Source organism: Vanacampus margaritifer, chromosome 6 (genome assembly GCF_051991255.1).
Source record: "Vanacampus margaritifer isolate UIUO_Vmar chromosome 6, RoL_Vmar_1.0, whole genome shotgun sequence".
Taxonomy (NCBI): domain Eukaryota; kingdom Metazoa; phylum Chordata; class Actinopteri; order Syngnathiformes; family Syngnathidae; genus Vanacampus; species Vanacampus margaritifer.
Window position 1 is genome coordinate 15,200,172 of NC_135437.1, and position 288,358 is coordinate 15,488,529.

General features: G+C 39.2%; 9 protein-coding genes across 39 annotated transcripts in view; 5 read left to right on the forward strand and 4 right to left on the reverse strand.

The window, feature by feature from the left end:
• Positions 1-2,384: 2,384 nt before the first annotated feature.
• mgat4c (mgat4 family member C) lies at positions 2,385-90,204 on the forward strand. Of its 7 annotated transcripts, none has more exons than XM_077569598.1 (7): positions 2,385-2,691; positions 2,777-3,252; positions 31,015-31,076; positions 45,093-45,155; positions 87,523-87,662; positions 87,743-87,890; positions 88,119-90,204. In XM_077569598.1, the coding sequence occupies exons 5-7, from the start codon at positions 87,534-87,536 to the stop codon at positions 89,273-89,275; spliced, it is 1,434 nt and encodes a 477-aa protein (XP_077425724.1). In that variant the 5' UTR covers positions 2,385-2,691; positions 2,777-3,252; positions 31,015-31,076; positions 45,093-45,155; positions 87,523-87,533; the 3' UTR covers positions 89,276-90,204. The 7 variants fall into 7 exon arrangements, with proteins under 7 accessions (XP_077425724.1, XP_077425721.1, XP_077425722.1 ...); XM_077569595.1 differs by having other exon boundaries at positions 2,386-2,691; positions 31,015-31,072; XM_077569596.1 differs by having other exon boundaries at positions 2,386-2,544; positions 31,015-31,072.
• Positions 90,205-106,506: 16,302 nt separating this feature from the next.
• On the reverse strand, positions 106,507-138,887 carry nts (neurotensin). Of its 3 annotated transcripts, none has more exons than XM_077569557.1 (7): positions 138,793-138,887; positions 136,781-137,002; positions 111,069-111,182; positions 110,340-110,397; positions 109,074-109,126; positions 107,832-108,113; positions 106,507-106,937 (listed from the first exon to the last, which is right to left on the reverse strand). In XM_077569557.1, the coding sequence occupies exons 5-7, from the start codon at positions 109,122-109,124 to the stop codon at positions 106,788-106,790; spliced, it is 483 nt and encodes a 160-aa protein (XP_077425683.1). In that variant the 5' UTR covers positions 109,125-109,126; positions 110,340-110,397; positions 111,069-111,182; positions 136,781-137,002; positions 138,793-138,887; the 3' UTR covers positions 106,507-106,787. The 3 variants fall into 3 exon arrangements, with proteins under 3 accessions (XP_077425683.1, XP_077425685.1, XP_077425682.1); XM_077569559.1 differs by having other exon boundaries at positions 138,789-138,874; XM_077569556.1 differs by lacking the exons at positions 111,069-111,182; positions 136,781-137,002; positions 138,793-138,887 and having other exon boundaries at positions 106,508-106,937; positions 110,340-110,549.
• Positions 111,193-120,394, forward strand: rassf9 (Ras association domain family member 9). Its single transcript, XM_077569555.1, has 2 exons — positions 111,193-111,319; positions 117,709-120,394. Exons 1-2 carry the CDS (start codon positions 111,273-111,275, stop codon positions 118,874-118,876), a joined length of 1,215 nt encoding a protein of 404 aa, XP_077425681.1. The 5' UTR covers positions 111,193-111,272; the 3' UTR covers positions 118,877-120,394.
• Positions 138,888-139,461: 574 nt separating the features above from the next.
• Positions 139,462-145,832, reverse strand: alx1 (ALX homeobox 1). Its single transcript, XM_077567300.1, has 4 exons — positions 145,649-145,832; positions 145,252-145,517; positions 142,512-142,640; positions 139,462-140,573 (listed from the first exon to the last, which is right to left on the reverse strand). Exons 1-4 carry the CDS (start codon positions 145,830-145,832, stop codon positions 140,238-140,240), a joined length of 915 nt encoding a protein of 304 aa, XP_077423426.1. The 3' UTR covers positions 139,462-140,237.
• A 2,399-nt stretch (positions 145,833-148,231) lies between these two features.
• Positions 148,232-186,842, reverse strand: lrriq1 (leucine-rich repeats and IQ motif containing 1). Of its 13 annotated transcripts, XR_013294540.1 has the most exons (28): positions 186,786-186,842; positions 186,572-186,681; positions 186,035-186,131; positions 185,849-185,913; positions 185,341-185,437; positions 185,157-185,254; positions 185,020-185,094; positions 182,796-184,910; positions 181,473-181,625; positions 181,228-181,378; positions 179,987-180,180; positions 179,105-179,235; positions 178,249-178,322; positions 178,081-178,174; positions 170,722-170,904; positions 165,008-165,265; positions 164,682-164,799; positions 162,292-162,414; positions 160,962-161,042; positions 160,479-160,597; positions 160,262-160,330; positions 159,950-160,026; positions 159,210-159,311; positions 153,357-153,447; positions 152,285-152,354; positions 152,094-152,205; positions 149,731-149,939; positions 148,232-149,604 (listed from the first exon to the last, which is right to left on the reverse strand). XR_013294540.1 is itself a non-coding variant. In XM_077568763.1 (27 exons), exons 2-27 carry the CDS (start codon positions 186,632-186,634, stop codon positions 149,492-149,494), a joined length of 4,920 nt encoding a protein of 1,639 aa, XP_077424889.1. In that variant the 5' UTR covers positions 186,635-186,681; positions 186,786-186,842; the 3' UTR covers positions 148,232-149,491. The 13 variants fall into 13 exon arrangements, 9 of the variants coding, with proteins under 9 accessions (XP_077424889.1, XP_077424884.1, XP_077424886.1 ...); XR_013294541.1 differs by lacking the exon at positions 159,950-160,026; XM_077568763.1 differs by lacking the exon at positions 149,731-149,939 and having other exon boundaries at positions 164,682-164,796.
• Positions 186,843-194,434: 7,592 nt separating this feature from the next.
• On the forward strand, positions 194,435-214,485 carry slc6a15 (solute carrier family 6 member 15). Of its 2 annotated transcripts, none has more exons than XM_077569506.1 (12): positions 194,435-194,604; positions 197,543-198,004; positions 202,119-202,276; positions 203,100-203,226; positions 203,355-203,536; positions 207,629-207,739; positions 208,814-209,055; positions 209,194-209,386; positions 210,440-210,632; positions 210,884-211,043; positions 211,142-211,304; positions 212,353-214,485. In XM_077569506.1, exons 2-12 carry the CDS (start codon positions 197,695-197,697, stop codon positions 212,740-212,742), a joined length of 2,229 nt encoding a protein of 742 aa, XP_077425632.1. In that variant the 5' UTR covers positions 194,435-194,604; positions 197,543-197,694; the 3' UTR covers positions 212,743-214,485. The 2 variants fall into 2 exon arrangements, with proteins under 2 accessions (XP_077425632.1, XP_077425633.1); XM_077569507.1 differs by having other exon boundaries at positions 194,446-194,604; positions 197,601-198,004.
• Positions 214,486-214,601: 116 nt separating this feature from the next.
• lrrk2 (leucine-rich repeat kinase 2) lies at positions 214,602-254,091 on the reverse strand. Of its 2 annotated transcripts, XM_077569504.1 has the most exons (51): positions 253,447-254,091; positions 252,242-252,327; positions 250,927-251,000; positions 250,189-250,277; positions 249,126-249,263; positions 248,923-249,057; positions 245,823-245,954; positions 244,817-244,936; positions 244,017-244,189; positions 243,884-243,954; positions 243,641-243,747; positions 241,457-241,711; positions 241,245-241,372; positions 240,972-241,116; positions 240,750-240,889; positions 239,489-239,620; positions 239,228-239,398; positions 238,835-239,099; positions 237,311-237,496; positions 237,134-237,246; positions 235,217-235,280; positions 234,944-235,140; positions 233,629-233,879; positions 233,398-233,549; positions 233,235-233,328; positions 231,953-232,139; positions 231,692-231,873; positions 230,979-231,208; positions 230,701-230,828; positions 228,663-228,881; positions 228,392-228,593; positions 227,693-227,781; positions 227,076-227,257; positions 226,248-226,402; positions 225,713-225,859; positions 225,381-225,572; positions 225,162-225,308; positions 223,742-223,854; positions 223,474-223,664; positions 222,379-222,539; positions 221,046-221,216; positions 220,654-220,754; positions 220,396-220,581; positions 219,170-219,363; positions 219,009-219,081; positions 218,732-218,919; positions 217,339-217,485; positions 216,131-216,360; positions 215,097-215,165; positions 214,885-215,020; positions 214,602-214,785 (listed from the first exon to the last, which is right to left on the reverse strand). In XM_077569504.1, exons 1-50 carry the CDS (start codon positions 253,580-253,582, stop codon positions 214,893-214,895), a joined length of 7,566 nt encoding a protein of 2,521 aa, XP_077425630.1. In that variant the 5' UTR covers positions 253,583-254,091; the 3' UTR covers positions 214,602-214,785; positions 214,885-214,892. The 2 variants fall into 2 exon arrangements, with proteins under 2 accessions (XP_077425630.1, XP_077425631.1); XM_077569505.1 differs by lacking the exon at positions 244,817-244,936.
• On the forward strand, positions 253,836-267,483 carry LOC144054252 (proton myo-inositol cotransporter-like). 3 transcript variants are annotated; one of them, XM_077569510.1, is made up of 12 exons: positions 253,836-253,973; positions 256,542-256,990; positions 257,276-257,435; positions 260,329-260,537; positions 260,810-260,918; positions 260,995-261,158; positions 262,262-262,376; positions 262,471-262,599; positions 262,903-263,021; positions 263,275-263,427; positions 264,242-264,414; positions 266,140-267,483. In XM_077569510.1, the coding sequence occupies exons 2-12, from the start codon at positions 256,573-256,575 to the stop codon at positions 266,314-266,316; spliced, it is 1,926 nt and encodes a 641-aa protein (XP_077425636.1). In that variant the 5' UTR covers positions 253,836-253,973; positions 256,542-256,572; the 3' UTR covers positions 266,317-267,483. The 3 variants fall into 3 exon arrangements, with proteins under 3 accessions (XP_077425636.1, XP_077425637.1, XP_077425635.1); XM_077569511.1 differs by lacking the exon at positions 253,836-253,973 and having other exon boundaries at positions 256,148-256,990; positions 266,140-266,208; positions 266,341-267,483; XM_077569509.1 differs by lacking the exon at positions 253,836-253,973 and having other exon boundaries at positions 256,148-256,990.
• Positions 267,484-268,018: 535 nt separating this feature from the next.
• The window catches only part of kif21a (kinesin family member 21A), a 30,889-nt gene continuing 10,549 nt past the window's right edge, over positions 268,019-288,358 (forward strand). For 5 of the 7 annotated variants that reach the window (XM_077567870.1, XM_077567875.1, XM_077567873.1 and 2 more), the window contains exons 1-20: positions 268,019-268,298; positions 276,559-276,781; positions 277,068-277,250; positions 278,472-278,612; positions 278,684-278,818; positions 279,098-279,274; positions 279,909-280,024; positions 280,097-280,292; positions 280,551-280,740; positions 281,097-281,163; positions 282,039-282,245; positions 282,937-283,002; positions 285,269-285,353; positions 285,718-285,835; positions 285,967-286,155; positions 286,429-286,628; positions 286,700-286,807; positions 286,888-286,956; positions 287,042-287,184; positions 287,460-287,604. In XM_077567870.1, coding sequence (XP_077423996.1) covers positions 268,255-268,298; positions 276,559-276,781; positions 277,068-277,250; positions 278,472-278,612; positions 278,684-278,818; positions 279,098-279,274; positions 279,909-280,024; positions 280,097-280,292; positions 280,551-280,740; positions 281,097-281,163; positions 282,039-282,245; positions 282,937-283,002; positions 285,269-285,353; positions 285,718-285,835; positions 285,967-286,155; positions 286,429-286,628; positions 286,700-286,807; positions 286,888-286,956; positions 287,042-287,184; positions 287,460-287,604 — 2,802 coding nt within the window. In that variant the 5' untranslated portion in view covers positions 268,019-268,254. The remainder of the gene's footprint in view (positions 268,299-276,558; positions 276,782-277,067; positions 277,251-278,471; positions 278,613-278,683; positions 278,819-279,097; positions 279,275-279,908; positions 280,025-280,096; positions 280,293-280,550; positions 280,741-281,096; positions 281,164-282,038; positions 282,246-282,936; positions 283,003-285,268; positions 285,354-285,717; positions 285,836-285,966; positions 286,156-286,428; positions 286,629-286,699; positions 286,808-286,887; positions 286,957-287,041; positions 287,185-287,459; positions 287,605-288,358) is intronic. The other 2 variants (XM_077567874.1, XM_077567877.1) reach the window with 1 other exon arrangement.

A 288,358-nucleotide genomic window follows, 5' to 3' on the forward strand; every position in this document is an offset into this window, starting at 1 on the left:
TGAAAATCCTTCCTTGAGGTAGCATCGTTGTAGCAAAGCTGCGGTCAAGCTGGAGTGACAATTAGCGGAGTGACACATTCAGATTACTCACACCTCGCGGTTGAATCACGGCCGAGCCACCGATAGCCAAAAATAGCTTCAGCAGCAACACAAGAGCCAAAACTCAACACAATGCTTTGCCAAAACACAACATTTTCTCACATTTCTTTTCCTTTGGATCGTGAGCCCCCCCCCCCCCCCCCCCAAAGAAACAAGTGCAAATTTAATGAGGATAGTCATAGTTTTTCCAAGAGAAAAGTCTAAATATCATGAGATGAAAGTTGTATTTTTCATGAATTAAAGGTCACGTTTTCTCAAGTGGCAACAGACAATAATGCAATTCATATTTCATTGAATTTTCTGATGTGGTGCAGAAGAAGCACTGAATGATGAGGTGGACTTCTACGCTAGCTTAGCGGGCTAGCTGCTAACCAGACATCTAGCTCTTTCCTCCACTTTTGGTTCTTTCTGACCAAAAAGACTTTCCATTATTATTATTTCAAAACTGAACATATGAATTATTCCAATGAGCAGTTGTTCTACACGCATAAACAGAACAATTTTCCATTAGCAGCTGTCATCGCTTGTCAAGTCTGCGTGAAATTATTCGAAGGTAAAACACAGAATGGGAATAATTACCGGGTGGCTTTTTAAATAATGCAATCAGCATTTTAATGCGCAAGACAGGCGGGATAATTTCCGTGTGCTGACGCCAAACGCAACGTGCCGCTGTTAATCAGTGTTTCTCTATGCAAATGTTATGGAGAATAATGCGGTTTGAAAAAAAAAAAAGGTGTGCTGCATTAATAGTCACTTGCTAATTGTTATGTAGATGAGTGCTATCATGTGTTATGGTTGTGAGCAGACAAATAAGAGAGAAAGGAAATAAGGAGCCACTCGCATTTTCTCACATTTGGCTGACCTTGCTGAGCTGTGAGGCGTTAATTGAATTCCTTACATTTTATTTTACTCAATAACGTTTACTGTTGTTTTAATTGTTTCCATGAAATCTATTTTAATGGACTGTGATGCGCAAACATTGCACCTCATGAATCCTGCCCATCAACAAGTGAATTTACAAGTGTGTGATTTCACCAAACTAAATTATTTTACTGTTATTATGATTATTATTATTATTATGCAATCCTTTCAAGCTGCCAAGGAAACGGCCCTTGTGATTCGTTGATTGGGTACAACTGTTTTTATTAGACTTGATGGCAGGTGATTGAGACAGATGAAATCTGCCTAGTAACTGATGAAGTCACAAACTGGCCAAATAAACCAATCAACCAAATCAAGTTATTAAAATTGTTGACAAAATGATGGAGCTATCAGAGAATGTTTTTTATTGGACCAAATTAATGATTACTATTATTTATGTTATATCATAAATGCACTGAATCAAAACAAAACAGAACTACAATATCATCTAAACGGGATTCTGGGGGCAGCCATTTTGCTACTTTCTGCCAACTGAAGATGGCATCACAGTGCCCACTACCTTATGGCTTCGCTTGTAAACGTCACATGACCAAACACAGAAAACAGGTGAGCTGTGATTGGTCGTTACCTAAACTCTGAGTGATGTCATTTTCAGTCGACAGCAAGAGGCTGTACAAGGCAACTTGATAGACAAAAACGAGTAATTTTTCTTCTGCTTAATTCATATTCCATAACGTAATATTAATCACAATGCTGTGTTCAGACTAGTGTGGGCGCATGTAACATATTGTAAGAAAATTTTTGACCTTCCATAAACTTTTGTCTTTACAACGACCCACTGTTTTAGGCCTCGTCCAGACAGAAGCAAAGCCGGCTTCGTTCCTCAAACAAATCTCGCACACTTGGAATAATTTCAAGACTTTGCGTGTGTCCAAAAGAAGACGCTGAGGATGTGTAACGGCTGTAATGTACATGCCAAGTTTGGAGTGGCGCTGTAGCGTAGCCACAGGGAGTTAACAGAAAGCATGGAAGAAGAATCATCGAAGAAGACGAACACTTTTTTTTCCTAACTTTATTGCAATCTGCAGAACAAACATGGCTTTGCATGTATCGAAACAACATGAAAAAGACGAACACAGGAGAAATGACAATGGCGGGTGATTCAAGTACAATACTACTTGTTGAACGTGGAAATAAAGAAGCAAAATATTTTGCTGCAAAAGTATAAGCAAGCTAAGGAGGCTGCGCAAAACGACGACGACACGGCTATCTGCCATTGTTGTTGACAGACTGACGGTTCGCATTGGCGCATACGTCATCAATCTGCGACAATGCGTCGTCATCGAGCTGCGGCCATTACGTCATCACCGGAGGAGTATCCTGCATATGGTGTCAAGACAAACGCGTACGGGGCACGTTTTGAAATCTTTCCACTCTGCAGCCCGGTTTTCTAAGTGATCGGTTTTCTAAGTGATCGGTTTCAAGCTCCGAAATTGCGCCGTCATGTGGACGAACGTCTTAAGCCGTAAGAGACTTGTGCAGACACATTGAAACGGGGCCTTAGTGAGTAGGATACTTTTTTCACAGCTACTTTTTGAACAGCTGAACGGCCAAATTAACAACAGGTGTTTGAGCCATGGTAATTGCAGGGACGTTTGTATTCCTCTCTGTAACCTGCTGATGACGCTCAATTTCTTTCAATTTGCTTAGGCATGGACTATTTTCTATCTTCAAAACCATTTCTTACGAGTCTTCTTATCGTTTATGTTAAATATTGAGTGTGCCTTCTTGACAGGTGTGTCCGGGCTCGCCGAGGCTCGCTGCACAAGCGTGCACACAGCTGGAGCGAGCTGCTCTCCACTTCTCCCTCCAATCTGCTTCTCCCTCGCACCGCCCCTCCCGAGCTCTCAGCTCCGCGCCGCCGCGAGCATCCGCTCCGAAAGAGCAGCGGCAGACGGCGCTCACAATCCGGACCGATGGCACCTTTGCGGTACGGCAGCAGTTCGGACAGCTAAAAGAGAAAAAAAAAAAAGTGGAGCAAAAGTGGACAGAGGTGAGCACCGGACGAGTCGACAGGAGTGGAAGAGGAGAAGGAGGTGTCGACGCCAGTGCGGACGTTCGCGGCTGGAGCCTGACTGGCTGCACCGCCGCCCGCCCGCGGGTTGCTTTGTGGCGGCGTCGCTCGTTGCTGTGCCACCGGAGCCCCGGCGTTTCGGTGGCGGACATCGGCGTGTGCTGACGTGGAGGAGAGTGACGGGCGCGCGCACGTCGGTAAGTGAGCGTGGACGTGCAAGTCAATCAGCATGACTTTGTTTTTATAGGAGACAATTTACTTGTTACTAATTGACCATCGATGGATTTTTGCTATTAATACATTTACTGATTACTTTAAGTTAACACCATGAATGGCAGCAGTTATTTATGCATGGATTTAATTATTACTATTAATACCAATGATAGCGTTACTTATTGCTATAGACTTTACTTAACTATTAATAGATTTACTCAATACTATGGATGACTTTACTTAATGGGTTTCTTTAGTACTATTGATGGATTTAGTTATTTATTTCAATCACTTTAGTTATTACGATGGATTGTTTTATTTAGAACTATGGGTGGATTTACTCGTGAATCTGGAAGGTTTTTCTCATCACTATGTAGCTTTACTTAGTACTATGGATGTCTTAAATATTTTCTTATAACTGTGAATGATTTAACTTATGACTAGATGTTCAATACCAGACCAATACCAGTATGAGTAGTCACTGTTTGAGTACTGACTGATACAGAGTACCAATACTGTTAGTGCTTTTGATCTATAAATTTATTTTAACACAATAACAAAAATATTTGAAGCAAATGATGATTTGCCGATCTGTCAAACTGCCGCAGTATAGCGCCAACTACTACCATGGAGGACTTACTCAATGTCAGTTTTCTTTGCCTTAAGTATTTGGTATTGGCACATTCGGCAGGCTCCGCATGTACCTGACACTGAAAATAACTCAACTATAATAGCACTTTAAAACAACCGCTGTCAGTGTTTCCAACAGATTTGAAATCTACTTGGGTGGGTGGACTCTGGTGGTGGGAAGGTGCGAGGGGGGGTTCTCAGTCCTGTTACTACGTCTCCTCTAGCGAACTAACGTTACATGAGGTAAATCCAGTAAAAAGAAGAAGAAATAAAACAACGTACAACAATACAAATAACATAAAAACAGTAAATATCACAAAACATTAAAACAATACCGAATCAAAAGCAAAAGAATAAAAAAAAGATAACATTTTAAAATAAAGTTTTCAAAATAAGGCCGGTATGGGCCTGATACTGAAACTTCCTGTTGTTGCCAACTCTCCTTGTTCTTTTTCTGCTATGTGGGGCAGCACCTCCAAAATAATATTGCTACCCTGTCGACAAAAAGTGTGGACTCCACCAAAAATGAGAATTTCTCTTTAGTTTAAATTTTTGTAGTTTGAGCATGTGTGTGACTTGATTTTGCTGTCGCTCTCTCTGTCCTTCAATTTGTGTGGCAGCAAAAATATTAGAAACGGTGCCCTGTCAATCAAAAGTCCGCATTTTAAAAAAAATCTTTGAAACATTTATTTTGCTCACGTATGTATGACTTTCTCGAGCTGCTGTCCTTTCTGCACTTAAGTCACAGACCGTTATTGTGTGTTTTAATCACATGGAACACAAAAAGAAAGAGTCACACATCGACAAGGTCAAGCGTCCTCCTTCACAAAGCGACGGAGGAATTGCGTCACGTTCGGGTTTCTGCCGCTGGCACCCCCCCCCCCCCCCCCCCACATAAAATCTCCCCCCACCCCTCCATCTCTCCCCAGCCAAACAGTGGCTCATTACTTCCCGCTGCCGGCCCACTAGGGGTCACCAGAGGTGGACAGAGCTTCTCGGAGCCCCAGCTTGTTACCAGAAAGAGCTCTTTTTTGCTTTCTTTCATTTTAATGTTCTTAAGGGCAAAAAAACGCTTGCTGTCTGTTAGTCTAAAAATATATATGACTTTTGAACTCATCTATGTCAAGCCTCTTTGATAATAAAACACAAATTCCTGGAAGAAAAAAAAGAAGCATCGTGATGCTGAAATGCAAGTACTTGAATGTGTTATGCTCATTCAAGATGAACCGGATTCTTGTTTTAATCACAGGGTGAAATGGTCGCTGCAATGATTGCTGCATGAGAGCAAGAACCCTGTTGATTCCGAGCCCAATGCAGCCAAACTATCGTCCAAAGAGCCGTGTCCCAATACTTTTGTCTCTAATGTATCCCTAATTTGCATCAAAATTGGCTGTAAAATATGGTAAAACATTCCTCATCAAAGCGAGTCCTGGGGTTAATTAAAACGCACCGTGCAGTATCAAGACTTATGAACATAAATATGGAGTATGTGCGACGACACTTGGATTAACATTCAAATTCTTCACTGCCTCAAATGGTCATAAAAGTCGATTCGTTTTAGGAGTGCTTTTTTCTTCTTTTTTTTTCTCTATTACACTTGTGCTCCCCACTCTCTGTAATTAAGTGCATTTGCCATCCACTCTGTACTAGACATATCAGTTATTTTAATTAGCCTCAGGTATCTAATTTATTTAGTAAATTAATTTGTTTAACCGCATGCAACTTTTCTTTTTTCAACATTCTTTTTTTATCCACTCATTTCAGAAAAACGATGTCTTTGTTATCATATTCTAAGAGTTTTTCCAATGAATTTAATTGAAATTATATTATTTACATTTTTTAGGATATTTTATTTGAATTCTTAAACTGCAATATACTTAACCTACCCATGTGTCTACTATCTTGATGTCTACTGTATCTATCTACTGTATCCCAATTGTTGTCCTTTTCCAAGAATCGCCCGTGAAAGGTTAGACAAATGTTAGCAATAATGGTTGCAGTGCCTCTTGACCCCCAAACCCCCGGAACTACCCCCACCCGGTTTGAGTCTCCCCCCGCGTCTGCGCTAGTGGAGGTCATAAATGTCCCTATGACTCATTCCACCCACGCAATGTAATAAACGTTGCTGATGCTTCAACCTTCAATCTAGCGTACACATTTTAGAACGCATCAAGACAATTTAGTCTTTAATGATCCGAATGTACGAATATTTAAAAAAAATCTGAACAGCTTCAAACTTCAATGAAGTGAACATTCATGTTTTTTTTAAACAAAGAGACGGTTTAGTCTGCAATGTTGTTTGAAAGCGACAATTTTGAATGTTTTATAACCCTTGTGTACTTGTTTTTGTGAACATTGTACATGTTGTAATCATCAAAGACACTTTGAAGCAAACATTGTGTTTTTGAAAGAATAAAATGCAATTTAGAGTCTTCAATGAAGCTTTGGAAGCATCTTAGACAATTTAGGGACTGCACTATGCATGTAGTCCACGTGTTCTTGTGAACATTGTACTTGTATTTGTAAACATCAAAGATCATTTAGGGTCTTTGAAGCTAACATTGTGTTTTTGAGCGCATAGAAGACCAACGACAATCTTCAACGCAGCTAACGTTGTGTTGTAAACATCAGACCATTTTGAATGTTTTATAAATCGAGTGTACATGCTTTTGTGAGCATCAAAGGCAGTTTAGGAATTCTGAAGCTAACATTGTTTTAAAAAACATCAAAGACAACTTTAGAATCTCCTCTATGAAGCGAAAATCATGTTTTTGAAAATATCAATTGTGTCAGCATCGTCTTTTTTGAATTCTTCAAAGGCATGTCAACTCTTAAATGAAGATAATGTTGTAATTCTCAAAACATTGAAGACAATTTCATTATCAAGGATCGAACCAGCCACTGTTCTTTTTAAAACATCAAATTCAATTAACCTCAAGTGCAGTTAACATCATACTTTTGAAATCAAAAACAAGTTCTGTACTGTCTCTATGCTGGACTTGGTGTATCTGGTGCAGTTTTTAAACTACCCTGGTGTCCTCCAGGTTCAGGAACTCACTAACATCTTTCACAAGAGCCTCCAAAACACATTTATTAGCAAAGGAACGAGAGTTTTTCATTGCGCTAACTGATGAACAAACATTTTAGACGGCCTGTCGCTTCCGTTTAAGCAGCTTTCTTTGCAAGCCTGCTTTCTACCTGACGCTCGTTTGAAGCCGCCGCCTTATCGCCTGGATCAATAAATGGCAGGGATGATGAGATAACGTCCCGCGTTCCATCTCTCCAAACCGCAACTCCCCCGCTTTCCTCAGGTGGGCATCTGCATGCCGTCGCCACATCAATGGCGCTCATGAATTATGGAGGCGTGTCCCGCTTCTGTCTGTCACCCGCAAGTCTAATTAGCTTGGCCTGACACTTCTCGTCATCATGTGCCAAGTAGAAGCTTGGGGGAAGATTTTGTTGTGGCCCTTTGACTTGATCAAGCGGCCCGAGCCTGTTCCCGATGGTTTATTTGTGGTGTGTGCATCGGTGTCTAATAGCATGACATCATAGCATGGCAACACATGATTTCAATCAAGCTAAATTAGCAATCAAGCTAATTTAGCTGTATCCCCCCCCCCCTTTTTTTTTTTACAGTTAAGCACATTTTAGTTTGTTCCTGTAAACACCAAAGACAATTTAGGGCCTTCTACAAATAAAATATAATGTCTTTGAAAATGTCTTTGGCTTCAATGAAGCTAACATGAAAATACAATTTAGTAATTTAATGTCATGTAATTGAAGCTCACCTAAAAATGAAAAAAAAAAAAAAGTCTAACCAATAACCTCAAATGGTTTCTCTAATATGGAAGAGGATTAGGGCCAGTAAAAAGAGAAAAAAAAGTTTTGGCAGGATTCTGACTTTAATCTCAGAATTCTGACTTTATTCTCAGAATTCTGACTTTAATCTCAGAATTCTGACTCTCAGAATTCTCACTTTAGCTCTTTGATTGCCAAAAACGTTAAATAACGTTTAGTAAAATCCTATGGAGGAGTGCCAAAGACGTTAAAAGACGTTTGTTTCAAAACAGAGATGAAACTAACCATTTTCTATTGTTGATTACTGAAAAACGGAATAAGGTAGAAACAAACTTTTTCTGATGAAAGATGAGAGTCCAATCTTTCATCTGGTAGTATGTGTGTTTCCATAGTCCAAACACAACATTTTCTGTGGACCTTGAAAGATCAGTCAAAAATGCTTAAATCGGCTGGCACCCACGGCATCCCTTTTCTGAAAACGTCTGGCAGTCAAAGAGTTAAAGTGAGAATGCTCACTTTATTCTCAGAATTCTGAGAATTTCCACTTTAAAGTCAGAATTCTGACTTTAAAGTCAGAATTCTGAAAATAAAGTGAGAATCCTGCCAAACTTTATTTCTCTCTCTTCACTGGCCCTAATCCTCTTCCGTACTATTATTTATTGCAATTAGCTGTGTTTTTATTACCATTTTCTCGGTTTGTTTTATGAAGAAAGTGAGTACAAAACCCGCCCCAGGGAGTGTTTACAAATGGGTGAACTCCTGAGTGGCCGCCTACTTGGCTGCATTCGCCGCCATTGTCTGCTCAGGCTGATGAAGTGCCGGCGATGTGGCTCAGGTGATCCCTGAGAGGAAGTGGAGGTGGTGTGGGGGTATGACGAGAGGGGAGAGGTGGGGGTCCGTCTGGTCAGCTGATGAGCGCTGAGGAGTCTGAGATTTATGACCCCAGCCGAACAAAGCTGTGTCTGCTGTGGGCCCGTGAAGCATAAATCAGCCAGAAGTGGGTCAGGTTGGGTCAGCGGCTGGCGGCAGATCTGCTCTCCCCTTTTTATTTTTTGTTTTTCTAAAAAGGTGCGCTGGGTCGCTTTTGTGCAAATGACACCTTTGCATGCTCTTCAACATATCATTGTATGCAATAGTAAATGACTAATTAGTCTTCCATGTGAGTACTGTACATGGTTTTGTTAACAGCGAGCACAGTTTAGTCCGCAAAGAATGTTTTTTTTTTTTTGCTATCAGTTTAAGCAATTTTTTTGTAAACGTCAGACTATTTAAAGGCTTTAATGATCTAAAGTGCACATTTTTATACACATCAAAGACAGTTTTGAGCCTAATGTACAGTTTTTCATAAAGATGAGGAAATGAGTTTACAGTGACGCTACCGGCTAAACTCTTAAGACTAATTTAATATTCAATAAAGTTTAACATGTATTTTTTTTGTAAGCATCAAGACTATTTTTATCTTCAATGAAACTGCACGTTTTTTCAGTGAGCTGGACTTTTTTTTTTTAAACATTAAAGATAGTTTGTATCATTAAATAAGTGTTTTGTAAACATCTAAGACAATTTAGTCTTTAGTGAAACTAAAGCCCGTATACGACGTATATGGTTTGAACGGTTGCGTCTGCGAATGTTGCTTTCTCATCAGGGTTCGTTCATGGTCGCAACATTCGCCAACAGTTTTAAAGGTTTTTGTTGTCGCAAGGACATTTTGAACATGTACAAGCAAAGGTTTAGTGAACGTTACGACCTTGAACGAACCTTGACGTGAAATCCACATTCACTACCGTCCCAAACACAAACGATCGTCCCCTCAGTGGGATACGGGCTTAACTTACGTACTTTTGTAATCAAAGACAATTTAGTCTTCAATTAACCAAATGCACGTTTTTTTTAAGCAACAATAAGATCATTTTCAATGTTTAATGAATCAAACATACATGTTTTTGTAAATTTATGTTAACAAAAACATTTATAGTATATAATGGCTCTATATGGCAATTTAGTCTTCAACAAACTATTCAAAGACTATTTGATTTTCAGTGTAGCAAGCCCATCTAAGCCTTTAAACATCAAAGCCAGTTAAGAGGCTTAAATGCTCACTTTTATGGAAGCATCAAAGACATTAAACATTGATTAGATTAGATCAACTTTATTAGTCCCACAATGGGGCTTTTTTTTTGTACAAATTTCACTCTCAATGACGTTTACGTACATTTATGACAATTTAAAAAAGCTTATGATTGGTGCTATTGTCGCTTTCAACTCTTTTCCCGGCCACTTTGGTGACTCGTCTTCCTGCAGGGCTCCCTGAGTCCACGTGGAAAATTGATTTAATACGTGAGGATTAGTGTTGCTCGCTATAGGCGTGCGCGTTACATTACGATGATTAATCCGGCATCGACACGCAGGCGCGCGCACGTACGTACGTGCACACACAGGTTAAATGATGTTATCGGGCTAAATTTGAACGCGTTTGCCCAAGTCCAGGCGGCTCAAGATAAAGAAACGGCGGTGGCCAGGACGCCTCATTTATTTGTTCTTTGTAAATATCAAAGAGAGTTTGAAGACCTCAAGGAGTCTGATGTAAGTTATTTTGTTAACATCAAAGACAGTTTGAGCGTAAAGACAATTTAAAGTCATCAATTAGGCTTTTGTAAATGTCAAAACGGTTATGACTCATTTGCTCAGAAAAACGTATAAATATGTTCTATTTTAAATAGTACAGTGGTCCCAAAAAACGTATTTATATGTTGTTGTTTAATTTTTTTTTTAATTTTTTTTTTATGCAAGAGCATACAGAAGGATTTGATGCAGCCTCTGAACAGAAGAGAAAACTTAAAGTAATGGTAGTTATTACAAAAACAGCCAGCAGGTGGTAGCAGAGTATAAGAGATGAACTAGGGCCATGTTGCAAAAAGTTTTTTCCCCCACAGTTTTAAACAGATTTGTGAATAATGATGAAACTTAGCTAAATTCTAATGCTAATTGCTGCAAAACGGAAACAGATAGAAATATACTTTTTTTTCCCCAATGAAGGAAGGGACTCTTCCATGTTTTTATAGTAAAAGAACACAATATTGTGTCGGCCTTGCAAAATCAGTCAAAATCCAGCTAAACCGCTGTGGGCGAAGGGGATTGCTTCAGTGAAAATGGCTGCAAGTGAATGAGTTAATGAATGTTAAGGACAATTTAACATACTTGTATTTCTAAACATCAAAGACTCAATTCAACTCACAATCACACCTGTGGACAATTTGGATGAAGCTAATATGCTAATATGAACGTGGGAGGAGAATCAAACACAAACGTCCGAACTGTGTGGCAGACATGCTAATCACTGGCGCGCCATCCTGCTTTCCGCAAACCAGACAATACAAATACTACACGTGTCTGCCGTCCCATGCTAATGAACACCCCGCAGATTTTGGAGGTCGCGTCGCATTGCCTTCAGTCGAGGCCGTACAGGAAGTGAGCGGTAGCGGCAGGCGTGCAGTGCTAATGTTGTGCTCTTTGTGATGCTAATTTCCCGCCGGTGTGCGAGGTGAGGAGGGAGCAAGTTCCCCGCCACTTAATCCAAATTGTTGCAAGTTTATTGTGTAGCAGCAAACAGCAAATTTTTATTTAATTTTTTTTAGCAAGCAGATAAACACTTTAAAATACAAAAAAAAAAAAATGTTTGGCTTTAAGTGTGAAACAAGGGCAGCCTTGACAACCTTTCAGTTATGCTTTTAATATTGTTGCTTCCAGTTATAGGTGGAGAGTGACTGCATTTTTTTTCATTCACGTGTTTCAAATCTTAATTTTCAAAAGTGTGAATCAGAGACATTTTTAGTGAAGCTAATCTAAGTGTTTTTTTGTAAACATGTAAAGCGATTCAGTCTTTAGCTAAATCCAGTTTTTGTAAACACTGCACCAATGTTTTTGTCGACTCAAAGACAAGTTATGAGTCCAAGACTAGTCTTCTCCAAGCTGGTGTGTAAACATCAAAGACCGTTTAATGAACCTTTTTGTAAACATCAGACAATAACGAACAGAATATACATTTTATAAACATCAAAGAGAATTTAGTGTCTTTGACAACTTTGTGTTCAATTGGACCTAACGTACCTGATGCAAACATCAAAGACAATTTCATCTTCAGATGTGTTTTTGTATACGTAAAAAGACAATTTAGTGTTCAATTAACATTTTGTAAACATCAAAGACCATTTTGAAAAGAGTCTAAATTGTCTTTTTATAAAGTGTTAACTCTTTGACTGCCAGACGTCTTCAGAAAAGGGATGCCGTGGGTGACAGCCGATTTAAGCATTTTTGACTGATCTTTCAAGGTCCACAGAAAATGATGTGTTTGGACTATGGAAACACACATACTACCAAATGAAAGATTTGACTCTCATCTTTCATCAGAAAAAAGGTTTGTTTCTACCTTATTCCGTTTTTCAGTAATCAACAATAGAAAATGGTTAGTTTCACCTCTGTTTTGAAAAAAACGTATTTTAACGTCTTTGGCACTCCTCTATAGGATTTTACTAAACGTTATTTAAAGTTTTGGCAGTGAAAGAGTTAATTAAAAACAAATTTATCGTAGAACTGCAAAATCACAAAGCAAAACTGTGGAAAAAGTCATTGCGTCAGAAAACAATTTATTTGTTTATTTTCCGGAAGTAGCATAGAAAAGTAAGGCTTTCAGAGAGAAAAAAAAAATCACAATGCTTTTATTCCTTTTATAAAAATAGGGGGGGAAAAAATTCTTCAGTTGTTTTATAGATTTTTTCCCTATTTTTTTCCTCAACGGCTCATAAAAGATTTCCTGAAATGTGCAGAATGCTCCTCTTTACCTTTTTAGCGGTTTGTCTCCAAGGAGCCCGGTGAGCTCGCTCGTGAAAGCTGTTTTTCCCCCCCTCTTTTTTTCACAGCTCTTTGAATTCAACATCTGTTCTCTGACTTAAAGTCATATCTGCCGTGCAATATGATAATTCCTCCCCTGACAACCTTGAATGAGGCATGATGTCTCACGCCGCGCGCTATGCTCGTTAGCTCGCCACTTAAAGACAACGGCAGGAGATCACGACATTTTTACGACTTCTTGGAGTTTCTTCCGCTCACATTCATTCCCGAGACGTGGCATAAATGTGTACGCTATTATTTATTCCGCCCCGGGTTTCGAATGGGGCCATAAAGGATGACGACGGTGGCCATCAGGCTGGCTGTCAGCATGACATATCATCCTATTGTATCGTATTGTAATTGGAGTGAATCATAATCTGATTTAATATATCACAGTCTGGCTTATTACATCACATTATATCATGAATAGAATGACTGAATGGCATGGTTTTGAATCATAATTGGCGTTAATTGCATTGTATATCAGCCAAGCGGTTATAAAGTGGAGGCGATCTTATTGTTAGTATCGCATGACACCATCAAATTGGGGGGCGCAGTGTGATGCCCGGGGGGAATTGTAAATGCACATCCACTACAGTAGGTGGCAGTGGCACTCTCATTGTCAGAGAGTGTGCAACGATTACTAGCTCATCTGCAGAGACGTACTTACCGCAATTTTGTAGACAAATGATGCTAATTATTAGTACTATAGAATATTTTTAGAATCGATTAATCTCTCGATTTTTCAATCGATTAATCGACTTATCGGATTAATTTAAATTTTGTGTTAAAGTCTATTAAAAAAGCACTTTTTCCCCTGATTACTGTTTATTAACCAGTGATTGGTGTTCATTTCATACTTCATATTCATATAGTGATTTTAAAAAGGGGGATGTTGTAGTATGTTACCCATTCGGTCATCGTAAAAATAGATGCTTGCAAATGTCTTATTTTGATTAAACATTAGATAATCAGTCTTCTTTCATGAAGGACTACAGAAATCAGTAAACAATGACTTGTGATATGCTGAAATGCGATGGATTTGGACACTTTTCGATGATTAAAATAGATGTCGATTAATTTGATAATCGATTACTTGCCGATTAAGCAATGAATTTTGACATTTATAGTCGCAGCAGCGAGTTGGGGGCGCAAAATATTTTCTTCCTCCTGAGGGGGCGTAGCAAATAAATAATTAAGAAGCACTGCATTACACTATTTTAGAGAGAATCATATCGTAATTGTAGTAAATTGTGTTGCATCATTTTGTATAAAAATTGGAGTGAATCCTATTGTGTTCGATTGTATCGTAATTGGAGTACATTTGGCTGAAGTGAAAAATTGCATTGTGATTGGCCGTCAATCATATTAGTCCTGTATCGTAATTACAAGGAATCATATTTCATTGGAATCATATTGTATTGCATTGCAAGTAATATTAATATTGTAATCGCATCATAATTAGAATCGCATCATATTGCATGGGAAGAGCTTCATCGTACGGCCAAGCGTCCGTTTACACACGAGTCGTATCTGGCAATCATCAGGAGGCAGCTGCTTGCCTGAACCTTCCCCCTCCGTGGTGTTGTCGTGCCACCTGGACGTCGCCAACAAACGTGCGCCGATTGTCTTATCGCAGGTGAAATTCCCGCCGCTCCGTGTTGTGTGTTGGAGAGCCAACGCGGCCTCGGCGGCGGCGGCGAGATTAGGCGGGAAATTGACACTGACAGATCTCATGCATTACGGCTTCCTGGGAGGCAGCTGCGGGGCCCGACGAGGCGGCAGGTAGCGCTTCCCATCAACGCCGCGCCGCCTCTTCTTTAATACGCCTGCAGTGTGTTGGCAGGATGAGAGCCAGCCCGCCATCCCGCCATCCCGCCAGCCCGCATGCCCGCCTGGATCCTTTTCCGGCGGAGATAAGGCCAGGTGTGCTCGGAGACGATTCATTGGACTAATGTGTTTACGGCGACGGTAATGAATAGAGTGCGAGTCATTAATTTGAGCTCTTCCAGCTAAATAACAAAGCAAATATGGGCAAAACTGTTTCATTTCCCTTTGGAACTGGAAGCAACACCTCCCCGCTACGAGCCCACCCCCATACAAACCCCCACCAGCCTCTCTACTGCATCTGCGCTAATGAGATAAAACCAGTCCTACTTTGTTGTTTTTGATCTGCCTTGGTGGAAAAACCAAGGACGGAATGTACAACCGAGCAATTACATGCATTTCTCTGCTTTGGTTTTCCTTTCATGGGATTTTCTTTAGTGTCCCTTGGTAGCATTTTTATGCTGCAAAAAATAAAAAATAAAAAAAGGGCTCATCATACTCTAACATATCGTTATGGGAGTTACTCGTATCGTATCTCATGGCATCATTTCGTACCAGGACATATCGTAATCAGAGCACAACATTGGTAGGGATGGGCGAGTACCAATACTAGGTATCGATATCAGTATCGTACCGGGCATCAAATCGGCCGATACCTGGCCTTATTTCTGGGTATCGGTACTCACAATCGGCAACTGTTTTACAGGAACTAGAAATTAGAAAAATAGAAAATTGACATAATTCCATGCAATTTTAAGGAAAAATGCTATATTGGGAAAAGTATTAGTGGTATCGGTACTCTGTATCGGTGACGACTCGGAAAAATACTCGGACTGGTATCGGTCAAATTGGATTGGCTCATATCAGATCATACTTTGAGCGTATCCAATCATAGTTCATTGTATCGTATCATAATTGGTAGTGATGGTTGAGTACTGATACCAGGTATTGGTATCGGGTTGATACCAGACCTTATTTCAAGGTATTGTTACTTGCGACGGCGACCGATACCAGTATCGGCCATCCTCTTGTTGCTGTTTTACGATCAGGAACAAGAAATTTGAAATTAGGAGAACAGAAAATTGCTATTTATTTCATGCAATTTTAAGGAAAAATGCTACTTTGGGATATATCATTTTGTTTTTTAATCTGTCATTTTTTAACGGAAAATTTATGTATCAAAAGTACTAGAAAGTGTGGGTTCTTGATAACAGTATCGGTGCCTATTCAACCTTTGAGTACTCGTACTGGTATTGATTTGGAAAAAGTGGTATCAAACATCCCAAATAATATGACACAAATATTACCACTGTCCCAAAAATGTATTTATAAGGATTTGTTGTTGTTGTTTTTTACCTTTTTTTATGCTAGAGCATTGGAGAAGGCTTTGATGCAGCCTCTGACATAAAGAGGACGCTTAAAGCAATGGTAGTTATTACAAAAACGGCCAACAGGTGGCAGCGGAGTATAAGAGATCAACCAGGGCCATGTTGAAAAAAGGCTCCCCCCCACAGTGTTTTAAACAGATTTGTGACTAATGATAACACTTAGCTATATTCTAATGCTAATTGCTACAAAACGGAAACAGATGGAAATATACATTTTTTCCTGATGAAAAAAGAGACTCTAATCTTTCTTTCAAAGTTTTGTGAACCTTGCAAAATCCGTCAAAATCCAGTAAAACAGCTGGAAGTTGCTTCAGTGAAAATGAATTTAATATTAGTCCCAAAAATGCTTCACCCCATCTTCAATAAATAAATATTCCCAGACTGCTCGTCTTGAGTTAGCATATGAATCGTGTTGAATATAGGCCCATATTTCTATTGGTGAAAGGTGCTCCGGGCGTTGCCTGGCAACAAAGCATGTCCCTGGAAGCTCTCTCTGACTTTTGTGAAATGCGCAAGGTGTCAATTTTGGGAGGGAAAAGTGTTTCTTTCCCCCTCAACATGGACGGAAAGCCTTGCATTGAGAGTAGAGAGCTGCCAGGTGACGGAGTGTAATTGACTCATCTGTTCTCTCCTCATAGAACGAATCTCACTGCAAAATCAATTATTGGCTGTTCAGAAAAGCCTTTTGTGGCGTTATCAGGGTGCGTACAAAAGCTGGAGTACTTTGGCCCGGGTAGGTTGTTGCTTAATTGACACTGTGAGAGAGGAGGTCGTTCTCAAACATTCTGTTCAGTGAACACCTCCCAAAAGAGGGGGATTATATTTGAAAATGTGAATGGATGGATCATTTTATTTGTTTTATATTTGGCGGTGTTTTTATTAGGTATTTTTGTGATTGTTAATTTTTGCTTTATATTTTTAAGCATCTTTTATTTTGCTATTTTTAAAAATGATTCTCCTTTTTTTTTTTTTTTTATATTTTTTATTTATTTATATGGGTAGTCTACCATTTTGTCTTTATTTTGTAATTTTGCGCCATTTTTAGCCTTTTATAGAGGTCATCATTTAACAAACTCCTCCCACATTATTTATCCCATCATCTTCAAACTTTGGCTGTTTCATCTAAAGATGTTCTAGATCAGAGCCAACACAGGTGGAGATCGTTATCAGCCTTCTCCAGAGATTGCTGATTAGCTGATGATATGAATCACCTGTGTTGGCTGTGGGAGGCATGGAAAACAGGCTGGATACCCGGACCAGGGTTGGGGACCTCTGTTCTAGATGAAAAGCTTTTTTTTTGTTGCACGCTGTTAGGGCTGGGGAAAAAAGTCGACCAATTGGTCGACGCAAAAATGCGTGCGTCAAAGCTATTTTAATCATTTAAAAATATATATTTGTGGCACCTGGAAGTTGCCGGAGGCCCGGAACCAAAACAGACGCTCCCCACCTTACGAACGAGTTACGTTCCGGACGATCGTTCGTAAGGTGAATTTGTTCGTAAGTTGAATTTGTTCGTAAGTTGCTTCAGTGCTATATTTTGTATTATAATTTATGTTTAAAGCCTATATAAGTATATTGAAGGTTTATATAAGTATGTTTAAGGCTTGTACAAGTAACCTGCATTGGTTTGTACTGAAAAAAACTTTTAATAAAATGGAGAGAATACGTACAGTACTGTACTACGTATGTTAGAGAGAGAGAGCGAGAGACACACACAGTATGTACATGTACGTAATAAGATAAATAAAATGAAGTTTAACTTACTTTTGGAAGATGTACTCGATGCTTAAGGAGATGATGGAGGAGGAGGAAGAGGAGGATTTTATATCATGAGAGATTCTTCGTCGTCTCTGGAATCGGCTTCAAAAGTTATTTCCTGCTTCATGGGGACCGGCGTTTCTTCCTCCTCCTCCTTGCCACGTTGCTCAGCCTCCAATGAGCTCTCACAGCGCCAATCGTCGGTATTAGCGGCGGAAAGAAGCACTACGCGCAATACAAAATCTAACTTACAGCATTTCTTTCCGAACATTTTTCGACATACTGTACACGCAGAAATGTTCGTATGTACCGTTGTTCGTAACTTGAATGTTCGTAAGTAGGGGAGCGTCTGTAGTTCATGTTTCCGCAAGGACACTTATTGCTTTTTAAAAATGATTTTTTATTTTAAAAATCCAAAAGTTGTTAGTGACAGCACTACACGCTGTTGCCGTGGCGATACGGGGTTTCTGAGGGTCTAATCTGAGGTGAAAACATCAGGCCTACCAAAAACATATTTTAGAGGTTTATTGTCCTGTCCTGTGCCAGTATCCCAATGTGGGCAGGATTGCGATGACCTGTATAGCTCTTTTATTTTATATTTATGTAATTAATATTTTTGTATTTTCACTATTGTTATTTATTTTAGTTTATTTTAACTTTTATTTTCAAGAATTCTTTCTTTCTTCTTTTTTTTTTCAGATTTTCCTTTTTGAAAATTTTATAAGCATATTTATTTTATTTCATTTTATTTTTATTTTTATTTTTATAGAGTGCAGCTTCATGCTGAGCACGTGAATGCACTGCAATCTACCTCCCTCATGTTTACCACAATGCTGTGAGTCGTTCTTTTTCAGGCCTGATTACAATAATCACAGTGACCCCCTTCTTTTTGTGTGTCCATTTGTCCAGCTAGCGTTCATGGGTGCCAACACAAGTCATCGAAAACCAATCACAGACTGGTGACGCCATCCGCTACCCTTTGTTGGTCTCAAAGCGTCATTTCTAGCACGGTGTCCAAGCGAATGCACGGCGACGGTCTTAACCCACTTTGGGTGCCAAGACGCATAACAAACTGTAGTGTTGCTCTTTGGAGAGTGACACGAGAAAGGCGGAAACTTGAAAAGAGGCCGGGAGCGCTAATGAGCCTTATTTTAAGAAACACAACACGCCTCATGAATATTTAACAGCTTGTCTCCTTGATGAACCGCAGCCACAACATGAAGGGAAAAAAACACACATTATGTGCGAAAAATATAAATCATGTCTACAGTATTACTCTGCTGCTCACCGATGATTGACGCGTTCACGTTGGCAACTTTGTTGTGTGTATAGAGTTTAACACTAGTCATGTGGCAAAAGTACTAAAACTGCACCGAAAGAAACTGTACAGTGCATACACCACCATGAAACGCCCCCCCCCCCCCGCTTTACTTCCCTTTTTTTCCGTGAAGTGCGCACACTCATGGCCAACAACAAGGTACTCGAAAATGGCCGTGCCCGCCCGAAGCCTTGACCGACATGCTGGCTGTCAAGTCGCACTTTAAAAAGGAAGAATGTCCTCATATTTGTTTTTTTCCCCGTTTTTCTATACATAAAGTGTAGACTCTCAGCCAACAACGAGACACTCTAAAGCAGCTTTACCAGCATGAAGTCCAGTACACATGCTGGCTGTTTCGTCAGACCTTTAATTCCCTCTCACTCTTCCACTATCTCTCATCATCAACAATGAGGCGCGCTAAACAGGCCCCGCCAGCCCAAAGCAATGGTCTACACGCTGGCTATCAAACTGGATTTAACCCCCCCCAAAAAAAGACAAATCCTCCTATTTTGTTTTTCCATCTTTCTCTGCATGGCTTATGTACTTACGGCCAACAACGAGGCGCTCTAAAGCAGCTGTGCCAGTATGAAGTCCAGTACATATGCTGGCTGTTATGTCAGACTTTTTATTCCCCTCACTCTTCCACTATCTCTTCATAATGTGAACACATTCGTGGCCAACGATGAGGCACTCTAAACTGGCCAGCTCAAAGCCCTGGTCCCACACGCTGGTTGTCATGTCGGACTTTTCTACTCACTCTTCCGCCATCTGTCCATAATTTGCGTACACTCGTGGCCAACAATGAGGCGCTCTAAACTGGCCATGCCAGCCCAAAGCCCTGGTCCACACGCTGGCAATCAAGTTGGAGTTAAAAAAACAAAACAAAAAGTCCTCCTATTTAGTTTTTCCATCTTTCTCTACATATGACTTATGTACTTATGGCCAACAATGAGGCGCTCTAAACTGGCCATGCCAGCCCAAAGCCCTGGTCCACACGCTGGCAATTAAGTTGCAGTTAAAAAAACAAAACAAAAAGCCTCCTATTTTGTTTTTCCATCTTTCTCTGCATATGACTTATGTACTTATGGCCAACAATGAGGCGCTCTAAACTGGCCATGCCAGCCCAAAGCCCTGGTCCACACGTTGGCAATCAAGTTGGAGCTAAAAAAACAAAACAAAAAGCCTCCTATTTTGTTTTTCCATCTTTCTCTGCATATGACTTATGTACTTATGGCCAACAATAAGGCGCTCTAAAGCAGCTGTGCCAGCATGAAGTCCTGTACACATGCTTGCTGTTATGTCAGACCCCCCCCCCCACCGTACTCTTCCGCCATCTCTCTGTGATGTGCACACTCTTCAGCTCATGTGGCAGACGTCTGTCAACCCACCACTGTGCCACGCCCCCTGGAAGCCGATTGGCTGCCGGCATTGCGACGTGTCGTTTTAATAACACTGCAATCTCCCTTATTCCCCGGCCGTATATCCCCGCGTCGCTCTGCGGCTCGCCGTATATTTTAGTTACGGTGCCGGCTTCATCACCCGTCAGCCTCGATGGCCCCCGTAAATATCCCGCGCACAATTAGGCCGACGGGACGCACGCACACACAACAAAACCAGTTAGTGAGGGTGGGGAGCGCTAAAAAAAAAAAACGAGGCTACGTTCAATCACCAGAGACGGCCTGACGGGAAACCCGAGGAGTGAAAACAAACGTTATTGGCCAAAAGGAGGCTTTTCGTTGCCCCCTGTGGTCAATGCCGTCAATTATCAGGGTGGGCTCATCGTACTGCCTTCAATTGTCCGGAAGAAACCGTGAGCCAACCGGGTGAAAAGTGTCACAATCACAATGATCCATGGTGGGCATCCCGGTTTTTATTATTACTGCAGTAGGCCCCCTGGCTCCACAATGCTGAAATCTTTAAATGGATGCCATAAAACACGCACACGCACTCAAACACGCGCACGTGCACACACACACACACACACACACACATTTCACATTAGAAAAATAATACAAACTGATACACAAATATTACAAATCATACAAAGTATTAGAAACATATACAGAAAATTAGACACAAATACAGAAACGATAACAAATGTTAAAAACAAAAACACAAATATTAGGCAATAAAATGCAAATTAGACAAAATTACACTAACATCGAAAACAATGTAATCAGTTTTATGAACAATATAAATTATTGGGTAAAAAAAGAGAGTATATATTTTCAGTACAAAATGTATTAAAACCAAAACCTACTAATTAAAAAATATAAATATTACAACTAAAATATTAGAAACTAATACAAAATATATAGGAAAAAAGCAAATTAGATGAAAATACGAAAGTACTGGGAAATGATACTAAGATAATAATGATTTTAAAAAATTACAACACAAACAAATTTACAAAAAGCACAAATAATTCAAATACAAAATAAAATATTTAATGAATATATTAAATATTATATATATTAAATGAATCTATCATTTTAATATATTAAATACAAAATACATTACAAAATTATAGAAAATAATGAAAAATACAGACACAAATTTAAAAAAAAAATTAATTACACAATACATATATTTAAAATAGAAAATACACAAATATTACAAATAGAAAAGTATTTTCAAGTTTTTGATAAAAAATTCACAAATTTACAAATAAAATAATAATAATATTTTACACAATAAATACAAATTACTTAAAAAATACTTAATATATTATATTAATAAATTACAAAATTATAACTATTAGATGAAACGAATGCAAAATAAATTAAAAAAAAAAATGGACCAAAAAAATGGAACACAATACCGAAATATTTGACAGAAAGAAAATAATTAAAAACACACACACACACATTTTAAGGCATTAAAAAAAAATGAAAAATGAGGCAAGCAGTATAAAAAAAATACCCTCAAAACAATATAATTTGTCTTCTTCTTCTACAGTCTACGGTGAAGAAACCAGAAAACCGACAACTACTCTCCGAGACCCTAAATGTGCTTGCAGTGATATTGAAAATTCACAGCGGTCGTAACCGTGTGGAAATTTGATCAAAGTTTATCAGCCAAGCGCTTTGGAATACACCCGAATCCTCTTGCATAACGAGCCACATGCTGCTTCTTCAAACATTATCCGCTCACATTTAGCAGCACGTTGTGCTCAATTTCCATTACAGAGCCCCTCTAAAGTAATGCTCACGCCCATGTCATTTCAAAATAAAAGTTTACTCAAGTTGTTTCCTGCTGGGCGGCCGTCGGCCGTGTTTCCTCACGACTCAGCGGGCTGCGTCTCGGTCGGCCCCCGGAGTCCACCTGTGGGCTGATGGAAACAAGAGTGAGCTCTTGTCCGGGTCTGGGCCAGCGTGTAATGGAATTGTAAGCTCATTTCACACACTGCGCAAAAGCGCGGCCCCGCTTCGGGGACGCCACATCTCAGCGCAGCCACACGATCACACAAACTTTCTTTGCCAAAGTTGAGCTGTCCTCTGTTATGTTCAGCAGCAACCTTACAACGTTAGTTGCTGTCACAGATGCAAAAACAAGTTTGAATATCTAAAATGAAATAACGCCAAAGAAGACACACAGTTAAGGTTTCGAGACAGGGTTAGTGTTTCAATAACCCCAACCCCTACTTGAAACCCTAACCCAGGCTTCCTTAATCCCAAACCCTACTTGACACACTAACTTTTTGAAGACAGGGTTAGGATTTCAAACAAGGGTTATTTTTTCAAATTAGCGTTTCAAGTTCGGGTTTCAAATGACAGTTTGTAGCCACGGTTCAGGTTTAAAATAAGATCAATGTTCCAAAGTAGGGTTGCAAATCAGGGTTAGTGTTTCAACTAAGATTTTCAAGATGGTGTTACGGTGTGAGTTTGAGTTTTAAATCAAGGTCATGGTTTCAAGAGCACTAGTGTTTAAAATTAAGGTTCAAGGTTTCAAATTAGGGTTTCAAGTCAGGATTACTGTTTCAAGTGAGGGTTGCAAATTAAGGTTTCAAGACTAGGGCTTCAAGATGAGGTCAGGTCTTCCAATTACAATTTGATGCCAGGGTTTGGGTTTCAAATTAGGGTTTCAAGTCAATGTTAATGTTTCAAGTTAAGGTTTCAAACCAGGATTAGTGTTGCAAATTCAAGTTTCAAGATAGGGTTATGGTTTCAATTAGAGGTTTAAAATTCAGGTTTAATATTTCAAATTACGGTTTCAAGTGAGGGTTGGGGTTTCAAATTAGAATTTAAAACCTGGATTAGGGTTTCAAACCTTTGTTTCCAGATATGTTTTAAATTAAGGTTTAAAATGAAGGTTTCAAATTTGGGTTTCAAGTCAAGTTAGTGTTTCAAATGAAGTTTTCAAGACAGGGTAAGAACTTCATTTATAATTAGGGTTTCAAATTGGAGTTAGGGTTCAAATAACAATTTGAAGCCAGGGTTAGGATTTCAAACAAGATTGATGTTTCAAATTAGGGTTTGAAATTGGAGTTAGGTTTAAATTAAGATTTCAAAGCTGTGTTTGGATTTCAAAGGATTAGGGTTTCAAGCAACGGTTACAAATGTCTAATTCGTTTTTCTAGAGTGGGCTGTGATTTGAGGTTAAGGTTTTAAGCGAGGATTATGGCTTCAAATTCAAGTTTAAATGAATGCCTGAAGAGGAAAAAGGGCCTGCGTAGGCATCCGTGCCCAGCCTAAGGCTCCTCTCTGGCGGACACCCACGCCACTCGGCCTGGCCACTTGGCCGCTGAGCTCTGGAGCCAAAGTCTGTTTCTAAAACCATCTTGTTAAGATGAAGAATTAACACTCAGGCACAACTCAGGCTGCGCTCCAACTCTCCATTGATGAATTAATTGATTAAGAGGAGGCTTTTGTCCATATGGTGTATTTAGTTGTGGGAGCAGCCAAGCAGTAAATTGCCTTTTATTGGGCCTCACCTTTTTTACTTGTGAGGGTCACCGACGAGACTTCTCTGCTGCACTGGCTTAACTTGTAATTAGGGTCTACACACTAACACTATAGAGAGTGCGGAGGTTCTTTGGGGTCTTCAGAACTGCAGAGTGTCTTTGAAAGTCGCAAGCAATGTTGAGGAAAAAAACTGCAGATATCCACAATAAAAACAACACCTCATGATATTCATTTACGTGAAGAAGGATGTGAACCGGCAAGCACAGAGGTGCTAGCATAGCAGTGCTAACATAGCAGTGCTAGCATAGCGCAGGCACAATTTACGATTTGACGTATTGGTTTAGACTGGATTTCAAACTATGTTTAGGATTTTAAATTAAGCATCCAAAACAATGTTTTAGTTTCAAATTCGTTTTTAAATCCTGGTTTAAGTTTATTTTGTTTGTACAGTATTCCAAATTAGCGCGTCAATGTAGGGTTTCATTCCTGGCTTTGAAAGCAGTAAAGAATGTCCTGACATGCGTTAGTGTGCTGATCACTGCTAATAAGCTGACTGCGTATATCACGATGAGAGCCAATAAACAGACAAAGGTGAGCCTGTTGATTTTGGACACACGCTGTATAATAATCCCAATTAGTCAGATGGTCTACTTTGTCATTCACGTCCTCCATCTTTAATGAGGAGTCACCCCGGGAGGCAGATGGCACATTAGCGCTAATAAAGCAAAGCGGCCATCCTGTCATACATTTGAGTTGTGTTGTGTAGATGTGTTGTGCAGTTGGGTCGGGTCAGGAGGTGTGCGACGTGCGTACGCGTTCAACCGTATCCAATTCGGTGGCGATGCATCATATCTCGACGAGGTAACAAAAAAAAAAAAAAAGAGCGACGTCAGCATTTCAACTCGCTGATGGTGCGATTTGTTGTTGTCAGCAGTCTGGTGAAACAACGATCCAGGCTTATTCTATGTACATGCTTCAACATACATTACGCGTGCACTTTGGACTGTATTGTTTGTGTGTTGAGCCAAGTCGGGATTTTTGGGACTTGTATTTGTGTGTGTGGAGAAAATGGGGTGCACCAACTCGTGTTTTTTTCCTCCATATTTTTTATCTTGATAGAAGGGATGTGTCAAGTCACATCTCTTTAGAAAGGGTGCACCAAATCAAGTGTTGTACAGGTGCAAACTCAGGCTTTTTTAGGGTTGTGGCGATCTCTGGCTTTATTTATTTTAGGGGTGTCAAGTGATTACAATTTTTAATCACAGTTGATCGCATGACGTCAATAGTTACCTCGCGATTAATCAAAAATTTTCTATCTGTTAGAAATGTACAATAAAATATTTTTATAAATTATAAATTTTCATACTCTTGTTAACGTAAAAGTGGGATTTTTTTTTTAAGTTATAGAAATATGGCTGCATCTTTGTCATTGTTAAATTATTTTCATAATAATTCATAAAATTGAGTTCAAATGAAAAAGATGTTCTGTACTGTAAAAAACGAGTGATAGTGATTTGTGTTGAGGTCATTTTTCTGCCACTAGATGGCATAATTGCATTTGTGAGGCGTTGTTGACACCTCAGTGCATTTTTCTTTTCATATTAAGTGCTATGTAACCTTTAACATGAAGTAACGTTCAACACATTTTTAAAATTGCAAAATACAACTTTACCCCAATCTCCACAAATATATGCATTATTATTAAATTTATTACTGCTTAATTTTGACGTGGACGTGTTTGCTGCGTTGCGACTGGAATTCCCCCAGTACAGGCTTTCCAAGTAAAAGGCGGTCATTAATCAAGAAAAAAAACTAGTGGAGTTAAAGAAACTTTGAATTAACTCAAAATTAACACACTATTTGTGACAACCCTATTTTATGTATGCATGTATTTCTTTATTTTACATATATGTGTGTGCAGGGGAGAGGATCTGCGCTTTTTGGGTGCAGTTGAGAGGGGGTGCACCAACTCATGCATTTTTAGGAACTTTTTTTTTCTGTGCAGAGGAGTGAGGTTGAGGTCATTTGAACAAAAAAAATATTCAGGTTTGAGGAGGTGTGGCACCTCAGTTTATTTCTTTTCTATTTCTTTATTATTTTTTTTTACTTTATATGTGTGCGAGGGTGAATGGGTTCACCATTTTTTTTGTGTGACTGAGAGAAGGGTGACCAACTTCCTGCGCCAATTCAGGCTTTTGGGGATTTTTATCGCATTCTGGGTATAAGAAATACAGAGTGAGAGCATGCTGTAGTTGAAGCTTTTAATTTATTTACTATTTTGTTTGTGTGGTAACTTTTTGTGTGGGATGGAGAGGGTTATGCCAACTCCAGCGTTTTTTTTTTCTTTCTTTGAGAGGGAGCTCGCCAACCCAGTTTTTTTTTTTTTTTTTTTTGCTTAAGTTCTTCTAAAAGCACTGACTCACCAGCTTGTCTTGATGGAGCGAATACATTGAGCGTGATTGTTTTTAAGGTGATCTTGGCTGCAATGTGGCATTATTGATCTGCAAACACACACACACTGTGAACGTGTAAATGTGATCACTGTGTTGTTTTCTCACCTCCTCCACAGTGAAAATACTAGGAGTATGTATTTTTATTGCATTTGTAATAGAATTGGTGGACCAACTCAGGCTTTCATGTAAAGATGGTGCACCAAAGAGAACTTCTTTTTTTTTTTTTCTTTAAATCCTTTGGCAGTGGAGAAGGGTGTGTAAAGTCCGATTTTTTTTTTTATAAAGAAGTGCGTTAGAACAGGTGCATACAAATTCTGTTATTCATTTTGTCAACATGGGGCTTTTTTTTTTCATTTGAGTGAATACTGAGCAGTACAATGTGAATTGAATTGAATGAGAAAATGTCAGGAGGTTGAGGGTTTTGGTGGTAAGGGTGGAAAAAAGCTGGAGGGCCCAAGTGAAGGGAGGCAAAGAGTGCAGGAGAATTCAATAAAAAAAAAGAAGTCCAACAAGGAACGTGGAATCAAAATTACTTCATTGACAAAGCCGAAATTCAATGTATCAAATTAACACAAGGAAACTAAAACATTACCACAAGAAGCACGACATGACAAAGTTTACTTTGAGCAGTGACAGCAACGTACATGAATATTAAGCTGACTGACAGAAAACAAGGAACTAATGCTGCATTCATGGAAGGTGGGAAATTGGATTTATCCCATTCGGGCTGTCCCAGTTCTGACCCCAAAAGCGTTCCAAGCAAATGTAAACAACAAAGATGGCTGATTCCGATAAATCGTTTGTTGTTATGGTTCACACACTCAGTACAAATCATTTTGTATTATGTGACGTTACTTATTTCTAATAACAAAATGAAAACAATAGAAATAAATATATATGTATAATCTTGTAAATTATGTTTTGCCATTCATGGTCTGGGTTGCCATGGGTGTCGCCATTGTAGAGTGACGTCAGAGTGAATCCGGTCGGGCTTCTTTTTTTCTTTTCTAACTCAACTCAACAAAGGGGTGTTCCAGTGATCGGAGGTCGGCAAAGTCCGACTTCCCACCTTCCTCGAATGCACCATAAATACACGCAAACAACGAGCTACATGTGGATAAGACTGTCGTGGCTAAGGGAGCTGATCGGTTGCCACTATGATGAGAACAGATGGAAATTTTAGCATTGTAGCCACGCCCCCAATAAATCTGAAATTGGTGAAAAACCTAAAAAAATATATATATATTACCTCAGTCTTTTCACCATTTATTTTCAATCATGTATAAAATCTATGATTTCACTTCATAGGAAATTTTAATTTTTTGTGTAGTGTGTCACTCTGCCAACTAAATTTCCCCCCCTTTTGTTTTTGTATGAATACGTTCACATTTTCGTTAGACTTCATGTGTAGAGTTAGAGGGGGTGCACCAAATGAGGCTTTTTGGACTTCAATCGTCATCCGGATTCATTGGTATTCATACGTATTTGTTTTGTTTGGAGACTCTTGGCTCAGCGTGATGAGTTGTGGCCGCCCGAGGCTGCGGCTGAGAAGAATCTGGAGGGAGGTGGCAGGCAGGCAGGCGGGCTGCGGATTAAAGATGATATCGTGCGGCGGAGCAGAGGAATGATGGCGGAGATACACCACGCAGGCCCAGTTGCCGGCGAAGTTGAGTATGTTACACAAGTTTCCTCACAGAATAATGATGAGAGAAGAGGTGCGCCTTTGATCCTTTCAGAATAAAGTTTACTTGTTTGGCTCAACCAGAGTCAGTTTTGCGGTGGCTGACAGGGTTAGCTTGTTTACCACTTTGGTGCGCGCAGAGGTAGTCTTGAGTGGTGCGCACCCAATTTTACGCCACCGGTGCGCTTCAGTGTTTGCTTTTTTGGTGCACATCAGAGTTTGTTCATTTGGTGTATACCAATTTGGCTCGTTTGGTGCGCAGTGTGTTCAGTTTTTAGGTGTACACAAGGGTTCTGTGGTTTGGTGCGCACCCGAGTCCAGTCGATTGGTGGGCTCCAGCGTTTTCTTGTTTGGTACGGACCAGGGTTCACTTTTTTTGGTGTGCACGAGAGTTTGCATGTTTGGCTCAGTTGCAAACTTTGATGCGCAACAAACTCCTGAACCCACGTGTGTACCAAACAAACCAACCTTGGGACCAGGTTTGGTTCGTACCGGGCAGAGTTATTATGGTTTTTTTTTAATGTATTTTTTTAGTTAGTTTTTATTTCATTTTGAGGTTTTTTTTTTTTTTTGTTAGTTTTAATTAGTTTTTAGGGTGGTTCTGTTAGGTTTTTTTTTTTAATTAGTTTGAGTTATTTAAAAAATGCATAGTTTATTTTTAATCAGTTTCAGTATTAGTTTTTGTTTTTCCAAGAAAAATGTGTATTACTTGTGCACAATATTCAATAAACATCATGGTAAACGGAAAAAAGTAACACATTTCTTACCTAGCGATGCATTTCGGCTGAGTTGAATGAAAAAGCAGGCGAGCCATTGTAATAAAAAAAAAAATAGAAGCTTTGCACGTACCTCATTTCCTCGTTTGGTACGCACCCAAGTTTGGCTCATTTGGTGCTCACCCAAGTTAGCTTGTTAGGCGCATATCGCTGTTTGTCTTTTTATTTATTTATTTACATTTTTAGGTTTATGGGGTGAAGCTGCATGCATACCTACCCTCCCCAAAAATAAACCATAGTTTGCTAATTTGTTGTGCACCAGGATTAAATTGTTTGATGCGCGCAATGTTCACTTGTTGCGTACCAGAACGCACCTGTTTGGCTCGCACCAATGTAGATAGGTGCGCCAGGATTCATCGCAATGTGTCACATCGACCAAGTGTACCTAATAAAGTGCGTCCTTTTTTTTGTTTTGTTTTTTTGACAAGGATACCAGCAAGATAGGGAACAAAAAAAAGAAATCCCGGGGAGTGAGAAATGAGTTCCTGTGGTGCAGTAAATAGTAAAAGCAAAGAGAGAATGAAGTGCACACATTAATCCCGGAGTCAGAGCAATCTTGTAATCCACTCACTATGCTAATTGCCTGTTCTTTCTGCTGCAAAGGGGCCTTTTACAGGCCATTAAATGGCACTGAGCGCTTGACAAAGGATCACCAGCACGCGCGCACCCCCCCCATCACCACGCACCGCCGCCGCCCATCCACTCGCTCTCTATTTTACACTCAGTCAGGCTGTTGCACGCCCACACGCCGCTCTTTCAAATAAAACGGCAGAAAATAAGCGGCGCCGGGAGCCGTTGTTTATTTTTGAGATATTGTCGGCGAGGACGTGCAAATTGCGTTCCCGCTGCGATGCGAAGGCGACAAATCGTGCGTCTTGGGAAAAAAAATGCACCTTTTGATCTCTGCGCTGCTTTGTGTTGCCGGTTAATAATTTATGATATACTGAGTGCTGATGTCCGTAGACACTTGGGCAAAAACATGGCAACATCAATTTATTTTGTGTGGGGGGGAAAGGGGTGCGCCGATTCAGGCTTTTTATATATATTACTCACCGACAAGTCAGTATGTGCACAAACTCTGGTATTATTTTTTTGATAAATGGTGCACCAAACCAAGCTACAAATTACACAACTTTTTTTTTTTAAAGGGGTTTTATTGCGTATAAGGGGGAAAAAAAAGGGGGGCGGGAGCACCAAGTTTTTATTAATTTGCACTGACCCCAACTTAGTTTTTTATCTAGATGAGCTTCTCTAATCAAGCTCTTTTTTTTTTCCCAAGTACTTTTCATGATGGAAGAAGCGGTGCACCAAATCAGGTTTATTTTGGCAAGGTGCGTCAATTTATGACTTTTGTTTTTTTTCTGTCAAGTGAGCCTGTATACCAACTCTGGATGTTTTTGGAGAAATAGTGTGCCAAACCAAACTTTTTGGGTGTTTTTATTGCATCGCAGGAAAAAAGGGGGGTGCGCCAATTTCTTTTTAACTTGCATTCACCCTAACTTAATTTTCTATGGAGAGGCGCTCCCCTAAATCAAGTGTTTTTTTTTAGTACTGTTTGTGATGGAAGAGGTGGTCTATCAACTCGGGCTTCTTTTTACGAGGGGGTGCACCAAATTGGGTGTTTTTGGACAGGTTCACATGCGGAGTAGAGAGGGTGCACTAACTGGGCATCTTAAAATATATAGGTGTGGTGGAGAGGTGGTGCACCTGTGGCTTTTTGGGGAACTTTTTAGTGTGTGGTGCTCAAACTCTAGCTTTTTTAGAGGGGGTGCACCAAATCGATTTTTTTGGGGTGGGTGTTGTATGTAGGCTATAGGGGATGCACCAAATTGAGCTTTTTTTTAAAAAGTGGAGAAAAGTGGGTGGGGCAATTTAGGCTTTATTTTTGCAATTTGTATTCTTGTGTTCAGGTATATTTCTTTTGATACGATGGGTGATCTGTTATCGCCATTTTGCAGTTTTTCATCTATTGCGCATTAAATGGGGTTACCGGTAGCGTATAGGTAAAAACAACGAGGTCTTATGAGAGCGTCGCCACCCTCTCTCCGCCACCATCCATCACTGGCGATGTTCAAGTGTCAGTGCGGACGATGGCATTTGGAGCCCCCCAAAATTAACAACAAACTAAAGGCGGCCAATCGATAGATTGTGTCTGGAGAAATGATGAAGCGGCACTTCACAAGAGGGAAAATCAATGTCGCTTGCTCTCTTGTGTGCCTCCATCTTTCTTTCGCACAACTTCAGCTTGAGCTTTACTGCGCTTATGTGTGTGTGTGTGCGTGTGTGGGTAAGGCATTTAATGTTCCTTTTGTTTCTTCCCTTTTAGGCCGTAAGGACCCTCTGCCACTTTGATGTGTGAGCTCAGTGATGGCCCCGCAGTGCAAGTAAGTAAGTGTGGCGCTCTCACCGTTTATTGGCCCTCCCGTGTATCCATCAACAGCTTGCTCAGGTTTTCATGTTGGTTACGCAACTTACTGGTTGGGTAAATGTAGTTGTTACAGGTAAAACCCAACTTATGACATACAGTGGTAGTTCTTACTGGCGTTGGTGCGCCCCGCAGGAGAAGGGTGGATTGCAATGAATTGTACTATAAACAATCGGAATTGGAGTAAATCGTGTATTGGTTGCAGTGAATCATATTGTAATTAAAGTGGATCGTATTCCAACGTCAGTAAATCATATTGTGAATGGGAAAAAAAACATGACATCGTGAGTTTGAATCGTATCATAATTAGTGTGAATGGTATCGTGATGGAAGTGAATAATATTGCAACTTAAATGAATCAAATACCATGATCTAATTTGGATTGAATCGTATCATAATTGAAGTGAATTGCATCATAACTGTTGGAACTAATGTGAATTATATTGTAATTGGAGTGAAACATATGGTATTGTAACTGCGGGAAATTGTATCGCAATTCAATTGAATCGTATCGTAATTATAGTGAATTTTATAATTGGAGTGAATCCATTTGTAAATGAAGTGAATTGCATTGAAATGTATGTATCACATTGTAATTGGGAATTCCAGAGATTCGTATCATAATCGGAGTGTATCGCATCTTATTTTGCGTGAACAACAATATGTTGTAATTGTAGACATGCCGCACTATTCATTTCTCATGTTGTCACAGTCCGAAGTAGAGGAAGGTGAGGTGAGCAGTGGCTTGTCTGCATTTGACAGGACAGCTGCCCCAAAACTTGTTGATTTCAACACAGCTGGTAAAAAAAAAAAAAAGGATGGAAACTGAACGGTATTCTTGATTTTTGGCTATTTTGAAGAATTTACAAAAAGACTGTGACAGTGTCATTTTTTCTCCCCGTTTTAATTTCTCGCAGTGACAAGACTCCGAGCCTTTGAAAAATAATCCCATTATGCTTCCCGGGCATTACGTTAATAAAGTTCTCAGAACGGAAAATCAGAGCCTCTGGAGCTCGACATTAGCTCTCGAAGTGCGGTGGCCGTCCAGTTGATGACAAAAAAAGAAAGAAAGAAATAAACCAGTCTGAAGAGAAGAAATGAGTGTTGGTGGACAGCAAATTGTTATTCTGTCGCCGTGTAGAATACGGCAAGCGTCAGATTGGACATGAATATGAGAGTCATGTGACATTATTGACAGACTTAATGCATCTTGCGTCTTTAATCCTTCCACCTATCGGCATCATACTTCTTAATTGTATTCTAATTGGAGTAAATTATATTGCATCATTTTTAAGTGTACACTCTTTTAGGTCAAAAGTAACCCAATTATGGATCAAAAACGGACCGATCCACTTTATGGGTCAATCTGACCCAACTTTCTGGGTTGTTTTATACAAAATGACTTCTTCTTTTTTTTTTGCCAAATGAAGGATCTGATCAATATTTATGAGTTGTTTTACACTAAACGACCCATTTTTGGACTCAAAGTTCGGTCAAATTGACCCAAGTAGAGGATCGGTCCATTTTTGACCCATAGTGTTTTTAGAGTGTATTGTATCTGAATATAAGTACACTATATCTTAAAATTCCGCGCTCACACATGGTACAGCTGAATTTTTCAACTCAATTCTGTAACAACAGTTGAAAATCGTGACCCTGCATGGAAGTCAAACCTTCCTCTAAAACTTTACTTTGAAATCCTGACTCCTTTTAAAAGCTGAGGTCGCACATTTTGTCAGCCGAATTTTTCAACTCAATTCTGTAACAACTCTGACGAACTTTGACCCTGTATGGAAACTCTCCTTTGGAATCTTACTTTGAATGAAAGTATCTTAATGTGCACTACATCTTCATTTGAGTGTATTGCATCTTATTTGTAGCGAGCTGAAGCTGAATTGTACTGTGTGGTATCACATCTTAATTGGAGTGCATTTTAATTGGAAGTGTGTTCTATCACATTGTTAATAATTAATTGTGGTGGCGTGATATCGAAGTTCATTGTGTAGCATCGCAACATGTGCAGTCAGTCTTGTATCATAATTGAGTTGTGTCACATTCTAATTGGAGTGAATTGAAATGAGTGTGTATAGGCAAGGCACCTTTTATTTATATAGCACATTTTATACACTAGCTCAGGGGTGGCCAAGTTCGGTCCTCGAGAGCCACTATCCAGCCAGTTTTCCATGTTTCTCTCCACTAACACACCTGATTCATGATGAGGATCGTTATCAGGCGTCTGCAAAGCTCGCTGATGAGCTAATCATTAGATTCGGCTGCGCGTGTGCTTCGCGTAATTAAAAATACATTTAAAAGCATTTACAAACAAAAATAATTTGAGACATTTAAAGGCAAAGTAAAGAAATACAAGTAGCTTTCTAAAATTACAAAAAGAACATTTGATTTTAGAACTGCTTTAAAAAGACCTTAATCATAAGTATGTGGGGGGGGGGGGGGGCATTTTTGAACCTGTGTTTTTAAAAGGATTTCCACTTTTGGTTGACTTCACTTCAGCAGTTTATTCCATTTGTGTGCAGCATAACAGCTAAAAGCTGATTCACCATGTTTGTTTTGAACTTTCCTATTGATTTGACCATATATCGTATCGTAATGGATGAATCATAAAATCATAAATGGAGGAAAACGTCATTTTACATCAGAATTGGAATAAATCCAAACTTATTATAACAAAACGTATTTAACTCATTCACTGAAGCCATTCCCTTCGCTCCCGGCTGTTTTACTGGATTTTGACCGATTTTGCAAGGCCCACAGAATATTTTGTTCTATTGCTATAAAAACATGAAACCTACCAAAAGAAAGATTAAAGTCTCTTCTTTCATCAGGAGAAAAAAATATATTTCTATCTGTTAACGTTTTGCAGCAATGAGCATTATAATATAGCTAAGTTGCATCATTATTCACAAATCTATTTAGAATTGTAAGTAAATTAGCTTTTTTTCAACATGGCTCTGGTTTGCTCTGCTGCCACCTAATGGCCGTTTGTGTAATAGCTACCATTTCTTTGACCGTTCTTTGCAGTTGAGAGGCTGCATCAAAGCCTTCTGTATGCTCTAGCAATAATAATTTTTTTTTAAAAAAAAAAACGTATAAATATGTCTTTGGGTCACTTAAAATATTAAAAATTGAATAGAAAATAGCAAATTAGTTCATCGGAGTGGTTCGTATCGCATTGTAATTAGAATTATTAGAATGGCTAAAAAAAAAAGAAGAAAAAGGAAAAGAAGTCTCGATTTGAAGGAGCTTTTGACGTCATTGACCTTCAAAGATCGTCCACGGGGACAGCGAGCGTGTTGCGTTTGTTCGACAACCTATCCGGATAAAAAGGATTCAAGCAGCGCGTCTCCTGCTTCCACCGTCCACCGTCTCCGTCACGCTGAGGTGAATCCGCAGTAGTCCGACGCCTCCACACCTCCTCCGGAGATGAAAGATGAGTCCGCCTCAGCGGAGGTACCTCGCTGGAGAGCTCCCGTGACGCTTTTGGCCTTTTGTCACCGAGCAAAGAAGCAAACTAGTGCGTCCAAACTTCCTGATGTTGAACCGCAGAAGCAGGTGAATTCTGGGTCAGCACTCCGGCCTCAGAGCTCCACCAGGATAAAGAGCTCTGACCTAATTAGCTGACTTTGTTAAGTAAAAGTGCACAGAGCCCAACACCCCCAATACCCCCCCCCCTTGTGTTTTGCCTCTACGACGTGATTACAGCTTTAATGAGCTGCTGGGAAACTGTTTGTATCCTGACACTGTATGCAGTAAAGCAGCTGTTCTTGAGCTTACATTTGAAGTACTTGACCAACATTACGAAATAGTCAGACAAAGGTTTTATCCCCAGAAAGTGTATTTCTTATCGTGAACTGTAAAACCACATGCTTATGATGTCTATTAAATCATGATCTGTGTTTTTGTTGATCTGGTTTTGACTGGGTCTCTTTTCTCACGTCTTGTTGGGTTTTTCTGTGCACCTGTTCTCGTCAGCCTGGTTCCTCGTATCTTCCAATCAGCTCCCTCTGCCATTTGTGTCTTGTCCAAGTGTTACTCGTCAGTTTGCTTGTACACTGTAAAAAATGTATGACTATTATCTACATAAATAAATGGAGGCAACAAAGTGACAAATGATACAATTGAATAGATTTTAATTACTTCAACTTTGATAAAAAAAAAACATTTGATTTCACTAAGTATTTTTAAACACAACTATTAAATACAAACTAATGAAGTCACTGGTTGAAATATTTGGGATTGACTAATAGTATAGTGCAGAAGGATTTGAATCCAAATAAATTTTACATAGCAAACTGATTAAAACTTGCTACCTATCTGAAAAAAAAAACATTACAGTATTTAGAATAACTGAGTCATTTAGATTTATATTCACCAATAAATTAGGTGGAAATAATTTATATGTACCAATTAACTTGATCAAATTATTAATTTATTTGTATTTAATATAAATCCCCTAAATATTTACTTGATATTTTTAAATTTACTGATAGGTTTGGTGCAGGGCTGGACTGGCCATCTGGCATTCGGGGCAGATGCCCGGTGGGCCGGTGTTTTTTTTTTGGGGGGGCTCATGCAGTGCTTTTTAATGTGTTATTTTCCTACATTTCAGCCCAAGAGACTGGCCTACAATTTGGAGGGACTTGCCCATTAATCCATTTTGAACATAGACAACAAACTGAGCCAACATCAGTTAATATCAGTGGCAGAACAATGAGTTAGATAGGTGGGCTGGGCCGGGCCGGTGGGCTGGGCCGGGCCGGTGGGCATAAGTCAAAAATGCCAGGGCTGATTTTTTTTTTTGTGCCAGTCTAGCCCTGGTTAGGTGAAATTAATTAATAATTATCAAAAAGAAATTGATTTACATTTCCTAAATATTTAGTTGATATTTATTTAAATATACTACTAAGTTAGGCAAAACTGATTATATATGATAATTGTCTCAAAGAAATTGACTACTATTTACTAAATGTTTGGATATATGGAGTTACATTTACTAATTCATCTGGTGGAATTAATTTCTTTGTCTGGTCACACTTACACTTACATTTGATACCAAATTTTGCAATGCAATGGACCATAGACTGGATGCCAATGAACCATCCAGGATTTATCACAATGGTGACCCCTGGTGGAGGCTGGTGTCTGTGGATCTCACCTTCCTTCCTTTCCTCAGTCTCTCCTTTGGTCTCTTGAGGTCTCCCTGATTTGTTGGAATTTGGATGTTTCTGGGGTTTGGTGAAGGACTCTGGTTGGTGGCCCGGTGGGTGGTGGGTGGTGGATTTCACTTTCCTTTCTTTTCTTTGGTCCTTCCTCGGGTCTCCTGACGGCCTCACGACTCTGGCTGGAAGTGTTCGGTTTAGGTGAACGGTATGGGATTTTTTAATAGGTTTTAGGTGAATTAATGAATACACACTCACATGCACATACACGTACTCACCCACATACAAAATAAAAATTAATAATAAAAATATATATATTAAAAAAAAAGAGAGCAATGATGATGACATGTCAATACTGAGCTCTCCAGAAAAAAAACAAAAAAAACAATGGTCACCCCTGATTGATTGCTAATTATTCATCCTAGGCTGGTTGGCAGTTAGTCACCCCATATTTCTTCTTTTGCTAAAAGCCCCTGACTCCAATCTTAACCTATTTTAAACCTGGAGTTGCAGTTAAGAGAAAAACTGGAGGGCCAAACCTCGTCGGTGCACCCAAACCTGCCTGGCTCAGGACTGTCCCGAAAAGACTAGATGAGACTAAACGGTGTAAGAACCGGGGTTTGGCCACTCCACCATTTTGTGACTGTAGACATCTGATCTCTCTTTTTTTTTTTTTCCTGGAGAGCTCAGTATTGTTCATTTGGTAATTTTACCGATTTGACATGTCATCATCATTGCTCTCTCTTTTTTTTTTTTTTGTATGTGTATGTGTGTGTGTGCATGCATGCGAGTGTGTGTGTGTATTCATTAGTTGACCTAAAACCTAAAAATCCCATACCGTTCACCTAAATCAAACACTTCCAGCCAGAGTCGTGAGGCCGTCAGGAGACCCGAGGAAGGACCAAAGGACATCTGATCTCTAACTGTCCTCCACAATGGAACTTGGCGAAACCACAAACCAATGCTGTGTAACTCTAACTCTCTTTCACCGCCAGTCACTCACCTTTGACTGATTCCCAGACAAACACCCCGAATTGGTCGTCACTCAGCAACCTTTGCTGATGGCCAGTTTGTCATCCCGGATTCACTGGTTGCCAATCATAAGGGATTGGTCACCAGTTGATGTAGCTGAATTGGTTCGCCGGGTTTACTTTCATTGTTTGCCAGACAATCACCTTAAACCGGCCACCAGCCAATCACAAGAAACAGAACAGGAGACTTAAAGCTCCAACGTGTTGAAAGCTCGATTCGCAACCTCATCCTTCCCACCAGCCGGCTTTGCCTTGCCTGCTTTTGTGCTTCTTCCTCTGAGGCTAATCACGCCGCAGCCAGATGATCAATGGCGCCTTCCACGGCCAAACGCTCCGGCGGACTTAAACAAGCCGCCTGTCACCACACAAAGATTTTCTGCCGTTGATGGCCAAGGATTTTCTTTGACTTGAGCGCCTCGCTGCAGATGTTCGTTCCCACGCAAATCTCTGGCCAGGAGAGAAAACGCAGGGAAACATCTTTTGATCTTTTGGCATTTCTTTGCTTTAGCAAGAATCCTGTTGGGGTTTGAGGGCTTAGTTTTCTGTGTCGCAGGAAGAACCCTATTGATATTGACAGAAATGTATTGACATCTTTATAGCGGGTCATCTTTTTTCAAATCCCCAGGAATGATTGTTCGATGTCAGCGCATGAACCTTATTCATTTTGATAATTGATGAATTGAATAACAGACACAAGGCAAGAACCACCAATGTCCATTGTTACCCATACAGTGTAAAAGTCACAAGTTCCTGGTGGGTGGTGTCTGGTCGGTGCTGGATTTCACTTTCCTTTCTTTTCTTTGGTCCTTCTTCGGGTCTCCTGACGGCCTCACAACTCTGGCTGGAAGTGTTCGGTGTAGGTGAACGGTATGGGATTTTTTTTAATAGGTTTTAGGTGAACTAATGAATACACACACACTCGCACGCACGCACACACACACATACTCACCCACATACAAAAAATAAAAAAGGAGAGCAATGATGATGACATGTCAAATCGGTAAAATTACCGAATGAACAATACTGAGCTTTCCAGAAAAAAAAGAAAAAAAAGTAAAAGTCACAAGTTACAACCTTTGCAAACCTTTATTCTCTACCCTATACTGTATGTCCATCATTTAGTACTACACCGTTCTCAATCTTTTATTTACTTATACTACTTATACTCTCAATCTTTTATTTACTTATACTACTTATACATAAACCTAAAACATCCCTAACACTAAAGCCCTGACCCAAACATTAACATTAGTACAGGGCAAGCCCGCCATCAATTTGCCACGATATTTGTCCCGATTAGTTTTAAACAATTGTCCTGACTAGTTTTAAACAATCGGTGTCTGGGGGGAAAACGCCACATGAATTCAAGAGACGCCTCTATTCTTCTTCTTCCATTATCCTGGCATAAATTAAATCAATTTCGCACAGGAGCACCAAGCAGCACCTTGGGAAAACCTATCAGGTAGGAAGAGCGAGCTGGAGGACTCGCAGCAAACCTTTAATGATGACTTAACAGCAGGTGCAAAAAAAAAAAATACAATAAAATAAACCAACGTGACTCTTTTCTTTATCTCCGAGATGAAATCCTCTGCAGCCGGAAACGTGCGAGGAGAAACGTGCATGTGCGCAGGCGGGGAGGCGAGAGGAAATGTAAACGAGCAAGGAAGAGCGTGTAGGGAGGAGTTGTGACAGCCGGCTTGTCAAAAGTCTACCATGAATATTGCACCACACTTCACACTCTGAACACACGGACACACACACACACACATGAACAGCGAAGAAGACGACTACTGAGGTGGATGGATGGATGGTGAGTGGATGGATGGATGGATGGATGGATGGAGCGAGGCATGTGAATGGATCAATGAACAGACAGACAGTTGGATGGATGGTGTGGATGAAAAACTGGATTATATGGCTGGATGGCTGGATGGATGATTTCATGGTGGATGCATGTGAATGGATCAATGAACAGACAGATGGATGGATGGTGGGTGGGTCGAGTGAGGCATGTGAATGGATCAATGAACAGACAGACAGACAGTTGGATGGAGGATGTGGATGAATAACTGGATTATCTGGCTGGATGGATGATTTCATGGTGGATGCATGTGAATGGATCAATGAACAGACAGACAGGCGGATGGATGGATGGTGAGTTGGTGGATGGATAGATGGATGGATGGAAGGATGGAGCGAGTCATGTGAATGGATCAATGAACAGACAGACAGTTGGATGGATGGTGTGGATGAATAACTGGATTATATGGATGGATGGATGATTTCATGGTGGATGCATGGGTAGATGTGAATGGATCAATGAACAGATGGATGGATGGTGGGTGGATGGATGGATGGATGGAGCGAGGCATGTGAATGGATCAATGAACAGACAGACAGACAGTTGGATGGATGATGTGGATGGATGGACGGAGTGAGGGATGTGAATGGATCAATGAACAGACAGATGGATGGATGGATGGTGGGTGGATGGATGGATGGATGGATGGAGCGAGGCATGTGAATGGATCAATGAACAGATAGATGGATGAATGGATGGTGGGTGGATGGATGGATAGATGGAGCGAGGCATGTGAATGGATCAATGAACAGACAGACAGACAGTTGGATGGATGATGTGGATGGATGGACGGAGTGAGGGATGTGAATGGATCAATGAACAGACAGAGAGTTGGATGGATGGATGGATAGATGGAGCGAGGCATGTGAATGGATCAATGAACAGACAGACAGACAGTTGGATGGATGATGTGGATGGATGGACGGAGTGAGGGATGTGAATGGATCAATGAACAGACAGACAGTTGGATGGATGGATGTGAAGGGATCAATTAAAAGACAGATGGAAAGTTGGATGGATGATGTGGATGAATAACTGGATTATATGGATGGATGGATGATTTCATGGTGGATGCATGTGAATGGATCAATGAACAGACAGACAGATGGATGGATGGTCGGTGGGTGGATGGATGGATGGATGGATGGATGGAGTGAGGGATGTGAATGGATCAATGAACAGACAGAAGGATGGATGGATGGATGGATGGATGGAGCGAGGCATGTGAATGAATCAATGAACAGACAGACAGTTGGATGGATGATGTGGATGGATGGATGGTTAGAATAATGGATGCACGAACGGATGCATGGTTGCTTGGATGTCGATGAGAAGGTGGTTTAACGATTGGATGAACGATGCGGTCTCCTCACAAACAGGCACTAGTTGCGTTAAGCACCCTCACATTGCATCATGCAAGAGGTTCTGTGCCCTCTTCAAAAATATGACATTCCTCAACACGGCCATTTTGATATCCGCACAAGATTGCAATCCACCTTGCAAATGCCCCCACATGGCCGCCACCTCGGGCAGACGTGCCGCCCGCACGCTTCCCTGGGGCCGCCTGCCTACAGAGCCAACAAGCAGCCCTGGAGGGAGATCGTCACGCCGACCTGATTTCCTTCTCCTCTCTTCCATCTCGCTCTCACCTCAGATTGTTTGGGGGCCATTTTGTGGCGAGGACGCCGCGGTTACAGTCCACTGGCTTGAGCGTTGCCATTTTTCATGATTTTGTCCAATTAATTTGGCGCATAATTGCCTTCTTGATGATGCGTGACACCGTCATGAATACTCATCAAACTGCACCCGTTCGTTATCCCTTACCAGGAAATGTCATCCGTCCATTTTCTGTAGCGTTTATCCTATGTAGAACCAAGACCAGGACTCCATATGACTTAGATGAGCTAAAGGCACACTACACACCGGATTGGTTGCCTTTCAAACAACTTTTACAAGTCGTAAGTCGATCTCCCCTAGATTTATCATAATGGATTGGTTGCCCGTCAGTTATCCTGGATTGTTCACTCTGGAGAGTTTCCGGTCAATCACCTTGGACTGCCTCGGTCTATAACTAAATCAACCCCCCCCCCCAAAAAAATGATGCTGCATAATTGCCTGTCAGATAATGAATTGGGGTCTACTGGTGGAGTTGGGCGCATACATCCGCTCCCCTGGCAGCCGCCTGCCGTATCGATGGTGCCACTAATGAGGGCAATAATGAGAGTTGCTTTAGCACCGTGCTTGATGCCACCAACAATGGGAACATCTGTGTCGCAATATCGCACGTACTTCATCTCCCGCGCTGAAAGATAAACCACCATTGTAGTCGTCCTTTACTATTCCTCAAGGTCAAATCTACTCCCCAAAGGGATCATTATTGGAATCCCAGTTGCCTTTTCCGCATGCTAATCAGGTACAGGTGTATCCTGGGGTGTAAAAGTAAAGGGTACCAACTCAGTCAAAAGACACTGACTGTGGATGTAGAAATTTGACTTTTATTCTCAGTGAGTAGAATGTTCGAACTAGAAAAACCGTATTGTAATTATGGGGTCTGTTACCATAAATCCATACCAAATAGGGGTGTGAATTGCCTAGTACCTGCCGATTCGATTCGTCCATCCATCCATCCATCCATCCATCCATCCATCCATCCATCCATCTTCTTAACCGCTTGTCCTCACAAGGGTTGCTGGAGCCTATCCCAGCTGGCTTCGGGCAGTAGGCGGGGTACACCCTGAACCGGTTGCCAGTAAATTGAATCGTATCACCTATCACGATTCATATGTCACGATTCGATTCAATACCGATTAATACCGATACGAATCTAAAAATTGATGATTGCAATTATTTTTTTTTTTTACTCAAATTTCGAAAACAGTATGTATTTTTTTTTATTTATCTGAAACTTCAGGCTTATAACTGAGCCACTTAACAAACAGGTTGCAGTCTGTTTGAACAGCATTGAAATAAAAATATTAAGGCTTAATGTTCCATTAATAGAACATTCTTCCATGCTTAATGTGTGAATCCTAAGTAAGACGTTTTGTTGAATATTTCCATAAAAGAATTGGTGTTTAAAATTCAATTCGGCCGCATATTGAATCGATTCGAGAATTGCGTGCTGCAATATCGCGATATATTGCCGAATCGTTTTTTTCTAACACCCCTAATACCAAATGTACTTTTCTTTGGATGTGGAGAACGATTCACTCATATAATACGATAACATATGTTTAACTCAAAATAAAATGAGATGTGATGTGTTTGATATGTTTAACTTCAATTGTGATACTATTTGCTGAAGTACAACACAATTTGATGGGATTCACTCAAATCGCAATCCGTCACGCTCTATAATACAATGTGACAAATGATACATTCATCTCTGATTACAGTGCAACACACTCCATTACAATACGATATGTTTACAGTACCTCAAAGTAAAATGAGATTTGATACGATCCACTCCAATTACGAAATGTGAATCACTTTATGTATCACAATGATATTATTAACTATAATTACCATGTGAGACATTACAATATGATACGCTTCACTCCAATTACGATGATTCATATTCACACCATGTACAGTATGATGCGTTTCAAATCCCACTTTTCACTTTGCATTGTCCAGTAACCAAGAGGTCACGGGTTCAAATCCCACCTCCGACTGTACATTGCTAATGTATCCATGGCAATTATGAATGGAGGGTATTACATGTCTAGGTGGCGCTATTGAGTGATTTTTTTGTTTGTTTTTGTTTTGCATTTTTCTGTTGGATATCAATAGTTCCACTTTTCCACTTAAATGAATGGAGGGTACGTGTTCTTTTTATTCATTTGTCTTTCAATTACAATTAATATTCGGCCATTTTCTCATACTTTATCTTTCAAATTACTTCCTAAGCATTTAGCTTAGCATTTTGCTATTAGCATCCAGCTTAGCATTCAGCTATTAGCATTCAGCATTCCCACGCAATTTCTGCAGAAATTGCACTTAGTCAAGTTATTATTATCGTGCTTGTTTTATGATCAATCCTATATACAGCACTTTTTTTTTTACAGCTGTGTTTGCTTTTATAAAACACTCTATAAGTGAGGCTAATTCCATTTATTGTTAATGATTCACACCGAGTACGATGAGTTATAATATGACAGATTCATTCCAATTCCAATGTCTTTATCTCCAATAGCAGCACCCACACTCGAACCATGCATTTTCCAGAGTTGGCCTCAGTTTTGTTTCACTCCAAAGGGGGCCAGCAACAGACTGACCACACAGAGAAAGAAAAATGAAGGAGTGCTGCTGCTACTGCTGCTGCGGCGTCCTGATTTCTCGCAATTAGCTGCGCGCTAGCAAACATCCTTGACGCCGCTGACCTCCCGTCGCACAGCGGCCGTCACGACTGGAAGCCTCTCCTGGCTTATTACGGCTCCGAGTGTTATGGTAATGGAAGGCGTGTGTGTGTGGCGGCGATAGCGCCGCGGGAAAGGATAGCCTATTATCCGCCGCTGTGTGCTCTTATCCACCGCCGGCCGATGCTAATAATGGCGTGGGGAAGGGCGACCTTTCTGTTCTGGTGATGATGGAGGTGGCTGGAGAGCAGTTCAAATATATAAAATGCGAATTTGTGCGATGGAGCATTGGTGTTGTTGTCTGCTCTACATTTATTTAATATACACTGTTTGTGGTAGCTGTCACCTCTTAGCACAACCACAGATCACCTTTATTTTTATGTCCACCATCTGTGTTAGCTTTAACCAGCTAGCACAACTACAGCACACACAATCACATACACAGTTAACGGTAGCTTTAGCTAGCACACATTTATATAAATGTGTTAATAGATTGTTTAATGTAAAAAAAAAAAAGGTCCTAAATTGTTTTCGAGCAATTTAAAACACACATTAAATGACATACTTTGTTAGCGTTAGCCAGCTAACAGACACACACACCACTATTTTACATACAGTCAGCGTTAGCAGTAGCCAGCTAACAAGACCACAGCACGTCTCTTACGGAGGACCAAAACTGTCAAAATTCAACAACAACAAAAAAAGACTAAATAAATGACTAAAAGTGAAAATAAAAACTGATATAAAAAATAAAAAATATCCCCAAAAATAAATAGAAATAAAAACAAAATATATATACAGAAATAAATACATTTGTATTAATTTTTTTTATTAATTTTGTGGCGGCCGTGGCTCAGGGTGGGTCGGCTCAAAGTCAGCTGTTCGATCCCCGCTCTACCCAAGTCATGTGTCGTTGTGTCCTTGGGCAAGGCACTTCACACATACAATATATATATATATATATATATATATATATATATATATATATAATTTTTGAATTGTATTTTTTTATAGTTGTTTTTATTTTCACTTTTTAGTCTTTTTTTTTTTTACATTTATTTAGTCATTTATTTATTTTAAATTTTGGATGTTTTGGTCCTCCACATTCTCTATCAACATCTTTGGCTTTAACTCTAGCCAGGTAGCACAAATATAGTGCACCTCTCTTTTAATGTACAACCTTAGATTAAGCCACCTAACATTGCCAATGTACACACTTGATTTCACATGCACAGTTAGCATTAGGTTAGCCGACTAATACGACCACAGCTCAACTGTTATTTTCTTTGTTGTTTTTATTTTTATTTTTAACAACAGTTAGGTTTAACTTTAGCGGGCTAGCATATCCACAGTTCCCTCAATTTAAAATATATCACCACTTTTAGCCAGCTAGCATGGTTACAGCACACCTCTTTTAAAATACACCTTTCACTTTAGTCAGCCAACACAACTTTTTTTTTTTTAACACGACATTCCTTTGTCATTAGTGTTGTTATTGCTGCTGAGAAGTTGTTGTCTGCCTGTATGTCATTAGCATCTCTTTGCTTCTCAGGAGTTGCTGACAACTTCCTGCTTTGAGTCTGCCTGACAGTCCACAAGCACGCCTGAGACTACGGTAAGAGTTTTTGGTGATGATGCCAATCTGATCAAAAAAAATGGATATCTGAGCCAGACAAGCGTTAGTAGATTCCTCCTAGTGTTGAATTCACACCCTGTGACAGATTGAAAGTGTAAAAAAAGTGTTTGTGTTGGCTGGCTGGCTGCTGCCCACAGGCTTTATCTGCCAGAGGAAATATTGACCAGCAACACTTGCACTTTGCTGGCGTTATTACTTTTCGTACTGCGCATGTGTGTGTGTGTGTGTGATTGCGCGCGCGTGTGCTTTGTGGACAAATAACACACGTGTTTGAGTAAAGTGTTTTGGTGAGCCGCAAAAACCCTGAGGAGTCTCTGAATGAATGTTTCGTGGCTTGTGTGCATCTGCTAAATAATTGTGCCGAAGCTACTTGTTAACATCAGTCAGAAATGCGTGTTCTATGCCACCCGCTAGTCTAAGCATGGCGTTCTGATTAATATTGCGTTTGTATAATATGAAAGGAGCAGCAAAATCTCCCCCGTTTTTTTCCGGAGGGCGGCCATTTTGCTACTTGCTGTCAACGGAAGATGACATCACAGTGCCTTAGGGTTCAGCTTGCAAACATCACATGACCAAACCCTGACAGTTGTTATTTAACTACCATGACCAACCCTAACATGAATTCTTACCACTGTTACCACCCTAACCTGAAAAATAACGTATATGTTAAAGACTACACTAATAGTGATTAGATCGATACAGTTTGTGAGAATGCCGCCTTTAACATGAGCGTGTCAACCTGAGCTCAGATACCGTATTAATGTTATCGTACTTGTTAAAGCGCACAATTTCCGCGCACTCCCTTTTTCAGCTTTTAAATGGTTGTCAAGCCCCGGGTGGAGTGGCACACTCCAGTCAAGCAGGCCCTTGACATTTGGTGACGGCGCGGGACTTGAAAGACTGAAGCTGATTAAAGATTCACTTAAAACACATTCTGCCGGAGATGCTTTTCAGATGAGCATCTAGACTGGAAATGCACCGAAACGCTCTTGAGGCTGGGTGACGCAGCATGTGACGTTATTGATGTATGTAGTAACTGTACGTAATTGCATTTCAGGGGATTTGGGACTTTGTTCTATTGCATGAATTAGTTTTGGTTCTTGGTCTGTTTCTGGGGATTTGGGTCCTTGACGGTGTTTCTTTGGCGGTGGTTTTGGTCCTTGGTTATCTGAAAGTAATTTACGGTTCTTTTCAGGTGGTTTTGGTCTGTTGAAGGTGGTCTTGACCCATGCATATAGTAGAGATAGACCGATATGTATTTTCAGGGCCGATACCGATGCAGATTATTAGTAGTCAAGGAAGCCGATAACAGATATTTGGAGCCGTTATTTCTGTAAAAAGGGCAAAAAGTACTGGCGTTCAAAAAAAATTCTAATACAAATGCCAACCTTGACTTTGTTGTAATGTCTTAAAACATGTTTATGGAACAATTTTTCAAACTTTTCAAAATGTAGATATACACTTCATTTTAAATTTCTAATAAAATGTTCAGGGAAGCTCCCAAGGTTATCAATACGTCTTAAAAAGTTAAATGGAATCTTAAATAAGTAAATACGATAGCTCTCTATAGATTTCTACAGTAAATATTTTTTTCCAAAATTTTAAAATACCTAAAATCTTAAACTTTCACATTTATTTGTTTTAATGTTGAACAAAACCAAAAGGATCAGAAGGTTCCCATGGTCAGCAGCATCTCTTATAAACTTAACTAAAAATTTAAATAAATAATTCCCTGAGATTAAAATTGTTTTAGGTTGAAAAAAGGTTTATTTAACTTATTTATAATATATTATTTATTTTTATTTATTATTATTTATTTTTATGCTAGAGCATACAGAGGGCTTTGACCCGAAGAGGTCGCTTAAAGCAATGGTAGTTATTACAAAAAACGGCCAGCAGGTGGCAGCAGAGATCAACCATGGCCATGTTGCAAAAAAGCTCTTCTCCCAAGTGTTTTCAACAGGAAAGTGAATAATGATGAAACTTAGCTATATTCTAGTGCAAAACGGTCTTAATGAAAGAAGAGCCTCTAATCTTTCTGTTTTTATAGCAATATTCTGTGGGCCTTGCAAAATCAGTCAAAATCCAGTAAAACAGCCGAGAGTGAGGGGGGTTGCTTCAGTGAAAATGGTTCGTTAAGTATCAGCTCTCGGTATCTGCGATTATTCAAATGTAAAGTAGTAGTGTTGTGTAAAAGTAGTATTGGTGCATTCCTAGTTTTATTACTTTTTTTTTTTTTAACCTATTGCAAATGATATGGCCCATCTGTCTGATTTAAAAAGAAAAAAAAAAGAAAAACAATTGTGGCCCTTGACAACAAAAGCTTGCCCACCCTTGGTTTACATTATCCTTCCTCCCCCGTGGGCCAGTAAAAACAGTGAACGAGCTCTAAAGGAGCAACATAATAACACTCTCTCCAGCAGTAAGATGGGGCCTTGACCTCATCTCCCGAGCTCGCCAAAGAACAGAACGTCCTGGAGCGCGCCGATTGCCAATTTGCGACTCTCGGGAAACGCCGCTGCCGCCGCCCCTGTGGAGTGGCGGCAAGACGGCAAACAAACACAAACGCCACGTAGGCCCTTGTCATCACGCCAAACGCTTTCCTCCCGCTAATAAGCAAGCGCAGCTCCTCTCGGGACGAGCAGCTGGTCGTGTTTTTACAAGGCCGTCAACGCACGCCACTCCTCGTTCATCAGCAGCTGTTAGCCACGCATCCTCGCACCTAATTGCTCTTGCTAGCGCTCGGGCCACAGCGCAACATTTTTTTCAGTAGCAGTTATCAGGGCCTGATGGATGCTGGGTGCAAACAGGGTGCTAATTGAGTGGAGTTCTTTTTCTTTAAGCCGCTAGTTCATTGATAACGGTCCTTGATAAATGAGATCAACAGAGATGCAATCTATATGAATCGTAAATGAAAAGAAAGCGGCGGAGGCGGCACCAGACAAGTAAACGGCAAACTGCGCAACAAATTGATCAATATGGGCCAACTGATGCTCACCAAATGAATGAATCCTGATGGGCACCACCAGGATTTAAAATTGTCTAGTCGATTTGACCATTTTGCAAGCCCTTTTCACACTGCACTTGCTCAGTGTCAAAGAAAGAGTTGGGCATTCCGTCAATATTGACGGAAGGTCCGTCAATCCAATCAATGACAAACGCCCATTTTGTTGACGATTGACGATTCACAGGAAACTCACAGGAAAAAATGGACGAACTGAGCATTGACGGAAGGTGAGTTTCGTCCATCAATGTAATCGTCAATCTGTCAATAAATTGATGACTGACAGTTCGGCTTGAAATATTGAGGATAACGGAAGGGTGTCCCGACGGACGCTCAAAATGAATTGACGTGCCCACCTCTGGTCAAAGAGTCATGCCGCAATGCAAAATGATCAATTGCCAGCATGCCCATATTTGGAAGTGCTGACTGACATAACAGCCTACCAGGAAGTAAAAAGTGAGATTTTTCCGCTGGTCAGCCCGCCCTGGCTTGACTTATTTCAAGAAGAAGGATGCGGGTTCGAGGAGCAGAAACTTGGATACTTTAATCATGCAGTTGCTTGTAAATAAACGGATGGGCTCGAGAACGGCACTCCTGCTAAATGCAGTGTGAAAAGGGTTAAAAGCTTGAGGTAGATTAATTCCCAAACTCGTATTTTGGCATGAACAACCCGGACATCTCGCTGAAATCAACAGGTGGCGACGGCAGACCAGCAGCGGTGCCTCAAGTGTATGGAAATATTTGACTCAAATGAGATCATTAGCACTATCACTTGCAAAATATGTCTAAGTCTATCCTCAGATATTATAAATGCATGCCCGTCTGAAATGCTTGCTGACAAGCTGCCTTAAATCCTCACACCAGCGAATTCATCAAACGCCTTCCAACAACAGTGAGAAGACAGACAATATACTGTAGCGTCTGCTTAGACAATCAAACAAAGACAAGCAGTGGTCGATCAATAACGTCTTGTTTCTAAAAATGAACGGTTCATGTTGGCAGACAGCATCCAAGTAGCTTTTCTCTCAACTATCAGCCTTCATTCCGCAGACAGCCAGACACACACACACACTCGCAATCCTCTCCTTCTTTTCACTGGCCACACCCCCAACTCACTCAACCAATCACAAACCGCAGAGACCTTTCTGGTCTCACAGACAGTTACATCTTACATAACTCTTGCGACAAGCCATGTAACACAGGGGTGTCCCAATCTGGTCCCCGACGGCCACTATCCTGCATGTTTGAGGTGTTTCCCTCCTCCAACACACCTGATTCAAATGATCAGCTCATCAGCAAGTTCTGTAGAAGCCTTTTAATGATCTTGATCATTTGAATCAGGTGTGTTAGAGAGAAACATCTAAAACAGGGGTAGCCAACTGGGGTCCTTGAGGGCCCCTATCGTGCATGTTTTAGATGTTTCCCTCCTCCAACACACCTGTTTCAAATGATCAGCTCATCAGAGAGTTTTGTAGAAGCCTGACAGCAATCCTAATCATTTTAATCAGGTGTGTTTGAGGAGCGAAACATCTAAAACGGGTAACCACATAGGGTCCTCAAGGGCCCCTATCGTGCATGTTTTAGATGTTTCCCTCCTCCAACACATCTGTTTCAAATGATCAGCTCATCAACATGTTCTGTAGAAGCCTGTAATGATCTTGATCATTTGAATCAGGTGTGTTAGAGAGAGACATCTAAAACAGGGGTAACCAACTAGGGTCCCCGAGGGCCCCTATCGTGCATGTTTTAGATGTTTCCCTCCTCCAACACATCTGTTTAAAATAATCAGCTCGTCAACATGTTTTGTAGAAGCCTGATAATGATCGTGGTCATTTGTATCAGGTGTGTTAGAGAGAAACATCTAAAACAGGGGTAACCAACTGGGGTCCTTGAGGGCCCCTATCGTGCATGTTTTTCTCCTCCAACACACCTGTTTCAAATGATCAGCTCATCAGAGAGTTTTGCAGAAGCCTGACAGCAATCCTGATCATTTTAATCAGGTGTGTTTGAGGAGCAAAACATCTAAAACGGGTAACCAACTAGGGTCCTCAAGGGCCCCTATCGTGCATGTTTTAGATGTTTCCCTCCTCCAACACATCTGTTTCAAATGATCAGCTCATCAACATGTTCTGTAGAAGCCTGTAATGATCTTGATCATTTGAATCAGGTGTGTTAGAGAGAGACATCTAAAACAGGGGTAACCAACTAGGGTCCCCGAGGGCCCCTATCGTGCATGTTTTAGATGTTTCCCTCCTCCAACACATCTGTTTAAAATAATCAGCTCGTCAACATGTTTTGTAGAAGCCTGATAATGATCGTGGTCATTTGTATCAGGTGTGTTAGAGAGAAACATCTAAAACAGGGGTAACCAACTGGGGTCCTTGAGGGCCCCTATCGTGCATGTTTTTCTCCTCCAACACACCTGTTTCAAATGATCAGCTCATCAGAGAGTTTTGCAGAAGCCTGACAGCAATCCTGATCATTTTAATCAGGTGTGTTTGAGGAGCAAAACATCTAAAACGGGTAACCAACTAGGGTCCTCAAGGGCCCCTATCGTGCATGTTTTAGATGTTTCCCTCCTCCAACACATCTGTTTCAAATGATCAGCTCATCAACATGTTCTGTAGAAGCCTGTAATGATCTTGATCATTTGAATCAGGTGTGTTAGAGAGAGACATCTAAAACAGGGGTAACCAACTAGGGTCCCTGAGGGCCCCTATCGTGCATGTTTTAGATGTTTCCCTCCTCCAACACATCTGTTTAAAATAATCAGCTCGTCAACATGTTTTGTAGAAGCCTGATAATGATCGTGGTCATTTGTATCAGGTGTGTTAGAGAGAAACATCTAAAACAGGGGTAACCAACTGGGGTCCTTGAGGGCCCCTATCGTGCATGTTTTTCTCCTCCAACACACCTGTTTCAAATGATCAGCTCATCAGAGAGTTTTGCAGAAGCCTGGCAACGATCCTGCTCATTTAAATCAAGTGTGTTGGAGGAGGGAAAACTAAAAGAAAGGTAACCAACTAGTCTTTGAGGATGCATGTTTTAGATGTTTTCCTCCTCCAACACACCTGTTTAAAATTATCATCTCATCAACATGTTCTGTAGAAGCCTGTAATGATCTTGATCATTGGAATCAGGTGTGTTAGAGAGAGACATCTAAAACAGGGGTAACCAACTAGGGTCCTCGAGGGCCCCTATCGTGCATTTTTTAGATGTGTCCCTCCTCCAACACACCTGTTTCAAATTATTAGCTCATCAGCAAGTTCAGCAAAAGCCTGATAATGATCTTAATCATTTGAATCAGGTGTGTTGGAGGAGGGAAACATCTAAATCATGCATGAATTGCATGATAGGGACCCTCAAGCACAGGGTTTGGACACCCCTAAATTGTAACCCTGTGCTCCATTATTGTAAGGAATTCCCTCCTGGTGATTTTTATTTTTTTTTTAAAGATGTACTGTTGCTGTATACTATAGTGAGTCACATCCCTGTAGTTGTGTTACACGAATTGCCGTTGGAGTTTTACGGTTTCCAATTCCAGCCGTCTGCGAGGCGAGGTGTGCACCAAACAAGAACGTCCAGAGTTCTCTTATTTGGTGAGCACCAGGATTCATTTGTTTGGTGCGCCGCGGGGCTCACTCATTTATTGCACACCAGGGATCGCTTGTTTGCTTCGCACTTGGGTTCCCTCGTCTGCTGCTCCGAAAAAAAGAACACTGATGCACACCCACGCGAGCAAACTTTGTTATCAGGGCAAGTAAGTAAGTAAACACAAGGTTTGTTTTGTTTGTGTGTTTTTTTTTTTGCCGAAGAAGGATGTCCTCTACGCCCTTTTTATCTCGAGTAAACAACCTGATGAGAATCGGAACAATGTGGGAATTGAAGGCAGCCGACCGTGAACGCATCATCATCATCGTTGTATTCTCTGCGTGGGTGTGCGTGAGTGATTAACATACATATTTGCTCTGCTCGGCATTGGCTGTGGAAAAATAAAACAAAAAGCGTACAGTGAACACATTATTGACCCTCAAATAACAAAAGTCAGGAAAAATGGATGCTTGTCATGATCTGTGTTTTATTGTTGATTTTGATTGGATTTAGTTTAGTTTCATTTTTCTCTTTTTCAATATCACTCCACCAGGCACATATCTTCTACTTTACGCATATTACAATGCTTACAATTCACAAATCATTTGCTATGTTGGACAGACAGAAATATTCGCAAGTAGCCGGGCTTGGCTCTACTCAAGAATCCGCCGTCTCTTTGGCCCCCTTGTGTGGCGTCGCTACAAAGACACCGTAAATGGAGGACGGGAGGTCCCTCAGCTATTCCTCCCGAACGTGAAAAGATAATTGTCTCCTCGCTCTGAGGAGGGGAGGGGGCGTGTATCTTGACCCCCCCCCCCCCCCCCTCTCCGAGCAGGTATGAGAGCCCCTTCTGAGGTGTTGTAATTACTTGTACTGATAGAGGTGACGAGAGGACGTCGCCCACTTCCCGGCAAACCCGCCCCCACACCCCCTCCCCCTCCTCCCCCGCTCGCGCTTGCCATATGCAGCGTTTAATGTCAGTGTAATCTGTAAAGGTTAGCGCTGTACATCTCCACAAGCAGCTGAATCAGTGCTCTGGAAACACACGGTGACATTAAGAAGCCTGGCGCCCTTTCGTCCGCTTTAATACGACCACACTTTGCTTGCTTCGCTTCGATCGGTAACACACGCGGGCGCGAACCGGATACCATCTCGTCTCAGGGGGTGTTTGTACTTGTACCGCTCACTGGTGCATACTAGATATTCCAGTTAGCTTGTGTACAACAGACAAGTGAAAAGCTGATCAAACTATTTAGTAATTTTAAAATATACACACTCGCAGCAACGCTCTGTCATGTGTTTAACCTCCCTCTTTCACTCTTCTGCTTAGTGTGAGACGCGACCACACATGTTGACCAATCACATGCGGCTTGAACAGAAAAGCACGAGACAACCAATGGGCTCCCAATCAAGAGCCAGCTCCTGTCATTTCCTTCAAAGTGCTGGCTCGAAAAACTAAGTGAACCCTCGTGGACATTAAAACGTGAAGCCTGGTACGCACGAGCAAATCTGGATTTTATAGTTTGCTGCACACTATGACTCTGTTTTCAACAAGTGAACGTCCCTGTAAAGTGAGAATAAATCTTACACTTCAGAGGAGACAGTTGAAGAGGAAGTTAACCTAAAAAAAAATCTTGACAATAATATGTTCTATGCAGCCCCATTAGAATAAATACAGTATTCTGGTTAATATTGCATTTTTCGCAAAATATCGGAATTTGCAAAATCCATCAGTTTTTATCATTATCAGAAGGTGGCCATTTTGCCACCTGCTATCGAGTGAAAATGACATCACAATTGCTCAGGTCTTTGGTAACAACCAATCACAGCTCAATTTCAGAAAACAAGTGAGCTGTGATTGGTTGTTGCCTAATTTCTGAACAACATTGATGTCAGTCGACAGCGAGTGGCAAAATGGCCGCCTTCTGATAATGATAAAAACTGATGGATTTTGCAAATTCCGATATTTTGCGAAAAACGCAATATTAACCAGCCCCTTGAGATGGATAAAAATGACTGGATTTTGCTTCATAATATTCCACAAATGTAATATTAATCAGAATGTCATGTTTAGACTAATGAGGTCACATATAACATATTATTGTCAAGAAATGTTTATGGTTGACTTCCGCTTTAATAAACCAAAACGACAAATTTATGACTGGAATATACTGTATCCCACCAGGTCATCAAGGGGCTCTTCCACGCTGCAACAACAAGGCACTCTAAATTGGCCACGCCAGCACGATGCCCTGGTCGACCCAAGTGTTTTTGTTCCCCTTCTCGCTTTCTCATCTCTCTCTTTGCGTGGCATACATGCATGGCCAACAACGTGGCACTCTAAATTGGTCGCACCGTCGAACTACCCGAAGGGAAGATGTATTTTCGTGATGTAGGCATAGCCAGCTTGCTAATTGCTCATTGCAAATGTGCCAGATGACCGTTGATGCCAATAAAGGTGCTCAAATTCTTGCCAGGGCCCTAATTTGTCACTACGCCATGTGTTTGCCACGCCCCTAAAAATAAAAAAAACAGAAATGAGCAGTTTAGTGCTATACTTCTACAAGTGGGTAATACTTTACATAATTTCTCTAAACTTTTAAGCTCGACCATTTATTATTATTTGTCTTAGATTAACAGTGGTTTACTTTGTTTTCCACATGCCTGAATTGCACTGCAGTTCAGTTTTATTATTTATAGTTAGTTTTACCCTTGAGCAGCTTTAATTCCATTATTTCCTCTGGGAATGTTGTAGATAATTGGACATAGACGGTTGTCATCAAACTGCGATGATATAGCGCATGTATGAATATAGCAATAAGTATAAATACATCAAACTGCTGACCCATTTCTGTGTGAATGAGGTCACGTAGTAGAGCTCGCATATAGAAATAAGGAATGTCCTATTTGCAGTGTGAACGCATGAATGTGAATGTATGATTGTGACAATGTTAGAAAGTGGAGCTACCTGATTTGCGCAGGCAGGCAAAATTGCTCCAGTGACACAGGTGACATCAAAGCACACTGGATTCCGAGCTCAAGCTGGCATGATGCTTGTGGGGGGGTTCGGGGGGGTCAAGCGTGAAGCTGCGAAGGGACCACCGCATCCCACTGAGGCGGGACGGCGCCCGTGTGTGTGCTGGAATTCTACAATGTCAGGGCAAAATGTGTGGCCTGGTAGCTTCATTTTATAGTTGGCAGTAAAACTTGACATTTGCGATTGGCATTTTTTAAAGTACTTTGTATCTCGTGGAATCTATAGGAAATTAAAAACCCTTTGGATGGAGTGTCATTTACTCATCGATTTTCAATTTTTGCTGTAGGGCTCTTGTATCCATCACAAATAGCAGTGATTCACTTTTTTGGGCCAAATGTTGATGTTCACTTTCTTAAAAAGAAAACATTTTAACTGTTCTATTTTATTTGACTACATTTGGATGTATTTTATTATATCTGATCATTTACTGGTTGTTTGCAGTTTTTTTTTTAATCCATATAAGACCATAGCTGGATAGCCCAGTGAGAAGAAGCAGTAGCGTCCAACTATTGATGTTGCACTTTCCTAAAAAGAAAAGACTAAAGCTATTATTACCATTTTGCTGTTTATTCCAATTTACTGCTACAATTTCGCTGTTTAGTGATTATAACAGACCATGCTAAGATAAGTACAAGGACTAGCATCCAACTACTGATGCTACAGTTTCCTAAAAAGAAGAGATTTAAACGGTTATACATTATTTGACAGATTTTAGTTTTTAAATTTGTTTTTACTGTTAGCATGTTGTTTAACAACATGCCATGTTAGTACAAGCACAGCAGTAAAAAAAAAAAAAAAAAAAAAAAAGATACATCCATCTACATATGTAGCACTTTCTGAAAAAGAAAACATTTAATTTTATTTCAGAAATCCTATTTTGACAGTATTTTTCTTTTTTGTTATAAGTTACGTCTGGCAGTAAGACCAAGGTAATCGTAAACGGCATTCATCTATTGGAGTTGCCCTTTCCTAAATAGAAAACAAGCGATAGCCTAACAGGTCAAGCTCGGATAAGCAAAGTGAAAACAAAGCCTGTCATAATTTGCTGCATCGATGCGTGGAATCACAAAATACCATAAACACAGTCATCATCATCATCCAACGTACAAGCCATCCATCTTCTTCTCTAAGTCAGTGTCAGTCCATTAGCGGCGTGTTTTGAGGGGTAAAATGGCGCATTAAGGCGCATTACGACTCACGCGCGGAGCGGCATGACTCCGTCATTACAGAATTGTCCTCTGACGCTTTTGTGTCATTTCCCCGCTGCAGTTTCGGAGTCGCCAACTAGAAAATTGCCTGGCGCGGGTTCATAATTACATGCCGGGCTTTCGTGGATCACCTCTGAGCCGAGCGCGCGCCGCTTCCGATCAGATGCTCTGCGTGGAGGAGTTTAGCACAATGCGGCTAATCACCGCCGCTTTCCCCTTTTCAGCGGCCGTGCGGATCACGTGACGCTGAGTGTCGGATTGTATTTGCTATGAAAATACAATTGAAAATCTAAACATATTATGAAGATCAGATTGTATTTACAGTATATAACGTGGCCATACAGCGAGCTAATAAGCCTCATGGGAATTGTTTTTTATGCTTGCTTTTATGTAACAGGCTTTTTAGAAGTAAAAATACAATCACTTTCTTTATAACCTTTGACATTTTAAGGGGGAAGTCACCCCAAAAGTTTTCTTAACAATAAATACTAGTCCAAACACATTCTGATTAATATTGCGTTTGTGGAATATAAGCAAAGCGGCAAAATCCATCGTTTTTCAAATCAATCACATCGGGCGGCCATTTTGCCACTTGCTGCCGACTGAAAATGACATCACAGTTGCTCAGGGCTCAGGTAACGACCGATCACGACTCACTTGTGTTCTTGAAGCTGAGCTGCTGTTCAGTGTCAAGCTGGCTGCCTATCAGCCGGTCGCTAATGCTAGCTACTCCTTAGCTAACATGACATCTTAGGAGCAGTGCGATTGGGCGCCATCTTGTGGCATTATAAAAACAGCACAAGAATCCAAACTGTTGTATTGGTTCTCCTGAAAAAATTGTGAGTAGCTGAGTTCTATAGCAATCCTTATTCTGGGAGCAATCAGGCCGCAGCTTGGGTTGCTTCTCCGCGGATCAGCACAAGAATGTGAGATCAACCCATCCCAGAGTTTAAAACGGTTGGTGGGAAAGGAGAAAGACGGGGAAGGGGGAGTCGTGTGCGGGATATTGACGCGGAAGGCGAAATTAGAATTGATTGGTGGAGAAGTGAAGGGTGGTAGGCTGAGGGGAGGTTGCGATCTGGCACAAGCTCCCGTGAATCCCTAATCCGCCCGTCTTTGAGGAAATCTCCGTGGCAGAAGCGGCTTCTCATTACTCTCACAGAACGGCGATCCGTTGCAGATTGGATGCGAGACAAGCAGCTCCGGGGCGGCGTTAAGATGCCGAGCCTCGCCGGGCCTAATGGGATTCTTGTAAACAGGCGGCTCAGCGGGGGACATGCGCGTATTAACTGTTTCACAGGTGGTTGATCCACTTTAACTTTAACTCCACATCTATGATATATTTCCCGGGTTGTCTAAAAATTTTATTACCAGTGCAAGTCCTCAGGTTGTTATGAAACAAAACAACAGGGTAACGAAAGAAAGCCTTCAAAGCTGTTGAATCCGAAAGACCTGGTAGTAGGTCCGACAGGACAGCATTGGATTTAATTGGGAATGTTGATGCATTATTTTTTTACGTTGGTTTTCTAACAAACTCCACCATGAAAAGCAAAAACTTTTTGTGAGAGTCTTTTAAAATCGGGTGCGGATATTCCTAACCCAACTTTGTTGACAATCCATACCAAAGTTTTGTTGTTGTTTTTGTTTTGTTTGTGTGTTGTTGTTTTTTCGCAAATGCTGCTCTTAACCCTAAAGGTAATGCGAATGTATAACCCTACTTATTTTTTGGTATTGCTGCACCTCCATACAGAAGAAGGAAGGACAGTCATTTGGGAATTGTAGTTTACTGCACATACATTTTTTACACAATGCTTGGTAACCTTTTTTTTTATCTTATAACTCAACAAATACGCTATGTATTTGTATTTAAAAAAAAAAACAAAAAAACTCAAGCTTAACTAAAACTAGCTAAAACTAATTGAATTTTAAAAAAGTCAAAACTAAATAAAAAGTAACTGTAACAAAAAATCCCAACCTTTTTTCAACCGTAACATATTAACCCTAACTACAACCCTCACTAATCCTAATCCTAATCCAACCAGCTAACCCAAACATTCAACCCCAAACACCAATGTATTCCGGTATCTTAACACCAACACAAACCAACCACTAACCTACAAACCACCTCCCTCATACACAGGCCTACGCTAAACTCAACAAACGTTCATATAAACATGTTGAATTGAATCTGTTACCTTGATTTTTTGAAAATAAAAATAACCAAAACTCCTGACCCATTAAGCTTATTCTCAAACTTTACCCTAACCCACTAACCAAAATCTTAACACTATTCCAACCAGCAAACACATCTTCTTCTTCTTCTACTAGTGCTCAGAGGTTGTCAACCACCTTGCAATTAATGCCCCGCAGCCTCACCAGTCACAGTCAGTCGGAGGCAATGCCAAGCCGCCCGCAACGCGCCGGGAGGTCAAGAGTATGGCAGCCGTTTTCCGATCGCTTGGCACCGCCAACCCCCACCCCGTGGCAAAAAGCGGAAGTTTGCACTTAATGAAAATTCTGCGTCCCAGAGGGGGGTGCTGGTTTTCGCGCGGAACGTTGCAGTCGATTATCTCGCCTTTGATCCCGGCTCACAACCTCGAGCCCGTTCACGGCGGCGCGGGTGCGCGGCGACGAACCACTTTCATCCTCGACGACACCGCCAGCGCAACAAGCTGTGATCACACGCCGAGATGCACGTAACAACATTAGCATTTGCGCTAAAGGCAGCCTGCTGTCAGCCATCAACCACATAAACCCACACTGCAGGAAATAGTGGGTTTTTATTCCTGTTCCGCTGGCCATTCTGGGACTTGAACTTCCAGAAAATCACAATTTCAAGAGAAAAAAAATATCTATTAAATGTTGCTGGTCTGTGTAAAAGGAGCTGAAGGCGACCCACACATTTCCCAGTCATTCTCGGGTAGTATCCAACTTTTGATTGCACTTTCCTGATTTTTTTTTTTTTATGCTATTGTCATTTGACTATTCTACTATTTACCGTACTATAATGTTTTTTTCAACTGCAACAAGCAAAGGCAGGATTGCAAAGTGAAAACAAAAGGTGGCATCCAGCTATTGTCATACATGATTACATTTGTATTATTGCATTTTATTTAGTTGATTTGAAAGTCTGCTCACGTTTCTCTCTAAATGTCAGTAAACGTTGTTCCCCTACAATGTCCCGGAAATGAGCCAAACCATGATTTTTTTTGAATGCTCAAAAAGATGATGATCTCTAGTCAACTTGATCAACTTTCTCATCCATGATAAAAAAATGGATTTAACTGTCACAGCTACTGCAACGAATAACAGAGAATCTCACCACTTGCGGTGGAAAGACAACAGCAGGATTACCTCTGCGACGCTCCCGCTGGGCTATGGAGCTTTTCGGATGAAAGCGGAACGTCGGAAGGCAGCCAGTTTGAGTCCCACTGTGGATACTACGGTGGTAACCATAGCGATGAGAAACCTGTACTCGTCACAAAGCATTAGGCACGCTGTCCTTACTTAATAAGTTATGGCTTTTTTAAAGATCTAAAAAACATTTAAGGATAATTAAAATGATGAATTTTACTTATCTCATTCAAATACATCAGAGTGTAGCCTACACCGGTGCGTTAACCTTTCCACAATAACTTGCTTTAACAAGGATTCCGCTAACAGCTGAAGAAAAGACGTTCTAGCCTCATCCTAGCAAGCGCTAAGCTAGCTCGTCTCTCAGGTCTGACATCCAAGTTTGCAAACTCCCTTTCGTTTGTTGCTAGCATGGCGGTATCCAACCAGCAGCGAGGTGTTAGCCAGCCAAATATTGCCATAACTATTTCCGGGCGCCTGCTCAAATGCAACACGTACGTAGCTTTCATGCTAACATAGGAAACGGGACATGCCATCCAAAAAATCTTCTCTTGACGACAATATGCACGTTCTGACTCGAATGGGAAAATTCTGCTTTGTTTTTAATGGCTAATTCGCTTCCTCGTAACAGGGTTCCAAGCGTGCTATGCCCATACCGTATGGCTAAACCCCAAAAAAATTGTAGCATTTGATGCTAACATTAGCTGAAACTTTTGCTGTGTCAGTGGTTCTGCCACTAGCTTTCACGAGTGGCCAACTGTTTACTACTAATTTTGACACAATTTTAAAATGGAATCACAGATGTAAAGGCCAATCAAAATGGCCATGTTGAATCACACTATATCTATAATCCTTAACTATATTAAGAATTTCATATACAGTATATATGTGTATGTACCTGTGGATAACAAGCAAAGCATGCTGAGTGTACTTTACTGAATGTGTGGTAAATGATTGGAATCATTATTGAGCATCTTAAATATTGATATTCTCTCTGTTCTTTTTTGCCATTTTCCTCTCTTTGGATTATTATAATATAGCTAGAGCAAAAGCTTGTGAAGATCCACTTATAAGCCACGTCGCTCATCGCCGTCCCTCAGGCTCCTCTAAAACAAATGCATCAGAGGGGAGTAAATGCCGTACATAGGTAAACGAGAGGTAAATAAGAACCATTGATCTCCATAGGCAACCATTTTTCAATATAGATTGGCTGTTTCGAGTCGTCATAATTTGCCGCTTCTAGCTGTGATTCCACTATTAGTCGTGAGCAGGGAGGAATAAACAGTTTCAACATTGAGTTGCAAAAGATAACTAAGTGAGAAACAGACTGTCTAGGGAGCGTTCCAAGGAGCGTCTTGTCAAAAGAACAGCCTAATGGAAGCTGTATAAATTATTAGCGCCGCCGCTATCGGCTCATTTCCGAGGGAAACTGCGTGAAATGAATGCAGGGATGTCTCATTACGGTTTATCAAACATCCAGCTGGCAGCTCCGTCCATCAAGAGCAAGGTAATTACGCCGTTGTTTACGCATACCTTTTGCCACGCCTCCAAGGTCAAAACGACGCCAATTCACTCACTTGGTGTCGATGAAGTTTTTCATCCCTGTGGTTACCGGATTTATTTACGACCATGAAATTTGGTAGGCATGCCTTTCACAAGTATTAATAACCTTTTGGGCAGGCCTTTATGAAACTTGCCTGTGGGTCTACTCATAATAAACATGCTTATCAGGTTTGAGAAGTTTTATTTAGGGAAACTGGCCCTGGGAACGGCAATTTCCCAAATTCTGGGGTGAACCAATTGCAAGAGATCACCACCAAATGTTTCACACATAATGATGAGAACTCAAATGCTTCACACAGCTTCACATTGTCTGTCTCTTACACGTGGTGGAAATTTGTCATTGGACAAAATCTCAAGATATTGAGATTGATATGACCCTTGAAACCAAAATAGGCTTTTCGGACATGGCTTCTTGAGATTTTTTTTTTTGGTGGGTCTACTCATGATACCAACTTGAATGTTGCTAAATGAAATTGTCAGAGAGGAGCTGGGTTTTAAAAAGAATTCCAGGGGGCAAAGATCCCTGAAATAACCCTACAATGGCAGATATTAAAAAAAATACGAAAGACCTCAATATCAACTTTTGGTCAGATATGCTTGAGACATTTTTGTTGGTCTATTAACTCTTTGACTGCCAAAAACGTTAACTAACGTTTAGTAAAATCCTAGGGAGGAGTGCCAAAGACGTTAAAAGACGTTTGTTTCAAAACAGAGGTGAAACTAACCATTTTCTATTGTTGATTACTGAAAAACGGAATAAGGTAGAAACAAACTTTTATTTCTGATGAAAGATGAGAGTCCAATCTTCCATTTGGTAGTATGTGTGTTTCCATAGTCCAAACACATCATTTTCTGTGGACCTTGAAAGATCAGTCAAAATGCTTAAATCGGCTGGCACCCACGGCATCCCTTTTCTGAAAACGTCTGGCAGTCAAAGAGTTAATGACAAACATATCTACCGAATTTCATGTTGCTAAGTGAAACTGACTTCAGGGGATAGATTTTCAATAGAATTCCAGGGGGGCCAGTATCCCAAAAATGAAACCTAAAATGGCAGCTTCGAAGCAAAATAACAGATTTCTGTACCTTTTTGGCTATGGCTATTTGAGACTTTTTGTGGGTCTGCTCAAAATAGACATGCCGATCAAATTTGAGATTTAAGGAGCTGGATTTTCATACATATTCGAGGGGGCACAGATCCATAGAAATAAACCTAAAATGGCAGCTTCAAAGCAAAATGACAGATAACTAACTTTTTGGGCATGCATGGCTAATTGAGACTTTTTGTGGGTCTGCTCATGATAGACATGCCTACCAATTTTCATGTGGCAGTGAAACTGCAAAAGAATCCCAGGGGGGCCAGTATCCCAAGAAACCTCTTCAAAATGGTGTCTTCAAACATAAACGGCATGCGTGTCTACTCATGAGAAACATTCCTACCGACACTACGCTCCCAAAAATCCGATGAGACGTTATCTATCAGCAGCAAGTGTTTGCAACGCTTTGCAAACTTTGAGCGCTCATCGGGGGGATCCAAAGCGTTTTTCATTTTCATTTACACCGTGCCAAAATGAGCAAATTACCGACGCCTACTTCACAACCCAGACGTTTAACGGCGCAATTAAATCACAATAGCATGCTTTCCGTCCGGCAATTAACCTTTTGCTAAACCAATAATTATTTAGTGGCTACACCACGACAAACGTTAGGTCCTGGAGGAGCCCTTAGCCTCACCGTAATGGATGTCTTCTGCCCAATAAAAAGTTGGAAATGCGTGCAGACGTTTTAGCAGCTTATGAGCTTAGCTCGGCTGAAGCCATGCCAGATGACTTCAGTCCAAAGTAATACAGTAATGTAAGGCATTATTAATAAAAGACACCTTTATATACTAGGGCTGGGATATATAAAAAGACGCCTTTAATTGTCATGTCCACCCAACTTTTTTGTACTGGCAGTTTGCTTTGATTCATTATCTTAACTCATTCACTGCCATTGATGGCTATAGACGTCAAAAATTCATTTGAACTATTTCTATTAGTTTAATTTTTTTTCCCACTTTTGTTAACAACAGTATGAAAACCTTGTACATTTAGAACAGATATAAAATTTGTGATTAATAGTGAGTTAACTATTGAAGTCAATTAATTGCAATAAAAAAATGTAATCGCCTGACGCGATAAAAAAAAAAAAAGAAAAGAGAAAAGATTATTAAAAATTAGGGGTGTCAGGCGATTAAATTTTTTAATCGTAATTAATCACATGACTTCACTAGTTAACTCACGATTAATCACTAATTTTATATCTGTTCTAAATGTACAATAAAAACAATTCTAGGTTTTCATACTGTTGTTAACAAAAGTGGAAAAAAAAGTAAAACTAATAGAAATTGTTCAAATGAATTTTTGACGTCTGTAGCCGTCAATGGCAGTGAATGAGTTAAGAATGCTTTTGACTTTGAACAGTACCAAACTCAAGTTGATTGTGACGCAAGAACCAAAATGTCTGTATTAACGTTAGAACAAGAACCTCTTTGTTTTGAAGGTTTTTGATGGATGAGGCGTGCTGTTGTCAAATGGCACAGATTTTCTGCCCAGGTGCTCGTTTCTACGGCAACCTCGATATCACAAATGGACCCGAGCCCGTATTTCCAACTCAGTCAATCTAGTAACAACTGCCATCGGAGCGCAATTAGTCACTGCAATTACATGGCAAAATGAAGTCGCGCCATGATTGATGGCCGGCGGCGGCTCGCTTTGTCACGTGACCAGTGAGTGACAATCGACGGCCAATCGCGTACCTCGCGGAACTGGCGGACAACCCGGGACATTCATCAGCGGAGACTCCATTACCTTTTCGCGGGATGGGGAATAGATTCTATCCCAAATGGAGCTGCCTGCCCTCCAGCTTTGCAGATGAAAGTAGCTGGTGAAGGCTTTGGATGGATATCACTAAGTGTTATGATTACATTAGTCATAAGAGCCCCTTTCACTCTGTCCGTCATCATTTTCCCCCTTTCACCATTCTGTGTCAGCGCTACCGACGCCAGAGAATTAGTGAGTTGACGCCCCAAATTTCCAAGGAAGGACGATGGCTGTTTGCATTTTATCACTGTATGTACTGTATAGATAGAATGATGCGACAAAAATATTGATTGCAAATTATTTGACAAACCCCAAAGCTACAGCTTGTGTACCACTTGAGGTTTGGGACCCCCATTTTTAGAACCACTGACTTATAGGATCTGATCAGTTCAGAGTATCCGGTGTACCTGATATTGCGCTAATCCCAATCCGCACATGTAGCCACACTGCAGTCTTCGTCCTTTAGCACCTCCTTAACTCTGAGCGTTGACATAAAGACACACACCATTTTGATCCGCGCTGGAATCCATAAAGATAATAACGACGGATCAATAGCGAGGCGCGCTGCGGAGTCGCTGTCACTGCGGGATATTGACATAGCGGCGCTCATTTCCTGTGAGCGCACGCCGTTAATGACTAAAAATGTCATTGCCGCCTTGTCAGCTGTCGTCGGAAACGGCGGGAAGGAGGAAACGGAATACAAATTCCTACAAAGCTTTGGAGTTTCTTTGGCAAGATTCAAGAATCGATCATCGTCCAACTTTGACACCATAATCCGCTTTAAATTTAATACAATATGCAAAATAGCTTCACAATTTTGCTGTCGTGGGTTCCTAATTCTAATTGGGGCTCTTTTGGCTGATTTCTCTTGTAGGAATTTGTCACGGTAAAATCCAAATGGCCACTTCAAAACATAATGGCTGACTTTTTGTTCAATTTAGTTCAAGGATTCTAGACACTTTTTGTGCATCTCGTTATGACTGACGTTCATCCAATTTCGTACCAATTGGTGAATCGAGTCTGAGGATTTTTTAAACTTTCCAGGGCACTAATGACAAATTCAGCCAAAATGGCTGCTTCAGACCAAAATGGTCAACTTCCTGTTCAATTTAAGTCATGTGTCTTTGAGACCTTTTGTGTTAGGATATGACACTACCCGCCCAATTTAGTGTCAAGTGGTGAAACGGGTGTCTGGGATTAATTTTTTTTAAACTTTCTAAGTGGCACTAAGCAAATTTTGCCAAAAGCGGTACTCCAAATCAAAATTACTGACTTCCTGTTCAATTTAGGGAATGGGTCTTTTTTTTTTTTTTTTTTTAAATACATCCTGTTATGATAGACTTGTCTGCCCAATTTAATGCCTATTGGTGAAACTGGTGTCTGGGATTAAAAAAATAAAATAAATAAATAAAACTTTCCACATGGCAGAGAGCAAATTCGGCCAAATAGTGGTGGTTCAAACCAAAATGGCTGTTCAATTTAGAACATTTTAACTCTTGTTTGTGCATCTCGCTATAACTGACATTTCTGCCCAATTTTGTAACAATTGGAGAAGCCAGTGATGAGGTTTATATGCAAATTCAGTCACAATGGCTACTTCATACCAAAATGGCCAATTTCCTGTTCAATTTAGGGCAAGGGCCCTTGAGACTTTTCACATGTCCTCTTATGAAAGACGGCCATCCTGCTGTCGGTAAGGCTTTTCTTTTTTGGGGGTTTATGTTTTTAAAACTTTCCAGGGGGCACAAATGAGTGAAATTAGCCAAAATGGCTGCTCCGAATCAAAATGGCCAACTTCCTGTTCAACTACTTCCTGTTGAATTTTGGGTATGGGTCCTTGAGACGTTCTGCAATGCAAAATGGATGTGACACAGCAATAATGTTTTTATGGCAAGTCATTTCTTTAGTACAAAATCAAAGATAGAAAGAACATGGAAAGTAAAATAGCGCCGTCATTTCACTTATATGTGCAAAAAGTGGCAGGATGAGGCACAACCTATTTAATTTCTATTGATTGTAAACATTCTCTTATGCATGACAGATGTGGCACGCACAAGTGTTGATGCCTGAGCAAGAATCTTATTGATTTTGAACATTTTTCAAGCACAAGATGGATGTGGCAGAACAAAAAATGTTCATGTCGATGCCTGAGTGAGAATCATATCGATTTCGAACATTCGCCAACCCAAGTTGCCAAAACAACTTCTTCAAAGAAAACCCCCCAACTCCTGTTCAGTCTCTTTTTAACTCAATCACTGCCAGCAATTTTCACTGAAGCAACCCCCTTTGCTCCCGGCTGTTTTACTGGATTTTGACTGATTTTGCAAGCCTACAGAATATTGTGTTCTATTGCTATAAAAACGAGATTAGAGCCTCTTCTTTCGTCAGGAAAAACATATATATTTCTATCTGTTTCCGTTTTGCAGCAATTAACATTAGAACATGGCTAAGTTTTTATCATTATTCACAAATCTGTGGGGAAAAGAGCTTTTTGCAACATGGCCCTGGTTGATCTCTTATACTCTGCTGCCACCTGCTGGCTGTCTTTTGTAATAACTACCATTGCTTTAAATGACCTCTTCGGGTCAGATGCTGCATCAAAGCCTTTTGTATACTCTAGCATTGAAAAAAAAAACATAAAAAAAAACCATAAAAAAAAAACAAACGTATACATACATTTATGGGACCATGGCAAGATTTAAAATAGAACGTGTTTATACGTTTTTGGGAGCAAATGAGTTAATATTCGGATTTGACGGGCGGCAGTGGCCAATCATTCCACCCTTGCAGTGGTCCAGTCCGTCAGTACATGTCCCTGCCATCTGAACCCGGACCGCAAAGGTCTGCACCTCCACCCGCTGCATTAGCATAAACTCATTTGTTTCTCATTAATTATGCATTCGTGTCAAGCCACTAATGATGACAAGGTCAAGGAGCACCAGGCGGGAGAAGAATACCGAAATATTCATCCCGTCTCTCACGGTGCGGAAGGAGTTGCTTGCTCTACCTTTCAGCCTAAGGGACCGTTCGCACGTTGTCTGATCGCTGACATTTTGGCCTGAAATCGCTCGTTAAGAATCTGTTAATTGATTGTGGATTTAATGGCATCTCCGAGCGATAGAATGTACAGCTTGTCTCCGCCTTTGCCTTTCTCGCAGACGCCCAGCTTAAAGCAAGTTTTGTGTTTATAATTTCACACAAAGATCAGATAGTTATGATGCATCCAGGGGTGCACATAAGTGGTGCGCCGGTGCGCATGATCACTACAAATTGACTGTTGTTGATGAGGTTGTTGTGGTGTAAAAGCGGTGAGCAGCAGCACACACCCCCGCCCTCCTGCCTCGCCGCCACACTCTCATTAGCGGTCGCCATCTGTCCGAGCAGACCTCACACCACGACGTCAACATTGAGCTCTCGGCGCCCTATCACACCTTTGGACACAGCGTCGTCCCCCTCGCTCGGAATGACACGGTCATCGTCCGTGTCCTCTTCAAGTCGGATCAACCTCACGTCTATTCGTCTTTACGCTGTCTGAACCCGGACAGATTTTTACTAGTATTAGGGATGTGCATCAACATCGCTAAGGATGACTGTTTTTTAATATACTGCTACCATTCACCATACTTAATCAAAAATAACGATAAAATGATGTTGATGTTTCTGGGGTTGGTGAAAGACTGGTTGGCAACCCGGTGGGTAGTAGGTAATGTCTGGTCGGTGCTGGATTACACTTTCCTTTGTTTGCTTTGATCCTTCCTCGGGTCTCCTGACAACCTCATGACTCTAGCTGGATTCTGAAGTATTCGGTTTAGGGTGAACGGTATGGGATTTTTAATAGGTTTTAGGTGAATTAATGAGTACACACTCACACGCACGCACACATGCACACATGCACACACACGTACACACGCACATGCACATACAAAATTAAAAAATTTAAAATAAGGAAAAAAAGAGAGAGCAATGATGACGAAATGTCGAATCGGTAAAATTACCGAATGAACAATACTGAGCTCTCTTTCAGAATTTTTTTTATAAAAATAACGATAAAATTCATTACAGTTATGATTGCGTGCGATTTATTCCAATATCCGATATGATTCAATCCAAAAATGGTGCAATATGTTTCAGTTACGTAGGTAATTGAATTAAATCATATTTGATTCATAATGGAAGTGTATCATATCGTACATGAATGTCATTGTAATTGAAGTGAATTTTATTGTATCATTAAAGTGAATCATAATTTCAGTCTATTGTATCGTAATCGGGATAAGTTGTATTGTAGCATAATTAGATTGAATCGTGTTATATTTGATACGAATCGTATTGATTTATAAAGGACGTATATCGTTTCATATTTGAAGTCCATTAGGTTGTAATTGAAGGGAATTGCATTGTAATTGGGGTGATTCCGTTGATATTTTTCATGTATATCGCATCATAATTTAAGTCAATCATATCAAATCTTAATGTGCTGCATCGTGCTGAGAGTGATCTTAAATAATCAGATCCCGTTGCATTCAAATGTAAATGAATGGTATCGTAACCTAAGTGAATCATTTTGTATCGCGTTATTCTTAAAATGAATCGGATAGTCATTGTAGTCAATCGACTCGTAACTAAATTGATTCAGAGCCTCATTTGAGTCAGTCAGATCATAACTGGAATCAATCAGATTTAATTGGAGGGAATTTATTGTAATTTAGGGGACTCAAATGTTGCGTCGTAACTGAATTGAATCGTATCATAATTGAAATGAATGCATCATAATTAGTGAGTGGATCTTATCACAGTTGGATTCAGCAGTAACTGAAGTGAGTTGTATGTAATTGGAGTGAATTTGATCATAATTGCAGCCAATAATACCATATTGCATCATAATTGGCACGAACGGTACGGTGACATACGCTACTCTCTTACGCTCACAGTACAATTATCCCGCTTTCACATCAAGACTGTGACATTTCCATCCCGTCAGTTTTTTTCCCCGTGAAGAAGTCAGTTCTGGGCTCAGTCCGACGCTCCGTGTCTTGTCGCGCTCGTAATTCCCCGGAGAAATTGGAGCTGACAATCTTCCGCCGGCCAGACATGAAATCCTGTTGATCTGTCAGGACATGTCTCGGGCCTCTCAGCTTCCCCCGCGGGCACGGCGAGTCATCCACAACACGGCGACACGGAGACGACGCCAAAGACAAAGCCGCCGACTCGAGGATTCCTGGGAGGTTTACTCCATTGCAAAGCTCTTCAAGTCTCCGCTGGCGCTTTCTTAGATTAAAAGTTTGACTGACACCAATCGAGTTTTGTGTCTGGATATTTCACTTTCAATTTATCTGGCCACTTGCCAGACAATATGAGGGACAACTACAGCAATTCTGGACCAGGAGAGTAAATCACAATATTGTAAAAAGAAAAAAAAAAAAAAAAACACACACACAATATTTTGCTTTTGTACATTACAGCAATGAAAAATGTTATAAAAATATTATATATAAAAAAATATATAAATTAAATATATATATTGAGGCACTTGCTAATGCAAGCACACATTGAGTTCCTCCACATATTGACTCTGTTTACAAGCATATTACGTTCCCCTTTATCTGACCATTAGCGTGGATTTTAAACATAGAAGGGCCAAAACATGCCTTGTGAAAATTTAACTTTTTTTTTTAACTAGCCACCAGAGGGTGCTAGATTGCGCAAATGGAAATCAACCCGACTTTTTTTTTTTAACAGATGTGCCGTAGTTTGAATGATGCCATAATAGAAGTGAAATTTGGCTTAATTGGAGTAAATTTTAATTGGAGTAAATATTGTTATGGGAGAGATTTGTATCACAAGTTGAGTGAATTGTATCGTAACATAAGTCCAAAAATAGTCCAGTCCTCCAAAATAGTCACCAAAGTTAATTAAATCATATTATATTGTATTTGGAGTGAATCGTATTGCAGTTGGAATGAATCATCATAATTGGAAGATAATCCTAACTTGTCACAATCGAAGTGAATCAAATTGCTTTTTGAGCGAATTATATCATCACTTGAACGAATCGTGATGTAGTTGGAATCAGTCATATCGTATCATATCGGAGTTCAGTGGATCCCCGCATACATCTGATTTCTGACATTTTTGTGTTGGGATTCCCCGCAATTTTCCCGACATTTTTTCATGGAAAACGCACATTTAATGTTTTTTTATTTTTTTATTTCATTGTGCATCAATTATATACAGATTAGACCCATGAGTCCAGTGTGAATCGAAATGCATCAGAATTGAAGTCAATTCAATCAAATTGTTTTTAGAATGAATCATGTCGCAATTGGAATGAATCATATAGTAGTTGGAATGAGTCATATCGTATCGTAATTGAAAAAAAAAAGTGAATCGCAACGCATCAGAATTGGAGTGAGCCAAACCATTATTAAAACAACTCATCTCATAATTGGAATGAATCGTACCGTAGTTGGGAAGAGTCATATCACATCACTATTGGACTGAATCATTGTATTGTAATTGGAGTGAATACATTCAAAATTCTGTTGAACCAAATTAAACCAAAAATTATTCTGAATGGTAGCGTAATTGGAGTGAATTGTTATTAAGTCATAGAATTGAATTGCAATATGATTTACTGCTAATGTAACTCACTCCAATTACGATACCATTAACTTGAATTACAATGCGATTCACTTCAATTTCCATAATAGTCCATTTACGATGTATTCAATTCACTAATACTTAAAATGACGGTACCTAAATTACCACTTAAATGCCATGTACTTTTATCGCATCATGCCCTATTTATCTGGCATGCAGGAGGCTACATGACTTCGAATGAAAGCAAAGTGACGGCAGGGGGTGCGGGCGCGATGATTGCTGTTTGAGCAACAGCAGGCGGCTGACAAAACACGACCAATACTTTGTACCATGCGACCTTTTCACGTGTTCACCTTTAAGAGCGCCTCTCTTCCTTCTGCCACACAAATAAATAGCAAAACATTGTACAAAATAGCCTTCACAGCTTGCGACGTGGCTTGCGGGAGTCCACCGCAAGACCTTTATGTTTGGATCGTAACCCCGAAGGCCGCGTTGTTGAATGTCTGTAAATGTCAGCCGCGGTGACTCCAAAGTGAGGTTCTAAAAAGCGTGCTGGCACACTACAGATCACACATGACAAGCAGATCCAGGCGGCTAGCGCGAGAAGCTAATGTTTCTGACAGGTTAGCAAAGTATTTGTATGAATATTGAAATAGTGGTCACAAAAGTCACGGTTCGGATCGGATCACAGACTTGAGTCACGGATCGGATTGTTCTTCGGATGAAATAGTGATTAAAAAAAAAGTTTTCTAAAACACATTTTAATTTTAATTAATTTTTGTTTTTTAATAATGAAAAGACCTCAACGTGCAATTTAAGGCGCATTCCCTTCCTTTAAACATGGAGAGTGAATTACAAAGTAGCCTTGCTTGAAAATATTGAAAAAGAATTCAATTACCAGCTCTCAAACTTACCCCAGCCGGCAAACAGACACTCGTTGGGTTGGTCATGCTAACAGCTAGCCGCTAGCCACTTACGTTGGAGACTTATGTCGTATCGTACAATGACGGCGTAATTAATTAGCGTCCTAAATTAGTGATTGGATATGACTTGGGGATAGCGTTGTGTTGATGTTGGTCGCAACTCCAATGTCCATCAACTACGACAAAGAAACGTCTAAAAGGGAAGTCAAGCTAGCCATTGCGCAACAAGGCTATTTGCATTGCCGTCAATGTGTGACTGTATTTGGTCAACTTTATTTTGAAGTTAGGCTAAGCGTGTTACGTTGAGTATGTTTCAGCTTTCTTGACATGTCTGTGAATGCGCACTTTGTTTTGTTTTTTGTCTCCCTGATCCGAACCCACCACAGATCAGTTTGCGGCGCTAGTTAATGTTTTTTTTTTTTTTTCCTGTAGAGCTCAATATTGTTCATTCGGTAATTTTACCGATTTGACATGTCATCATCATTGCTCTCTTTTTTTATTTTATTTTTATTATTATTATTATTTTATTTCGTAAGTGGGTGAGTATGTGCATGTGCGTGTGTGCATGCGTGTGAGTGTGTATTCATTAATTCACCTAAAACCTATTAAAAAATCCCATACCGTTCACTTAAACCGAACATTTCCAGCCCGAGTCGTGAGACCGTCAGGAGACCCGAGGAAGGACCAAAGAAAAGAAAGGAAAGTGAAAGCGCTAGCTAATGTTGATTTCACGTCAGGGTTCATTCAAGGTTGCTACGTTTCGTAAATGTTCTCTAAACAGTCTTAAGAGTCTTTTTTGTCTCAAGGAAATTTTTAAATATTTTTTCACCAGATCTGTTTGGTTGTTAGATAAACTTGATGTGGTTGGAAAATTAACCAAATTGACGGCTCTAAATTTTATATAGGGGGAAAACCTGGTGCTCCCCCATACTGTAGTATGCACAAAGGCAAAGAGCACCTGCGTGCGCTTTGGTGTGTTGTTCATGGTGTATACTTGAGTGTGTTGTTGAGTGTGTTGTTGAGTGTGTGTTTTTGCTGCGCTGCCCATTGTGATTGCCTGAGGATTTGGAAAGCGTGCACCTCTCCTCCACTCTGCTGCCATTAATAATGCACACCGGCTTTTACTGGATTCTTACAAGATAGACGAGCGCTACCTTTCGTTCTTTATTTCTTTTCTTTTTTTCTATTCCGACCATCTCTCCATCTCTATCTACTGCAGATGTGCAGGAAACTAACAAAAAGTCTTCATTTGGCCCAGTTGTAGCCGTTCGTTCTTTCTGGGAGAGGCAAGAAAAGACATTTGTGAATTGTTCTGTTCTCGTCCCGTTGGCTTGAGAGGACCAGTTTTTTGTCAACAAAAGGTTCATCAAAAAGGTAGTGTTTTTTTGTGTGTTTTTTCCCATGACATGGTTTGGAAAGATTCTCAGCTTGATTGAGCATATCTTTGTAAACAAACGACTCTGATCTGGATTTATTTTTGTAAATCTTGAAATGTGTCTTTTTTTGCTCGTTCCTGCTTTTTTGAGCGCAAATGAGTTTGATTTGGTTTTAGTTTTACAAATCTTGGAAGAGGCTATTCTGGCTGTTGTTTTAATTGAAAGTTTGTGACTTTCTGTTTTTGTTCACATTCACATTGGCTTGACAGGATCAACCTTTTGTTAACATTATTTTTTGGGGGGATGAATTTTGTGAACAAATGACTTTGGTTTGGAATCATTTACAACTCGTACCTTTGGAGTTAATGCGTGTGCTGTTAGCCATTCTAGTTTGATAGGTTGCTACTCCTGTTTTTGTTCTCAATTTTGCTGTCTTGACAGGACCAGCATTTTGTCAACAAAAAAACTTTGATTTGGATGCATTTTCACAAATGGTGCATTTGAGGATGTGTTTTATGCTTTTTATGGTTTTTACTTGATAGGCTTTCAATTTTTCCGCTCTTTCACTGGGTTTATACAGACAACTTTTTGTGAACATACCTTTGAAGATGAGATTTGTGGTGGTGCTAATTTTTAGTTTGATAAGTTGCTACCTAAAATGTTGTTATCTAACTTGACAGGACCAATTTTTTGTGAGTAAAAAAAGACTTTGATTTGGTCGTATTTTCAAACTTGGAGATGTATTTTGTGCTTTGAATTCCTTGATAGGTTTTTACATCATTTTATTCCTGTTTTTGTTAGCCTGATGGATCCTACCAGCTTTTTGTGAACAAAGGACTTTTTGGTTTGGAATCCTTTACAACTCGTATATTTGGAGATGTGTGTGCTGTTAGTTATTGTAATTTGATAGGTTGCTACTCCTGTTTTTTTTTCTCTCTTTTTTGTTGGCTTGACAGGACCAGCTTTTTGTGAGCAATTTTTTTTTCGGATGTATTTTCACAAATGGTCTATTTGGATATGTAGTTTCTGCTTTTGATGGTTTGAATTTAATAAGTTTTGAGGTTCTTCACCTCTATGCACTGGTTTAATAGAGATGGCTTTTTGTGAACAAAGGACTGGTTTTGGATCAAATTTACAGATTGTATCTTTCGCGATCAAATTTGTACTGTTGCTGGTTTTTAGTTTTTGTTGTCATTGACTTGACAGGGCCAGCATTTTGTGATTAAAAAAAACAACAACTTTGATTTGGGTGTATTTTCACACAATGTAGACTTGGAGATGTAGTTTGTGTTTTTACTTCTTTTACTTTGATAGGTTTTTACCTCATTTTATTCCCTTTTTTTTTGTCACGTCAATAGAACAATACAGCTTTTTTGTGAACCAAAGACTTTGTTTTAGGTCCAATTAATCTTAAGGGAACGCTGTTAGTGTTGTGCTAGGCTGCTAGCTACTCTTGTTTTTGTTCCAATTCCCGTTGCCTTGATAGAAGCAGCTTTTTGTCAACAAAGAGTTTAATCTTCTGCGACTGCTGCAGTGCATTCAGGTCAGTAAACATCACCTGTGCAGGTAATGCAAATTTATTATGGCCACACTTTGACCATGAGGGGAAACTGGAAGGTCCTGCTGTATTTTGTAAATATGTATAAAACATAATAATTCAATGAAGGCTGCGGCGCCGTGTTTATAGCAAACAAACAAGCTTTTGTTTATTATTCATCAGTGGTCGTCACGGCGACATGACTCCACCTTTGGCGCATTTCCACAACCATTTCCGAGCGGACTGTAAAATGAATATTCATGCCACCCCACGCCCCCTCCCCCCATTATTATTATGTTTTCAGCCATTTGCAAGTCGGAATGGTAATAAGGACAAAGGGCGGCTTTAGAAAAAAAAAAACACAATGAATGCAAAATAGCTGCTCAGTGCATCTAATGAGACATGTTTTAATAAGCAGGTATGTCCGACAAGCTCGCGGTTTGTAAACATGGACGCTCCGATTGCGGCACGACACGCGCCGGCGGGCGGAAATTGAAATAAAAACAGCTCATCAATGTTTGATGCGAGGGAGAAGAGCTTAAAGTAACCCCGGATGTTCACTGAATGTTGTTCAAACACTTTTTTTCCCTGAAACGTTTTAAATGAAAAGTCACCTTGAGCTGAGAGCATCTGTGTTGTATACAAAGTAAATCATGTCAAACAAGCAAAGACAAGTTAATCAGTGCATAATTAAGCCAAAATAAATACTCACTGACCCTGTGAAGATACTAACAAAAGGATACAAATAATGTTTTGAATGACTTTTTAACATTGTAAAGTGTCACACAAGTGCTAAAACAAGTCAGTCACTGTGTAATGAACACAAAATAAAACTAAAATAAAGTGAAACAACATTTTCCTAATATTTGTCTTACATATTTTCTGTAAATCAATTAACAACTTGTTCACTTGGAAACTGATAAATAAATCTTTATTTGGCTTTTTTTATTTGGTAATACTAATGAACACAAAAAGTGCAGTGTGCCTAATGCAAAGCAGAAGTGGCTAACACAACGGCATGTCTGCCGTAAGTTGATTAAATATATTTACCTCATACATGCGTTGCTGTAGCGTTTAATTTATTGATTGTGTAATTTTGGAATGATCCGTGGTTATTTTTTATTTTTTATTTTTTTACAGGAGAGCTCAGTATTGTTCATTCGATTTGACATCATCATTGCTCTCCTTTTTTTTTTTTTTTTTTTTTTTTAAATCCAACAAATCAATTAAAAAAAATTTAATAAATGTTTTTTTTTATTTTTTTTTTATAAAATACATATACATATATATATACACACATATATATATATATATATATATATATATATACCCTTTTTTTTGTATGTGGGTGAGTATGTGTATGTGCGTGTGTGTGTGTGTGTGCGTGCGTGCGAGCGTGTGTGTATTCATCAGTTCACCTAAAGCCCATTAAAAAAAAATCCCATACTAATAATATAATATAATAATAAATTGCCAGATGCAGAAACATCAATGTAAGTTATCACGATGTAGTGGCTCTCGCTAACAGACAGAATTAAGTAACCGGAATTAGGTTAAAAAATTCTATATACGTAGACCATGTTTCTATAAATTTTGATATTTGGTTTTTATTTGAGGCAGATATTTTTTCCATTAAAATGTGATTTATGAGGAGGTTAGACCATTGGTCGATATTCAGAGTTTGTTTATTTTTCCAGTTAACAAGAATTGTTTTTTTAGCGATAGTAAGGGCTACAAGTGTAGATTGAAATTGTTTATGTGGTAAGTCAGTTGTTGTTAGGTCACCTAGCAAACACAAGTTTGGAGATAAAGGTATCCTACAGTCCAAAATAGCGGAAAGTTTTTCTAAGACTTTAGTCCAGAAATACATAACCGGAGTACATAACCATAAAGCATGAACATAAGTGTCTGTAGTGTTTTGTCAGCATTGGAGACAAATATCGGAGTCTGAGAGTCCCATTTTCTTCATCATATATTGAGTAATGTATGTTCTGCGAATAATTTTATATTGGATAAGTTGTAAATGTGTGTGTTTTGTCATTTTAAATGCGTTTTCACAAACTTGAATCCAAAAGTCAGGTTCCGGTGCTATAGACAAGTCTGTCTCCCATTTCGAGATGGGTAAAGACATTTTATCAGTATATGAAAGTAACTTATATATTTTTGAAAGTTTTTTTGTTGTTGTCGGAGAAAGCTTGTTAATATCTTTAGCTAAAACAGGCGGTTGGAGCGTACCCCGAAGTGTTGGAATTTTTTTCTTTATCATATTTTTAACTTGTAGATAATGTAAAAAATTTCCGTTTTCTATATTGTATTTTTGGAGCAAGGATGTATATGATATAAACATATTATCTGAGAAGAGATGGTGGAGATGTGTAATTCCTTTCTGCTCCCACACAGCTAAATGAAACAGTTGGTTGTTAAGTTGAAAGTCGGGGTTATGCCATAGGGGAGAAAGTCCACAGGGCTCCACTTGGGCTTTTGTCAATTCTAGTGCCTTCCACCAGGCAGATCCGTGGTTATTTGACACATTAAAAGTACACAGTATTACTGTACAGTTAAAAGGAGTGTAAAACATTGAGTCATAGATTTGTATTGTGGCAATGTTTCTGCCACAATGTGGCATTAGCGTTTCATGTTGGGCATTGGTGACAGTCAGCAACAGTACATTTTCTTTTCAAATTAAGTTTTTTAATTAGAACCCGAAACAACTCGTGGACTCCTGCCTTTTGTTCATTGAAAATTAAAACTCGACCCCAATGCCCTCAACATTGTATTGCATTTATTTTGTTACGTTTTATGCTGACGCGCATTGTCATTAAAACGCAGCTTACAAATGAGCCGGAAATAAAACCGATGATGTTACACGAGATATCTTCTGGGGTTGCTGAATAAAATATGCCATGTGTATGTTTTATGTTCCCTGTCAAGGGACTACGAAAGTAAATTAGCCGTATGCTAACTTTGGTGCATTTACTGGCATTTATTGTACCAGTGTTCACCACTGTCCCTTTCAAATAAACAATAAAACGAAATGGGGGAAAAATACGCCTCACGTTTAAGATCAAGTGACTTTGAGTCACTTCAAGTGACAAGACAGGCTTACACTTGGCTCTTGGCTCTCAAAGGAGTCTGTAGCAAACTTGCTTGGTGCTAGCCGGCAACCTACCAATTGTGTTTTGCTCTCGAAGCAGGGAAGAGTTTGTATATGTAGAAATAAAACAGTGAGTCACTGCAACAAGGAATTGATTGACAGTCAAAGCTTTGCCATGCTCAAATGTTTAAACACCCGAGCTAATGTGTTACATTAGCCCTTTGCAAAATGACGACAAGTGACTGAAGAGTCACACATTGGACGTGACAGGCGCATCCTTCAATGAATGTACCGACACGGTCCTCCATTGTTGGCGTTCCGTGCGATCCGACGGGATTTGCCGGCTAATGACGGCCTCGGTTCCGCCAATTTTCCGCGCCGTGACTCATTGTTGGGCATCGGGCCATCATTGTGGCGTCGCGGGAGTCAAGACGCTAAGCCTCTTTTCCCCGCATTCAGGGCCCCCGCGAAAAAAAGACGAGCAAATCTGCTCCGCAACAACTCTAAGAGGCTCGCTTCCCGCCTGCGTGACTCTCGGAGCGGAATGTTCCGGGAGAACGCGCTGATGTCATCCGGCGTCCTTTCACACAGCATCTCCTGGAACATTTTCTCACCTTGCTTCAGTTTCGGCATGGACGGTCAGCAGCACCTCGTGAAAGGAACAGCGACAATTGCACTTCAAGCTTGTGTTGAGTCTCACTGGCTGACGTACAAATGCAGAACAAAAACAAAAACACAGATTTTGGTGTGTGTATCAAGCTGCCAGGACCAGGAAATAAAGCAGCAAGTAGCAATTTATCAAATTAAAACTGAAACATGACACACTACATTTGCAAAGATTGGCAACAATAGATCCAAATCACAGTCTTTTGCTCACAAAAAGCTGCTCAATACGAGTTCCAAAACAACACTTTAAACACTCTACCTTTTGATTACAAGCTCATTGCAGTCGACAGTCGACAGTCATTTGTTCACAAAAAAGATGGTCTATAAAGTTAACGTGAATTGGAAAGAAGACAGGCGGTAAGTAACTTTCAACCAAAACCAGTAACGGCTCTGAAAATGTGTACAAACAAAAATATTGTACATTCAGGTCAAAGTCCTTTGCTGACAAAAAAAAGCTAGTCTAGGCACCTTTCTAGACCAAGTGTGGCATTTAGACCCTTAAAGGTAGTCCTGTGCTCTTCATGATGAAGAAGCAGTGCTTGTCACTGCGATGTATAGCGTTAGCCTTTGGCTATCATCTATTGGGCATTAAACTGTGAAAAGGACATTTAGTTTTTCAATACATTCTTCAAGTCTGCCCTTTAGTCTAATTTATTTCTCCGAGGCGGCAGAAAGTCTCCATTGAGTGGCCCACAACTCTTCTGCCTTTCTCTCTTGCCTTTGTGAGCACAGGACTTTATTTGGATCCGTTTTACAATTCATCAGACATATAGTTTGTGCTGTTACTGGTTTTTAGTCAAGAGGAATTATACAGGAACACTGTAGGTTGCTTTGGCTAACTCCCTAAAAACCTTACCCCAAATAGACCATTTAGATTAAATAGTAATTAATGACCTAAATGCCCTCCCCCTCATAGACACCTGATCCTCACTGTAGTTGAGTAAATAATTGTGCACTTTCAAGAAAATATGGCAGCTTGCAGCGACTAATTGCCACAAGGCCTCACCCCCAATAAACATACTGGTCCTGCTTGTAGTTGACTTTCCAGGTCTTCTCTCCAGCTGAGTAAATAAACCCCTACTATAGATGAAATACGACAGCTTGCTTTGACTACAGTTCTTTTTCCACCTCTTTGTTTACTGGTGCTGGGTGTTTAAAAAGGTTATTATTGAATTTATTTGAGGCGGCTTCGAGAGATGTTTCATCTGGCAGTGTTGTTCTTGGTGCGAGGGTTTTAAGTGTGAATGTCAGTGAGCATTAACAACCTCCTGTTAATTAAAGTGTAATCGTGTCGCTGTCGAGCCGCAGCCTCCTATAAATTTGTGCCGCGCCTCCAAACACAAGGTGATAATAAAAAAAAAAGCCTTACAGGAATGCGACGTGCTGGCGAAGGAAGTTCATTTGAATGTAGTGATAATGATGATGATGTCATCACCATACGTGGCTTCCACGGTTGTGTGCATCCACATTTAAAGGCCTATCCTCTAATAAAATCATAAAGTCTACAGACGAACTCTTAAGCTCTCCACCATTCATATCTAAAGACTCCCCTCTAAGAAACAATGAATTGTAAAGATGGTGTCTTTCACGTAGATTAGCGTCCAATAGATGTAACATCTTTGCTTTCCATTGTGTGCTTCCATGTTAACTCATTCACTGCCGTTGACGGCTATAGACGTCAAAAATTCATTTGAACTGTTCGTATTAGTTTAACATTTTTTCCAACTTTTGTTAACAAGAGTATGAAAACCTAGATTTTTTTTTAAATTTAATTAGAACAGATATAAAATCTGTGATTAATCGTGAGTTAACTAGTAAAGTCATGCGATTAATTACGATAAAAAAAATTAATCGCCTGACGCCCCTAATTTTTGATCATCTTTAATAAATAAAAAAAAGATTAATAAAAAAATATATATATATTTAAAAAAAAGAACAAGAAAAGATTATTAAAAATGAGGGGCATCAGGCAATTAAAATGTGTAATCACAATTAATCACAAATTTTATATCTGTTCTAAATGTACAAAAAAAATCTAGGTTTTCATACTCTTGTTAACAAAAACAAAGACCTGAATGTCTCTTCAGTTGACTTAATAAACGCCCTGAAACCACTACATACCGAAATGTGTGAGTGTTTACATGGACTGCCCCCCAATAAACGCCTTGTTGTGATCAACCGCAGACCTAATAGTGGCCCGGTCCGGTTCAGTTGAGTAAATAAACGCCCCACAACCACTACATGGTTAAATTAGCTTTAAGCTACAGGCGAGCTAAATCCGACAACAACATGTTTGTTTGATTGCCAAAAGAGGGAGGGAGGGGGGGGGGAGGAGTGAGTCATGGTGGGGGGCGCACAGAGAGATCTGCCCTGTCAGGCCCATTGGATGTCCACTAAGTGTCTCGTAGCCACTGGCCGGTCAACGCGCCTCATCAAAGATTCATGCGCGGATGTGCGGGATATTGTGCCGCCAGTCCAGTCGCGTCTGGGAAAAGGCAGCCCAACATCTGCTGCCTGCTCCACGACTCCTCTTCTTCTTCTTCTTCTTCTTGGTGAAGGTAGCGTGCGTGCCATCTTGGTTCTGTTCATGTCAGGGTTGTGGGTTCAAGGCCCGTGTTGTTATTGATCTTGTGGGTTTTAATTATAATGAAGTTGGTTTAAATGTGATCAATGGTCAATGTGGTCAGTGGCTTTTATTGATATTTTAGCCATGTTGTGGTGAGTGGGTTCCGGGTTCGAGGTAAAACATAACCAGCATGACAACTTTACATAGCTAATGCATTTTCTACTCTTTTTGTTGTTGTTCCTTTTCCCATATTGCACTGAAGAGCCAGGACGGAGACGCGCGTACCACTTTCTCATGTTGCTCCATTTTCCGTCTCTATGGCTATCATCACCCGGAGAAGCGAGCTGGCGTTCACTCCCTCCGGGGTGTCAGTGTGCCGTCTCATTGTGTCTTTCAGCTTTCATTTCCTGGTGAAAAGCCAGCCGTCCGCCATCCCACGACTCCAGGCGTGTAGGCAGGAGATAAAGCTTTGTCATGTTGTCTGCCGCCTGCAGACATTTTTTTTTCTTTTGACCAGGACGTGACCTTGACTCTCTAAAGTGCTTTTAAGTGCTTTCCTTTTTTTTTCTTGAGAGACTGAAGAAAAGATCCCTTGCGGACTTTTATTGCATTCATTCTGTCCTTTAAGAGGCTACGGGATCAATTTTTAATGGGCCTTTTTGTGAAGTCACGCCCCTTCAAGCGCAGGCTGACCAATCACAACGCAAAACAGAGAACCAACCGTTTTAATTTCATGATATATTTTACAGTTTTACAAATGTTTTGTTGCTCTTTTTGGCAAGTTAGATTAGTTATTTAGAATAATGTTTATTGTTTGCGACTAACATGTGGCCAACGCTAGTCCTAGATGGTCCTAGACTAGTAACATATTAGACCTGGACGAGGCCTAGACTGATTTTAGTGTTGATCTAGACATGTCCAAGGGTAGGGTGCATACTGGATCTGGACGGGTGCAGTACAAGAGCTATGCTAGATCTATGTTGACCAGACTAGACCTGGACTACAACTTTACTGATCCTAGTTTAGCCATATTAGACTCGGACTATTACTAGACTGGGGCTACAGTTGACGCGGCTAGACCAAAACTAGACCTAGGGAAGTCCTAGACTACAACCATACAAGACCAAGACTAACCATGCTAGACTAGACCTGGTCTTGTCCTGGACTAGAGCCATACTAGACCTGGACTAGTCTGAGACTGGAATGAGGGTGGATGAAGACTCATCCTAGATGAGGGCCATACTATGCCTGAGTGAGAGCTAGACTAGAACCATCCTTGACCTAGACTAGACCCATACTAGTGGCAGGCTACTTCCTGGTATACTGAGGGTGAGTTCAGTCGACGGGACCATACCTTTTTTTTTTTAAATATAATTTCATTGTGACTTTAAAATCAGTTTATGATTTACAATAACAAAATGAAAAATCAATATTCATTTGTAAATCAAAACAAATCCTGGTCCAGTGGACTTGGCGCCTCGTTTACTCTCTGAAGGCGACGCGATGGGCTGGTGGCTGGTTGCTGGCGTCCTCGGGGACAAGCTCCACTTCCTACCGTTAAAGCTCCACTTCCTCATGCTTCTGACAGCCGTGACAGGGAAGCGAAGGCGGAGGAGGATGTGAGACGGGATGGGGGGGCCTGGAGGGATTCGGTGTGGGTCGTACATCTGTTCAGGTCCTCGGTGACGCCGTCTGGATGCTGCGGTGCACATGGAATGGAATGCGATGGGAGGGGGGGCGGGGGGTTGGGGGGGCAAGAAATGCTTAGCTCGGGATAACCCAAGTGTTATTGTTGTTTGTTGGTTTGAAGCAGACTCCCAGGTTGGACTTTGAATTATGAAATGTGTCATTTGCAAACGGGGTAATAATACCGTAGATGTAGACTGGGACTGTCATGATCAGTGTTTTAGTTTTGTATTCGGTTTTGATTCATGTTATATCTTGTTTTCTTGTGGTTCATGTCTTTCTCGTTATGGTTTTGTGTCCACCTGTTTGACATCCCTGTCCCTTGTGTCTACTAATCAGATCCCTCAGCCACTTGTGTCGTGTCCAGGTGTTTTGCACTGTCTCATTGCTTAGCTTTTTTTTTTTCGGTCCTTGATGGATCATTTTGTTTCCTTTCACTCCTCGTCCTGATAGTCATGTCCATCTAAATTTAGTCTGAGTGTTTGTTTCTTTGAATATGTTTTGTTTTTTACTTTAAGTGTTTTTGCCTAGTTTTCTTCTTCTGTTTTTGTTCATTAAACATTTTTGTGAGCACACCTGTCCTCCCGAACTGCTTCCCGCATTTGGGTCCACAAACCCCCGCACACCCGTGACAGGGACTAGACAAGACCAACCAGATTTGAGCTTAGACTAAACCCAGACTAACCATTGTAGACCAAGACTGAACCAGACTTGTCAATAATAGACCTCGACTTCAACTAGACTAGACCCAGACCTGAACCATATTATACCCAGTCTTGACCTAAACTGACAATACCAGACCTATGCTTGAACAATACTAGGCCTAGTCTTGTGCTAGACCAGACACAGATTACAACTATACTAGAACCAGACTTGACCTAGGCTATACAACCCTTGAATTAGTCTTGAACCAGGCCTGAACCCTACTAGAACTAGTCTGGTCCTAAACAATACTGCAAACAGATTTTAGCCAGAGTAGACCCAGACTGGACCTAGATTAGTCAATATTAGACCTAGGTTAGCCAGTTTGTACACATGCAAAACTCAGGTTTTATTGTAGACCAGAAACTAGAATAGGACAATACTAGACCTAGACTTCAACAATATTAGACATGGACTTAAACTAGACTAAAGCCAGACTTGTCCCATGCTAGACCCGACTGGAAAATACTAGACCTACCATTGAATTATAGCAGACCCTGATTAGATTAGGCATACACTGGCTGCTAATTAGCATGACTTGATGTTCGCCAAGTGTGCACACACTTCCTTCTTTTGTGCGTCAGCCTGTAAGAAGCTCGATTCTTTGACCAATTTCAATGATTAACCAAACAGCCGTTCGGTAATGAAAGGCACTGATTATTCTTCCCCTGCCTGCGCCGCGTTTCTCTTATCAATAAAAAGCGCTGGCGTCTCTCATCAAGGAGGAGAAATCCATGGAAAGCTGACGTGCTGACACAAAGCGACTGCTGAAGCCCAGCAAATCTGCCCGCTTAATTGATTATTGGCGCCGGAAGCGGGTATCTGTGAGGTGCAGGAGGCCCCGGGGGAAATAATGGAAAACAGATAAGATGAAATGCGGGAGAATTGCCGTCGCCGCTGCCGCCCGTTTGTATTAACGCCTGGCCCGTTTCCTCCCGGCGCGCCAACAAAGCTTTTCAAAATTGCCCGAATCGAAACGTAAACATGATGTAATCGGGAAAGTGTCGGAGAGACTTTTTGATTTCCAAAGTGACTCTGTCGTGTGGCTCCAGTTCAAAGTGCTCCCGCAGGACAACTTTTCACTTGTAAAATGTCAACGTCTGACTTTCAAGCGCTTAATGCGGACGTTTAAGTTAGCGCCTTGTCTTTCGTAACACTCCTTTTATCCGGCGGCTCAAAATAAACAAAATAATTAGGGAGTAAACGCATTCACTCCCAGCCATTTTCACTGAAGCAACCAACTTCGCTCCTGACTGTTTTACTGGATTTTTTACTGATTTTGCAAGGCCCACAGAATATTGTGTTCTATTGCTATAAAAAACATGGAACCTACCAAAAGAAAGATTAGAGTCTTTTTTTTTCATCAAGAAAAAATGATATTTGTATCTGTTTCTGTTTTGCAGTAGTTAGCATTAGAATATAGCTAAGTTTCATCATTATTCACAAACCTGTTGAAAACACTGGGAAAAAAGAGCTTGTTGCAACATGGCCCTGGTTGATCTCTAATACTCTGTTGCCACCTGCAAGGCATTTTTTTTGTAATAACTACCATTGCTTTAAGCCACCTCTTCAGGCCAGAGGCTGCATCAAAGCCTTCTGGATATCTGGCATTATTTAAAATAGAACTTTTTTTATATGTTGTTGGGAGCAAATGAATTTAGTTGTTTTTCACACACAAACTTAACTTAACAAAACAAAAATTAAGAAACCAACCAAAACAAAACCGCCTAACCAACTAACGAACCCTCGAAGTAACCAACTATGAAACCAACTAACTAAGGAACTGAATAATTGAATAACCAACCAACTAAAGAACCAACAAACTGGCTAACCACTAACTAAGCAACTACCTATCCAATTGGGTAATTAAGTTACTAACCAATTTCCAAATTATGCTAATAATGTTTTCCTTTGTGTCCCTGAACGCAGCACATGATGTCACTGTGCTTGAACGAGTCATTGTAATTGCGCTCCATGCAACTGATCAAGGTGTCTCCCATCGAGAAGCAGCCAACGACAGACCCTTTCGTTGAGCTGCAGGCTGTGATTGTCCTTCACCTTCAGTGTGTGTGTGTGTGTGTGTGTGTTGGCTCGGGTATTATTGGCAACACATTCAAAGTCAGCTTGCAAGGATATTCTCTATTTGTTTTAGTGAGGTAATAGAAAGTCGAAAACAAGACGTGTGACACAAGGCCATCTCTTTTCAACAGCAAGGGAAAAAGTGTCAACAGCTGCTAGGAAGCTGATATAAATGCACTGATGCTGTTATATAGCTTTCAATTGCAATACGCTGAACAAGATTGAGGTCGTATATAATGCACCTAGGAAAGTAGCTTGCAATCTGACGTTTGACCACAGTCTTCTAGGTTACCGTTCCAAATCAATTGGATTCTTGATTTGGTAGAACATCAGTTGATTAGCAGTCCGGGGTCCCCCGTTGTTGTAGTTTGTGGTTCATAATGTGCCACACATTTTGATGGCAGGCAGGTCTGGACTGCTGGCAGGCAGGCCAGTCGAGTACTCGCACTCTCTTCGCCGGAATAAGCAGGGACGTGCCTGAACAAGACCTTGCTTGGTTGTTGCTCCAAAGCTCGTATGTACCTTTCAACATGAATGGTGTCTTCACAGATGTGCAAGTTACCCCCGGATACCATCACAGATGTTGGCTTTAGTACTGATTACAACCTGGATTGTCTATTTCCTCTTTAGCTCGGAGGACACAACGTCTACTGTACAATTTCCAAAAACAGTCTGCAATGTGGACTCGTCAGACCACAGTACATTTTCCCACTTTGTTTCAATTGTTCCGATTTTTTAAATGTCTTAAATTATTTTTTTCCTTTGATTGCTGTAATTTACCTTAAAAAGATATCGATACATGTTGTTTTGTAACCATGTGAACTTGTGAAGCACATTGAGTGCTTAGCTTTGACTAACAAATGAGCAAAGCAAGGAATCAAGTAAGTGACTGACCAACTGACTCACTTAATAACTCGCTTTATAACTAACTACCAAAGCAAACAAGCAACTTACAGACCAACCGTGCACTAAAAGGCAAGCTCTCACCTCATATTCAATGGACAGACTATAGAGTGTGAATGGGCCACCTGAGAGGCAAATCTGTGGCTTACGTGCTCCACTTGACACGAGGTTACACACACACACACACACACACACACACACACACATGCTTAACTGCCTGCTGCTGAAAGTGTGCAGCGTCCTGAGAAAATGGCGACGCTGACATCCCAGCCAGTGTGCCTGCCAGTGGGTTGCAACCATTAAAAGACACTTTAGTCCATTTGGCAGGCTGGATTGCTGCCACTCGAATGAACACAAACACACGCACAGACACACACACGGTTAATGCATCTTGGGAATTTATAGCTATTCCCCCGTTCCTGGAATATAAGAGGGACGTGCGGACTTGTCAGTCAGCTGAGTTTCTGGGTAGGAGGAAAGAAGATGGTTGCTATGGCAACACCTGGGCATCTATCTGCCACGCTACAGCAGTTATCCACATAAGCCGCATAATCCACATGAGCCTCGTGTTGCGTTGTGTTGTTTCCATCATCATCGTGACACACACCAAGGACGTGCCCGCTGATTAGCACTGAGGGGAAGTTATAATTGTGGTTATTATGGACGGAGGCTGTTCAATAATGGGAAATGGGACATTCTTTTTCACTTAATTGGTCTGGTCTTGACCTATTTGTTAAAAAATAATAATTAGTTCTTCTATCTATTCCAGGAATGTGTAATGACAGACGGGTCTATCGATCTGTATTGCAAAATTCTGAGAAATTTCCAAGTTAACTAGCTCGCCAAATAACTAATGAGCTAACTCACTAACCAGCCAAAAGTAAATGAATTAGCCAATAAATATGGAAACTAACTTACCAACCCAAACCATGGAAACAAACCAAGCAACCAATGAACTAACCAACTAACAGAGGAAAGAAATAAAACTAAATATGAGCTAAAATAGAACCTGATCAACCAACTAATAAACGAACAAGCTAACCAACCAAATCATTGATTATTTTACTAACAGACCAACCAACCAACCAAGAATGGTCACTAAATGAAGGAAACATTTATTTATAAAAAGAAGAATTGCATTTTAAAGAGCCCAAATATTACAAGACTCTTGATGATGTAATTGCTCTGTGGGTCAGATTAAAGAACGAAGAGGGCCGTATTCGAAACAGAATCAAATGATTCAGAATATGACGATTCTAAATCTGATTCTACCATGCATGGGAACTGCCGGGCCATATCAGAATCACAATCAGATGACTGAGAATCAGATGATTCTGATCAGAATTAGAATCAGAAGATTCACAATCTGATTTTGATTCTACCACGCACGGGACCTGCCATGCCGTATCAGAATCAGATGATTCGGAATTTGATGATTCTGATCCTGCCACGCACGGGACCTGCCGCTCCCTATCAGAATCGCAATCAGATGATTCAGGATCATCTGATTCAGAATCTGATTCTGATTCTACCGCACATGGGCAATATCGGAATCAGAATCAAATGATTCCGAATCTTGTGACGTGTGCTCTGCAGGTGAGCTGACCATGAGGCTGCTGTGGAAGTCCCTAGACAAGATGAGGTGTCTGAGGAAGCGCTCGGCCATCCCCTTCCTTGGCTTCCTCATCACGTTCCTCCTCTTCCTCAACCTTTACATTGAAGACGGATATGTGCTGGTTAGTAAGACCTTCTGTGTGTGTTTGTGTGTGTGAATCTGAGTCCTTAATAGCATCAAATGCTCCACCTTGTCTTCCAGGAAGAAGATAAGAGGCAGCTCAGGGAGACGTCGGCCCACCCCCCGAGCGCAGAGCGATACGTGCACACTTTCCGAGACCTCAGTAACTTCTCGGGATCCATCAACGTCACGTACCGCTATCTGGCCGGGACGCCGCTCAACCGCAAGAGTATGTCCAATGTTTTGTTTAAAAGAATTTGGATCCAGGATTGAAAAGCAGGTCTCATTAACTAGATGTTTTTTTTCATAACTACCTTACTGCCCAGTCTAGCTCTTCAGAAGTCTTCACAAAACATGACTGGCACGTGTTGCTCTTTGTCATCATTGGACCAATTGTTCTGTGTAGGACCAGATTTACCTGACTGTCCCTTTCCTATGTGTCCCTTGTCATCATCAGAGTATTTGACCATCGGGCTTTCGTCGGTGAAAAGGAAGCGAGGGAACTACCTTCTGGAGACCATCAAGTCCATCTTTGACCAGTCCAGCTACGAAGAACTGAAGGAGATCGTGGTGGTGGTCCACCTGGCCGACTTCGACTCTCTGTGGTGCGAGAACCTGCTGCAGGAAATCCTCCGCAAGTTCTCGCACCACATCATCGCCGGCCGCCTGCTGGTGATCCAGGCTCCCGAGGAGTACTACCCATCCTTGGACGGCCTGAAGAGGAACTACAACGACCCAGAGGACCGGGTTCGCTTCCGCTCCAAGCAGAACGTGGACTACGCCTTCCTGCTCAACTTCTGCACCAACCTGTCCGACTTCTACATGATGCTGGAGGACGACGTGCGCTGCTCTCGTAACTTTCTGACGGCGCTGAAGAAGGTGATAGCATCCCGGGATGGATCCTACTGGGTGATGTTGGAGTTCTCCAAGCTGGGCTACATCGGGAAGTTGTACCACGCGCGGGATCTGCCGCGCCTGGCGCACTTCCTGCTCATGTTCTACCAGGAGATGCCGTGCGATTGGCTGCTCATCCACTTCCGAGGCCTGCTGGCCCAAAAGGACGTGATTCGCTTCAAGCCGTCGCTCTTCCAGCACATGGGCTACTACTCGTCCTACAAGGGAGCCGAGAACAAGCTGAAGGATGACGACTTTGAGGAGGACGCGGTGGACATTCCCGACAACCCGCCGGCACGCCTTTACACCAACATCGACGTCTTCGAGAACTACGACGCCGCCAAGGCCTACAGCGCCGTGGACGAGTACTTCTGGGGAAAGCCCCCGTCCACCGGGGACTTCTTCGTGGTGGTCTTCAACAAGTCGGCCAAGATCAGCAAGATCAAGATCGCCACAGGATCCGACGACAGACAGAACGACATCCTCCACCGCGGAGCTCTGGAAGTCGGCGAGAAACTGGTGGGCACCAAGAAGGGAAAGCAGTGTTCCTCGTACATCACCTTGGGGGAGTTTAAGAACGGCAACATCGAAGTCCGGGACGTAGACCACAAGATCAGCTTTGAAGTGGAGTGTGTGCGTATCGTAGTGACAGCTGGTCAGAAGGAGTGGCTAATAATCAGAAGTATAAGTTTATGGACGACACCTCCGCCCAGCCAATGAGGGCGTGCGGACTCTTAGTACATCGTAGTCAACTATTTCTATTATAAATGTACATATTTCCACTCCAACGTAAGCGTTTTGTACGTATTTATTGATTTGGATTGCTACTGTTTTTTTTGTTTTTTTATAACGGCAAGTTTCGGATCATCTTCCTGGTCCTCGTGTTTGTTAGCGTGACCGTAACGTAGAGTGGAAAGAGGAGCACAAAGTGATCATAGTGCGGTTTGAAGATCGGCGTTGATACACTTTAGACTGTCGCCATCAATCAGTGCGTGTTTTGAAACAGAGACGGAGGTTTGTGAAACCTGCCTTTATGAAACGCTACACAGGTTTGTCTGACAAAACCAGTCTAGCGGTCTACGTCTTTATACTGTGCCACCTCTGGTAAAACATCAAAAAACAGGTAAACATGAGATTCAAGCCAACGTCGGTTGTTCTCATACAGTAAACTGATAGCAAGCAAAACCGACGGGCATGAGCGAAAACAGGAAGATGAAAATGTACTGAAATTAACTATTAAATGTGAGGTTGTTGTTGTTTTTGTAACAAATGTATTACAGCACCTGTTGTAAAAGCAAGAAAAGCGCATCCAGCGCCAAGTACTTTGGTTTGACAATCGGTGTTCCACCCACAATAGTTTGGCCATTTAGCCTCACCCACCTGTAGAGGATATCGACTCATATGAGCAAAGTCCCTTATTAAAGCTAATCAAAGTTACAAGCCCAGTTTATTGGAGATTGCCAAAATTGGTGTCAGTTTTTATAGATTTTTGTTTTTTTTAAAGGAGTCAACCCCAAAAAAAGTATTGACAATAATATGTGTTATGCAGCCTCAGTAGTCTAAATAAGGTCATCTGGTTAATATTGTGTTAGTAGAATATATATAATGGAGTTAAGCAGAAAAATCCAGCCATTTTTATCAATATCAGAAGGCGGCCATTTTGCCACTTGCTGTCGAATGAAGATGACATCACAGTTGCTCAGCTGGGCTTTGATTGGTCGTTGCCTCAGCCCTGAGCAACTGTGATGTCATCTTCATTCGACAACAAGTGGCAAAATGGCTGCCCCCTAGGATGGATCAAAATGGCTGGATTTTGCTTCATAACTCATATTCCACACATGTAATATTAATCAGAATGTCATGTTTAGGACGACTGAGGTCACATATTATTGTCAAGATATATTTAAGGTTGACTTCCCCTTTAATGGCATTCACCCCAAAATGGTCAACTTTCTGCTTAGTTTGTACAGGTCTTTAAGTCTTTTTCATCCGTCCACATCACCTGTCCACCCAAATTTGACTCTTGCTTGGTGAAACTGGTGTAGTTTTTTTTTTCTTTTTTAACTTTCCAGACCCCTTTTTCAAGGCATTTGCCACAAAATGGCTGCTTCAAACCAAAATGGTTGACTCTCAGCTCAATTTCAAGCGCGAGTCCGTGAGACGTTTTCATGCAACTTGATAGGACAGACATGTCCACCCAATTTCAACTTGTGTCGGGGGTTAATTAATTTTTTCTAACTTTCAAGTCCTCTTTTTCATTGAATAAAATGTCTATTTACCAATTTTCACTTGAATACAGTCTTAAAATAATTGTTGGGCATGTCGACCTTGAGTCCCCCCAAAAAGCAATCAAAAGCAATTCAATTGGATTTGCAAAGGTATTGAGTTTTATTCCAAGGTATTACATTGAACCTAAGCATCTCCGTATACATCTTACAATTAAAAGGGTCGGGCTGTAGTAGTTATGCGGAAGTGTAGTACAACAGGCCGTCCTTGAGAACGTTGTCCAATTACTTGAGGTAATTGTGTCTTTCGCAGCCTTTCAAGACGGATAACAAGGCGGCAAAGTGTCGCTGTGGGATTCCCGGCAGGCCTTGTCCCCGTTTGGCCCTTAATGAGCTCCCTCATCGCTAAGCCACCAGGAGGAGCGCCATCTTGAGGTGCTTGGCACTTTGGAAATTCACTTTGAAAGCGTCCCCCCACACTTGTGTCGCCGCGTCTGCTCCGTGTTGTGTCAAAGTGGCTGACAGGAGAACATTGTTTGTTTTTTCGACTGGAGATGAGATTGCTCAGTGAAGAATGAGCCAGCAGTGCTGCGCTTTTCTTTTCTTTTTTTTTTTCAAGCTCAGCAGCACAATTTTCCTGCGGTAAATTCTCTTTTATGACACAAAACGACCTTTAAAAAGCCAATTCAAAACAAAACAACAGTCTTCCCATCTCTTTTCAAGTATGACAACTTGAGAGTGTTTTGTGCGTCGACTCATGATAGGCATGCTTATGAAATTTCATGCTAAGTGAGACTAGCTTCATGGTACGAATTTTTCGGAAGATTGTGGATACTGAACCAATGGCAAGCCATCAAACTTCTCACACACAATGATGAAGCTAAAAATTCTCTTGATTAAGTATCAAAATCATTCTAATGCAAACTAAATCTCTATAAGTCTTAACAAAATCTCTCGGAAATGGCCCTAAAATGGCTGCTTCAAAACAAAATGGATGACTTCCCATGTCTTCTCAGGCATGGCTTCTTGAGACTTTTTGTGGGTCTACTCATGATAGACACGTCTGGCAAATTTCATGTTGCTAAGTGGAAATGGCTCCAGGGGTTGGATTTGGCAAAATTCCTCTTAAACCAATGGCGAGTCATGAAATTTCGCTACCATGCTCCACCCACACGCTATTACAAAAAACTCAAGGCCTTTGTGATATAGTATAACCACCGGCTACGTACTTCAAATTTTGTCAATCACAGAAAATCACTTAACCCGTGGGCAGTATTTTATTTTGAAATGGCTTGGTCAGAACCAACAAAAAGCCAAAAAATGGTCACAATAACGCCTAGGGGTTAAGTATGTTTAGGTCCCTTAGAAGTCACACTAAAATGGCCGCTTCAAACTAAAATGGATGACTTTCGGTGACAGTTTTGAGTCAACTCGCCAACCAAATTTCATGTTGCTAACTGTCGTTGACGGCTGGATTTTATATCTCGGGTTCACAACCAAACCAATGGCGACTTGTTTGTTTTTGAAAGACTTGTGGAAATGACAAAAAAAGTCTCCAAAATGGCCACTTGAAAACAAAATGGCAGACCTCCCATATCTTTTCAGGCATGGCTTCGTGAGACTTTTTTGTGGATCGACTCATGGTAGACATCCACAACAAATTCCATGTTGCCAAGGGAGACTAGCTTCAAATGTGGTAGCAATCAGACAAACTCTGGAAAGAACCGAAATGGCCCGAGCCTGACGTGATCTTAGGTGGCAGTCTGGAGTCACGATGTTGGTCATGTGACGCATGTAACACGTGCATGAAGTGATTGTGAAATCTTTTCCCGGCCCGTGTTCCCGTAGAAACCGACGACATATCATTTTTTTGTCTTGACTTCTGTCCTTCTGGTTTCTGCTGTACTGTAAGATGCCGCCTCTATTTTTGTACTTCTATGCTATCCACACCTTGTATGATGATGTTGTGTTGCAAACAGGAGACGGATTAAACCCATGAATGCCCTGTGTCATGTTTGGGTTCTTTTTGACATCAAAGTTGAACTTTACACAGTCCCAAAAAAATACGTTTGTGACATTTGCAGCTGGTTGAAGCATCCTGAAAGGAACGTTTAGCCGCCAGCTAAGAACATGCATTATTCATTTCAATATTCATGATATGATTCTTTTTTTTTCTCCTTCTCAAGAGCACCCATAATGAACGCTGGGGGGGACACACACTGGCTCTTTGTTTTGATTTGCATGAGGGACTCACACATCAGATGTACTGTCATACCTTGACAACTATACTGAATATCGTACCTGTGTAGACAATGCCCCCGTTAAGTATTCACAGTGCTCCATTATTCTAAAATTGAATTTTGTTTTCCCTGTCAAATTTGTTTGTTTGTTTTTTCTGCATACAACACAGATTAATGGCAATATGAAAACACTTTAAAAAGAAAATAAATTGCAAACCATATAATAGTTATACAATGCACTCAAAAAAAATTCAGCTTTCCAATTTCCATATTTTCTTGTTACAGACTGATTCCAAAATTAAAAAATGTCTTTATTTCCCTTCAAAATTCAACATACATTGTTTAAATTTTTTGTTGTTGCAATTTTATAAAAAAAAAAAAAAAACTACAAAATCACATGTAGTACATCTAAGTTGAAAGTATTCACAGTGCTCCATTCTTATTCTAATATTTTTTACATTTATTTTGGATTCAAAATTCTACAAATGGCAGACCTTAATATTATGAACATAAAATAATTTCCGGAATTTTTGAACATTTAAATAAATTGAAATAATAATAAAATAAATCCTCTTTATAAAGTGCAACCAGTCAGTATTCAAAATGTTTTTTTTAACCTCAAAATTGAACACACATAACTGCTTAATAGCAACATCAAAAAATATATATTTTTAATTTATGAGCCATATTATTTTAACTAAAAGTCTAGGGCTTCACTTTTAAGGCTTTTTGAATTTTGAGGGGGGAAAAAATTGATTTAATCAATTTGGGCCAACAAAATATAAGGGGGGGAATGTGGCGTTGTGACTACTGTATATAAAAAAAAATCCCCCTGTGTTTCATTTCACACAAGTAAATGTCCCTTGAAGCTTACGGTCCTGTCAAAAGGTGTTACAAATGGCCCTTAAAAAACACCCTCAAAAAAATGAAAGTAAAAATATGACTGGGTGACATTTGAACTGCAGTGAGGCGCTAACACCAAGCAAAATGTCAAAAGCAAAGCCCGCCGGGTGCCGCTTAGTCCCGTGTCACTTGCAGGGCTGATGTATATGTAAAAAGTTGGCAAATGGTTCTTTATTATTTGCAGGAAATCTCATTTGATTTGATTTCATCTGTTTTAATCGTCTGGGGTTATCCAGTCCCGCATTTTTTGAGTCGTAATCCTACCAGAAGGAAGGATTAGTTTGGGAATTAAGTTGTATTTTCTGAGAGAGAAAATCTTACAAGGCTAAAGTAGTTTTTTGACAATAAAATCATATTTATATAGGGGGGGAGGAATTCTGTCATCTTACTGGAATTAAAATATTTTTTTTCTTAAAAAAAAAAAAAATAAAAATTATTTGATAATCATAATTTCTTCGAAAAATACATTCTATAGTTAAGCAAAAAAATAGCCTTCTTGCTAGAAAAGCCGGGATCTTCATCATACATTTATAAAGCTATATTCACTTATCTCATTAAAAAGTATTGAAATGTAGCCTACGCTGGCCTGTTGTTGGCAGTACATCACCCCTTAGAAAGGTTTTTCTTTTTTGTTTAAAATAACTTACTTTAACCTCCATGAGACCCTGGCCAGCAGCAAAACCAATATGTTTTTTTCCCTCTTTCATCCCATTTTAAATCCATACAAGCCACGTCCTAGCTAGCGCTAAGCTAGCACGTGCGCGAGAGGCCAACAGTGAGCCGTTAGCCAGCCAAATATTCCCGCTGCTGGGACGGCTTTAGCCCGAGAAAAATATTCTCGAACACACAGCCATCACTGTAGCATTTATTCTGAGTTTGAACATTTCATTCAGTGATTCTTTGGCCCACCACTAGAGGGAGCCACACTTTGTAGAATTGTATAGAAAAGATGTGTTAGATTGTTTGTAGTTCTGAGTAGCACAACACTACCAAAACATCCATGGGAATCCTTTGCATTCCCGTCACGTTACATGATCTGTTCCTGGTCTCCGGAGACTCGGCGTTGCATCCTAACATTTTCCATTTGCTGCTCATGTTTTGCGTGCGCAGCGTTTGTTGTGACAGCTGCCGGCCTCCAGACACACAACCTGCTCGGAGACGGACTTGAAAGCAGTCGAGGCTCCTCGGAGACGACCGCCGTAAGACTTTGGTAATTGTCGCCGTCACCAGCTGGACGCGAGAAGCCCCCCCCCCAGAGGCGAAACACATTCACTGGTGACATTGAAACCCAAATGGGGGAGACGGGGGGGTAAGCGTGGGGGGGGGGGGGTATCGTTGCACGCTTTTTTGCGAGACATAGCATTTGGCAGCGCTCAAAAAGCGTCGTTCGCCGAAGGGCCGAGCCATTTGGAGGCGAGCGCCCCCGAGAAGTCTTCCTCTTATCTCAACTCCTCATGTTTAGTAAATGCAAGAACATCGTGTTCCACTGGTGCGGGTAACAGCAAGCGCACCTGTCTGAATCAATGCAAATTAGATATCCACCAAAGAAGATTGCGTTGACATCTTGTGACCTTTTTGGAGAGTCATAATCGTACCAGAAGGAAGGATTATTATGGCAATTAAAAAAGAAAAGATGATTATTCAGGGAAAAGAGTTATGTTTTCTAAGGAAAAAGATACTATAAGAACCGGGTGTTTTTTTTTTTTTTTTTAGAGAATAAAGTCAGTCGTATTAGAATCCTTCACCAGAACCCGCCCGTAGCCTCATGCTGACCTGCTAGCTTGCGCTCCAGGAGCTTTCCTAAAGCTATATCAGCCTCTGAAAAATACAAATCAGCACTCATCCCCTGTGTACTAAAAACAGTGTGTAAGACTAGCAAAAAGAGGCACAGCGACACGACCTCAGGCAGCTCAGAGGATTAACCCTAGGCCTCAACTAGCAACATTTATGCCCGACCGGCATGTTTGTTTGTTTGTTTGTTTGTCACCTCTTTTGGATTTGTAATTGATTGTAAGCTAGATTCCAAAAATTAAGTTTTGAAACTGAAAAAAAATTGTGTAACGAATAATGTTGCAGCCGTTGCTACCTTGGCTGCCTTGTTTACAGTGCTAATGCTATCTTAGTATTGCTAGCACAGCTATTTTATTTTAATGCATGGCAATGACTATCAGGGCTGGTAATTGTAACTGTCAAAGCCAAATAGATTGAGAACCACTGAATTAGCACATAGTTAGCTCGCTAGCTAGCTATTTAGCTAGGTGGCTATTTAGCTAGGTGGATAGATAGATAGATAGATAGATAGATAGATAGATAGATAGATAGATAGATAGATAGATAGATAGATAGATAGATAGAAAGCTGTTCCCAAATATTTAGTTTTCAGTGATGATTGTATTTTACCCCATTTCTGTCATAACAAAGGTACATTTTTTTCTTTTTTTTGACTAACCATATTTGTCATATCTCAATTTCAAGACCCATATACTTTCCATATCTTTAAATATTTTGTAACTATGAGTGAGGCCCAAAGAGTTTGTCACCAAATTTCCATTTCTGCATTTAGTACAAGGTGGTGCTGCTTTGCTGTCTGGTTGTGCAGCCTTGGCGGAGCTCTCTGCTGCACGCCACCAGGTGCCACATGGAACGCCTCCACTTTGACTAACTTTAAATGCTCCTCGCGCTCCGTTCTCATCTTTCATCCCACATTTGGAACACGTTTCCTTTCGCAGTCTGCCAAGCCGACACAACAGATGGTTGCTGTGACAATTCCATGAGGGAAAGGAACAAAAAACCACTCCAAAATAACCTACAAAGCTGATTGGATGAAAGCTGTCACATGACATTTTCATGTTTTGGCTAAAAATACAACCTTTCTTTTTAAATGATGCTGAAGTGTCCTCATTTATGAAAACTAAGTCACTATAAAGGTGTGTTTATTTGAGGGAGGGCTTTATCTTTAAATAAGTACCATCCCATTGGTTGCCTTCATTTTAAAACGATCATGTAAATTGGCTTGCTACTTTCATTTAAATTTGCTAAAAAATTGACTTGGAGGAAGAGTTTATTTGAAGGAGGAATCTAACTTTATTAACCCCTTCCAAACTCATTTTCTTTAGGGAAAAAAACAACTTATTAGCCCTTTCTGCATTTTATATTGGACCAAATGGATTTGGAGAAAGCATTTATTTGAGGCTGGCGTTTATTTGACTTAATTTTCCCCCCTCAAATGTCCTCGTTTGGGGAAACCCAAACAGTCCGTGCCCTATTATAATAATACTACTAATAATAATATATTTAATTTGTAATAAGTTGGTAATTTTGGCTATATATATAAACCCATCTTTTAAATAAATGCCTTCAATATATACATTTTTGACAAATTTTAAATGAGTGCCAGCATATTGTTTTTTTGTTTGTTTTTTTAACAAAAACAAAAAACAACAATTTCATGAAAACCATTTGGGGGGTGGATTGGTGCAAATTCATCAAAGGGATTAAAAAATTAAAATAAATAAATAACGCTTCTCCTTAGTCAACAAAATTTAAATGGCTATATAGAGAAAATCAATAGTTTTGTTGTTTAATTAGAATTTGAATTACAATTATCTTTATTGTTAATGCTTAGGGAGGGAGCGTAATTAAATATATGCCTCCACTAAATAAAAACACTCGGCAAGTACCCCTCCCCCGCCCCTTTCCCCCAAAATTTCAGATGGATACAGGTTTTTTTTTATCAAAATGCTTTGGGAGTTGACCTAGTAAAAATAAATGCCTTCCTCAAATAAACAAGTCTTTTTGTTTGTTTTTGTTTTTTTGCCAAATTACATTCATACTTTCGATTGATGTCCAGTAGTGCTTGTCAGAGCACATGTAACAGCGTGTGCTGCAGCAGCAAAAGCCGACATTTGTTGGAGGGTTGCTATTGGCGGCTTTTTTTTTTCAGCCGGCTTTGACTTAAACGCCTCGGCGGGGGGGCAGATGTCATCCCCACAAGCGGGAGCATCACAAGGCAAAGCGAAGAAGGAAGCCTGGCGGGCTTTGGCCTCTCGTGTGCCGGCACAACCATGGCAACCGCGACAATTGATTGTCCCGCAATCTCCTGTGGGGCCCTCCGTGCTCGCTGCTGCTTGCCTTCTTCATGTTATTATTATTATTATGATAATGTCCGTTGTTTTTTTCCTTTTTTTTTCAACCACATAGTAGCTGACCGAGCGTCACAGTGAAAACACATCCTCGTTCGGTTACGCTTGACTTTGAAGGACGGTAGAGGGTCACGCTTGGGAATGGTCGGGACACAAGACAAATCTCAAGGACATTCAGGCACATTTGAGCATCCAAGTGTAAAAAGAAGTGTATCTATTCCAGCCAAAGGAAAAAAAATAATTCTCTAGAGAGTTAATCTTAGACAACAAAATGCATGACGGTGACTTTCAAGGCGTAGTTTCACGCAAAATGTTACATTACGATTGGTATACGGTTTTGAAATTAGGTTCTATTGGGGTTAGAAGGTTAGATAAAAACTAATTCAAACCCCAAAACGTGTAAATACGTTTTTTTATTACTTTGCCCTCCACTCCCAAACATTTATTTATATGTTTTTTATGTTGTTTTTTTATGTTAGAGCATACAGAAGGCTTTGATGCAGTTTCTGACCTAAAGAGGCCGCTTAAAACAATGATAGTTATCACAAAAACGGCCAGCAGGTGGCAACAGAGTATAAGAGATCAGCCGGGGCCATGTTGCAAAAAAACTCTTTTCCCCAGTGTTTTCAACAGGTTTGTGAATAATGATGAAACTTAGCTATATATATATTTTTTTTTTTTTTTTCCTGGAGAGCTCAGTATTGTTCATTCGGTAATTTTACCGAATTGACATGTTACCATCATTGCTCTCTCCTTTTTTATTTTTTTTATTTTGTATGTGGATGAGTATGCTCTTCCTGAATCCGAGACTCTCCAACACCCCTGAATAGACCGTACCAGGGAGGCTGAGGAGTGTGATCCCTCTATAGTTGGAACACACCCTCCGGTTCCCCTTCTTAAAAAGGGGGACCACCACCCCGGTCTGCCAATCCAGAGGCACTGTCATCGATGGCCACGCGATGTTGAAGAGGCGTGTCAACCACGACAGCCCCACAGCATCCAGAGCCACCCTAGGGGCCCTGCCACCGAGGAGCTTTCCAACCACCTCAGTGGCTTTGAACCCCGAGGTAGGAGACCCCACCTCAGAGTCCCCCAACTCTACTTCCTCAAAGGAAGATGTGTCGGTGAAATTAAGGTCTTCAAAGTATTCTCCCCACCGACTCACGACGTCGCAAGTCGAGGTCAGCAGCACCCTATCTCCACTATACAGTGTTGATGGTGCTTTCCTCTCCTGAGACGCCGGATGGTGGACCAGAATTTCCTCAGAGTCGTCTGGAAGTCGTTTTCCATGGCCTCAACGAACCCCTCCCACCCCCGAGTTTTTGCCTCAGTTACCGCCGAAGCTGGCCAGCCGGTACCTGACAGCTGCCTCCGATAATTAAGTCCCACAGGCCAAAAAGGCCCAATGGGACTCCTTCACCTAGGACCTGTTTGTCATGGGTGACCCTGCCAGGGGCATAAAGCCCCAGACAGCATAGCTCCAAGGATCATTGGGACACAAAAAACCCTCCACCACGGTAAGGTGCCGGCTCACGGAGGGGAATGGCTCGGAGTGAATGAGTTAATAGTGAAAAGAGTCCAAAAGTCTTTTTTTTTTGAAGAATTGTTCACTATCTGTGATAGTGCTTATCTCAAAATTTTTAGTCAAGTCAAGTAAAAAAATCGACCAAACTACACCACACAAATTACATTACCAATAAAAACTGGGGGGAAATGTATGTAAGTCCACTAGCCGAATGCTAACACATAGCAATATATGCCACAGACGAGCAAACCAAACTAGCATCGATATTGCAACTTGCTGGCAGATATAGGAATACACACACAGGTATGTATTCTTTACCCTCTGTGAAAAAAAGATAAGATGCGATGGTCTTCATGTTTGACATGTACGTAGGTGTTGGACTGCCCCCTGGTGGCCAAGGCGTGCACACCAGAAGGAATTGACAGCCTCTGTGGACATGAGTCTGGATTATATGAAAGAAAAACAAGTCACTTCCACATATTTCGTACAGCATGCTCTGTGGATCGCAAGGAAAAGCCTTGACAGATGCACACGGCTTTGACTTTTATCACATCCAATGAGTGTGTGTTCATGTGTGTGTGCGTGATGTGTGCACCAGTGTGTGCGTGCGTGTGCGTGTGTGTATACACTGGCGGCCATGTAGCCTGACATTGTAAAGGCTCTAATTAAAGATTAATGTCAGCGTGTGCTGCGTGCGTTCTGGGCTCCCAGCAGCGTTTTGCTCAGAAGCATCCCGGCCGGACACCCGCGTGTTGCTCGTTCCACAAACCGCTGCCAGTCTCCGGCCAGCAGGCACATGAAAAACCAATGACAGTGCCAGCAAGTGACTTACTCGCCTTCATTATCGCAAACAGGAAAACAAACATTCCTCGCCACAATTACTGATTTGATTGTAAAAAAAAAATGAAAAAATATAAAAATAGATAAATAAGTATGACTTAAAGTAAAAATTTAAAACGAAATTTAAAAAAAATTGTTTCGGGGTGAAAAATGTTTTTGTTTCAGAAAAAATTATAAATTCTGTCTTGGCTAGGCATTTTTCTAAAAAAATAAAAATTAAAAAATCGCAACTAGATCTGATCTTTTCCTAAAATTTTTATCCCTTTTCTCTGAAAAATTTAAAAAGCATTTTTTATGACTTTAATTTCTTTTAAAATTAATTAATTAATTAAATTTATTTATTTATTTATTAAAAACAGGAAAATGTTTCTGACTTTTTCGAGAGAAAACAAATATGACTAAATATATAATATATAATAATAATAAATGTATTTATTTATTTACTTATTAAAAACAGAAAAAAAATTCTGAGTTATTTCGAGAAAAAAATATGACTACTTAAAATTTAGGGGGGGGGAAATGTATTCAGCCTTCATCTGGACATTTGTCTATAAAATAATAAATATAAAAATAAATATAATTGTGACTTAAAGTAACATTTTGAAATGAAGTAAAAAAAAATCTTTAAAATAATAATAATAATAATAATAATAATAATAGTTAATAATAGTTGCAACCAAATGTGAACTTTTCCTACAATTCCAAGGACTCTATTCTTGTAAAATCACAACTTTCAGGGAGAGACATTTTTCAAAGGGATTTTTTTTAAATAAATAATTATTAATTAAATTATTATTCTTTGCATATAATTTTTTTATGCAATGAATTTCAGCTTTGTTTTTATTCCTGTGATATATATTTTTTCTGTAAAAAAAGAAAAGAAAAAAAAGAGCACAATAGTTTCCAATTTTATTCTAAATAAAATATGATCTTGTATTTTATACTATATGATTCAGATTTTTTACAGGGAATTATTTTTTAAATTTTATACTGAAATATATTTCTACCCTTTCTGGAGCGATTAAACCTTTGGACTGTGTGGTTAAAAACAACATTTCTTCAAAAAATACAACCTTTTTTTTAAAGGGCTACTATAATTGGAGAATATTTTGTTCACAACTTCACAAAAAAGATCATGCTGAAAGATTAGGAGAGCTTCTTGTGTGACAAAAGCCTGCAATTGTCCAAAGGGGGGAAGGCTGAAATACGGCGAGTGAGTCATTTTAATTAGCGCAGGCAGGCAAAGATGCAATCTTCCACTCGTCGCCACAATTACTGACATGCATGTTTAGAACGCAGCGAGCCATCTGGCTGGGGGAGCAGGACGCGCCTGGCGTATACCAGCAGAGACCTCCGCGTTGTGCAAATATGTGTTTTGTTGGCGGGGTGTGTGTGTGTGTGTGTGCGTGCATCGGGCCATGTTGCTGTCACATAAATGCACGTTTTAATATCACACCATCTTAAGGCGCAACCTCCCAGCAAAATCACACACTCACATCTATATCTGGGTTAGGGTTAGGGCACGGGTACTCAACTAGCTAGATTTTTTTTTTTTTTTTAATGAGATTAAAGTATTTATTTATGTAGCACATTTAAAATACAGTAGCTAAACACCGTCAAAAGTATGTTTATTGTGGTCGCTCAGGCCACATTGAATAAAATAAATAGTTGAATCAAACAATACAATATATGAAGCACAAGAAAAATGGATCTCCAAATTTCGTGTCACAGTTTGGCCGCACCAGCTAGCTAGCTAGCTAGCAACGAGCTGCTAGCTAGTGCGGCTACACATGTTGCGGAGACTCAGAAGTCAGAGGGTTGGGTTAGGTTATCTTTTTTGCTTGTCACTGCCCAGCGGGAAAATGTGACGTCGCCATAGCAACAACTGGGGTGTCTGACTGAGGGGGCGGTGTCATCGATGCTGTCGATGCGCCGCGTGTCTTCCAGGTCGAAGAGGCTACATTGGTCCCTACAAACACATTGCGGTGTGTAAACGGCGATTTGCACGGAATCAAGTGAGGTGACACCTGCGATGGAGGAGGGGGCGCGCTTAGTACTTGTTGCATAATGTGTATTCACATTTTCATAAATGAATACACATTGACTTATTTAGCCATTTTCGACAGTAAAGTTATTTTGGCGATAATTAATTTGATATTTTATCATTTTTCATGTACAATTAGCACTTTTAAAAACAATTTGCTGTCTGTCGACTGAAATAACATCACATGTGCTCAGGGTTCAGTTAATGACCAATCACAGCTCAGCTTGCGAATGTCACATGACCAAACCAGAAAACAGGTGAGCCTGATTGGTTGTTACCTGAGCCCCCTAAACACCTCATCACATGTTCATATTCATTATCATTTTCACTCGACCACATTTTCAAATGTAGGTGAAAAATAATGTAGATATCAAATTAATTATAGACAAAATATTTTTTTACTGCTGAAAATCATTAAATAAGTGAAGTATCTCTTTAAAGAAAAATGAACATTTTCAATTCACTTAAGACTAGAAAATATTTTTTTCAAGAGACTTTTTTAAATTGGAGAATTAAAAAAAAGTAAACATTTCTGCAAAAAATAAAATATAAAGATTATGGGAAAATCATGAGTGGAAAAGTTATTTCAGAAAAATATTTTTAAAATATGACTTTTTCGGAATTTTATATACTTACATTTTTGGATGAAAAAAGGTATGGTTTGGCAAAAATATTTTACGACCATTTTTTTCTCAGAAAAAAATTATATTTAGAAAAAGTCATACTTTCTAAAGAAAAATGTATTGTGTTTGTTATGAGAAAAGTTATTTTTAATATGAATTTGTATAGTTTAAAAAACATATATATGATTTTTTTTTGGGGGGTTGGGCGCAAAAGTTGATTGCCACACTGCTGCTGCATCCCAACAGAGACAAAACCTCATTTGCTTACGCCAAGCAATCCATCATCGCATGACGTGCTTTGTGTTATCTTTTCGGCACAACAGATGTCCATCAACAGAACGATTCGAGCGACCCTGAAAAGGCATCCAACACGACTAATCGCGCCCGCCGGCAAATTATTGGACTCCATGACAAAGTTTGCTCCAACATCTGGCGGGGGATGCTTTTCCCATTTAGCTGGCATTTCGAGCTGCGCTGGATGTTGGCACTAAAACGTCTCAATGGGACGATGACACGCCAAGAAAACTTGAGAAGGAACAATAGTTGCATTCGTGAGGACGGTCAATCCTGCTTCATCACGTGGGATTTTATAGAGATCGGATACTACGTTGTTGTTTGACTCCAGGCTGGTTTTAAACTCAAAATTATTTAACCCCCCCCCCAAAAAAAAACTTTTGAGACACAAAAAAAAATGCAACAAAAAATTAGCAAGCATAAAATGTTAACAAAATATTTTTGCCATATTGTAGAGTCTGTACATGTACGTGTCTTTAAGAGGCGGGGCCTGCTGGGGTGCCATTGGATGTCGGTGAATCCGTGTGTGAGTGTTTGGGAGTGAGCTGTGGCCAACAGCAGCTCTTTACATGGGTTTTCCAGAAATCTGTTTTCTGGCGTTCAATAAACACCTCAGTAGTGCATCAATGACTGTGGCTCTCCTTTCCTACGTGCAAGGGCATTACATGATTATATTGTTAAAAATTCATTTTGAAAAGACCACCTGAAAAAAAAGTGGTGTAGCGGAATTGATGAAATGTTGATAGATTTATTTTGAAGAAACACTAGACAAAATGAAGACAAACAAAATATAGAAATTTAATAGAAATTTAGGGAGTAGTGTTTTTTTTTTGTCTGTGTGATATAATTGTGTGATTGCAGTTTGTTTTTCTTTAGAAAAAAAATTGAAATATGACATTATACAATATAACATTTATGACTCGAATTGTACAAATATTAAGTTGTGCATTTTGGAAGAATTTTATTTTTTCTTATTATTAAAACCAGTTTCTAAAAAAATTACTTTTTCTTTGAAAATATTCATCAGAAATTTTTGACGATTAGCTTTATTTTATTTTTTTAAATCACAATTTTCAATAATTTGTTTTCTTAACACCATGACCTTTTAAAAAATAAATAAGAAACATTTGATTACTTAAAAGCTATAACACAATACGTTTGGACACATTTTCCTAAAAAAAAGCTGATTTAACCCCCCCCCCCCCCCCACACACACACACCTTTTTTTTCTTAATTAACAAAGCAAGGACACGCATTACCATTTGAGACGTAACATGTACGTACACATTCAGTGTCGAGAACAGACAACCTGAGAGACTTCCATTACCCTTTTTCCAAGGTTTGTTCAACACGTCCACAATATGAGATTTTGTCTTCTGGCTTTTTATTTGACGGTAGACACACATGCACGCACGCACGCACGCACGCACGCACGCACGCACACACACACACACACACACACACACTCACACTTACACTCGATCTTTGAAAAGTTAACTTTCTGGGCTTGGAAAAAAAGACCCAAAAAAAGTGATGTTCCGTTGTGGTTTTTCAAAGACGCCTCCGAAATGTCTTTCAAATGAAAGTCAAGAACTTGTGGCGCCTGAAGCTCTCAATAGTATCCACAAAACAGTCCTCGTCTTTCTAGTTTGTTCCCTGCCAAGAAGGATGAGCAGTTGTACTGCGCACACGCGCGGCAAGCGGTACACAAACTCACACACAAAATACTAAATGGGAAGCTGCTTGGAGTGCAATTCATGAATGGCGTATACACGAATAACCTTGGGCAATGAACCGTATGCTGCTTCACGATGTCTAAAGCCATTTAGTCCAAAGATACTTTGAGAACGGCAGGAGTGAATGTCTTAGATAACGCTGCCATCTGCTGGCTGCATAGGCCATCTGACACCCCTTTAGATCATGATTATCATCATCATCATCATTATAAATGTGTTATTACACTGTAATAAATGTGTTATTCAGCCATTTGCATAACTATTGGCCATAAAAAAATGCCATATTCAATGTACATATATATTTATGCGAAAAAAGCTAAACCTTTTGATGTTTTTGACACTATGTGCCCTTAGAAGGTTAATTTTTGCATAGTTTGGTTAAAAAAAATCTATATATATATATATATATATATATATTAGTGCTGTCAGCCGATTAAAAAATATAATGTCCTTAATTACAGGATTTTTAATTAATTAATATAATTAATCAATTTTAATCTCATATTTGCTAAAGGTCCCCAAATAAAGAATTTGAACTCTAGCACATTACAAAATGTTAGTGCATGACTAATCTATTGAATACACCAAGAAGAGAAGATTTGAAATCTAAATTTTTATTGTTGAAGTGTGCTTCATAAAGGAAATTCAAAAGAAAACGTTTTAGTACATCAACAAACCAATTAGGCCATGCATTATTTTAAACGATAATCTAAACTTCGATTTTGTTAAAAAAAAATAATAATAATAAAAATCTGAACAAAATTCAATCTAAAGTTTCACAAGCTGAGGTTCGGTGTATGGATGGCATGAGATGAACTGATAATAGCTGTGGTGTTTTTTGAGCTACAAAAAAAAAATGCAAATATCATCACAAAATGTTTTAATTAATTAATCTAGATTAATGCGTTAAACTGACAGTCTTATTTTTTGTTTAAAAATAAAATAAAAGTTAACCACTGTAAACAGAAAATATGACAAATACACCAAAATAAGGTAAAAAAAACACTAGTTACTCTTTTGTTTTTTTAAATGTTTTATGTGAATTTAGAAGCATATTTTTTTTAATCCATAATTCTATTTTCCAGACATACCGGTAATTAAAAAAAGGTTTTAAGAAGAAAGCAACATTCTCCTTTAGTAGCACATAAATCTAACTGTCAACAGCATAGCAATGAAAAGCAACGTTTTCCTAATATATACAAAGAGAAAAAGCAGGGGACCTAAAATTGAACCTTGTGGAACCCCATGAGAGAGCTGAGAAAACGATTGGAGAGTCGTCAAGAAAAAAAACGACAAAGGAAAAAACAAACATGCATTCATGGGACAAACCTTTGTTGATCATTCAACTGGCCTCTTCCATCATTCCTTTGTTGAACCCAAATCAAAGAAATCCCAAACAGCTTAATTATTTATTTTTTTGTCTTGAGGGCCACCGTATTTGTGCGCCGGTAAAGTAAATGAGACGTTCTTTTGTACCATGACTCTTTAATAATGTACACAAACATACCAAAGTAAAGTGTCAATAAAGAAATATAGCTTCTCTTTTAATGTGATACTTTTATTTCGGCGAGAGGAGCGGGAAAAAGTTGGTCGCAGCATACGAGGGGGCGGCGGCGGTGGAGACCCTGGACGGCGTCAGGAGGGAAGGGGCGCCAACCGGTTAGTAAATTTCACTCCGTTTCAAGATGTACGGCCGCCGAGACTTGGCTGCGTGACTGGCTTGCCTCTTGAGGATGTACGGGGACTTGCGCTTGAGCGACGTGTCGCCGCCGCCATTTCCTGCTGCGTACTCCCTGGAGTCTTGGCGTAGCTGTTGGGAGGAAGGAGCGCTGTTAGTGGCGTTATATATATACTGTATATATATATATATAAATAAATAAATATATATATATATATACTGTATATATACTTTATATATATATACATACTAGCTATATACTATTAAAAAAAATCATAATAGAAAATAATGACTTAAAAAAAAAAATATATATATATATATATACAGTATATAGATTTTTTTATAGTATATAGACAGTTAACTATGCTAGGTTAAAAAAAAGGCAGTCTTTTGTTTATTAAATACATTTGCCTATTTATCATAAGTAAAATTGAGAAAGATTGCCATTGTTTGTTCTGTTTAGTTTTTTTCATAAAAACAACTATTAGAGTTAAAAAAAAAAAAAACTATTTTTCATGAGAACTTCATTATTAAACAATAATGTTGAAAAAATGCACTTTTAATAAAATATTGGCACCGCTGGTAGTCATTTTGTTGCTGGGGCAGTAAAATGAAGTACTCAATAAATTAATTTGGTTTCTTTTAAAATCGAGTAAAATAATTGAGTTACTTTTAAAATCAAGCGATCCGAAAAGTTATCAGCAAAGTAATGAAGTTACTTGTAAAATCAAGAAATCAGGAAAGTAATGAAGTTACTTTTAAAATAGGGTAATCAGGAAAGTAATGAAGTTACTTTTAAAATCAGATAATTAGGAAAGTAACAACATTATTTTTTAAATCAAGTAGTCAGGAAAGTAGTTACATTACTTTTAATATCAAGTACTCAGGAAAGTATTTTGGTTACCTTTAAAATCAAGCAATCGGGAAAGTAAACGAATTACTTTTAAAATCAGGTAATCAGGAAAGTAGCTACATTATTTTCAAAATTAAGTAATCGGGAAAGTAATTAAGTGACTTTTAACTCACCCTGCCCTGGCGACTGCGCCGCAGCGCTCTGCAGATGTGCTGCAGGCTGTAGAGTTCGTCCAACCTCTGGTCGCTCCACTCCCTCATCATCATCTGCTGTTCGCCCTCCTCTTCCTCCTCCTCCTCCTCTTCCTCATCTTCAGCCTCCTCACCACTCCTCCTCCACCAAGCCGCCTCCTCCTCCGCCTCCACCTCCCCGTGCTGCAGCCTGCCAGCCAGCCGGCACAGCTTGTCCAGCGATAGGCGCCAGTAGGGGGCGCTCTGCTTGCTCGCCTGTTTCAGCTGTTTTAGACATTTGCAGATTTAAAAAAATAAAATTAAATTAAAGATTGAAATTTAATACTAAAATAATAATCACTTTGAGTTTTATATTGTATTATTCATAATATATTTCATTGTAAGTAATTAACCAAGTTGTGTCAAATTAAAAAAAAAGGTTAAATGTACTATGTAAAACATAGTTTATTTTATTTCTAAATTAAGTACAATAAATTAATTGTAAAAATGATTTACTCAACAAATAACAAAAAGTAACAAGTATATTTATTAAACTAATTTTAATTTTAATTCTAATTTTAGAAAACAAATATTTAATCAACAAATAAAAAAAAATTCAAATACATTTTATTTAACTAGCACACAAAAAAAACGGCAGCGCTCTTGACATGAATTAGAAAAACTAAAATTGGTACACAACAGTGTATTTATTCTTCTTTGGCTTTTTCACATCAAGATTTTTGTGGGCGCGGAAGTAAAACATGCCTACCAAAAATCATGCTGTTACTGTAAGTAAAACTGCTTCAGGGCCTGAATTTTGCAGAAAAAAAATTATAGTGCACTGCTGAACCAATGGCGATCATCAAACTTTGCCACCATGATCCGCTTGCACACAATTACAAAAATCGGATTTACCGTCCTCATATGATGAGTGTACGCGCTTACATTTGGAAGCAATCACACAAAATGACAAGTTTGTCTGTGAAGGATGCCTTGAAATGGACAAATTAAGCCTAAAATGGCCACTTAAATCAAATAAAATGGATGACATCCTGTAGGTTTTTGGGCATGTCTTCTTGAGACTTTTTCATGCTGCTGGGACTTCATCCTGGGGCAGAGGGTTCAGTGCCCCAGTATGGCCAGCAGATGTCAGTGTTTCTCTACGTGTGCTTTATAATTAATACAGAGTAAAGTGCTGCTTTGCTTTTTCCTTTTTTTCCCTTTTTATTTTGTGTGTTGTCGTACCTTGGAAGCAAACAGGCTGCTGAGGAGTTGCTCTCCCAGCTCCTGCTCCATATCTGAAGAGGAGGAAGAGGAGGAAGAAGAAGACGACAACAGTATGTTATTAATATTGTGCAACACACACAATCACAGGCCAGAACATTAGGCACACCTTCCAAATCTGATCAAATCCAACACAAATATCAACTATTTTATCCTCAGAATAAAAAATAATCATAAGAGGTGTTATTATTATTATTATTATTATTATTATTATTATTCCTATTAGTCATAGGAATAATATAAGTAATAATATTTTTTTAAACGGCAAATTAAATTTAAAAAATGTGTATCAGAAAGCTCTTCGTATGAGTTTTTATCACTATCATTAGATATTAAACATAATCATCATCATCATCATCATCATCAAGTCAAGTTAAAATCCTAATTGTCATAAACTAATCATGAATCAAAAATGGGTATCAGAAATTTTGCCTGTATAAAAATAAGAGAGGTGTTGATATGTTTGTAATATTATGATTATGAATAATAATAATTAGTATTATTATTATTATTATTATTATTAGTGGTAGTAGTACAACCACAACAAATAAGGTTACAAATAATATTTGAAAACATATACGTATCAGAGATGTATAAATTTAAGTGTGTTTCTAACGTAAAATTAACATAATTATCATCACAATTGTCATGTCAGAGTGGTAAGAATTTTAAAATGTTTATGATACATTGAATTTAATTGAATCTGTGTTCTGTAATGATAAATAAAGTAATCACAATAATATCAGAATTAAAAAAATATATATATATATTTAAATGTATATTCAAAAACAATTTCCAATGCAACAACAATTTACAGTGATAACTGATATACTATACATGTTATACATGATAATGTCATTTTTGATTTATGACAGTGCTAGATGTTTCGGCCAACCATTAGCATTTTCAGGTGAAAAGTACAAATTATGAATCTTCTTTGTTTCTTAATACTTGTTTATAATAGCACACATTAATTTAAAAAAATGCACTGAATATAAAAGATTTTAAATCCCAATTGGTTTATTGATTATTGATTTTTATTTTCGCATTCAAGTGTATCAAGTGTCTTATGCTCGCTCACTGGACACTTCATTAGGTACACCAACGAATGACATATAATACAAACATAACATTTGAACTTTTTTATTTTAATCACACAGAGATCATCCTCGTGTGTGCGATAATCAATAAACAGCTTCCATCCTAAATAATCATAAGCATTCTTACCGGCACAGAGCCCACTGCAGGTGAAACACAGCAGCAGTAGCACACAAGCCAAGTGAGCCTGCATCTCGCCAGCGTAAACAAACAACAACAAACAAACAAAAGAAAGCAGTGAGCGGAAAATCGAAAGAAAAAGCAACAACAACAAAAACAACAGATGTGGCCTGATGAGAGGGAGTCTTTTAGTCCATAGAGAGGAAACTTTGGAGGAGACTTCCCTGCTGCTTCTGCTGCTGCTGATGTGAGCCTCAGCTATATACGAGCACCCCCCCCCACCCCCTCCGAGACCCCCACCCTACCCTCCGCTCACCCACCGTCATGCCTTCATACAGATGTGTCATCACACGTCATTCTGCCGTCACGGATTTTTTGATGAGTGTCATTTTATTATATGACATTAAATGCAGTCTGATGGGGTGGGGTGGGTGGATGTTTGGGGGGAAGGGTTCGGGGTGGGGAGGGGGGGTTGAACCAAGCAGATTTTAGTCCTCAGTCAAGCATCACTGCAGTTGTGCTGAGGATTAATTTCACACCTGACTTGAATATATTTCCCTCCATTTTCTATAGTGCTCAAGGGTCATTTTTTAAACATTTTCATTTCTGTAGTATTTTACTATTTTTACAAGTATTTTGGGTTTCTTAAAGAAAATGTGAAAGATATTCTGGCATTCTTATTTCTGTCTAATTTGACGTATAATTTCTTCAAGTGTACAAACATGGATGTTGCAGTACCTAAATTGGCCACGTAGGTGCGTGGGGGCAGTGTTGCGCCAGTATTACGTCCCACTGTTGCCTCCTCCTCCCTCTTCTCGTCCTCCTCCTCCTCCTCCTCCTCCTTTTGAGTTCCTGCCGGGACACCAAGCAACTTTTTTTTTAGTCAGTTTAGCGTAACAAAGTGTACGTGGTGGTGCTTGTGAGGAGTTTGGACCGACTGCAATGGCTCCATTCGGGAAGAACTTCCTGAAAGCTCGTCTGAAAAACAGGTAGAGTCATTTAAAACCAGGCTGGGAGCCCCTTCAGGGGGGTTTACATTACATTGTCTCTGTCAGGGGGAGCTTTTGGGTGGGAGTTTCCGTGCAAGTGGAAACCAGGTCAGGCATGTAAAGTGGTTTAAAGTGTTAGAATTGGCAATGCAATTACCTTCAAGGGATACTAAGTGGGTCGTAGGAAGGGTTTTGGTCAATATTTGAAAGAAAAAAAGACAGAAATCCTACAATTTAAAAGTGAACTTTGGGAGTAACTTCTTTGTGACTATTATGTCCTTTACTTGTCATTTAATTAATTTTTGTTGATACTTTGCAATTGTTTTATCCCAGAACTAATGACCCGATATAGCTCAAAATCCATACAAAACAAATTAATCAGGGTTCAGGATTGTTCGGCCAATCACCAACCAGTGATCAGAAAATGGAGCAATATATCGATTAAATGTTTTTTTGTTTACTCTACAGTCAACTATTCGTGGGAGATAGGGACTGGCCCGGCCCACAAATAGCAAAAACTCACATATAATTGACGGCAATTGAAATATGTGGGAGAAAATATATTTTAAAAAATGCTGTAATATTAAATATAACATGTCAAGTGTTATTTCGCGTAGCAGACTATTGACGTCATTGGTCGATCGGGCAAATTAACCCAGTTGTCTTGTAGATCTATGACTGTCTCCATTCATACTATTCTATACACATCTGTATTATACTGAAAGCCAAAGCGCACACGGCAGGAGGAGCAGCACAATGCCCTTTAAATTGAATAAAAAAACTTGGCTTTTTAATTATTTATATTGTATTGAATTATGTCTAAAGAGAGGCTGGAACAGATTAATGGCATTCCCATTCATTTCAATGAAGAAAGATGATTTGAGATACAATTTTTTGAGTTACAAGTGTGCTCGTGGTACAAAACACATTTGCATTTCAAGGCAAACATAATACAATATACATACATACACGCTTGCTAGAATTAATTGATTTATGCAGTTGATTTTTAATCAATGCTTTTGTCACATGTGGTCTCCTCAGTGATATTTACGTGCATAATGTTGGTCCAGACGTTCACTTATGCGCCGCCGTTCCGTAATTACCTGCAAAATATCTATGCGCCCTTTTTTCTTCCTTTTCTGCATCTTGAAAGCCAACACTGTCATCACCACTTCTTGAATCCACAGCAGCAATTTGATCAAGTGGCTCACTCTTGCTTTTTCATGTATATTTTTTTGATGACGCTTCTTTGGAAAAAAAAAAGCGTGTGAAATCAACATGCCACCTCCAGAAAAAACGCGGCCAAAAGCTCGCCTTGAGTGGTCTGGAGTGGGCCGACGCCGTCCTTGACTAGATGAGGGCAGCAGCAAAAGCCTCAGCTTGCTTGGATTGGATTTAATTGCCTCCAAATATTGGAGGGAACAAAAAGTGTATTTTAGCAAAAACCCGAGCCTAAAATCCAAATACTACCTAAGCGGCATTTATTTGCTATCGTATTGGTTGAACCCTTTGTCAAATGGAAGCTTTACTTATTAGCTCACTTGCACTAGCTAATATCCTCTATGTATAGAAATGATGAAAATCATCATCATAACAGGATTTATTTATTTTGGTGCACTCACACACATATATGGTCTTCCAGGCGGGGAAACGAAATGCACCAAAGGCAAGTGACGGTAACCACTCCGCCACCCAGAGTCCTATCATAATAGGCATTATGGCCCCTGGTGAAATAGGGATGACATCATCAGCAATTGGATGCTAGGTACATACACCGTACAATAAAAATAAAGTAAAACTACTTACCTTTTCAGGATGAATAAAACATTCTCTTTGTGGTAAGAAATATTTGGCCATGCATATATATAAAAAAAAGAAAAAAGATTGCTTTTGTACCTTTTCATTTTTTTGTACTTGGAAAAAAAATGTATATTTTTTTGTGTGGGGGGGTATTTATTTATTTAACAAAAGTTGTGTATTCTAAAGAAAACAGTAATGTTTTATGGAGAAAAAAATATATTTTAGAAAAAGTCAGACATTTTTGTGAGTCTTATTTTTATTTAAAAATAAAAATTGGGAAAAAAACTATTATAGAGTTAATATTTAATAAATAAAATAAAATTAACTTTTTTTATAAAAAAAAAGTGAAAAAATATTACTCTAAAATTACAATTGAGAATTTTATTAGATTTTTTTCCAGTCAGAGGACACTTTACACGAAATAGATTTTATTTAATACAAACTGTGCATACCAACGTTTTGAAAAAGTTGTGCGCTTTTTTTTTTTAAAGTGGAAAAATTTGTTGGAGATTTTTTTTAAATAAAAAGTCAATATTTTAAAAAAAAGTTGCAGGTTTTGTGGAAAAAGCTGTATATTGAATAAAATCTACTTCTGATGAACATTTGTATATTTTTTTAGAAATAATGTATCTTTCTTGAGAAAAAAAAAACTTTTTCAGAAAAAAATATTTACACTAAAAATTTACATTTTGGAGTAAAAAAAAGTGTAATTTTGAGGATAAAAAGTAATTTTCAGCTATGTCTTTATAGCATCTTTGCCCCCCCCCCCCCCCCAAAAAAATTTGCTGGCCCTGTTGCTGCAGAACATACCGACAAACATACAACATATCGAAGACAAAGTGCCCGATGGACGTGTGTGAGATTTGTGTAGTGGTTGTTGTTGTTAGATAAGGTGGGGAAGCGGCGTGTTGTGTCTGCTCACAGATCACAAGTACGACTCATCCCGCAGATAAAGATGATGTTATTTCCCTCATTCCCCGCCCAGATAAGACCCCGGACAGGAAGTGCCGCCCGTGTTTTTCTTTTCCGCTACGCAAGCGAATGTTTAGCCGTCGTTTTCACCAAAACATCAAAGCCCCTTCAACTCCTTTCCCACTGCCTATCAAATTTCCCAGTATTGCGGATTGTACTGTATAGGTGGAGTAACGGGTGGTGTGCATGTCAGCCAGGTGGAGATAAATAATGTGAAAAAACAATACTCACCGCATCTTAACTTAAATTGTCATGGAAAGAAGAAGAAGAAGAACGCTATTTTATACGTCATACCAGATGTCGATTGATGTGCAAATGTGTGAAAATGCACACATTTGCCCTAGTAGGCTACCTTTACTAGTTTCTGTGTGAAAATGATACAGTATCAATAAGTCAGTCCAACGTCTGTTTGCCAGATTGAGGCATCTGCCTAATGTTCATATGTTCACACACTGAGCAGATTGCAGTGGAAAATAAAGAGGCAAGGGCCATTGTTGTGCTTCCTGTCTGGCACAGGAAGTGGCGATTGTGCCTGAAGACAAATGCAGGTGACACCCCCCCCCCCCCCCCCCCACACACACACACACTTGCGCGTACTGTACGATTTTCCTGCTCTGAATGTGTTTATCCACCTGTGCTTATGCTATTAGTTCACAATAATAACTTTTATGCAGTTTGACATGATTGATGACTCGTTTTACCAGATGAACTTGTAGCACAACAAAGTTACACGTGAACAATGTACTGGAACGTAAAGAGTCTGCCTTCACAAATGAAGAATGGAGCTGAAGTTTTTCTTGAATTAGTGATTTTGTTTTAGAAAAGTAAACCAAATATTTTTTTCCGGTGTGATTTTTTTTAATGAATTGGCTCAGGGTTATAGGATTTTTTTTTTCTTTTTTTTTTTACTTTTTCACTTTTTTTCCCTAAAAAATAGAAATCTTTTAAAAAATGACAAATTAAAAAAAAAATTCTCAAATATAAAGTCAATAAAGTATAAAATACTGCATAATGAGACTTTTATTGGCCCAAAATCTTTTTTCTCAAAGAAAAATCTGACTTTCTGGTCATAATATTACTTGCCCACAAAAAAATTTAAAAACTAATTTTAGATTTTTTTTCTGACATACTTAAAAAGTAAATATAAATATAATGTTTTTTTTATTCTTAAAAATACTATATCATCTGACTTTTTTAATTTTTTTTTTATATTTTTCTCAAAAATATAAAAATTACTTTTTTCTCACAATATGACACAAAAATCCCCCCAAAAAGCGATCTTTTTTTTTTTTGTATGTGTGTCAGAAATATGACCATTTGGGAAAATATAAATACAAATTCTAGAACAGCTTATGACTCTTATCAAAATTATTCTTTCTTGAAAATATGAAAGCTAATTATAAAAAAAATTATAAATTGCTTTTTTATCTAAAATCTGATTTTTTTTTTTATCTCTAGAATATACATAAAAAACCTGGAAAATCTATGACTTTTCAGATACAAATGTTTTTTTCTCTTAAGTATGCGGTTTCTCTTAAAAATGTCTGATTATTTTCTTTAAAATGTATGTATTCTTTTTGTCAAAATTTCTCAAAAATATAACCCTTATTAATTGAAAATAATAGCCGTTGTCAAGCTTAAGATTGATGAGACGCCTCCCCTAACATCCTATACCGCATAGCAGGCCTCCTACATAGCATCAATAGATAGCATCATCTTGTAAAACAAGTAAGCTTTGCATCCCTCCGTTTGGTTTCCCACGTGGATGTGAATGCAAAGTACCGCGCGTCTTTCAAGGGGAAGTGGTGAACAAGCTGTCAGGAATGTGGCAGGCTTGCAACAATGGGGGTTAATGGTTATGTGGACCCTCTGAGCAAATAGCTGAGTGACGTATTCGACAAACAAATCATCCAAATTCAACAAGCGAGCACGACTTTGACCTCCAAGAGTTTTAAACTACCAAGGACGATTTAGGAAAATTAGGAAAAAGTCCTAATTTTACGAGAATAAAGAGAAGATGTAGCATGAGAAAACAAATGGTACAGAAAATTGGATTTAAAAATGTGTACATTTAACAGGAAGTCAATTGTATATTTTAAATAACAAAATGCTTATTTTCAACAAAATATGGTCTGATTTTAAGAAAAGTGGTATATTTTGAGGGGGGAAAATTTGCATATATTTGACAAAAAAGTTGTAAATTTTTTAGACAAACATTGAATGTATTTGGCTGAGAGGTGTACTCTATTTCGGAAGAAAAAAATATTTCAAGAGTAAAGTGTTATCATTTCAAGAAAAAGTCACTTCATTTAAGAAATATATATTTTCGTCAACAAAACAAATTGCAAATTTTTCAAGAATGTTTTTTTTTTTTTACATTTACAGAATAAAATGTTTAATTCCAACAAAATGTGGTAAGTTTTTGAGAAAATTTTGTGTATGTTTTTTTGGGGGGAAAAGCAGCATACATTTGACCAAAAAAAAGATAAAAGTCCTACATTTTTGAGACAATAGTGGTTTCTTTGAAACAAAAGTGGTACCGTTCGAAGGAAAAAAGTGGCATATTTTCAATAAAAATGCATTTCTACAAAAAGTTGTGAATTTTTCTGAACAAAAAGTTGTCACCGGTACTTTTTTAGACATTTTGGAATACTTTTGCACACACACAAAAATTTTTTTTTAAAAAAAAAGACTTTTTTTTTGGGGGGGGGGGATGTGAATTTTAACACCTCACACTGACTTCTGTCACACTGTTGTGACATTTTAAGGCTCTGTTGCAAAGATTTAACGCCATTTCTTTCACACTGGCAGTCAGCCAGAAGCGATGTGTTTATGTTGTGGCTGGATTTCACCAAAGTCATAAAATGGGATTAACTGACATAGCTATGACATTAACTGTAATGACGCAAACATTTCGCCTGTCATGCGACTACTAAACACGGCACACAAATCCAATCGCAATGTCTGGAAATGTCTTCACTTTATTCGATTACCTGCTGCCGCAACTTGGACGTCTGTGCCATTTAAAGTCATGTGTACTGTATTAGCGACGCTACATTAGCGCTGGCCTATTCGCCACATGTGAAGACATATATTTTGAAAAAAGGACGGTGGGTTTTTTTACGGTCCAAAGGTAATGAGGGGTTAAATAGCAATAGAGAATGAGTAACAGTCTAATAAGATGATGATGATGATGACACCATGAAGGAAAATTGTCTCTTACTTTTTTGACCTCTCAGAGAAACACAAAATGCTTAAAATAGTCAATGAACATCTTGACTAGCCAAACGTCAATGGAAATTAAATTAGTCCAAAGGGCTTGCAAAGAGGGGTCTGTAAAACACATGTACAAGATGTGTCAGAAAGGTTCCAGGACCAGTGTCACAAAAGATTAATACCAAATCCAAACTCTAGACTATTACTACAATAAATCCTCAAGATTTTTTTTTTTAATAAAAAACACACCATTTTTTTTAAATCAGACAACAAAAACAATGAAAAGCTGACTTTCTCCTTGAAAAAAAATACTTCCCACCCCCGCATTACAACTTTTTGGGGGGCAAAATCTTGGATGTAAATACTTAAGACATTCATGTTCCTGTTCCTGTCTTCCCCAGGACAAAAGACAGCGAGCCCATCGCTGGGAAGGAGATCCAGGTGACAGTGTGCAATGAGGAGAAGGTGGTCTGCGGCGTGTCAAAGCACACCACCTGTGCCGACATGATTCAGGCATTACTAGAGGATCACAGATCCGTCCCGGAGAGCAAGCGGCTCCTGCGCGGACAGCCCGAAGACTTCAGTCTGGTGGAGCGCTACAAGGGTTTCGAGAGGGTGTTACCGCCCCTCAGCAGAATCCTGAGGCTGTGGTATGCCTGGGGGGATCAGAGACCCTTCATCCAGTTTGTCCTAGTCAAAAGCAGCGATGTTGTGCCTCAGCGGGCTATGAAGCCTACAAAGTACCGGAGCAGATACACCAGGAACCCTCAGGCTCTTCCTGCGGAGAAGCAGAAACGCGTAGTAAGGAAGGCCTTTCGGAAGCTAGAGAAACTCCACACGGAGAGCAAGACATCCGCCGGTACTGAGGAAATTGATCGCATGGTGCAGCTCATCCTCAACCAGGACCAAACTATTCGAGAGCAGATCCAGCACATGGAGGATCTGGAGGTGGAGATCCAGCAGTTTGAAGGGCCGGAAGACCACCCCAACAAATCGGAAGCTTTTGCTTTAATCTCAGAGGAGCTCGACAAGCTCCTACAAGCCAGTGACGATGTCCAGCAGCTGGAGCTCCAGGTCCAGAGGCAACAGGCGCTCGTAGCGCAGCTCTGTCGTGACATAGACGCCGAACAAAGGATGGCGGCGAGTGGCGAGCAGGAAGGAGCGTCAGCCGCTCCCTGGACACCCACCGAGGCTGACGAGTCGCTCATGGCCGAGCTGGAAAGGATGCAGGCCGAGGTGAGGCGCAGTTACTTGGCTGGCGTGTCCCTCCATAGCCAGGCGGCTGAGGTGGACAAGCAGATCGGCTGCTCTGAGGCCACTTGGCTCTCCAGGGATCAGGAGTGCTGGCAGTTGGCTTCTCAGCTCAAATCTCTGCAAATGAGTGACGCCGCCCAGGAGATCACTGGCGGAAACTCGAAGGTGAAAAATGAGGCCACTGCGGTCAAACACGGCTCATTCCCCATGGACGTGACGGATACGGACTCCGACACCGGCATCAGCTCCACACATAGCCAGGACTCGCTGTCTCCTGGCCTAGACTTCCCACCGCCACTGGACACGGACGTCTAAAAGATGTCAAGACAAGTATGTCTAAAGATATTTTGGAGATGTACGTCCAAAGATCGCTGGACACAGACTTCTGAAGGATGTTTCCACCTATGGACACAGATGTGTAAAGGATGTCTGGACACGGACTTCTAAAGAATGTATAGACAAGGATGTCTGAAGATGTCTGAAGATGTCTGGACATGGATTTCTAAACGATGTTTTCACCACTGGGCACAGAGCAGACCTCTAAAGTATTACCATTGGACATGGATGCGTAAAGGATGGAAGACGTCTAGCCATGGATATCTAAAGATGTCTAGAAACGGACATCTAAAAGATTTTTCTGCCATAGACATAGACCACACCTCTAAAGAGAATCTCTATCACTGGACATGGACACATAAAGATGTCTAGACACGGATATACAGTACTGTATAAACCTCTAAAAGATGTCTCCACCACTGGTAACAGAAGTAAAAAATATTACAACATTGAACACGGATACCTACATGACTGTACTAGGACTTTGAAACAATATTGGGGCATGGATGTCTAAAGATGTCTGGACAAAGACATCTAAAGGATTTCTATAAATGGATCTGTAAAGGATGTTTCGACCATGGGAAACAGACAAGCCCTTCAAAGGATGTCTCAAGGACGTGAACATGGATGTCTGCACTACTGGACAGGGTGTGTGAGAAGGACTTGTAATTAACTCTAAAGAGCTTATAATAACTTTATAATTTGATAAAGACTTTCTCTTTGTACTCCCAACCCAAATCAGGCACGGGCCAAGTTTTCAATATCCGGCATGTTTTTGAAATTCAGTGCATTTGAGCCATTAGTAACACTATCCGTCCATCCATACTGTGCTTATTTTGTTCATGGTCCGCATTAGTGAGCTGGAGCCTATGCTAATTTAATCTTTTACAAGGACAAAGGGTTACACCCTGGACTGGTCGCCTGTCAAGTACAAGCGTGTCGCAATCCAATCTGCGCAACTAAGATCTGCGAACCATCCTGAAACAATAACAAAAATCTCTCTGACACTAGTAACCCAAATTCGTGCTATGTGCTGTCTGCTCTTTTAAATACTTTGGCCACACCCGTTTCCTGATTACTTCCTTGTTTTGTACCAATCATCCAGAAGTTGCCTTTAAGGACCTTCATAACACTTTGAACTGACTGAAAAACGGCTACAAACATCAAACCAGCATATAGATGATTTCACACTTTTCGTTAAAAGCCATAAAACTGCACTTAATAATGTCCTTTAATAGTGTTTTATATTAAAACTCACTAAGATGTACTGTACATATATATGAGATTTATATATTTGATTATGTTCATTATTGACATAATTGTACATATACCTGTTGTTTATCTATATTGTACCCGTTATCCATTGTAAATTTGTTTAAATGCTACAGTTGTACAAAGGTTATATATTTATTTACCCCACAATTTTAATCCACACAATGAAGTCGAAATGTGCATTTACACTTTCATAATAAACACAAGAAAATGTGTCAGTTTGAATTTGTTGTGGAACTTTTTTTTTTTGTTCCGTGAATTTGCAACACAAGACATCATCATGCCACTAGCACTATAGAAACTCCCAATTATAGTTGACCCTGTCACATGACCCATTAATTACCAACAGGAATAATAAGGTAATGCCACATTGTCACAATAAGGCAGATATGAAATTTGAATCCTGATACTCACAAGCTATTTTATGTCACACCAGACAAAGACGTCCTGTAATTAATTATCTGATTATGGAATGCTGTGTTGCTATCTGAAAGCGGCAATATCCCGCCATCGCTAGGTCGGAGGTCCTGCGTAAAAGGGGATTCTCTTCTTTTTTTGGGGGTTCTCTGAATGAAAGAGACTAATGTGTAGGGTGCAACATATAATCAGAGACTGGTCTCCAGGGCAAAAAATAGGTATCTTCCCAACAAACGTTTGACTGACAGCCTGCCTCTTTGTGCTGGAGACAGATGGGCCATGCTGGGGGAGAGGGTATCTATTTCACTCACACAAATCTCTTAAACATCCTCTACTACTCCCTCCACTACCACTTCCTCCGCAACCAAGTCACATCTGAGAGGCTGAAAGACCACTGGTCTCTGCGTGCTTTTATTTTGGACAATGAAGCAAGCCATTTTAGCTTAGCTGGCTAATGGATAGTCATTTGGCATCAGGTTAGCACCATTAAGTTAGCATTTTGTTAACGATGTAACAACACCAAACATTATTTTACAGGTAGCCTTGGGGCAGACAAATGACAGCCTGTAGATTATGCCCTTCAGTCAGTTCACGGCCACCATACTTCCTGGTTGAGGCTCGTTTGGAGCTGAAGTGTTAAGCTAAAAAAAAAAAAAAAAAGTTTGCTAACTAACTTGGCACACAGTTTTTATTACAAACATTCATGATAAAGCATTTCATATGTTTATTTGGACTAAGATCGGCTGATAGCCTATTGCTAATGCTAACTACCCCACTATCTCACATGCCAAACTGCTCAACTACATATCTACCAACCAACCAAATAAAACTAACTGACTAACCAACTAACAGTTACATACTTTTGCAAACCTGCAAGATACTTACCTAGCTACTAATAATAATAAAAAACACAACAACAACAACAAACTATCAAGCTCATTAAATAGCTAACTGACTCTTATGTAGCGCTGTTGTAAAACTGTGGGCTACCTAACAAGGTAACAGCAAACTAGCCTAACAACTGACACAGTAATGATTTAAATAGCTCGATAATTGACTGGCTTAATAACTCAGTTGTGAAGTGTAGCTGTAAACCTGTGAGCTAGCTAACAACTAGTTACCGATTAAAAAAAAATAATACAATCAATGAGCAGACTACCTAAATAAATGAAAATAGCATACAAGCTAACGCAGATATGTAGTACCCTACTGTGCTATTTCGCATTTGTAAATAAAGAAGCTTAATTTAGGTCCATTGATTATGGCTGAAGTTGCCTTAGTTTAAGTGATTTAGCTGTTGTTGTTTTTTTAAAGTGATATTGTTGTGCAATATTTGCATTTGCATATTAGTCTTTTAAACTGTTGCATATTTGATGTTAATGCATGATTTTAAAAAACAATTTATCAGAAGCAGCACACAAGTTACACAGTAATCTTAAGTTAATATGAGCATAGTTTTTTTTACTACGCTACCCATTTCTTGACTGAACTAAATAGCTACAAAACTGGCATGTAGAATAACTCAATAACTGTCTGAAGGGCTACCGAGATAGCTATGTCTCTTTTTCTAAAATGTGATCCAATTCAATTCGTAATTTGTTGATCGTGCTCTGCCGCCATCGCTTGTCGTGTGTGTTACAGGGTCCGCAGCATAAAGAGGTCCAATTATGACGCCAGCTGCGCTGCGGTGTCACATCTGAGTTCAAGCTCCACAAGCTGAGACGCGTCCGAAACGTTCAAGGGCCTCACGGATAATTGGCAGAACACCCAACAAGCGTGAATCATTTCATCAAACGGCCCAAGAGGCAATAAAATGGCACTAAAGTATCACTACACCTACAAGTGTGTGTTATCATTGGCAGTTTTAAAGGCAGGAAATCATACAGATAACCGCCTCAACCCCTAGGCTACAAGTGCTGTATCACTAATGTAGACCTCCACCAAGGCCAGACAAAACATGTCCTTATGACTTGAATCACAAAGCTGAAGTTTATCCCTGGTCCTTTAGGTGGCAGTAATGCGTATTACTATTACATACAAACATGCTGTAATGTCCTTAAATTTAAAAACATCCTCTGTGTCCCCAGATGCATATGCCCCATTTTGAACATCGGTTATGTTGTGTTGTTGCAAACCTTCAAGCTAATACTAATGCTAACTGCCCCATTTGCAATATCAGTTATGTTATGTTTCCATAAACCTGAACGCTACATAAGCAGTTACTGAGCTACCAATGAGCTAGCTAACCTTGTTCCATTTGAAACCTGAGAGCTACCTAACTAGCTAACAAACTATCAAACTCAATAGCTAACTCATTAGCTAACATTCCATTTGAAATGTGTGAACTACTAAACTAACTAGCAAACTATTGATCTAACACAATTACTGACAACCAAACAAATGATCTAACCTTGTCAATGAAGAGGAATAAAATATATTTTGTCCTCTTTGCGTGTTCCAAAAATTTGAAGACAGATTTAATGTAAGAAAAAACACCTTTGCAAAAATGATTTAATCTAACAGAGATCTCTGGACATCGTGACAGGCTCCAAACATCACATAACAGGTGGAATTTCAGAGTGCCGAATGTGTCTCTTCCGCGTGTAAAATGGCTTCTTATAGTTAAACAGACCGCCTCTCTTTCATTTGTAGACAAAACATACTCTCTTGGTACTTTTCCGTGAGTGATGGCGAAAACAGAGTCAGGGTCAGGGGTGTGTGTTCGAGACAGATTCTGTTCTCAAGGACCAAATGTGTGTTTTCGCACAGAACACTGAGAAGGAATTTTTTAGACCAAACAATATGTTCCAGCTTAAGGTCAAATTATACTGAGTTCAACACTACCTCACATCTACAAAACATTTCGACATGGTTAATATGAAGAATTAAGATGTTAATAATGTATAACAATGGTTAATATATGGAAATAAAGAATTTAAATGTTACTAATATCTAACATCAACAAAAGGCTTTATTACTATTCAAGTGTTTTTGCACAATATTTTGTAAGGCAAAAATAATTATATTAAGTAATTAGTTTAACATAAAAGTTCTAAAGTTAATGCCCATGTTCGATAACATCTCTTGTATGCAGCCTGTCATTAAAGAAAAGGTTGAAGCTATTAGTATGTACTCAGACACAGAGAAGCTAACATAAAGGCATATTACAGCTATCCATCCATCCATTTTCTTGGCCGCTTTTCCTCACAAGGGTCGCGGGGGTGCTGGAGCCTATCCCAGCTGGCTTCGGGCAGTAGGCGGGGTACACCCTGAACTGGTTGCCAGCCAATCATATTACAGCTATTTTCCACATATATGTCAGCCAGGGGTTACCCATTAGCAAAAGCCTCCGAAAGCACTTAACTGACTTTTGAAAGCTTTTCCAAACAGCACTGCTATCTTAACATTTTGCGACAATATCATAGAAATGTCAAAGCTAATGACACGTTCCAGGTTAACTATTACTTTGTTTATGTTTTGCTGAGTCTTTTTTTATTTTTACAATTTTCTGACTGAATGTAGTCCATTACTTTAAGGTAGCAATTGCCAAGCTAGCATGTTTGGAAAAATACAGAATAAGTACGGTGGAAGTAAATGAAAGCATTCACACTGTAGTCAATTTCAACAATTGTCGTTGAGCTGTGGCGAGCGCCTGATTGCGCCGCTTGTCGAGGAGCTACTTACGTAAACATGGAACACATTGATGTCTGCTTTGCTCTTAAGTCTGAACTCCCGCTGTTGACTCGCCTGATTGGGATTAAAAATGGTCACCTATGAAACATGAAACTCATGATGATTCACTAGGGTGTTGTGCCAACCAGGCCTGAATGCAAATGTGATAATGCGATAAATGTGATCAAATGTAGAGATACAGAATCCAATTGTGGGGATTTGTAGACATAAGAAAGTTAGCATCCAAGTAGCATCCATTTCTGAGTGGGGCGTGGATTCATTCATCAGACACAGTGTTTGACAGCGACGACAACTGTGTGATTCTTCATGATATTAAAGCCTTGTTTACTGTATTTTGCGATTCCTGACAACACTCCTCTCTGTGGTGTTAAATTTAGAAAACATATTTATTTTCACGTTACAGGGATTAAAACTGAACAGATTATTAAGCACTATCTAATAAAACTCATAAATACAAAAACAAAATGGCCTGTTGGTCCATGTGCTAGCCAGTGCATTAGCGGTGCTTATGTGGGGTTGTTGTGACCCTGCCATGCAGCTACATAACCAGCAACCAAGCAAAAGATAGTTAACTCCTTTGCCTCTTAACAAACTATAAAACTAGCCAGCTATCTACAAAATTTCTTGCAATTATACTGTACACAACAGTATGTTTATAAAAACTTGTCACTTTTCAATATTCGGCAAAATGTTGGTTATGTTGTGGTTTTTTGTTTTGTTTTGTTTTTTACATAAAAGCTACCTAACTACCAACCTAAAAAGCTACCTAATATCTACCAACCTAACTAACTAACTAAGTTACCTATTTTACTGACTTGTGGACCAGCTAATGAACCAACAACCCAACCCACTAGTTAACCAACAAGCAAACATTTAAGCTAACCAGCTAACGAACCAATATAATCGGACTACCTAGATAATTAGCTAATTAAATAATTAACCTTTTATGGCGTATCACTTTTGTAGTTTGCATGGAGAACAGCTGGCTAGCTAGCTAGCTTTCTAAAGAAACTAGCTACTGTGGAGTACTGGCAGACAAGGCAATGGTCACAAAACAACACACAACTTGCTGTTCTTTACCCGATTTACCCGGACCAGCCTGGCCTCTGGTAGAAGCCACACACATTTTCCACTCTTCAAAGCCAACTGTGTTTTTTTTTTCACCCTATGTTGCCATGACTACTTAAAGAATACGTACTCATCTTCTAGTGCTTCTGCAGCTGCATTGTTAAAGGTGCATTTGCTGCAGTTCAATCAGATTCCCACACAACAAATAGCCTCTTTACCATAAAAAGACCATCGTGGATAAAGTCATTTTCAAATAAACAACTTTCTGTGGTCGTCAGAAAGACAGTGAGGGGGGAGTATTCAGATTTACAGTGGCACAAAGAGAGACACATTCCTCCCACCTCGCAGAGTGTGTGTTTCCCGTCAGATCTCTCATCTAAAAGGAAAGCCAAAAAGGAATGTGGAAAGTAGCAAGTGAAAAGGTCTGTGTGATGACCTTATGTAGTCTCAACACACACACATGCACGCACACACTCCTATTTTATAGTTGTTATTGTTAAGATTTAAAGCAAAATGTGTGAGAAAATCTCGTAAATGTCTAAATTGTAAAAACAATTATGAACAACAAAGACTACAAACGATACTGTCAATCTGCAGAAGTTGTGAAGGTTAAAATAAAACTACTGTAAATCTCCAAATATTGTACAAATTATAATAATAAGTTATGCATATTTAAAAACGACTACCATAAATCTAAAAATGTTGGCATGTTGAGACTGCCATAAACCTATAAAAGGTGTGCACATTCAAATAAGAATATCATAAATCCCGCCCCAAAATTTTGCATGTTAAAAGTTAGACTACCATAAATCCCACAAAAGCTTTGCAAATTAAAATAAGAGTACCATAAATCTTCCAAAACATACATATTTTGAAATGCGACTACCATAAATCTCCAATAGTTGGCATAGGTTAAGACTATATTAAAACCTAAAGTTGTGCAAGTTAAAGTAAGACAGCCATAAAACAACAAAAATTACATATTTAGTTAGTTAGGTGGCTTGCGATTTGACGTTAAAAACGTCAACAGATTATTCAAGAAATCCTCCCCAAAACCCCCACCGGTTATTTATTTTGCTAATTTGTGAGCTAGCCAGTTTTGTAGTTAGTTGGTTAGTTAGGTTGGTAGATAGGTAGCTTCCAGGTTTACGTAAAAACTACATAACAGTATTACATGCAATTTTGCTTGTCAGGTAGCTAGTTTGCTAACAAACATATGCAAATAAATGACGTATGTGATATTCCGCGGTTGCGTTTCTGGCTCTTGAACATTCCTGGCAAAGGTCAAAGCAAGAAGCCTATTGATGTTGATCAGCAGCCGACTGAAGTAGCTTAGAAGCAACACAGGAAGTGCATGCAGGAAGCAGCGTGTTTGTGCAAAGAAAGGTCGGCACTCATTATGGGGGTCACACAAAGTAAATAAAGTGTGCCATAGCGCTACAGAAAACTGTTTAAAAAGAGAGAGAGAAAAACTGTTGCATTTTTCTTTGTCGACAAAGACAAAAAACGACAAATAAAAATGCACCACAATTAATTGTTTTTTTTATATAGTGTTACCAGAGATCATACATATTGTGTAAGTCATGACGCTAGCTGCTGTGATAACCTTGGTAAACTGTATTATCTGTAATGCTAACAGTAGTATTGGCAACTTGAACTGTTGCCATCTTTACTGCCTGATGCTCTGGATGCGCCTTTTCGCCAGTTGGAGCAGCTAAAACATGCTCCGGCACTCCTTTTTTTTTTTTTGGGCACTGAATAACATAATGGCACATTTCAACAACGCTCCGAGTTTCCTATCAGTCGGAGTGAAGCAGAGCGCACTCAGAGCATATTTCCGAATGCACCCCTTATTAGCTATAATACTAGCAAAAACACTAAAAGCAAAAGCTGACAAACTTTCAATAAGTGACAGAAGGCTATGGTGTAAAACTCACTGTGTGTAAAAATGTGCCATTCATGCAGCTTGTGGTAACGTGATTAAAGACTTGTTTAATTGTTTTTGGCTCACTCATTGCATCTCTAAACGAGATTAGCGGTTGTGGCGTGTGAACATAATCAGATTTATTTCATCTGCTAATCAACACGTCACACCGCAGGACGATCGTCACATTACTCCCATATAAGATTTACTTTGGAAAACCTTCCTGTCAGTCACCTGGCAGACATTTCACACTCCAGTCCCTTTGGAGGAAAATGATTGACTCCCGTCTCACTCCATCAGCTTTCAGCACAGAGTTCAAGCAGCACATTTAAATTTATGAAGTCTTTTTTTGTGGGGGGGGCACCATAATAAAAATCTATTCAGAGATTGTTTTGAGGCTCAAAGGGCTGTCAATAAAATGTTTTGACCCCCACAATTGGACTCATGAGCCCCTCCAAAAAGCGCCTAGCGGGGTCCGCTAACGCAAATGCTAATGTCATTGTTGACACAGTAGGTAACATCATGACTAAAAAAAAACATCATGACAAAAACAAAAAACAATCATTGTAGCCAAAGTCATGGCTAACATGGTCACTAACATAACCTAGCACTTGCTAACATCTTGTTAACATTAGCTAAAATTGTACCTAACATAGCTAAAATCCTGGCAAAATTAGTTGCCAATATCATACCAACATTATACCTATCATTGTAGATAACATGGCTTAGAGAGTAGCTAATATAATTGCGAACATCGCGGTTTGTACTGTAACTTTCATCATGGAAATCATAGTAGCTAACATTGTGGCTAACATTATGGCTCATATTATTGTTAATATTGTAGCTTACATTGTGGCTCAACCAGTTGCTAACATCATGGCTAACAGCGCAGTTTAGATCATGACTAGCACATTAACTGCTAACTTGACTTATGGCTAATAGCTTACATCATACGCCACATACAGCTAACATTACAGAGAACTTTGTAATATACTGCTAATATTATAGTTAACATTATATAATGGTCTATGTCAGTTTACGTTTTACCTGTTATTTTTTTCTCTACTTTTACAAAGATTTTGTGCTGCGTTTCAACAGAATGTAAACATAACCTTTTTCAGCTGCGCCGTTTTCATTAGCCGAGGACCACACAGGAAACTAAAAGCAAATGTTAAACACAATTTTCAATTCGATCTAAACTTTAGTTAAGTTTACGTTCCAGACCATTCCATATTCCATTTGCAGCAAGTGGAAGAAGTGAAAGAATTCACAAACACACACACACACACACACACGCACGCACGCACACAATTTTGGCATACAAAATTTAAGAAAAAGTTAAGTAATTGTAATCTAAGTATTTAAAAACAACAACAACATTTGAAATCAACTGCCAAACACAGTAGTTAAAATAATGGATAAACACAGTCGCTAACATTCCGATTTAACATCACATCAAATATAATAGCTAAAAACATTGCTAATGTCATAGGTAACGGCATGGCTGGTAGCATTGCTAACGACAAACACTAACACAATCACAGCTTATCACAACTTTTATCTAACTATCACAAGCTTTTTTAACATCATAGTGGCTAAGACTATGGCTAACATAGTAGATAATGTCATACATCATTGCTAATATTGCTACCATCGTGGCTAATTTAGTTGCTAACACCGTGTAGCTAACTTCAATGCTAATAAAGTAGCTGACATCATGGCTAATCATATCTAACGTGCTAACGTTTGTTTAATGCTTCAGGTGTCAGGCACATGTCTGGGGTTGCAAAAAAAAGCATATTTTATAGGTGCTAATTGATGTTTACTGTTTGTGCACAAGCGGTAGCACTTGAGAGCCACTTGGTCTTGTCTGTCTGGAGGGAGTGTTCATCATAAACAAGTCACAACTATCACTTTTGTTTCAGTGAAGTGGAGCAAATGGGTGTTAACGTTCATGTTGAACAGACAAAGAAATGGCTGCCAAGTCCATTTAGTTGTTGTTACATTAGTTAACGCAGCAGCTATTGCTAAAACTCAAAATTCTGTCAAAAATGTCCTTTACTATTACTATGATAACTATTATTATGAGCAGTAGGAGTCGTAGAACTAGGCTCGTTGTTGGACTGGGCCTCGCCAGCAGTCAAGAACAATGGAGGGCGTTTCCTGTTCAATCAAAGCTGGTATCAGTGTGTGTGTGCTGCGTCCAGATGCTTCCACCTTAATAACTAGGAGGGGTCACAACCCTGCGTGCCCGCCACCCGCCGTCGTGCGCAAGCAAAGCAAACAGGTGTTGCCAGAACATCACGTCATCCACTCAAGCACCGCGTATACACACACACATACAGTACGTGGGCATGCACACGCGCGCACACTCACACGACAATCTTATTAGGTCTTCCATCATGGCTAACAAATAGCTTCTAACATCATGGCTAACACTGCAGCTAATGTCATTGCTAAAATCGTGGCTATCACTGTTGCTAATGTCGTTGCTAACATCATGGTGAACTCAGTAGCTAATATCATGGCTAAAACTGCTTCTAACATCATTAACTATGGTCATGTTCGGAAATATGATCCGAGCAACAATTGAAAACAATACTTTTGTTCTGCCCCATGGCATTAAAAATTTACAAATAAATAATAACGTAAATGATCATTTGTCAGTGTCGTGGTTGAGCTTCTCTTAGTCTGTACTGGTATAATCTTCAAGGGTGTACTCGCACGTCTCGTCTTGTTTAGACACCATCTTTGTTCTTATCTTCTTATCCCTTCTGTGTCTCACTTCTGTCCCGTCAAGACTCACTGTTCTGCTTTATAATCTTTTCTTTGCGTCACAAGACACTCATCTTTTTATAAACACAGTTAACTATGCTGATGACAAAGTAGATTTACTTGATTAACTAAAACATTGCTTTAAAATGTTGCCTGTACAGTTAATAAAGCTTTACTTATATTTATAGTACTTGATGTCCTTTGGGAATATTGTGATGGTAGCTCAGGAGATAACTAGATAGCATGAAGTAGTGTGTGAACATAAAAGTGGTTAGTGGCTAACAGACTCACAATGGAATCAAGAAACATACTTTTTTTTAAAGTAAATGTAAATGTTCTTTTTAACTCATTCACTGCCATTGACAGCTATACACGTCAAAAATTCATTGTAACTATTTCTGTTAGTTTAACATATTTTTTCCATTTTTATTAACAAGAGTATGAAATTTTTTTGTACATTTAGAACAGATATAAAATTTGTGATTAATCGTGAGTTAACTAGTGAAGTCATGCGATTAATTACGATTACAAATTTTAAATGCCAGATGCCCCTAATTTTTAATAATCTTTTCTTTTTATTTTTTTTTAAATATATTTTTTTATTTTTAATAATCTTTTTTTATAAGGAAAAGATTATTAAAAAATGAGGGGCATCAGGCGATTACAATTTTTAATCGTAATTAATCGCATTATACTCTTGTTAACAAAAGTGGGAAAAATGTTAAACTAATAGAAATAGTTAAAATTGATTTTTGACGTCTATAGCCGTCAATGGCATTGAATGAGTTAATGTAATGTAATGAATTGATTAATGTAAAAAAAATTATACAATTAATTTTTGGTTTCTTTTTTTTAATTGTATTTATACATTTTAAATGAATAATGAACAAAACGAACAATCCTGTTCGAGGCAAGTACAGTTCAGTCTTCGACATGGTGCTCAAGTATCGGCTGAGAGCCGGCGATGTAACGGGGAGGGATTTTGCTGTAACGAGAAGTTTATCTTTTTCTTTTAGCTACAGTGTTAGCTACTATGGGAACGTTCAGAAATTCACTCTGATGCTCTACACCAACACAAGTGCGATACAGTTGTTAGCCTCTTAGCGTAGCTCAGAAGGATTACAGGTCTCTGTGGTTTCTTGTTTGGATGCCCTCCACTCCTTCAACACCCTCTCCCCTAAATCCCTTCCACACTACAACACCCCCCCCCCCACCCCCCATCCTTTAAAGCCTATTCTCCTGGTCTGACGCCCGCGGCTGCAACGTGATGTGCACACACAATCACACAATAAAGCTGTGTGACTGCAAAGTGTAATGGATATGCAAGAAGAAGAAGAAGAGGGCTTGACAATTCAAGGATGAAGCAATAGATCACAGAACACGTGGATCTGGTTGAAAGTGTAGATACTCTCATCCACTATGCTGCATTAAAAAGAACACTTTAGTTTAAAACATTATTAACTTGCGGCTAACAACACACTTTTTATTTTCACCATTTGTCTCTCGTAATGGGAAACGAAATAATCGGTTCTGGGGTCAAGCTCTGTGTTGTGTCATCGTGTCTTGCTAGGGTTAAAACAAACAAGCCGCCGTTCATATAAACACACTTTTAACCCTAATGGAGGACAATGAAAAGCACATTGTGTGTTTTCTTTTAATGTGTTACAGCAAAGTCACATGATGAAACCTCTAGCAACTAAATAGTTACATGTTTTTGCTAGGTTAATGACTTATATTTGTCACATTAGTTTTCTTACAGTACGTCAATCATGTTATTTATTGTTACAATACATTCGCGACTTGGTTATGTTACCTTAGCAGGCTATGCTGCATTAGTGTAGTTACATTACAATAATTGTGTTACACTAGTTACATTAGTTGATTGTTAATTACATTACATTGATGTGATTACATTAGTTGGTTATATTAGCTTAGTTACATCGTGTTAGTTATCTTAAGCTAGTAGCATTTGCTATGTTACGTAATGTTAGTTACATTACGATACTTATTGGTGTTACTTTAGTTAGGTTACACTAGTTGGTTACATCTCGTTAGCTGCTACTCATGCTAGTTAGGTTATGCTAACTTATGCTGGCTCCATAACATCAGTTGGTTGTGTTGGTTACGTGAGTTCGTAATGTTAGTTATGCTACTTGGTTGTATTGCGTTACTTGGTTAGGTTAGCTACTTTATTTTAGTTACATTACGTGTGGATTACATTAGTTACACTATGATATCCTACCATTATGGAATGTTTGGTTTAATAATGAAGAAAAGTGTCCCAATGCGTTTGTCAATGTCTCGGCTGTTTAGTGAAGCTAATGAACGCGTGACAGCGTGACGAAGGGTTAGCACCGTCGTTTAGGATCACTTAACGTGCTAATCGGGCGTGAGCATAAACCGCGGCTCCTTTCACTCGGTTGCTGGTGCGTGACCAAAAGTGTGGTTTCACAACATGACAAAGCGCTAAGAACGCAATGAGGAAGAAGAGCTCGCTTCTGTGCGCTAAAATGTTCTCTTTTTTTACTGTACCTCCTTTCTCCCCGTCATCAGGACATTTTATTTGCATGCGTCATTCCGCACGTCTATCGTGCGTGCGCCTTTACAAAACAGTCAGCAGGCAATGTTGCAGGCTGATAAGATGAAGACAGCAGAGAAAGAAACTGTGTGGGCCTGACTGTTCCTCTCCAGTCCTGTAGGTGGTGCTAATAAGCATTACACATACTTAACACTGTACCAAACGTCCTACAAGTCGGAACACGACCATTTGCTAGCTAACCACCACAAAATGCGGTCAGGTTGCTTTTGTGTGTCAGCGTCATTTTACGATCGAATGCCGCTAGCGAAATTCATGTGAGTGGTGTGACAAGTTTAGATCAAACTGCTTTTTAGCCAGGAAAAGTAAACCACGTTAAATTATTTGTTGCTGTTAAATTACAACCTTTTACCCGACTTTTTTTTTTTAAACACTTTTTTTGTATGTGGAAATATTGCTTTTTAAAAACGATATCAAAATTTCACTTTAGTCTAGTAAGATTGAGATTAAAAAAATATAAACTGAGCATTCGTTCTTGTAAGATTATTTATTTATTTATTTATTTTTGCAGTCAGGCTTAGTCGTTACCCGTCGCAAATAGTAGGGTCTACTGTATTTTTTTTTTTTTCACCATTAAAAGTATGACTTTTACCCACAATAATTTACATTTGGATTCCAGTAATGTTACTTTTATTCTAGTAAGATATTTACTTTTATCTTTAAAAAAACAGTATTGTCTTCTTTTTTAAATTAATTATCTAAAAATACAACTTTAATCTTTTTTCTTGAGACATTTTTTTTTATATAAATGACTTCCTTTTGTTTTTTTCTTATACACATTTTCTGTCGCCTTCTAATTTCTTCCTTTCAAATCCTTCCTCCCCGAGTGACGAGTTTTAGTCTAAAGTTTGTGCACCTTTTTCTGTTCATATGAGAAGAGCCGATCCCCTCAATTTAATTGTGTAAAATAATGCAGAGAATAAATGAAAGAAGTAATTAGGATATAATTGCTTTCATTCCTATAGTAGGTGTTGCTTTCATTTAATGGGATAATCAGCAATGTAACGGAATATGCTCCAGCTCACATTTGTCATCATAGTCCAACACATGGAGTCCAATATTCATTTGATATGTCATAAACAACTATGCTGTCTGCTTTTTATTTAGCTTTTTTTTTTTTTTTTACCCTGATACACCTTAACCTCTTTTTACAGTTAAGCATTTCAAGAACATTATAGTGTGTAAAATCAATTTTCGCTTGAAGGATAAAAATGTGGTGAAACTCCCAAACTAAACATAAATTAAAAATTTTAAAAAATTTGAATTATTATATGCAAATACAAATCTATTTTTGCATGACTTTTAAGAATGTTACAAATATATGGTAGAGTGTAAACTTAATTTTCCCCTTGGGGTTAAAATAAGTACAATTAAAAAAAATGTTTTTTGAATAATATTAAAAGTTTAGTAATCTCATTTCACACATACAGGACAATTGATGATAGTGTCTTAAGGGGACTTAATTGAATTTCCAAATTGAGAAATTAAAATGAGTACATTAAAGTAAAATACAAAATTGAAATGAACTGTACAATGTAAATGCATCATTATTAAAAAAGAAAAATGAAAAAAAAATGAAAATTTGATGACTTTTGTATGGCAGTAGAAAATGTTAAACGGTCACTTAAGACATTGCTTATACAATTAATAAAGGCCGCAACTTTCCTACATATAATCAATATTTGCTATCAATATGTACTTATTTAAATTAGCAGCCTGCGAGTCCTTAATGAGCCTGAGTGTTTTCTTCGGCTGTTTTAGCAATTAGCCTCAATTAACACGAGCGCTTTACATAAGGCGCACATCTGTGCCCATTGATGAGGTCTGCGCTTGCCAGCGCTCACGCTCGCGCACGCGCACGCGCACACGCACACGCACACACACACACCTCCCTCCCTCGCAGACATGATGATGATTACGGTGGTGATGATGAGGAGGACAATGCTTTTATTAGAACAAACATCAGCTTGTCTGTGCGGAGTCCCACAGGGGTCCGTCCTCCACACCCTCACTTTGTGGCCACACCATTAGGTACACCAAAGACTGAATCACACAACCAATATGGACCATTTTTAACTGTTCGTTAGCAGTTACCTGGTGGGCAAACAACATTTTTACTTTTAGTACATATGGACCAAAAAATGGAGTGCTGCTGAATATGTTTTGCCAACCCCCCCCCCCCCCCCCAATAAAAAAACAAAACAAACGATCAGTCGCTCAAGTGGCATGAAAACGCCATTCAAGATATGCTAGCGGGTTAGCAGGTTAGCACATTTGGCCAAGAGCGTTGCATTTTGAGAAGAGGCAATGAATACGTTTGACCTTTAAGTGAGCGCTATGCGGGGGCATTAACCTTATATGAGCGACGCATAATTGCGTTGTGGCAGACACACACTCGCTCATCCATCCCATGATGACACTTCTCTACACACACACACACACGTTTCATTTAGATCAATATGGGAACATGTGTGTGTGTGGTTTTTTTACTCTTTAAAAAAAATAAAAATAAAAATAATAATAATAATAATAATAATAATTTGCTGGCAGGCTTTATGTCTTGAAATCCTCTCATCGTCACGTCAGTCATTGAATGCAACACACCTGACATTTCATTACATTCAGATAAAGAAATCGCTACAAGATGAGTTCAAAGGTCACGCGATGCAATTAAGCCTTTTCATGCTGCAGGTGGAAAAATGTTGAAGCCATATCATAACTTTATCATCACAATTCAATTGATTCTCAAGATAGTTCATGGAGGTGAAAGTTCATGAAGACTTCTATTGATTTGGATTTGGATGAGGATGTGGCGCAATAATAACGCAGGCACTTCAATTTAAAGGTTAAATGAAAATATCAAAGGAAATGAAATTTAAAAAAGGATCGTCCACATTTCAAGACTTAAATGTATATCGGATAAATTGGTACATATTGATTGTCTTTTATTAAAAAGATAATAAATTTGAGTAATACCTACATTTATTTTACTATATTTGTTCACCTCATTAGAGACACATTCAGTTAAACGTTGACATGATTTGGAAAACTGTACATTACATAAGAAGCCAAGATGTAAGGTAGATAATCAAATTATTGACGGCGTGAAAGAAGGATTTCTTTCCGTTTGGTTGCGTTCATGTAGGATTGGTTGTGCAAAAGCAGCTTTTGATGAGTCATCTTCATCATCTCCGTCTTCATCACACAACAACGTCAGGCAGAAAGAAATGTTAAAAATAAACCCAACAAACTCCTCAAACTAGTGAACAGTTTGCTGATAACATGAACATGATACAATAAAATGGAGCAGTGATTGTCAAAGTGTTGGTACGGGAACCACTAGTGGTATCAAACTGTGCACACTGCACATCATTTTTTGAACGTTCTTTAGTTGTAAATGTTCTCACAAAACATACAACTTTAAAAAATGATGGCATTCTCCCCAAAAATTTTTTTTTCACTTACAATTAGGCACTTTTATGAGAAAAAATGAACTTTATTTTCAAATTTCTTTTTATATATTTTGAAAACAATATATATTATATTTCTCACAAAATAAATTATTTAAAATATATATGTATATTCTTACAAGCTCTCTATTCTCATATTTTCTTAAAAAAAAATCAGATTTCTTTGAAAATGACTTTTTCTCTGTATTTTTTTTTTATTTATGTCCTTGAAAAAATGTTAAAGCTGCTTAATGCAGAAAACTTAATTTTGAATCGCTACTGCCACCTCTGGCTGAAAAATTTAACTGCACACGTGACGTCACAAAATTTGAAATTCGAACCCGAAACTCAGTCTGAAAACCATTGGCCAGAGACCTGCCGGAGTACCCATTGTGAAATGCTAAAGTGTTAATCTGCTAGTTAGAAGATGTTTTCGTCATAAATGGTCAAATTAAAAAAAAAGGTACAATGATCCAAAACAAAATTTATAATAATTATATAACCATAAAAATAAATATTACAATTATTTGTAAAGACCACTTTTTTAGATAAAACAAAAAAAAGACTTGTCCTAAACAAAAAAAATTTGGGGGGGTTATATGTTCATTAGTTATTATATATACGCATTTGTATACAAAAGTGTGTACATGTGTAAACTGTATGTGTGTTTACGTGTCACTCAAACTCACAAGTTTCCTCTTGCCGTGTCTCATCTGGTGTGTTTTGTCTCCAGAGGACCGAGCTCTCTTGTCCTAGGACCTCAATGTCGTGTGTTGCTGAGCATGTATCTCCATGATGATGATGATGATGATGATGATGATGAGTAGAACGTGCAGCAGGACTTGTCGCCGCTCATTATCACTCATAAGTAGAAGACGCACGCGGGGGCTGCACGTGGATTTGGTCAGTTCCTGGAAAGATTATAGTGTTTTGTTAAAGGCCATGTTTGGTGCTTATAACAACATACAACATCAACACATAGTAATCTGTCTGTCAATCAAATGTTCAGATTTATTTATTTATTAATATATTTTTTTTGCACAACCTTTTGAGGCAATCACTGCTATCAAAAGACTCATTTTTGAAAAAATGTGATTGGGACATGATCCCTACTTTATAATATTTATATTGTATAATGCATGTATTGTTTCATGAATTCTCCACATATGAATTTAAATGTACTTTAATTTCAACTATATCAGGTTCTGTCTTCATTATTGTGGTCATTTAAATTCAGTGGCAAGCAACCACAAGCTTCTACTTGGGTACGAGTAAGCTCAATCAGAGCCTTCATATTTAAAGTAATTACACATTGATGAAGTAACAATATACTGAACATCAATATGTATGGAATGAACATTAATATAATCATACAGTAATGAGGAATGAATGAACGCGTGTCAAGTTTCTCACTGCTGCTGGTTTGCGTCTCCAGCAGAGGGAAACAAAGTCCACTTTGTCCTCACACGAGTTAGTTGTTACTTGTGCATGAAATGTGCATTATAAGTAAAGTTTGCTTTGCCTTGCCTTTCTACTGATTTCATCACAAAAATAATCTTTATTTGTGTGTAAGATTGTTATATATTGATTACATGACAACAAATTATACATGAAATTCCAAACAGAAAATATCTAGTGTATGGTTTAGTCCAGTGTATAATACAAAGGGGGGGAGTTAACAAGCCTTTTTATATTTGAAGATAGTAGAGTACTGCATTTTTTTTTAGATAGTTAATCATGATTTTTTTTTTTATGAAAACAATTGTATTTTCTACAGCTATTTTTCCTCTCTCTCTAATCCGTATATGCTTTTGAAAAAAAATACTTTTAATCATTATAGAAGATTTTTAAATTAAATATATATTGTTTTAGGAATAAAGCTTCATCCACGTTTTTGATGAAAATTTAGGCCTACATTTTTAACTAAGTGTGTTTGATGTAAAAAAAAAAAAAAAATTTAAATAAATAAAAATAAAGTTTGAAAATACCACCAAAAAATAATAGCCATTCCTCTGCTGCCATCTAGTGGACTAAAATGCTTCGTTCATGTACTGTCACTTAACACAACATTTCTTCGTGTACCTCCACCCTCCTTATCTGAAGTAACAACCACACACACACACCCATTGGGGATGAAGTGATTGTCATTGATTTGAATATTAAAATCAAACAATCAGACTTCTGAGTGGTGACTGACACAAAATCGAGCTGGCAGCCAGGTTGGCCTAAAAGCAGAAAAAGACGCCACAAAGTCACTCCGATTGATATTGCTATGCTAGTTAGCTAATTTGAGAATAATTTGTTTGGTTCAAGATGTGCTTCTTTCAGTTCCAAAAGAATAGCAGTGTGTGTGGCAGCGGGCAAGTGTTTTTGTTGTTATTCTAGAATGGGACGTGGGTTTTTATTCCAAAGGCATGTTTTTGTTTTTGTCCCAGAAGTGGGTGAGCGTTAGCTTGGAAATTGTGTGAGTCCGGTCAACCACCCTATCAAGACCGCAAACCTGAACTAACACAGTGGAATGAACCAATGAGCGAAGAGCGGACGTGACGTCAGAAAAGCGATTCGTTGGGAGTCTTTTTTTTTTTGCGCAGAGTAAAAATCCAACATCGCTACTAGCCGAAGAGAGACAGTAGTGAACGATTTATGTCGTAGTTGCGGAAAAAATTGAAGAGTGACGAGTGACGTTGCTGGGCTTACTTGCCTATGATGCAGGTTGGAGTGGGTTCGCTTCCCAGCCTGGGAGACCGTGTTTGTATGTGTGCGTCTTTGTGTGAGCGGAAGAAAAAAAATATATATTTTTTTTAAAAGAGAGTGACGTTACTCACGAAGACGACGTCACGCAAATATACAAATTTGATTGGCCGACTTGTCTTTGGCCGGTGCCGAATCGCTGTCTATGGACGCCTATCCATATCGAGACACACTTAAAAAGAAAGTGGGTGTGACTTGCGAGGCTTGGTCAGTGTGGCGCTTTTCTGTTCTAAAAGCAGAATATGTTTTTCTAGAAATGTGTCAGTATATGTTGGCTCCAAAGGAGGAGCAATGCTTTTTTGTTTAGTTCACGTTCCATAAATGTGCTCGTGGATTTTGGGTTCCAGAAGCAAGACACTTATTTTTTTATTATTATTCTAGAAGCAGGTTTACTTTTATTTACTTCCAGAAGTGGATCAGCATTTGAAGGTGAGGGTGGGAGGGTTCCAGTGGTGAGTCAATATTTTTTGTTCCAGAAATGGATCTGAATTTTTTTTGTTCCATAAGTGCTATAGTTTTTTTGGTTCTAGAAGTGGGTCAAAGTTTATTTTTGCTCTAGAAACGGGTCAGCATGTGACCATGGAAAAAACTAAGCAATTTCCAAACACAAGACCTGGGATAACAACAATGTGATTTTTATTTAACTGCCTTCATGTGCATAATCTGGAGTCTACCTAACTCCAGACACTCAAATGCATTTATTTTGGTTCTAGAATCAAGGTAAAGATTCTTCGGACCTAGTGGGTCAGTATGTGACCAAGAAAACATGAGGGTGCATTTCATGAACCCGAGCATTGGTTTTATTTCCTTCATGTAGGTCCATATCACTCCTTGGCTCGAGAAGTGGTTTCTTTGGTTGTAGAAGCGAGTCAAAGTTTGTTTGGTTCTAGAAGCGAGTCAGCAATTGCTAGGTTGCAGAAGACTTTCAGCATGTCCCACTGTGTTATCACATGTGCCTCCAAACACGTGTTTTTCATATTTCCTTCATGTGCGTTAACTGGAGTTCGCCTCAGTCTTGAGGCTCAAAAGTGATCCTTTGGTTCTAGAATGGGATAAAAGTTTCTTTGGCTCTAGAAGTAGGTCAACGTGTGACCATTAAAACATGAGAGTGCATGTTGTGCACCCAACCGTTGTTTTTATTGCCTTCATGTGCATTGAGTCCACCTCAATCCCGAGACTGAAAACAAATTTTTGGGCTCTAGAAGGGGTCAAAATTTGTTTGGTTCCAGAAGCGGGTCAGCATGTGACCAAGAGTCCGAAGACACATGAAAGCACCAGGAGGTGGCAACAGAGTGTTTTTAGTGCACTAACAGTAGTCTGCCTCATTCCTGCGCCTTAAAAGTGTTCCTTTGGTTCTAGAAGCGACTCAAAGTGTCTTATGTTCTAGAAGCGGGATCACATGGCCCAGGAGATATTGGCGGCGTGCTCCTTGGCCTTCATGCGCAGCACGGCGATGCTGGACGAGCGCCTCTCGAACTCGGGCTTGGTCTCGAAGGCGTGGTGGCCGTTGGCGGCCGGCGAGAGAAGCGGGTCGCCGCAGAAGTTGTTGAGGGCGACGTGGCCGAACTGGTTCTGCTGGTTGGGGAAGTAGCCGTGGCCGTGGTCGCCGGCGGCGGAGGAGGCCGAGCGCGGGGAGTAGGAGGCCACGCAGGGGGGCGAACCTCGGGGCAGCATGCAAGGGGACACCACAGGACCGGCCGAAGGGCCGCCTGACCACAAGTTGTTTGGAATCTGGTAGGACAAGAACGAGTCATGAGTGGAGGGAAAAATTAGGTTCTTCATTTTATATGGTCCTACCTTGACTTAAGAAACGGCCATTTTGGCTTTTTCACAATAATAATAATAAAAAATAAAAAAACAATCGAAGAATAACGATTCAGAACGGCGCTGTGTATATGCAAATTCCTGCGTTGTAAACGATCCCTGACTGCACCGTGTTGCCTGCCACAAGTGTATGACGTTTATTCTTCTGCCTTTCCCAAAACTGCTTTAAAATGTTTAATGACACACCAGTTGGAGTTTACTGTCAAACTAAACACCACAAAAATAATTACACACATTGTGGATTTCAACACAACAAATTGTTTTAGAAACTGCTAGCATGGGAAATGCTAATGACAAGCTAATTATTAATTAAATTTAGCATTGCGTTCCGGGCGCGATTTCCTTAAAATAACGAATATTGACATACAAATGGAATGCATCCAGTCAAGTAATATAACAATTACTAGAAGGTATGGCTGTGCAATTAATTGAAATTAAATTACAATTTCAATTATTATACTCCACAATTACAAATTAAGCATAATCCTTAAAAAAAAAGGGGGAATTAATACTATTTTTTGCACATTTAAAAATTTTTAAAACAACAAATTTAATAAATTTTGTTTCGCTCCAAAGGAAGTTGCATAATTAAAGTGTTTCAAAGAATTGTATTTGTTGTAATATTTTTTCTGTTTAACCATTTCCTTGTTTTGTACCAAAAAATAAATGAACGTCCTGATCGTGATTTCAATTATTACCAAAATAATCATGGCTAATATTTTCTTCATAATCGAGCATAAAGCCCTACACGACTAAAAAATACATTAATAATACAATACTTAAATAAACTAATATTTGACTTGATACTTGTTTATTTTGTGGTTGTTCTTTCAAGTATATTTTCAAAACCAATCAAAAATAATTGATTACTACTTTTCGAGATTGTTTTCTTTGTGATTTCTAAAATGTTGTGGATACCTCTTTTTTTTTGTTCTAATTACTTTTTTTTTTTTTTTACAGTATTTTAGGCATGAAAAAAAGAACATACAACTACAAAAGTATTTAAAATATATTAACTCATTCACTGCCATTGATGGCTATAGACGTAAAAAATTAATTTGATCTATTTCTATTAGTTTAAAATGTTTTCCCACTTTTATTAACAAGAGTATGAAAACCTAGAATTGTTTTTATTGTACATTTAGAAGAGATATAAAAGTTGTGATTAATCCTGGGTTAACTAGTGAAGTCATGCAATTAATTACTTGACGCCCCTAATTTTTATTAATCTTTTTTTTACCGCGTCAGGTGTTTTTTTTTTTAATTGTAATTAAATCGCATGACTTCAATAGTTGACTCACGATTAATCACAAATTCTATATCTATTTAAAATGTACCCCAAAAAAAATTCTAGGTTTTCATACTCTTGTTAACAAAAGTGGAAAAAATGTTAAACTACTAGAAATAGTTTAAATGTATTTTGGACGTCTATAGCCGTCAATGGCAGTGAATGAGTTAATATATTTTTCTTTCTAGGTAAAAATCAGCTTTAATTTAATTTTTTATTTTTTTTAAATAACAGACATTTGTAGCAAAAGGTTGTTCCAATGATCAAGCACATATAACTTTACTTGCCCCCCCAAAATCCTCACGTTTGACAAATCCCTTGTCACATTTTTACTGTTGTGTTGACAAAAGGTTAACCGCATAATTATTGACAATAAAAGTCATAAATTCAACACGTACATCAGCATCTGTCTTTATGACTGCTTAAACTTGTCATTTCTTCAGTTTGCTGTGACGTCTCTAATCGGTGGTCAGTCTTCTTGACGTGCACTTCATAATATGTGGTGGACGCATTATTGTTTTGGCGTATTGAAAATGTCAAGAGTTGGACGCTCGTACCTGCGCGTAGCTGTCAGTGCGAGGCAGCACGGACAAGTCGTAGGCGGAGGCAAAGTGGTTTTTGGCTTGCTGGATTTGCCCGTAACGTTCCCGCTTCCTCCACTTGGCTCTTCTGTTCTGGAACCACACCTGACACACGCACACACATGCCACAATTATATTAATGATCACAATAAAAAGTAACAATAGTAAAAATATGTAACTCTAGCTGAGATTTCTTTTTAATGTCTATAAACGTTTAACAATGCTCAGTGTTTATTTTTAAATTAAGGTCAAACACGCATTTTTTTTTTTTTAAAGAAAAACAAACAAATGCAATTAATGCATTTAAGAGATTCTGAAATTCGTAGCCGAAGTATAAAAAAAAAAAGTTTGATATGTGAGGATCACACTGTTTAGAAATCCCAGTCAAGTATACAGCAATAGTAAGCATAAGAATTTAACTGAAAAATAAGAAATAAAGTCTTAATTTTTGATAATCTTTAATTGATTAATTTTGATAATATATTAACTATTACATTTAAGACACTTATTTAAATTTGTTACATGTTTTACAGAAAACATATCTGATGTTAAAATTTCTTCAGAATCTAATGTTTTAACTTCAGGTCAACCATATTAATGATAAAAAATTTTTTTTTTTTTTTTTTGTTGATTTTAAACATCAACATTATAAGACACTGAAAAACGAAGCTTAAGTTATGAACATTTGAGGTTAATGCTGGAATTTAAATTGCAACCAAAACACACTTGAAAATAATCGTTAAAAAGAATCGAAAACATGTCAAACTTGAGTACAATTATTGCCTAGAAGTTTGATTAATCGTTTTGGGGTTTTGAATGAAAAAAACAACACAAAAAAAACCTATGAATTAAAGATTTATCTTTGAACGCACCACACTTTTAAAATGTATTATTTTTAATGAAATATAAAGCTAGTTTCGATTTCTTCTGAAACATTTTTTTTTAAGATAGCAACAGAAAACAAAAATCATTAAAAAAATATATATTGCAAACATTCATCAATTTGAAAACCTAAGAATTTGAAATACATAGCTAAAGTTAACATTTTATTTGGAACATTTGATGATTTTTCTAAATGTTTGTCCAAATATTTATTCAATAATGGGTCACGTTTATCAGCAACGTCATAACTAGTAAGCAATTTAAGAAAGTCGTAAGTAATTAAAGCTTAAGTTAACTAAAAAAAAAAACCTGAACTGAAAAAGTTTCATGACAATCTTTTTGGGTTCCAATTCCAATCGCAGTAAGAAATTTTGCCCATCTCATGAATCACATCTAGCTTAAGTTACGATTTTCTCTGAATCTGGTGACTCTTGACGATGCTTGAAGATTTTGAGGTCACGTATGCTGCTAATAATAATAAAAAATTATTAATAATAATAAAAATAAACATGTGGAACAAATTCTTCTCAATGTTGTTTGGAGGAGCTTGACACTCTTGGCTCTATTTTTTATTTTTATTTTTTGGGGACATTTGGAGGAGCTTTGATTGTTTTACATTACATGTTATGAATGATAATATTAAGTATCATGGGGGTGGAAATAAAGTAATAATAAATGTTTTAAAATGCGAACCAACAATCTTCAGTGATATTAATAAACAATAAAAATTGATGGTATAATTGTAATCGAGCTATGCATGCAGTTAAAGATGAAAATGTCTTGACTGATTTGTTTTGAATTACATATCAAACGTGTCCATAATAATAATCGTAGAAGAAATTGACTAATCATTATGAAAATAAGGAAAGTAATGCTTTAATTGACAAGACCATGAAAATATGTGGTTAAAATCACTTTTTTTGCCCTGAAAGTTTGGAGAAACTTGATTACATTTTTGAATTACTTGTCAAACATGCCCATTATAATAAGAATAATCCTAAATACTACTTGACTGTTGTATATAATTTATGATGCCCACGATTTCTTTTAGCGTGTTACCAGAAGCTTGAAGCAGAAGCTTATTTTTATTATTATGAAGTAGTTATTTGAGAGACCTTTAAAATTGCCAAATTTGAGCCTGATTTCATTTGTTCTGAGTTACGCATCAAACATAAACAAAACAAACTTCTTCTTTTTTTTTTTAAATAAAGCAAGACCCTAAAGTGGAAAGACATCGGAAAATATGTAAAAACAAACAAAACGAAACAAAACAAAAAACCTGAAGAAATCAACTTTTTAATTGAAAAGACATTGAAATAATGATTTATTTTGAAACGTTTGCAGAGGGTTGATTTCATTTGTTTTGAGTTACACGTCAAACAAAGTAAGAAAGTAACGAATTGAAAAAGACATTGAAAAATACGTAGCTACAATTGTGACTTGAATTATTGCCTGAATTATGTATTTGAATTATACATCAAACACGTAAACCGAAATAAGAAGAATAATCACAATGAATAATATAAATTGACTATAGGCTAATTTAAAGTTTGGAAGTAAATTGCTAAAATTACCTATTTATTTTTACATTTTCCGAGTAGCCTGACTACATTTGTTTTGAATTACACTTTGCATGTAAACAATAATAATAATAATAATAATAATAATCTTTTTTTTTTTTAACTAACACACTGCTAATATGTCTTTGGCGTATCTAATGCATGAATTACAGGCCCAACATGTCAACACAAATAATCTATAATAAACTTTATTTATCTGCGGATTCTCCTAAAGCTAACGTTGCTAAGGTGCGTGCGTACGCGTGCGTGCGTACCTGCACCCTGGCCTCCGTCAGCTCAGTCCTCGTGGCCAGCTGCTCGCGCACGTACACGTCCGGGTAGTGCGTCTTCTGGAAGACCTTCTCCAGCTCGTCGAGCTGCGCGCTGCTGAAGGTGGTCCGGTGGCGTCGCTTCTTGCTGCTCGTCACCTTGTCGTCGCCCTTGTCCGCCGCCTCGTCCGCTTCGTCGCCGCGGCGGCAACACGACGCCGCGGAGCCGGTCAGCTCTTCCGCTTTGGCCGCGCCGTAGCCGCCTGGGAGTCACCAACAAAACTGCATTTTTTTAGAATTACATACCATTTTTTATTTTAACGAACGAGCTAATGCTTATGTTTATACATTTAATCAAGGCATTTTACCGAGAATTAAAAAAAATAAAAATAAATTAATTTACCGTGCTGGTCCGAGCGAGGCGAAGCGCGGTGTTCGCCGAAGGCCTGCGCGCATTTCGGGGGAGACTTGGCGAAGTACACGCCGCCGTCCAGACTCTCCATTGCCGGTTCCATGAAGTAGTCCGCGGCCTTCATGGCCTGGTTCTTGAGGCCGAACTTGTCCTCCATGAAGTCCATCATCATCATCGTGAGTGCAGCGGTCATCGCAGCGGCGGCACGACTTTATAGACCCCCCCAAAAGTCTTCCAAGAGAACCCCCGCCCCACCAGCACCACCACCGGCACCACACAGACATCAACAACAACCACACTCCCTTCTCTACTCTCTCTCTCTTTTTCTCAGTACTCCTCCCACTGACGGCCCAGTCCACATCGAACCGAACCACACAAACAATCTGCTCGTGAAACGACAAACACAAATATGTAACAAAAGGCCCGATTTCTAAAGTTTGCAGTTTTGGTACTATCCTAAGAGTGTGATTCAAACTCCGAATGACTTACTATTTACTTCACTTTTAGAATATAAACACACATTTTGATGGTAGAATAGAAATATATTATTTTGTAGGAAAAATAAATAAATATTTCCTTAATATCCCAGTATGTTTATTTAATAAATATAAAATTTAAAAAAAAAATGCAGTCAGTGTCCTTGTGTATAAAGATGTGACATACACAGTAATTTCATCAATAATTGTACAAACTGCAGATGTCGATGTAAAAAATTACCCACAGAAGAATATTTTGATTATAATAATTTCTTTTAAATACAATTTTTCATCAAGAGTGACAAAAAAAAAGTATATTTTTTTTGGGGGGGGGGGGGGGGGTTGATTTTGTAAAAGTACTTTCAAAGCAAAAACATTTAGTAGTATCTGTGAAAAATCACATCAATAACATCACATAAATATGAATTGATGGTAAGTCTCTTTCTGATTATAATAATTTCAGTACATGTTTTATAAATATTCTTTTAAATAAAAATTTTCATCAAGAGTGACAAAAAAAGTATATTTTTTGGGGGGTTTGACTTTGTAAAAGTACTTTCAAAACAAAAAAACATTTAGTAGTATCTGTGAAAAATCACGTCCATAACATCACATAAATATGAATTGTGATATCAAATTGCAATGTTGTGATGGTAAGTGTCTTTCTGGGGTCAGCGCTACCCCGGGGTCTGTGCGGTGCCACACGAAGAAAAGTCCAAATAAACATCGGTAGACGGAAGAGTGGGGGGGGGCGAGGGTCTTATTGGACTTCTAAAGTGAGCGAGTGTGGCGGCTGCGCCATGCTGAGGAGGAGAATGTGAAAAGTTCACTGAGCTTTCTGCCGATTTTAGTACCGACGCGGACCACGTCGCTCGGGGTTGGTCAGGAGACAACTTTCAAAAAAGATCATTCAAAAATAATGTACGTAGTAGGCTTGTTGTTGTTTTTTCTTTTAGGCTCTTAACAGTATATTTTTGATTTTGGCGAATTCTGTGGCACCCAATGTAATTGTTAACATTAATGACAAATATAATAGAAGGTGCACTTTAAAACATTTAATTTGAAGTTGTTGTTAATAGCAAAATGAAAATGCAATTCTGTTGACAAAGCTCTAAATACTACATACATACACTTGGCTATTGGTATTTAGTCAATGTTTTCTTCCTGCGATATATCACGCAATCACCATATCATGATACGGTCGGCAAAATTAATTAACAATGCCAAAAACGGTTGAATTGTATTACCAAACGACATCAAGTATTTTTATAGTGTAAAATTTACAATAAATTCACTTACTGTCAATTTATTACATTTTAAAGTGGCGTTACATTTTGATATTGATTTGTGATATATCGTCAATGTTTTCTTCCTCCGATATTAGCATCGCACACTGTAAAAACTGTTGGGTCGAAAAATAACCCAATTATCAGTCAAACATGGACCGATCCTCTACTTTGAGTCAAGAAATGGGTCGTTTAGTGTAAAACAACTCATAAATACTAATCCTTTACTTGGGTCAAAAATTGGGTCATTTTGTATAAAACAACCCAGAAAGTTGGGTCAAATTGATCCATAAAGTGGATCGATCCATAATTGGGTTACTTTGGACCCAACTGTTTTTAGAGTGCACAATCCCTGTTGCCAGCAAAATATTGCGATATTACAACACCAACAATTGTCATCTTCTTACTAGATCACTACTATTTACCAAGGCCCAGGTCCGTATAACCCACTTGACCAAAGTTTTTTCAATCAACAGAATTTTTTGACTTCTTTTGCCAGCAAAAAGAAACAAAACAGTTGATACTATTTGAAAGCATATGTTTACAACTTGGTTCATGTAAAGTGGGCTAAAGGTCAACAAATACCTGACACGAGCTGTTCAACCAAGCGGAGTCAGGACACCACTCGGCGAACATTCTTTTTTAAATTCAATTTGTAGAAAAACATCCTGCAGCCCTTATTAGAGCCACCAATTAGCTTGGACGTTTTACCCACGGTTTCTGCTAGCGCGCCACGTTATCCCCTCGACACCGCTTCGGGTTTCTCGGGCTCTTTCCTCGGCGACTGCGAAAAAAGAAAGGGCGAACTTCCATTTTGGAATCGCATTCGCTGGCAGTTTTATTTGACTTGATTTAAATTGCACCGTTCATTTAAATAATAATGAAGAGGTTAATTAGCAATAGCTAATAGTTTCCATTTTTTGGGGCAAGTTATAAAATCTGCCACCAAGCTTCTCCTACACTCAGTGAACCAAACTGTCATCCATCTGTCTGGTGCTTGTGCATTAAATTTGGTAGCACTTGGACAAAATCTGTAGGAATAATGTTTATTTCTGAATCACTAAAATGGCCACTTCAAACCAAATGGCAGATCTTTGTCTTTTCAGGTATGGTTACCAAATTTCATGCGAGGTGAAAGCTATCTTTGGTGGCTAAATTTTCAAATAATTCTATCGTTCATTCCTGAACCAATGGCGAGTCATCAAACTTCGCTGCCAAGTAGTCTACGTCATGGCTAAAGCTAGGTTTTTTTCGGGGGGGGGTCATCCATTTGTTGAGTATACATGCTTTAAAGCTGGTAGCAATCGAGCAAAATCTGTAGAACGAGATCATCATTGGAGAGTAGACCACCAAAATGGCCTCTTCAAACCAAAATGGCCGACTTCCTTTGTTGAAAATTGTTTAATTACAGAGGCTATTTTAGAGTCACTTTGTTCATTTTTCTATGGGTCTTAAAAAAAATGATTAGTGATTTAGTGACCAAATTTGAAGACGTTATGGTGAACTGGAAAACTTTTTTGACTCAGATTTTTTTTTTGTTTAAATACTGAAAAGACAGAGGAAGGCAGCCATTTTGTTTGAAGCTGACCATTTTTCAGGTGTCCTTCAAAAACCAACTTTTATCAAATTGCCACCTATTGTAAACTGTACGTACAACGCTGAACTATGAAATATTTGAGCTGTTGTCACCGTGTGTGGGCGGAGCATGGCGGCAAAATTTAATAACTTGACATGTAACACAACTCATCTTTTTATTGGCTCTCAACATAATATTCCATAATAAGTGCAACTATAAGGCTAGCCTGGCAATGGCTAACTAAGTGCTTCAACTTAACACAAGACACATCAGGATTTGCACTTCCAAAACTGGACTTTGTCCAAGCTTAAGAAAGGCAAAACGGCAAGTGAGCCGATACGAACCGTGCTGTGTTCAAATTGTTTGTTTAGCCTGCAATACTCAAAGTAAGCGCCTGCAGGTGTTTGGACTTCAGGATAGATATGCTAAAATGCATTACGAAGCCCAGCAGCAAAGTTCTATGTGTTTTTTTGTGTTGTTTGGAACAAAAGATGCATCAGTGTTTTACTTCCCGTCTTTTCTTCCCGCCACCCCAGCCGCTGCTACGCCGCGCAGGCTCATCCCGGAAGGAGATGCGCTCCTTCCTCCACACAGTGGGAACATCTTGCTCTAGTGGAAAAACACCATGGGGGAAAAAAAATGATTGAGAGGCGCCATTTATGGACTTTAAAAAAAATATTGGAAGGCACAGCTTAGTCAATAATAATACTATTATTCACGCAGCACTGTACACACCTTGTTTATGTCAACACTGCAGCCATATTGGATGTGGCAAAGTGTAGCAGTGATGCTCTGTTCCCTTGCTCCTTGCCCATGGCATTAATACTGAACCATTGCTTCTGCTTGTAATATCTCATTCTAACTCAATTTCCTGAATATAACTTGCCGGTTTTATGGCTGATACGATGGCCAAATCCAATATGGCGGACGCGCTGACGCATCACCTGGAACGAGACCCCTATTCAATGTTGTAAATAGAGCAGAAGTAAAAAAAAAAAAAAAAAAAAAAAAGAGACAAAAGAAATTTGATCTTGATTTTATATGTCCAAAGGTTCAAATGGCGATTTAGTTTAGCCAACCCCAATTTAATATGTATTATGTCCCTCCTAACTTGCCGCACGTATAGTAATAATATAAAGAATAAAACAGTTGCCAAATCTGCCAAAATGCTGCTTGTTGTGAAGTGAGATGAGTTGAGGTCACTGCAACCATGCTCGCAAGTCAAAGAAAAAAAAAATCGCCTAAACAACGGCTTGACTTGAAAGTTGGGTCACTCGTATCATATGGCATCACAGTACAGGCAATTATAAACATTTTTCGTGAGGGCAAATAGAAAATATCTGTAAATGCCAGCAAAACTCTTTCGATGCTGGCAGTTGTGATGGATTCCACGTGTAGACCACGGGGGGAGCGGGCGGCAAAGATGGGGGGGTGGGGGCCGGGACCCCATAACAGGTAGCGATCCGTGCTTGAATAAGTGCACAGCTGGCAGACCACGTATAGAATGTCACTGTTTAGAACGCAAGTCGGGGCGACCTGCGAATGACATGCCGAGGAACGTGTACTGTGTGTCATCTGATATGTGACATCTGATTTGTGGAAACTGGGTTCTAGTTGTATTTAAAAAAAAAAAAAAACTTAAAGTGCAGAATTTCACAAGTTACTTCATGTTAAAGATTAGATAGCTCTTAACTCTTTGACTGCCAGACGTTTTCAGAAAAGGGATGCCGTGGGTGCGAGCCGATTTAAGCATTTTTGACTGATCTTTCAAGGTCCACAGAAAATTATGTGTTTGGACTATGGAAACACACATACTACCAAATGGAAGTTTGGACTCTCATCTTTCATCAGAAAAAAAAGTTTGTTTCTACCTTATTCTGTTTTTCAGTAATCAACAATAGAAAATGGTTAGTTTCACCTCTGTTTTGAAAAAAAAAAACGTCTTTAAACGTCTTTGGCACTCCTCCATAGGATTTTACTAAACGTTATTTAATGTTTTTGGCAGTCAAAGAGTTAATATGAAAAAAAAATGCACTGAGCTGTCACCAATGTCTTACAAATGCAATTATGCCATCTAGTGGCAGAAAAATGACCTCAACACAAATCAATGATTTATGAATTATTATGAAACTACTGTATCGATGACTAAAAGATTCTGCCATATTTCGCTTAGTTTAACATTGTTTCCACTTTTATGTTAACAAGAGTATGAAACTTATTTTAAATGTATATTTTATTGTACATTTAAAACAGATATAAAATTTGCGATTAATCGTGAGTTAACTATTGAAGTCATGCAATTAATCACGATAAAAAAATGTAATCGCCTGACACCCCTAGTAAAAAGTAAATACAATTTTAACTTAAGCCTGAATCGCCCAGTTTTAGGCCAATAGTCAAATGCTGTCATCTTGTGGTCTGACGAGCTCATAACGATCATAAAGCTGATCAAAATGAATGACCACACATGTTCATAATTCAGTGCAAACAGAGGCAGTCTGTCTTGACTGTCCCATCCTGTCCTTGAGAGCATGACGGCGCTGGTGGTGGCGTCGGGCGGGACAAGGCACTCTTCTTCCTCTGGGCCGGCGCACCTCGTGGAAATCATTTTGAAATCATCATCAGAATCCAATTAGGTCTCGTTAAAGGGTTGGTGAAGGGAGGGGGGACAGGACAGGACAGGACAGGGCTCCCCTTCACTCCGCCTTCCTGAGACGCTTTCATGTGCTCATCTGCCCTCACTGGCATCTTTGTCAGCCCCCTCGGACCCCTCACACAAGGCTCAGTCATCCTCCACCTTGTCTTTCTTTTTTTTCAGTTTCCTGCTAGAGGAGAAACACCGTGTCCCCAGACTGACCTTGTGGGCCCTCTCGAGCCCCCCTTGCTGGGGCCAATCAACAATTCCTGCAGTTTGAACAAGCAACTTTTTATGGTGCATTTACACAGCAGGGACGTTAATCTAGAACTAGGAAGGGGTTTGATTAAGTACCAAGAACTAAAAAATTTAAGTGAGAATGCCTTACTTTTGGTCTTTGGGGGAAATAATTCTGCCTAGCAACCAATGACAGTGAATTTTGTGCATGTATGAAATTACTCACTTGACTCAGCTGCAAGTTCTAAAGTATTTTTGTTGTCTCTACCGGCTTGGGCAGGTAAACTGTTGCAGGCCCAAACTCCAGTGGCGTGATATTGCGTACGTCCAGATTCTGGCTACACACATTGCACATAAAACAATCGACTCGTCAATAATGCAAACATTTCAAGTGCGCGCGGTCAGTGGGTTACTCACTGCAAGTTGTCGTCGTCGTCGTCGTCCACCGCTCGACGCGTCGGCGGAGATGTCCGGTAAGAAATGCTCGCTGAAGATGACAATATGGAAAATTACGCATTACTGTATATCGTGTGAAAAACACATTTTTCAATTTTTACATTTTTTGGGATGTCTGCATTCAGTTTCATTCCAAAAACATAAAAATTAAAAAATTAAAAACATTTAAAAGGACAAAAATGGACATAAGTGTTTTTCACATAGCAGCGACGATATGCTAGGGTGACTATATTTTGATTACCGGCCACGAGATACCGAAAGTTTACTCAAAGATGACATCAATTATAACTATTTTAACGTATGCCTCTTCTGTATAGGTAGAAAATAAAACAAAACACTTTGAACCCACCACACAACTATAGCTCCGGTTTGCAAGCATAAATAGTCGCTCAGGAAACAGCTGACCTACTTTTTACTTAAAAACACTTTTTAATATATAAAAATAATAACATTTGTCCCGCAATGAAAACCGGACATTTCTATGAATTTATAACACGATACAGCAGATCATTTGAAATTTAATATAATCTGGCAAGAGGAGGCAAAATGAGGACGTCTGCTTATGTAAAAAAAAAAATTAAGGCCAGAAACAGAAAGCATTGCAATATATCGTCTATGCAACAATGCAATTTTGAAAAATGTCAATGATCTAAAGGCTGACTTGGAGTCACAAGAAGGAGTCATGCCATATACTCTGCATTTTGTTACATTTGGGTGCGATAGTTTTCTTTTCTGTAACAGTTTGTTTGTCTTTTATTAACACTTCCAATGACATCATTTCATTATGTGCTCCCAAATTTTCCACGGTGAGAACTCTAAGAGCGGCTTCAAGCACAAAAACCCTTTTTAGTAAATCAGCCGCGTGAAAATCTACGCATCTAGTGCACTCCAAATCTATTGGATCAAATGTGATATATATTTATATTGTACAGATGACTTCTGGGGTTGATAGTATATGTCGGAGATTGAACCATGTTAATTTTAAAACATAAATCAAGACAGGTCGATCAACAATTAAAAAGATGTTGCTCACCTCTCTGAGTGCCTCAAAGTGTTCTGGTTTTGGAGCCATTCGCAAGTCCGATCCCACCTCGCTGGTCCCAGGCCCGCCTCCGCTTGGTGAACTGGGCCACCGCAAGACAACAACCAATAAATGTCACAGGTGAGTATTTGTTTTGAGATTTGCCACCCGAAACAGGCTTTGTGGGCTGACTTTTAAAAATCTCTTTAAGAAAAACATATATAAACCACAAATGCCAGTGTTGTAGCCTAAAGTGAAAAACTTGTGTGGTCAAATCTGCTGATGTGTTTACTTTCAGTTTAAAGAGCTTTGTGCGTTTGTTATCAAAGATTTGCAGTTGCCGAAAGACGCGTGACTGTTGTGGTTCTGCAACCCGACAGCTTTCTGGAGCGAGGGAGAACTCGGGCTGATTTACGAGGCGTGTTGAAATCCCATAATAAGGCCGTAATTCAGAGTAAACATTTGCGTTGTGCTGACAGTAGGGCGGCCGTGGACGGGTGTGGGCTAATAATGGATTCTGACAGGCCGTCACTGGAACTAATGACGCCTTTATTGCTCACTTTTGCTGCACCGCGGCGAGGGAAAGTGCTGCAGTTTTCATGGGTTAATTGCAGAGGACCACTAAAAGTGTCAAGTGATGGATGTTCCCCCTCGGGGGGTGCGCAAGCGGGCCCGGAAATGGATGCTCGCGCTGCCCATTGCGCGAAGATGAGGAGGCCTTTGGGAGTCACTTTCTATCAGTTAAGTTTTAATTAAATATGTGTATTTTCAGTTAACATTATTTATATGGATGCAATATCAATTTTATGCACTAAAGCAGCAGCAAAGCAGTGCTTAATTAGTTTTATGGTTAATTATAGAGAAACAATGACTATGATAATAACAATTAAGGTTAGCAAGTTAGGAAATGAAAATATGGTTAGGATTAGGGGTTATGAGTAAAAGATACATATAAAAAAAATGAAGATAAAGAGGGAAAATATATTAAAATCTTCCTTTAAAAAATAAAATAAATAAAAATAATCTGATAAAAAGACAGTGTGAAAAGGTAAGCTGTGGGCGTCAAGAAATTTGGGTTCTGTGGTCTCCGTTCGTCTCACCTCTTTAAAAAAAATTATAATAAAAGACAGTCACGGCTATAATACATCTAAAACTGTAAGTGTTTTTTATAAAAACAATTTAATCCTGGGACATGACCACACAGACACGCTCATGGTTAATAAAATAAGTCCTTTAAAAAATAATCAAATCACAAAAAAAGTGTGGTTATGGGTTAGGTTTGGTTTAGGGTTAGCATTAAATCTGGGTTGAAATTAGATTTAATGGGTTGTTGATAGAGTGAGATTCACTAAATCTCTCGTTCCTCCTTAGCTCATGAAAGAATTTGAGAAAGCAGGAAAAAACATTCAATAAGCCAGTAGCATAGAGACAATCAACCCCCCCACAAATCTCCAAAACTCCCGAGACCCCCTCCAGTACTCCTGCAGGATATCAGGCAGGGGGCCCCCGTAGGATTCACGCCTGTTAAGAGGGGCTCTTAAGCACATTAAGCCAGCTCGTCTCTGCGGCAAGGAAAAGACAGAATATCAGAAGGTCGGGAGGAGGAACAGAGGGTGGCCTGAAGGGCTGACGAAATGACATGCTTCTTCCCCCATCTGCCCCGGTCCCTTCTCGAGCCAGTCGGATAAACTATAAATGACAAAGATGATCATAATGCCCCATTGTGCCACCAAGTGTTTATGTTACTGTAAAGCACAGATCTGTTTATTTACGCTGTCTCCACATGACGCAAGATTTGAAGGCAGACCGTGCACAACCATCGCAAAGCTGCCCAGAACACAAACATGGACGCATACAACATTGTGGAGCGATCACGTCAGTCTACTGGAGCGCTAATAGTCGCTGACGACGCCGTCTCCACGTAACGCAACGTTATGGGAAGACTGGGTGGAACAAGTATATTGCATATGTTCCGCAGCCACACAAACATGGACACAACATTGTGGAGCGACCACATCAGAGTCTACTTGAAAACTAATCATGGTCAGAGACTCTGCTCTACATATGTCTATGATTTGAGGCAGTCTGCGTCTCATAAATTGTGTAGCTCCCCGCAACTTGAACATGAACATGCACAACATTGTGGAGCAGGCACATGTCAGAACCTAGCGCTAAACTTTAAGGTTAATTATCGTTAAAGATGTCATCTCCGCATAACCTACAATTTTGAGGCAATCTAGGTGGAACAGATAAACAAATAAACATAAACATTGAGGCACACAACATTGTGGAGCAAACATCTCAGAACTTCAACATTATTCAAAGTTAAAGACTCCCAGCTCCACATAACTAAGATTTAAGGCAGACTAGGTGGGAACAAACTGTGTTGCTCCCTGGAACACTAACATGGACATGCATAACATTGTGGAGTGACATATCTGTCTCTAGTGGAACACTAATCGTCGTTAAAGACGCCGTCTCAACACTGCATAACATTTGAGGCAAACTGCGGTGTAACAAATAAGTTACATAGCTGCCCCAAACACAAACATGGATACATACAACATTGCGGAGGGACCACGTCACCCACTCTGGCACACTTGACAACAGGAATCATCCGAGGAATGTTTTTTTCCCTTCACAATGAAACATCTCGAGGCTCGTCATTCCCCCCCACCCCCACCCCTTCCATCATCTTCCCCGTCTCTCCGTGTAAGCCGATACCCGTTTCAAGTGGGTTACTCATGTCCAGCACATCCACACAAAGCCCGGATAAAATAAACACGCCGCGTCAGATATCTTGGAAAGAATCTGTCATGGCTTTTCGGGGCTAATCACCTCCAGAAGGACCCGGACTCGAAACCCCCTGAAACGTTAACCCCTGTTGGGCAGAGCGTGGCGGGCCGAGCCAGGTCTGGCTGCCTCCTCAGGCCTCGGGCACTGGGGGGAGATCCGGACGAGGAGGAGGAGGAGGGGGAGGAAGGTGGGGTGCCTTCCACAGGTCACGGCCAGGGGTGCGCCAGGGAAGATCGGTCCGGGTCCATTAAGGATCACAGCACTAGGAGCCAGTCATTGACACACCATTGGCTTAGTGCAGTGATTCCCAACCACTGTGCTGGGAAAGTATCCAATTTTGCTTAATTGGTAAGACATTTATTATTTAATTATTACAAATGATGTATTTTGGTTCATCTATCGATGCCATTGCCGGATAGTGAAATACAGAACAGTAAACTGCTCTCCCACTAGATGGCAGAAGATATACTGTAATTAACCTGCACCTGTTGCCATTCATACAGCAGAATAATAAATAATAGCCCTGTGGGAGGCCAAGATTTCACATTAAGTTGATAAAATTGTGAGTCAAAAGTCACAATTTGGTACATTTCATATTTTTCCAAAAATCTATACTATTGTTGAAAATGGCTTGCCCCCCCCAAAATTGGTCAAATTGGTAAAAAAATACAGTGGTGCCTTGATATACGAGTTTATTTTGCTCTGTGACCATGCTCGTAACTGAAAACACTCATATCTCAAATCATCTTTCCCCAGTGAAATTAATGGATTTAGCATTAAGCACTAAGGGAAATAGCACTCGATAATATTGTACTATATATATATATTTTTTTAAATAATAACAATGAGTAATAACATAATTTAATATAAAGTAAATACCTAAACAGTTTGTCCATCATAATTTAATGCTGCACTTCAATTCATTGTGCTGCTCCATCTGGTGCGCTCTTCGTTCAACAAGAGGCAGTATAATACAGATGATTAGCATGTCAATGCCGTTTTCCATTGTAGATAGCAATAAGCTAGCAAGGCCTTTCTTGAGGCTTTGGCTTTGTTATACTCATTTTATGTTTCGTTTGACAGTAAACTTGAACTGTGACTGGTATTAAACAGCGTGAAGACTCTTTTTTTGATGAGTTGTTCACTATTTGCCAAACTGCTGTTTAATGTAAAGTGAGTTGAGTTGAGTTCACTGTCAGCATACGGCGCTCGTTACTTAAATTTGTGAAAAAAATCTGCCGCATGACAATTCCTAACTCGAAAAACTCATAAATTGGCTTTGAGAGTGCCGTCCCGTCTCACCCGCAAAGTGAAAATAAAGTTTGCTGCTTGTCATGTACACACCAAAGCAAAAGGTGGCACCATTAACTAATTTGCTCCCAAAAACATATGAATATGTTCTATTTTAAACATTACCATGTTCCCAAAGACTTATTTATAAGATGTTGTTTTTTTAATGTGTTTTTTTTTATGCCACAGCATACAGAAGGGTTTGATGCGGCCTCAGAATTTAAGAGAATGGTTGAGGAAATGGTAGTTATTACAAAAACAGCCAGTAGGTTGCAGCAGAGTATAAGAGATCAACCAGGGCCATGTTGCAGCAAAGCTCATTTACCCACAGTTTTAAACAGATTTGTGAATAATGATGAAACTTAGCTATATTCTAATGTTAATTGCTGCTAAACGATAACAGATGGAAATATACTTTCTCGTATTCTGTGGGCCTTGCAAAATCAGTCAAAATCCAGCAAAACAGCCGAGAGCGAAGGGTGTTGCTTTAGTGAAAATCGCTGGGAGTGAATGAGTTAAGTGGACACTTTTATGTCCGGTCTTAGGAGTGCTCTCTGGATGAGATGATATATGCTCACTCGCACTCTGCTATCACTCGTTACTCTCTCATCCCTCCAGCTTCTTCTGTGCCTCTGAAGTCTGGCTGCCAATGTCATAATGTCAAATCATCTCGCCACCTCAGGGCAGGCCAAAGAGGCCAAGGGAGAAATGTCTCTTGGTGAACTTCCTTTTACAAAGCATGTTATGCTTATTTCGCAGGATCGCTGTATAAAAGGCTTTCTAGATATTTTGCAATGTGAGATTTCACTCGGCTGTGTTTAAATCACTTTTATATGTCATCAAATGATCTTAGCTGGATTGCTTTGTCATTGACTCATTCACTGCCATTTGAACTATTTCTATAAGTTTACCATTTTTTTCCCAATTTTGTTAACAAGTATGAAAACCTAGATTTTTTTTATTGTACATTTAGAACAGATATAAAAATTTTGATTAATCGTGAGATAACTAGTGAAGTCAGGCAATTAATTACGATAAGAAAATTTAATCGCCTGACGCCCCTAATTTTTTATAATCTTTTTTTTTTTTTATGTGTCAGGCGACACGATGTAATTAATCGCCTGACTTCAATACTTAACTCACGATTAATTGCAAATTTTATATCTGTTCGAAATGTAGAATCTTTTTTTTTTTACATCTATAGCCGTCAATGGCAGCGAATGAGTTAATATCTTGCGGTGTAGGCCCACCCCTTCTTTAACCCTTTAAAACCAAACGTATCATATTAAATACAAGACATTTTGAGCCCTCTATTTCATGAGTATAATATTTTTTTCTTATTAAAACCCTAACGTATATGATCTGACACATGCAATGCACGGATAACCCATTAGAGGGCAGCATCACACAGCTGATGGCTTTTTCAGCGACCTTGCAGGATCGCCCCAATTGAGAAGAGGAGAGACACCTATACTTAATAGTGGGAAATGTTCTTTCTCATTTTTTAAAATACTAATATGTTTGATATGTCTGTTTATTATTATATTTTTTACAACTATAAATGCACAAATTTAAAGCATTGTGACCGGATGTATCAAATATGACACAAATCAAAAGTCATATGTGGAAGTTGATTTTCAGAAAAAAAAAAGTTAGTTTGTTCTAAAGGACAAATAAATACTTTATTTACAAAGAATCAGAATTTTCTCTGATATATTTCATGGTTCCGGCTTTATAGGGTTAAACAATGACATGTATGGACGTACTGCCAAGTCTTACCCCTTGTAGAACTTCTGCTGCGTCGTGCCGGCCTGTTTGGAGCCTCCAGCTGGTAGGTGGTAAGTGGTGGGTTTCTCCAGGCCTCCAGATGCCTTGATGGACCTACAGTGGGAGGGCAGGAGGAGGTTAAATCAGGCCTAAAAAAAAAAAACAGAGAACCGCAACCTCACTTCTGGGAAGTATGAGAGCACGGCTCTGGTTGCCACCACGAGTTATACTCGACAAAGACCTGGCCGGCGTCGGGGCGGGATGACAAGATGACATGCCGATCAAAGGGTTGGACTACCGTTAGAGCGGCGCGGAAGGGCCACGTCAACCTGGACCGCACGAAACCCCAGACGACGACGACGACACGAGACTTGTCCTTTTCCGTAAACGAAGCTCAATAAGAAGCGACAGAGTCTGGCTTCTGCTGTGCGTTACGGCTCGTTAGCGCACGCGAACTGGAAAGGTGCTCTGCTGTCAAAGCGCAGCCCAAGGAACAAACAGGACCATCAAACCGAGCAACGTTTTGGGTTTGTTTTTTTCTTTTTAGGAAATGCCGTCAGGGGTAGTTAGTGTTAAGGAGACATATTATGCAATTTTTTTTCCACAAGACAAGTCAAAATAGGTCAAGTATCAAGAATTACAACACATTTTCTTTGAACCCTCTTTTTATAGCACTACAGAAATGAGACAGTTCTGAGTGGGGTGTTTTGTCTTGAGTTTACGATTTATTACAAAGCTTAAATGTTATACACCTGTGCTTTTCCGTTGGGATTTCATCTTCTGGGCTCTCCTCAGCATCAGCTCAGCAGTGTGCCTGTTTGTGAACCCCCTAAAGGCATAAAATAATTCCCAAATCTTAGGGGGGAAAAGGAGCATTATAATGTGTTCTTAAAAGTAATATGGAACTGTGAACAATGGAATATGTCATCATTTAAATTTCTAATTGAAAGGGACTGAGAATGGAACCGTGTGGGACTCCACATAGTGAAGATTCTGAAAATTCTATTACTGCTTCTTGTTAGTTCCCATGTGACCTTGTTCATCTTCATCATGAGACAATTTACCATTCCTCCAGAATTCTTTCTGATCTCTCAGAGAAGTCGCTTGCCACGGAGGTTGAAGGAGACTTTTTCCTAAAATAAAATAAAAGGATATCATTTCCTCATTTACAATTCCAGAGTTAATGGTCAGAAATCATATGTGGTAATAAACTTGATAAACTGCTACGCTAGCATCTGGCATTAGCATTGCACATGGCTAGCTGGCAGGTGTCCGTCTTACCTATTGGAGCTCTGTGGTGAAACCCTCTCCCGTTCTTTGACTTCCCAGGCTTGCGTAAGCCTCCGTGTGGGCAGAGGTGGTAGAACCCACTGGGAATGTTCCGGATAGAAGCCTGGGAGCTAGAATGCAAACAATACTTACTACGTCAGGCCGTAAAAGCAGCTGGGCCGTTTCAGCCGGGCCCAAACAGCACACATGATGTACAGCGCAAGCGAGCTGGCCAGCCAAAGTAAAGATCCAACGGGAGGTAAATGAAGGCAGAGAAAACAAAGAAATGTGAAAAATGACATCAGGCCTCAAGAAAAAAAAAAAGCCAGCTTGTTTTTCCAGAGAACACATTTAAAGATCAATCAGCGACAGGCGGAAAGGAATCCCCTGTGGGGGGCGATAAGAGCCATGACAAAAGGACAGCGAATCACTCTGACATGACAAGGACAATACGTAGGCATAAGGAAAGAACTGCAACGATGTGTGCAATCTTACCTGCCAAAACAATGGCGGCTTGGACTCTGAGGAACATCTGGCAGGTGCATCCTCACAAGTCCAGCCTTGCTCCAGCATTGCCTTTTGATATAGACAGAAAATACACTTCATTGGATATTTTTTGTAGGAAAAAGAGCTTGGTTCTAGGTCCTGTTTATTCTATTCATAATTTTTATTTTTTTTTTAAAAATTCTATGCGGATGGATGTATAGCTCCATTACTTAGTCAGATGGTGTAGTGTAATGTCTATGAAGAATTGTGGATGGCCACAAACAGTAGCTTTGTTACCTTTATTACCACACATCAGATGATCTAATTTTGCGACAAAGACTAATTTAGGATTACACATAGTTTTGCCAGTTGGTCTATTAAAGCATCCAAAAATCAAGATAGATTCAAGTAGCTATGCTAACGCCACATAGCTATATCTGTTATTGGGTTAGTCTTCTTTAGTGTCCAACAATTATTTATTGATTTAAAAATACTATGCAGAGAGTCGCATAGCAATTTGATTTCTAAACACAATGTGGATGGCCACTCTAAGAAAAATTGGGTCAAATGTTTTGTTTGTTTTTATTTGTTCATTTAGACAATTTACAACATTCACTTTTCACATACAATTATACCCGAAAAGGAAAAGGACTGACGGGATGAAACCGAAGCTTATTAATACCCGTTCCCATAATGCAATAGGACGCAGATAATCAAAGTGGTAGTTCGTCACATATCTAGTTGTGTGGATGATCAAGTTGTTGATTGCAAAAGTTTGTCTTCCCAATAGTCTTTGTTGATCAAAACATTGATTTGTTCTCTTGTTGACCAGTTTGGTCCAGTAGCATTGGATAGCTAAGGATAAACGGCAGCCCGCATCCAGCCAGTAACCCAATTATGGATCAAAAAATGGACCAATCCACTTTATGGGCCAATTGGACCCAACTTTGTGAGTTATTTGATACAAAATGACCCAATTTTTTGACCCAAGTAAAGGATCTGACCAATATGAGTTGTTTTACGCTGAAAGACCCATTTCTTGACTCAAAGTTGGGTCAAATCGACCCAAGTAGAGAACGGGTCAATTTTTGACCAAACTGTTTTTGAAGTGTAAAAAAACTTTAGACTACATGTACAGCCACATATCATTATTAATTGGTCAGACGACCTACAACAGTGTCAAAAGTATATCCAGGGGACTAAAATGAATATGTTGATGAATGCATAGCTTCACGAACTTATCACATGCTCTACCATAGTGTCCAAGAATAATTTAGATATCCATTTGGAGTTTTTGTTCTGTGATTTGAGAGTTTTAGCAAAATATTTACATACGCACCTCATCCAGGATAAACTCCTCCATGTCCACCACCTCAGAGGCATCATCGTCACCTTGCAGGGATGTGACGGCGGCAAGAGCAGCCGCCAGCCTCCTCCTCAAGGTGAAGCCTCTCCATTGCGCCTAGATATGGAGCAAAACGTTTTGTTTTTTTTTGGGGGGGGGGGGGGGTTATGCTCCATGAATCACAGCGCTAAAATACTGTGCGCTAGCTCATTCCAGAGATAAAACATGTTCATGTTAACCTGTTTTTTTTTCTTTTTTCCTCTGAACTCTGCGTGACTTCGGGTTGCTCCAAGACAAATGGAGCTCCAGTGTGCCTCTAAATCCTATGAGTCCCCGTGGGAATTGTGGGGGAACAGGGGGACTCCTACTACTACACTTCTTTGGAATTTGATAAATCACTATGTACCTTCCCAACACATGGATGTGCACACACTTATGAGTTTTTATGTATTAAGAAAAGACACTAAAATTAAATAAAACATTTTCACATGAAAATATGACATAATTGTGGTTAAAGTGCAGATTTTTTCCCATGAAAAAATACATCACTACGATAAAAAACAACAACAATTATTGTAAGACTTAAAAAGAAATGACATTCTGCTCAAGTTATAAGTATTTCTTAAAGTTTACAACTTTTTTCTCACAAAAATACCTTATTTTTGAATGATAACAAGTTTTAAAAAAAAATACAACTAGTTTTGTGAGATAACAGCTTTATTCTTGTAAAATTGTACCTTTAAAAATAATAATAATAATAAATAAATAAATTATATATATATATATATATAGCAACATACTCTTCTTGTAAGATTCTTACTTTATCATAGAAAAAAGACTTTCTTTTCAAAATAAAACTTGTATCTTTTCAAAATATAACTTTTTAAATATTTTCTCTTTTCCTTGTAAAAACACATGGCACGCACAAACACACAGACACACACGCGCGCGCGCGCACACACACACACACACACAAACACACACACACACACGTATCTGTACCTCAAAGGACCCATTTGACACGTTGTGTGTTAAATAATAGATCTGCAGGAAGTGTTGAATTGCACGCTTTTTACAATAAAAGCCCCGTGGAGGATTAGCGCAACAAGGCATCACGGCACGTAGGAGGCCCACAAGATAGCCAACCAGTGAAGAACATCTCTACAAGGGTTCCGAATTGGGGGGTGCGTCACATTAAAAGTGAAATACTGCAGTTATCTATAATACTTTACCAATAATTCATTTCCATGTGTTTTAATCATCAAATAATGTCTTTATTGGCTATAAACTGAGGGAGGGGGTGTTGAAGACCAACTCAATCAGTCCATAAAGATCCTGACGTCACGTGACTTTCTCTTGAGTCTGAACACGCCACCCTGCGGCAAGAAAGTATTGGCGCAGTGTTAATGGGCTACAATGGCGTGGAGGGCGAAAACTAGCGTTTATCTGTCTACTTTCCTGCCCTTCGATGAAAAGGACATGATATACATGCGCAAGGTGGACATGTTGGATTGCCGATGAAGTGTCAGGATGTTTTTTTTTTTCAACTTGGCGACGCTCCTAACGTGAAATTGCCTCGTGAGTGCTTTCAAATGTGATCATACAAAAGCTTTACAAGTTTGTACAATCCAGATTTATTTTCTGTTTCTGTGTGGCTCAAAATGCCATCGAAGTTCACGCAAGTCTTGGCGGTGTTATTTATGTACGTTAGCAACTTAGCAGCTGCTAAATCGGCCGCAGCCGCCGTCAAAAAGTCTTCTTTATGGTGTTGGTCAGTTATTAAATTCAACTGTGTGATATCTATTAAATTATAGCAGCACAAATTAATGAAACTGATTATTTCTCCCACATTTTTCATGTGGTAACAGTTAGCATCTGCTGATTTAGCCACCAAATGCAACACTGGCTACGCATTGGTTCCTCTTTTGCAGAGGTGGCAAATCCAGGTCCAGGAAGTAAAAAGCCTGCCACAGTTTGGCTTTAGCCCCTTGTGCTAGCTAGCTAGCTCCTTAGCAGGTAAACAAGCACCTGGGGAGCTAGCTAGGGAGCTCGTTAGCTAGCACCTGGGGCTAAAGCCAAACTGTGGCAGGGTTTTTACTTCCTGGACCTGGATTTGCCACCTCTGCTCTTTTGGTAACCTGGAGCATGCTCAATCCTTTTTTTTTTTTTGGTGCCTCTTCTCGTTGTGGCCGCTGGTCCACAACCGCTGTCAACCATTGTTAAAGTGTGGTGTTTGCCGTTTACTCAAAGTGGCAGACGCATTTTCTATGCTGCCAAAACGGCCATTTTGGGACACGTGACGTCAACGTCAGGATCTCTACTGTGGTAGGTGCGTGGCTACAAACATTTGGGAATGTTTGTTGTATTATGTCCAGTATTTTTACCTGGATGACAGTTGCTGCTTGGTGCTGGGCAATATTGCTCCTCAGCACAGCAGACTCGGGGCTCTCCTCATCTGCTGCTGCTTTTCCTCCTCCAACTTCTGGCGCAACAGTACTGCTGTTGGAAAACGGAAAAATTGAGAGAAGAAATTCCTCTAAAAATACTAATCCATCTGTATATTTAGTGGGACAAGCGGTTTCATTGTGACTGAAATATCTAAAATTGTATGTTTTTCGTAGTGTTTGCAAAATTCCGCTGACTATCAGATTGCGATCAAAATTATGCATTTCCATGTTTGGCGGAGCTAACACTCTCAAAAGTGAATTACCTTTTAAAGTCCCAGTCTTGATGGTATGACGTCATTTGCACACTGCTCCTTGATCCGTCACATAACGATGTTGCACTGCCGCTACCGGAAGCAATGGGTGAAACCTCGTCAGGAGTTTCCTCCAAGGTTGCCTGGCGGGCGGACGTCTGCCCCATGTGGGCACATTCTAAGGCGTGTCGCTGCTCCTCGGCCAGCCGCAAATCTTCCATCAAGTGTCCGCAGCAAAGTTGGATGCCGTCCAGCGGGCGCGAAGATTTGCTGTTGATGAGCAACATTTTACACAGTGCTAGGCTAGCACTGCTAGCACATATAGCATCCTCCGCTAGTACATCTTATTGATAGTACAGATACTCACAAAACTGAGTATATCCATAAATATAATATATTTTATTATATCTTTTCATGGGAGATCACTGAAGTAAAGGCACGTTGCTACAATGTACAGTTAAGTTGCCAGTATACAGATTGTATTTTGTTACGACTTTCGGCAGCGGGCCTCCTGCATGATTTCCTTAGAAGAGTTTTTGCGCCTTCCGGACCCAATCCAGCCATTTATTTATTTTTGCATCCTGGTTTAGCTTCTGCACAACCAGAAGCAACATTTACCACTACACTACTAAATAACTACATTTATTGTCCCTGCCATTAAAGACCAAACCGCTGGCAACAAAAGTGAGTAAACCCCTAACAGAAAGTGTCCAAATTGGGTTCAATTAGCTATTTTCCCTCCCCACGCTTTATCGCTACAGCAAGGGTAACAAACATTTTTGAAACTGAGAGCTATTTCTTGGGTACTGATTCATGTGAACGGCTACCAGTTTGATTTCTAAAATAACAAATGTGTTGAAATTGTGGTCTTGCACACAAAATTGACCTTTGAATATATATATATATATATTAGGGGTGTGAATTGCCGAGTACCTGGCGATTCAATTCATATCACGATTCATAGGTCCCGATACGAATCTATAAATTGATTATTGCGATTTATTTATTTTTTTACTCAAATTTAGAAAATACTAATCAGTCAACTTGTACATGTACACTGTAAGATTTGTATGAAAATGTATTTATTTATCTGAAAATTAAATTAACAAACAGGTTGCAGTCTGTTTCATGTTTGAACAGCACTGAAATCAAATATTAAGGCTTAATGTTCCATTAATAGAACATTCTTCCATGCTTAATGTGTGAATCCTAACCCTAAGTAAGACGTTTTGTTAAATATTCCCATTAAAAAATGTATGTTTAAAAATCGATTCGGCTGCATATCGAATCGATTCAAGAATTGCGCGCTGTAATATCGCGATATATTGCCTAATCGATTTTTTCGAACACCCCTAATATATATATATATATATATATATATATTAGAGGCATCCCATGGGTGAACAATTTTTAAAACAGACCTGCGGGCTACTCATGTGGTCTCTGGATGGGGTTACCTGGTGCCCACGGGCTAGTTTGGCGACCCCTAGTCTAAGGCATGTCCCCACTTATGTACAAATTATGTCATTTTCCTAAGAACCGAACCTCATTATAAACCGAGCACCTCCTTTACTTGTAATAGTTGTGACTAACATCAGACACACTTTAACTTTATTGTGGACCTCCAAGTGAGGGTATGTGTGTCTCCTAACATCAGATACTGACTCTTTCATTTAGGGGATTTAGTGGCTACAAAGCCACCTCAATGAAAACTTAATGAATCCATTAGCAGCGTGTCTCTGATCCCCAATTTTTGCCCTCCAGCCTGGAGGGCCCTTCTAGGGTAGCAGGCCAATAACCCGTAGACCACGTCCCTCTCTACAAAGACCTGCCTCTTCCCTCACAGTGGGACAAAGAGGGAGAGGGGTCTGGAGGTCCGAAGGGATGCGACCCCGCTAACCCTAACTGCTTTACCTGCTGGTTCACTCCGGGGTCACTCTGAGAATGGAAAACACTGTTCCACTCAAGGTTTACATATAAAAACGTCTTAGTCTTAATGAGTGATCATTAAACGTCCAGAGTACAGTGCAACGTGAGTAGCGCACCCCCATGGCATGTTAGAAAAAACATTTGCCCCCACAACAGCAGTTTCACGCGAAATTGGTTGGACAGGTTTATCATAACAGGAAGTATGAAAAAGTCTCAAGGACTCATGTCTGAAATTGAACAGGAAGTTGTTCATTTAGGTTTGAAGCAGCCATTTTGGGGGCAAATTCACAGGCTTTGACTTTGACAAAATCTTATAGAACCCCTTTCAACAGGTTTACTGGCTCCAATATGAAGCGATCGTACATCTACGAGGGTTGACAGACAAAACGGTCATCCGAGGAAAAACTTAATTATGGCGTGGCCAGTAACAAAAATGAGTTTGACACACCTGACCTACAGCATCTTACTTTGGCAGAGCATGGTGTTAAAATGTTACCATTTTGAGGATTTTAGGAAAGTAAAGAAAGAAGAGAGCTCCTGACACCAATTACACAGATATATTAGAAATAGACCGATTATCGGCCGATCGGCTGATTATCGGTGCAGATATTTCGCAAACTTTAAAAAAAAAATTGGCTTTTTTGACGGCTGATGAAGCTGGTGTCTCACCGAGCGGTGAATCCTTGCCAACGTAGCGAATTTAGGGTTTTCATCAGGATTTGTAAGAAGTTCACAGTTTTTACTTGTCGCAAAGACATTTCCATTTGAGCATATTCAGACAATTTTTAACTGTCTGCAAAGATCTTTTGAAACCTTTTACCAACACTGACAAAAAAAACTAAATTAGCTACAGTCGCATGCATTTGTTGCTCAGTGAGGGAACTTTTCATTTATGGATTTATTTAAATTTCCACTTTATAAAAAAAAATGATGCTGACAATGGGAACTCCCTACATTTTTTATTTTTATGATTGAAAAAATAAATAAGAAATTCTGTTAAAATCCTGGAAAACTTCATTTACAATAGAAAACTTTAGGGAATTATTTAAGCTGTAAATTCTTTATATGTGTAAAATTAAAAGAAAAAGTTTTTTTTTTTTTAATTTTGACGCTAATATTTTCTCTTTTACATCGGCTTGAAACATCGATTATCGTCTCCTTGACTACTAACAATCGGTATCAGTATTGGCCTTGGAAAAAAACTTATCACTAGACTATCACTACACATAATTGGGTGGACATGTCTGTCATAACAGGACGCACTAAACAGAATTCAACAGGAAGTCTGCCATTTTGGATTGAAGCAGCCATTTTAGGTTAATTCTAGGGCTTGTACTACAAAACTCCTAATCGGCCGCAAAACTGATTAACAATCGTATTGAACAATCACAAATGCTCACGCACCCCCACTGATACACGCAGTAGAATCTGGGAACTCCTGATCTACTTTTCACGAGAACAACCTTTTCGTGAACCTTCCGCCTTCTAGTTTTACACGTCTTCCCCGTATTTTTCAAGTATCGGTCCAACATATTGGATCACTTTGCAGCAGTCTTGCGCGCACCGACTTTTAAAAGTAAAAGTGATATTGTCTGCAAGCGCTCTTTCATCCTGCATCCTGTTGGGCAAAGTTGTGAAATCGTACCCCCGCCGGACCCCATGGTTCCTCCACCTTTACTGGACGGCCATGTGGGCAATGCGCTCAACCTCCTCGAAGCCTTGCAGTGACACCGGGTCAGGCCAGAGGTTAAATGGCGGTGCTGTTCTCTGCAAAGACCACAAACTGGCTCATTGTCCAGTGGCCTGAGGGGAGTCGGGGGCACACTGGGGAGGGGTGACCAACGCTACCAGGCCTCCCTCAAGCCACGGTAGTCCTCAGCGTGACCTGTGGGAGTCGTCGACGTCACTTTTCATCTTTTGTGCGGCGTAATTTGGATGGGTCACGAAGACCAGTGGAAAGTTGACCGCCTTTTTTAAAAGCCTTGGTGGTCCGAGGAGCACCGCGGGCCGGCGACGTGGAAGACCTTGTGAAAATAGATGAACGTTGTCTTAAGGCTCGCTACACCCTGTGCATCAGACATAACAAGAAGGTAACCCGACATTCCTGACCGGCTCGTGGGTCTCTCAAGATGAGAATAAAAAGATAAGGTGTCCTTTGTGCCACCCAGTTTGTTTGTCGCTTGCTGACCTATTTGATTATCTGCTAAAGTCAGATACCAAATTATCACTTTTAAATCTAGGCGTGTCAACATTAGTGCGTTAATTTAAAGTTCTTTTAACGCCGCAAACTTTTTTAATGCGCGATTAATGACCACCCTTATTTGGAAAGCCTGCACTCTAAAAACTGTTGGATCAAAAATGGACTGATCCTCTACTCTGAGTAAAAAAAAAAAAAAAAGGGTCTTTCAGCGTAAAACAACTCATAAATCTTGGTCAGATCCTTAACTTGAGTCAAAAAAATTGGGTAATTTTGTATAAAACAACCCAGAAAGTTGGGTGAAATTGACCCATCAAGAGGATCGGTCAATTTTTTAAAAATCCATAATTGGGTTACTTTTAACCCAACTGTTTTTAGAGTGTGTACTGGGGGAGTTCCAGTCACAACACGTCCACGCCAAAATTTAGCAGTAATAAATTTAATAATAATGCATATATTTGTGGAGATTGGGATCAATTATTTACAATTTTAAAAATGTTAAAAAGTTATTTCATGTTAAAGATTAGATAGCTTGGCCTCTTAATATGAAAAAAATGCACTGAGCTGTCACCGTCTTACAAAGGCAATTATGCCATCTAGTGGCAGAAAAATGACCTCAACGCAAATTAATATCACACTTTTTTTTTACAGTACTGTACATCTTTAATTTAATTTTACCTCAATTTTATGAATTATTATATAATTACTGTGTCAATGACTAAAAGAACCGCCATATTTCGATTAGTTTAACATTTTTTTATGAAAACTTAGAAAAAAATATTTTACTGTACATTAAAACAGATATAAAATTTGCAATTAATTGTGAGTTAACTATTGAAGTCATGTGATTAATTACAATTTAAAAAAAATTATCGCCTGACACCCCTACAAAATCACATAAAAGGTTTACACTCCATGTTGACAAGGGTCAGCATACTTCTCGGAAGTAAATGTTGGAAACACAACTAACTCATGATAGAACATTATTTTTATTATTATTGCGATATTTTACCAACATTTATAAGAATATCCCACATGCTACAAATATTATTGATATATTGGGGGAAAGCATCTATGATACTTTCAAGATATCCACAGTACTGTATCCAAAAAGGGAACACTTTTAGAAAGACTTGGTGTATTAGTATTAAGACAAAGTACTGACGACAGGCTCAATTCTCGACATTAGCTTCCTATTTTACACACGAGTCATCAACATGCAAAATCTCTCTGAGGAGTTTGTCTATGAAGGACCCCCTGGCATAACCAAAACGGGCCTAAAATGGCCACTTCACACTTAATGCAGACTATCTGCATGGTTTTTTTTTTTTGTTTGTTTTTATCTACTCATGATAGACATGCCTCACAAATTTCATTGTGCTAAGTGAATTTTTGGAAACTTTAGGATACGCGACTGAAACACCATCGAGCCATCAAACTTTGCCGCCATTTTTCCAGTACACAGTGACGAATTTATCTATTTCGTATACATACTTCAAATTTGGTCACAATTGCCTCTTCAAACCAAAATGGCAGCCTTACTGTATCTTTTCAGGCAAGGCCAGCACCTGCATTGACATAAGAATAATTTAGAATCTACCTGAGCTGCTCGATGTGCTGCTGCTGTAAATGGCTAATCTGCTGACGTTGCGTCCGAATCAAGCTGAGGAGACCGTCTGAGGCGGAGTGGATCTGCCTAGCAACAGCCGAGTCCGTCAGGTGGACGTCTGCAACTGTCCCATCGATCATCCTCAAACTGGACACTGCTGCCTGTAGCGTGCATCTGACAATAAGAGAAAACTTGGTCATCGATCTATGCTGGTGAAAATGTATGTATTTTAGGGGACATGACCCCCCCAAGACGCTTTCCCCGGAAAACAATTTGTCACCTGTTTCACTGAATGAAACTAAATTGGGTGGGCATAATGTGTCTATTAGGGATGTAACAATATCCAAACATCATGATATGAAGGTCACGATACGATAATTATCACAATATTGTGTGGAGGTTGGCGATGTAAATAAATTCACAAAATTGGAAAAAAAACAAGGTCATACTGAAAAAAACCCCACAATATTGTGCTTTTGTACATAACGGCTCATTCACTGCCATTGACGACTATAGACGTCAAAAATTCATGTGAACTATTTCTATTAGTGTAAAAAAAATTCACTTCATTAAATTTTTTAGGAAAACCTAGACTTTTTTTATTGTACATTTATAAGAGATATTAAATTATCATGCGATTAATTATGATTAAACGCCCCTTATTTTTATTTTTTAATTAGACCCGTCAGGCAATTACATTTTTTAAATTGTAATTAATCACATGACTTTACTAGTTAACTAACGATTAATCAGAAATTTTATATCTCTTCTAAATTTACAATATTTTTTTTCTAGGTTTTCATACTCTTGTTAGCAAAAGTGGAAAAAAATGTTAAACTAATAGAAATAGTTTAAATTAATTTTTGGCGTCTATAGCCGTCAATGGCAGTCAATGAGTTAATTATAATAACACTTAATATTGAGGCATTTACTTGCTAATGCACGTTCCTCCACATCTTGACTGTTCACAAGCATATTCACCTTCATCTGACCATTGGCATGGATTTTAAACATAGAATGGCCAAAACATGCCTTGTGAAGATTAAACTGCACACAAAAAATAGCCAGCAGAGGTTGCTAGAATGGAAGTCAACTTAACATTTTTAACAGATGTGCTGCTTTTAATATTATGACGACGATATATTGTGGCAGTTTTAATATCGCGATATCACGATATTGCCGTTATCGGTACATCCCTAGTATCTATCATAACACGATGCACTAAAAAAGTCACAAGGTCCCATGACCAACACTAAACAGGAAGTCAGCCATTTTGGTTTGAAGCAGCAATTTCGTCATCAGTTACATACAGTATATCTGGTGAAGTATTTTCATGGATGGATTTTGCTCCAATATATAAATTTAGATCAGCTAGAAAACTTTACAATATTGGCAAAATACTACGATAATGTGGCATTTCAAGTTACTCTGCCATTTCCACACCAAATACGAATTATGAATTATATTTCATGTAATTACTATTTTAGTTTTTAGGTAGTTCTATTACTGGGGCATTTGGGTCTCTAGTAACCAAATATGGTAACATGTCCTATTCGTTTTATAGACTCCGTTTGTCTTCTGGGATAAGTGTATGTTTTATGAGAATAGTAATACCGGTGACACACACAAAAAAAGTAGTTGAGCACTTGTAGAAAAGTCTAACAAGTGTTGTTAGTTATCTAGCAGGGTCTTGTGAGGGCAAGGGACCCGCTGAGCGGCAGAGCATGAGAGTGGGGGCCCGGGGGGTGCTGAAATGGGGGCCCGAGGCTAAGGATGTCCGAGCAGAGGAATCCCAACTATCTGCCAGAGAAACAGACTTTTCCGGGCTGCCCAAATGTGGGAATATGTGGAGCTGGAAAACTCTGCGGGACGCTGGGGAACGTCAATAATAATACAATTATTTAAAAAACACACCCTTGAGCTACAAACTTGTTTTTTTAAACTCGAAAAACAACAGAGATGTTCAAAAAGGATTCTCAGAGCAACATACGATGATATGAACATGATATGGGTTCAGGGTGTTTTTCAGTCCCATGTTCACTAAAGATCAGCCAATCAGAAAACTCTATCTAGAAAAATATATATATAAAAGAGTGACTACTTCGGCGATTATCTTTTTGGGAAAACTTCTGATTGACTGATTAAGAGTAGGGTGCCAATACTTTTGAATGGGTTTCTGGAAAAAAAAAAAGGCAAATAAAAAGATTGAATATGAACCTGTGGTGAGTGGCCTGCCAAAAATCTATTTCTTCTACATTAAATGTTCACGTGATTAACTCATTCACTGCCATTGACATAAAAAATTAAATATTAATACTATTTTTATTAGTTTCACATTTTTTTCCCACTTTTGTTAACAAGAGTATGAAAACCTAGAATTTTTTTATTGTGCATTTAGAACACATATCAAATTTGTGATTAATCGTGAGTTAAGTCATGCGATTAATTACAATGAAACATTTTTAATAATCTTTAGTTTTTTTAATTAGAGGCGTCAGGCGAATTTTTTATTGTAATTACAATGACTTCACTAGTTAACTGACGGTTAATCACAAATTTTACATCTGTTCTAAACATACAATACATTTTTTTCATACTCTTGTTAACAAAAGTGGAAAAAAATGTGAAACTAATGGAAATAGTTCAAATGAATTTTTGACGTCTTTAGCCGTCAATGGCGGTGAATGAGTTAAGCATGATGCTTTAAATAGATAGTTTTAAAAGATGTAGATGGGGACTTGAAATTTTTGTAAAAGGCTACTTTAAGTTCGACAATTTTAAACACAAGATGTTTTTTTTTTTAAAGAACTTCCTCAGTGCTGGTGATTGACAGCTCGCTGTCGTCTGCCACGGCCTGACTGTGTTTTTGTCTCGCTGACACAGATCGGGATTCTGTTGCGCGCCTGCGGGCATGTTGTCTGGCACTCTTCAAACGGAGCACCAAATCTAAATAAATAAAACCCTCTCCGACCTCATATGAGCTCACTGAGGTGGGGAGTACGCCGGACGGTTGGGGGGAAAAAAATCTCATCCTCATCATTTCGACATTAAAAAACACAAAATCACAGGACAAAAATGAAAATGGATTTCCTTTCGTCAATTAAAGTCACTCAATTTGTGGTGAGGTTTTGGATAAAATTTAAATTAAAAAGTGACTATTTTTAGGACAAAGGAAAAATAGAAGTACTAATTCCGGAAAGCTTCAATATTGGTTTAGGTCATAAATTTTGCTTCATAAATTGAGATACTATTACACATTGTTTTGCCTACAATAATGAGAATGTTACAACGCAGGTGATTATGCTATGAATTAAGGATGGGAATCTTTAACTGTCCCACCATTTGATTCAATTCCAATTTTTGGGTCTGCGATTCGATTCAAAATGATTTAACCGACAATGATTTCTGCTTCAATTTATAGACGTGCAAATAATCGTCATGATCTACTCTAGTATGACTCGCTAATGCTAATTAGCGCACTACTCGCGGCACTTTTATCACTCAAAAGAACGGCTATTCATACAAAACGCTTCGGGAATGTATACAGAGAAGCATCTTAACATAACTCACCGGCATATGCTCTTCCTACACTGCAAAAAAACAACAACTTTTATTGGAATAAGACGATCATGACTTTTTCCTTCTACTCTCTAATGTGGCTACAACTTAACAGTGTATCGGAACGCGTGGAATCACACTGCCCCTAAGTGGCCAAATCGGGTACAACATGAAGAGCGCTCCCAATAAAGGGACACACAAACAAGGGTAAGACAGCATAAAATTATTTAAGAAAAATCGATTTTGGTGGCGCCCATCTGTTTGCCATTCACCATGAACCAGGAAGTAGCCCGCTCGCTAACAAACAAATTACAAATACATGATAAATAGACAAATATATTTTTTCCCAGGAGGTCCGCACTTTCCTGAGTGACAACCTACTTAGCATAATATTGTTAAAACAACACATCTAAGACTTTCGCACACTACTGTATATCATCCACATCCTCCCTCTTACCATATTTCACAGCGCAAGGACTTTCCTCCAGAAAGCCGACTCTTAAGGTGGAAGCTAAATTTATCGGGATCAGTGTTTTCTTCTGCGGTGATGAGATTCCGAACGCTTGTCACTGTTTTCGCTGGCTCTGGATGAAAGACAGACGAGTGGAAATACAAAGTGTAAATTCCACTTTTAGGCAACGGAGGAGGTCACTTTGAGTTCATCGCGAGGGGGTGAAAGCTAGCCTTTCACAGTTTTCCACATTTTAAAGGGGTCATATTATGGAAAAATCTACTTTGCGATTGTTTGTACAGTGAACCCTTGCTAACAAAAATTGACAAATAATGGACGCCTAATGTAAAAATATTCAAAACTGCCTAATGTTTACATTTAAGCCATAAACAATGACAAACTTTACAAAAAAATAATAATCAACTGTTAAGTTGACTATTTAACTAATAAAAACAAAAAGAAGAAGAAGAAACAAATCTACTAAATGGGTGCACCCAGAATTTCAGGAATGTTGAAAGCCACTATAGCTACAGAACCTAAAAAGCATTTTTTTTTTTTACTTCTTAAATACAGAAGACTTTTACACCTGTTGCCAACAGCGCATATTATCCGTTAGCAGGACTGAACACGCAATTTAACACCTACTTTTTGGGCTATACGGTCTATGAAATTTGGCAACGCTGAGTAGCCGCTCACTTCATCACAACGCCCTAGCTCCATCCCAGTTGTCATAGTAACGAAAGCTGTTCTTGGCATTTGCACGAGACTGAAGCCCCCCCCCAAAAAAATGTTGTTTCAACCACGATGTTACAATTAAGGTTAAGTGTTCTGTAATTCTTTAATCCTCTGTTGATTTTTGACGGAAGAATGTCAGAGAGGATTTATTGAGACACCAGGGAACTGTTTTAAATGGTGGAAAACATTGCATAAGACGTCTCCTTTAAAACACTAAGGGGTCGGAATCCTTGAGCAAAGTCGTACCGCTTGTGTTTGGCTCCTCCAGTTTGCTCTTAGAGACAAAAATCCGTAACGCAATTATCTCCAAGCCAAGCGTTAATGGCTTTTTTGGCAGGAAGTTCAAGTTTACTTGAGCTTGTTTTGAACCTGCTGCCATTACAGAATGGTTGTGAATCAGTTTTTGGTCACCAAGAGACGCCCATAGAAGCGCTCTGTGCATATTTACGATATAAACTCATAGAAAACTTGAAAATGCAATTTTTGTAGAAATTGTGCTTCGATGGTAAAGAGATGACAAAAAACTAAAATGGCATAGAATTAAGTGAAATTAAGCGAAATGTAGAATGTGAGGATTGTAAAAACTATAGTACTAATGAGAAAAATCTGTGCAATCAATAGGGATTTTTTTACATCTTGTATCTATCTGTTCAAATGCTAAAATGCTAGCAGTCGGTCAAATATAGCAAAAATAGTAACCTGAATGTAACTGAATGAATTGAACATTTTGAAGTTGGAATGGTTTAAATCAGTTAAGAAATATAGAACAAGGAGATAAATGTGCTGGAATGTAAACATAAATATAAAATGTCTTTTAATTTGGGAATTTTAGTGTAAGATTGTGTAAAAAATATTTTTTTGTGTGAAAAATAATTCCCAAGTGGTAATGGCTTTAGGTGCAACATTTCTGAATTGTCTTGGAAAATGTGGGCCACTGAAAAAAGAGGTAATTTGGGCAATGTGATAGCTTAGTAGATATGCTGAATATGCTAAACATTAGGAAGTGGGAACGGTTTGAATAACAAACGAAAAAGTAGAGAAATACGGAAAGGATGATTTAAATTTGGAAATGGCTGTTCAGCATTCACACAATACTCACGAGTGGCACGAGTACAGCACTAATACTGGAAAGTACAAGAAAATGAAGGACTGTTGAGGTTATTCGAGAGACTGGAATAAAGACACTGCATGTTCCACAGAACATCGGTAGCGGCGAGCGGTGGACTTCCAGTTGGGATGTCGCCCGATACTTCATTGAACAAGGGAAAATTCAGGAATGCCGCTTTGACAAATCACCCTGGGCCCGGTTGTTCAAAACTCGGTTATATCTTTAATCACTGGTTAAGTAGATTTAACCGAAGGTTAACTTTAACGTGTTGTTCAAAACTCTGTTAATGTTAACCGGCTGTAAACTTGCTGTTAAAGTTAACACACCTAGGGACCGCCGCTAACTTTTTAACAGTGTGGTTAACTCTGCGTTCGTAGCTAATGCTGCCTTCATGATGCCCGTTGAGCAGGAAAAAAAAAAAAAAAAAAAAAAAAAGAGTCCATCGAGGGCTTGACTTTGACATTGCCGATTATTCTGATGAAGAGTTACGCACATGCTACCACTTAGCAGTTTTACAATGCAAAGTTTCATGTTGAGGCAAAAGAGAAAGAATAAAAATGTGTTTTTTAAGACGAGTTCTAAAAATGGAGATAAGGGGGCTTGCCCAACATTTAGTGGGACAACCTGTGATGTTTGTTTGCTTTCACGTCAATAATCAAACAGACAACAACACTATGAATAGCGACTAATTATTTCAGTTAAATTCATTTGAATTTAAATTAAATATAATAATAATAATATATATGTTTTATTTATTTTAATTTAAAAGATTAATTATAATCAATTTGTAATAATAATAATAAAGAGATGGAAAAATACACACATATTAAAACTATGTAAATACAAAAACAAGAAAAATAATTCAAAACTATTCTATCAAAAATATTTTAAGAATTTTTTTTTTTAAATAACATGGTATACAAAAAAACTGACAAAAATATGAGAAACAAAATAAAACAAAAACATGCACTATTCTATGCTACAAAAATATTGGCAAAAATATTACACAAAATATTCACTGAAAATACACACACTAGAAAAAATAAATTATAATAAATAAATAAAAATAATAATAAAAATAAATTATTTCACAAAAACACCGAAATTGCTTCAATCATTGATTGAATAACGTTTTCTTCTTCAGCAGAAAACTTCCTGCTTCTTTTTATTCTGCGAGTGCCAGGGGTCGTTTGGACAGTGTCCATTTCTTTCGCCGACCCGGAAGTAAACAAAAAAAGGAATTGTGGGATATATCGGTGCTAACCAGCGACGTAAACGGCACGGTTAACTTTGACGGTGCCGTTAACAAACAGCGTGACTAACCATGTTTTGAACAATGCATATTTAACGGCCGGTTAGTTAATGGCGGATTAAGAATTTAACCAGCGATTAGGGGTTAAACAGTGGTTAAAATAACCGAGAATTGAACAACCGGGCCCTGATGGGCCGCAGGTGATTTTTCACTGCGTGTCCAATGTTTTTAACACCATCTTCTCACCTCCAGCTGCTCTCCCGCTGGAGAGGATTCCCAGTGAGGTGTACCTCATCTAGGGAACAGCATCCTTCCAGACTGTGGCACACATTCTGCACATCTACGAGACAATTATTGCTTATTCGGCGGGAGAAATGGACCAAGTGAATTACTAGCAAGTTAAAGCTTATTTACCTGACAAACAGTTGAAACGCAGGTCCAGATTAGTTAGTGATATAGCAACAGACATGTCAGGCAGTTGTGTGAGCCTTGAACACACAAAGGAACACACTTTCATAATACCACAGATAGATGAGCTAGACAGTGCGGACACTTTATTAGGTACACAATCTAATGAGACAAAATGCAAAAACTCTGCCTTCACTTTTTGTTGACAAAGAGCTATTCATTCAATGTTTATTATAGTGCTTGAAGTTTGCTGTGTATTGCATCACACTGAGAAATGTTCCTAATATTTTGGTTACCTTATTTGACCCTGTGAGAGGGTCCGAAAATTAGAAACAGCTTTCAGTGTGATGCGTGGCTCTTTTACGATAAAAAAAAATGTATTTATATAAAAATTCAAAGATTTTTCAAGTACCGGGTACTTAAAACAGGCATTGCTAAGCTTTTCAACACATAATACACACATGTAAACACATGTGTACTGCATACATAAGCTATACATATGCAGTATACATATCAAATTTGATAGATTTAGATTTATAAAGATGAGTGGAAAGTTATTTATCACAAAATTTTATGGGTTTTTTTTATGTTGGCAATATAAAAAACACAGTAGAACTCCACTATAATTTATTTAAAATTAAAAAAAAAAAAAAATTATTACAAAAATTTGTGTAATAAATGCGAAACCATCTGTGGGTAGACTTGTTGATTTTTAGGTAGATTAAAAAAAACATACAACACAAAAAAATACTCAAGAATTTCTTAAAAGATAATTAAAACATTAAAAAAAAACACTATTATATTTGTATTGGCAAAAAAACTTGTAAGTGAATATGTTATTCTCCTTCGCGGTGTAGATTACCTGTTACGCGCCAGCGTGAGCGTGTGCAAGTGTGGCAGCCACGAGGCAGTGAGAAGGCGGCTCAGGGAAGCCAGGCTGTTGTCGTCCATGTGTAGCTCCCCGAGGAGGACGTGGTCGTGCAGAGCGGGCGGCTGGAGTGGAGGAAACACAGCCCAGTTGTCACTTAACGACAGGCTCGCGCGGGGGGTTACAACAACGTTAGCGTGCTGCTGCTAAGTGGGGTCCATCCATCAATGTCAGACGGCCCAGCCGGACAGAAAAGCACCGTTTCATGAAGTAATTAGACTACTGATATGTTCTTGTGTTTGTCTTGTTAATTGCTTGAAAAGACACTTTTGGCCAATTATTGCTTTAACATTTTTACATATACACTCAATTTATACTTTTTTTTCCAATGGGTACATCATTGTAAAATGACATCATAAACAGTGACCTGACTTCATTCTCCATACAAAGTCTCATTATTAAAATATATATATACTAAATGTTTATTTTATTGTTTTAACTAATTTATTTTTAAATGACATCAAAACATTTTTATTTTTCTTTAACCACAGAAAATTGTGGTGACTTTTTCAATTTTAATTATGGAAATGTGTGCCACAGACATATTTACCTTAGTGATTTTATTATTATTACTATTGTAAAACGTAAACTTAATTCTAGTTTACAGTATTTTCAAATTCTGCTTTGACAATTGTAAAAAAAATTCAAATTATTTATTTATTTCCTATTAATGACTTTCTAAATTATATGTATTTATATTTAAAAATAGAAATTATTTTTAATTTTTCACAATATTTTATATTTATTATAATTGTGATAAAAGAGATTCAAAAACCAGGTGAAATACAAATGATAGCTCAAGATAATGGTGAATACCTCAGTGAGGCTGTTGGAGGTCAGGTCCAGCCTGCGAAGCACAACGTTGCTCTCCAGATCCTCCACGCCAGCCAGGTGATTGTGGGAACAGACGAGGTGCAGCAGGGTGCAGACGTCTCTCAGGCCTTTTGTGCTAACGAGCTGGTTGTGGTCCAGATACAAGTGCTGGAGTCTCCTCAAAGAGCCAAGACCAGCTAGAAGATAGAAAAGTCATCAATGGTGACATAGTTTTCATCTTAGCAGCGAAAATGGGGTGGAATTTTGCTCCATGCTTTGAATGGGAGCAGGTAGCGCCATCTGTTGCACAAAATGTCTTTAATCTTCTAAAATGTATTGAATTATTTATGGATATCTTTCTGATGGTGCTGATATTGATAAGCTTTGCTTCTTTTTGTCCCTTCTCAAACTTGCATTTTATCATATTGTGCTTTTTGCTTTCTTTTGTTATGTTTTTTTTTATTGGCTGTGCTTGTTTGAGACAAACAAAAATCAAATCAAAATGTAAAATGAAATATTGACAGCCAGTAGTATAGGTTTAAATTAAAATAAATGTGGGATTTAATTTTTAATTTCCTTTTCAATGGGAGATTTTTTGTTGTGGTTGCTAGGACAGTCCTCCACCCCCTTTGGGTCTAATAATATTAATAAAATATTTCCTGAAATGTGATCAGCATAAATTATTGTAGATTTTGCGAGTTATGAAAAAATGCTGTACTTTTACGGGTTAAAATCCAGAAAAACAAACAGGCTTCGTAGTGTGGAACTATAAGTTATTACTCAAGAAGTCAGTGAGTTTAAAATGAGGTCATCAATCTTGCAATGGTGAGCAAACTAGTGGCATACTTATCGTAATAGTGCCCCCTTGTGGAAAATTGTAGACATTGCTCACCAAAAGCTGTTCCCAAAAAAGTAATTGAGTTAAAACATCAAAATGTGACAAAATAATAAAATAAAACAAATTCACTTTTGTTAATATTGCGCACACCCTGTACACTTCATTAGGTACAGTATACCTCCTGCAAGTTGTATCAAAGACTGTATTTGTAAAGATAGAAATGCTCAGCTTTTTTTTTTACAATTCAATTGGCTCGGTATGGAATAAATACAATTGCCATTTGCTTGTTGGTGATAAGTTTGAAGCATGCAAATTGTTAGGTTTGTGGAGTGAAGAAAAAAGGGGCAGTTTTAATCTGAATAAAAGAGCAATGGACTGAATTGTAACAAGCAAAAAAATTGTTTACCAACGCGTGTGATGGAGTTGTGTGAAAGTTCTAGAACATCCAAGTTCTCTGCACCACTTAGGCCGTGAATAGACGTCATCTGGTTATGGCTCATCTTGAGAACTCTCAGGCCACTCATATTCTCACAGTCCATCCTTGAGATGTTGTTTTCCTGCGCCGAAAAAAAATAAAAACAAAAAATAAAACAGGAGATCGTCTCCTTGACAAAATGGACGCCATTTTAAGATGGCCAACCAAGTGCTCACCTGCACGTCGACGTAGCAAAGTTCCGCTAACCCGCTGATTCCTTCCAAGACTTTCAGCCCACATCTTCTCAGCGTGAGAGACTGAAGTCGTGCGCACTGAGCCAGAGTGGACAAACTGCAGCCGGGCAAGTCCTCCAGAACTAAGATGGTTACCTGGAAGACACATAATGGTGTCATCAGCTCACTATTACATACTTTTTTAAGTATCCTTGAAATCCTTGAGAGACGCTGCATGAAGTTTCTATGTTATGTGAAAAGCACAGACATGCTTTTTAATGTAGTATCAGAGCTTATTCCGTTTCATTGGATTCTGTGTGAAAGGCAAAAAACGTAAAAATGAATCTTTGTGTAAAAGGGGTTTTTAATAAAAGTGTTTTGTTTTTACTACAGTATGGAGGACCAAAACTGCCAAAATTCAAAATATATAAATAACTGAATAAATAAATCAATAAAAGTGAAAATAAAAACGGATACAAAAAAATATAATTCGGAAATTAAATTAAGAATACATATATAAATGGAAATAAAAACAAAATATACATATACATAAATAAATACATTTGTATACATTTTTTTAATTATATTTTTAGATTTGTTTTTATTTTCACTTTTAGCCATTTATTTAGTAATTTATTTATTTTTAATTTTGGAAGTTTTGGTCCATACTGCCAGGATGAAATGTCATTCAAATGAGAGGGCGGTCCTAAGCGTGTCTTGAGTTGGATTCCGCCGTTGCAAACTGCCTTTCGTTGGTCGAGTGAGCGGCTCAGCGAACAAGGAAGTCTCGCCGGCTTGCATTGGAGAACTCCAGCCATGGACGACTATCTTGTCCACTGTCACCACAACTTGCGCCTTGAGTTGCTCGACAACAAGTCGAGGTGACAGTGGACAAGATAGTCGTGCATTGCTGGACTCCATTCAAGTCGGCGAGACTTCCTTGTTCGCCGAGCTGCTCACTCGACCAATGAACGACGGAATCCAACCCAAGAGACGTTTAGGCCCGCCCCCTCATTTGAATAAAATTTTGTCCTGGCAGTATGGACCAAAACTGCCAAAATTAAAATAAATGACTAAATAAATAAATAAATTACTAAAAATTCAAATAAAAACAGATATAAAAAATATAGAATTCAAAAATTAAATACAAATGTATTTATTTATGTTTATTTCCATGTATATTTATTTTTGGGGATTTAATTTTCGAATTATATATTTTTTTAGATCTATTTTTATTTTTACTTTTAGTCATTTATTTATTTTTGAATTTTGGCAGTTTTGCTCCTCCATATTCAAGTGCTTGTCTTGGTGACTTCAATGGCATACCTCCTGCAGGGAGCGCCTGCCTGCAGCCCGTAGCAGTGTTCCGGGACAAAGCGGAGGAAGGTTGCCGTCTTGGCCGGAGCTCCTGGGCTTTCTCCTGGACCCGACAGAACTTTGCCGCCTGCACCCGTTCTGCATTTCCGACCAGAGGATGCGTACTTTCATCCAAGAAAGCCACTTCTGGCCCATGAGCTGGGAAAGACAAGTTTGGCATGAGGGGTTCTGGTGATTGTTCTTGTGGACGTTCTCATGGATGTTCTGCTGAAAGTTCTCAGGGTTATACGGATGACTGTTCTGAGGTATGTTCTTCTTATCGATGTTCTCATGAATGTTCTCTTGGATGTTTTGATTGATGTTCCCATGGAAGTTTAGTTGGAGGTTGTCACTGATGTTCTGTTGGATGTTGGCTTCAATGTTCTCATGGACGTTCTCATGGATATTCTTGCCCGTTTCAGTTCTGGAGATTCTTCTCGCATGCCTTTTGTTTTGGTTTTTCCTCAGAGGTTCTTCATTCTCTTCATTCTTCTCTGTCCTCTTGTCCCTCTTTTGCTTGTTACTTCTCACCTCTTCCTCCCACCTCCTGATCGTCTTCTCATCCTCTTGCTTCAACCTTTGCTCTTCCCTCTTCTCCTCCTCCTGTACCTGCTCATCTTGGCCCGTCTTGTTCATCACCTCCGACTCCTTTTTCCTCAACTCTTTCAACATCCTCAAGTCTTTGTCAACACTCTCCCTCCATTTCCTTTGTAACTGGCTTCTTTTCTCTCCTTCATCATTTTTCTTCCTCTTTTCGACTTCCTCAGTCCACGGCTCTTCCTTCCCCCCCCTCCATCGGTCCTCTTCTACATTGGTCCTCGTCGTGTCGTCTTCCAACCTGGTTTCTTCTTGCCACGTTCTGTCTGCCGCTATGCTACTTTTTCCCTCTCTTTCCTTTGTCCTGGTTTCCTCCCACTCTTTTCCCCTCATTCGCCTTTTCGCAATTTCCGTGCTCCTTATTTCCGCTTCGTCCCTCTTCATCCTCGCACCTTCGTCCTCAGTCTTCCTTTTCTTTTCTTCATTCTGAGTGAACGCCATCTTTTTCATCCCTTCTTCAGCTTCCTCCATCTTGTCGCTCTCCTCTTCCTCCTTTATTCTCCTCCCCTCCCTCTTTTTCTCTCCTTGCTCCGGTTGTTTTTTCGCTTCCACTGTCACCCTCTTTTCCACTTCATCTTCCATTTGTTTGTGCATCTTTTCTTCTTCTTCCCCTTTCCTCCTCTTTTCCTCTTCTTCTTTCTTTACAGATTCTTGTTCCCTCGTTTCCTCTTGCTCGGTTTCCTTCCCATTTGTTTCTTTCTTCCTACTCTCCTCTTCATCCACCGTTCTCCTCTTTTCCTCCTCCTGTAGTCGACTGCTCACTTCCTTTTTGCTCCTCTCGTTCTTCCTCATCACTTCTTCTATTTGCATCACTCCTGCGTTCTTTTTCCTCTTTTCCCCTTCCTCCTGGTTTACTTCCCATTCCTCCTCCTTCCTTTTTTCCACTTCCCCTATCTTGCTTCTCCAGACTTCCTCTTCCTCCACTTTTCCCTTCTTTTCCTTTTGCTCCCTCATCATTTCATTTTCTTCCTTCCGTTTCCCACCTGCTTCATTCCGCCTCTGGTCTTCCTCCTTGTCCATCATCATTTCTTCTTGCATTTGTTTGTGCCGCTCCTCTTCTTCCTTCCTCCTCATCCTTTCCTCTTCCTCAGCCTGTTTCCGCAAAGCTTCGACTTTCTCCATATTCACTCTCTTTTTGTCTTCTTCCTCTATCTGCTTCATTTTCTTGTCCTCTTCCTCCTTGCTCCGAGTCATTTCCATTTCCTCTTTCAGTTCATTTTCTGTTTTTTTCCTCCTTTTGTCATCATCCTCTTTCTTCCCCCTCTCATCCTCTGCCTCTATTTGCTTCCTCTCTGCCTTTTTCCTCTTCTCGTCCTCTTCCTCCTTCAGTTTCCTCTCGACCCTTTTCCGCCTCTCTTCGTCTTGCCTCTTTCTCTTCTTTTCTTCTTCCTCCTCTTCTTCTTTCTGTCGTTGTGCCATGCTCCTCTGTTCCTCTTCGCTCTTTTTCACCTCTTCCTCCACTCGTCTCTTCATGTCATCGAGTAGCTCCTGTTGGACCGACATTTCATTAATACATTTTTTGAGAAAATTTGATACCCAAATAGTTGACATCATGCATTCAAATATTCACTTCTTAGATATTCTCAACGGGACCAACCTGTTGAAGCCGGAACTCCCGCTCAAGCTCTTCCTGTGCCTTTAACGCCATCATATCAGCCTCCTGCTGACGTAGCTGCAAAACAAAAACACAAGATATTGCTCCCGGTTTTACCTCAAAGACTTTCTCAAACTCACCTTTTCCGCCTCCTTCATTCTCTGCAGCTCCTCCTCAAAGTCTAGTTCCACTTGTCTCCTACTCTCCATGTCCAGCTGGAGTTCACTCACAACCGCATCTAAAAATGGGATGTTAAGTAAATGAAACACAAAGCTAGTACTGTGGCGCCGCCTTGCGACCGTTGACAGTCCTGCAGCATTGTACCTTGCCTTTCGTAGGGCACAGCCGAAAACTCTTGTTCATCTGCGTGACTGCCAGAGGAGGCGCTGTTGTCTTCATTTTGTTCATCAAATGTGTCTGCCTGCAGAGCAAACACATTTTGTTCAACTATTTATGCCAGCGACGTACAGTATATTGACAAGCAGAACAATTAGATATCCGTGCATCCGGCCAAATTTCACACTAAGTACATTTGTGAGTGAAGTGAGATGAAATGATTATTATTTCAGTTTATTTCACAATACTTTTTATGACTATTTTGTGGTGTGCTGTCAGAATTTCCTTATGTCAAATGTGTGCCTTAGCTCAATGAAGGCTTGGAAATAATAGATCAGATATGTGTACATAAACTGTAGATTTAGTAGTCTAAGCCAATTATACTTACTTTTCCATGAGTAACACTATGAGGTGTAATATTATGTTTACATAAGTTACAAGTAGAGGTCAACTGAAACTTGTCAATTTAAGCAAACATGCAATGAAAGAACGTTACCGTCTCATTTATAGTATCCTTGTCTACCATAGCAACATTTTCTTTGCATTGTGCTGCAGTCAGATCTGGGAACACACGTATAGTCATTTAATGTCAAGCAAGATAAAGAAGCTCAGAAATTGATAGTGGTTTGATTTTTTTCTTTGTCAATGTACAAGTGTCAGTTAAATGAAGTTGAATTCGTACATTCAAGGTCCTCCAAGATGAGCTTCTCACAAGCTGCCGCTCGCCTTCTGGAGGCCTCAAAGTAGCTGAGCAGCGATGCCGGGATTTCATTGAAGGCCTGAATTCACAAAATGCACGTTGATTACTCCAATAGCCTCAAGATATAGTGTGTTGTTTTGGTGACCTTACTAAGAGACACGAGAGTTTCAAAATATACTATTAAGTTGTTTTTTTCATCATTCCACCCTTTCAAACATCTTCCTTCCTTCCATCCATCCTTTCTTTTTTACTTCCCTCATCATTCTTTCCATCATACATCCTTGTTTCCTTCCGTCCTTCCTGGCTTCCTTCTTTACTTGCCCCATTTCTTCCTTCCATACATTTTTCTTCCTGCAAATAAGTTGATTTCAAAAGTGTATACTCCTGAACCTGCTTTTAGACTACCTTCACCTTTAATTTGCCTTTATGCTAGCACCCACAGCCAGTTACCTTAAAAACTTCTCAATTCAACTTCTCAATTAAAGAAATAAACGTGCTTCAAAATACTTTAACACCAACCTCATCTTCATACTCTTCAGTGGTGCCTTCCTCCTCCGCGTCAGAGAGAAGCACCTCCGACATGTTGAGACGGCGGACGCTGATTGTCGACTTCTGTTCACATGATTTAGCTGCCAAAAATAGATTAAAAGTTATGCCATAACCGGCAAGGCTGTGCTTAATTGTCACATTTGCTGTCTCGTCACGTAAAATGGCATTCGGCGCGAAATTTTACCTTCGTCAACAAACGTTTACTTCCACGTCCAAGAGTTACTGTTACCATAGAAACAGTGGCCGCTGCCGCTACGGGAAAATAGAAAGGACAATTTACGCGACATTCAAATGAACCTTTATGACTTCACATAAAAATCCGCAATGTGAATAAATATTTACTATACATGACTCGTCTATTTTTCTATAACTAAAAATAAATTCAATATAATTCACTGATAAATTTAAAATACCGTATATGTTTACAATAGAAATTGAATTTACGGAACAGTAGAAGGGACAAATTACGAATAAAAGTTATTGGAAAATAATTCATTTTCATTCGTGGCCTACAGGTATGGGGAAGGTATATATTTCTATATAAAATAATTTTCTTAGGGATTATTTATTGGGAAACATTACTACTTTGATAAAGTACTCAATCACTTTATTTATTTATTTCTCTCTCTCTTTTTTTTTTTTTTTTTTTTTTGAAAATATGTACGTATACAGTATCATGCTTTATTAATCGGTGCCCTGCGACTGAATGGTGACCAGTCCAGGGTGTAGGCCACCAAAATGCATCAAGCACGGCTCCAGGATAAAAAAAATAAAAAATATTATTTTTTTATCTCTGGGTTAATGGGGAGCTTGGCAGATACATGGGAGTGCTGAGAAAATAATTTATAAATGCATCAAATAAATGGTGGAAAGGTTTAATTGGGGCTACACAGATTTTTCTGACGGTGATTAAAATAGGACCACAGAACAATTAAAAGTTCTTCCACTAGAAAACAAAAGCAAAGTGCGCATCTCGACTGCACGGTGCATTATGGGTAGCGGCGTGGTGCATTGTGGGTAGGCTAAACTACCAAACGGTCATTGAAATTAATTGGATCCAATCGAATGAGCTCTGATTTCTAACATTTCAACCGCTGGAAAGTTGCTGTTTTTTATTTAATGTATTTTAAACATGCATATCATGTGGTTTACTGACTTCGGGGGTTGACTTGCAAGCTTTAAGGTGTACAGTTACGCAAAGACTGTCACCACACTAATCTCCGCCATTCAAATGACGGTTAGTTGGTAGCCTCGCTTTTTTTCCCACGCATGTGCAAACGTAATGCGCACATCGCTTATTAGCAGGGGTTCACTCAAAATGTGTTAAGGAGCCGTTATCACGGTTATCACAGGGTAGATTTCAAAATACAGTTCCTCACATGAAAACTGCTCAAATATCCTAATTTTGCTTTGATGAAAATCAAATAGAAATATTGAAGGAAAAATATTACACTCAATTAGCTGACAACATGAAACAATATTTTTTGACAACTTGTTGTGGCCTTTTGTCCTGCTACAATGCTGAATGGTGTGCTTGTGTGGTCAATGTGGTGGGCCAGACACGAGGTCACGACTGTAGGTGAGAATCACAAGACGATAACAACAACAAAACAAAAATGGGACTGTGAACAATGCAGACTTTTTCCCCAGTTCCCCTCTCCCGCAGCGAAGACTTTGCACTTGTGCTGAATTTGACTTTGAGGAGATTCCAGCGAGCCTACGCCGCTTTTCCCGTCCGCATTCCCCCCCGGGGCCCTCCGCAAGGAACCCAGTCTCCTTCCTTGGCCGTTCACACGGGAGGGGACGGCACGTCCAGTGCGGATTCATGGAAACAAAAGCAACCGGAACATTGTCTTATTCTTCAAGCCATGACATTAAACAGCCCTGCACCTGCACCTGTTGCTGTTCGTGCTCAGTATAGTCTGCACTTAATGTACAACTTAAACATTGTATTGATTGATTTACCCTTAACCAGGAATGTCCAATTGAGATTAAAAACCTGCTTTTAAAGGGAGCCTTGGTCAAGAGGCAGCGAAAAGTTACAATTAAATGGAAATTGGAATGTACTTTGTATCTGGACAATATGGCATTAAAAACAAGGAACTGATACATAGTTGTATGAGCACATTTTCTGAGAGCTGCTTCACATCCATGTTGCATGTAGTCCAACAACTTCTGGCACCTGTGAACTGTTACTGTTACTGTTACCATTAGACTGCAGATGCAGAACTGAAAACACCGAAGACTTAAGCATTATTTAGTTGTATGGGCACTATTTCAAACAACTGCTTCACATCCCTGTTCCATGGTGTCATCCCATTGATGATGTAGAAGAATTCTAGATTGTTGGTCAGTGATGCTGGGCTGGAATAGCAGTTTACAGTTCACATTAAGGTACTGAATATTGGTAGACTTCATGCAACACAGATGTGAAGCCGCTCTCAAAAACAGTGCCAATACAACAAAATATTAGTTCATGGATTAGTCCAATGATCAATAATTTTAATGCTTATAGTAGCCATAAACTGCCCACTGGTACGAGGTATGCCATACAACACAGATGTGCAGCAATGCTCAAAAACAGCAATTATGCAACTAAATATTAGTGGAGTGATGTTAATGCTACAGTTACCATATACCGTGCTGTACAGTCCAAAGTCAGCGACCTCAATGCAACACAGATGTGAAGCAGCTCTTAGAAAAGGTGTGCATGCAATCAAATAATTCAGTCAGACTTGACTTGGCTGGAATATTAGTCCACTTCAGGTGGACTCCATGTAACTCAGATGTGACGGATTTGGAGCTTTACTGACTTCCATTACTGTGAACACAAGTGTATGGTAAATGTCCACTCGGGTCACAGCACAACTTCAGTGGCGATTATGGCTTATGTTTGTTTGGTTAGCTCTGTGGAGCAAGTTGAATCGGTAAAAACGCCTCCATCAGCAAGCCTTGTCCGCTCCAATTAGTTCTCGCCGGGCAAGGTGTATGCGGCTTTTGTCCGAGTGCAGGCGCTGCAGACAGCGGTCAGACAACGGCGAGCCGCAGATTTGCACAGCAGATTACACCCGTCAATGGTGGTGTTTGAATAGCCTGTTTTTACTGCCCAAGGGTTTTCTGTAGCCGTTAACCTAGCAGCTCTGACGTCAAATGCTCCCGGTACCATAGATATGAAGAATAGGTGGACATAACATCTTCAAAATACATATAGTTAACAAATAGGCCTAATCGTTTAATCCCAGAAGGGAGCAGGGCACTTGATTTGGATTTGATTTAAATATAAATAGATTTTACCAATGACGTGGCTCATGACGTTTTGGTTCGTGCTACGGAAAGCTTCAGCGCTCTCTCTCACCATTTTGCCGCTAGTAGCCCATTGATAATAGTGAATTTAAAGTGTATAGCATTTGGTGAATGTTCTCAGTGAAATTCCATGGAAAATGTCTAGTCATCTCCTTTAAAATACCCAAACACAGGGCACAATATAACATCCTCAGCAATCTGCCTTAGTACTTTCTCAACTTAATTTGTCATCTTACAATATGTAAGCTAACTGTTAGCCTTTTAGCCTTTGCGCTATTGTCTCCCCCCCCCAAAAAAAAGCACCTCACCACAGGGCATAATTAATAATCAGTGTGTTCCGTATTCAAGTCAATTTTTTGCCACATATTAGCATAACAAGTGTTAGCATGTTATCTTTGTTTTACTTATCATTAATGTAATATATGATGTATTTCAGATCATGTTGCTATCTTGATATAATATTAGCATGAAAACTTTGATCATGTTAGCATTTGAGCTATTGTTTTACACAAGAGTGACCGCCCGGCAACCACAGGGCACAAAGTTAAATCGCAATCGATTTGTCTTTTGAGTTGTTTGTACTCATGTTGTTAGATGTTAATCAACTATTTTGTACCTTTGCAAGATGTTCCTTTTTGTTGAGGCCAAAGTTGAATCTAAATTTCATAAATGAGGATTTGCACTTAGCACCTAGCGGGCACATCAGTTTAGCCTTAGCATTCGATGAGTCCCAACAATGTCAGTGAGAAACAAAGTCACAAACATGTTTCCAGTTTAAATCCCAAAAAATACATTGTGGATGATTTTTACCGCACTGAGCTAGATTAAAGACCAGGCTATACTTCCCACACATAGGCTATTAGTTGCACATGAGAGAAAGAGAGAAGTGGGCTAATCCGTCGCCGTGTTGCATTCTTCAGTCCTGTCAGGCCATAGCCAGCCCCATTTGGCCCCAATGACCCACCCAGAGCGTTTTTCCAACATCAGTGTGACCGTATCAGTAAATTCAATCTGATCCAGTGAGACAAAAGACAAAATTGCTCAAACGTGTAGTTCATCATTTCTTCTCCCTATTAGCCTTAGCCTTCTTTCTCATTTCTTGTATGACAAGAGGTTTTCTGAGTACGAGCACACATCCTCTTCGTGGTCACATGCCCTTTAGATGATTTCTTCACCGGGTTGTCAGCACCTTTGACGGCGTAGCACGTAGTAAGTAGCACATAACACAAGACAAGTGCATTCCGTCTGACAGCAATCATTGTGTGAAAACCATATGACAAAAGAACCACCAATTGAATAAATTCATTCAAAATATTTCCTATGGGGAAAATAAAAAAGACGTGGCTATGCGGTATAGAGATGAACTCTGCAGGTCCCGTGATTTGTGGGCCTTGTGTCAACACACACACTGTTCTGTTCTTTCTGAGTGGGCACATGCGTGTGAATGGCTCCAAGGGCAGTGTATGCAACACTTGCAGTTTAAAGAATCCCAGCATAACTGATAATGAGACAATGCACCATGTAGTTGGTAGTTAAATGCTTTCTCGGAATGGATGTGATTATGCAAGATGCCCAAAGACATTAGGAGTGGAAAATCACTAATTTTACAACACAAGCAGAAACTCAAACACTGTCAAATTAACTGTGTGGTTACATCTTACAATTTGTAAAATGTATTTAAAACTTATTAAAACAAATTAAAACTAATTCAAACTCTCTCACTCTCAGTTCTCCAAATAATATGCATAGCATGCGTCCTTTGAGACGTTTGTCATTCCCTAAAAAAGCAGACACATAGTCAGACCAAAAGATTAAACATTGTATATTTAAACATCAAAATGTCCAGCCAACTATATAACTTTGTCAAACGCAAGTCCGCCAGCTTGATGCTAACATATGACATGACAAACCATAGACGGGCTAACATTAACATTAGCATTAATGTTACTTACAAATGCTACGTTAACAGCATCAAAACATTCATACAGTAGCACAACATGAAATATACTGAAAGCACATAAATCTAAATCATGACTTTCCTTTGTACTACAAAACCCATAAAAAACTACTTAAAAATCTACAATACAGGGGGACACGAACTCTGAATTGAGATATAGCGGAGTAACATTACGTGTCAAAACTGTCCACCAACTAGCGCATTAGAGTGTCATTTTGGGAATTCTCCGACAGAGGGAAAACAACCTAAAGTATCCTTGGAAGTCCGAACAAAAAGACACAACACGCAAATAGAATTTGTGTTTTTTACCTTTATCACAATAGCGCTGTGCTCGCAGGCTTCCTAAAAGACATGAAAAGACCTTGTTCTCCGCAAGGTCCCACGACTACAAAGTTTATTGTGCCACAATGATATTCTAAACCATCAAAGCTTGGGACCACCAGGAGAGGATGTTGTCGTTTTTTTTTTTTGATTGAATAGAAAAGTATTGTGAGTAAACACGTGTGATGTTTTAGACAACACTTTCTAGGTGCTCACTGATGCCTCCTTTGGATCAAAGTGATACTACAGGATGTTGTCTAGATGTTTGTGGTGAAAGAAAAACTCAAGTCTCAAGGGTTAGGGTTATCAGTGTCACATAAGTGTTAACAAGGTTAAACGACGAATGTCAAATAACCACCTTAAAAATTTTACCTTTCATAAATATCTTCAAAGAGAAATTAAAAGAGAATTTATCAGGATAAAAGAGGACATCTGGGCCACCAATGTCGTTTTGTAGCTACTAAATTGTGGATTATGTCGTGTCGAGCTGCAGACATGTTAGGGTAAAATAACATATATTAACCTCATAGACTAAATTCTGTTTTCATTCCCACAAGACAGTGGAGAAGAGGATTTCTGGTCACCATGTTGTAGTCTATGTTGTTAAATGCGGCCATGTCAGTGGAAAAGAGGACTTTTGGTCACCCCATTGTAGGGTGATTTTCATTTTCAAGCGTCACACGACTGATTAACTCATTCATTGCTTCTATGGCAGGGTTATCCCCATTGGCTGAGATGTAGCGTATCTGTGACGCGCAGCGGAAAACAATACCCTTCAACTTTCCATGGGCTTCATGTTACTAAAGTCACAAGCACGCCATCAACTATTCAACGGGGGGACCTTAGCGAGACGTCACCTGTGACTCGCTTGTATGTGTTTTGTGGTCACGGCTGAATCAAAACAGCAGTTTCTTGACACTGTGTACCAGCAACACAGTCACCTGACAAACAACAACTGACTGATCGTCACAGTGCTAATGGTGCTGCTAATGAGGAATCATGTGGATATTTGCCAAAGGTGGCATTATCTAAGGACAAAAATTGGCCTAGTGAGGACTTATTCTATGAAGAGTTGTTTTGATCACAGATACAGTGAGATAAGCAGTTATTCTTTTGTTAGTACATCGAATTAGAAGATTAGCCAATTTTTCCATTGCTGAGGTCTGCTGAATCTTGAATCTTCATATCCAAAGTTTGTCACTTCATTTGTTCAGGTAAATTAACTATTTTTGTTCGGTTTACTGTGTTTAAAAATGTCAATATGTCAGCTTTCAGCAAACATTACAAAATTAATGTTCATTGATGATTTGTTGAGCATGAAGGACGGTTTTCATGTTGCTCTTCCTGCAGGCAAAGTGATATTTTTAGAATTCCACAAGCTCACTGCACCTTATCTTATGATTAACTTGGTGGGAAATAAGAATGGACCATAGTTCCTTTAAGGCGAAAATACTTTTTTATCCTGCCTGTTGAGCGTCACACTCATAAACTTGATGCGGAAGAAGCTAAAGCATTTGTGGTGTTAGATGGCAAGACTATCTCATGCTGACTTCTGCCAGGGCCACACCTGTCCCCAACGTAAATGGAGCGTAACTTGTGAAAGTAAGATCTCAGTTGTCAGAGGAAAAAAATGAAAAATGAAACCTGAATGAGTTGCCCTACCAAAATTAGGCATAAAAAACAACAACTCATCTTTCGCAGGAGTGAGTTCAGGGCCAGGAGTGGGGCCGGAGTGTCAGTGCTTTTCAGTGTTTAGGCCATTTTGTTTTTATACAGAAGAAACAATGTATTAAGTATAGAAACAAAATGGACGAATTAGTAATCAGTATCACATAAGTGTTAACAAGGTTAGTACGAACGTGAACACCATTAAAATCATTGACCTTTGAAAAAACATCTTCAAAGAGAACTTAAAAGAGCAATGTACTTTCAACGTATACTTTCTGGGCGGTTTACAAACAGAGGCACATTGCTCGGAAAGCGCCAACCCCTTTTCTTGTAACGACAAGCTAGTAGTGGAACGTACCAAAATCGAGCCAAATGAGGGGGTTACGCTTAAAACAGGTGCTCCAATACGGTAAAATCTTCATAAAAATTGTGCTTAAATGGCGTGTTGTGTTTCAAAATGTTTAGATGAATATGAGGGGACACTGAGGATTAGAAACTGCAATGTGGTAATTTGACGACGGTGGAAATGAGCGGAAGCACCCCCCAATTTCCGCGGAGTGGTCCGTGCCGGCTGGCAGACGAAAAAACAGCGCCGCAAGAGCACGCCAGTCACCCACCGACCACCGACCACATCACACCCACTTTGGACGCATTCAGAACGAGTGATAATGTCCGCCCCGTGTATGCGCTCTCACAATTTCATCCCTTGAGACGACTCCGCTTCTTCTCGGCCTTTCTCCCCCATCTTGAATAGGTGAGTTCACCGCTTCGAAGCATCCTCGATATGTGTGTGCGTGCGAGCGCGTGCACGTGAATCCGACTGGGCATGGACTGGGGTACCAGCGTGCGCGCGCGTGGATGGGATGATGAAATATCACATGTGGACGCCTCGGGGGTAGCAAGGCTCATAATGGGCACATTGTGGGATCCTGCAACGAACCGTGTGGATTTATTCATATTACTGTATATATTTGTAAATGATTTAAATGCTGCAGCGTCATTTTTCCACACTAAGGCCCCGGTTGTGACAGCAGGCGTGGTGGTACCTTACGGGTTAAATAATGTTTCCTTCCTCGCCGCATTGAAGGTTACTCAGCATCCTCCGAGGAAAGCGAGCTAATCTGCAACTATGTAAATCTATTAATCGGCCTAATACGTGTGTTCTAAATCCTGTTTCGCAAAAGAGAAAGGAAAATGATATAAACAAAATGGCCTGATGCTGCGCGTGGTGCGTCGTCCACACCCTTGGGTCTCTTTTTCACACATCATCATTCAGCCACCATCAGACAATTTATTAGGTACACCTGCACAGTCGTACTATCAAAAAGCCTGCATTTACAAATCAAATTGATTGATTGATTGTCATGATTATTGCTTGTATTCAGCTCTCTGTAGAGGCAGACATTTTTACGGGGGGGGGGGGGGGGGATAAAGCGAACCAATGGAAATGGTATGGCCTGCTTTCTTTAATTCTCACCACCCTATATGTACATTAAAATGAGTCCTCTTATATTTTTTCAATTTAATCCTGACCACCCTATATTTACATTAAAAGGAGTCCTCTTACATTTTTTTGCACAAATGTAACCTCTGCTCCTAATTCATTTTTCATTATATAATTTGTTTATTGATTAATTGTAAGTGATAAAATAAGAGTATATTGCTCAAATTTACTGTTGAGTTGATTTGTCATTACTAAATACGAGGCAGCAAGGTGAATTAGTAGTTAGGATGTCTCCCTCACTGATGAGAGGTCCTGGGTTCGAATTTGCATGCTCTCCCCTCACCGTGTACTTTGGGTTCCTCCCACATTCCAAAAGCATGCATCATTGGAGACTCTATAATTGTCTAAAGAAGATTATCAATCTTAAATCCGAAATCATGTGAGTGGCAATGCATGCTTGTTGACGTGTGCCCTGCGATTGGCTGGCGACCAGGATGTACCTCGCTTTTCGCCCAAAGTCTGCTGGCATTAGGCTTCAGCTCATCTGTGACTCTAGTCAGAAGTGCTATAGAGAATGGCTGACTGATTGTAAATTATATAATTAAAAAAGATGAGTATGTGTGATTGTTCATATTAATTAGCGATCGGTGTCAATCTCTCCAATAAAAGACGATCGATGTGTGTCTCGTAACTATCCAAGATAAATAAATCCAAAGAAACATCAATAGCAACATCAAACCGATTTATGCCTGGTGCGCATCTCTCATAAAGACTTTTCGATATGTATCGCGATATATGGGTGTGATACGATTGCAGGCCGGTACATCTTCGAATCGATTCGATTCGGTTTGGTTATGTAAATGCCCCCGCCCCCATTCATTTAGGAGGTGGGAGAAACGCGATAGTGCCTGTCCCGCCGCTTCTCCTGCCACGCAGTTTGTTTTCATAGTTGTGAAAATAGTACCTCTAAAAACATATATTATCACATTTTCCACAGTTCCCAGGTGTGCGTGACATGCTTTGGTCATATTAGCCTAAAGATAAAGAATAAAAGCACACTTTACATCTTCTCTAAACAGTCCTGTTCACAGCAGCCGCTCAAGGTTTTCGAGGTTACGAATAGCATATTTGACTTATTTAGCTCTAAGGGTTTTTGCTCAAATTCATTTATTTCTGTGTCGGTTGAGCCAAGTTAATGCTTGGGAAAAGAACGTGCTATTTCAAAGCTTGTTTAGCAAATCATAGAAGGGCAAAAAAATAATAATCTTTTATAAAAAAAAATTCCCCCTATTTGCAAAAAGGAGAGAACAATCAATACAATTTGATCACATCTGAAATCTGATATTATTTTACCCATTAGGGTAGGTTTGTGATTGTCTACGGCGTGGTCTGACTTGTGAACAAATTCGTAAATCGAGGACACAGTGAGTATGTTCATGTGCCGAAATCCTAACGCTATGTGCATGACATTTCAATAAACACAAGTTATCTGTAAGCTGGAGCCTTGCTTAATGATTTTAATTAGTTCTGGAGTCTGTTATGCGAAACGAAGTGTTGGATGGATGAATGGAAGCATTTCATTCCAGCTCCAAAACAACAATACAGTATGTTTGCCTTGTTTGATAAGTGACTTACTCCAAAATGAAAATATAAATCGTCATTAAAAACTGGAATGTGATCATTTGACGACGGTGGAAGTGAGCGCGAGCACCCCCCAATTTCCGCAGAGTGGTCCGTGCCGGCTGGCAGACAAAGAAACTAATGATCTACTTCAGCACCACTTTTACACAGTGTGTGCAAATGTTTGTGCAGCATCTACTTTTTTTTGCATATTTTAGTCTCGCTAAGCGGCCACCAGCAAGCCCTTTTTCATTATTCACACTAAGAATAGTCACTCCTTTATTTGCCTCTCTGTTGGTGACAGTAGAATAGATGGTAGGTTTTGCCAAATCAAACTGGGCAGCAAGGTCTCAAACATCACTCATGTCTCATGCTTAGCTACAGTACTACTACTTTCTTTTTTTCCTCTTAATAGTAATGCGATTAAGCTTCCTAGTAACACTACTGCTCACAGTATTAGTTTCTTTGAAACCATACTGAGGGCTAATTAAGACCAAGGCAATATTTCTTCCCAAATTTTGTTCGTGACCCGAGCGAGGTTCCATTGTGATTGTGAGACAACTAAATGGCGACACATCGAAAATGCTTCAATTCGACTACTGATTAATTTCCCCATTATGCTCCACAGATCCGGTGATAATGACGAACTAAGAACTTCTTTCAACGTCTTTCCCAAAATCCTACAGACTCTAACAAACTGAAAAGTTGAAAAGCGGGACAATCGAGCTACCTCAACACAACAACAACAAGCACTTGGCAGCCCTCGTTTGCGTTTATCAAATGCCCAAAAACAGCAAAGCCGTCAAGAGAGAGCTTGACGACGATGTCACAGAGTCGGCCCGGGACCTGCTTTCCAACGAGGACGCCTGCGACGATTCCTTCAAGAAGAGCTCGCTGATCATCGGCGGCCATGACGGCGCCGGCAAGGAGCGCAACGTGGAGGAGGGCGGCTCCGACGGCGAGGAGGAGGAGGAGGAGGAGCGGCCGGCCTGGAACAGCAAGCTGCAGTACATCCTGGCCCAGGTGGGCTTCTCCGTAGGCCTCGGCAATGTCTGGAGGTTCCCCTACCTGTGCCAGAAGAATGGGGGAGGTGAGTGAAATGACCGTTAGTGCTCAAGTAGATCTTGAAGTGGTCACTCCACAATGTTATGAGCATCCATGTGTATGTTGCGGGCAGCTTAACTACTCATAAATTCTGCCAAGTCTGTCTCAGATCTTAGATAATGTAGAGATGTTGTATTAAATAGAGATTAGTGGTCTATAGACTCATAGCTGGTCGCTCTACAATGGTGTGTGCGACCATGTTTATGTTCTGGAGAGCATTGCAGCTTTTTAGTTATATCCAATCTCTTTCAGATCGTACTCAGTGTAGAGATGGCGCATTTAACTCATTCACTGTCATTCACTGCCATTAACGACCAAAGACGTCAAAAATTCATGTGAAGTACTTCTATTGGTTTAAATTTTTTTTCCATTTCATTCATTTTTTTCTGAAAACCTAGAATTTTTTTATTGTACATTTATAACAGATATAAAATTATCACGCGATTAATTACGATTAAATGCCCCTTATTTTTAAAATATTTTTTTAATTAGGCGATTATTTTTTTTTTATTGTAACTAATCACACGACTTCACTAGTTAACTAACGATTAATCTGTTCTAAATTTACAATATTTTTTTCTCTAGGTTTTCATACACTTGTTAGCAAAAGTGGAAAAAAAATGTTAAACTAATAGAAATAGTTCAAATAGAGACGTCTATAGCCGTCAATGGCAGTGAATGAGTTAATGACACATAACGTTCTTTTAGACGAAGAAGTCACTCCAAAATGTTGTGTGCGTCCATGTCTATATTCTCACTCAGTAGATACGACGTAACTCATTAGCTCCATATAGTCTGCCTACGATCTTACATAATGGATAAATGGCTTTTTTTTTTTTAATAAATGTTTATGTGCCAGGGGGCTATGAGCTCATTAGTTCCACTCAATTTGCCCCAGCATCCCACTGCATGTCATGGTTTTGTTGGTTTCCTCTAATAACCACCAAAACTGTGTGTGTGTTTAAAAAAAAAAAAGTATGTTTTATTATGTTCGCCACTATTCAAGGAGGCAAGAAATCATCACAATCTAGCATTATTATTATGCCTTGGCGGAGGTCTGTGCTCCATTTCGTTATCTTTACCAAGGTGACATTTTGTCATTCAGCTCCTGTTTTTGATGTTATTAAAAAAGAAAAGAAAAGTGATTGTAAAATAGTGCCGTAGTAAAGCATTATTTATTATAGTAATCAGGGCAAGAAGGCGATATTAAAAAAGCTTTTATTATTACTATTAAAAACTCAAAAGCATTGTGTTTTTGTAAATCACAACAGTGATAGTGATCATTTTTATTTTAAATGTCTCGTCTATAGAATTCTAATTATCTGAGGTCATAATTATATAAAGTTCCAATGGTACAGGTAACCTCAATGCGCAGAAAATTACGAATATTGAAGCGCTTATTTGCTAATGCACACACACAGTGTGAATCAAGTCAATTTGTGGAGGGACTCAAATGTGTAGCGTTCCCCTTCATCTGGCCATTAGCATGGGTCTTAAACATAGGTGGCCACAACATACCTAATTAAAATTAAACTGCACTAATAAACTAACCACCAGAGGGTGCTTTAACGGCATAAATGGATTCTCATTTGATTGAAAGATTCCACCGGGTCTTTGTATTATATACTTTATGTATATGTTACCGGAACTTATCTCATTGCAAAAACTTGAGACAGCCTGCTTACCATTTAACCGTTTTATCCACCGGTAATTTATATCAATTGTGGTGAAACTGTAACTTTTTTGCTGGAAGACTCCCTTGAAAAATAGTTTCTTAACAGGTCTTAACAGGTCTTAACAGGGTTCAACTAATAAATAATGCATGTGGCGCATACAGTATTTATTAGTTGAATCCTGTGTGCTAACAGAGAGCCAAAGGTAAGGAATGGCTAAGCCAGAGAGAGGTCATGTCAATCGAACAGCCAAGCTCAAGTATTATACCCGGACATGCCAAAGAGGCCAAATGTAACATGACGTTACTGTTCTACTTTTGTGCCATGAGGTGCCCGGCGCACCCATGCTGTGAGTCAGGTCGTTCCCATGAGTCAGCCAGAGAGTCGTCAGGCCTGTTTTAAACAGCTCTGGTCACACTGCTGGGTTCAAGCGTAATTGGATTAAAACGACACGTCTGGGACCTCAGCAGCCCCAATCACAACACACACATACACACACCAGAAACCTCAGTGTAGTTCATATGTACGTCATTATGCTTTCATCTATTAAAAGACACTCATTTTCTTTCGTGGTACCGCAGGCCGTGCGCTACTGTCTCTTTAAGAAAGCACAGGCCTGAGTGGAAAAAGGATTTAGGGCTACTGTACAACTTAAGGTTTAGTCAATGAGTGATTCAGCTGCTGGTTGAGAATGGAAGAAGAATGCTCTCCTGTGAAGCAAAGTAACAAACTGTTGCTAACCAAAACAGCAGCACGCAAAACTCAATCCGATAAAAGTGTTTGTTTTTTCTGTGCAATTTTAAAGATGGTCTTCCATCATGTGGAAATGGCGCCTTTAAGAACAATTAGCGTGTCAGTAGATTCCAACTTGATCTCTCTACACTGTTGTGTGAGTGTGTCTAATGTTTATTTATGTTCTGCTGACTTCTGCATTCTTGGCATTTTACTACCTTTCTACATTGTAGTTACTTTAACAAAATGTGATTGTTCAAATAAATGCTTCTCTCCCTTAACAGATGGCTCCACTAGTTAATAAATAAACACCACATTTGGAGGAAAGTAGTAATTCCCACTGTAGTTCAAGTGCATTTGTCATTTTTGGTCCGTACTTCTGTAACTTACCACAAAAAAAATAAAAAATAAATCTATCAGAGCATGAGTGTCATAAAGACAAAAACATGAAACAATGCACAACTTCAAAATATCACTTGAACTAAAACAATAAAAAATGAAATATTCCTAACGCTTGACATCGTCACTGCCACATTGGAGCACATTTAACCACGACGTACAGCAGAGGCTATTTTTGGGCAAAGATAAAAAGGTGCTCATATCAGAATGTTTGCTTTTGGAAAGACAATGGGAGACCACCTGGGAGGTGGGTGTGGGTTTGATGCTGATTGATGTGTCAGCCTCTCCCCGGAATGAAATAGAATAAGATGATCTCATTGTTAAGACAACGTGCAGACCTGGGAGGGGCAGTGTGACTTAAAGAACATCCTGTCTGGGGAAACAATAAACAAAACCCTATTTGGACAGGGATTAAACTAACATTAATACAATACACACGTGGCCAGATTGACTTGTTAGGTAAAAATATCAACAATGCCAACATAATTTTGTGTGTATGAGTGGGTAAGAAAAAAAGACAGCGTGCTTTCATCATGTGCTTTTGAAAGGTGTGATGCAATGCTGCTTTAACTGATTCTTGTGGTTTCGAGTATCCACGGAAGTACATCAAAAGCTAGCCTGGTACAGACTTTTAATTCTAGAGAGGACTTCTTGCTGAGTAATCCCACTTATGAGTCATTTTAGACTCCATCTTTAAGGTTCCTGGTATTTGATGAAACTTGGGACTAAACAGATGTCATGTGTACTTTACCAATGCTATGCTAGTATGTCATTACCTTAGCCCTGAAAAAAATATCCTAAAAGTAATTATTCGGATTCCAAGAAAAAATTGTCAGAAGCAAGAAATTCACCTTTTACTGTCTTAAGGTAAATTAACCGCTGGAGCCAAAATTTCCTTCAGCTAAACCAAAACAGAACTGAGGTAATTGTTTTCTTCAATAAAGTAAAGAGAGGGTTGCTGTAGTTATTACAGAAAATGCACTAACAATTATTTTGTGTTTGATACAGAAAAGAAACAAAAATGTTGATCATTGTTTTCTAAAGTTCTTTCTTATTTCAATTCAACGCATTGATAATTAGTCTGCTTTCCTGGAGGGTTGATTAAAAATACAAAATGTGAATATTTGCTATTGCGAGGCTTAAATACTGATGATTTGCACAATTTTAGGTCTTTAAATGATTAATCGTTTATCAAAAATAGTTATTGATTCATTTCATAATTGATGTCAATTACTCGACTGCTAATGTATTGTCTTTTTTTGTTTGTTTGTATTTGTTTTTTGTTTTTACCATTAGGGGCGTACCTTGTGCCCTACTTCATCCTGCTGGTGTTGATTGGCATCCCACTTTTCTTTCTGGAGCTGGCCGTGGGTCAGCGCATCCGTCGGGGCAGCATCGGCGTGTGGAACTACATCAGCCCTCGACTGGGGGGTATCGGCTTTGCTAGCTGCATGGTGAGTCCCGTGCTGTCCTATGGCTGGAAACGTTAGCTTGCTAGCTGGCTAGCCTTTGGGAGTAACGAGGTACTCATACAGTTGGACACCGAGCTAGCAAAAACAAATCATTCAATGAAAACAAACATGAATAATTTATAGTATTCAAACATATTTTTAGTTTGTGAAACACCCATGACCCAACTTAGTTCTTTGTTTTTATTAGTGTAAGCTAGGCTAGCTTTGTAAGCTATCTTAGCTAGCTTACAAATTGGCGCACTGAACTAGCTTGTTTGGACAAATAGTCATTTCTTACCATTTTCTTAACAACTTTAGCCACTAATGCGCTAGCTGTAATGCTTAGTAAGATGATTATATATAATTCTATGTAATAATAATAATAATAATAATATATTTTTGGGATAAAGAAATGTAGCTTATTCCTGTACTGTTCTTTTTTTTTGGAACTTTACTATCAAAAACATTTTTTTTCTAACAATAGGTGCTCAGACTTAGATAGTTGAACAAATTTATGTAATTTCTTGCCTTTTTCTTATTGACGTTAGCCACTAACAAGCTAGCTGTAATATGTAAAAGGATGATGTCACTTGTTTAATAAGGAAATGTGGTTAATTCTTCTACTGTTCTTTTAACAACCCTTTTTAAAACCACAAATAGCTCCAAGACTTGAAATCCAATTAAAATTCTGTTGCTAACAATAACAGCAGCATTTAATGTGGCACAAATCAAGGCATCCTTAAAATGAAGATTGTCTTCCTTTTCTGACACCCGGCCGGCCTCCCTAAAGCCCCCCACCCCCTCCAATAATAGACGTTCTGTGCAGGTGTGCTTCTTTGTGGCTCTCTACTACAACGTCATCATCAGCTGGAGCCTCTTCTACTTCTCACAGTCCTTCCAGCAACCGCTGCCATGGCACGAGTGCCCGCTGGTCAAGAACAAGAACAGCACGTGTAAGATATGTAAAAGATATATATAAACAAAAAAATGACGTTGTAAGACTAATGAGTTAATACTACATTTGAAAAATGTTAAGACAATAAAAACAATGATGTCACAAATCGACTTTTTTACCGTACAGTTGTGGTGCCCGAGTGTGAGAAGAGCTCAGCCACCACCTACTACTGGTACCGCGAGGCCCTGGACATCTCCGACAGCATCTCCGAGAGCGGAGGACTCAACTGGAAGATGACGCTGTGCCTGCTGGCCGCCTGGTCCATGGTCTGCCTGGCCATGATCAAGGGCATCCAGTCTTCCGGGAAGGTATTGCTTACCTTTTTCTTACACCCTAAAAACGGATTGGTCAAAAAAGGTTAAATTGATGATCAATGTCTGACCAATCTATTGGTTAATTAAGCCAATATGAGCTTAAACTACTAGATTGTTTTTTTTTTTTTTTACCAATCCATTTTAAGAGTGTAGAGGGAACTGGGGGAAAGGTCTCGGCCTACATAGCCAGGTGAAATGTAGTGTTGGATTTTGGGAACAGTGTTCATAAAACAAAAGGCCATTTCTTGCAAATCCTCTCACACCTCGTTAGCTCACATTAAGGCAGAAGATTACGGAGCGCTAACTGTATGGATGCCTTGTATACAGGCACGCACTCTTGAGTGCTCAGTTATGCTTAGTTAGCAATAGAGTTGCAACAACAACAAAATGTTACATTCGTAATATTACCCAAGAAGTTGCAATGTGTCAAGAATAAATTGAAATATTCTTAAAAAAAAAATTAATAATTAGTACTTCCTTCCGTTAAAAAAAAAAAGGTTATTTGTAATATTCCAAAGAAAAAAATACGTTGTTATGAGAATAAAGGCATAGTATTGTGAAGAGAAGTTGTAATGTTGTGAGAATAAAATTGTATTATTCGGGAAAAAATACTGTAATTTTAAAAATGGAAAAAGTAGTAATTTGTCAAAAATATATATATTCTGAAATTGTTACGTTATATTCAAATAAAATGTTATGTTACAAGAATAATGACGTATTGAAAAAAGTCACAATTTTAAAATAGTTTCAGTATTCCAAAACATATTGTAATTTTGTGACAATACTGTTGCAATTTACTGGGAAAGTTAACCACCAACTAAAGTTGTAATGTTATGAAATAATCATAATTTACACCCCAAAAAAGTTACAAAATATGAAATTATAGGCTATGTTAATATGTTATGAGATTAAAAAGGGTGTAATGTTATGTTGAATTGGAATATTCCTAAAAACGGGTTCAAGTTGTATTATTGTAATAAGTTGCAATTATATGAGAATAATATTAATGTGAAAAAAATATATTACGCAAATGAAGCTGTAATTTTACGAGGGGAAAAGTTGCAAAAATTAAATTTTCAGGATTTTTTTAAAGATCAAGTTTTTAAAATCATGAGATTGAAGATGTAATTAAGTATTCTGAAATAAAGTTTGAATGTTAATCAAGGTAAGGCATATTATGTCGATCACGTAATAATAGTACAGGGAATAAAATTGAAATGAGAATGAAGTCACAATAGTTACAGAAAATAAAGTTTAAAGTCGCTAATACTACGGAGCTCTAAAAAGGTTTCAAAAAGATTCACAAAAAAAAAAGTTGTAAAATGATGTTAAGAAGTGTCATCCTTGATGGCTCATGTGATTTTCCTGGAGGGATTCATCCTTAAGCTCAACTACTACCTACGCTGACCTCCAGCATCAAAGCTGACAGTAACGTGACGAGCATCCGGAAGGATTAAGACCTTAGCGTACCGCCGTTTAAATTTTTTTTTTTTTATCATTCCATTGTTTGTCATATGACGAGTATTAGCCGCTGGATGTTCGGAGGTCAAGCCGGAGCTAATTGGAAAAAAAAATGGGCACAGCATTTAATCTTAGAGAGCTTTGATGTTTTTGACGTTTGAATTTGGTTTGATCCCCTCTTCTTGCGTCACGCCTCGACTTCAGCGTGCGCTAATGATGTACCTTATAACGTGTCATAAATCTCGTAGCGGAATCTTGTTATCAAGTTCTCGTTATCATTTTGGTCAAATTTGTGTCGTTAAGGTGAGAACTGGAACTCTTGTCAGGACGATTTTTTTTTTTTTTTCTTTGTCGTTAGCTGTGGTTTGCTTCCGCGGCAACCGTCTTGCTTTTTCTTCCCCCCGTCCCAACGCGGCAGGACAAGACAAAACAAGATGGATGCCCTCGACAGTACTGAAATCTCTGCCATCTTGATTAGTCGCGCCAAACCGTCCCCCGTCTGGCCTCTGTGGCTTAAAATGCGGCCGATAGCCACTGCTATTGTCAAGACGCTATCTCCCGCTGCCACTCTGGTCTGTTTTTGTGCTGTCACTACTGTAATCGAGGAAGAACATTGAAAATAATCCCTAAAGTGTTTTACCTGGTGTGTCTAGACAGGTTTTGGGGTAAGGTCTGAGTCCCAACTTTCCCTGTCGTAGCCCCCCCCCCCCACGAAGTGTCTTGCAAGTGTGAGCACAAAAGAATATTAATGGAGCCTCTCCTCCTCCCGTGTGTACAAAGACCTTTTTTTTTTTTTTTGCAAGGAATATCCTTGTGTGAGCGTGGGTGGGCGTGAAAGGGATCTGGTTGCCGTGGTTACACGCGCTCTTTCGGCTTGGCTTGATTGCCAGAGACGGTGAGGACGGAGGGAGGGTGACGAGGGGCAGGTTGGTTTAGCAAAGGATACAATACTTCGTAAATCTTACAGGGCTCATTGAAAAATCAAACCGGTCTCTGATTAACAACACGTATACGAAACAGATGGCGATGCAAAATGATGAAACATTTTGAGTTTTCGTTGTTGCTTGTGGGTTGGAGCATTTCTGCGAAGGTTTGTGACTCACCGTTGGTTCAGTCGTCCTCCCCAATTTTGGGGAAATTCAGCCTCCAATGTCTCTTTCACTCAGCAGCAATGTAGCCACATTTACCTAAAAAAAAATAAAAATCGAATTACTCTTTTAAAAAGTCAAAAGTGACATTACAACCGACTTTATTGTTGACATTAGCATACATGAATGTTATCAGAAACAACCTAAAGGTGGACACAGTAATGCAATATTAGCCAATAACGTAGCACAGAACTTAGCAAAGCATGCTAACTTAGCGCAACACAACTTAACTTATCAATTGTACACACATGAAAGTGTGGTAAAGTATAACCTTACTAAATTCCGGAAGAAGATATTTATCTTTATTAATGTGTAAAATACTGCTTGGGCCGTAACTCAGTCAGTATCATAACTTAGCCATGAAAATAATACCTGCAAAATTTGCTAGCAAAAAAAGAAAAGAAAAAAGAAGAGTCCTCTGTACATAATAAATTACGTTAATAGTTACTGTACTTGTTTGCATTTCCTGAATAAATGTTTGTGTAACTTACCTGTCCTTGTCTTGTTGTGTTTGTATTGCCCGTTTATTTAATTTTAATTGAACTCTGACCGGAGGGTCTGTTGAGTGTCATAAACTTGTGACCTCCCAGGAATTGCCGTAAGTGACTTAGCAACTGCGGGCGTGCCTTTTTGCTCACGAAAGCATTCTGCTTCAACAAACTGAAGTACTTTGACTTTTCTTGGGCGACTCATCCTTGTCGCAATAGTTAGCACAGTGACTAGAATAAATCATTTTAATTGTATAATAAACTGATTATGGTAAAGTATTAGATTACTTAATTTAGGAAAGTAGTCATATTAGAGCAAGAATGGGCAACTGACGACCACACTCTGACTAGCCCATTGATTTAAGTTTTTTCTTCTTCCGTTTTGTAAATTAAAATAAAAAAAAAATAGATTCAATTATTTAAAAAATTTTTTGATAAATATTCAATACATGGTTTCCACGGTTTGTAAATTGGGGGTGTGGGGGAATCTTGCCCCCTCCCCCAAATGTTAAAGAATATTGGAGAAAAAATATATGAAAAAAAAGCAAATATGTGTCAACTGTAGTTTTGAGTTGCAATATTACCAATCACCACTAGATGGCAGACATGGCTGAGTTGTGTGTACACTGGGTCTTATACTGCCTTATACAACAACATTAGTAGATGAGTTGTCGTACTTCATGTTGGTTTCTTGTTCAGAAGCATTTTTGTTAGGAAGTGCGTGGTCTCATGTGTCCCTCTGCAGCATTTAAGTTGCTTAGCAATATGAAACGTGGCCGGCTTAGCTATCATGAGTAGATCCACCAAAAAAACGTCTCACAAGGCCACGTCCAAAAATACACCGGAAGGCAGCCATTTTGCGTAGAAGCGGACATTTTAGTCTCATTTGAGACATTTTCCAGGGGACCTTTCGAGACAAAAAGCAGTCCTCAAAATCCATTTGCTGTTTTTGAATGTTTTGGTGACCTGCGCTGTGCTTGCTCTTTCAGGTGATGTACTTCAGCTCGTTGTTCCCTTACGTGGTGCTGATCTGCTTCCTGGTTCGCTCGCTACTCCTGGAGGGCTCCATGGACGGGATTCGCCACATGTTCACGCCCAAGGTAAGGCGCAGTGTTGGAATCAGTGTTTTTTTTCTCCCAATCTCTTTGTGACTGCAACAGTGAGCATTAAGATATCACACTTTGCATTTTTCAGGGAAATGGTCAAACAATCTGCTTATAGGAACCTGTTTTAACCCTGGAGAACCCAAGAAGTCCTTTTCTTCTTTGGAAAATTATGAATTATACATTAAATGACTGCTATAAGTTCACTGAACACCAAAATATATGTTTTTTCAATTTTAACCCTTTATTCCCTAATTTAGGATTAGGGCGAAATTTGACATTTCGAAAAATCAGAATGACAAAAACTGTCAGTAAACTATTTACAATTTAAGAAAATAATCAATCAAATACACAGCTACATTGAACAATATGATTTTTTTTGTTTTATTTGTTGCATTTTAGAACTGGATTTTGAATGTACAAACACACTTTGCCCAATGGAAACAAGAACACAGGGACAAAATCACTGCTGGAAAAAAAAGGTTTTTGTCATTTGAGTAGCAGAATTTATAGGGGCCAAATCTGACCCCGTGGGTTCTCCAGGGTTAAAATGATGTTTCTTTCAGTACATCAAAATAACCCAGTCTGTATAAGAGAAAAAACTGTCTGGGCAAAAAAAAAAAAAAGGGAAAAAAAGTGTGTGCTTTGATTGGCTGCCATCTCAGTAATATTAAACCAATCAGCTGCCATGGCTGTAGATTCTGCCGAAGCTTCCATCGCCATGGAAACAAGAGTTAGTTTTGACATAATTCATAAGAAAGACGGCACTACGAACGCTTTTGTGGTGCTCTAACGCCCTCTTGTGGAGCTACACACACAAAGCAACAATGCCATGAAACCAGATCACCATCTGCATATAGAAGTGTTACAAATACAAACAAATAATTTTGAATGTGTATTTTTTTTTTTCAAGGAAAAAAGTTGTAATTTTAAAATAATCATAGTAGAAAAAAATTCTAGAAGAAATTCACTTTGAATTTTTAATTTTAACCTCATCCTTCCTTGTGGAGAACTTTTCCGTTTGATAACATAAACTATCTCACCATTCCCGTCCGCGTTTGTGTGTCCCAGCTGGAGATCATGCTGGAAGCCAAGGTGTGGCGCGAGGCGGCCACGCAGGTGTTCTTCGCGCTGGGCCTGGGCTTCGGCGGCGTCATCGCCTTCTCCAGCTACAACAAGCGCGACAACAACTGCCACTTTGACGCCGTGCTGGTGTCCTTCATCAACTTCTTCACGTCGGTGCTGGCCACCCTGGTGGTGTTCGCCGTGCTCGGCTTCAAGGCCAACATCATGAACGGCAGATGCGTGGCGCTGTGAGTCTCCGCCCCCTCACGTTTGTTGATGGATTAGGGAGCCTCAAAAAAGTCGGAAGGAAGTGAAGACCAAATAAGGAAAAGTGTCACGTTCTGTATGAAAAATGATCAACTGTATTTTTTTTTTTTTTTTTTTAGCAACAGCAACAAGATTGTCGATCTTCTGGGCAACGGCATCGAGGCCAACCTGATCCCCAACCACATCAACCTCAGCCAGAAGGTGAGCGTGGACGACTACCGTCAGATAATCGGCATCATCAAAGGCGTCAAGGAGGACGACTTTGCCAAACTGGGACTGGACTCGTGCAGCGTCGAGGACGAGCTCAACAAGGTATGGCGGCTAACGGCAACATTGACATGCCCATTAATACATTCGATTCAAAGAAATGACAGAATATTGTAGGAATAAAGTTCGATTTTTGTTTTCAACATTATTACTTGGGGGGGACAAATAGTAGTATTTGTACGAGAATAAACTAATGATTTTTCTTGTTAAAAAAGTTTTTTAAATAGTCTATATACTATGAGCATCAGTTTTTCTAACCAAATAAATAAATAAAAACTCCAGTCTTGATCATTAGGCACCAATATCAATGTCAAGTACCAATACAACTATTACTTTTGATACATAACATTTCCTAAAGAGACCATTTTAAAGAAAGACCTAAAGATCGCAATATCGTATTTTTCCTTAAAATGAAAATAAAGTTAAAGGCAAAGTTATATTCTTGTAATGTCTAATTTCTAGTTCTCAATTGCAAATCGGCTATATGATATCGGTACTTGCCCATCCGTAATAATAATAAAGAAAATATTGCTTTTTCAAAAGAATACAGTCATATATTTTTTCTAGAAAATACATATTATTGCACGAATGTTAGTAGAGATTTTTATTTATTTATTTTACAGAAAAATGTAATTTCAGGAGAATTGAGACTTTTTTGTGATTACATTTTTTTTTTTTTACCCCAAAAACAATATGTCAGAAATAAAATAAACTAAATAAATAAATAAAACAGCAGTGATTTATGAGAATAGGGTAATTTTCTTTCTGGGAAGAAAGTCGTTTTTCTTTTCCAAGAAAAATTTATTAATTTGACAAAAGTAAAGTGATTAAATTTTTTATTTTTTATTATTATTATTATTTTTTTTTTCCTGGAGACGAATGTGATTTTATTAATGAAAAGTAGTATTGTAAAAAAACAAACAAAAAAAAAACTATTATTATGAGAAACGGGTTTTTTTTGGGGGGGGGGGGGTATGGAATGGAAGGTATGATATGGAATATTTTGTGGACAATCTTATTTTTCATGAAAATTTTGGAAAGGCAAAGGGCCAAGTCCTGCCAACCATCCAACAATCTCAATCTCAACCCCCCCTCCAGGCAGTGCAGGGCACAGGCCTGGCGTTCATCGCCTTCACGGAAGCCATGACGCACTTCCCGGCGTCACCCTTCTGGTCCGTCATGTTCTTCCTCATGCTGGTCAACTTGGGCCTGGGCAGCATGTTCGGCACCATCGAGGGCATCCTCACGCCACTCATCGACACCTTCAAAGTGCGCAAGGAGCTCCTGACCGGTCAGTGACACACAATTATTCACAACCAGAGTTGGTCAAAGTACTCGGATACTTGTGTAAGAAAAAAACAAACAAAAGCGATACAAGTACTGATTCAAGCCAGTGAAAATATTTATTTGACGTCTAAAGCCGTCAATGGCAGTGAATGAGTGAAGTCATTTTCAACTGTAGGGAGCTAAATAAAAAGTACGCATACCTGAAAAAGGTACAGTCACTGTCCCTAATATTGCGACCCTGTCCGCGTGGCACAGTGGGCTGCTGCGTGCTGGCCTTCTGCCTCGGCCTGGTGTTCGTGCAGCGCTCGGGCAACTACTTTGTGACCATGTTCGACGACTACTCGGCCACGCTGCCGCTGCTCATCGTGGTCATCCTGGAGAACTTGGCCATCGCCTGGTTCTACGGCATCGACAAGTACGTGCGGATGCGGATGATATTTTTGAAACACGACGGTTGGAAACATCCAACCTGCTTTTGCTTGGTTTTGAATCCAAAATGTCCAATTGCGTCAGGTTCTTCGAGGACCTGAAGGAGATGCTGGGCTTCACGCCGTACCGCTTCTACTACTACATGTGGAAGTTCATCACGCCCATCCTGCTGCTGGTGCTGCTGGGCTCCAGCTTCGTCCAGCTCATCATGACGCCGCCCGGATACAGCGCCTGGATACAGGAGCAGGTCGGTCACGCCGTCGGCGGGAATATTCTTCACAATAATATGTTCCGTCAGCGTTCTTGATTCAGATTGCGAATATGAGTTTAGCAGCAAAATCCGCCTGTGTCTCAGGGGGCGGCCATTTTGTCAACTGAAATTGACATCATAGTGCCTAAGGGCTCAGGTAATGACCAATCACAGCTCACCTTGCCAACGTCACATAACCAAATCCAGAAAATAGGCGAGCCGTGATTGGTCGTTAGCCTGAGTCATTTGACGTGACAAAATGGCCGCCCATTGAGATGCAGAATGCTTTACACTAGAGTGGCCGGAAATGTTCGGTTTGACTTCCCCTTTCAATTATATTTTGCTTTTATTTATATTTAATAAGAAAGTTTGAAAATAATAGTTTGACGGGAAAAAAAAAACTCGATCAATTTTTTTTTCAGTATTACAGCTTAATTTAACAAATAATATATTAGGATTTCTTCAGATTTGTAAAATATTATTTTCCTTTTATTTCCTATATTTTGTTTTATTCCTCCTTTATTTCATTATCACAAAGATTTTTTTTTTAACCCCCAAAATTTGGAGATGCAGTTTTTGCTTATGTTATGCATTAGCAGCACTACTAATATTATTAGTACATTGTAAAATAACATTTGTTATATTTTCCTCTTTTATTTTCTATATGAACTGCCATTTATGTAAGAAATGTACAATAGAAATAAAGTTGTATCTTGTCATACCCATTTTTTTTAAATGAAGTCAACGCTTGGCATCAATTTGGGTTCTGAACTCTAGAAATTTAACAACCAGCAACAGTTTGCAGATCGTGAACGTTTCTTCTTCTTCAAAAAAGTCTTCAAGCCGTTTATTGCCACTCGTAGCTGAAGTTTACTGAAAAAGTAAACTTGAAAAAAATTACACGTGTATTGAACGCAAACCACATGACTTTGTTTGATGAATGTCTGCTAGCTTAATGCTAACGCACAACACATAACGCCATAGACAGGCTAAAGAAACTAGCATCACCGTGGCGTGTATTTATGTTCATTCCTATGCCTACTAGGCCCAAGAAAAGAAGGTGGGCTTCCCTCCGTGGGGCGTGGCAGTGTGCATCTCCCTGGTGGTGGTGGCTGTGCTGCCCGTGCCGGTGGTCTTCGCGCTGCGCTACTTCAACGTGATCGACGACGGCGCCGGCGGCATTTCGGCCGTGTCCTACAAGAAGGGCCGCATCATCAAGGAGAACGGCGCGCCCGGCGAAGGCGACGACGCCAGCCTCCTTCACGCCAAGACCGCCCCCAGCGAGGCGCCCTCGCCCATGCCCGCCAACGGCATCTACCGCAAGCCGAGCGGCGGCGGCGGCGGGGGTCCCGAGCCGGACGCCGCGCCCAACGGTCGCTACGGCATCGGCTACCTGATGGCCGACGTGCCAGATATGCCGGAGTCGGACTTGTAGAGCGGCCCCCCTTCTTCCTGTCTAGTCGTCCGTGTGTGTACCGCATACTCTTTGTTAAACAGCCTAGCTGCTTTATTTCTTATCATTTCTTCTCTGTTGTCTCTGAACCTTAACATTTTCAAACTACAAACTAAGGAGTGGGATATACACTCATAGGTCTCTTCATTAGGTACACCATCAGGGGTGCCGAGTAACATGAATTTAAATAGATTTTAAATGTTTTTATTTAACAGGGCTTTGCATGTACAATTTGGCGCCAAAGCACTACATGTACATTTGACATTTGATAAAAGCTCTCACTTCAACATAGCATTTTGGCACTAGTGCACTCATTTTTTCTTATACACGAGAATGTCACTTTAGCATGGAGTTCCTTAAGCACCAAGATGCCAAAAGATGGCGCCAAAGCACTATATATATATTTTTTTTTTAGTGGACCGAGCTTTTGCATCATTTGCATTTCAGAAAAGGCACTAGAAATGGTTATCAGGTGTTTTTTTCTTTTCTTCTTTCAGCGCCTAATGGATAATTTCCCCCCGCCCAAAACAAAACCCAAAAATCTATTTAACTTATTTTGCAAATAGTTTTGGAATTGGCAAGATACGAACGCAAGTCAGACTCGCCAAACAGACTAAATGATCAATACAGATCTCTTAATTTATGTAGCCATTGAACAAATGTGTATATGCAACATTTGTGGGTTTAATGTTAGAAAAAAAAAAATCTTGAACATGTCAAAAATGTGGCCTTAGGTTAACCCACCCATGACCGAGATTAAATTTTATTACAGACAAAGGTCTTGATAAGCTCTTTCCAGGTCTGTCATTATTTTTGTTAATCTAACATTGTGAGAATAAAAAAACATTTTTTTTTTGCTTTTCTATTTTTTTTTACCAAAATGAAAAAGAAAATATAATTTTACTTGAAGACATACATTTTTTATAAAGCGCAAAAGCACTTAATATTCACCATATAAGTGAGAATGTCTTTTCATATTTGTTTTTAGGAAGGCCGAATATAGCCCACAGGACAAGAGTTTTTAATGCCAAATCTTGATCAATGCATATTGGAAAAATGTAAAAAATAATAATAATAATAAAAAATCAATTAGCGACAGCCCCCTTGACTCATACGTCATATGAAAGGTCTGGACGAGCACAGCCCAGATCTGCCATTATTTCATCAATTTGACTTTATGCGATAAAACAGAAAACTACCAACAACTTTGTCGTAAAATTCATTAGCAGGTGTACCTAATAAAGTGTCTTGCGAGTGTAACTTTTCCCATCACCCCCCCCTTTCACTTACTCTTTGGACCCCCTCCTCCTTGCTGCTAAGGAAAAAAAAGTGTGAGCAATAAGCCTACGTCAAGATGCAGTAGTCAGCATGAAAATGTGCGCGCGCGTGCGTGCGTGCGTACATTTGAAAAGTTCCACAATCGTGCGAGTCTAAAGCGTGCCTACGTCATGTATGGAATAGGCCTTGTTTGTATAGTTACAGTATTCTGTACATATATATTTATCTGCCTTGTTTGGATAAACGTTTTTAAGGTTCAGTCATCAAATCATTATTAACGTCATTTTGTTTTGTTTTTTACTAATGTGTTTGTGAGGGCCGAGTCCTCGTTCTTGTAAATAGTTTGTTTTTATCCATGAAATGGCTTGAAAACATGCAGCAGAGAAATGTCTTCTTCCCCCTCCGCTTCTTCTACATTAAACATGAAATATGACCCAAAAACAACGCTCAAGGTGTCGATTGGTATTTTTTTTTTTTGGGTGATGACTACAAACCTGGCTGGGAGTTCAAACCAGTTTGGAAAATGAAATGAAATGGGAATGAAAACCACAAATAGGAACACATTACAATAAAAATTGTGTACTGTTTATTCAGTCAATCATTGAATTGGTGGTCACATGACTTGAAATGGCTGATGTAATTAGCATTGTAGCTAATGCTAATGTTTGTTTTTTTTCCTTCTGTGCAGCAGGTAAAATATGTTATTGTTGGTCGTGGGTCAACTTAATCCCTTTCCCACCAAACGTTCTGGAAAATAAGAAAAAAATGGATGTATTTTAAGTTAGAAGTTTTATTTTATATAAAGAGTAAAAAAAAAAAAAGAAGTAAAATAAGCCGTAAATCAACCTTAGTGTTCATTCGTGGTTGTGTAGCTGTTCTCTCATCCTGGCCGCGATGTGTTCTCTCCTCTCCCCGTGTTTGTTTAAGTCTTTGACCTCGGAGGGCAGCGTGCTGTTCCACACCATCAGCACTGACTGGGCGTCTGCGGGCGCATAAAACAAGCGCACTTAACAAAGAGTCCACATTGAAACCCCGACAAATGGCGCATCCTCGCTCACCCCACTCGCTCTTGTCCCGCGGGAGTCTTCTGCCCAACACCAGCACCACATTCTTCCAGTTCACTTTCTCTACAATACCGAATTTCAAGAATGAGATCAATCATCATCAACTTATTTGGAAGAACATGATTTAATCAATAATAATAATAATAACTAGACAATGTGCAATTTCTTAAGAAATTGCATGTGAAGGCTTGTGAGGCTGAATGAAAAACAAGAATAAGTATAATGAATGACAAAATATATACAATGAGCTGGAAATAGTTGAGCATGTTAAAGTTGAAATGGTTTGAATCAATCAAGAAATGTTCAAGTAGTCGGCAGGTAAACGCGGAACAGTTGAAAGTTGGAACGGTTTGAATCGGTGAATAAATGTAGGAATTGTTGTGGAAAAAGCAGAACAGGGTAAGGTGTTAAGAATCAAGAAGGGTATGAAGTAAGGTTTGAAGAATCGAGTAGGGAATGGGCTAATAATTCACCCTAAAGTGAAATAAATGATTTAAATATTTTAAATATCACTTTGAAATGATGTAAAAGTGTCATGTTGATTCTGCCATTAACTTAGGGTGCAGAATTGAGAATTGTGGGTAAGGCGTGAATATTTGGAGTAAGAAAAATGTAAGCAAGAGTGGCGTGAATATTTGGAATATGTTCAAATTGGAATGACGAGAATCGGATGAATTATGTGGAAGTAGATAGAGGCCAAAAAAATGGGAGGTTTAAAAAGGTTTCTTTGGTCCTTCCTTTGGTCCTTCCTCGGGTCTCCTGACGGCATCACGGCTCTGGCTGGGTTCTGAAGTGTTCGGTTTAGGTGAACGGTATGGGATTTTTTAATAGGTTTTAGGTGAACTAATGAATACACACTCACACACACATATACATACAAAAATAATAATAAAATAAAAAAGAGAGAGCAATGATGATGACATGTCAAATCGGTAAAATTACCGAATGAACAATACTGAGCTCTCCAGAAAAAAATAAAATAAAAATAATTTAAAAAAGAGGAATAACATATGTACGATAAGATCCACCTATGAATGCCGAGGCGACGCATCGTAGCGAGTGGCATCGCGGTGGGATGACCTGCAGCACGTGGTGCTTGTTTCCCAGCTCCAGAAGCAGCAGGTGGCCCCCTCGGGTGCCCACCCACAGCGTGGACGAGCCCTGCCCAACCAGCAGGGACTTGACCCGAGCCCACCGGGCCCAAGACGGAGAGCCGTCGGCGGGCCCGTCCGCCCCACCACCGGAACCGGATTTGTGTCTGCGAGGAGGCAAGGAGATGTTAGGGATCAACTTAACTTTATTGATAGAAAACTTAAAAGCACAGGTGTCAAAAGTTAAGGTCCGGGGGCCAGATTTGGCCCGCCACATCATTTTACGTGGCCCGCGAAAGATAATCATGTCTTAACTTTCATGATTCTTGACAAAATCTGTACCCCGATTCCAAATTGTATTATTATTAGGGGTGTCAGGCGATTACATTTGTTAATCGCATGACTTGAATAGTTAACTCATGATTAATCACAAATTTTATATCTTTCTAAATGCACATTAAAATGTTTTTTTAAGTTTTCATACTCATGTTAATATAAAAGTGGAAGAAAATGTTCAACTAAGGGAAATATGGCTGCATCTTGTAGCCATTGATACAGTAATTTCATAATAATTCATAAAAGTTAAAATTTAATTGATGCACTGTGCGGTAAAAAAAAAAAAAAGTGTGATATTGGTTTGTGTTGAGGTCATTTTTCTGCCACTAGATGGCATAATTGCATTTGTAAGACATTGGTGACAGCTCTGTGCATTTTTTATTTCATAATAAGATAAAAAAAATTGTGGCATTAAAGGAACTTTAAATTAACTCAAAATTAACGCACTCATTTTGACACCCCTAATTATTATTATAAATATGTTGAGATTTTTCATTGACTTTTTTTTCTTACCGTTTTTACAGCAACTTGAATAAACTACTATCCTTTACTTTTTTTCTATTGTGTATATCTAATAATATGATGATATAATTAAACTTTTTTTGCTTCACGTAACATACGGTCAAAATCAGACACATATAAACAAAAACAGTCAAAACAATAAATTAACAACATAAAAACATTAGTTTTTTTCTTAAGATGGAAGAGGCACAGCAAATACAATGAAAACAGCAGGGGCCCCGAAATTGAACCCTGTGGAACCCCATACGACACTGAGTTGTTGGGCAATTATTGGCTTCTCGCTTAACCTGATGATTTGTGCGCAGTCAATACAGTCCACCATGCGCTCGCTCCTCTTGTCCCAAACCTCGACGGTGGCCATGCCGGCTTTGCTGAGGTACACGTACTTATCCACCGCCATGCGCCACACGCTGGCCTCGCCGCTGGGCTGATGTCTACGGAACCACAAATATGGTTACACACTGGACAGTGATGGGAAGGAACTAAGTATAAATACTCAAGCTAATTTTTTTCATATTTTATTTATTCATTTCATATTTTTTACATTGATGGGAAAGAACTATTAGTATAAATTCTCAAGTACATTATTAACATTTTATTTATTTATTTTATAGAATTTTTAGGTTTATTATTATTAGCGCTGATTACATTTTAATTAATCGCACACATTTCTGAGATGAGTCGACATGCTTTGCTATTGAATTTGTCCATGTTTGCGCCAGTGGTTAAGTTTGGCTGCAGGTTATAGGTCATAACAGGAAGTAAATAAAACTGAACACAATAAGCTTTTTTTTTTTTAACGCTTTAAAGATTTTTAATGAATCAGAGTTAACACGTAAAAGAAGAAAGAAAAAAAAGTCATTTATTTATTTATTAATTAATTATTTATTATTATTATTATTTTTATTATTCAACTGCAATAGATTTCTAGTCTTGGATAGTAAGTTTGGCTACAATTTATAGGTCATAACAGCAAGTAAATAAAACTACAATGAGCTATTATTTTTAACGCTTTAAAGATTTTAAATTAATTACCAGAGTTAACACTTTAAAGTCATTTATTTATTTATTATTATATTATATTTATCATTATTTTATATTTATTATTATTATTATTATTAATTATTCAACTACAATAGGTTCCTAGTCTTGGATAGTAAGTTTGGCTACAGGTTATAGGTCACAACAGGAAGTAAATAAAACTGAGTACAATGAACTATTTTATTTAACGCTTTAAAGATTTTAAAATAATCTCCAGAGTGTTAATAACACTTTTTATACATTATTTTTTTTTTAAATTATTACATTATATTTAATATTATCTATTTTTTATTATTATTATTATTTTAATTTAATTTTTTTTTTAAATTCAACTACAATAGGTTTCTAGCCTGGATAGTACGTTTGGCTACAGGTTATAGGTCATAACAGGAAGTAAATAAAACTGAGCCATTTTTTCATTTTTTTTAACACTTTAAAGATTTTAAATTAATCTCCAGAGTTAAGACTTTTTTTTTGTTGGTGTTATTTATTTATTTTATATTATTATTTTATTTATTAATCAACCCCAATAGGTTTCTAGTCTTGGAAAGTCACATCTTTGAAGGTCTCTTGCCTTGATATATCTCAGAGTACTTTTACTTGAGTAAAGGAAGTATGTGTGGAGGAGTCTGGACTGACGGGAGCGTTACGGCGTTCCGGGTGTCGATGTTCCGGCTCACGTCGTAGTCGGCGCTGAAGGACAGGATCCTGGTACCGCAGCCGGCCCAAACGCAGCGGCCGTCCAGGGAGTACGAGGACGTGCCCAGGCACACCACGGGAGTGTTGACGGTGCCCAGGACCACCGACTTCACAGGTTGACCCAAATCCTGGTGGAATTTCAGGAGAGAAGAGCCGCAATGTCACAAGGAGACCAGCCATAATGTTAGGCGAGGAGGATTTATTGATGATTTCAAACCTTGAGAGCAGAATCTTCGTAAATGGTCAGAAGGCCGTCAGCGGTGCCAACCAGCAAGTAGTTTTTTCTTTGCCTAAAAAATACAATTAATAGGAGATATCATTATCTTGGTTGGTCCTGTATTCAAAAGCAGTTATTTCCTGATGCTAGTTTCCACTCACAGGCGCGGGTGCGTTACGTGAAAGTAGAGCGAGGTGACGGCGTCAGTGACGTTGTTCAAGAGGTACCACGCAGACGCGTCCTCGCCGCTGAGGACCACCAGCGAGCCCGACTGCGTGCCGGCCACCAGCCAATCAGAAGCCTCGCCGGGGATCTGGACCGTCACCAGGCACAGAACGGGACTCCTGTCGATTTCCTGATTGGACACGTTTCATACGGTTGAAGAAATGCTTGTCAGAAATAAGTGATGATAATCCATCGGAATAAGTGCCATTGTTTTTTGGTTATCGTCAATGTTTTAGGTATGAAGCTAAAAACCTTCTGTGGAAAATTTAGCAGAAGAATTTCGGGAAATTTGACAAAGATACAAGGGAATAAATGTTTTTTATTTAAAAGGAAAAAAATATAGAAAATAAATAAAATCAAACTTTCAAAAGAGCACAACTAAAAGATGTAACAAGAAATAATAGAAAATACAATTTAAGAATTAAGAAAATCATTGAAAATAAAGAAAAATGAAAAATGTGCAAGAAAATTCTGCAAAATAGGGAAAAGCTAAGAAAAAGAAAATAACAAAAACTAAAATAAAAAACATATAACATAAATAAAAGTCAAAATCAAAAATTTAAATAGTAAAGTAAAAAAAATTATAAAACAAACTACATAAATGAAAAAATAAATGATAGAAAATAAATGCAAGGAAAAAAATAGGAAAGAAAATTATTTATTAGATGAATAAAATTCTAAATGAAAATAAATTAAAGGTATCAAAACAAATACATAAATGAAATAGAAAATAAAGAAATCAATAAGTAATGTATAAAATAGAGAAGTACTGGTAATAGAAAAGCAAGTTAAAAAAAATGACCCAAAATAGAAAGAAGTGAAAGAAAAACATTACAAGAAAATATAAAAGATATAAAAAATAAATCTAAAAGTAACAGAAAATAAACATGATGTGCCAAAGAAAATAAAGAAAGTAAGCAAAATGTATAGGAAATAACATCAATGACATGCATGAAACAAAAAGTAATAGAAAGAGAAATTTTAAAAAATTAAATAAAAGAAAAATAATAATAATAATAACAAGACATCTAAAAAGCGCAATATTTGTATTATATAATATTAATATATTTCCACTTTCCACAGAATACAAGAAGCCAGAGGAAGCAAAAACAATTGGAGCAAATCCCTCAGTTGCTGGTGGGCGCACGCATACGTACGATACCTGCGTGGTGATGACGTTGGATTCAAGGTCCACCGCAGTGACGGTTCCCGTCCTCTGGGTGCTGCTGCCTCCTCCTAGCCAGGCCGTACCGGCGCTCACGGCCACGCACTCGGCATGTACGGGCCTTGGCAGCGGCAGCTCCCTCATCAGACACAACATCTCGCCCGAGTTGAGCCTGGCAAACACCTGACCGCAACAGTTGCACATGTATGTGACGATGACCACTATGCTTCAAATGTTCACGAAGGGGTCCCTCACCTGTGCGGATGTGGGTCGATCATGAGGATTAACCTTCAGACATTCCTTCATCAGAGCCTGGAAGCCAGGCCAAGGGGAGCAGCCGTAGTGTTTCACCGGATCTACACAACAAAAAATATAGAAGATAGCATTTACACTGTTATGCCCAATGATGCTGGCAAAGGAGCTTGAAACTTGGATTTTTTTTTTTAAGGGAAAATTAACAAAAAAATAAAAAGAAATAAGTAGAAAATACTAAGAAAAGAAAAGAAAAAAATACAAAATCAATAGATAGAAGAAAAGAATAATAGAAATAAAAAGTGGCAACAGCGGGAGAAAAAAAAATTAATAAATATGAAACTCAATTGAATAAATAAATAATGGAAATTGTAATTATTGACATGTTAGTTTACCTGGTAATTTTCCCTGCACGGCCACCTCGTCAAACTCGCTGGGGAACTTGACGCCGTCACAGATGCGCTCGCCGCCAGTCAAAAGGTCGTAGAGAAGGAGCCCGAACGAAAAGACGTCGGCTTGCTGGTTGTACGTCACGTTCCCTCTGGCGACCTCTGGTGCGCGGAAACCTGAATGACAGCTTTGAAATTAGCCTCAAATTCATGCTACTGCTAGATTGTAGATGTTTTTGTGGAAAACATTGACAGGGAGCTCCAGTTATTGTCTGGTTCATGACTTTTTTTGTTCACAATTACAATGTGTTTAAAAAGTTAGTTTAAAAAAATAGATGTGGGAAGGGTAAAACATAAACAATAACAAAAGCGCAGTGGCCACGCTATATCGCAGAATATTTTGGGGAATGTAAAATGCATCTACTTGTCTACTGTAGAAATAACTGCTACAATGTCAAAAATCCTATACAAGATGGGATTTTTAGAGGATTTTATTTTATTTTTTTACTTTTCACTTTAACTCATTTGCTCCCCAAAACGTATAAAAACGTTCTAGTTTAAATATTGCCATACTTTTTTTTATCCTGATAAAAGAAGAGACTCTAATCTTTCTTTTGGTAGGTTCCATGTTTTTATAGCAATAGAACGCAATATTCTGTGGGCCTTGCAAAATCAGGCAAAATCAGCCATAATCAGCCGGGAGCGAAGGGGGTTGCTTCAGTATAAATGGCTGTGAGTGATTGAGTTAATGTTGATAACAAATATTGATTAACATACAGTAATAAGTCAATATGTACTATATACTGTAATGAACATTTTAGAAATCTCGCGGGATTTTTATACTCATTAATTCATGAAGTTATGTAGTCTATATTTAATGGCCCAAAGTACCCAAACTGAGCATTAAATGTTGCTAATTTAATTATTATAATAGAATATATCCATTATTATTCCATATCATCAGTCAGATGGAATCCTCATATTTCCACGACAGTATTTTTTTTTTTAGAAAATTAAAAAAAATGATATATATATATTTTCTTTAAGTTAATAATCAGTGTGTTCTCAAGCTATTTTCAATTTGTGAAACAAAAAGAAAATTGACCAAATTTTGACATAGGAAGTTTTTGCCCAACAGCAAAATGTTATGCGTGCAAATTTTGGTGTTCAAATCAATTTTAATGTTAGCGATGGGAAAAACTACATTAAAAAATAAATAAATAAACATATTTTTCTATATGTTTTCTGTGTTTGGGTGGCTCTGGAACGTATCCACCGTGACAAAAGGAGGTTGTATTGATGTGATGGGTGACATTAAAGCGAGCGTGCTCCATCTAACCCGGCGTGCCCTCCGAGCTGCGGACCCCCATGCTGCAGCAGTACTGAGCGATGCCGTAGTCGGTGATCTTGGCGATGACGTCGGCGTCCGTCTTGAGGTTGAACAGGAGCACGTTGTGCGGCTTCAAGTCGCGGTAGATGATCATGGCCGAGTGGAGGTACCTGACGGAACACAGTTGACTGCCTCAATCATCTTTCAAACCCAAAAACGTATAAATATGTTTTTTTAATACTTTGTCCTTCACTCCCACAAACGGATTTATACGTTGTTGTTGTTTTTGTTTGTTTTTTGTTTTTGGAGGAGGGGGGGTATGCTAGAGCAGTGGTTCTCAACCTTTTTTCAGTGAGGTACCCCCAGTGAAATATTTTTATTTGACATTTTATGTGGTCTCTTGAAGTATTTGGAAATAAAAAAAGATATAACAAAAAATGCTCAAAATGAAAGAACAGAATTCTTGTATGGGGAGATTTTTAGGACACTGAAATTGAATAGCCTACTGAAAATAAAATACATTTTATGAACTTGTATATATATATATTTTTGAAATATCTATTCTCACGTACCCCCTGGAGTGCCTTCACGTACCCCTAGCGGTACATGTACCTCCATTTGAAAACCACTGCGCTAGAGCATACAGAAGGCTTTGATACAGGTTCTGACATAAAGAGGTCGCTCAAAGCAATGATAGTTATAACAAAAAACGGCCAGCAGGTGGCAGCAGAGTATAAGAGATCAACCAGGGCCATGTTGGAACAAACTCTTTTTGCTTGTGTTTTTAACAGGTTTGTGAATAATGATGAAACTTCGCTATATTCTAATGCTAATTGCTGCAAAACAGACACAGATAGGACTATACTTTTTTTTCCTGATGAAAGAAGAGACTCTAATCTTTCTTTTGGTAGGTTCCGTGATTTTATAGCAATAGAACAAATGATTTTGTGGGCCTTGCAAAATCAGTCAAAATTGAATTAAACAGCCAAGAGCGAAGGGGGTTGCTTCAGTGAAAGTGGCTAGGAGTTAATGAGTTAAAAAACACTCATGAGGTAGGGCCTTTGCGTGAAAAGGGCCATCAAGAAGCAGAACGTGCCGGCTTACCGTAGTCCGTCAGCCACGTGCAGCGCGATCCTGTGCCTGAGCTTCCTGTTCAGGCTTCCTTTCTTGTGCTGGAACAGGGAGTCGAGGGAGCCTTGCATGGCCAGCTCCATCACCAGCACGTGGGGAGCCGAGCCGGCCGCCAGCAGGCCCACCAGGCTGGGGTGGCGCAGGCGACCCAGCACCACCAACTCCTGGACAAGGATTGGTTATAGAATGCTGAGTGTCCGGTGATGCATGCTGGGTAATGGTGTGCCAGCCCAGTCAGTACCTGTCTGAGGAGTCTGTAGATGTAAAGTTCCGATGCGTGCTTGTTGAATAACTTGACAGCCACGTCCTCGTTCTTGTAGACGCCTCGGTAGACCGTGCCAAAGCCGCCGTCCCCTGTGAGTTCAACACATCACATGTAGTTCCAAAAACACGTGACGACGTGCATTCCCAATTTATATACAGTTGTGCTTATGAACACAACCGTAAATGTACAAAAGCTCAACGTCACTTAATGGCACATAAATGCTATGAATGGTCACATGCACATCTCTACTCATGTCGACTTCAAAACAATTGCCACAGTATTTCGGCTTGTATGGGCATGAAGCTTTTGTCTCACCGCAGGATGCTCATAAGTTTACATACCCCCTAGAGGTAAACTTTCAAGCACAACTGTATATAAAAAAAATATATACAAGTATATATTAGTTTCCTCAATCTATCTAATCTAGTATCTGTGTGTCCCATTACTAAATACTGGGCTGATTGGGTACTACTGCCTTAATATGTACGCTATATACTACATAAAAAAAAAAAAAAGGTTATGCACAATAAATGTTGGGAATTTTTTCAATTTTTCTTAAATTTAATTACTATAGAAATTGGCAGTAAAATATATATATATGTATGTATATAAAAAATAATTCACTTTTTTCATTCTGAATGAAAATTACTTTACACCTGTAATAATGTGTTTTATTAATTTGAATTAAATTGTATTACATATGTTGCTTGTAAATATAATCCTACATATAAAATACATTTATATACAGTTATTTTCCTTTAATTTAAAATTGCTACATATGCTGTCTGTTAATATTCATCTATATATAAAATAATTTTTATTTAATTTAGTTTTGGCAATAAATGCTTACCAGTATTTTCTTTTTTAAATCCTTGGTTTAATTTTTCTGTATTTTTTACACTATTTTTATTCATTCACTAAAAGTCTGTTATTTATAGGCTTTATGCTTTACATATAAAATAGAAATGTCTGCAATTAATGTTGCTATAGTTTACAGTTATTTTTTTTAAATTTAAAATTACTATAGACATTTCCCATGTAAAATATACCTGTATATAAAAACACATGTGCATTGAACTTATTGTCATTAATTTAAAATGTTTTTGTTTTTTTTTCCAATTTCATTGGATATGTTGCCTGTAAAAATATCTGGTTATACAAATATACATTTTTACTTAGCTTGTCATTTTATTCAATTTACAAATGACTATCGATGATGACTGAGTACATTTAAAACAAATTCAATTAAAAAAAAAAAAAGAGGCCATGTGCAAATTTATAGATGTGCGGGTATATGATATTTAATCAAATTAAAGTACAGTAAAAGAAAATAAACCACCAAAATCTCTGCCCATTATTAAAACTATTGTCAGTATTATCAAGTCGCATTTCCTACCGAGGAGGTTAGCTTTGGAGAGTTCGACATGCAGCTCGTCACTGTCCAGGATGGTCCCAGCCGGCTGGTCGCTTAACACCACGTCCGGAGCCACCTGAGAGATGGGAAGCGTGCAGCGAGGGTCCTCGGGGTTCACCAGAAGAAAGTCTGAACAGATAGACATGCATTTCCTACACTTTTTGCGTCATGATTTTGACTTTAACGCCCCGCAGGCCGCACCCTGGTCGAAATGGGCGAAGAGATCCTCCAGCAGCATCTTGCTCCACTCCTGTCCGTCCTGGAAGCTGTAGAGAGCCCACTTCTTCAGGAGGGCCTCCCCGCTGCCGTGCACGTCCGTGCTCAGCAGGCCCGGGAACCATTCCTCTAGTAGGGAATCCACCTGGTCCACCACTTGGCCCAGGAGAATCCGGCCTGGCGAGGAGTGAAACAATGACAACCACAATTCTAAATTCTTGTCGCCACCTAGAATTGAAGGTTAATAACGATAACGACAACAGTAACGGTCGGACTGTGGAGTTGGTAACGTGAATGTCTGTTTGTCCAGTGCATACCTTTGCGCGTGGAAGGCACGGTGATTCTGAGCACACTGGATATGTCTTCCTGCCGAGACGTGGCCTCCACCAGGCAGTAGGCCTCAGGTGACCAGCTCAGGTGCACGCCTCGGTTCCAGCACACTTTCTGGGGCGGGCATGCTTTTTCTGGGAAAACACGCAAACATACACATAGGTGGAGGAGTCCAAAGTGGGGATCACTTTCCTTCCCTTTCTTTGGTCCTTCCTCGGGTCTCCTGACGGCCTCACGACTCTGGCTGGAAGTGTTCGGTTTAGGTGAACGGTATGGGATTTTTTAATAGGTTTTAGGTGAACTAATGAATACACACACACTCGCACGCACGCACATACTCACCCACATACAAAAAAAAAATAATAATAAAAAAAAATATATATATATAAAAAAAAAAAGAGCTCAATGATGATGACATGTCAAATCGGTAAAATTACCGAATGAACAATACTGAGCTCTTAAAAAAAAACACAAAAAAAACAAAGTGGGGACAAAGAGACGTGATTGGCGAAAGCGCGTTACCTCGTCCGTGGAGCAAATAAGCAGAGACCTCCAGCAAGCGGCTGATCTGTCGTGACCAGAAGTCGGCGGGGAAATACGGCATCTCGTACTCTCGCACGATCACCTCCGAGTTCTCGCAGTGAGGCAGATCAATGCTTGGCTTGTATTTTGCCAAACTGGAGGGGGAAAAAATGTTGAAGCATACAAAATATATCTATAATGTAGGCTACGTTCTTTTTAGGTTGTTTTTCCATTTCACTTTTGTATTTTTTCTATTTCTTGAAACCCCCCCACAGCAAGTTTATTCTGAAAAATTACTGGCAATAGTTATTTTATTATATTGCATTTAGCTGGATTTTTTGTAAATTCTAAGCTAGTTTTATTACTTTATGAGCTAGATTTATAAAATATATTTATTTAAAATGGTTAATTAATTTATTGTTTTAAATAATGTATCATTATTTTGTATTCATGTAGTTTGTGTTTATTTAAAAAAAAACATTGACATGACGGAAATTTATTAGCTGCGCTATTTTAATATTTATTTAATATAGTATTAAATAAATATTTAATATTTAAGAAATTATTTTCATTCTTTAAAAAAAAAAATATATATATATATATATATATATATACACTCCATTACTTCATTAGTTGTAATAAAAAAAAAACTTATATTAATTTAAATTAACAGTTTTGTAATTATTTTAATGAGTTAAAAAAACAAACAAACAAAAAACGGTTAATTTGTGTATTACTTTACTACCGCAACCTGAGTACAGTACTGTTAAGACGGTGCATGTGTACCTAATGTTGTGTCCAGTGTGCTGTGTAACTAACTGCGTGTACCTGCTGGGCACAAGCAGCTGGTCTTGTCCAAAAGGCAGCGCGATTAGGAACTTCTCCAGCAATTTCAAGTAATGCGTGGCATGACTGGCGGGGAAACATTTAGTTTCAAGCAGAAAGTTTTCCAATACTGAGCGCTGAACCACTCCTTGGGGATGATTCCATCCTTCCTTGAGAATCAGCTTCTGCAAAGATAATAATGTAAGCGGCCTATTTTAGATGACAACTCCTCATTTAAGCACATAAGGAAAATCTCTTGAATAATAGCTAATTTGTTTGGTAAGTATCTACAAACCAACACCATTATCTCCAATATCTCCAACCAAACAAAAAAATCAAAATAAAATTAAGAATTTCACTGGATTTAAAATTAATGGACTTTTCTTTGTTTTTGGACTAAAATAAAAATAAAAAAACATGATTTTAAGGATATTGTGGTACCGGCGAAGAAAATTTTATTATTAGAAGAACAATGACTTTTCTTTGGACTTTTTTTTTTAGCTTGAAAGAAACACACACACACAAAAATACATTTTGGAGGTATCACCACCTATAAAAAAATATAATTCTGTATAGATTTGCATATTAAATTCATAAAATTTGACAAAATTGTAACAAACCTGTGAGAGGACATTGCAGAGCCACTGTGGATGGATGAAGTAGAGGTCCTGTAGCTGGAGGGTGGGATCGTCAAAGTGCAGTAAGACCCCTGAAGGCGCACACAAAGAAAAAGAAACAGCTCAAATTTGAGTCATTTTACTTCATTCTACAGTGTTTAACTAATGTGAGTTCTACCGGACTCTGACCCAGAGGTCGAAAATGTTATTAATTTGGATTTATTTTTTTAATATTCCCTTCTCATTAAATAATTGGTTGATTTTATATATTGTAAAGAAAATACAAAAATATTCAATGTATATTTATGAATATATAAAATACATATTTTTCTTATTTTTTAATATTGATTTCTCATTAAATAATTGGTTGATTCATATATTGTAAATCAAATAAAACTATTAAATATATATTCATAAATATCTAAAATAAATATTTTTACATACATTATTTTTTTCTAAAAGTGAAGAACGAACTATCAATAAAATAAATGATAAATTATACAATAAAAATATGACTGAAATTGTAAATAAATGTGCATGTAACTATTTTCCGTATGCTTTTTTTTTTTTTAAACGAATGACCTGGCTCATCTGTCGGGTTATAAAAATCAAATGTGGCCCTCGAGCACACTCATGCAGTTGTGTCACAACCCACGGCATAGAGGGCGCTAATGTGCTAATTCGCAGCGGCCTAACACTAACCAGCTTGGCTGAGGAAATGGATGGCGTGGGGAAGCTCCGCCTCCTCCAGTGGCAGTTGACTCTCCTGGATGAGCTCCAGCAGCTGTTCCCGTGAGAGCACGGGGAACTCTGTCGGAACCCTGGTCCTTTCCTGGAGAAGCCTGCGCTCCAGTTCCACGTAGCTGTCGGGAACCAACTGGCCCATCACGGGCTGACCCTGGATCTGCGGGATAGGAGGACAGGGGGAGTGAGGAAAGCTCATTCAGACGGGATGACGCCAACAACGAGCCACCTTGAAGTCGGTGGCCTCCTTGGCGATGGCCTTGCGCAGCCGGACGACAGTGTCCGAGTCGTCGCAGGCCGACACCGTGAAGTAGTCCTGGATGGTCGGGAAGCCATGGTGGTTGAGCAGTTCTTCGCGGATCTTGGTAAGGCAGGCTTGGAACGCCACGTCGTCGCTCACGTCCATGTGCGTTCCCACCAGGATGACCGGTGAGAGCGGAGCCATCGCCTTCAATCGGATGAGAAACATTTTGACACTTTAAATATATTTCATGGCATCCATAACAATAACCGCCTGTTTTGCTTGCCCAGGCCCTCTACCCCATTGCATTATGAGATCATCCAGATCCATTAAAGCAATGGTAGTAAAGGAATATAAGAGTTTGTGAGAGTGGGGGTTGCAGGAATGGAATGTTTCAGAACAAAGGATGCTAATTGCAAGGTGAGATGCAGAGCCGCGATAAGCTCAAAGTATGTTGTAAATCACATTTGTTTTACACCGGGGCGGAAAAGTACAAAACAGGAGAAGCCACCCAGTGACGCTGCGGATGAAGATCGGCCAATGAAAAGCAAGCTAAAGTTAAACTGCAGAAAACACGTAGCCAATAGAATAATGTCAGGATGCCTTTGTTTCTGTGTCATTTAAATACTGTGTAGTATAACTATTCACTGGGGCAACTCGGATGAGACTACGTCGGCTGCTTGAGACAGAGACGTATAGAATTGTATTGATAGGGACCCGGGACCCCAGCTGTTTTGTATTAGATTTGAGTGTTAGGAATAAATCCACTCGTGTGTGAAAATGCCGGCTTCCTGATACCTTTCTATTGCAGAACGAGCATGCTATTGTTGGATGGGTGATAGTTTGGTAAGGTCACAAATTGGAGTCAGAATATTAACTTGAGTTTATATTAATATAGAAATAAATTCCAACAGTAGTCATTACAAAAACGGCCAGTAGGTGGCAGCAGAGTATAAGAGATCAACCAGGGCCATGTTGCAAAAAAGCTCTTTTCCTCAGTGTTTTAAACAGATTTGTGAATAATGATGAAACTTAGCTGTATTCTAATGCTAATTGCTGCAAAAAAACTGATAGAAACATACTTTTTCTTGATGAAAGGAGAGACACTAATCTTTCTTTAGGTAGGTTTTATGTTTTTATAGCAATAAACCACAATATTCTGTGGGCCTTGCAAAATCAGTCAAAATCCGGGAGCGAAGGGGGTTGCTTCAGTGAAAATGGCTGGGAGTGAATGAGTTAAAAAAGGAAGTTAGTTTTGTAAATGTAACACAGTGAGATGAGAAGTTACTTTATTAGTTACATTCAACAGATGCTGACAATCCCGGTTTTCGTACAAGTGAAAATTCTTTGATAACCCAAAACAGTTAAGGCGCTACACCAAAGGGGTACAGGTACATTTTTAAATAAATAAATAAATACATAAATACAAATAAAATAAAACATATCAGTGCCTGTACCATTTTTTTTTGTATTTTTAAATATATTAAAATGACTTCCAAACATCTAAAAATAAAGGGAAATAAAGGCGGTAGAAGAATGGAAAAAAGGAAGAGAAACCAAGCAGGAAAACAAAACAAAACAAAACAAAAGAACCACAAGGTAAAAATACTAACAAATGCCCTGGTCATGTCACAATTGTCCGCCATAATTAAAGACCATTTTCAATTTAAAATTATTTATAACCCTAATTTTTCAGAAGCTGAGGCTGGAATGTACCCCAAAAGTTGTAAGTAAGTAAATAAATAAATAAATACAAGTATTTAAAAAAGTGTCAAAGGAAGCATTAACATCCCCATGGGTTTTGATTGTATTGGTTCAAAATTAAGGTAGAGGAGGAACATGGTTGGGAAAAAAAAAAAAAAAGTTAATTAGACTACAAAAGGGGGTTAAGGTTAAAACAGAGGTGAGGTGATTGGGATTCGAAAGAAAGAAAAAGAAAAGGGGGTGTTCAGATTAGGAAAGTGGAGAGTTTAGAGCTTGACGGGGTTGACGATAGGTTATGCTTAGTGGTTTCACTTGGATCTACCTTGATATTGAAGAGCCAGGGCTTGAGCGCATCCAGCTGCTGTGCTCCTTTGCTCAGGTCGTGCACCACCAGGTAGAGTGCTCTGGAGGACAGGAAGTGATACTGCGAGCCGCACAGTTCGTCACCACCTGAGCGGGGGCGGGTATCAAAATAAAAATGAGACGTCTGGACTTCATTTAGCACCTGGGCCTTCAGAGAACCACTATCGTGTGACAATTATATCTGATAGTATTTAGGCCTTGCTGACCCTGACCGAGGGACCACTGGAATAGCCGCACCTGAGAAGTCCCAAACGTTCAGCACCATCTTCTTCTTGTCCCGCTCCCTGATGCTCCAGTCGCGTACGTCCACGGTGGCCCCGGCTGACCGCCTGCAAGAGGCCTGCTGTGAGCGCTTGATCTTCATCAGCTTATGGACCAAGCTGGTTTTCCCGCTGCCGGCGTTTCCCACCACAATGAGCTTCATCCGGTAATACGGAACTGCCTTTTTGAGACGTTGCTGCAGAAACCTGAACAATGGAGGAGGAATATATTTATTTTAACTCGTTCACTGCCATTGACGGCTATTGACGTCAAAAATTCATTTGAACTATTTTTATTAGTTTAACATTTATTTGAGTATGACAACCTAGAATTTTTTGGGGGAAATACAGATATAAAATGTGTGATAAATCATGAGTTAACTATTGAAGTCATGTGATCAATAACAATTAAAAAATTGTATCGCCTGACGCAACTTAAAGATTATTAAAAATTCGTGGCGTCAGGCGATTACAATTTTTCATCGTAATTAATCGCATGACTTCACTAGTTAACTCACAATTAATCACAAATTTTATATCTGTTCTAAATGTACAATCAAAAATATATAGAAAAAGTAGAAAAAAAATTTAACTAATAGAAACAGTTCAAATGATTTTTTTTACGTCTATAGCCGTCAATGGCAGTTAATGAGTTAAATTAGAAAATGAAATCTTAAGTAGTGGTCCTACCTGACAATGTCTTTGGTTTTGCTTCCGATGAGTTTGAGGTCCAACTGGAGTCGCAGGCCGTCCAGTGGGAGGTCCCACAGTCGACCCAGCCTGCCCATCTCATCGGGAAAGGAGCGCAGGCCGGCGTTGCGGCTCACGTCCAGGGACGTGAGACCCTCCAGCAGACCCACCTGCGGCGGTATCTGACATCCAGACATACACAAATCTTCATTTTTGGATCCTTTGCTTCTGTTGCTACAGACAGTCCGACGTTCAGCTCACCTCAGTGAGCTTGTTGTTGCTCAAGTGCAGCTTCTCCAGTCGGCTCCACTTGTGGATCGGCCCGCTTAAATCCAATGCGGCGATGTTGTTGTGGCTGAACATCAACTCGCGCAGGTTATTGGACGCCCACGAGCCTGGGCCCGGGAATACCTCGATGTGATTGGTCCTCATGTCCACTGATCTCAAGCTGTAAAAATAATAATAATAATGTAAAAATATATAAATTAAATAATTAAACCAAACAAACTGAATAAAATTAGAAAAATAAGTAACAATAAAATGAGTTTTTTTTTTTTTTTTAATGTAGAATAGATATTGTAGCGTGGTCAAAAATATTCTTGACTATAATATGTTCTCTGTAGCCCCACTAGTCTATACATGGTTCTTTCTGATTAATACTGCGTTTGTGAAATATGAATTAAACAGCAAAATCCACCTATTTTTATTAGAGATAGATCGATATCTTTTTTTTCAGAGCAGATACCGATATTGATTATTAGTAGTCAAAGATGCTGATAACCGGTAGTTGGAGCTGATATTCATTTTCACTAAAAGAATATTGGCATCAAAATAAAAAAAATAATAATACAAATTTCAATTGTTAAATTTGTTGAATTTTAAAGCATATGTTTATTGAACAACTTTAAGGATTTGTAAAATATTGGAGTTTAAAAAACTAAATAAATCTTAGTGAATAGACATCTTAGTTTTAAAATTTAACACAAACTCTTAAACAAGTAAATAGCTCACTATAAGTTTTCTAAAGTAAATAAAGTTTTCCAAAATGTCTAAATATGTGAAGTTTTCAATTTGTACTTATCTTAGTTTTAGTTTATTTCAAACAAAAACAGAAGATTCAGAGAGTTCCCAGGGTCAGCAGCATGTCTTATAATGTTAACTGAAAATTTTACAAAATAGTTCCCTGAAGTTAACCTTTTTTTTATATTGATCTATTATTGGCCGTATGATTCTTGAAAATGGCAGATGCCGATATTTGTATAATGCAGGATATCGGCGCCGATAATCGGCTCGGCTGATAATGGGTCTATCCATAATTTTTATCAATCTCTTGGGGCAGCCATTTTGTCACTTGCTGTTGAGCGAAAATGACAGCACACTACGTAAGTGAGGGCTCCGCCTACACAGAAAACAGGTGGATTGTAATTGTTTTTTACCTGAGCCCTTTGGCGCTGTGACGGGTGGTAAAATGACAATGAACTGGAAAATAATCACTTCATGAGTTCTGAAGTTAATTAAATATTTCAATTGCTTTCTTACTCACTTAGGTAGGCGGAGTATGTCATCAGAAATGGAAGTCAAATTGTTGTTGGCAAGTTTCAGTGCAGTTAGCTTTGCTGGTAGATGTGCCAGACAACCTGCAGGCGATAATTATCTCTGTAAATTGTAGAACAAACAATGTTAATTCCTCACATCCATTCACTCACTTATTTTGTTGGAGGAAGCGTTGAAGATTTCCAGCTTGGGGCAGCCCGTCAGGAAGCCGGGTGAGATGTCCCTTACGGCGTTCTTGCTCACGTCCAGCAGTTTGATCTCAGGGAGGTGCGGAGGGGGCATGCAGAGCTCAGCTACGTTGTTCCTGAAGATCGCAGCTGACGCTCAACATTGTTCTGGCATCCGAGTGGCGTGTCAGCACACGGCACTTTGGAGAGTCTTACCCTTCCATGAGAAGCTCCTCGAGGTGCTCGGTGGCGCGGCCCAGCTGGCGTGGGAAGGCCGTCAGCTTGTTGAAGGACAAGTTGAGCTGCCGCAGTGACGGACAGGCGGCCGCCGCGTCCAAATCGAGGCGCGGGCCCACGCAGTTGCGCGAGACGTTGAGCGTGGCGAGCGCCGGCAACGCTAGGAGCTCCGCCGGAAGGGACTGAAGTTGGTTGCCCTGCAGGTCCAGTCGGGTCAGGCTGCTTAAGCTCTGCAACAAAGACACATGATGTTTGGTCAAGAGTTGAGGATGTAAAAAATGAAATGTTGGTTTTTGTGTTTTGTAGCAAACTAGCTGGCCAAAACACTAACATAGCCGCCTCACACCAAAAATGTCTGACTTCCTGTGTGTTTTTGAGCATGGCTTCTGAGACCTTTTGTGGGTCTACTCATGGTAGCTATAATTGCCAAACTGCATGTAGCTAAGTGAAAGTAGCTTCAGGAGGTGATTTTATTTTTATTTTTTTATTTTTTTATTTTGACACTGCACTACTGAAGTCTAGTTTACACGTTGAATTGGGAAACTATTGGAAAAATATCTCTAGGTCAAATTTATTTTGACAGTCTCCAAGAAAATGGCCCTAAAATGGAGGCTTCAAAACAAAATGGAAGACTTGCTGTATGAGTACCCCTATCCAGCATGTTTTCTATAACCAACACAGCTGAGGATCGTTATCAGGCTTCGTGCAGAGTTTGCTAATTAGCTGATCGTTTGAAACACCTGTGTTGGCTGAGGGAGACATGAAAACAGGCTGGATAGGAGTACTCGAGGACAGCGGTTGAGAACCACTGCTTTAGGGGTTGGTTTCCTGGGACTTTTTTGTGGGTCTATTCAGTTTTTTTTATACATGTCTACTAAAGTTTATGCTGCTGAGGGAAATTGTCTTTGAGGTGTAAATTTTCTGAAAATTTGGGGACACAACAACAAATAGGGAGTCACCAAATTTTGCTGTCATGCCAGGTAACTACAAAACTTAGAAATGATTTGCAGCTTCCCCCCCCCAGAACTGAACCAAATACTGTACTGATTATATTTATTAATAATTTCATTTTCGGGATAGAACTGAATTGTCTGTTTAACTATGATGTAGCCATGTAGCAGAGGTGGAAAGCATCATGAGGAGATGTTTTAGGCAAAAAATTTTTGTATTTTTTCCCCGCAAAATATGACTTATGTCCTTATTTCAATGTGACCTACGTAGCTCAAATTTATGATGACGTTTGTCTTTGGACGCACCTATGTAAAACAATCCTAACTCATTAGCTTATTGGCACCTGACAGAGCGCCGCGGGAAACTCCAGCAAGACGTTGTGGCTCAGGTCCAGCCTCAAGAGGTGAGCCAGATGCTGCTGAACCGGTCCGTGATCCATCAGGCACAAGAGGCAGTCCAACTCATTCCCCGACAGGTCCAGCAGGCGGATCCTCTCCTTCTCCTTGGGAAGGCCTGATGAGCTCTCTAGATACCCAAACCCTAGAAGGTAAAAATGAAAATTTGATTAAAAACTTAAAAAAAATTTTTTTAAATTAAAATGCATGTGTACAAATACTTTTTGGATGTCTTCCATTTCGTCTGTGTGCATGCTCGTTGTGTTCGCTGTCCATTGGACCACTCTGGAGAAAGAAACATGTAACAGTGTTGTTAGACACAAATATCAAACATGTATGCAGTTACATTTCAGATTGTTAGAAAATACGATTTTCTAAAAAAAATAGCTTGAGTCTTAAAACACTCCAGAAAAAAAGTTTGTTTGCAGCTTTTCCGTTCTTTAGTAATCAGCAGTAGAACAAGGCTTGTTTAACCATGAACACCGGTTTCTGACTAAGAGGCGGAAAAAACAGAACGATGACTTTGATGCTAATATTTTGTTTGTTTCGTGACACTAACAGAACAACAAAAACAATAATGGCAAAGCACTTTGGATTCCAAAATAATAATTTAAATACCAATACAATACATTCCTTGAAATGCGCCGTAAGCAACGCTGACTCACTGCATAGCTTGAGATGAGCACCAGTGCTTTTTTTTTTTTTTACTTTTGCATTTGTCATCATTCACTTCATGAACTGTATTATCTTTATTCTCAACTGACACACCCTTTCTACTCTCTACTGATATATCTCTCGATATTCAGTATACAAGTAATTGGTGGTAAATCAAACTGTGATGCGAACTGGCCGTTAAGAAAACGATTGCCAAATCCGAATTTTCGGATTTGAGTGAGAATTAATTATACACTCTAAAAACAATTGGGTAAGAAATAACCCAAATTGGGGCAAAAGTGGACGACCCAACGTTTTGGTTTATTCATCTAAAGAAAAAGTTGGGCCAAATGAATAACCCACAAACAAAACAATTTTTGGGGGACCGTATTAACATTTTGGGTTGTTTATTTGAAAAAAAAAAAAGCTGGGTCAAAAGAATAACCCAACATTTTGTGTTGTTTTGTGTTCTATTCTTTTTGACAACAAAAAATAGGGGGGGAAATTACAACCCAATTTTCTGGGGTTTTGTGTGTTATTCATTTGAGCCAAATTTTGGGTTTGAAAAATAAACCAAAACATTGGGTCGGTCCCTTTTTGACCTAATTTTATTTTATTTTTTTACCTTATTGTTTTTAGAGTGTAACATATTGTCACGTATACTAATGTCACAGGAATGTTAGAGGGGTACACAGCGTAGTGTGATGATACCCAGAAATGTTTGCGTGAATGGGAATGTTTAGCCTGCTAATAAGCATTATATTAACCCTGGAGAACCCAAGAACCCTTTTCTTCTTTGGAAAATTATGAATTATACATTAAATGACTCCTATAAGTTCACTGGACACCAAAATATATGTTTTTTCAATTTTAACCCTTTTTTTTTTAACTAGCTCAGAGTTGCTAATTTATCAAAATAGATATATAAAACATACTCCGAGGCATTCTGCAACATGATATGAAATAGATTAACAAAATAAACACAATTTTACCATCTGATGGTTTGCTGAGAAGATGGTTTTGTTTGGATTGATTTCCAGCTCAACAAAACAGCATGTTGCCAGCCATCTTGTCACCACCACTCTGGCTCATGTAAGTGCAATATTCATCCACTAGATGGCCCCATGCAGGGGTCAGAAGTGGCACTCTGGACTTTTGAAGTTCAATTTGTAAAAATAAATAAATAAATAAAGGTCTTTGTTATTTGAGTAGCAGAATTTATAGGGGCCAAAATTGACTCCGTGGGTTCTCCAGGGTTTTAAACTTGTAATCAATCAGTCGATAAAACCCATCAGGACAGTGTCGTTTGGATCCCAGCTTATGAATATAAATGTCCCTGACAGTGAATGAGTTTATAGTTTAGCATAGAAAAATGCCTATTTAAACACGTAAACGCCAATAATTAAAAAAAATATATGATATTAGTGATAGTTATTAGATTAGATATTAGATATAGTGTGGGATGAGCGTAACATTTCAAGTACCTCCGCACTGGCGTGCCTGCGCCGTCCATGGTTCTTCTTGAACGAACCCCACCTCAGCTCCTCTGTGGAGTTGTTGTGGGGTTTCAGGGAGACCCCCGTCAATGAATCGCTCCCTAATCAACAGAAAAGGATCAATAACATCACACTGGCGTGAATGAAAATGGCATCCTCCCTCACCGTCACTCTCCATGTCATCGAGGAAGAGGCCTTCGTCCATGGAGAGGAAGCTGAAGCTGGAGTCGTCGCTCTCGTCGGAGATGTATCCCGACGTCAGACAGGGGTCCCCCAGAGACTTCAGAGGGGCTCCAATAGTGCGGGAACGTTGTAAGGAGTGAATGTAGCGCGCCAAGCTGGCTCCTTTATCTTCAAGACAAAGTATATACATCTTATAATTGGTGCGTTTGTTCAGTGTTTTACTGCATTTACAATTTGGAGACGTCCGCCTCCGCTGAAGGCATTTCTCAATTTGCATGCTTGTCCGTTCGCGCGATATCGTGTAACGTCATCAAGTACAGTTACAACTGAAAGTACGAATAACCAAGAAAGCACGGAATGCCCAAGGATGCGTCGGTTGGGTACTTGTGAAGACTTGGCTTACGAGTTGGGGGGGGGGGGGGGGGGGGGTAGTTAACAAGTACATAGCAGTTCTGATTTGCAAAGAGACTCGTGTTCTTGGAAAGAATGTTCTTGCGTATGTTCTTAGGAAGCCAGTACTTGGATCATACTTTCCGTTCCTCATAATATTCCACTCTAGCATTTTGCTGTAGGTGGAGCACATTTGGCACACCTTCTAGTATTTAGGTGTGGTTCCAGGGGAAAGAGCTTTTGTATTTGTAGCTGTGCCTTTTAGCCGCTGCGGCTCCGACCACCTCTTTTGTTTGTATTAGCTATATATCTATTGAAGGATTATATTTAAGTTTTGTAATCTTTTGCGTGTCCAAATAAATCAAAGATGAGATTCCTGTGGAAAGGCTCCTTGCAAGGATGGATTTATTACAGAGATCTCCGGTCACACAATTGAATACCACCAAATGAAGTGTCATCCAAGAATGTGTGTCCTCTTTTGCCCACACAGCCTCTTTATTCAAAACATGAGGAAACGCCTCTGTCATCCCGTGAGGTACAGAATGAGTTTGCATTTTCCCAGTAAACTTGATCGTCCTTGAACTTTTGAAAAACAGGAACTAGACTTCTTAGATAAACATACGAAACATAATAACTTTCTCATGTCTGGGAAAACAGTGGAAAAGATAGCAAGAATGACAAAAGCATTACTCATCAGGTTATATTAGGTCAACATAATTACACCTACATCAACACATCTATAATGAAATGCAAAACAGTTAAAATATAAAATAAAACAGTAAAAATGTTAATAATGTCAACACTATCTACGACCTATTGTTTTTATTTATTTTTGTTACATAGTAATAAGTGTGATACTTTTTAAAAATTGTTAGAAAACAATTGTAACAAAAGTTGAAAGTAAAACAAACAAAAAAAGTCACGAGCCTCAAATGTCCCCTGAGCTGGATTTTGGACATCATGCCTAAAAGAGTCATGATAAGTCAGCAAAATAAAAATGATTTGAATTAGAATAGTACCACCACTGAGTCACTTTGAGTCCGAAAAACCTAATTGTTTAAAAACTATCAACAGAAAAAATAAAAAATAAAAATAAAGATATTCAAGCCTTCTCACTGGTGCTGTGGCGCAGACTGTGCGCCATGCCTCTCTGGGCCAGCAGGGGGCAGAGCCAGGCCGCATCTAGACGGCCCAGACGAAACCCCCCGAGGCACAAGGCGTTGTTGTTGAGATCCAAACCCAGACGGCCCAGCAGCTGGATGACCATCGGCCCATCGCCGCGCTTCACGCTGACAGCCAGGGCTCGGCGGAGGTGCTGTTCGTGGGCGCCTTGGCTCAACAGCAGCTCCACCAGCTCTAGCGGGCCTCCCTTCTCGCACACCTGGAACACACCCAATGGAGGGTTATGGTCAGATGTGTCTGGAACTCGCGGGGGTGGGTTCACTGTTTTTGTGGTTATTTGTCAGCTGAAAAGTTTGATAACTGGCTATAAAATACAGGTGTAAACACCTGGTAGATGAGGGACTCCGTTTTGGTTTTCTTGTTGACGTCGGCCCCGAGCTCAATGAGACACTCTGCCATGACGGTGTCTCCATCCTCGCACGCCTTCTCCAGCATGTTATAGTGCAGCTCCGAGTTGGCGCACATCTTGGACAGAGCCAAGCACGCTGACCGACGGAGCTGAGGAAACAGAAACAACAGGGGATGGGGCGGACGTCATTTTCAGTGTGAAAAGGTCATCTGTAATCGAGTGCCTGCGGTGCGACTTACTGGATTCTTGCCGTGCTCGGGAATGTCGGACTCTCGGAGGTGCTGGAAGATCTGACGGTCAAAGTCTTCCCTCTGCAGCTCCACAGCTGACCCTGAACAGACATCCAGCATCCTCAGCGCCACCTGGAAACACTGCAGAGGCACAAGAAAAGTTTGCACGTTTTTTAAAAAAAAAATCATTTTTTTTTGTCTTTACAACAAAAACAAAAAAAATGCCAAAAAGTGTTACATTAGCTTAGGGCACTAAATTGTTACTGCTGTTAACCAAATTCAAATTTGTTCACTAAATGTTTTTTGTTCGTCACCAAATTGACATTTTATGTTTACAATACCAAACTGTCTTTGATATTTATTGTTTTTGATCTTTACTGAATTATCTCCTGAGTCTTTGGTGCTTATGAAGTGGTCTTTGAAATTTACAAAAACTCAAATGCATTTAAGCTAAAGACACCAATTACATTTGATTCAGTCACAAAATTCTCTTTTACGTTTACTAATTCGTCTTTGACAGTTACTAAATTGTCTTTGATGTTTTATGATCTTACATTTGCCAGACACTTGATTGTCTTTGATTCCTACTAAATTGTCTCCACTAAAGCCTTTGTCTTTAACTTAAAATGTCTCTAATGTTTACCTTAAATTGTCTTTAACCTAAATATTTTGGATTAAAAAAAAAACTCCAAAATGTAGCGTATGCTTGGAAATAACACTAAATTGTCTTTGATGTTTCCTAAATGGTCTGAGTTTCTTTGATGTTTTGAAATGTTTGGCTGTTTCATAAATTGATTGCTAAAATGTATATACAGCAACTAATATTATGGTAGCCTATTTCTGCCAGTGTAAAAATAAAAAATAAAATAAAATAAAATACAATAAAAAAATAAAAATAAAAAATAAAAAATACAATAAAAAAAGAGGAGTTTTTTTCCCCGACTTGCCAGAGGATTTTATTTTTTTATTTTTTTACATTTTTTCCCTCACTTTTTTTTCTCAAAGTCAGAAGCTCCCTCCCCCCTATGGAGCCAAAACATACCATACAACCACCCCCCTGTATCTGTACAATATTTACTAAACTGGCTTTCCAGTGATAAAATTGCCATTTCCGGCAGTAAGTGCAATTATCTTTCTAGATGCATTTTTTTCCTCTGAATTTCCTCATTTCAATCAGCATTTACCTGCATTTAATCATCATATCAGAGTAAAAATCAGTTGAAAATCTGTGACATTTGAGAGCATGTGTGCCATAAATGATGCTCGATACCTTAAGCAGTAAGTCATAATCCTCCTTGTACTGGCCCAATGAGGCCACCAGGACTGAGGCCAGGATGGGAACAATCATCCTGGAGAGCTTCTTCTTGGATACCAGGTAGCTGAGCAGGGTCAGACCCCAGTAGTGAATTTCTGCAGAATAGCAAAGAAGCATTCATTTTCATTGATTTAAAAATAAAAATACAAATTTTTACCAGGAATTTTATGAGCACACCTCGATCCTGCGGGAACATCTGCAGCGTGTGGAGCACTGTGTCAATAGCCCCCTGTTGGCAGAGCAGGTCTACTGCACCTGAGCAGTCGGCCAGTGAGGAGAGCACCTTGAAGCCGCATACCTGGATGGTTGGACACCTGATAAACTACAGACAAATAAGATAAAGCCGTCCCAGAATTAGTTGGGACTGCAATATAAAATATGGACAATTTATAGACAAAAGACACGACTGTACTATTGTGTCAGGCTGCCATGACACTGCAGCATTCGTACCCTGTTGAGGACCTCCAAGTAGACGGCGTGCGCTCCTTCCACCACACACTGGTTCTTCAGGACCTTCAGGGACACGTCAGCCATGTCGGGGTCGGCCACCGACGCACCATGCTCTCGTAAACTCCGGTCTGGGAAAGATTAGCACGCCACACGCTACCTTCTAACCATTCGGCAGGAGCATTTTGACTCCAGGTCTACCGACCGCATCGTACCTGGACAGAGGAAGACCAGGCTAGCACGAAGAGCCTCCAGCTGAACCTCTGGCTGGAAATTGTGGACCTTCATGATCCTCAGGATCTGACCCACGGCCATGTTGAGCTCATCCAGGCCGGCCGTCCGGCCCTGGAAGAGGAGGCTGAGGAGGCGGCAGGCGCTGACCGACACCTGGACCGAGTCTGGGTGCCTCTTCATCATCTCCACCACGTTGACATGGAGGCCGCTGGACAGCAGCGTGGAGCGCATCTTAGCTACGACAGCCATAAAACACATTCCTTTGAATATGAAGTATACTTATATATATTTAAACTTATGTATTTTTGTTTTAATTGGGGGGGGGGGCAACTCCTGTTTTCACAGGAAATGCTAAATGGTAGTATATCCACGCTAATTAAATTTTCAATTCATTTGTGAAGTTTGTCTTCTTTTTTTAATTTATTTTTTTACTCGCGACTGCCACCTCTGGCCCAAAGCGTAACTGCAGCATAGGGTGTCAGGCTCGTTCATGGAGCGCGCGCGAGTACGTGCACGATTTTAAAGAGACAGCCACAGTTGACAAACGAAAACATGACTTCAAATGAGGTAAGGAAAAACTCCGCCCAGCCCCTGCCCAAAGAAACTGTGGAGTGTGAGGGTCCGCACACTCTACTATAAAGGGAAGATAAAAGCTGATAGGTGCAGTCAGAGTAAAACAGTCAGGGCTCTTCGTACTCATCTGGGCATTGGTGGAGCATGCATGATGTAGAAAAAGCTTTAATATTCCATTTTTAAACTGCACAATGCACCTTTAAATAAAATTAATTAAAATAAAGGATTTCACGTTTTTATTTTTGCAATGCAATCGAATGGATGTCAATTATTTGCGAGTTTTGACTATTCACGGGCTGGCTGATGGCTGTTTAGACTTTTTTGGTCTGTTTTAGTGCATTTCTGTCTTTTTTTCATATACCGTGGTACCTCGGAGTTTTGAACATAATTCGTTCCTGTGAAGTGTTCAAAGTCCGAATTGTTCAACATCCAAAACATTTTTCCCATAGGAAATAATCTAAATGCAATTAATCCGTTCCCAAGCTCCAAAAACAGAAAATTTCTATTAAATTCCTATTACAATTTTTTTTTACATTTTATGTAAAAAAAAAACATGCACACCCTTGTACAGTATTTAAACAATAAAAAAAATACCTTACCTTTTTTGTTGTGGTGTGATGGGCTCAGTGGATGAAAAATGCTATGTTAATGAATCCATGCTTTAGTTCAGTACTGAATTAGTGTATTTTACATACCACAACATGAGCATTCGGCATCGCTCGGCTTCATTCGGCTACCCGATCAAGGTACGTTTGGATTTGCTTGGGTGTTCAAATTCTGAGAATGAGGTCAAACTCTGAGGCATTTTTTACTCTGATTTTTTGGGTCGAAGTCCGATTTGTACGAGTTCCGAGACGTTCGAACTCCGAGGCTCCACTGTATATGAGTGTGTTCATTTGTTTTGTTTGCTATTTGTAAATGTGTGTGTGTTTGAGTGTGTTTATGTCAGGTCTGCTTTCTCAGCACCTTGAGATCCGCCCCTGTGTGTTTGTGCGCTGGTGTGGGAGTGTCTTGCAGGATTGGCATCTTGGCAGTCACTAACAGTGAAACTGATATGACAAATTACATGACAAATTACAGCTGTCAGCTGTCAACACTCATAAGTGAAGTTTTATTTTTTTTATAGGCTTTAGGTGAACTAATGAATGCACGCACGCACGCACATACACACCCACATACAAAAAATAAATAAATACAAAAAATATACTGTATATATATATATATATATATATATATATATATATATATATATATATATATATATATATATATATATATATAAGGAGAGCAATGATGATGACATGTCAAATCGGTAAAATTACCGAATGAACAATACTGAGCTCTCCAGAAAAATAAATAAAAAAAATAAATAAAACACTCATAAGTGAAGTTTATGCATCCAGCTACTTTGCATTTTCTCACTCGACGTCATGATAAGTTATGCTGCCACCTACGCCTATTTTTTTTTTGTCTCCAGTCCGCTTCCTGTTTTCACCTCTCATCTCTGCATTTGGGTCCTTCTCCCCCGTCTGAGCCTTAAGAGTATGTGCGTTGAGTTTTTGTGTGTTACCAGGAAGTCCTGGCCCACTTACGATTTTGCGTGACCAGCGTGGCAATGGCACTGGTGGCGGCCTCGAAGACGTGAGGTGAGGAGGAGTGAAGCAACATGGCCGCCATCAGCTGTCTATGAACAGGAGTCCTAAAAACATATGCACAAACAAGTTGGATCACAAAATGAATGTTTATAAACTAATACGCTATAAAAAGTTTTGGGTCAATAAAATAGAATTTGAAGAAATTGTCTTGGTAGTGTATGTAATATTGATGTCGATTACCGATCATCCTGCTCCTCTTCTCCCCTTCCTCCGTGCACCAAGAGGCTGTGAATTGCCCAGCATGCAGCTTCCTGCAAGAGGTCGTATCGTATTTCTTTACATTTGATTCATTTTCAGATTTGCTAGTCCTGACCTGAACACGCGGGGCCGCGGCGTGGAGATCCAGCGCCGTGCAGCAGACTCCCATCCAGCCCAGATCCAAGTCCGAACCCTCCACATGCTCTGAGCCACACCCACGGTTCTCCTCCGCCTCGCCGTCCTCCAAGCCCTGCTCGGCCGCCACTCTACTCTGCACCATGCTGGCCGCTGAGGAGCATCATTTCAATTATTACACTCCACAATTTCAAAATCGGCATAATCGTAAACAAAAATAAAAGATTATTAACAGTACTTTTGAGTTGTTAACTTTATATATTTGCACCTTTTTTTTTTCATTTTAAAATGACTAATTTAATAAATCTTAAACTTGCATAAAATAAATGTATTTGTCTTAATATTTTTTATAAGTTTAAACATTTTCTTTGTTTTGTACAAAAAAACAAATGGTTGACCTAATTTTGATTGCAATTATTACCAAATTAATCGTGATTAGTATTTTCTTTATAATGGAGCAGCCCTAGACAACATCACCTCATATGTGTGTGTTTGCTTTGTCCATGTTTTGTGTGTATTTGTGCGAGTTCTTAGTGTGTGTTTTGTAGTTTTTTTGTTTTGTTTACCTTTATTTAACTAGGTAAAATCTTTTTTTTCTTCCAAAAGTGGCATGGACCAGAGGCAGCGGAATCTTTACAGTACATAACAACAACAAAAACTTTATTAAAATAAAAATAAAGAATAAAAAAAAAACATTAAAAAACAAAGGTGTGCCATCTGATTTAAAAATAGTAACAAAGCCCAATGCGTGTTTGTGTGTGTGTGTGCGTGCGTCCTCACTGAGGTCTGCCAAACAGGAGAGGGCGGCGGCCTGTAACGTGGCATTGCAGGGGAAAGTCTGACAGGCCCTAACTGCCACCCGGGCCACGCCGTTCAGCACCAGGATGTTGTAGTAGCTCTCTGCGCAGCCACACACACACACACACACACACACGCAACCATTTATCCACGTAAACACAATTGCACACACACATGCACACACACGCAAATCACATTGACCTGCCTAATCAAACAACATATAAGTTTGTCGTCATTGTTATCCCAGTTGACGCAATCCAAAAACAGAAGCCTCCATCTCCATATTTGATCTTTTTGTTAAACACTGTTACCGGTGCAAGTTACCGGTATTCATTTACACACACGCCAAAAAAGGTGGATTATTTATATATATATATATATATATATATATATATATATTTTTTTTTTTTTATTACTACTTCAACTTTGAGGTTACCTTTTATCTTAAATTACTTCCTTGTTTAATTTCTAGGTTACTAAGAGTATTAATTTGAAGTAACTTGTTGATGTCTAGTACAAGCTATGCATTGGTTACGTTTTAGTTAATTTTTCTCTAGTTACTTATTTGTACAAGTTACTTTCTACTCCCTAGGATACTTGCTAGCCCACGTTACATCTGGGTGCAAGTTAAGTTACTTTTCAGTTACTTCCTTGATGTAATTCCTATTTTGCTTTATTGTGACAGAATATATAGCAGATTATTGTTCATGTTTAAACTCTAAAATTGCGTGCTGAAACATTTACAATGTGTTTAAAAATGTATTCAAATATGTGGGTGGGATAAAAACAATTTCTTTCTTCTTCTTCTTTTTTTTTTAAATACAGTTTCCCAATACAGTATCGCTAACTTTTTTTAAAATTTTTTATACGGTTTCTCGATATTGCAGAATTTCACATGTTGCAGTCTGGCTCTTACAGAATTCACACAGTACTTCATCTTTATTATTACTGTACAGTGTACTATCATAATCATCATTATTGCCCTGACCTGAAGTGAACCTCCGGAACAGGCAGCAGGCTGTCTCCTGGAGTTCCTCGTCCCGTGGGAAGGCGTCCATAGCCGAGATGAGTGCAGAATAGCAGCGAGCGCTGCCGGACATCAACATCTCCACGTTACTGCCTGCAAGAAGACATTACGGTAATATTACAGTAATGTCGTTAAAGTTTTTCCCATAGGAAACAATTTAAGTTTTTTTGTTAATGCACTTTTTTGGTAACAAAAATTAATTTCCCAAAATGGTTCGGAGAAAGTTGGAAAACTGTCCAAAATATGTTGATAAGATCAACAATTAAGATTCAGGGGACAACTAAAGACCTCTTGTTGATTGATTATTTGATTAGGAAGTGTGTCCAAGGTCACAGATCCATACAAAATTGGGAGGACGTCATGAAATTTGACAGGGTGAGAGTTTCACCGATCCACACGAAATTGCGTTCCACAAAAAGGATGCACAAGAAAAGGTTGAAGGATGCGTATCTGAAACTGGACAGGAAGTTGGACATTCTGGTTTGAACCAGCCATTTTGGGCAAATTGCAGTACTTTGATGAACTCTAACAACGGAATTTCCCCAAACGCAAATGCACGCACATACTACACATTTTCACCCACATACAAAAAAAAAAAAAATAAATTAAATTAATTTTAAAAAAAGAGAGAGCAATGATGATGAGATAAAAAAATAAAATTAAAAAAAAAAAAGTTTTAAAAAAGCAATTTCCCCAAATGAGCCCTAATCGAAAGCAATTACAATGGACCAATGAGGAACACCAATTCCCTTTGGATGTTCATTATTATTTCGGAATTATATGAGTGTAAAATTATAGATATTATAGATAGGGACGATGTTCCCAATACGCAAATTCAATTTAGGGTGCAAATAATGTCTACAGTATAAACAATTGCTTGTGCCCTAGATGTTCCATGTGGATTATAACATGTGACCTACTTCCTGGAGAACTGTTCCAAGTTATCCTTTGCCACTTCGTAGAAAGCTGGTGGGAAAACAACGTTACGGAATAAACACACTGTGCTAGTCATAATCTTCATCACGCACATTCACTGCCAGCCCAGCAGACAATAAATCACATTTATACGGAGACTAAAATAAATCACTTCATTACATCAGCAGAGATGAGCTTTTACGCAGGGCAAATATGTTATAATAGAGACAAAAAGACATTCTGTCCATTGGGGACTGGGGAGCGAGGGAAAAAGTGGAATTTTCCGCCCATCTTTTGCTCTTCTGTGAATACATTAATATAGCTTCTCCATAGAAGTCATTATGAGGACTGAGGTAGCAGAGTTGCTAAAGGAGAAGCTCGCTAGGCTAGTTTATCACACACGTCTGATTGTGCATGATTGAAATGTATACATAAGTTCAACCACACCAGCAACACATTGGTTGCATACTTCAACCATAAAGAAGTCAGAAATCCAAGTAATTCCACGGAGCTCACTTTTTTATTGCCGCTGTATGAGGAGGGAGTCAGAAGAATTGCTAGCTTACGCAATTTGCTAATACGGCAAAGTTAGCATACAAGACATTGGTAGCAGTCTTGGAAGACTGTCAGTATAGAATAGAATAGTCTTTATTGTCATTGTACAAGTACAACGAAATTGAAAGTGAAAGTTTTACATGATTAAAATATATTGTACTTCTTTTATGAGTTATTTTTGGGTCTACTCTACAGACGTGGTCAACTCGCATTAACATTAGCATTTCTCTCTATCCTCGCTCTTCTTCTTTACTGTTACTACTAGTGCAGTCACTATCGAAACTTTTTAGAATCAATTAATCTATCGATTATTCTATCGATTAATCGACTAATTGGGCTAATTTTAATTTTGCATTAAAGTGTATTACAAAAGCATTTTTTTCTCTGATTACAGTTTATTAACCATTGATTGGTGTTTTTTTCGTACTTCATATTTGTATAGTGATTAAAGACAGGTGGGGCTAGATGTTATGGGTTCGGTCATTGTTTTCCAAAGTAAAAACAGATGTTTGTAAATGACTTATTTTGATTAAACACAGGAGATTATCTTGGAGGAGATCTTTCATGGAGGACTACAGAAAGCAGCGAACGATTACATGTTGATATGCTGAAATCAGAGGATTTGGACAATTTTAAATAAAAAAATGGCTCCAAATTATTACAGTAATTTCTGGACTACAAGACGCACCTGACCATAACAAGTTAACTTTGGGGAATACTTTGTTACACATATAAGCTACACCCGACTTTAAGCCACAGGTGTTTTAATGTTACCGAACCGGGTTCCCGCTACTCTCTTTTCCATAATAAGGGCGCAAATTGTCTCGCTCTCGTTCTGTCTCTCTTACTGTATTTGGGCTCACTTGGTTTATTTTTGCTCTGCCTGACGCTCTTGGGCTTCCTTTATAGTGCGCCCCCTTGTGATCTGATGGATAAGCCGCACCTTTGTATTAGCCGCAGGGTCGAATGCGAGTGAAATAAGTAGCGGCTTGTAGTCCAGAAATTACTGTACTCAATTACTAAAATAGTTGTCGATTAATTTGATAATCGATTATGTTTTGATTAATCGAGTCATTTTGACAGCTCTAGTTACTACTCTTAATCCTTGTTTTTGTCACTTTGCAAGTTTCAATAAATATTCATCAAAATGCAAACGACCAGGGCAGCCTAGCGGCTTAACAGGACCGTTTTTTTAAGTATTAGCATTAGGATGGCACTACGTAAGCAGTTACATTATGTGAAGCAGCGGTACTGTCAAAAGAGTGGGCTGACATGTCTGGAACGCCCAGCTTGGCAGCGACATGTCTGCCAAATTGACAAACACGTGTCAAAAAACATCCCCTGTCGCATTTGCGTGCCGCTGGCGGATGCGTGCCTTAAATGTTTGCCTCGAGGTGGTTGACTGTGAGTCAAGCCCAGGTAGATTTTCTTTACGGATGTCAGATGGCAACGGAAGAAAACGTCAGCCAAGGCTAAGATTGTTTTCAAACTTAACATAAACAATTTGACAGACAGACAGGCTCGCGATAAGGATGTTATCATTTGTATACTTGATGTTTATTGCGGTGGTAATGTTAGAGGAGGTTCTTACTGGGTCTAGACAGGGGAAGGAGAACCTTCATGGCCTGCAGCAGCAGCTCGGGGTTATCGGGGAATCCGTGCAGGGCGGCGAGAACCACCACGTGGTCTTGGTTCTCCACAAACTCCACCAGGTGATCGTCACTCACTGCACCATCACAATAGATTCGTATTGTAGGGAGAGAAAAAATAATAATCAAACCACATCAGGCTCACCTCGGTGAAGGAGCGCCTGCAGAGCTCGGCAGCCTTGGAGCTGCACCTCCTCACCGGAGGGGAAAACCTTCATGGCCTGCACCGCTAAGCTGAACACATCCTCCTCTTCGTCCTCCAGCAGCAGCAGAGCGATGACGTCTGAAGAAACTAACTTTTATTTGGCTCAGTTGTCATTTAGTACCTTTATTTTCACTTTAAGCGAGGACAAGTCGGACGAACTCGCCTATCTCTTCCATGTTAAATTCAGGCGCCTTTCGCTCTTCATTTCTGATAAATCATAAGTTTTCAACCTGCTCTCATTTGGTCATTTTTCATCCGATTAAAAAAATGAGAACATGCTCGTGTTCCCCAAACCCTTGCCGTTCTAACGAGCCATTTCTTGAATCTGTATCTTGAACCGTTAAGTCGTGAGAGGCTTTTGTTCAAGGGGTGCGTCTCTCATACAATCTCAATGGAATGTGGGGCGCGTGACGGCTCCAAGTCAAAAATGTGTGTGCGCTCTTAAAGGGACAGTGAAATATTTTTAGTTTCTGTTGATTATGGTTAACTTCCACATTTCTTGACCGATTTTTGTCGTTTAAATTTTAAACTCTTCAGCTCATTTACATTTTTTTAAATACATTTTCAGGGACAGTGAGATACTTTTAGTTGATGTTGATTATGGTTAACTTCCACATTTCTTGAGCGATTCCAGTCGTTTAAATTTTAAACTTTTCAGCTCATTTACAAAGTCAAATGTGTGTGCGTGAAAGTGCATTTTTCTTAAAGGGACAGTGAGATATTTTTAGTTTCAGTTGATTATGGTTAACTTCCACATTTCTGGAGCAATTCCAGTCGTTTAAATTTTAAACTGTTCAGCTCATTTACAAGAGTCAGCAGTCCCATTCAAAATTTCCGCGGGAATTTTTCTAGTTTTTAATAATCTTTTGTTTTTAATAAATTTATGGCAGTAAATGAGTTAAGAACAAATGCTGTAGCAAACTGAAAACACTTTAAACCAAAAATGAACGGAAAATAAATGAGTAAAAAATAGCCACCAGTCTCTGCCCCTGCTGGAAAGTACCTGAGCGCAGAAGGAGGGACAGGGCTCGAAGCGCGACCGTGGTCACCCGGCTGTCTGCGCGGTACTGCGACAGAACCCTCAGGATGTGCCTGCACACATACGCACATATAGGAAGACTAGACCATTTCAACTGATCCTGTTCTATATTGACATGCATGACAGACATCAGAACTTGCTTAGTGCACTTTTGGCATGTGCAGCTTCTCAAAAGGGAAGTGTGACACTGCCTGTCAGATGAAAAGGGATTTGAAAGGTGCCGGTTGTTGAAAAAACAAACACTAGCGACATACTTTAAGAGTGTTCACCTGACAGGTTTATCATTAAAAGGAAGAAACTATATTTATATTGCTTGGCAGTCTCTTTCAATAAAAAAAACTGTAAAAGGGTGTCCAAAGTGCAGCCTGGGAGCCAATTGTGGCTGACAGCAGGTGTTTTTGTTGGTGTTATGTTTATTGGTCAAAAAGTTTAAACATGATCAAAATGTGTGGGAGGAGTACTGTAGGGCTTAAACTGTTTTTTTTTTTTTTAAACAGCCTCTCGAAATTGTGGATTTGTAACGTAACTTGGGCAATGGACAGGATCACTTTTTTATTAGAGAAAACTACTGCATTCATCGCAATATCGACAAGTTTTCCCACCTTTACTATTAATGAAAATAGGGTCCAACTTTTAAAAAAAAATACACCCCAGTAGGGCAGAGCAGTTGTACTGAGTGTGGGAAAGACGTGTCTAACTTACTGGTGAGGTGTGTTCAATTCCTCCAGCATACCTGGATACGTTTCCAGCAGGTGACACAGCAGTGACCAGCCCACCTGTGGCAAGAGGATGACATCATCACATACAGTCAACACCCTTTTATCGCAGGGAATCTTTTCAGATCCACTCGCCATAAGTGAAAATCTGTGATACAGATGACATAAAAAACTTTATATATATATATAGTTTTACCTAACCCTCGTGCTTTCGACTCATTTCACATTGTCAAAACAAACTTATTGAAGTATACTTTTTAAAGTATTTCCTGGCCACTGTTTTTCACTCTTGCTCGCACAGTTCTCCCAATAGGAGGCAAAGCGTGCTCATTTCAAGCAGTCTGTCACTCCCACATGACGTTTACTTACTGTCAAATTAATATAAAACAAAAGAGAATTTAAAATTTTATATTTAACTCATTCACTGCCATTGACGGCTATAGATGTCAAAAATTCATTTGAACTATTTCTATTAGTTTAACATTTTTTTCCACTTTTGTTAACAAGAGTATGAAAACCTAGAAAAAAAATATTGTACATTTAGGACAGATATAAAAATTTTGATTGATCGTGAGTTAACTAGTGAATCATGCGATTAATTACGGAAAAAATTTAATCCCCTGACGCTCCTAATTCTTAATAATCTTTTCTTCTTTATTTTTTATTTTATTTAAATTTTTGTATTTTTAAAAAACTTTTTTTTTTAAAGAAACAAATATTCAAATTCCAAGTAAAGCAAAAGAATGAAAGGGGACAGAAAGAAGTAAAACATGTTTTGTCTGCCCCTGATCAACTAAAAAAAAAAAAACACCTCACGATTAATCAAAAATGTTATATCTGTTCTAAATGTACAATAAAAAAAAATCTAAGTTTTCATACTCTTAACAAAAGTGGGATTTTTTTTTAAACTAATAGAAATAGTTAAAAAATGAATTTTTGACGTCTATAGCCGTCAATTGCACTGAATGAGTTAAACACAAAAATGTTCAACAACAAATGTTTATTAGCTCAATAACAATGTAATGAATGAAATAGCAAAAAATGAACTGCAATATAGCACAAGGGCGATAGAAAGGCGAGAGTGATGACGTCACTAAGTCTGAAAATATTATGCCTCAAAGGGAATCTTTTCATATCCCGAGGGATAAGTGTTAAATGTAGAAATGACAAGAAAAGTTCAGCCATGCCACAGAAAATCCATTATTGGCAAAGTCTTTCATTTGCTATCATTGCGGGAGCCTCTGCTGGGCTATATTTAGAAAAGATGTCTATTTCTTCCAAATGGCGGTGCGTTCAAGTACCTGCTGGACTCCTCTGCTGTCCATGTGTGATGACAGTGCGGCCATGAGAGGCTCATGGATGTCTTTGTCTGCAAACATCTGGCACGCTGCCACAAAGAGACACCGCATGGTAGCATGTTAGCTTTCAGTTCTTCATACCAGTTCAGTTTTGTGTGTTTTATGAAGTATTATTTACTAGCAAGATAGAATCGATACAAAATGGACAGCATTTGTCGGCATTAAAGTCAGGACAATACAAGTAAAGGATTAGTTGGACATACTGTATGACCTACGAGTAGACGTCATTGACCTTCAAGTGAAGGTTATTGGACATACGATCTAATAGGGAAAGCCATCATCAACCGACAATTGAAGGAATAGTTGGACATTTAATCTGTTAGGAGTAGTTTAAAGACCAGTTGGACATTGCATCCCTCTAGGACTTGTTTGGCATATGATCTACTTAGTTAAAGTTATCAACCTGCAAGTGAAGGACTAGTTGGACATTTGGACTTCTCAAGAAAAAGTAGATGATCTCCAGGTTGACGACACATTGCATCTCCAAGAGAGAAGTTACAAAAGCTAGATAATGACTCTATTAGGGAAGGGGTAGTTCAGGGATGGCGAGATCTGGTCCTCGAGGGCCGGAGTCCTGCAGGTTTTGGATATTTATCTTCTTCAACACAGCTGATTCATGATCAGCACATCAGCAACCTCTGAATAAGCCTGATAATGATTCTGTTAATTGGAATCGGCTGCAATTCGAGTAGGGAAACCTCTAAAACCTGCAGGACACTCGGGGACCGCAGTTTGACATCCCTGGACTAGTTGGACATTGAAGGGCAGGACTGGTTGGACGTATTGGGCTAGCTGGACATTAGCTCTTTAGAGATAGAGTAATTAATAGTTGGACATTGGAGCTATATCAAAGAAGGATTAATTGAAGGACTAGTTGGATACTTGTGAAGCTATACAAGTACGAGTTGGACAGTCAAATGTGCTAGACATTGGTTGTATAAGGGATGAACTAGTTGAACACTTTGAACTAGTTGGACATTGGATGTAATAGTGAAGGAGTAGTCAAACGACAAACTGGGCAAATTGTACCTATTTGGGCATTTGACCTACTAGGGAAAGAGTAAAGAGTGGCTCTACAGGAAAGGACTAGTTGAAGGGTTGGACCTGGTGCTAACGTGATGCACATGCAGCCACAAGTTGTCCCCTACCATGGTCGGTGTGCGACAGGAAGAGCAAATCCTGGAGGATCTGGATGAGCGTGCACAGCTGCCTGTCCTCCTGGGGGCTCCTGAGCCTGACGAGAAGCTTCCTCAGCCTCTCCTCCAGCTCATCTTTGTTGTCCATCTCGTCAAACGCTACCCGCGGGCGGTCAGATCATGGTAGCCTCGAAGAGAGGCTCCGAGGGGCCGAGCGACCGCTGCAGCCTGGCCGGCAAGATGGACCGCGAGGGAGGCTGCGAGTCAACCGCGTCGGCACACATGCCTCACCGAGAGAGTCAACTTTCGCTCGTCTTCCTCTTTTTCAGTCAGGCTGTGCTTTTTTTTTTGTGTGTGTAGTGCCTCTCTTCGCGTTGACAGACAGCCACAGACAGGCGTGTTTATGCCTCCCTCGGTCACATCATATGACTCCACACAGGAAGAGGAAACAAACTTCCCGTTTGGAACTCGACTGAGAGAAAGAAGCGGTCTCCCAGGATTTCTCTCCTCTCCGCTCACTTGCCTGTCATTTAAACAAGGTGGGTAACTAGTTTACTCGAAAAATATTCTACGTTTTTTTCTTGGTGTTATTTTATGTAAATGAATGTTTAAAGCTGTCATGTGAACTGCCCCCTCACTGCCCCCGTCTTCTTCTATGGCGGTGTCTGGTGACAGCCGCGATATGTAAAGCATCAGGATTGACCCAAGGCTCCGTACTACATTGGAAAAATACACTATTTGAATTTTACTGTCGATTGTGCGAATGCTTAATGGTGCGAATGATTCACCGTAACCGCTTGTCTAGCTAAACTGATGTTGCCCGTTTAATTCGGCGTGTTTAAAACGCAACGACAAAAATCGGATTATTATATCGATTAAATCAATTGATAGATTTCCGGGTGTCTTTTTCCCACTTATTCTGACGTTGTTATAAACTGCAGTTGATGCTGATAATAACGTAGAAATACAGCACATCACTAACCGCCTCAAATATAGATAAAACAGTGCATTGTATATGCGATTAAATGTCATTTAAAACAAACAACATATACAACTATGCAGTATTACTAAATATAAACAAATCACTGAATACAGTCTAAACAAGATTAAACACAATTCCCAACTCTTTATGGGAATGCCAAGGGGAAGTGGCTTTTCGTTTTAGACAATGATTATTTTTTGGGGGGATGAAAATAACAAAGTGGGTGCAAATCAAACTTTGGTTCTGCTCCAGTAAAGATTTCGTTTTCCCTGTGTTTCAAATGTGACCTGGACAAGATCAGGAGAGATATACCTAGTGATGTTTGTATAATTAAGAGTTTTGCGACATTAAATCCAACATGCAAAAAAAAATAACAACAAACTAGTGGATTTGTAATCGAGATAAGGTATGGCCATTAAAATACACTTTTTAATGAACACCAAATGGAAAAACGCATCAAAAGTCCTACTGAATAAAAAAACGTTTGGAATCTTGTTCAAATGACAATAGGAATACTGTATTGCTGCAAATATTTGTCATGTCATGTTGCCAAACAAGTCTGGCAAGCTTGTCAAGTTTGTTTCTATGCCCAAATATGGCATAAAAACATTTGGAAATTTACTGCTAAACTGTGATGTACATCCTGAAAGTTTATTTAAAAATATATAAACAAATAAACGGGTGGGTGTTTTTTATATTAAGTGTCCAATTTGAACTTTAATTTCAAAATAACAATTGTCATCAGCGTGGGATGATCGTCTGCCTCAATTTGCCTGCCTTTGATTGCTTATGTTATTATGAGGACTAAGCAGTATTAGTCCTACCAAATTAATTGTGTTAATGGTAACATATGTAAAAGTGTTGCTGTTGTTGGCACCTATGATGAGGAAAAGAAAAAATGAATGCAGTTGCAATGTTATGGTATGCTATCCAGAAAGCAAAAGTTGGGCGCACTCAAGCTTCCTATAGAAGCAGCTCTTTCATTGAGCAACAGCACTAATTCACAACTTCATACTAAAGGACGACAGAGAGTGTGTCAACATATAACATTACCCACACCCACGGTAAAACAAAACAATGTTGCAACGAAATGAAAACCAAAACATACAGTGACTAATAGCATGGGTGTCTAAACTTTAGACGTGATGCATAACTGGGCATGCTAGATTTATTGCTTCGAAGAAATGGTAATTAAAAATGCAAGCAAAAGCGAAACAGGCCTCATTATGTCTTGACAATCAATTGCAATTGATGTTCTCGACCATTTTCGGTCTAAATTTTAATATATCAAAAGTAAAGAGTAAGGAAGTATTCTCAACAAAAAAAAAAGGTTGGTAATATACAGTAAAAGTACTAATGTGCCATTTTGGTGGCAGAATGTGTAGAAGGGTCTCGCACTGGGCGCCATTCATGCTAAAACTGCCACTGCATTTTCAGTAATTTAGCATTTGTTGTTACTCATTTCACAACACGTTGTTTTGATGGCATAAATGTCTTTTCTCAGAACGATCGATGACTATTTTACTTACAAACGTGTTCCAATTTGTGAAAAAGTACTGTACTGTATATATTTAACCGTTTAAAAAAAAGTTAAATCGTCTGTTGTGATAGTAGCCGGTATTTTCTCCGTCTACAAGAAGTTGCACCTTTTTTTTTTTTAATATTGTACATTCGACACATGTAAATGACGTCACGATGCGGTGGGGGCGAGGAAGGTCGTATGGTTGGTGACGTAGCACAAACATGGCGGTAGAGCGACTCGGGGAGTAACTCGTAGTTATAGATCGGCAGTAATAATTTTAAAAAGTCCGTTTTTTCACCACTCACGTATGACACGACGCTCGAGTGAGTTTTCTTGCAGCGGGGAGAGAACATTCGGGACAATAGCACGTTAGCTCGTTCAAACATTAGCTAAACTAGTGTGTCCGAAATTTCCCGAAAAAAAGCGTGTTCTGACAACCTAGACGGTTCGCAAATAATGTCCGACAAGTATCAAGAGAAGATCGGAGGGCTTTGTTGTACGTCCACGCAGACTTGACTTGACAACTCCCGAGTGAGAGGCGAGGAAAAGTTGTTGTTTTCCATTTGAGTTTGACCCCTCCTTCCCGCTTCTCATGTGCAACAGTGAGGATGAGCACAGCTTGACGCGCTTCAACATGGGCATCAAGAATAACACTGCAGAGGATGATGGCGAGCGGCGTCTCATCAACTCACCGACGTCGGAACACCTGTCTGGGAAACCGTCAACACAGCCCTTCGTCTACGTGCTGGCCTTCTTCTCGGCCCTGGGTGGCTTCCTCTTCGGCTATGACACCGGCGTGGTGTCGGGTGCTATGCTGCTCCTCAAGCGGGAGATGAACCTCAACACCCTGTGGCAGGAGCTGGTGGTCTCCAGTACAGTAGGGGCGGCGGCCATCTCCAGCCTGTGCGGTGGCTTCCTCAATGGGGTGTTGGGACGCAGGAAGTGCACACTGCTGGCCAGCTTCATCTTCACCGTAGGCGGGTTAATCATGACTTTTGCTCCCAACAAGGAAGTGCTCCTGGTGGGCAGGATCATCGTCGGCCTGGGGATTGGTGAGTTTCTGTTGGCGACCATTCGGGTTGCTGAATTCCAGGGTTATTCAAAGTTGGAGACTTTCCATGGGATTTACCTTTTTTTTTTTCTGGAATAAACCAGGAATTGAAAAAAATATGTTGGCTCCTCGTAGGGATCTTAACTATTGTTGGGCTACCCAATACCAATAACGTCACAACATTATGACCCATAAAGCAACCGAAAGGTGCCGCAATACACGACGTACATATTCTAGACCAACGAATATTACTGCAGTTTACTGAGTGAGGGATTCTTCCCACCAGGTGTGGCTTCCATGACGCTCCCCGTGTACATCGCCGAGGTGTCGCCCCCTCACATGCGAGGCCAGCTGGTCACCGTCATCACCGTCCTCATCACCGCCGGACAGTTCATTGCCAGCGTGGTGGACGGCGCCTTCAGCTACATGAGCCACGATGGCTGGAGGTAAACATTGTTGACAAAAAAAAAAACATTGTGGAGTGACGCAGTCAAGCTACTGCAGATGCTACTTGTAATTGAATATACAGTCTCCATATAAGATATGCGCTGAAACAGATTGGGGGAAGCTACTGTTAGATATTATTAACATTTAAATTCTTTATTTTCATATATTAACCATTGTTATACATTAATAACATCTTAATTCTTTATATTAACAATGTTGAAAGGTTTTATAGACGTGTAAAGCAAGTAGTGTTGATCTCGGTATAACTTGACCTTAAGCTGGGACATATTATTTGGTCTAGAAGTTCCTTCTCTGTGGGAAAACACATTTGGTCCTTGAGAACAGAATCTGTTTCGAACACGCACCCCGGACTCTGTTTTCGCCATCGCTCATGGAAAAGTACCCAGAGAGTATGTTTTGTCTACAAATGAAAGAGAGGCGGTCGGTTTTAACTATAAGAAGCCATTTTACATGCGGAAGAGACACATTCGGCGCTCTGAATTCCACCTGTTAAGTGATGAATTGGAGACTGTCACGATGTCCAGAGATCTCTGTTATTAAAATCATTTTTGCAAAGATGTTTTTTCTTACATTAAATCTGTCTTCAAGTTTTGGAACACGCAAAGAGGACAAATATTTTTTATTCCTCTTCACTACTCACGAAACTTAAACTTTAAGAACGCAAACAATGTTGTGGAGCAACGTTTTGTCAGTTTGAATTGAATACTGCACATTCAATGGACTGCCGCAAGGCCAGCTTCCATTCAATGTCAGTTTAAGAAAACATCACATCTCACATGACCCGTTTTAAAACTTGCTTCGTTAGTCTAGTGCAGACATGGGCAAACCCTGGCCCGCGGGCCAAATACGGCCCGCTATGCGTTTCAATCCGGCCCGCCGAACTTATCCAATAAGGCTAGAAAAAAATCCTTTTTTTTTTTTCCCCAGCTCAGTGGCCGAGTGGTTAGAGTGTCCGCCCTGAGACTGGGAGGTCGTGGGTTCAATTCCCGGCCCGGGTCATACCAAAGACTATAAAAATGGGACCGATTGCCACTCTGCTTGACACTCAGCATTAAGGGTTGGAATTGGGAGGTTAGATCACCACATGATTCCCGAGCGCAGCGCTGTTGCTGCTCACCGCTCCCTCAGGGGATGGGTCAAATTCGGAGAACAAATTTCGCCCTACTTAGATGGGTGTGACAATCAGTGGATCTTATCTTATCTTATCTTATTAATTTTATTTTGTCCCTGCAATGCGGATTGGATGTACGCGCTTTGTCCTCAGCGCGTGACAGGCAGCAGCGGCTATCATGCAGCAGCGGCTATCATGCAGCCGCATGTGTCACACGTACTGTGGGCCCGGGTTAAAAAATGGGTGGGCCAATGGAAAAAAATTCTTTAACTTTACGCCTTGAATTGAAATCTATTAATAATATATGCAGTCACCAGGTTTGACAGATCAGTGTATGTGCTATTATAATCTATTTACATTTCTCCTCCCACTTTGCCAAATAGTGTGTAAATGCCGCATCTTGCATATTCATTGAGGCAAACGTACTACATGGATTGGGCTATTTTATAATAATCATAATAATAATAATAATAATAATACATTTCATTTAAAAACAGCACCTTTCAGAACACCCAAGGTCACTTTACAAAGCATAAAAACACAGCAAAAGTTGAGCTAAAACAATAAAAATGAAGCTATTGGAAAAGCTGTTTTAAATAAGTGGATTTTGCACATTTGAAAAACGCAGTCCTAAGTGCACACTATAAGTAAATTGGGTTGTACATTTATCTGTGTGTTTTTACTGTGCTATGAGGTCCAAATGCTCCTGGTCCGGCCCATCTGTCAAAATTTCAAACCCATTGTGGCCCGCAAGTCAAAAAGTTTGCCCACCCCTGCTCTAGTGGCATAGTTGCCTAAGTCATATTCACAAGTACAAGACTAAACACAACAAATTCAACAAAGTTCCTTGGGGAGTTAAGATCACGGGATGTTGCAAATATTTGTCAAATCTGGGCTCATAATCCCCTGAACAGTCGTTTAGGATAAAGTTCCATACAAATAAACTTCCCTCGACTCAATTCAACCTAAAATTCAGCTTGCCATGATGTGGAAGGACTGAAAATCGACACCAGGGATGGTTAACTGGCGGTAGATGGGTTGGGAAAGTCGCCAAGTTGGCAACTTGACTGCTTTTATGAACTAGTTCTCACTGTTGCCGACTATTTTGTCCGTGTAAGCGGCACGATTTGTTTATAGCAGTTTTTAAGAAATGAAAAACAATTTGTGTGTCAAACTCAAAATTAATCAGTAAAATCAATCATTTTTTTAAGGTTCCAACTAAAGTCTAGATATAGTTTTTTTTCCTACTGCATGTTTTGAAAGCAGCTGCATTATTACTAAATATCAAGTCGTTAATGAATAAATGTTTAATATTCAAATCACACTATTTTTTCCCCTCTACTTTCCTTCCTTGGGGATTGCAAAGTTTGCTGAACATAAGCACACATGCATGAGAATATTTGATGTTGCAACATTTGTTGCAACGTTTGTGACTTATTTACTTGAAAATGTTCATTTATATACACTGTCCCCTTTTAAATACAGTAAAGACATTGTTGTTGTATTATGATTTATGGCTTACTGACTTTATGCCACAATTGTTGGGTCGAATTTTGTGAAGTTGTTGTAGTGAACCGATGCATAAAAGACTGCAAGTCAAAGATATGGATACTAATAATTAAGATGGATACATCAGTAATCATCATGTAATTTCTAAATCTTAGTGAATTCTCAAATCATAATTCTACTAAAGCTTAGTGTCAATATCATTATTTGTATGGACCCTACTACCTTTTAAAATACATTTTTCATTGGTCAAGGTACATGTTGGGTCTGTCGGTGCTGCCCTCCATCTTGCAGTTCGTGGGCTTCCTCTTCCTGCCCGAAAGCCCCCGCTGGCTTCTGCAGAATGGCCAACAAGAAGAGGCCCACCGGGTCCTGATCCGCATCCGAGGCTGCCAGGACGTGGAGGAGGAGTTTGATTATATCAGGACCAGCATTGAGGAGGAAGGGAAGGAGCTGCGAGGAGGTGAGCCCGGGGGGAAATGGTACCCACATTATGCATGTTTTGTTATTACATCTACAGCAAATTGTAATTCTATTTGTAGGGTTTAGGGGCCCAAAACATGAACTTCAGAGTTGTAATGGTTTGAATTGGTTGAGAACCAAGAGATGCCAATAAGAACTATGGATGAATTTTGAAAGTCTCTTCATTTCATTTGTTGTTGTTTTTTCATGGAAAATGTGGACATGGAACATTTGGGATGTTGTGGGTTAGCTGTAAAGTTGTTTCTTCTCCAGGCGGGCTCATTTTTCTGCGCATCCTCCGCCACGGGCCCACTCGCAGGGCTCTGATGGTGGGCTGCGGCATGCAGATGTTCCAGCAGCTGACGGGCATTAACACGGTCATGTAGGTCCTCTCCTTTTTTCTGGGATGGATCTCAATTTCGGGCTCGGTGTGAGAGCTTCTTGTCCCCTTCTTCTAGGTACTACAGCGCCACCATTCTGCAGATGTCAGGCGTGCGTGACGAGAGGCGGGCCATCTGGCTGTCGGCCGTCACCTCCGGGACCAACTTTGTGTGCACGTCCCTCAGCATCTGGCTTGTGGACAGAGTTGGACGCAGGAAGCTGTCGTTGGCTAGCCTCATGGGTGAGTTGTCACAGTGCACTACTCACCTGAACTTCACCTTATTTATAGATCACTTAAAAAGTTTTTGTCGAAAACAAAAGTTGTACTACTTTTTGAAGGTTGCGCAGTAGTCCTATTTTTTATTTTTTTTTAGACAACGGAAATGTACTGTATATCTTGAAACTGTGTAGTGTTTGTCTCAAAAATAAATGCTTGTGCCCACTAATCCACAATCGCACATTCAACAATTCACAAGGAGATATGAAATATTTACAAATGATCAGTCATGATAAATGCAATATAAAAAAAATAAAAACGTGTAAATCGTGGCTAAATTTGTGCATCTGAAAAACACGTAAATCGTGGATACATTTGTGGATATGGAAAACGTGTAAATCGTGGATATGAAACGTGTAAATTGTTGATATATTTGTGGATCTTAAAAAGGTGAAATCGCAGATATGTTTATGTAAATAATTTTTAGAGAAATCTCTCCTCAGAATTTGGGTGTACAGAAGGAAGGCAAAACAGTCATTTGGAAATTGTAGCTTACTTGACTTTATTACCTTTTTCTTAAATCTTGAAATCCACAAGTACACCCTATATTAAAAAATAAAGCTAATATAAAAACTAAAATGAATATTTAAAAAAAAAAATACAATTTAACAAAAACTAACAAACCAAATTTTAGAACTAATTAAAACTAACGGAATTTAAAATACAAAAGTCAAAACAAACTATAATGAAAAATCCCTGAACTATCTTAACCCTGATGGATGGATGCTATTTTCAAAACGATATGTCAATCTTTAATAGTTGGTTGGATTCTGTGGCATTGCCTGGGGGTCCTGGAAGCCCAGACATTCTTGATGCTTGCTGTCAGCTCTTTGTTTTTGGGTCTGGTGGCCCTCATTTTCCTCTTGATAGTACTGTATTGTGGCCCTCGTTTTCCTCTTGTTGCATACTGCAAGGTAAAAACACAAATAAAGTCAAATGAATAGATAGAAATGAATTACTCTCCAGCTCTAGTTATGTCTTTAGTTTTTTGCCATATGGTAACACAATCGGGCTCAGGAAAATACTGTTTTGAATTCTTATTTTTTGTGTGTGTTTTTTTTAAATAGGTACCGCTCTGGGTCTCACTGTTTTGTCAGTTGGCTTCTTGTTGTCAGCACAGTACTCTCCCCCTGTTACACTGCATCCGTTCGACTCCAACAACTCCTCATGCTCACAATATGGGTACAAATATATCCTCTGCCCCCTATATTTGTTTTTGGATTATGCATGTCTGGTCTTTAACGAATTATAACTAATATGCGATTGCTCTCGTCAGCTTCTGTGGAGACTGCATGTTGAATCCCGCTTGTGGCTTTTGCTACCACGAGAACAGCAGCAGCAGTGTTTTTGACTCCGCCTGCCTGCCTGTCAATCCAAAGTCCACCGAACACTCAGCGTGGGGAGGGTAGGTTGTGGTGATCATTCTAACTGACTTTTGATTGAAATTGTCACATATATTTGTTGGGATTTTTATTTATTAGTCTGTGAAAGTGATTAGTTATTCAATAGGTTTTGTTTTATTTAATGGTATTTTTGCGAGGTTTTTTTGTGGTTGTTTATTTTTTTTAAATATATTTTTTACATTTACTGTATTTAATGCCTTTTTTTTGTTGAGAATATGAATGGATTTGACAGAAGATTAAACAAACCTGAATGCATGTAGAAATAATGTAAATGTTTCTATTTTTTTGCAATGTCAATCACACAGGTGTGCCAACCAGACGGAGACATCAGAGGGTCCATTCTGGGCCTACAACTTCTGCCCCACATCCTACTCTTGGATCGTGCTGATGGGCCTCCTCCTCTACCTGACTTTCTTTGCACCAGGTCTGCAAGCATGCTTTTTAAAACAATAACCCTTTTCACCACGAGCTCACGCATTCTCAAAGTTACAAACCCCTTTTAAATGTCAACGGTGAAAAGTACAACTTTGATAACACAAAAAAAAGGACAGCGAACCCGGAACCGGCCATGGAGGAGGTTTTACTGTAGTTTGTCCGAGTGTCAACTGTCATACATTTGTAAAAAAAAAAAAAAATATTGTACAACCAAACACTAAATGTGATTTTTTGTGTGTCAGGGATGGGCCCCATGCCTTGGACTATAAACTCTGAGATTTACCCACTGTGGGCCCGCAGTACTGGAAATGCCTGCTCAGCAGGAGTCAACTGGATCTTCAATGTCATTCTCTCCCTCACCTTTCTTCACATCGCAGAGCTCATCACCTATCAAGGTGACTGAAAAGGCTTTCAAATAAGGGTTGGGTTTTAAGTTACCTTTTTTAACAAGGGGTAGGGTTTCAAGTCTTGGTTAGTTTTTATTTTGGTTACAAGCCTAGGTAAGAGTGTAAAATTTGATTTTCAGACAGGGTTAGGATTTTGAGGGGTTCAAAGAATAGTCTAGGTTTTAAAGCCAGGGATAAAGTTTCAAATCAGGGTTTCAATATTGTCTTTAAGCCACCTGGGGTTAGGGTTTCAAACAAGGGTTAGAGATTCAAATTAAGGTTAAAAGGCAAAGTTATATATGTTTTTTCTTTCTTTCTTTTTTAAATTAGGGTTTACAGCATGGTTTAGGGTTTAAGATTAGGATTCCAAACCGGTTTATAATTAGGGTAAATGTTTTGGTTTCCAGTGAGGGTTTCAAATTTGTGCTTAAAGACAAGATTATTGTTTCAAATTAGGATAGATTAAAACAGTTTTTTAATCAGAGTTTCAAAGTCTGATATTAAGCCTTGGTTTTGGATTCAAATTAGAGCCTTTATCCAGATTTATGGTTTTAAATTAAGGTCTCAAGCTGACAGTTAGAGGTTTAAAGTTGGGCTTTCAAGCTTAGTTTAGTGTGTATCAAATCAGGGTTTGAATTTCAAATTTGAGTTTCAAGATAAGGTTAGGATTTCAAACAAGGCTTGGGTTCAAATTTGCCTCTCAAGCCAAACCATGGCTTAGAGATTCAAATTAGGGTTTGGCTTCAAATTGATTGTTAAGCTTTCAAATTGGAGTTAGGGTGACATGTCGAGCTTAGTATTGACCAAATGTGTTTCCTGTCAGGCATCTTCGCCGTATACTTGGGCTTCACTGTGCTGGGCCTGTTCTTCACGTTCGGGTGCCTGCCCGAGACGAAGGGCCTGCAGCTAGAGGACATCGAGAACCTCTTCACCGGCCCATTCTGCTCCTGCGGCACCTCCTCAAACCTCAGCAATCAGAACATCCAGTACATCCGGGTAAAAGGCAACAATTACCTCCCGTCGGATAACGACACCTCCGACATAGACTAGATTGTGGCGGCGGGATTCTGGCTTTTTCTTGGTTTTGTCTTTTGTTATTGTGAAGACTGCTGCAGCTGGGAGGAAAATCACCTGCTGCCCCCTAGTGGCGAAGAGCATAATTTGCACTAGTTTCTTTCTTTCTATTTTGTGGCGCTGTCCTACTCAGGGAACTCTAATCAGTCTCTGGCTTAATTTCACCTGGGTACAACTTTCCTCTTAACATTCCGTTAACATAGATAAATAAATACAAATACATAAATCATACACATACATACAGTAGGTACATTATATATTCTCTACAAGGGAAAGTCACTATTTCTGTAATCTCCACATTGAAAACAATGCAAAGCAAAGTAGGTATGCCAAATTACTATTCGTGTTAAACATGAAAAATCTTAGAATGTTCAATCCTGTAGTATGTAAAAGATCTCAAAGATGGGAAAAATATTAAGGAACTATACATGTTTTTTTCTACTGAAATAAAGTAAGTGATCATTGTAGTAGATTGTAGATCAGTCCAATAGTACAAAACTAATGTGCATAGTAATGTTATGCTATTGTCTATTTTCATCAGTGCAGCGAATAAGATGATGTTGTATGCGTCCTTGACATTTGCAAGATTCAGTCAATCCCATTTCCCCTGATTTATTTTTATTTTTTTTACATTCTACATACATACTGGTGAAAAGCACGTAGTGTCTTGTCCAAAATGGCGTCATTCAAGACAAGAAAACAAGTGTTGGACAAACTGCACGGGATTAGAGTTCTTTCTCAAGTGACGGTGACTCATGCTTTTCAGCAAATCAGGACAGTTGCGTTAAAGTCACAGTACTCTTTATTACTTTAACATTATTACTGTCACACTCCGCCAACAAAAGTACTGTATGTTTTGGACCAATGCCTTATTATTTTAGCCGCGTTTCTAAAATATGGTTGAAGTCAGGGTTAGGGTGTCTAGTTAAGGATTCAAGTTTCAAGTTTCAAATTTAGGTTTGACGTCAGGGTTATGATTTCAAATGAGGTTTTCCGTTTTAGATAATCAAGCGTGACAGTTATGCTGTTAAGCCACAGAACAATTATTACTATGACTTCATTCTTGACACTCCATCTACATGTCAAGAGTACGGTAGGTTTTTGGACCAATGCCTTAATATTTTAGTCACATTTCCACAAGCAGTTCCATTCATTGCGGTACGGCTGGACCCGGCAATATTCACCATTTGAGGGAATTGATTGGCAGACAGACGAAACAGGAAAACATAAACAAACAAAAATTGTCGTCTTTGGTATTCTTCCAACAAAAACATGCCGTACCAAACTGAACCGTACTCTTCGATGTAAATGGAGATTTTATGTTTTGTTTTGAAACACATTCCTGGGCCATGCTCATGATTTGGTGCTTGGTGGTGCACTTTACAAGCCTTTTTCTTTTATTAATTTTTTTACTGCTTTAATTGATTCACTAAAAGTGGCTGAAATGTTTTTAGAAAAGTCCGGAATTCAGCCCAGTGGACTACGGGAAGGTGGGCTTGGAAAATATAATGGTGTTTTGTTTTGAAACACATTCCTGGGCCATGCTCATGATTTGGTGCTTGGTGGTGCACTTTACAAGCCTTTTTCTTTTATCATTATTTTTTACTGCTTTAATTGATTCATTAAAAGTGGCTGAAATGTTTTTAGAAAAGTCCGGAATTCAGCCCAGTGGACTTCGGGAAGGTGGGCTTGGAAAATGGCATAGCCTATATCACTGTAAGTAAAAAAATATTTTTTAAAAACCCACACAAAAAAAGCACAATCTTATATATCACATACATAAGTAGAGCCACATTTATATTTTTCGCGCTGCTGCTTTTCTGAAATGTATCTTCTTTATTTCCACAGCTAAAATGACCAACTTTGTGTACTGAGCACTTTTTTTTTTTTACCACACAGCCTTAACTTGCATGGGCGGGTAAAAAAAACACCTTTAGGGTCTCGTGGGTGGGCAAACTATTGCGCTTAAGGCCCACATTTCATTTTTTAAACGGGACAGATGGAGGGGAAAAAAAAGGTCAAATGTGCGTGTGTGTGTAAATGCTAGTTTAATTTAAGGATAAAAGTCATTCATTGTCATGTTTTTATTTACCGGTACTATATAATTAATCAAATTACAGTTTTTTTTCTTTTTCTAAATATGTACTTTTTATTACAGTAAATAAATGAACCAATTATTTATTGAGATAAGTCATCAAAACATGAAAACTGTCCATCTATTTTGTTTAACTCATTTTAGGGGGTTAAAGCGGGTCAAAGCGACCACTATGTATGTAGTTGACCTGACAGTTTGCCCACTACTGTGATAAAGGCGGTCCTTTTTCTTTCAAAGGCCGGGGCCGCAGTGCCCTGCAAATTTCTTATGTTAATGTTTGATCATCTTTGTCTTTGTATGTTCTCATTTCCATTCACTGCCATCCCTCCCAGATGCAATGCATATTTGGCATCTATAGCCATCAGTGACAGTATAAATTATCATGAAAAAGATTGATCAATTCCAAATTATTACATGGATACAATTTACACATTAAATGGTTGATATTGCTAGTAAAGTGGCTCACGTAGCTGAGCTCAGTGGAGGTTAATAGGGAAATTTAATAGGTGGGTTCGGTCTAAGACTTTTGCACAGTTGTGTATGGTATAGTCTGATAACTTTATGAAGGGATTTATTTTTAATTGAATAATATTTATATGCCTTTGTCACTATCCAATAAAATGCACCAAATTTTGCCCCTCGCCCCACCCACCTTTTTAGATACAAATAAAACATTAGCAAAACATGGAGTGTTTCTTATTGAACAGCAACAGAATGATTTCATTAAATCAAATAGCATGTCATGTTGTTGAATGACTGTATACTTGTTAAAATTTGTTTTTGGAGATTCAAGTTACTTGAAAACCAAATGCGTGTGTGTGTTTTTTAAATTAAATATGTAGGACTTGTAAAGTTGTTGTTCCTGAAGGGAAATAAAATGGTTTTAACAACTATAATGTGTGAAGTTTTTTTCCTCCATCATTTACAAATATTTTTTGTAAACCTTGCCATGTATAAAAAAAACAAGTTATTCCAATGATTATGTGCCTTATTTTGAAACAGCGTCACACTTTGCAGCCACAAGATGTCGCCAAAGCTCCACGATGTCCTATTACAGATCCAACCTTCGAGTCATAATTATGCTCCTTGCGTGCTTGTGCATGCCTCTGATAGCACCAAGCAACGGCGGGGACATCTTGTCAAAACAAAGGGCACTCTTTACACTCTTAAAAACAAATAAAAGATCCTAAAAACATTTAAAACCCCTCCTGGCATGACGTTGTTTGCATGCCATTTAGTGCAATAGACGTTTGATTTCGCAGTTACATTTATATATTTTTTATTTAAGCAAATACAGCAGAACATTGAGGTTATTTAAAAAATGTTGTCAAATAAAGTTAAATAAATTGTTTCGACGTCACAAGAGGGGGCGCGGCTTAGTGACGCATTGCGGTTACCTCCCCGCCTGCCGGCGCTCTTCCACGCGGCGCGTGCATGCGTTTGCGTGCACACCACACGTTTGTTTCAGTGCGCGTTCGCGTTGGCTGGTGCTGGCACCCTGGTACTGGTGCTGGCTGTAGTTTGCGCACGCGCGTGGATGCATCCGCGGCGTCGGCGCAGGTAGCAAAAAAAGAAACGTCTTATTTTTGGCGTTCTTTTCGACATGGCGGCGTCAGACTGGCGGTAACGCTTTCCTTTCTATATTCGAGAGGATTACGTGAGGAACCATGACGTCGGGCCAGGATGAAAGTTCGGTTCGTGTGGCGTTGAGGTGAGTCCACGTCTATGTCTATGTATGTGTATGTGACACCTGTCAAGCTAGCTCGCTAGCACCTGCGCAGTAACACCGAGTCGCCAACCGGCTTCGAAACGGGCCTGGCGGCTCTCCCGTGCGGGCCCAGTTCCAGCTGTGGCCGGTCAGCTGGTGGTGTGGCCGCGGTGCAGGTGCTCGCTCGGGGGACTAGAGGATGATGGTTTAACGGTTGTGGATGAAGCAGACATGCAGACTGAGTGACTGGCTCTTTGTTTGGGGACGTCCTGGTGTTTTTGAATGCATTGATTTTGGGGGCCACTAGTTAGCTAGGCAGCCAGGTGCGTTTATGTGCTCGCCAAATAATGCGACTTATTGTACACTGTGACGTAATAGTGTCGCACACGCCTCTCCTGCCACCCTTTTGACATTATGACGAGGTTCTTCTATCTATCTATCTATCTTTCTATCTATCTATCTATCTATCTATCTATCTATCTATCTATCTATCTATCTATCTATCTATCTATCTATCTATCTGTCGTTCTATCTATCTATCTGTCGATCTATCTATCCATCTATCGTCATATCGTTCCATCTATCCGTCATATCGTTCTATCTATCCGTCAAATCGTTCTCTAGCTATCGTTCTCAAGATCTTTCCCTCTATCTGGGGCCCTACAAACAGTATATGCAAACTGATGTGGATGTAAATACTAGCCTCAAATTTCACATCCATTGTGGTGGTCTTTAGAGCCAAAAAGATGAGAATCATGTTGATGTCCCAATATTTCTGAACTTGACAATCTAGTGCAGGGGTGGGCAAACTCTGTCCTTGAGGGCTGGAGTTCTGCAGGTTTTAGAGGTCTCCCTCCTCCAGCACAGGTGATGATCGTTATCAGGCTTTGCCAGAGCTTGCTGATCATATGAATCAGCTGTGTTGGAGAAGGGAAACATCCAAAACCTGCAGGATTCCTGCCCTCGAGGACTGAGTTTACCCACCCCTGAAAGTGTCTGGTATGGCTCGATCTAATAATCCATCTGTCATTCGATCTATTTTCCTGTCAATCCTACCTGTTGTTCTATTTACCCATCCTTCCATCGATCCGTCACAATCTCCACTTTTCCGCCTTGGTCTGTTTTCTTGCTGCCCTCAGTGTCCTTTTGAATAAAGCCTGCTTGGCAACCAACAGTCACAATGCGGCGTGGTTTTCTCATTTTCTCTGAAGGGATGACAGTGTTGTGAACGTGTTTAAAAAAAATAAATAAATAAATAAAAAATAAAGTAAGAGTGAAGCAGCCTGTGGTTCAGTTTCTGCTTTCAGTGGAGAAACTCTTCATTGTTGCTGTCATTTGGCTTGTGTGGTTTTTTTTCTCCTCAACAAGGATACAATTAGCAGAGGATGTGTGGGCAGCTTCTCCTCCATTCATTGTCATATCTTTTTTTCGGTTGTTTTTTTTTAATTCATGGAGCTCAAATATAGTCAAGATGGGACGCTGACCCCTGCTGTTAACTTACAATTAGAAACAAAGAGTGTCAAGTCAGGTCATGCAAAGACTAGCATTCAAAGATTCTTGAACAGGGACGTAAAGTACGATTTTTAAACGTACCTAACTGTGTTTATTTTTCACTTCTACCATTTTTACCTTTTGACACTTGCACTTCCTCATCTTATTAAGGCTGAGCGTTATTGTTATTACTCATGATAAACAGGCAACAGTTAACGTCTTTTTTTTTTGTTTGTTTTTTACTTTTCTGGGAATTAAGAATGCTAAAATGTTGGGTACACAGAAAGTTAAGACTTAACTTCGTGTGCACCCAACATTTTCGCATTCTTAACTTAAAAGTCACTATTAGTTGTTTTTAACTTGGGTTAACCTGTGTTTACACGTTGTTAACTTTTAAAATGTTGATAACGAGATGGTTGCAGCACATCCAATATGCAAATTGACCTTGTGTTCTAGACAGAGTATTTCTGTTTTAGTTTTTGATGGTATGATAACTGTTAGCAAGAGTATCGCAGTATTACAGCTATAAAATGACCTTTTTTGAAATATTTGGCTTAATAAAAAGTGATTTTTCCGATTGAACACAATCTATTTTATTTTAAGCAAAATATTGACTATTTGGTACAGAAGAAACGTGAACCATGTTAGGTTAGATAAATGTTATTGTTAACATTCTTCTGTCTTAATTATTTTTTAGTAAGACACAATGTCCCATAACTGCTGAGTTATTTTTTTCTTTTTTTTTAAAGGAACAGATCCATGGGCTACTCGCGTTGCTTTTAGGGCTAACTAGAACCTGCTGGCACCATTATTTTTTAAAGGACAATGCACATTACTGATCAAAAAAGACATTCATTGCTTCCTACTACTTACTTCCATTAACTGCTCACCCCTCCCCTCTCTGCTCGCAAAGAAGGAGAAAAAAGAAAACTCAACTTTGCATGCAGCCAATCATATTGTGCCCTGATTATAAGACCCTTCAAAAAAACTGAAAAGCGCTCATTACCGATGACAGCCAGTTATTGAAACCTTGACTTTTTAAAACCATGGTAAACTGTCAAACCGGTTATCGTCCCATGCTTACAACCTAGCGAGTTTAAAATAATAAATGTTAACTAAGCGAGGCAACATTCGGCACTATAGTCAGTTTGTGTTATTATTAACTCATTCACTGCCTTAAATTCATTTGACCTATTCCTAGTAGTTTAAAATTGTTTCCACTTTTGTTAACAAGAGTATGAAAACCTAGAAAAATGTTTTATTGTACATTTAGAATTGCGATTACACATCTTAATCGCCTGATGCCCCTAATTTTTTAATAATCTTTTTTTAATTAGGCGATTACATTTTGTAGTTGTAATTAATTGCATGACTTCACTAGTTAACTCACGATTAATCACAAATTTTATATCTGATCTTAATGTACAATAAAAAAAACATTATAGGTTTCATACTCTTGTTAACAAAAGTGGAAAAAATGTTAAACTAATAGAAATAGTTCAAATGACTTTTTGACGTCTATAAACGTCAATGGCAGTGAATGAGTTAAAATGCAGAAACAAATCGCCACAATGGGGGGGCGATGACGTCCACTCCTGATCGAGAATCGGGCCGTATATGCTCTGCTACAAATGTATTATTTTTATTATAATGAATCAATCAGTGTGCAGCGTGTGGTTGCGGGCCACTGCTTGAGCGCGTGCACATGTTGCTTCATGTTTCGCTGGTGTTTTGCTTTGGTCTGTCATTGTTCTCTCCCTTGTGAAAATAAAGTGCATCTGCCATCCAGTGTGTTGTGCCCCGCCCATCAGCGTACACCTTAGAAACATTGAAACTGTCTCGGCGCTTTGTAAATAAAACCGAGTACAGGAACTGCTGCACTAGCAATGCTAAGCGAGCTACGGCTCCAAGAACAGCGGGGGCTTCTGTTGAGATAAGCGGGGATTAAGCAAAAAAAAAAAAAAGGTTTCCGTGGTGACCGAAACACTCTCTTTCCATTGCTTTAATGACGCACACGTGCGCGCTCGGATGCGCACACGTGCTCATCACCACACGCACAAATGCAGTGCATGCGAAGGCTCTCTCTAACACACAAATACACACTCTCTCATATGCGCACTCTCAAACAGTTTCAAATACAAAGACACTGTCTTCAACACTCTCGCAAATGCACACAGCTGTGACTTGTGCTTTGTAGCGAGGGCAGGATTTTGATACAAGAAGTAAACACAGGACCCGCAGGACCTGTTTTCTTGTCGTCGTCTGCAATAAAACGAGTTGACTTGGCAGCTGTAACGTAATAAAATGTGTTTTTTGGCTCCCCTGTGCCTCCTCTCTCGAAGACAACAGTCCAACCTGATGGATTGATGAATTGATTATAAGGAGCCGCATATGTAAATGTTTTATTCTGCGAAGTTCACATCAATGTCTTGCCAGGGCTTGTTGCTGTTCGTACTGCTTGGGCTTGGCATCGTAATGACATTAAATGGATCCGTAAAGACTTGAAAGGCTTTAGCCGGCTCAATGTAATGAGTGGAAGGCATGCCGCTACTCGTATAAGTGGATAAGGAAGTCGAGCAGACCTGAAGTCAGCTGACGAAGAAACAACAGCTGATAATCACCCACTGCACGTGTTTATGATGACGTTGACTGTGATTAATGAGCATTTTAAAAAGTGCGCATTTCCCCTGAAAATATGGTTTTCTTATCATTTTGTGGAGGACACAAGTTGTCAATAGACTCGCATGAGATCAACTTTCACCAGCGTTATGCTTCTCAATTAAAATCTTCTTGCATCGATCAGGATTCATACTCAATTTCTGAGTTAATGTTAGCCAGTTGTTAATAGTCACATTCATGTCCGTTTAGTTGTAGTGGAAGCAAAAAAAAACCTAAACCAAGTATCCAGATGAGGGTGAAGACTTGGTCTGAGGGGGACAGGAGTGCAAACACAGCAGCCTCGACGGTGTCCAAAGCCCCCGTGAAGCCTCCGCTTTGTTCCCAACCACTGAACCAAAGCATTCCCTCAGTTGCCCCGTCACAAGTTCGCCATATTTGTTATTGGCGCCGCCCCCCTGCGTGTGTGACTGACTGCTCGGGTTGGCCCAAAAAAAGGACAGATATTGTTTAAAAAATAAGTCAGGGTTCAACTTTAATTCTTATCATCTTGGGTCAGATGTTTCTCAAAAATCAATTGGATTCAGCCTTGACAGAACTACTCCAAAAAATCTGTAAAGATTTGACGTAATTAATCATGAAGAACAGTGACGGTCAAGAGGGGATAACCACCGACCTTTGGCCTCAAATACCTTTCTAAACTTTGATCAAATATTCCTTAAAATCAGTAGTATTGCTGTTTAAAAAAAAACAACCTTTTTATTTATTTAAATAAAATGAAATTGTTAATAATAAAATGGAATAGCTGAATGTTCCAAAACTGACCTGATTTACTTTGTCACTGATAACATAAAGCTGAGATGTAGACTGTTTTTCTTAATTTTTCCAATGTTTTCAAAATTTTATTTGCTATGTATACAGTCAATTTTTGTGTAGAGAGTAAAGAGACATGACCTGCCTTTCATACCATACCACATCTCCACAATATAGACTATTAATTGATATCAATGTTTTTTTTTAAAAAAGAATACAGAAGATTGAATGTTATCGCTCTGTCAATCTCACATATGCATTTTTGTTATCTTCATATTTTATTTATTTATTTATTTTATTTTGTATTTATTTAAAATAAGTTGATTGTGCCAAAATATCCCACAATTATTTTATTTAAAAAAAAATAAAATAAAATAAAAAAAGCTCTTCCAAATTATCACACCAAAAAAAAAAGAAAAAAAGTTCCAAGTTATCAATTTTAAAAAATGAAATAAAAATTTGAATGTGACAATTTAATTTAGAAGGATGGATCGTTAGAAGGTACGATCACTTTTTGAATAAACAGGATAATGCACTTCATTACAAACTACTTACAATACACGTGTAAACAAGTGTAATATTTCATGTTTGAAATGAATTGTTCGTCCAAGCTGTCACACAAAAAATAATAACAGTCTTAAAAAAAAAAAAAAAAACTTACAAGATATCACAATAACACTCTTAATTTTGATATATTTTTAAAAATATATATATTTAAATTATTTTAACCTGACCGATGCATTACTACCTCCATTAAGTGAGTACTTTGACTTTTGATATTATTATGATTTGCCACTTCCTCTAATGCTAATAATGTGTTGGAACCACACACGGAATTCCCGCTGATCCTCGAGCCCTCGTCAATTCTTTTTGGAAAAAGTGGCGTCCAAACAAACAAGGTGGCTCAAAGTCCCCGCATGGTGCACTGATAACAGCTTTGGCTGCTTCCTGCAGGTCAAAGTTCATGCGGGCGGTAAGGGAAAGGAGGGGCTGGTGCGAACAGATGGGGTCATCATAGAGGGGGACGGGGGGGGGTCCAATGCAGATGTCAACATGAGGGACGAAACAGCAGTATGTTTCTTAAGGTGGATATCCTTTAAAATCAATAGAGTTCTTGATTTCTCATGTTGTCAGATACCATTTAGGGTTTGTACTATACTGTTAAGGGCTTCAATTTATACTGTGAATATGAATTTTTCGGCCATATCGCCTAGTGCACATTGGTTCAGAGAGGAAATGCAGACCTGATTGATATAAATATGATGATGATGATGCTGAGACGTGTGAATCTATTTGAGAGCGTCTGCGTCCTATTTGCGAGCCCCGCTGGAGTTTCATCCTAGTCCTATTTGTGGTGCGGTGTCCACTTTTAGGCCCGAGGTTGGAGCTTGGCAGGATGCTGACTCTGAGCTTGGCTCTTTTTTTTTTAATCAGCCCTTCCCCCACTCTCCTCTGTATTGGCGTCTTCCAGTGGACCACACCACTGCGATATCCTCGCTCCATGGGATTAGGATTTGAATTCATCTGCTGACGGTTGCTATGGCAACATCATCCTCCTGTGTCACGCACCCACATTGCACCAGCGTGCTTTGGGTGTGGCGTTACTGTCTTGGAGTACTTTTTTCAACAAATGCTATGTTTGCTATGTATACAGTCAATTTTTGTGTAGAGAGTAAAGAGACATGACCTGCCTTTGTCTCCTTGTCTCATCATACCATACCACATCTCCACAATATAGACTATTAAATGATATCAATGTTTTTTTAAATTAAGAAAATTTTAAAAAGAATACTGAAGATTGAATGTTATCTCTCTGTCTCTCTCACATATGCATTTTTGTTATCTTCATATTTTATTTATTTATTTATTTTATTTTGTATTTATTTAAAATAAGATGATTGTGCCAAAATATCCCACAATTATTTTATTAAAAAAAAAAAAACATTAAGAGGACTATATTACATATTATATATTTTTTCAACATTTTATATACATTTATATATTTATATACTTTTTTCAACAAATGGGTAAATAATGGTGCGATCCAAGTAACCGAACTCTGGTGTATGTTGAGATTCGCTTGGAAAAATAGCAGCATCCACCAACAGTTTAGTCCACTTGACCCCATATTTAAAAATTTCAGGGGCATTGGTCATTTCCAGGGGTCATGCCACACAAATGGTGTTGAACTAGCCAGCAGACGTCACATCAATGTTCAGATTCTTGGCCGGATTACACAGTTCAGTCTCCTGAAACAAAGAGCGTGCTGTCCTCGCTGTAGCGGATTACAAATGTTGCATACATATACTGTTGCTGCAAACAACTCCAAAACAGCCCGGAGGGGTCCCACTACCTTGTTGCTCCCACAGAGTCTGTGCGCTCGGTGCCAGGGTCCAGTGTCACACTTAGGGGCGCACAATGACCGCATTGTTGGACCCCCTGACATTGTTTTGGAGGCACAATGAGGCCCTTATCCACGCTAGATGCTAAATGCTGCCAGGTGCCTTTCAACCCTGTTAAGGTCTTCTACAGTATGTCAGGAGAGGTGCCTCTTTCATATTGAACAAAGTGACATGCAGGACTCTCTGTTGATCGAAAAACAATTTAATGAAACCTTATTAAAGTGGCTTTAAGGAGAGAATTTGAAACACTAGTTCCAACATTTGATTGTCTTTCACTTTCTCACGGAGCCCAGCAATGATGACAGTAGTTTCTCAGAACAAATTCAAGCCTTTCACGCAAAGATCTAGCAGAATTGGTACATCAGAGCAAGAAGCAAATCCTGGATGAATTTGCTTGTTTGTGCCTTTACACAGAACACAGTGAAGGCAAGATATTGTCCTACTTTATGTGCATTTTCAAATGGTGACTTCAATCATTTCACACAGTGATCCAGCAAAATTGGTGCATTGAAGACCTAACAGTGCATCTGCATCTGTAATTTTTGCATAGAAGCCAGCAAAGGCAAGATATTGCCACCACTGTGTGCCTTTTCACATGGTGACGCAAAGCAGAAATCCAGCCAAATCTGTGCATCAGACCTGTAATGGTAGTATAATATTTATTGGCGCATGACTTTAACACAGAACCCTACAAAGGCGATTTATCATGGTCGCTGTGTGTTTTCACACAGAGATCCAGCAAAATTGGTACATCAGAGACTTAACAGTAGATTTGGTAATTATCCTCCCATGAATTTTTTTACACAGAACCTGCCGATGGCCGATGGTGCGAGATGGCACCAGTGTCAACTTAATACCTTTCACACAGAGATCCAACTAAATTGGTGTTTCAGAGTCATAAAATTGAGGGTGATTGAATTGAAATTGTGTTTTCTTTTCAGGATCCGTCCTCAGCTGGCACGGGAGAAGATCGAAGGATGCCACATCTGCACGTACGTGATGCCCGGCGAGCCTCAAGTGATCCTGGGCAAGGACAAATCCTTCACGTACGACTACGTGTTCGACATGGACTCGCAGCAGGACGCCATCTATCAAACCTGCACCGAGAAGCTGATCGAGGGCTGCTTCGAGGGATACAACGCCACCGTCTTTGCCTACGGACAGGCCAGTCACAAAATAGTTTATAGACTTATTGTATGCTGTAAATGTTTTGCACAGAAACCCAGAATAGCAGGAAAGCACCACAGCACAGTTTAAAGAGGCAGCGGCCTCTTTCCCACAGAAATATGACTTCAGAAGAGAAGATCTGACATTTAGCCCTTTTAGTCGTAAATGGGCGTACTTTGTCGTGGAAAAAATGCAATTTTTACAGGCAGTGTGAAAGGGATACTGTATTCCAGCTCAAACTTTGCAACGTGTTGACTTGGTTTTTGCATCCCGGCATATGCAGACTGGTTCCGGTAAGACGTACACCATGGGGACAGGCTTCGATGTCAACATATCCGCCGACGAGCTGGGCATCATCCCCCGTGCCGTCCACCACCTCTTCCGGGGCATCGAGCGCCGCCGGCAGGCCGCGCAGGATCAGGGACGCCCAGCGCCAGAGTTTAAGATCAACGCTCAGTTCCTAGAGGTAACCAGCCCGGCAGCTGTCATTATCAGCAGGGGGGCCGGAGGAGGGAGCACGGGGCTTTAGGAGGTGGCGATGGAAGGGTTAACAAGGAGCCACATTGGGAGGCACTTGTGCGGCTCCGTCACACTTTGACAGCGCTCGCATACCAAAAAAGACTAGCCGCAACCCGAGATGTGATAAAACGTGGACAACCACAAACCAAAATGGGCAGCAGAATCTATGGTTTTGTACCTTTACCTACTCCAAGGCATTAACGGTTGTTTAGATGAAATGAGGAAAATATTGTCTAATGTAACACGGTCCAATAAAAGACAATTAACTCTTTATTTTTTTTATGTGGTGAATAAGGGTTTTCTTTGTGCTTGGTTTAAAAAGAACGTGAAAGCATTTTAATACAAAATATTATGTATTTTTTAACATTGATGTTGTTGCCTTTAAGTGCCACAAGATGGCACTAAAATTGTGACCTTTCTATAAGTAAAGGTGTTTGTGCCATCTTGTGGCATTTTCGAGCATTTATTTTAGCACTGAATCTAGCACAGAGGTGGGCATCGAGGGCCGCAGTCCTGCAGGTTTTGCGTGTTGCCCTTCTCCAACACAGCTGATATATGATCAGCTCATCAGCAAGCTCTGCATAAGCCTGATAACGATCCTGTTGATTGGAATCAGCTTGTGTTGGAAGTGAGAAACCTACAAAACCTGCAGGACTCCGGCCCTCGAGGACCGAGATTGCCCACCTCTGATCTAGCACATACACAAAAATTCGCGAAAAGGAAATATATTGACAAATTTTATTTTTTACTTTAGAAAATACAAAATTGGTCAAACAAAGTAAAACCGGTTAAAGCCAAAATTTCCTTGGAGGTAAAATGTTAGAAACAACCAAACTACGACACCACAGAAAAATAAGCCATTATGTAAATAAGGGGTGTGTTTATTGAACTTAATTGGTTGTCATTGATCGACAGCGAGGAACATTGGTGATCAATTCATATGTATTATTTTCATCATCATTTAATGTTCTGAACTCCTGTTTTCATGACACTGATGGTCTGTCTAGATTACCTGCTTCTGATTGGCCAAAATGGCTGCTGAAAACCAAAATGGCTGCTTTCCTGTTCAGTTTCAGGCATGGGTCCTTGAAGCCTTTTTGTGCATCTTGTTATGGTAGACATGTGTGTAACTATATTTCTTTGCATTGTGTTTTGTGCCTTGGCGCAGCTTTACAACGAAGAAGTTCTGGATTTGTTTGACTCGGTGCGAGATGGGAAGCAGAAGTCTCACATCAGGATCCATGAGGATGCCAATGGCGGGATCTACACCGTGGGTGTGACCACGCGCACTGTGTCCACCGAGGCTGAGGTATGACATCCAAGTAGGAGCATTTGCAGCTTTTCCAATGACGTCACTAATATTTGTCATTGGTCGTTCAGATGATGCAGTGCCTGAAGTTGGGCGCTCTGTCTCGTACCACCGCCAGCACGCAGATGAACGTCCAAAGCTCCCGCTCGCACGCCATATTCACCATCCACCTGTGCCAAGTCAGAGTTTGTGCCTCCACCGACAATGTGAGTCACTTAAGAAGCCTTATTCCCTTGGAGCGTAATTTTCTTTATTTTTTTTCTCCTTCTTCTTCTTTTTTTTTTTTAAATATAGTTTTTATTTTTTTAAACATAATACCTAAAAAAAAAAACAAAAGAAGTATTGACAAAAAAAAAGGAAAATAATCAGCAAAAAGAGGGGCTTTATTTATTTTTTTCAAATTTATTAAATGTAAATATTTTCAAATGCAAATGCACTTACTGTTTATACATTTGACTTAAAGACCGTTCTTTTGGTCCTTGCAGCAGGAAGACGGCGACGACGGCGACAATCGGGTCTCCAACGGCAACGGAGACATGGACGAGTATGAGACGCTGAGTGCCAAATTCCACTTTGTGGACCTGGCGGGTTCCGAGAGGCTCAAGAGGACAGGCGCCACGGGAGACCGAGCCAAGGAGGGCATCTCCATCAACTGTGGACTGGTGAGAGAGCATAGTGTTGCACTGACACCTAGTGGACATCATGGCTACAACAGCCTTGTTCATATACAAGAGTATCTTATTAAATTGGAATATTATGGAAATTTTAATTTGTTAGTCGTTCAATTCAAGTGAAACTCATGTTCCGGTTATAGCACAGGATATGCAATAGGTGAAAATCTACCAAGTGGAGAAATAATCAAAAAAAAAAAAGTTAAAACATAATAATAATAATAATAATAATAATAATAATAATAATAATAATAATAAAATATACCTCCTTTTAACATATTTAGACTAATTAAACACATTTTAAGTATTTCAAAGTGCGAGTAATTAGCGAGTGCCTAAAACTGGTTTGTAATTGCCTATTCTGTAGATGCCACATCATTTTAGCCAAGGACAGATTGATTTACTGTACCAACTGAAAAATAATATTCAGCAAAGCATTAACCCCATGCATCTAACATGTACACAATCATGAACCCATGCTACATAAATGACTGCATTCAGTCGATAAGTTTAACAAAAAACAACTACCTTCACATGAGGCTCATCAATAGTACCGGTATTAGCTAGCAAACTAGACAGTGTTGAATTTATTATTGATTATTTCATAAATGTTTTGTTTTTAAAGCTGGCTCTGGGGAACGTTATCAGCGCTTTGGGCGACCGCAGCAAGCGGTCCTCGCATGTGCCTTACCGAGACTCCAAACTGACCCGACTTCTGCAGGACTCCTTGGGAGGAAACAGGTCAGTGGAGACATACTGTTCTTTGCTTTTCATCATAAGAGCACACTAAAAAGGCATCCTTGTGTGTCTTAGCCAAACAGTGATGATCGCGTGCATCAGCCCGTCCGACCGCGACTTCATGGAGACGCTCAATACACTCAAGTACGCCAACCGCGCCCGCAACATCAAAAACAAAGTGGTGGTCAACCAGGACAAAGCCAGCCAGCAGATCAGCGCGCTCAGGACGGAGATCGCCAGGCTGCAGATGGAACTCATGGAGTACAAGACGGTGTGTGTGTGTGTGGGGGGAACAAAACAAAAGTTGTTTTAAAGGGGGATGTACCACGGATAGTAAAAGTTGACCCACAAACTAAAACAATAACTCAGATGTGGCTGTCCCATTGTTAAATTGGTGTCTATGTAAATTTGATTGCTTGATTTTAGGCCTTGCTATTTGTATACAAAGATTTTTTTAAATTTTTTTTTACATAAACTGTCCACTTTAAAAGTCTTTAAAAACTATTGACTGCCAACCTCCGTTGCGTAGGGTAAACGCTTGGCGGGCGAGGATGGCGTGGAGAGCTTCAGCGATATGTTCCATGAGAACACCATGCTGCAGACGGAGAACGGCAACCTGCGCGTACGGGTGAAGGCCATGCAGGAGACCATCGACGCCCAGCGGGCACGACTCACGCAGCTACTCAGTGACCAGGCCAACCAGGTTCTCGCCAGGGCGGGTAGGCGCCACCAATCACTGCTAACACCGCAGCAAAAATAGTAATAGTAATAAAAACGGTTCACAGTTTTCTGGAAAGAAACATAGTATAGCTCACCCTCTGGTTACAAGTCGCACAAAAGAGTTGAGGAGCAAGTAAACGTTTGATGATAAACAATTGATGGACCATTGATTGGAGCTCTTATGTAATCTTAAAAAAAAAAAAGTAGTTTCACACTAAGAATAGTTCCCTTACCTGCATGCCAAATGTGAATCAGACCATGACCATAACACAAAGATATAGAGCAAACCTGTCATTTTTAATAAAAATGTTTAAAACAATAGAATAAAAATTCACAGTTTTTCTTTATTTTTCAGGTGAAGGAGGCACAGAGGAAATTGGCAACATGATTCAGAACTACATCAAAGAAATTGAAGACCTCAGGTAAACGGAGGAGGTGCCTGATGCTATCCGTTAGCCTTTAGCTTTGACTGAAACAGCACAGCCTGAGGTTAAAATTGTTTTGATGGGTCAAATTTTGGACTGGTATTATCAAAAGTCATGTAATCGTGTGCATCAATTTTGCTGCTTTGTTCACTAAAATTGGGTAATTCAAACATATTTTTTTATTTTTTTATTTAGTTCATTGGCGTATTTAATGGAATTATTGTAAATAATATAAAATATTAGAAACAAATTTTATTTTATTTTTCTTATGATTTATTTTTCTTTTGTTTTCAATTTTATTCTTAACTCATTTGCTCCCAAAAACCTATTTTAAATGTTTTAAGTGTCCCAAAGATATATTTATACGTTTTTTATGCAAGAGCATACGAAGGCTTTGATATAGCCTCTCAACTGCCAAGAACGGTTGAAGAAATGGTAGTTATTACACAAGTGACCAGAAGGTAGCAGCAGAGTAAACAAGATCAACCAGGGTCATGTTGAAAAACAGCTCATTTACTCACAGTTCTAAATGAAATGTAGCTATATTCTAATGCTAATTGCTGCAAAACGGAAACAGATAGAAATATTCTTTTTTTCCTACTCTTAATTTTTGGTAGGTTCCATGTTTTTATAGCAATGAAACACAATATTCTGTGGGTCTTGCAAAATCAGTCAAAATCTAGTAAAACAGCCGAGAGCGAAGGGGGTTGCTTTAGTGAAAATGGCTGGGAGTGAATTAGTTAAATGAGGTACACTGCAGAGGAGTTTTGCCCTTGTATTTTACTGTATTGGCTTGTATTGGTACTATGGTTTGCTGCTTGTGCAGGTTTGACTCCCAGAACGTCTTGCTTACATGTTGTTCTGGTCCACAGAGCCAAGCTTCTGGAGAGCGAGGCGGTCAACGAGAGCCTGCGCAAGAACCTCTCTCGCGCCTCCAACCGCCAGACCTTCTACGGCGGGCCCGGATCCTTCTCCACTTCTTCCTCCTCTGCCCCCGAGAAGGAGACGTCCGACATCATCGAGATGGCCAAGAAGGACCTGGAGAAGCTGAAGAAGCGAGAGAAAAAGAAGAAGAAAAGGTGATCATAGATTAAATGTCTGTATTGTGAAAACTCATCAGTGGGGGCGGGAAAAAATGTGCACCATTTGTCCAAATGAGCCCTATTGGAAGCAGGTATTCATGACGATGGGCCATGCTAAATGACTTTAATAATTAATTGTTTCATTTTTATTTATATTGCTACATATTTATACAAGTGCATTTCATGCAAACATTTATTGTAATTATGACTTTCTTTGGGGTGTATATTAGTGATTGACAATGGCGTGTTACAACTTGGTTACAAATTTGCGTTATGTCGCCTCCATATATACAACAGATTGTAAAATAAAGGCACAGCAATTTTAAAGAAGAGAATTTTTCGGGTAAAGGTATCAGTATTCGTCCTTCCTCTGCTGCCCCTTGATTGGTTGGTTCGATGAGGAAACGCCGTCTGCATACCGACCATTGTTGTCATTCTGAAGCTGGCTCTAGTTGTAGCTCCAGGAAAAACGACAACAAAAGCAATCTGAATTGCACATAGACAATGAATTTAATATTAATAAGGAATTTAATAAATGTATGGATGGAGTTCACTGATGGTGTAACTGTGCTGTAAGAACTATAGACCCTGGATTCTGGCAAAAGATGCATTTTCTCTCACACTTCCTTCCTTCCTTTCCTCATCTCTCTCCGCATTTCGTTTTAAACTTTCACTCACTCCCCTGAAGACTGCAGCAGCTGTTGGAGGAGCAAGAGAAGGGGGAGGAGGAAGTGGAGGAGGAGGTTGCCGTCAGGTTTGTTGGCTTCCGCCCTCCTGCTGCCCCTTTTGCTGCTCACTTTTGAACTCATCCTCATCGTATTCATGAAACACAAGCCTCACTCTTGCTTATAGTTCGCCCATCAACGCCATTTGTGTTTGCCAGTTAGAAAGTTATTTTAATTCATATAAAGTTCATATTTTGTGTTGCTAAAGCTGTCAAACATCTCCAAATGATTTGAAATAATAACTTTGGTAACCAGCTTTGGATGAAGTATTTATCCCAAATGTCTTTAATTCTTAAAACTCGTTTATTTATTTGCAGTGCACAGTCCCTCTTTTCTTTTCATGCTTTGACACGCTGTATTTTTACCACCAAGCTGGTGAGAGCATCTCATTGTCCAAAGCATTAGGTACACCTGCATTATTTCTTGACAACTAATACAGCTGTATCAAAATGACTGCCTTTTCCAATATTTTTGCACAATATCATAATTATATTTTCTGTTAAATATGTGTGCATTATTTTTTTTTAAGTTTTTCCCACTAGTATTTAAAATATATAAATTTCAAATACAGTTTTGTGTAGAGTGTTTTATTATTATTATTTATTTATTTTTACATATTTTGAGCATTGTTGCTTTGCTCTCGTTACATTATGCAAGTGTACCTAATATATTTGACCACTGGCAAATCTCTAACTTTAGTTTTAATGTTATGTTTCATTATCATATTGTGGATTTTACTAACCTTTTTTCTCACAATAATTATTTAAACATTGGTCTTTTTCCCCAACAAGCTCTGGTGACATCATACACCGCAAGAGTATATCAGCAAATGTTTCTCTTTTTTGTAATGTTTGTGTATGTTTTTATTTGATCTAAATTTTGTTGTATTTCTTTTAAACATATCATTAGATTTTTAATACAGTTTTATTTTTGTCTGATGGTTTACATTTCTCTCCTACATTTTTCTTCATAGTATTTGAATATTTTTGTCGTAAGGCCTTATTTTTGTCTAGTATTTTATTTTTTTTATGCTTATTATTTATTTCTATTACGTGTCATGTTTTTCTATTATTTTATATATTATATATTTCTATATATAAACAAACTAACCAATAGTGATAGTGAAGAGGGAAAGCGCCGTTTGTCTTTGGTTGTGTTCCTATGGGAGATTTCGACCCCTGGTCACCCGGCCATGTTCCCGGTCCACTTTGAACATATCAGCTAATAGCTAGTAGGCTACACTCTTGTTCATCTCTTTTTTTTAGTTGCCTCTAAATTGCGGTGGCGCAATGCTGCTCCTCCTCTGGGATTAGCAGATTAACATATGGCTGGCTACTTGTAATGCAGCCGTGCTGCACGGCAATTGTATAAATTAAGTATTGCGATACCACTTAATGGATCAATACTGCGGATCGTGTGAACAAGTATCACGATATTTTGTCCCAGCCCTACTAGTATTTTTTTTTTTTAAATGGTTTGTTGATATGACTTTTTCATCAACAAGCTGCCTTTACAGTGATAACTTCAATAACACGTCAACAGTGAGCGTTATCATTGGAAAGTCAAAAGCGGGTGTACCTCATGTTGTGGCCAATCAGTATATATACCTTATTTTGTGTGGCCGGTGTTAACAACTGAAACATTGCTGAAATGCAATGGAAACTAAAGCTTGTTATGTGCTAAAAGAAGGCAATTTTCCTCTCTTAACAAATATTTAACTCATTCACTGCCATTGACGGCTATAGACGTCAAAATTCATTTTAGCTATTTCTATTAGTTTAACATTTTTCCCACTTTTATTAACAAGAGTTTGAAAACCTAGATTTTTTTTATTGTATTAGAACGGATATAAAATTTGTGGTCAATCGTGAGTTAACTAGTGAATATTTTCTTTAAAAAAAGATTATTAAAAATTGGAAAAAAATAATTACAATTGTTTTTTATTTTATAAAAAATTAGGGGTGTCAGGTGATTAAAATTTTTAATCGTAATTAATCGCATGACTTCACTAGTTCACTCACAATTAATCACAAATTTTATATATGTTCTAAATGTACAAAAAAATTATAGGTTTTCATACTTTCGTAACAAAAGTAAAATAAAAAAAAACATTATAGGTTTCATACTCTTGTTAACAAAAGTGGAAAAAATGTTAAACTAATAGAAATAGTTAAAATTAATTTATGATGTCTATAGCTGTCAATGGCAGTGAATGAGTTAATATGTGTTTTGAGTTAATAATAATAAGGAAGGTATCTGGTAAAAGTGAAACAAATGTGTTCTTTTGTCTTTCAGTGTAGGCAATATTCCAGACAATGAGCAGGAGAAGAGCAGCGACAAGGAGAACAACGCCGAGCGAGCCAGCGATGATGCCGACATAGTGAGTTGCTCCACATACACAAACTGTCTCGAAAATAATAAATAGAACCAATCTGAATGACTGTGATAAAAGTATGTGAAATCTAAAAAATGTACACAATAATACAAATTAGATCAACTTCCTCATATTTAAAAATAATATTAAAATATAAAATATCTAAAAATAGTACTAGTGTGTTTGAATTTCGCGTAGTGCGATGAAGTATGTATTTGATTATTTCAAAACACATTTCAAAAAACAACTTTCTGTTCATAGTAATTTTCTTTATTGCCTTCAGTATCTTGTTACCTTTGTTTCCATGTTACAAAAATAACTCAAAATATTTGTACTATCTGCAATGTATCTTTTAAACTTCACCCGGTAGGATGCGCAGGATGGCAGTGAGCACGATGAAGGAGAGGAGGAGGAGGACGAAGAGGACGACGAGGACATGGAGGTGGAGGACAGCTCAGACGATTCCGACTCTGACTCGGACGAGAAAGGTGAAAGCAGTCCCAACAAGTAGCATCAAGTACATGTCCCATAACACCACTTAGAAGAAGGCTGGATGGACGGGCATTGTCATGCCGTTGAATCTCGACAACATGCTTCAATTTCTATGGGCGTTCCACAGAGAACTTCCAGGTGGACCTAGCCAACATCACGTGCGAGATCGCCATCAAGCAAAAGCTGATCGACGAGCTGGAGAACAGCCAGCGCCGCCTGCACACGCTCAAGCAGCAGTATGAGCAGAAGCTGATGATGCTGCAGTGCAAGATCAGGGACACGCAGCTGGAGCGAGACCGCGTCCTCCAGAACATGAGTAAGCGCCCGTTTAAAAGATCCCGTGTTTGGATCCATCCTTGATGATGGATGGATTCACATGTGGAAAAAGTAACCGCCCTCCGAATTAAGAGTAAGAAAAGACTGGTCTTTGTACTGATTCAAAACCTCTATTTCAGTACATAAGAAAAAAAATACTGTCAGTTATGTACGATTGTGTAAAGTTCTGAAACCTGGAAAAATTATTCAAGTACAGTCACAAAGAATTGGTACTTCGTTGCCTCCTACCTCTGACCATGTGCATCTTCTTAAGATTCTGTGGAGAGCGGCTCGGACGACAAGGCCCGCAAAATCAAGACCGAGTATGAGAGGAAGCTAAACGTGATGAACAAAGAGCTGCACAAGCTGCAGTCGGCCCAGAAGGAGCACGCCCGCCTGCTCAAAAACCAGTCGCAGTACGAGAAGCAGCTACGCAAGCTCCAGATGGACGTGGCCGAAATGAAGAAGACTAAGGTATACTATACGGTAGCCTTTTCGAAAAAGTCTTTGGATCTGACTTTCAAGTTGTTATTTGTTGTTTTCAGGTTCGCCTCATGAAGCAGATGAAGGAGCAGCAGGAGAAGAACCGCATGAACGAGTCCCGCCGAAACCGGGAGATCGCTTCTCTGAAGAAGGACCAGCGCAAACAAGAGGTCAGTGAACGCCTTGTGGTCGTCGTCATCTCCAGATGAACCGTTGATGGACAATCGTCACTTTTTCTCCCCTTCCTCAGCACCAATTGAAGCTACTGGAGGCTCAGAAGAGGCAGCAGGAGCTCATCCTCAGGAGGAAGACCGAAGAGGTGGGTTTTTGCCTCTAGGTGGCGCTTTTTTTTCTTTTTTTTTTTGTCATGCTGCATTCAAGCGTCCTGTGTGTTGTGTGATTAGGTGACGGCTTTGAGGAGGCAGGCCAGGCCCGCCTCGGGGAAGGTCATTCGGAAGATCAACCTGCCAGATCCTAACCAGGACTCATCTCACCGTCCCCCTTCTGGCCGTGTTTACTCTGGACAAGGTGCTCTCAACGGCACCAGGTACGATTCCATTTATACTTACTGTAATACTCTCGTATGTGGGAAAGGAGAGCCACAGTCGTGGTATACTTTTCATCTGCTTATTGAACACAGGCAAAACCGTAAAACACAATGAACGCACTAACGCCGGAGCTGCTATCTGCCACAACTCACAACCAGACACACACAAGCACAACAGCATATTTTCATGATTCATCATAAATCCTGCTTTCAATGCCTTTTGTTGTCCTATGGAGCCTCATAAACCCACTTATATCCATTCCTCTTGTGTGCAGGTCCTCCCCCAGGCGCGTCGGTGGTCTTTACTCCACCCGGATGGCCCGCAACAAGTGGCAGTCGTTAGAGCGGCGCATCTCGGACGTTATCATGCAAAGGATGACCATCTCCAACATGGAGAATGACATGAACCGCCTCCTCAAGGTAGGTTTGGAAAATAAAAAGAAACTGACTGTGAGCCAGCTACCAGCGAACAAATGTTGAAGCTAACGCAAGCGCCTTGTAGGTGGTAAAGACACTAGGAGCTATCAAAGGATGTTGGAAGCAATCCTATAAAATGAAAATGTCTGCATAATGAAGCATCTTCTTTTGGAGCAACGTGGGGAGTTGACCAAGCACTAGGGAATCAAGAAGATGTAGCAGCATAAGAATGCTGCATTCTTTTCTTTTTTGTTGTGTTTTTTCAGAATAGTCATTTTTTCCCCAAAGATTTTTCTTTAAAAAATTTCTAAGATTTTTTTTTAATACTCTTACTTAAAATAAATACATAATCAAAAGTATTTTTTTAAGGCTAATCCCCAGATTATTCATTTATTTATTTATTTTTGCATAGTCATATTTTTCGAGAATAAAGTTGTATTTTTTTCTGAAAATTATAAAAACATGCAGATTAGTCTTTTTTTTTTTAAGAATAATGTATTTTTTTCTGGAAACATTTGTTAAATTATGGAAGTCGTATTTTTATGGTGAAGTGTTTTATTTTTTTAGAATATGTATAGTCATATTTTTTAGAATAAATATTATATATATATATATTTTTTTTTTTTCTTCAAAAACACATTTTTTAAGAGTTGTCATTATTTACATGGAAATTGTTTAACCTACTACAAACAAAAGTAATTCTTATTTCTTTTTTTTTTTTTTTTAAAGTGTTTATTTCATTTGCAATTTAACTAAA

Bases quoted from the DNA above. Each gene is read 5' to 3' on its own strand.
- LOC144054252 (XM_077569509.1), top strand. From the start codon at position 256,531: ATGTGCAACAGTGAGGATGAGCACAGCTTGACGCGCTTCAACATGGGC. The intron at 257,436-260,328 runs GTAAACATTGTT...TCATTGGTCAAG, and splicing joins ATGAGCCACGATGGCTGGAG to GTACATGTTGGGTCTGTCGG. The intron at 262,377-262,470 runs GTACAAATATAT...TGCTCTCGTCAG, and splicing joins TCCTCATGCTCACAATATGG to CTTCTGTGGAGACTGCATGT.
- mgat4c (XM_077569598.1), top strand. From the start codon at position 87,534: ATGAGGCTGCTGTGGAAGTCCCTAGACAAGATGAGGTGTCTGAGGAAG. The intron at 87,663-87,742 runs GTTAGTAAGACC...CTTGTCTTCCAG, and splicing joins TTGAAGACGGATATGTGCTG to GAAGAAGATAAGAGGCAGCT. The intron at 87,891-88,118 runs GTATGTCCAATG...TGTCATCATCAG, and splicing joins GACGCCGCTCAACCGCAAGA to AGTATTTGACCATCGGGCTT.
- rassf9 (XM_077569555.1), top strand. From the start codon at position 111,273: ATGGCTCCATTCGGGAAGAACTTCCTGAAAGCTCGTCTGAAAAACAG. The intron at 111,320-117,708 runs GTAGAGTCATTT...TGTCTTCCCCAG, and splicing joins AAAGCTCGTCTGAAAAACAG to GACAAAAGACAGCGAGCCCA.
- lrrk2 (XM_077569504.1), bottom strand. From the start codon at position 253,582: ATGGACAACAAAGATGAGCTGGAGGAGAGGCTGAGGAAGCTTCTCGTC. The intron at 243,955-244,016 runs GTCAGGACTAGC...GACCTCTTGCAG, and splicing joins CCGCGGCCCCGCGTGTTCAG to GAAGCTGCATGCTGGGCAAT. The intron at 230,829-230,978 runs GTGCGGCTATTC...GCCCCCGCTCAG, and splicing joins GAACGTTTGGGACTTCTCAG to GTGGTGACGAACTGTGCGGC.
- alx1 (XM_077567300.1), bottom strand. From the start codon at position 145,832: ATGATGATGATGGACTTCATGGAGGACAAGTTCGGCCTCAAGAACCAG. The intron at 142,641-145,251 runs GTACGCACGCAC...TGCGTGTGTCAG, and splicing joins TGACGGAGGCCAGGGTGCAG to GTGTGGTTCCAGAACAGAAG. The intron at 140,574-142,511 runs GTACGAGCGTCC...TTGTCCTACCAG, and splicing joins GCACTGACAGCTACGCGCAG to ATTCCAAACAACTTGTGGTC.
- lrriq1 (XM_077568755.1), bottom strand. From the start codon at position 186,634: ATGTCGGAGGTGCTTCTCTCTGACGCGGAGGAGGAAGGCACCACTGAA. The intron at 185,095-185,156 runs GTGAGTTTGAGA...TTTGTTTTGCAG, and splicing joins GAATGAAGGAGGCGGAAAAG to CTACGTCAGCAGGAGGCTGA. The intron at 180,181-181,227 runs GTAAACAATTTT...TCTATCTTCTAG, and splicing joins CAACTCCATCACACGCGTTG to CTGGTCTTGGCTCTTTGAGG.
- slc6a15 (XM_077569506.1), top strand. From the start codon at position 197,695: ATGCCCAAAAACAGCAAAGCCGTCAAGAGAGAGCTTGACGACGATGTC. The intron at 202,277-203,099 runs GTGAGTCCCGTG...CGTTCTGTGCAG, and splicing joins TCGGCTTTGCTAGCTGCATG to GTGTGCTTCTTTGTGGCTCT. The intron at 203,227-203,354 runs GTAAGATATGTA...TTTACCGTACAG, and splicing joins CAAGAACAAGAACAGCACGT to TTGTGGTGCCCGAGTGTGAG.
- nts (XM_077569556.1), bottom strand. From the start codon at position 110,403: ATGCAGGCTCACTTGGCTTGTGTGCTACTGCTGCTGTGTTTCACCTGC. The intron at 108,114-109,073 runs GTACGACAACAC...TGTCTAAAACAG, and splicing joins GCAGCCTGTTTGCTTCCAAG to CTGAAACAGGCGAGCAAGCA. The intron at 106,938-107,831 runs GTGAGTTAAAAG...TCCTCCCAACAG, and splicing joins GGCGCAGTCGCCAGGGCAGG to CTACGCCAAGACTCCAGGGA.